The sequence below is a fragment of the Amblyraja radiata genome, chromosome 10 (genome assembly GCF_010909765.2).
Source record: "Amblyraja radiata isolate CabotCenter1 chromosome 10, sAmbRad1.1.pri, whole genome shotgun sequence".
NCBI classification, from domain to species: Eukaryota; Metazoa; Chordata; class Chondrichthyes; order Rajiformes; family Rajidae; genus Amblyraja; species Amblyraja radiata.
In genome coordinates, this window is record NC_045965.1 from 6,788,829 (window position 1) to 7,077,186 (window position 288,358).

General features: G+C 42.6%; 5 protein-coding genes across 11 annotated transcripts in view; 2 read left to right on the top strand and 3 right to left on the bottom strand.

The window, feature by feature from the left end:
• Positions 1-17,520: 17,520 nt before the first annotated feature.
• LOC116977478 (uncharacterized oxidoreductase ZK1290.5-like) lies at positions 17,521-133,294 on the bottom strand. Of its 2 annotated transcripts, XM_033027935.1 has the most exons (8): positions 133,109-133,294; positions 106,015-106,263; positions 94,731-94,832; positions 63,919-64,010; positions 43,762-43,944; positions 41,607-41,666; positions 28,483-28,579; positions 18,733-18,851 (listed from the first exon to the last, which is right to left on the bottom strand). In XM_033027935.1, exons 1-7 carry the CDS (start codon positions 133,182-133,184, stop codon positions 28,484-28,486), a joined length of 858 nt encoding a protein of 285 aa, XP_032883826.1. In that variant the 5' UTR covers positions 133,185-133,294; the 3' UTR covers positions 18,733-18,851; position 28,483. The 2 variants fall into 2 exon arrangements, with proteins under 2 accessions (XP_032883825.1, XP_032883826.1); XM_033027934.1 differs by lacking the exon at positions 28,483-28,579 and having other exon boundaries at positions 17,521-18,851.
• A 104-nt stretch (positions 133,295-133,398) lies between these two features.
• Positions 133,399-167,967, top strand: dph5 (diphthamide biosynthesis 5). The gene is made up of 7 exons (XM_033027933.1): positions 133,399-133,643; positions 136,634-136,758; positions 140,000-140,108; positions 157,977-158,097; positions 161,039-161,078; positions 163,477-163,580; positions 166,506-167,967. Exons 1-7 carry the CDS (start codon positions 133,509-133,511, stop codon positions 166,739-166,741), a joined length of 870 nt encoding a protein of 289 aa, XP_032883824.1. The 5' UTR covers positions 133,399-133,508; the 3' UTR covers positions 166,742-167,967.
• A 7,878-nt stretch (positions 167,968-175,845) lies between these two features.
• slc30a7 (solute carrier family 30 member 7) lies at positions 175,846-229,485 on the bottom strand. Its single transcript, XM_033027925.1, has 11 exons — positions 229,318-229,485; positions 228,801-228,902; positions 212,343-212,456; positions 209,958-210,045; positions 205,990-206,116; positions 203,265-203,417; positions 195,906-195,962; positions 195,595-195,730; positions 179,172-179,262; positions 178,933-179,082; positions 175,846-178,450 (listed from the first exon to the last, which is right to left on the bottom strand). Exons 1-11 carry the CDS (start codon positions 229,395-229,397, stop codon positions 178,403-178,405), a joined length of 1,146 nt encoding a protein of 381 aa, XP_032883816.1. The 5' UTR covers positions 229,398-229,485; the 3' UTR covers positions 175,846-178,402.
• Positions 229,486-229,970: 485 nt separating this feature from the next.
• Positions 229,971-248,185, top strand: extl2 (exostosin like glycosyltransferase 2). 3 transcript variants are annotated; one of them, XM_033027932.1, is made up of 4 exons: positions 229,971-230,185; positions 238,834-239,246; positions 241,185-241,255; positions 247,082-248,185. In XM_033027932.1, exons 2-4 carry the CDS (start codon positions 238,883-238,885, stop codon positions 247,571-247,573), a joined length of 927 nt encoding a protein of 308 aa, XP_032883823.1. In that variant the 5' UTR covers positions 229,971-230,185; positions 238,834-238,882; the 3' UTR covers positions 247,574-248,185. The 3 variants fall into 3 exon arrangements, with proteins under 3 accessions (XP_032883823.1, XP_032883822.1, XP_032883820.1); XM_033027931.1 differs by lacking the exon at positions 229,971-230,185 and adding an exon at positions 236,835-236,945; XM_033027929.1 differs by lacking the exon at positions 229,971-230,185 and adding an exon at positions 236,868-236,990.
• Positions 248,186-288,340: 40,155 nt separating this feature from the next.
• LOC116977469 (vascular cell adhesion protein 1-like) overlaps positions 288,341-288,358 on the bottom strand; it is a 45,372-nt gene continuing 45,354 nt past the window's right edge. For all 4 annotated transcript variants that reach the window (XM_033027915.1, XM_033027912.1, XM_033027914.1 and 1 more), the window contains one exon: positions 288,341-288,358. This exon is cut by the window's right edge and continues 1,242 nt beyond it. The gene's annotated coding sequence lies outside the window, so the exon portion shown is untranslated.

The following is a 288,358-nucleotide window of genomic DNA, read 5'->3' on the forward strand; positions in this document are numbered from 1 at the left end:
ATCACCTTCGTGAAGGCCGGAGTGCAGCTGCCAAGAACCACAGCAGCCAGGAATCAGTCAGGAATCCTGGCGACTGCACAGGACTGGCAGCTTTCCGTAGACCTGGTGAAACAGCTGAAGTTCCCACAGCACATTGCCACGACCACCCTGAGGCCAGATATCCTCCTGGTCTCAGAGGCGACCAAAAACATCGTCTTGTTGGAACTGACAGTGCCGTGGGAGGACCGTCTGGAGGAGGCCCACGAGAGGAAGATGGCCAAGTATGAGGAGCTGGTCATAGACTGCCGTAAGCAGGGCTGGAAGGCAAGGTATATGCCCATCGAGGTTGGCTGCAGAGGTTTTGCAGGGCAATCGCTCTACAAAGCCTTGAGTGCACTGGGCATAAACGGAGTGGCGAGGAGAAGGGCCATCAAGAACACCACAGAGGCAGCGGAGAAGGCCTCGAGATGGCTCTGGATCAGGAGAGGAGGTCTATGGGGAGGAGCAAATGCCACCTGAACACAAGTCGTGGTCTGATCAACCACGGCTGGGTCGCCTGGGTGAGGGTGTCTGATGTTGAAAGACCCGAAACACCCAATGACCCCAGGCTACATCACTGATGATGTGTTCAGGAGCATCTGTCGATGTATTTATCAATGATGTGCCAATGGTGCAGGGCTTTCTTCAAATCACATTGAACAAACCGAATTAGCTGGAAGTTGGCATTTTTGATTTGCAGGTATGGAGGATGTCACAAAGGATCACTCTCTTGACATTTGCAATGTACGATGGAATAAAGCGGATCTGCCGGAGTCGATCCCAATCCATAGAGTCTGGCAATGGGAACGAGTTTTGGATAAGTACGTTTCAAAATGAAATCTTCTCGAGTCTTTCAGTCCCAGAGCCTCCAACAATCAAACTCAACCACAAACTCACTACAATACAATGGCTCAGCTGTAGAGTAGCTGCCTCACAGTGCCAGAGACCCAGGTTTGATCCTGACCATGGGTGCTGTCTGTACAGAGTTTGTATGTTCTCCCAGTGACTGCATAGGTTTTCTCTGGGTGCACCAGTTTCCTCTCACACTCCAAATCATACACGGTTGTAGGTTCATTGGCTTCTGTAAATTGTAAATTGTCCCTAGTGTGTGGGATAGTGCTAGTGTACAGGGTTACCGCTTGTCGGCATGGACTGGAGTGTGATTAAACTGTGTAGGTGGGAATCATAGATACATTAATAAATACAATGATGACGGTGCAAAGATAGTAGTGCAAAAACAAAACTAAAGTGCAATAATGGAATAACCAAATGAAATAGAGTTAAGAGACCATGTGGCAGCACCTCTGGGAAGTGGATATGAAAGGGATGATTGGATCAGGAGTCTGACAGTGAGGAAGAAACCGCTGGTTGTCTAGACATTTGAGCTTTCATACTCCTTTTCCCCAAACATAGATGAGGGAAAAGTGAATAGCCTGGTGGCAGGCATCATTGACTCTACGCCCAACCTTCCTGATGTACCACACCACGGGATGGAAGGAAGTGACTATCCTCTGATGGATTTGGGCTGTGTTCACCACTCTATGTAAGTTGGGGTAGTTAAAGCAGGGCAGTTACCATACTAGGCTGAGATATATCCTGTTGGAATACTTTCTTGAATGCATCTGTAGGGGTTAAAGAGAACCCTCGAGGACATGCCAAATCTTCTCAGATGCCCAACAAATTAAATATGATTATAGACACAATATGCTGGAGTAACTCATCGGGACAGGCAGCATCTCTGGAGAGAAGGAATGGGTGACGTTTCAGGTTGAGACCCTTCAGACTGAATCAATGATCAATATGATGATTACCGCATCAGTGCGATCAACTCTGGACTTTGCACTACAAAGGCTGCACTACATACTTTGACTTACAATATCATAGATGGATGCAAAATGCTGGAGTAACTCAGCGGGACAGGCAGCATCTCTGTTGGGATCCCATTCCTTCTCTCCAGAGATGCTGCCTGTCCCACTGAGTTACTCCAGCATTTTGTGTCTCCCTTTGGTGTAAACCAGCATCTGCAGTTCCTTCCTACACATTACACTATCATGGTCTGGTTTAACAAGAATACGTGATATGGTATATTTATTTTTAATGTGACTGAAACAAGTGGCAAGACTTGGCTGTGGCAAGTACGAATTTCAGTGTTCCTGTCCTGGAGGGCACATGAAATCTGCAGTTCCTTCCTACACACAGAAAATTAAACATGCCTGGGATCTTGATGTTTCTACAGCAGCATCATTCTTGAGGGCAGTGCTATGTTAACCTCGCCAGCCTTCCTCCCCTCCCCCATCCCCCCTCCCCACACTTCCTCAGGTCAGCAACCAATTGACTCTTTTGTCTTGCTGGTGCTATTTTCCACAGGTAAAATATCGGGGTTTTTTTTACCAGTTTAAAATTCTATCTGAAATGTTGAGGGTAAATTGAAAGCATGACATGAAAGCCATGTCACTAAATATATTTCGCAAGGGAGTATTTAATCAATAAAACTGGTGAAATTTTAAAATCCACGGTGAAATGGTGTTTGAATCAAAAACCCAACACAATTATGAAATCCCAAAACAAAATGTAATACAAAGTGCTGGAGTTACTCAGAGGATCAGGTATCATCTCTGCAAGACATGGATAGTTGATGTTTTGTATCAGGATTCCTCTTATGTCTGATTGTATTTCGGGGAGGGGGATGTGGTGGGGGGGGGGGGGGGGGGGGGGGGTGGAGTCGGATGGACAATTCAATGCCTGGTAAGTGATACGTGGATATAGGTGAGGGGTGACAGGGGGTGGGGTGGTGGGGGGGTTATTGGCAGATGGGTGGACAAGGGCTAGAGATAAAAGGGAGTCAGAAGGATATATGATAAGAGGAGTGAAATGGTAAGCTAGAGGAAGAGATTGGGTGGAAAGGGCTGGGGAGCGGGAAGGGCAAAGGAGGGAGAGATAGTTGGAGAAATGGGTGCACACCTGGGTGGGACACAAGGAAGAGGTGGGGGGGGAGGGTGAGGTGTTACCTTAAGAATTCAATGTTCATATCGTGGTATGTGCAGCCAGAAGTGAGGATATACGAGCCATGGCCTGCAGAGGAAAGTCGCCGAGCCGGCCCCCGCTCATCCCCTGAGGACCGCAGCACCAGCGAGGCAGATGGAAGGAGCTGGTGATAGCAAGAGCAAGGGCTGATCAGAGAATGAACCAGGGTCTCACCATCCACGCCCACAGGGTTGGCAGTGGGAGGCGCCCCCAGGGCACAAAGGCTGAAGGTGGGCGGGTGGGGAGAGGGACGATGGTTCGCTGGATGATCTAGAGACGGAGGCCACGGCTGGAGGTCCTGCAGCAGCCTGGAGCTTGCCTGGATCTGGATCCGCTCCAGAAGACCCAGCATGTGGACCGGACTTTGAGAGTAGCGCCAAAACCTGGCGACTCTTGCATGCGGTTTCAGTGGACTATTTCTATGCACTTTGTACTAATCTGAGGTTGTGCATATGTATGGCAATACTTTACTGAACTGTTTGCAAAAAAATAATCTAAGTGTACTTCTGTACCTGTGATATTAAAGGTCCATCAAACCATTGAGTTGTAAGATACCCATGTGGAAGAAGAGGTGCTGCTGCTCCAGTATGAGTGTGGTCTCTGCCAATGAAGGAGGCCTAGGGCGGAATTGTCTGTGTGGAAATGGGAAGGGGAGTTATAATGGTTAGCAACTAGCATGCCTTGGTCCGAGCACAAGTGTCCTGCGAAACGATGGCCCAGTCAATGCTTTGCCTCGTCAATGTGAAGGGGGCCACATTGGGAGCACCAAGTGCTGTAGATGAGGTTACAGGAGGTGTATGTGAACCACTCTCACCAGGAAGGGCTGCTGGGGTCCCTGGATGGGTGTCCCCTATTCATGCCCTCCAAAGATGCTGCCTGACCCACCGAGTTACTCCAGCACTTTGCTGTTTTGTTGTTTTGTAAGCCTGCATCTGCAGTTCCATATGTCCTCAGTTGTTAAATCTGCAGGACTGCTTTAGAAATGATTTCTCACAAATGTTGCCGTAATATACACAAGAATCAGTCATAGCTCATTTCATTTTAAATAAACCATTATTAGCCTATTTATTTGCAGTATTCTCAACAAGGCTATTCATAAGCATTGGATTCATGTATTCAAGGACGAGGCCAACAATACTGTATCTGGTTGTGTAAAAAACTGTTTTACCTCAAAAGAGGTCTACATTCTCAATGTAGCTCTCCCAGCAATAAAAAAACATTGTGCACATTTGCTGTCTACCTTCCAAATTCCCTGTCAATACTTCAGTGATTCCGTTCATAAATTATCATAATTTTTAGGGTCTGAAGCCCAACATTCATTGTTGCTTGTCCCCCTCATCTGCCAGTTCAGTTCCACAAAGATCAAGACGGGTAACATTGAGGAGGGCTGGTAGTGAGTGAAATATGCAGTACATAGCGGTATCTTGCTGTGACTAGCATTCCCTGCTGCAACATCTTGATATTTGAAATTCCACGTTGTGTGTGGTATCTTGATTATCATCAAAACTATCTTGCGTTATATAATAGAACATAGAACAGCACAGCACCAGAAAAGGCTCTTTGCTCCACAATGTCTGTGCCGAACACATCTACCTGCATGTAACCCACATCCTTCAATTCCCTGAATATCCATATGCCTAGGCTAAAGACTTTCATGCTAACATATCTACTTCAACCACAACCCCCAGCAGCGTGTTCCAGGCACTCACCACCCTCAGTGTCCCACTCATCTTTACATTTTGCCCCTCTCAGTATCAGTATCAGTATTTACTTTGTTCAAGAAGGAACTGCAGATGCTGGAAAATCGAAGGTACACAAAAATGCTGGAGAAACTCAGCGGGTGCAGCAGCATCTATGGAACGAAGGAGATAGGTAGTTCTTCAGTCTCCTTCGCTCCATAGATGCTGCTGCACCCGCTGAGTTTCTCCAGCATTTTTGTGTATCTTCAGTATTTACTTTAATGTCATTTTAACTGAGTACTTACATACACAGATGAAACGAAAAAATTGTTTCTCAATCAGTTCCCATCAGTGCGGTTAATAAAAACAGAATAAATATATAAATACACTGTGTGTGCTCGCAGAAGTCTGTGTTGTATGACTGCTTGTCAGTACATTGTCCTGTTTGTATTTGGAGCCACGTCAAAGAAGATTTTCTGTTGCGACAGACAATAAAGTTTTCTGAATCTGAATCTGAATATAGCTTTAAAAATTAAAATTACCATATCTAAAATAGGCCTAAAAATTGAAATAAAAACAGACATTCAGACCTTAATGCTGTGCCCTCTTGTATTTACAGAGCAAAATAGGATGGATGTGATTACACTGGAGAGGATACAGAGGAGATTTAGTAGGATTTTGCCTGGGATGTGGTGTTTTAGCTGCAAGGGATGATTGTAGGCTAGATTTGTTTTCTTTGGGGAGAGAAAACTGAGGGGACAACTAAAAGATATGTACAAATAGATTAAAATATAACCTGAGATTGTATATTTCAGGGAAGGGCTAAGCGGTTGAGACGGGAAGAATTATTTCATTTCAAGGGTGGTTGTAATCTGGTACATAAGGCCTGAGTGGGATGGGAGAAACAGGTACTCCCATAACATTCAAGAAGTACCTGGATAAGCACTTGAACTGTCGAGGCATAGTCAGCAATGAACAAAGTGCTGGGAAATGGGAATAGTATTGATGGGTGCTGAAGCTAGACATAAACTCCACCATCAATAGTGTCACCTCCCTCAAACGGGTGACCATATTCCCAAATCAGAAGCCATGGATGAACAGCGAGGTCAGGCTACTGCTGAAAGCACGGGACACCGCTTTCAGGTCAGGCGATGCTCGAGCCTACAGTTCATCCAGAGCTAACCTGAAGAGGGGCATCAAGAAGGCCAAGCACTGCCATAAGCTCAGGATTGAGGAGCACTTCAACAACAACTCCGACCCCCGACGCATGTGGCAAGGCATCCAGGCCATCACGGACTATAGACCCACCAACACCACCCCCACATCCAGCGACGCCTCCTTCCTTGAGGAGCTTAACCACTTCTATGGCCGCTTCGACAGGGACAATCTAGAGACAGCCATCAAGGCTGTGCTCCCTGCCGATCACCAACCCCTCACACTCACCCCCTACGACGTGTACGTGGCACTGAGTAGGACTAACGCACGTAAAGCTGCTGGCCCTGACGGCATCCCCGGGCGCGTGCTCAGGGCCTGTGCTGCGCAGCTGACAGACGTCTGGACTGACATCTTCAACCTGTCACTTGCCCAAGCAGTTGTCCCCACGTGCCTTAAAACCACCTCCATCGTGCCAGTGCCAAAACACTCCACTGCGACAAGCCTCAACGACTTCCGCCCAGTTGCACTTACCCCCATCATCACCAAGTGCTTCGAGAGGCTGGTCCTGGCACACATCAAAGGCTGCCTACCCCCCACACTGGATCCCTATCAGTTTGCCTACCGCAAGAATAGGAGTACGGAGGATGCCATCTCAACGGCACTTCACTCCGCCCTCTCACACCTCGACAACAGAGACACTTACGTAAGAATGCTGTTCATCGATTACAGCTCAGCATTCAACACCATTATACCCTCTAAACTGATCACCAAACTCGGTATCCTGGGCATCGATCCCTCCCTCTGCAACTGGATACTGGACTTTCTAACCAACAGACCCCAGTCTGTTAGGTTAGACAAGCACACCTCTTCAACCCTCACCCTGAACACCGGCGTTCCACAGGGCTGTGTGCTGAGCCCCCTCCTCTACTCCCTCTTCACCTATGACTGCACACCTGTACATGGTACTAACACCATCATCAAGTATGCAGATGATACAACGGTGATTGGCCTCATCAGCAACAACGATGAGTCGGCCTATAGGGAGGAGGTCCAGCTCCTAGCAGCATGGTGCGCTGACAACAACCTGGCCCTTAACTCCAAGAAGACCAAGGAGCTCATTGTAGACTTCAGGGGCGTAGACAGCCTAGGGGCGGCACGCACACCCCCATCCACATTAACGGGACGGAGGTGGAACGTGTTTCCAGCTTCAGGTTCCTGGGAGTCAACATCTCCGATGACCTCTCTTGGACCCACAATATCTCAACTCTGATCAAGAAGGCTCACCAGCGTCTCTTCTTCCTGAGGAGACTGAAGAAGGTCCATCTGTCTCCTCAGATTCTGGTGAACTTCTACCGCTGCACCATCGAGAGCATCCTTACCAACTGCATCACAGTATGGTATGGCAACTGCTCTGTCTCCGACCGGAAAGCACTGCAGAGGGTGGTGAAAATTGCCCAACGCATCACCGGTTCCTCGCTCCCCTCCATTGAGTCTGTCCAAAGCAAGCGTTGTCTGTGGAGGGCGCTCAGCATCGCCAAGGACTGCTCTCACCCCAACCATGGACAGTTTACCCTCCTACCATCCGGGAGGCGCTACAGGTCTCTCCGTTGCCGAACCAGCAGGTCCAGGAACAGCTTCTTCCCGGCGGCTGTCACACTACTCAACAACGTACCTCGGTGACTGCCAATCACCCCCCCGGACACTCCTCCCACAGGAAAAACACTATGTCTGTATACATGTAAATAGTTTTATTTATTGAAATCATATTCTATGTCGCTCTCCAGGGAGATGCTAACTGCATTTCGTTGTCTCTGTACTGTACACTGACAATGACAATTAAAATTGAATCTGAAATGCTGGAGTAACTCAGCGGGACAGGGAGCATCTCTGGAGAGAAGGAATAGGTGATGTTTCGGGTCGAGACCCTTGCTTGATGGTCAGCATGAACATGATGGGCCAAAGGGCCTGTTTCCATGCTATGGAGCTTTATTACTTTCAGTATCTTGCATTTATAGCAACAATGCAAATTGCTATTCAGTTATGTTTACCTTGCCTCAAATTACAGTGATATCCTGTGTTGTCTGGATGGTCTTTGCTGAGGTGCACATTCTTTCTTTTCCTGCCAAATGCTTTGTTTCTGGGAGATTGTAGCCACTCCTATAATAGGCTGATTTGATCCTATAAATTGCTTTGTACAGCAAATTACTTCACCTCAGCTCTCAAAAACAACATTATTTCTGTTATATTCCCCATTCTCTGGCATTGAATACATTTTTTAAAACTCTTTTAATATTAAAGCTATTGCTGGAAACTCCTTTACACTGATTCAAGAACTTATTTTTCTCAGCGAAGATAGACGCAAAATGCTGCAGTAACTCAGCGGGACAGGCAGCATCTCTGGAGAGAAGGAATGGGTGACGGTTCGGGTTTTTTCAGATTTTTCTCAGCTTTTGTTTAACAACTACCTTTTACTATTGTGTGTTTACTTAGTACCTTTGATTTTAGTCAGTGAAGAGATTTTTGCAATTAAATGACTCATTTGATTCACATTTCTCTATAACCAGTATTTTTTAATGTAGGTGCACCCTGATTCTTTGACTATGCTGGTTGTGAACAGATGCATTCCTTGGAGACTTGCATTACTCTATTGCATAATAGTTAGTATTTTGCATTTAATCTTAAAGTTAAGTTCCTTCATTTAATGGTAAGTAATTCCAGCCCATGATCATTTTTTAAGGAAAAGAAATAGATACATCAGGGAGACCAAGCTTAGATTCAGTGTCCGTTTCACCGGACACTTCCCCTCGGCCCGCTAAGCCTTACCAGATCTCCTGGTTGCAAACCCCTTCCCATTTCCATGCTGACCTCCTCCATTGCCCGAATGAAGCCACCAGCAAACTTTTGCACATCCGTCGTAGATAGCATTTTATTGGGATGCATCACAGCATGGTTTGGGAACAGATTCATCCAAGACCGTGAGAAATTGTAGAGAATTGTGGATGCAGTCCAGGTCATCACACAAAACCAACCTCACTTCCATTGACTCCATTTAGACTACACGCTGCCACAACCAGGCCACCAGCATAATCAACGACGAGTCTCACTCCAGTCACTCCCTCTTTTTCCCTCTCCCATCAAGCAAGAGGTATGGAAATGTGAAAACGCACACCTCCAGATTCAGGGACAGTTTCTTCCCAGCTGTTATCAGGCAACTGAACCATCCTATCAACAACTAAAGATAGGTCCTGAGCTACTATTTACCTAATTGAAGACCCTCGGACTATCTTTAATTGGACTTTACTGGACTTTACCTTGCACTAAGCATTATTCCCTTTATCATGTATCTCTGTACACTGTGGATGTCTCGATTGTAATCATGTATAGTCTTTTCACTGACTGATTAGCACACAACAAAACCTTTTCACTGTATCTCGGTACACATGACAATAAACTAAACTAATCTAAACTAACTTAAAATAAATTAAACTTTGTCTTGTCCCTCCTCTCTTCCAGCTTTCTTCACCTACCACCTCCTAAAATAAGTCTGAAGAACGGTCCTGCCCGAAATGTCTCCTATCCATGTTGCCAGGATGCTGCCTGACCTGCTGAATTATTCCATCACTTTGTGTCTTTTTTTCTAAACCAGAATCCGCAGTTCCTTGTTTCTACATTGTGATTTTGTTTGGGATGAGGATACTGGGTTCTCAGCACAGATGCATTAATCCTCATTAGTTCCAAAGAGTTCCTGTGCATTTATACAGGAGAAATATTATCAAAGTTTAACACATATAGTTACAACCAGATATGTATATCAGTGAAATTTTGGATGCCATACATTTGACATGGAGAAAAAAATCTAGATTATTAGTACCAGCCCAGTCTCATGGGATGTTTTGTTCTTCCCTTTTCTTCTAAGCGAAAATCTTCACTTCAATGTAAAAACCCCAAGAGAGTTGCAATGAAACACAAAAGTAGCAGACAGCCCTCGTTAGAATAGTGGTGCTTCCTGAAAACAGCGGTACATGAAGCAAGTAAGACCGAGCTTGTGAATGAACTCCAGTGACTTGCATTATTATAGCATTTACAATAGAGCAATATTCTCACATTTTTCACACAGAAGTGAATAGAGCGTACAAATGCAATGATAGTAGAGAGACTCATGAAAATACAGAGATGCAGGGATATAGACCACATCCAGGCCGACAGGATTAGTTTAAGTAGGCATCATATTTGGTACAGCATTATGGGCCAAAGAGCTTTTCCTGTGCTGTAAGGTCTGAAGAAGGGTCTCGACCTGAAACGTCGCCCATTCCTTCTATCCAGAGATGCCCTGTCCTGTTTAGTTACTCCAGCATTTTGTATCCATCTTCTGTATGGTTCTATGCTCTACAACATGAGCACTCGTGGTCCTTATGGCCTTTGCATCGTGCTCTGCTGTTGATGATTATGGATGCAGATTATGGGTGACCTTGTCTGGAGCTTCATTTTTCCGCTTCAACCCCTTACTCAGAATTTAAGGACGTACTTTTAGAAAGGAGATGAGGAGAAATTTCTTTAGTCAGAGGATGGTGAATCTGTGGAATTCATTGCCACAGACGGCTGTGGAGGCCAAGTCAATGGGTAGTTTTAAAACAGAGAATGACAGGTTCTTGCTTCGTAGGGTGTCAAGAGTTATGGGGAAAAGGCAGGAGAATAGGGTTGAGAGGGAAAGATAGATCAGCCATGATTGAATGGTAGACTCGACGGGCCAAATGGCCTAATTCTGCTCCTTTGACCTATGTTCGTTGATTCCGGTAATATCCAGTCAGTCAGTCAATTTTATTTGTATAGCATATTTAAAAACAACTCACGTTGACCAAAGTGCTGTACATCAGTGCAGGTACTAATGTGCCACATACAATGGTACACAGGCCTAACAATACATACATAAACTGTTTACAGCGCCCCCTCAGAGGGAGTAGAAATAAGTTTTGAGCCTCGACTTAAAGGAGTCGATGGAGGGGGCAGTTATGATGAGGAGAGGATTGCTGTTCCACAGTCTAGGTGATCCAGAAATCTATCAGTCTGTGTCTTAAACAAAGTTATTGACCGAGTCTCCACAACAGAGAATTTCAAACATTCCCCACCCTCTGACTAAATAATGTTTTCCTTGTATCATTTCTAAATGGCCTCCTCCTCCTAGTGGCGGCGCGGCTCTGGCTGCAGCGGCTCTCCGGCAGTCCTGTTTGTTTTGTGTTTTTTGGGTTGTTTATTTTCGTTTTGGTTAGTCTAGTTTTGGTTTTTAGTTTGTGTTTTTGGGGGGGGGGGGTTGAAACGGAGCTTGCTGTCTCTCCCTGCGGGGGAATGCGACTTTTTTGTCGTATTCCCCTTCTCTGCCTCCGTCTGCGCTGAGGCCTAATGGCGGAGCTGGCGACCTCGAGGCTCAGGAGGCAGAGCCCGCCAGGACTCGCACTGAGCTCGCTCCCGTGAGGACGGCCCGGCTCGGGGCTGGAACAGGGCTTCCGTGAGGGACTGTGACGGCCGGCCCGAGGAAGGAACGGTGCTCCCGTCAGAGTGGCCGAGCTCGGGGAGGTACGGCGTTCCCAGCCCGAGGGAGGAGCGGTGCCCGGTCGGGGCGGCCCAGCCCGAGGGAGGAGCGGTGCCCGGTCGGGGCGGCCCAGCCCGAGGGAGGAGCGGCGCCCGGTCGGGGCGGCCCAGCCCGAAGAGAAGCGGCGCCCAGTCGGGGCGGCCTGGCGCGAGGGAGGAGCGGCGGCCTGGCGCGAGGGAGGAGCGGTGCCCGGTCGGGGCGGCCCAGCCCGAGGGAGGAGCGGTGCCCGGTCGGGGCGGCCTGGCGTGAGGGAGGAGCGGCGGCCTGGCGCGAGGCTGAGACGGTGGCAGTACTCACGTGAGGGCGATCCGGCCCGGGGCTGGAACGATGCTCCGGGGGCTGGGACGGCAGTTCTGGTGGCGGTGGCCTGAGACCGGGGGTTCGGCCGCGGGCCAGCGGCTGCGTCAGCAGGTCTGGTGAGCAGCAGCTACGACCACCCCGGGCCGCGGTGTTTGAGCCGCGAGGACAGGTTTTAACATCGCCCGGGGGGTATCGCCTCAGCGCAGAAGGAGAAGAGGAGGGAAGAGACTGCAGCCCTAAGACTTTTGCCTCCATCACAGTGAGGAGATGTTGGGTGGACTCACTGTGGTGGATGTTAATATGTGTTTATTGTTGTTTTTTATTGTATTGTATTGTATGTATGACTGCTTAAATTTTGTTCAGACTTCGGTCTGGATGACAATAAAAGGCTATTCTATTCTATTCTATTCTATTCTATGCCCCCTTAAACTAGACTCCTCACCCTGGGGACAAATTCTCATTGCATTCTGTAAGAATTTGGTACATTTTATTTCAAACCGCAATGAGATCCTCAAGATGGCATAGAAAGAGATTGGACATAGTCCATGTGAATAAGGATTTTATCTTCAACGTGCGTTGGGTGGATACTGATGAGGGCTGCTAAATGCATTAGATTAAGCATGCAACATTTTGTGTGCTAACTTCAATAAAGAAAGTATGTGAAACCAAGTATAGCAAAACTGTATATTTGTGCATGTACATAACGGCTCGTGCCAGACATGCTTTAACTCTTCTCATGTGTTTGCTTGCCTGGAGTACTTGAAACAGTTGTTATGTGTTGGCTTGCCTCGAGGACCTGATGCCCTAAGTTTTCAATAGAGGAAGTTCTGCAGGGACCAATAACAAGTTTCTCAGTTTCAATATCAATTTCAGAATCCAAAAGTAATTCATGCTTAAATTAGTACCTTGCTAAATGCCGCAATGTAGTCTGTAGGAATATCAACAAAATAATTGTGCATTTCTGTATTTATATGAGCACATTTTAAACTTCTACCGTTAACATGGTGCAGGGGGTCAGGGTAACAAAAATAGGATTTATGTGCCATATTCTTACATGTAGGTTCGGGGAAGTGGAAAGGGACAGGAATTTACTGGCATTGTTTTTTAGGGGGAGGATGTTTCTGGTTGTGTTGTTGGTCGCAAGTGGTGCCTGGCTGAGCAATTAGAACATAGAAAAGTACAGAAGATAGACATAAAAAGTTGAGGTAACTCAGCAGGTCTGGCAGCATCTCTGGAGAAAAGGAATAGGTGGTGTTTCAGTCGAGACCCTTCTTCTGATTTCAGACCCACTGATACAGTCCAACATTTTGTGTCTACCTTCGGTTTAAACCAGCATCTGCAGTTCCTTCCCTCACATAGAAAAGCACAGCACAGGTGCAGGCCCCTCAGCCCACAATGTCTGTGCTCTTTACGATGCAAAGTTAATCTAATCTCATGTGACTGCAGTTGATCCATATCCCTCCATTCACTTCATATCCAGGTGCCTATCTAAAAGCCTCTTAAACACCACTGTTGCATTTGCCTCCTTCATCACCCCTGGTAGCGCATTGCAGGCACTCTTAGGAAACAAATTTCCCTACACATCTCCCTTTAAACTTTGGCCCTTTCACCTTCAAGCTGTGTCCTCTGGTCTTTGACTTTTCCACCCTGGGAGATAGGTTCTGTCTGCCGACCTTATGGATTTACGGCTCATAGTCAGAGCAAGGATGGCTTCCTCTTGTATGGAGCTTACAGTGGGGTGGGACACAGACTAGGATGCTTGTTTGAGAGGATGGAGGCAGTTAGTTTTATTGCTGGGGTTGAAGAGATAGAAACATAGAAATTAGGTGCAGGAGTAGGCCATTCGGCCCTTCGAGCCTGCACCGCCATTCAATATGATCATGGCTGATCATCCAACTCAGTATCCCGTACCTGCCTTCTCTCCATACCCTCTGATCCCCTTAGCCACAAGGGCCACATCTAACTCCCTCTTAAATATAGCCAATGAACTGGCCTCGACTACCCTCTGTGGCAGAGAGTTCCAGAGATTCACCACTCTCTGTGTGAAAAACGTTCTTCTCATCTCGGTTTTTAAGGATTTCCCCCTTATCCTTAAGCTGTGACCCCTTGTCCTGGACTTCCCCAACATCGGGAGCAATCTTCCTGCATCTAGCCTGTCCAACCCCTTAAGAATTTTATAAGTTTCTATAAGATCCCCTCTCAATCTCCTAAATTCTAGAGAGTATAAACCCAGTCTATCCAGTCTTTCTTCCTAAGACAGTCCTGACATCCCAGGAATCAGTCTGGTGAACCTTCTCTGCACTCCCTCTATGACAATAATGTCCTTCCTCAGATTTGGAGACCAAAACTGTACGCAATACTCCAGGTGTGGTCTCACCAAGACCCTGTACAACTGCAGTAGAACCTCCCTGCTCCTATACTCAAATCCTTTTGCTATGAAAGCTAACATACCATTCGCTTTCTTCACTGCCTGCTGCACGTGCATGCCTACTTTCAATGACTGGTGTACCATGACACCCAGGTCTCGCTGCATCTCCCCTTTTCCTAGTCGGCCACCATTTAGATAATAGTCTGCTTTCCTGTTTTTGCCACCAAAATGGATAACCTCACATTTATCCACATTATACTGCATCTGCCAAACATTTGCCCACTCACCCAGCCTATCCAAGTCACCTTGCAGTCTCGTAGCATCCTCCTCACTGCTAACACTGCCCCCCAGCTTAGTGTCATCCGCAAACTTGGAGATATTGCCTTCAATTCCCTCATCCAGATCATTAATACATATTGTAAATAGCTGGGGTCCCAGCACTGAGCCTTGCGGTACCCCACTAGTCACTGCCTGCCATTGTGAAAAGGACCCGTTTACTCCTACTCTTTGCTTCCTGTTTGCCAGCCAGTTCTCTATCCACATCAATACTGAACCCCCAATGCCGTGTGCTTTAAGTTTGTATACTAATTTCTTATGTGGGACCTTGTCGAAAGCCTTCTGGAAGTCCAGATACACCACATCCACTGGTTCTCCCCTATCCACGCTACTAGTTACGTGGATAGGGGAGAACTTGGGTGTAGCGAGTTTGTTGAGTATTTGGTTAGTATTTTACTCACCTTGCAAGTCTCTAGGTTAGTATTGTAGGTTGAAGTCCATATTGTCTCTGAATTGCTCAGCATCAGACATTCTTAGGAACACGCGATCCTAGTTCCTCATGGGAAATATTATGTTTCTACGTGGCTCTGACATGGAAATTGTGTCTGGTTGCAAGGCGACAGGTTTTTCCAGACAGAAAATGACCCTGAAATGACCAATATCACCCTTCCTTTGTGTGGAAGGATTGATTTACGATTGCATAAAGTGTGGAAGTAAAGCAATCTGTGCAATTGAATTTCCTGGCTGATGACGGCACAATAAGTGAGTCTGGAAACAAGCTCAGCTGTAATGCTCTCTTTCACTGAAAAATGTGGCAACTTTGTACCCGGGCTGTGAAATGTAAATTTGTGGCATATGAGATGCTATTCATTTTTTTATGTGGATGCTGTAGGCTAGGCTGCCATTTACAGTCATTTTCTTAAGACTATTGTAAGTTACTGAACTGCTAAATTTTGTGTGGTGAAGACACCCTCATGCTACTAGTCTGACTAGTGTTCCTTTTGACATTTTGTCCCTTTTGACATTTGAATAGTCTGAAGAAGGGTCTCGACCTGAAACGTCATTCATTCCTTCTCTCCAGAGATGCTGCCTGTCCTGCTGAGTTACTCCAGCATTTTGTGTCTATCTCATGCTACATAATGGTTCAGATAAATGGTTAAGCTGCTACCTCTCAGCGCCAGAGACCAGCTCTACAGATGCAACCCGACCTCCTGAGTAATTCCAGTACAATCTGTTTCTAGTTATGGAACGTGATTTTCTTTACATATTCGCTTTATATTCTCTCAAGCTTGTGCAGTTTGCCTTTTGAGCTTAGAATGTCAGAGGCATGCTTTTCCTGCACGTCCTGCCAAGAATTAAAATTAAAATATAATGTAGCAATGGCAAAAAAACACAGCAAGTACAAAATTCTCAAAAATCATCCGGCTTTTTATTTTTGCTTGTTAAAAATGTGCATGAATTAGTTTGATACAAAGTGATGCCAGTCTTACAGTAGCATAGAAAACAGTTAATATTGGGTAGAGCATGGGTTGGAAGCATAGCAGCATATTTAAACCCGATAACACTGAATTCTGGCATCAAAGAACAATGTATATTGTTCAGTACTTGTCACTATGATTATTATACTTATTTCTGAAACACAAAAGAATGTGAGTGAATGTGGCTTTAACTGAGTCCAGAAGCCCGTCGGACACACCTTGCAGACGGGCTCATTTTCAATCCATGAGTTGTGGATTCTTCAGTTTCAAATTTTGAAAATTAATGTTATATACTCAGTACCTCTTTACTTTCCAATAAATGTATATTTATCACGGCCGCAAATGCATCCCATGCATTTATAGATAAAAGACCAAGGAATAAGTCCAACCAAAAACCATGAATCCTTTTGTTCTATTTCTATGTTGACGAACCTGATCAAAAATAAGTATTTTAATTTTATTGCTTTAGCACCTTAATTCACAATTGTTGTAAAACAGTGATTTGCAGGGTGTGATTAATTCTGGGAAGCAGCTCTTGACGGACCAGTGATGAGCAGACCAATTTCTGGGCCACATGCCAGTGACTTATCTGTCTAGCTGTTGACTGGCACCATTCGACTGCAGCTCATTCTCTGTGTGTTAGTGTTTGGACTGTCCTGGCATAGTGGCTTGGGTACCCAAGGTGAGAGCAGAATTATAGCATAAGGATCATATATAAATTGACCACAATCCATAATAATCAGGTAGAGCATGCTCATTCTGTCAATAAAGGGGCTGCCAACAAAGAAACCATCAACATTATGAAAATAACGTATATTCTGGAGGGATTTTGAGGCAGTTTGTCATTGCAGATGTCACTTAGAACTCACTTTGCTGTCATTTTTTCGGTGGGCGGCGCGACTTTCGTCAGCAGCAGCCTCTGCAGTCCGTCTGCGTTTTTATTATTTTATGTCTATGTTTTTATGTAGTTTTTGTTATTTTTTGTTAGGGTATGTGTGTGGGGGGGTGGGGGTGGTGTGGGGGGGAGGGGGTAACTTTTAAATCTCTCCCTGCACGGGAGACTCGACCTTTTCTTTGTCGGGTCTCCGTTGTCGTTGGGGCTGCAACGAGGAGCGGCCTCCAACAGGAAGACCGGGGGCTGTGGTGCCGACTACTCACCTCACCGTCGCGGAGCTGGCCGAGTCCAGAGCGGGTGGAGCGGTGGTGGACGCTGCTGCGGCCCGACCCCCGGAGATTCGGTGGCTGCAACTGCGGGTTTGGCGGACGGTAACACCGGGAGCCCACGGGTCCCTGCTGGGAGACCGCTTTTCGGGGCTTCCGCAGCGGCGACTTCTCCCGCCCGAGTTGCGGGGTTAAAGAGCTCCTGGAACGGGGCCTTACACCATCACCCCGCGCGGCTTGGAATGGCCGCGGGACTGCGAGCGCACGCCGGGGGCTTTGACTTTGACTCTGACATCGGGGGGGGGGGAGTGGAGAGATAAGTTTTTTTGGCTTTCCATCACAGCAATGTGATGGATGTTTATGTAAATTATGTTGTGTCTTGGGTCTATTTGTTTGTAATGTATGGCTGCAGAAACGACATTTCGTTTGGACCTCAAGGGGTCCAAATGACAATAAATTGAATTGTATTGTATAAAAGTTTGGAACTTCAAACAATACAAAATATTCATATTTAAAATTAACAATCTGTATTCCTGTTTATACGTCTTCTGCAAATGTAGTAGTGAAAGCCGCGAGTGACTTTTCAGTTCCAGCAAGAGAATTCAAACTAAACGCTCATCACCGTTTTATTCATTGTTAATTTGACATCGTGTTTGGTGGTTATCAAATCTCTCAGTAGATTTCCCTCAGAGAATAGATTGCGACTATCATAGAATGTAATAAACTTCATGTAAACAATTACATATAAACACTAATAATTCAAGTAATTAATCCAGGATTATAATATTTTATTACTGGCTCGCTGGTTTTTGATATGATGTGCTTGTTTGGATTAAATAATTTGGAATTACCGGTACTATCTATGTTTGTTTTTGAGAACCATATCTCAGAGGTTCTAATGAAATAAATAGCAAATAGGTTTAAAAATTCTGTACTGATGCAAGGTTAAGATTCAGGAATATTTCATTCAAAAAAGCAATAAATTAGTTAAATTAAATTAAAAATTTAACTCAGGTTAGAAGTTAAGGAGCTACTTTTCTTAGTTCATTTTCAATTTCTTAATAGCATATTTCCAGGTACAGGCGACCACCCCACCTTACAGGGTTAATGAAATTTCCCGCCAAAAATTTCACAAATCAGCACCTGAAAATTTGAGACAGAATAACATTTGCTCTCATGGAATGTGCTGGGGGGGGGGGGGGGGGGGGGAAGCAGGTAAATCAACATAAAATTCATTTTTTAAATCCAGGTTTCTTGATGCGTGGACAGCTTTGCGGTTCAGTCCCCCCCCCCCCAGTAACGCAGGGTCCGCCTGTACGGGGGAGAATTGTAGCAAGACTCTTCTAGTTCCATCTGTTTATGAGACCACATTTTGTGGAGAGTTACTGAAAGATGAGATGAAATGAAACGAGGACATAAAGCAAATCACCCAGTGCTATAAATGTGAATTAATGTACATTCAACAACAGAAATGACCTTCCATTTGAGGGAACAAACAGCTGATGAGATTTTCCTGGAGTAGCATCAATCCAAGTAGGTTCTCTAAGTAGCATAACAAAGTGTGACAAGTATACTGTAAATCTTCAGTAACCATGTGATGATTGTGGTCATAGTGGTTATAGTCAACGTTAGTGTCTTAACATCCATAGAGCATGTTCACCTGAGGGACCATTCTTGGCAGTGGATTGTTCAGTTTGAGATCAATGCTCCTTCCATAAAGGGAATGTCAGTGTAATAATGTTGCTGTTATTCTTAAGTGAATTTAGGGATACCATATCTTCCCCACTGAGTGAAAAATCAAACACCTGTAAAACAAATTACAGCCAAGAGTATCAGAACAATATGATGCCATGTTGCACAGTTTAAGATCTATGTTGCACAGTTGGTGTTGTTATTTATAATTTAGCTGAATCACTGTGTGTGTATCATCTAATCCCAAATGACCAGTTTAATCCTAATGCTCATAAAAATGATAGCTCAACACTCATGGGTTCTTTTGATTTTCATGGACCTAGGGAATTGAGGAACTTTGAAAGATGAAGAATTTCATCTCGCATTTTTGTCATCCAATGAAGACTGCTGCCAGTAACCCTCTGAGGATTCGATTTTCAATTTATTATTCTCTATTCATGTCAGCCTGTAAATACTATTTTATGAAGTTTGGTCAGAGTGATTAATCTGATATTGTTGGGTTATAACTTTCTATGTCAGTCAGTCTTACTTTGCCATCTTAATTTAGTGCAAGCTAAATCTGCACAAGATATGGGTGGCTCCATTAAATTATTGGCTGACGAACGAATTGAGACCAAATCTAAAAGGCATTATCAATGATCACAATTAACACAGTTCAAACAAAATATATGAAAATAATGAATTGTAATAGTGTCCAAAATAGAAGAAGTATGAAAACTATAGTGAATAGAGGACTTTTGGAATCGGATGTACCAACAGCAAACCCAAATTACAATCCAGAGGTATCCAGGACAATGATCTTGGACTTGATTTATACTTTAAGAATGCTTTTTTGGGTACAATTTTGGAAGGCGACAGCAGAAATCGTTAATCGTGATGCATATTTTTTTACCATGTATCACTTTGTGGAACAGCAGAATCACTTTTCCAAGCAACTTTGGGAATGTCAAGACTAGCGTTGTATGGGGACAAAATGTGTAGGAAGGGCAACTGCAGATGCTGGTTTAAATCGAAGATAGACACAACATGCTGGAGTAACTCAGCGGGACAGGCAGCATCTCTGAAGAGAAGGAACAGGTGACCCTTCGGGTCGAGACTCTTCCTCAGATTGTCAAAAGGGACAAAATGTCAAAAGGGACACTAGTCAGACTTGTAGCATGAGGTTGCTAGACAGAGTAGTAGCATGAGTTACTCCACATTTTGTGTTTATCTTGTATGGGAACATCTACCAATCTCTCAATTTTTTACTCAGGTAAACGTAAATATGTTAGCCTATTTATGTCATGCTTTATGGGTGGTGACGTCCCGACCCGAAACATCATCTGTCCACAGATGCTGCCTGACCTACAGTTTCTCCAGCACTTTGCAAATGTTAGATTTGAGAAAAAACTAGTCTCTTCTGTCCTTCTGGTTAATATATTTTTGTAGGTAATCATAAAATTAACAAATGGACTATCTGGGACCATTTTATTTCATAACCTCTTTACCAGTGGTTTGCCATGTATTTTTAATGTTGTCAGATGTTTAATATGTAGTTTTGAAACGTATATGTTTAACATGCGATCTGTCAATTCAATTAATTTTCCCATCGTATTCACAAGTTTAGTCTGTTAAGGATCTTAAAATAAAGAAAACAGCAATAAAGTTCAAATATTTCAGGCCAAAGGGAAAAAAAGGTGAGAATAATCAAAGATACCAAAATCCCACTTCTACTCTTATGAAGCTTTTCACATTAAAGCATATTCCATTTTCACATCCAACCGTATTTTGAGTGTTCTCACAGTTTTTCTCTCCACTTTATTGTTTCAGGGCAATTTAAATCAAAAATGGGACTTTGCCAAAATTACCCACACACTGATTAATTCTATAAACAAAATTCAATATTGTTTACACTTTTGACAATATTGATTACTTTTGAAAAAAACATTTCTTTTCCTTTCCCTACTTTACTAATCTCAAAATTAATGGCCTGACAACAAATATACGTACGTATAACTTTGAATATAATACATCCAGTGTGTCATTCCTGTCATAACTCATGTGATAAACTACAAGCTAGCTCAATGACTGCACAAGAAATATATAAATATAATTGAATACTACAAATAGTTGTAATGTAAAGGAACTACAAATGCTGGTTTATACCAAAGATAGTCACAATATGCTGGACTAATTCAGCAGATCAGGATGCATCTCTGGAGAAAATAGATAGGTGTCCTTATACCTCCTCCCTCGACTTCCTCTAGGGATCCTGACAGTCCTTCCAGGTGAGACAGAGGTTCACACAAACCTCCTCTAACCTCATCTATTGCATCCGGTGTTACCGATGTAGGCTCCTGTACATTGGCAAGACCAAGTGTAGACTCGGCGACCGTTTCGCTGACCACTTGCGCTTGGTCTGCCAAGGCCTACTGGATCTCTCAGTTTCTAATCACTTTAACTACCATTTCCATTCCCCATATTGACCTTTCTGTTCTCAGCCTCCTCCAGTGCAAGAGTGAGTCCACAGGCAAATTGGAGGAAGAGCACTTCATATTTTACTTGGTGGACAAAAATGCTGGAGAAACTCAGCGGGTGAGGCAGCATCTATGGAGCGAAGGAAATAGGCGACATTTCCGGTCGAGACCCTTCTTCAGACTGATGTGAGGGTGGGGGGGCGGGAAGAAGAAAGGAAGAGGCGAAGACAGTGGGCTGAGGGAGTGCTGGGAATTGTTTAGGAGAACTGCCGTGTATGGCGGCAGATAGCCAGTCGCTATCTATAGTCCGGGTTGGGTCTGAACTTACTTGGGTAGCTTACAACCCAGCAGTATGAGTGTTGAATTCTCTAATTTAGGTAACTTCTACATATACTCCACCCGCCTCTTGCTTTCCAACCTCTGCCCCCATCCTTCCTCCACTAAAAGTTCCACAGTTCTCAACCATGTATACATCTCTTGGGATCACATTGTTCCTAGCCAAAAACTGGTCTATCAAGGAACCACCCTGCCTGAGGTCACATGTACTGAGGTACAGTGAAAAGCTTCGTCCATATCCCTCAAAACCTTTCCTATCCATGTACCCATACAAATGTCTTTTAAATATTGTTATACTACTTGCCTCAACTAACTGCTCTAGTAGCTCATTCCAATACTCACCACACACTGTGTGAAAAAAGTTACCCCTCAAGTTCCTATTAAACCTTTCCCCTTTCACTTTAAACCTATGTCCTCTGGTTCTTGATTGTCCTACTCTGGGTAAACGAGTCTGTGAGTTCACCCTATCTAACCCTTTCATGATTTTATACATCTCTATAAGATCCTCCTCCACTTCAATGAATAAAGTCCTAACACGCCTAACTTCTCCCTAGACCTCGGGCCCTCAAATTCTGGCAACATCATCGTAAATTATTTCTGCACTCTCTCCAGCTTAACTACATCTTTTCTTTAGCAGGGTGACCAAAAGTGAACATAATACTCCAAATGTGGTCTCACCAATGTCTTGTACAACTGTAACATAACATCCCAACTTCTATACTCAATACCCTGATTGAAAGCCAATGTACTGAAAGCCTTCTAGACAACCCCATCTACCTGTGATGCCGCCATCAGGGAACAATGTACCTGCACTCCTAGATCCCTCTGCTCTACAACACTCCCGAGGGCCCTGTCATTCACTGTGAAGGTCCTGCCCAGGTTTCCCTGTGTTAGAATAATTTTTGTAATCCTTGCATCCCCTCTCTGTCTCTCCCTCACCCTAGTCATTGTCACTGTCGTCCTGCTGAGGTTCAGCCTATATAACTTGTTATCACCTAGCCCGTAGCCAACAATGGGCCATTGTGGGCTCTACATTTCCTTGATCGTCATCACTTTTTAACTTTTTTGCATATCTTTCATTCATTTGGTCCATATCTCTCTATATCTCTCGTTTCCCCTTAGCCTGACTCCCAGTCTGAAGAAGGGTCTCAACCCGAAACGTCACCTATTCCCTTTCTCCAGAGATGCCGCCTGATCCGCTGAGTTACTACAGCTTTTTGTGTCTATCTTCGGTTTAAAACAACATCTGCAGTTCCTTCCTCAACATAATCATTCTACTGTTTGTTTGGGAGGGTATCATATGCTGATCCAATTGTTTCCAACTGTAGTTTACAAACGTGTGAACTTTAAGGTTCATTTGTAACAGTTTAGGTGTGGCTTCTTTCACATATTGTCCTTGACATGATAAAGGCAGGATGTTAGCAGACTGAGTTACTGCATACTCTTAATGAAGCATTGGAATCGAGACAAGACATAACTGAAATAAACCCACGGTCCATGGGTGTGGTTCACATATTACATCAAACGTACGTTATTGTGTTTTAATCACATAATGGATCATTTTTTTCTGAGAACCTAAAGTCATATAAATGTTAACCTAATCTGACAGATTTACATTATACTTTAAAAAAAAGTAATTAAATAATGACTGGAGACATTTTCCATCTTTATTTTTGTAACCAATAATCAAGATTAGAAAACAAAATCAGCATGTGTGATACCTTCAAAGAGAGTCCAGGATGTTGCTCACACAGACCGTTAAACTGAAATATATTATTTTACTTTCAGTCGCAGTCAGCTGCAATCTCCTCCTACCACCTACTATTTGATTCAATGGTTAGCTAGCAGAAGCTAATTAACTATCTTAAAGATAAAAAGGAAAACTGACTGAAGAAATTTAATACTGTAATCCCTTATAGGAATTCCTAAAACATCTGACACAAAAAGATTATGTTTTTCATGAGATGTAATTTGATTAATTGATTAAAAGATACAGCATGGGTACGTCCTTCTGCCCGAGACCAAGCTGACACATCACACTAGTTTCACGTCTTTCGGGTGTGGGAGGAAACCGGCACACCTGGAGGAAACCCATGCAGTCACAGGAAGATTGACACAAAATGCTGGAGTAACTCAACGGGACAGGCATCTCTGGAGAGAAGGAATGAGTGACGTTTCAAGTTGAGAAAAACGTGCAAACTCCACACTCGCACAACCCAAGGTCAGGATCGAACCCAGGTCTCTTGTGTTGTGTGGCAGAGTCTCTATCAGGTGCTGATAAGGCTGTTTTTTTCATTTACCATCCCTAATTGTCATTAAAAAAAGTAGGGGTGAGACACCTTTCTGAACTGCTGCAGCCCTTGTGATGAAAAATATTCCACAATGCTTTTGGGTAAGAAGGTCAAGGATTGATACCCAGCAAAGATAACTCACTGCCAGTTCAGTTTGCTGCGGGGTTAGTAGTGTGGCCTTAGGCACTGGTGTTGCCTGGCATCTGTTCCTCTTTCTTACAGTGCACTGTGCAGTTGGCACACTCTGCGACTGGGTGAACCAATGGTCAAGACAGTGAATGCCTACGGTGGAGAAAGGTGAAAAATAAGTGCACTGCGTTCTTCCGGATGGTGTCACATTTCACAGTTGTTGGGCGGCGCGACTCTCGTCAGCAGCGGCCTCTGCAGTCCGTCTGCGTTTTTTATTATTTTATGTCTATGTTTTTATGTAGTTTTTGTTATTTTTGTTGGGGTATGTGTGTGGGGAGGTGGGGGTGGTGTGGGGGGGTTGGGGGTAACTTTTAAATCTCTCCCTGCACGGGAGACCCGATCTTTTCTTTGTCGGGTCTCCGTTGTCGTTGGGGCTGCAACGAGGAGCGGCCTCCAACAGGAAGACCGGGGGCTGTGGTGCCGACTACTCACCTCACCGTCGCGGAGCTGGCCGAGTCCAGAGCGGGTGGAGCTGTGGTGGACGCTGCTGCGGCCCGACCTCTGGAGATTCGGTGGCTGCAACTGCGGGTTTGGCGGACGGCACCGGGAGCCCGCGGGTCCCTGGAGGGAGTCCGCTTGTCGGGGCTCCCGCAACGGCGACTTCTCCCGCCCGAGTTGCGGGGTTGAAGAGCTCCTGGAGCGGGGCCTACATCACCGCCCCGCGCGGCTTGGAATGGCCGCGGGAGTTTGCGAGCGCACGCCGGGGGCTCTAACACCAAGACCCGGTGTGCGACCTTGCATCACCCGGCGTGGCTTTAATGGCCACGGGACAATTCGCCATCGCCCGCCGGGGGCTTTGACTTTGACTCTGACATCGGGGGGGAGAGTGCAGTGGAGAGATAAGTTTTTTTGGCCTTCCATCACAGCGATGTGATGGATGTTTATGTAAATTATGTTGTGTCTTGGGTCTATTTGTTTGTAATGTATGGCTGCAGAAACAGCATTTCGTTTGGACCTCAAGGGGTCCAAATGACAATAAATTGAATTGTATTGTATTGTATTGTATTGTTTGAGTTCCACGCATCCAGGAATGTAGAGTGCTCTTGTCACACACATAGATAACACCTTGCAGATTGTGAAAAGATGTTAGAGTGTCTGAAGGTACACAAGAATGCTGGAGAAACTCAGCGGGTGCAGCAGCATCTATGGAGCGAAGGAGATAGGTAACGTTTCGGGCCGAAACCCTTCTTCAGACTGATGTGTACCTTCGATTTTCCAGCATCTGCAGTTCCTTCTTGAACACTTAAGAGTATCTGAAGATGAGTTACTTGCTGAAAAATATCCAACATTTGGCCTACAGTTGTAGCCATAATACTTATGTGACTGTTCCAGTTGAGTTTCTGGTCAGTGGTGAGCCTGGAGTTGTTGATAGTGGGGGAGTGAGTGATGGTTATGCTACTTAATGTCAAGGATAGTTGGTGACGCAATCTCTTATTAGGGATGGCCATTGCCTGGAACTTGAGCGATGAGAATGTTACTTCTTACATTAGCCCAGTTCCGGTTGGAAATGTCATTGATGAAGCACAAAAGGTGGTTTGGCTGAGAAGACTACCTTGAGGAACTACTGGGGTTTGGAGATCTCCAAGAACTATCTTCCTTTGTGGAAAGAATGGGTATAACTCCACTAAAGCCAAATCTTCTAAAATGGATTGCAGCAAGAGTGAGTTTGGAAGCCTCTACTACTTCCGATATCCTCACTTTCATTTTATATTTCAGGTTTCATGCATTTTGTGTTTTTATGGCTGTTGACAGATCAATTTTCCTACTGGGATAAATAAAGTTCTATTGTATGGTATTAATAGAAATTACTCCTAACCTCCCTCCTTGGTGCACATTTCAAATTTACAACTCCCTTGTCACCATGTCTCCAACCAAAAAAAGTCCTACCCTTTTAAAATAATTTGCAGTTTTAAAAATCATTACTAAAAATTCACTCTGTCTTCTCTGCATTGGTGAGCAAAGCCTTTATATTACAAATCTCTCTTCATATCTACATCTTATTATCTTCAGCATCAATCAGCAATCGGAGATGGAAGGAGTTTCTTGCTACTTGTACTGTTGCTCTCTGCTTTCATCTGAGCCATAATGGTTGAATGCTGAATAAGGCATGAATGCAGAGAGATAGTATCATGCCATTCTGCATTAATTAAGGACCAAGAGTAAAATTGGGAAAATGTGCCAGAATTACTTTTTCAAATAAATTTGATAGTTGAGTTTTTTTAAAGGAGGTGTTTTTTTTTAAGATAGGCAACGGCTGCTTAGGAATAGTCAGCATGGTTTCTAGGTGGGAGATCGTGTGTCACATGAATTTGAGGTTATGACCAAAAGGGTTGATGAGGGCAGAGCTGTAGATGTTGTATATATGGATTTCAGCAAGGCAATTGACAAGGTTCAGCATGGCAGGCTGCTCTGGGAGGTTGGATCACATGGGATCCAATGAGAGCTAGCCGACTGGATCAAAAGTCAGCTTCATGGAAGGAAGCAGAGAGTGATGGTGAAGGATGAGGGGTGATCGTACAGAGGCGTGTAAGTTCACGAGAAGAATAGGTAGGGCAAATGCACAGAGTCTTTTACCCAATATAGGGGAATCAAGAACCAGAGGACATAGGTTTAAGGTGAGGGGGAAACATTTAATAGGAAACTGAGGGGCAATATTTTTACACAAAGGGTGGTAGGTATATGGAATGAGTTGCCAGAGGAGGTAGCTGAGGAAGGTACTATCACAACATAAAAAATAATATTTGAACACGTACATGGATAGGATCGGTTTAGAAGGATATGGGCCACATGCAGGCAGATGGGAGTAGGTTTGGCTGAAGGACCTGTTTCCACGCTGCACAAGTCATCTGCTACATCTTTGCTACTGGGTCTAATGAAGACAAGCTGTACAGGAGAATGCCACCTTACAATCTACATGGTTAAGCCCAGCATTGTTTTTATCTAAACAAATACACAACACACTGAAGTAACTCAGTGGATCTGGCAACATCTCTAAATATGAATTTCGACCGTTCTCATTTTAAACTATCTTTCAAATATCCCACATAAATGTTGGGGTCCAAAGCTTCAATCAGCAGCATATCATAAGTGGCCTCTAAAATCTGTCAATAAGCAAATCAAGCTGAGTTAGGCACAAAACGCTTGAGTAACTCAGCAGATTAGACAGCATTTCTGTGGAAAAGGAATAGGCGATGTTTCGGGTCGAGTCTCTTCTTCAGCAATAAGGGTCTCGACCCGAAACATTACCTATTCCTTTTCTCCAGGAATGCTGTCAGACCCGCTGAGTTACTCCAGCTTCTTGTGTCTATTTTCGGTATAAACCAGCATCTGCAGTTCCTTCCTACACAGAAATACACAGTGACAGGTACTGACTTACCTGTATTGATAAGATCTTGTATGTTTCTGAGGGTGATCATCCTGAATGTTTTTCTTTTTACTTTTACCACATGTGCACATTTTGGCTTTATATCATGCTTTCCATTATTTAGGTGACTTTCATTTACTTATTTTACATTTTGAAATTGTCTTCTGTTTTAATTTATCTTCTCTATATGTTTAGATAATCAGTGCTTCATTTAGCCAATCCAATTCTTTGTAAGCAAAGGTATTTTAACGTTAAAAATTTGGTTCAATGAAATGGTAAGCCCATGTAAATGGAAATAACTCTTATAATCTACTGTATACAGGACATGCAGAGTTAATAAAATATTAGCCAATATCTATTTAAATCTAAAACAGAAATGTGAAATGAAAAATTCCTTGTGTACATTGTGTACACGGAATTTTCATGAAATTGGGATGTGATGAATTTGTCGCCTTACTTCCTGATAAAGTCATGGAGTTACTTCCTGATAGTCATCACATCCCAATTTCATGAAAATTCCCTGTACAGTGTGAAAACAGGCCCTTGGGTCCAACTCGCCCACACCGGCCAACATGTCCCAACTACACTAATCCCACCTGCCTGCGTTTGGTCCATATACCTCCAAACCTGCCCTATCCATGTGCCTGTCTAACTGTTTCTTAAATGTTGGGGTAGTCCCTGCCTCAACTACCTCCTCTGGCAGCTTGTTCCATACGCCCACCCGCCTTTGTGTGAAAAGGTTACCCCTCAGATACATATTCAATTTCTTCCCCTTCACCTTAAACCTATGGTCGCCGATTCACCTATTCTGGGCAAGAGGACCTGATCTATTCCTCTCATGATTTTATACACCTCTACAAGATCACCCCTCATCCTCCTGCGCTCCAAGGAATAGAGTCCCAGCCTATTCAACCTCTCGCTGTAGCTCACACCCTCTAGGCTTGGCAACATCCTTGTCAATCTTCTCGGTACCTTTTCCGGCTAGATATATTCCCTAAAGTATTTTCATAATATATCCCAACATAAAACAAAAGTTCACATTTCCAGAAAGAACATCTGATATCTATTAAGAAACTGTCTATTAAGTATAAATAAAATGTTGCCATACATTATTCAATATTTGAAGGATCCCAGGCCACATGCCGACCATCATGCATTCCATTTAAACCTGCAACATCATCCTCCGCAAGGGAAAAGTGGAATACCTATCAGGTATAGTGAATAGTGTAGTGAATAGTAAGTTTCTTTTGAACCTGGAAGCTAGCAGCTCAGTGGCATAAAACAATGGAGAAACATCAGCTCACTTATTTAAAGTAATAATCTGAAATTCTGCTCAACAAGCAAATTCTACAGAGAATGATGTTGACATGCTAAGGTAATTTATCAAAAATGCATTAAAATAATGCGGGTTGCTGTGAAAAAACTTTAAAGTACAATTAGAAAACACAATTAGACAAAACAAGGTCCATCATACTCAAAGGCAGGATATGGATTTCTGCTTGCCATTCCCCACACACGGTTTTGGATCCTGCTATCAATTGAAAGTGGACTGAAATATTAACAGCTCACAGAGATTTACTGGCTCACTCTAGTCTGCTCTCCATGATCTACTGATCTACCGGTGATTGAGTCTACAACTGATGCAAAAAGCCTGTCATGTTCCTTCTCCGCAGTGAAGAAATATGACTGGCTCAGGCAAATATGAATAGGAAAATAAATGATTCCACCTGTGCAGTAACATCTCTGTTGTGATATCAAATCCTAATTCCAATGTTTCACTTTCCACAGTACAAATGTTTTGTATCAGTGATTCCAATTTGCTATTGCTAACACATCGCACGGTCAACTCTGTTTCCCCGTTGCATTGACCTTCTGTGCTCATTGTCACTGACATTCTGTGGCAGTAATTCTGTACATCACGGATACTGAATGCTCTGTTCCAGTGGTTACACCAGAGCAGGTGGAAGCCATCCGGCCCTTTGAATCCTGATCCATTTCAGTTAGCTCACGTGATCTAAAACGTACACGTTACCCACTCTCCAGAGGGCATTTACAGCCTTCTGGGGTGGAAATTTCAGATTCTCATTGCCATTTATTTGGAAAATCTGTCTTGATAGATGAGCTTTAATTTTTGAAGTTGTGCCTATTTGTTCTGGGGTTCACCAACAGAAGAAATAGCTAAGTTCTCCAGTGAATTCTATTGTCATTATTATCACAACAATAAATCCAGGGAATTACAGGTCGTAGAGTCTCACGTCAGTAGAAGGAAAGCTGTTGGAGAGGATTCTTCGGAATAGGATTTGCTTCCATTTGGAAGAGAACGGGTTAATTAGGGATAGTCAGCGTGGCTTTGTACACGGCAAATCGTGTCTTACTAACTTGAAGGAAGGTAATCGATGAAGATACGGCACTGGATGTTGTCTACATGGATTTTAGTAAGGCATTTGATAAAGTATTCCATGGTAGGCTGATCCAGAAGATGTATGGGATTAATAGCACATTACTCTTATGGATTTAGAACTTTCTTGGTGAGAGATCATAGAGGATTGTAGTGGAAGGACAATATTCAGGCTGGAGGTCTGTGGCTAATGGAGTTCCGCTGGGATCTGTGCAGGGACCCTGTTGTTTGTGACATACATAAATGACTTGGATGTAAAGTAGGTTCGTAGGTTTATTAACCTCAGCCAATCTTTACTGATATATCTACAGAAGCTTTTCACAGTCTGTTTTGTTTCCCACTTGACTACACTCGTATTATATTTTCCCTTTCCTTATCAATGCTTTGCTTCTCATTTGCTGAATTATGAAATGGTCCCAATTCTCAGGCTCATTGCTTTTCTTGGCAACATTATACCTTTTCGTTTGATCAAATACTATTTTTCTTGATAATAATGTCTGGAGCATTTGTCTTGTTCCTTTTTTCCCCTTAAAATTGCAATCAATATATTAATGTTTTCAATGTTAGCCTAGCTAGTTTACCTATAATGTATTTTTTTAATCCATCATAACCAGCTCTTGCCTGCAGCCTTTGTATTTTGCTTAATTCAGATTTCAAACTCAAATTTTGGTCTAAGTTTTTATATAAAACTAGATTAAGTGGGACCCGTTGGTCCCATGTTCACACGGGAGGGCTGGTCCCCCAATGCAATATTCCACCTCTCCACCAATTCCAATATTGGTGGCCGGTGGCGGGGGGGCTTTCTGGAGCGCTAGTATGGGTGTTATGGGCTGAAGGGACTGGTTTCCAGAGGGCTAGTATGGACATTGTGGGTCAAATGGATTCTTGGGGTGGCAGCGCAGTCACTCAAGCCTGATGTGCTGGCAGCTCACTCACGGCTGGTGGGATGGCAGTTGACTCACGGCTACTCCTTGAAGTTCCATTTCAAGCAGGGTGCAAGGCCACCGAATTCAAGTGCAGTTTCCAACCACTTGAAGCAGGGTGCAAGGCCACCGAATTCAAGTGCCGTTTTCGACCACTTCAAGCAGAGTGCAAGGCCACCAAATTCAAATGCAGTTTCATTCCATTTCAAGCAGGGTGCAAGGCCACCAAATTCAAGTGCAGTTTCATGCCACTTCAAGCAGGGTGCAAGGTCACCAAATTCAAGTGCAATTTCACGCCATTTCAAGCAAAGTGCAAGGCCACCAAATTTAAGTGCAGTTTCATGCCACTTCAAGCAGGGTGCAAGGCCACCAAATGCAAGTGCAGTTTCATGCCATTTACAGCAGGGTGCAAGGCCACCAAATTCAAGTGCAGTTTCATGCCATTTCAAGCAGGATGCAAGGCCACTAAATTCAAGTACAGTTTCATACCATTTCATGCAGGGTGCAAGGCCACCATTCAAATGCAGTTTCATACCAATTCAAGCAGGGTGAAACCACCATAAAACACCACATAAACACCACACACAGTTCAGTAGACATTCAATGTGTTCAGTTGATTCACAGCTCAGTCAGAGTCGTGACCTCTCCCTCTCCCATCTTGCAGAGACTGAGCCACACCCACACTTCCGGGTTTTATAATCCCATCCCCACTCCCACCGGAAGGGGCGTGATTGACAGGAGAGAGATTCTCAACATTTTTAAAACACTAATAACACTTTTATTTTTTATTGATGGGAAGAATTCTCTGCACCTGATGAGCGGAGAGGGATTGAGTAAGATGGCCAAAAATCACAGCCATGACTTCCGGGTTGAACATGGGTTGAACAGCTGTGTGTGAGCGTGGCTCCCGATTACTGCTCAAGTCTACACGTTTATCTTTGCTATATTTTTGAGATAACCCACTATTAAACACTATGAAGGGCTCAAGGCAGTATTAAGCATCTGAAACAGTAAGTAAAACGAGCCGTCGAACTAAAACCGGGGGAGAAGACAGTGAAATCTCAAGCAAGAGTGCTGCAGCTTTTGCACCGCTCCTGGAAGCTGGCCTTGAACTACCAGAGGATTTGGAGAGGCTTCGTTCAGCACTCCTTGCTGATATGACACAAGCAATTAACTCTGCCCTAAAAAGAGAACTTGAAGTGGCTTTGTCGCCGGAGTACACCAGTCTGGAGCAAGTTAAATCCTATCACGAATTGCATGATGAATGCATTCGCGAGGTTGAAGATGGCCTGAATGACCACAGTGACAGACTGGCGAGTGCCGAATCTGCTATAGCTGCATTACAGAGTGAAAACACACTCCTGAAAATGAAGTTAGATGACCTCGAGAACCGGTCGCGGAGATCCAACCTAAGGGTGGTCGGGATTCCTGAAAAGATGGAAGGCTCGGACCCTGTTAAATTTATAACTGAGTTTTTTGAAGAAGTGCTGGGGGCGGATTTCTTCCCAAGACCTCTTATGCTTTCGCGTGCCCGCCGAATTGGACCTATACCAACAGACGTCCCGAATATCAAGCCTTCTAAGCCAAGAGCGTTCCTGGTTCTCTTTCATTACTTCCACGATAAACATCGTATCATCACCAAACGGAGGCAGGAGCTGATCTTCCGAGGGCACCGGGTGTTTTTTTATGAGGACTTCAGCGTGGAGCTGGGGAGAAAACGTGCAACCTTTAGGGAAATAAAATCCCTGCTTTACAATAAAGGGGTTCGGTTTGGCCTCCAGTATCCTGCCCGGCTCCAGGTCACTCATAGATACATAGAAAATAGGTGCAGGAGTAGGCCATTCGGCCCTTCGAGCCTGCACCGCCATTCAATATGATCATGGCTGATCATCCAACTCAGTATCCTGTACCTGCCTTCTCTCCATACCCCCTGATCCCTTTAGCCACAAGGGCCACATCTAACTCCCTCTTAAATATAGCCAATGAACTGGCCTCAACTACCCTCTGTGGCAGAGAGTTCCAGAGATTCAGCACTCTCTGTGTGAAAAGGTTTCTTCTCATCTCGGTCCTAAAGGATTTCCCCCTTATCCTTAAGCTGTGACCTCTTGTCCTGGACTTCCCCAACATCGGGAACAATCTTCCTGCATCTAGCCTGTCCAACCCCATAAGAATTTTGTACGTTTCTATAAGATCCCCTCTCAATCTCCTAAATTCTAGCGAGTATAAGCCAAGTCTATCCAGTCTTTCTTCATATGAAAGTCCTGAAATCCCAGGAATCAGTCTGGTGAACCTTCTCTGCACTCCCTCTATGGCTATAATGTCCTTCCTCAGATTTGGAGACCAAAACTGTACGCAATACTCCAGGTGTGGTCTCACCAAGACCCTGTACAACTGCAGTAGAACCTCCCTGCTCCTATACTCAAATCCTTTTGCTATGAAAGCTAACATACCATTCGCTTTCTTCACTGCCTGCTGCACCTGCATGCCTACTTTCAATGACTGGTGTACCATGACACCCAGGTCTCGCTGCATCTCCCCTTTTCCTAATCGGCCACCATTTAGATAATAGTCTGCTTTCCTGTTTTTGCCACCAAAGTGGATAACCTCACATTTATCCACATTATACTGCATCTGCCAAACATTTGCCCACTCACCCAGCCTATCCAAGTCACCTTGCAGTCTCCTAGCATCCTCCTCACAGCTAACACTGCCCCCCAGCTTAGTGTCATCCGCAAACTTGGAGATGTTGCCTTCAATTCCCTCATCCAGATCATTAATATAAATTGTAAATAGCTGGGGTCCCAGCACTGAGCCTTGCGGTACCCCACGGTACCTCATGAAGGTAAAAAGCACTATTTCAATACACCAGAGACTGCCAAAAAGTTTTACTACTCGCGCTGTGGAGGTGACAGCCGTGAAGAACAATGACCTTTTAGGATATCCATGGCACGGCCTCCTGCGGCGGTGATCTTTGGAAGATTTGTTTATTCTTCAGTTTAATTTGTGGAATTCGACTGAGCTGAACTGCAATGCTACATATTTTGGGTAGTGAGTCGAGGACTTTTAGCCAGCAAAATGTAAATGTCTATGATTACTCTTTGGGATACAATTTTCACTTCCTTCTTTCTCGTAATGCTTTGCTTGTCCAGGGTTATCTTTAGCCTATATATCTTAAAAGTAGAATAAATGACTGTACAACTTTCAAAGAAGGGAGCCACCCTCAATTGGATCAAAAATTTTAGTTAGGGAACACTTCGGAAGTTTTTTGTTTTGTAATGCCTGCGATCATCCTCAGTCGGGGGAGAAGATCTAGGTTTTTGGGGGTTAAATTTTTTTTTTTTTTTATTATAAGGGGATGAGGGAAAGGTTTTGGGGTAATGGCAGCTCATTCTTTGATTGTTACAAATGCACTCGACTTTCTTTTTTTTTTGCTTTTTTCTCTTCTCTTTTTTTTTTCCTCCCCCCATTGTGGGCTCTCACATGCAGCCTTCGCGTGGTTCTGGATGGCAGACGCTGTATGTATTTTTTGAATCATATTTTGAAATATGGCTAATGGTGATATTGATGGAGGCAATCCTGTGAGGTTTATATCTTGGAATGTAAAGGGGCTTAATGGTCCGGTTAAAAGAGCTAAAGTTTTTTCTCACCTAAAACAACTAAAAACTGATATACTACTTTTACAAGAGACTCACTTAAGACTGCAAGATCATAAGTGCGTAAAACGTGGGTTAGTCAGATTTTTCACTCCAGATTTAATAGTAGGTCCAGGGGTGTGGCAATATTAATCAACAAAAGAATACAGTTTACACCATCTGACGTAGTCAGTGACCCTAATGGCCGGTTTATTATAGTTTCCGGGTGTCTTTTTCAAAAGCCTGTCATTTTAGTGAATGTTTATGCCCCTAATTGGGATGATGTTCACTTTGCAAATAAGGTTCTGTCATTAATACCCGTTCTGAACACGCACCAGCTAATTTTTTCGGGAGACCTGAACTGTGCTATTAATCCACTGCTTGATAGGTCTAGTTCTAAGGGGACACCTTCTGGTATGGCAAAGACCGTCTCATTGTTTATGCAACAAAATGGTTATGTGGACCCCTGGAGATTTCTGAACCCAACTGCTAGACAATTCTCTTTTTTTTCTCATGTTCACCATTCTTTTTCCAGAATAGACTATTTTTTTATAGACAGCCCCTTCATTCCTAGGGTTAAGAAAATTGAATATACTGCTATAGTAATATCAGATCACTCACCTGTGATACTGGACCTAGGCTTTCCTTTAAATATTAAAGAACGACCTCTTTGGAAACTCAACCCCCTTTTGCTTTCCAATGAAAAATTTTGCAGTTTTGTATCAGCTAACATAGACACATTCCTCGAAATTAATAAAACTGAGTCCGTATCCTGCTCTTTAATTTGGGAAACTTTAAAAGCCTACTTAAGAGGTCAAATCATATCTTATACTTCATACGCCAATAAAGAACGCAAGAAGGAAATGGAAACCCTGTTAAAATCCATCTTGACCCTGGATAGGCAATATTCTGAAGCACCCACCACCCAATTATACAAAAGCCGTGCTGATTTACAAACGAAATTCAATCTTTTATCTACTAATCAAACAGAACAAATAATTCTCCGGACTCGTGGTCTTTATTATGAATATGGTGATAAGGTGAGCCGGCTTATGGCTCACCAACTGAAGCGTCAATCCGCGTCACGGCTTATTCCTCAGATAAGAGGCATACACCAAGACATAACAAGCAATCCAAAAGAAATAAACAATACTTTCACAGCCTTTTATTCTTCTCTTTACACCTCAGAATTCCCCTTGGATACTATGAATATGGGAACTTTCTTAGACGATTTGGAAATACCCACTCTGGAATTAGAAGACGCAGAAAATCTAGACCAACCCCTTGGGCAGGAAGAGATTAATAATGCCATTATGGCGATGCAGAGTGGTAAAACCCCGGGCCCTGACGGCTACCCATTAGAATTTTATAAGAAATTTAAGGATAAGCTCACACCTGTTCTTTTAGAAATGTTTCAAGAATCTTTGGAAAAAGGTTCATTACCCCCCACTCTTTCACAGGCTTCTATTTCACTTCTTCTTAAAAAAGACAAGGATCCAACTCAATGTGGATCATACCGCCCCATCTCACTTTTGAATGTAGATGTAAAAAGTTTGGCGAAGGCGCTGGCTTGCCGTTTAGAAAATTTGCCAACTTCACAAAATAATCTCAGAAGATCAAACAGGTTTCATTAAAAATCGTCATTCCTTTTCTAATATCTGCCGATTGGCCAGTGTGGTCTATTCGCCCAGTGCTTCTCCGCGCCCAGAGGCTGTTATCTCTTTGGACGCGGAGAAGGCATTCGATCGAGTGGAGTGGCCATATTTGTTCAGAGTCTTGGAGAGATTTGGATTTGGCAAAATATTTGTAGCCTGGGTTAAGCTATTATATCATTCACCCTTAGCATGTGTACAGACAAATTATTTGCGATCTGATTATTTTCAATTAACACGTGGCACTCGTCAAGGCTGCCCATTGTCTCCGCTTCTTTTTGCGATTGCAATTGAGCCCCTCTCTATTACACTTAGGTCAACTACATTATTCCAGGGCATTAGGAGAGGAAACAGGGAACATCGTGTGTCTCTATATGCCGACGACCTTCTTCTTTATGTGAGTGACCTTACAGCCAGTGGCCCTGCAATTGTGTCCTTGTTTGGGACTTTTTCCAGCTATAAACTAAACATCCAAAAAAGCAAATGCTTTCCCATCAACCTAGCCCTACAGATCCAACAGGAAACCCTGCCCTTTCCCATATCTCAAGAAGGTTTTGTATATTTAGGAATACACATCACCCGCTTTTTCACATCCCTGTTTGCAGCTAACTACATGCCTCAAGTTAGCCAAATGAAGGCTGACTTTGAGAGATGGCGTAGTCTGCCACTCACTATGGCTGGGAGAGTGCAGTCAGTGAAGATGACTGTACTTCCCAGAATTCTTTACTTGTTCCAATGTTTGCCGGTTTTCCTACCCAAGTCATTTTTTAACTCAGTTAACCAATCTATAACCTCCTTTATATGGGGTAACAAGGTTCCAAGGGTCAATAAGTGCACTCTCCAAAGAGGTCGTGAAGTAGGTGGACTGGGCCTTCCTAGCTTTATTAATTATTACTGGGCATCCAATATCCAAAAGATATTATTCTGGCTCCACCGACCAGATACAGACTGGTGTCTGCTTGAATCACAATCATGTTACTCCTCGTCTCTCCCAGCTTTAGTATATTCCTCCCTGCCATTGAAACCCTCTAGATTTACATCCAACCCTGTCGTACTATCCACCATCAAAATTTTTAACCAATTTCGTTGCCATTATAAGCTTACATCAGCTTCAGTTCTGGGTCCCATTCATAGTAACCATTTATTCCCCCCCTCTACATTTGACTCAACCTTTCGACAGTGGGGTTTGAATGGTCTTATGTGCATTAAGGATTTATACACTAACAACATATTTGATAGTTTCGACTACCTACACAAAAAACATGGCCTCCCACATAATCATTTCTTTAAATATCTTCAGGTTCGCCACTTTGTCATGAAAAAATTTCCTTCTTTTCCTGATCTCCCTCCTGTCACAGTGTTGGATAAACTCACTCTTACCTTTGCAAATAAAGGACTGATCTCTGCAGTATATTCTCAATTGATGTATTTAGGAGATCAAAACCTGAACAAAGTTAAAGCTAGGTGGGAGGATGACCTTGGTATGGATCTGTCTGAGGAATGCTGGACAGAAGCGCTGAAAAAAGTCCACCCCTCGTCATCATGTGCTAGATTGGGGCTCATACAATTTAAAGTTTTACACAGGGTTCATTTAAGCAAAGCCAGGCTTGCTAACATATATCCAGGGACGGACGCTGGCTGTGACAGGTGCTCGTTCTCTCCAGCCAATCTAGCTCATGCATTCTGGTCTTGCCCCAAACTTGTTAACTACTGGGCAGTGGTTTTTAAAACCATCAGTGAAGTCCTTGGGATGACAGTGAGACCTTGCCCGCTTGTAGCTGTATTTGGTGTAACAGATAAAACCTTGGGTTTAAATACAACCCAGTCTGATATCATTACATTTACATCACTTTTGGCCCGTAGAAGAATCTTGCTGGTCTGGAAATCTACCACTCCTCCATCTGCCGCTGCTTGGCTGGAAGACGTCATGTTTTTTTTTAAGGTTAGAAAAGATTATATTCACATTGAGGGGGTCTGTGAAAAAGTTTTATTTGAAATGGGAACCCTTTTTATCATACTTTGAGGGTCTAAAGGAACTACCTATTGACTGAGGGCACTTGACAGTAAGTGGGGATCCGCCTTTATTCTGTTTTGTTACTTTATTATTGTTAAAAAGTGCATTTCATTTTGTGATATATTTGGATTGTGAAAAAATAAGCTGCCAAGGGGTGTTTAGGGAGGGTGGATTAGGGTTATTTTGTTTATATTATTATTATTATTACTATTATTTATAAAAAACAAAATGGAGGAAAATGTAATGCCATACATCAGATGCACTGTGAATTTTTTTTTCCCCTCCAATAAAAAACTATTAATTAAAAAATAAAAAATAAAATAAAAAATCACAGCCATAAGTGGTAGCGTTTCATCTAAAATCAATATACAGTACAAACAGGAAGTTGTCAAGTTTAGACTCCATAGATACTGCTGCACCCGCTGAGTTTCTCCAGCTTTTTTGTGTACCTTCGATTTTCCAGCATCTGCAGTTCCTTCTTAAACACTTAGACTTTTAATCGTTGCTTTATTTCAAACCAACCACCACCAACCATTTGCTGTGCTTTATTTCTATCCAAACACCACCAACCATTTGCTGTGCTTTATTTCTATCCAAACACCACCAACCATTTGCTGTGCTATAGTTCAAACCAACCACCACCAGTCATTTGCTGTGCTTTAGTTCAAACCAATCAGCACCAACCATTTGCTGTGCTTTTATCAAACCAACCCCATTTTCATTTTCAAACCACATTAAGGGCACTCAAGGTCAGTAAAACAACACTCACAGTTTAGTAGACATGTGTTCAGTGTTATTCACAGCTCAGACTGAGAGAGGTGGCCCTCTCGCTTCCTCCATCTTGCAGAGCCTGACTGAGGCACTCAACACTTCCGGGATTTATAGTCTCTCCGGAAGGGGTGTGGCCTTCAGGAGAGAGAATCTCAACATTTTTTAAACAGTAATAACTCTTTTATTTTTCATCGATGGGAAATATCCTCTTGTCCTGCGCAGCGGAGGGGGATTCTGAGTAATATGGCCAAAAATCACAGCCGTAAATGGCAGCATTTTTTCTAAAATCAATATGCAGAACAACAGGAAGTGGTCAAGATCAGACTTTTAGTAATCTATATTATGGAAACTGTCCATAATTCGAAACAAGATTATTTATTGGAAAACTGTCCAAGGAAAACTGTCTTTGTTACGCGACTCGCTGTCTTTAGTGGCCTTGCACCCTGCTTGAAGTGGTAAGAAACTGCACTTGAATTTGGTGGCCTTGCACCCTGCTTGAAATGGAATTTCAAGGAATAGCCATGAGTCAACTGCCAGCCCACCAGCCGTGAGTGAGTGTTGCCAGCACAACAGGCTTGAGTGACTGAGCCGCCAGCCCAAGAATCCATTCGGCCCACAATGTCCATACTAGCCTTCTGGAAACAAGTCCCTTCAGCCCACAAAACCCATACTAGCACTCCAGAAAGCCCACCCCCACTGGCCACCAATATTGGAATTGGTGGAGAGGTGGAATGTTGCTTTGGGGGACCAGCCCTCCCGTGTGATGCTGGGACCCAACGGGTCCCACTTAGTCTAGTATAGACTATATAATCTTGTAGTCACGATTCCCAAAAGAACTCTTAACTACCGGTTGACAAATAAATCCTTTCTCATTACAGAAGACTGGATCTAAAATAGCCTGTGCTCGACATGGTAATCTAAAGCAACTGTTAATTAATTAATTGAACACATTAGTACTGCTCATTTGGTTTACCCAGTCTATATGTCGTTTTAAATCCACTGTTAACATTGTTTTACCGTTGTTACATGCATCTCTAATTTCTTAATTTATACTACATTTTGTATTACCACTACTGTTTGGGAGCCTCTATACAACTTTGAGCAATAGCTTTTGACCCTTGCTATTTCTTAATTCCACTTCTAGATTTGTTTAATTAAGATTCATTCCTGCCACTGTCTTTGCCCCATGTTTTGTTATCATGGCTAACCTACTTTCTTTTCCATTTTGCCCATCTCTTCCTAAAGTTAATTATTACATTCCCAATCTTTGTCACTTTGCTATCACATTTCAAAATGGCAACTAGATCTTACCTATTTAGTTCTATTCACGCCTTTAATTTACTCATCTTATTAAAGATACTATTTTCCCAGCTAAGGAGTTTTTAAGTTTGTTTCTTTACCACTTTCCCGTGCTCTGAGCCCAACTGTTGGAACACTCTGATGTCTGTATACACTGCTCCTTCCTGGATCGTTCCCATCCCTCTCCAGCACTATCATTAAATCAGGCACCAGGTAGGTAAACATAGACATAGAAAAATAGACAATAGGTGCAGGAGTAGGCCATTCGGCCCTTCGAGCCAGCATCGCCATTCAATGTGATCATGGCTGATCATCCCCAATCAGTATTCCGTTTCCGCTTTCTCCCCATATCCTTTGATTCCATTAGCCCTAAAAGCTATATCTAACTCTCTCTTGAATACATAGGCTTTGGGACATACTCTTGATTGAAGTGAATAATATCCATCTCCCTATCAATAGTTCCCCAATTACTACTATTCTTCTTCAATCACCGTATCGTGGATGACTTGCATCAACTCCAATTCTGTGGGTTTTGAGTTGCCAATGGGACTCATAGCTGATGCTATCTGACCCGCTGAATTACTCCAACTTTTTGTGTCTTCTACCTTCCTCAGATACACGCCCATAACGGCTCACAATCCTCAGAAATGTCTTGCAATCCTTGGAAACTGTCAGAATCTGGTTGATTCCATGCAAACATTGTGTCAAAGACTTGATAAAATAACATGGTGGATATATAATGTACTGAAGACAAAATGGTGCAAAGATAATGAATAAAAGGTAGCACTGCGACATGCGCATTTACTTTTGTATCTGATTGTATGCTTGATTCAATTAATGTGCACAAGGACGTATATCTCTTCCTCTAGCTTCACATTTCATTCCTCTTCTCTCATTATCTTACACCTTTTTGTCTCCTTTTTTAAATCTCTAGCCTTTGTCCACGCATCTGCCAAGCAAAGCCATTTAACCTGCTTCCGCCTACCACTTGCCAGGCTCTGTCCTACCCCCACCACTTTTCCAGCTTTCTCCCACCTACTATAATCAGTCTGCAGAGGGGTCCCGACCCGAAACGTTGCCAATTCATGTCCTCTAGAGATGCTGCGTGACCTGCTGGAGTTAACCCAGCGCTTTGTGGATTGCTTACGATTCCAGCATCTGCAAATCCTTGTTTCTCTGAATGTTGCAGTCAGGGTTTTCATGCTTTCTGTCAGTAACTTCACTCATTTTGTTTCAATTCACTGTGCGAATGGTCACGATTCTTTGGTGATCATGCTTCCCCCCCCACCCCCCCCAATGATTCTGACTCGATGCTATGTTAATGCCATGTGCCAGTGATTAATGGTCTTACAGTCATTGAATAGCAATTGATCTTTCTACAGTCTATCTACAACTAAACATTGATTAGGAGATACTCTTTTAATGTTAGGGGCCTTAATCCCCAAGGATGTAGAAAAGATTAATCTTTAATTTGGGAAAGCTGCAGGAGCATCTATAAAATTAATGTGAAATAAGAAGAAGAAAACATGAAAAAAAAACGTACCTGGCAATTTTCCCAAATTCTTTCCTTCTTTGTAGATTTTGGAATGGTGACAATTCCATTCTTGATCAGAAAATAATAGAATTAATTGCCAAAGGAAAATAGTTAATCACTTAAAAATATTGACTTTAAACTCTATCCTCAGTGAACAGTTTTGAAAGGAATAGTGCTTTCATTTAAAGAACCCTTTTCCCAGCTACTAAAATAAGATAAGAGTTAATGATAATGGGTTCAGATGGAATTTTGTGGATTTTTAAAAAAAATGATTAATAGTTTTATTGAAATGTAAATTCTTAATATTCTTCTAAGGGATCAAAGATATGGACGTTGTTTCAGCCAGCAAGGTGTGCAAGGTTGAGGGAGTTTGAGGTGGGCAGAATGAGGCATGCTCCCCCTCCAATTATAGTCAGAGAAATATGTGAGGTTTAGGTCACGTGCAAGTGGTCACTCTGAATCTTGTCCCCCTGAAATTAAACAAATTTAAATTCACGTGTATGCTCCTGCTCAGGACTATTACGCTGCATGCAGAAGCGTTAGCAGGCTATACACAGTAGCTGTAAACAGCAGGTCTGTTTGAAAATACAAATCAAATGATGAAAATTCACCACCTGGAGGTGCCCATTCCAATACCATTTACAGTAAATAGTCAGATTTGATGCATAGCTTTAATCTTCAAATGTTAATTTGAAAATGAAAATTTGCATTTGATATAGAGTACAATTCACTGAGATATTTCTATGTGGCCAGACAATATGCATGCATAGGAAATACATATTTTACTGTAATGATTTTATGACCTTACTTTAAAACAATCTGAAAAGTTAAATTTCAAATTAGATCATTTGCGTTCCTCAATTAACTGCTGTGTTTTCCTTCATACCAAATAGAATATTTGATTTTGCACTGTTCGCAACATCATATTCCTAAAACATGAGGAAACTATGCTAAAGTATTCCCAATTTATGTGAATATCTGTAGTCAATTCTGAGAAAATTTGCACTGTAATATTTAATTTCCTGCACCGATCAAAGTTCACCAGAGTGAAGATAGGGCCATGCTCAGCTCCCTTACCATGAAATTCCACTAAAAGTGCAAGAATATGGCCACTCCTTAATACAAAAACAATGAAGAAGACGTGAGTATGACTATTTCTGTTATGAAGTAATCAAATCAGAACATCAGTGGGAATGAAAATTTCCTTCCGTCACCCATTCCTTCATTCCAGAGATGCTCCCTGTCCCACTAAGCTACTCCGCATTTTGTGTCTATCTTAGGTTTAAATCAGCATCTGCGGTTTCTTCCTACACTTAACTTCAAGTAATCTTCCTTATTAGTTCTGGAGCATTTTCCTTCAAAAGGATCCTTGGCTTTATATTAAGTTCAATTTTGTATCGTGAAAATGACGGATGTTAGTGTTGTAGTGTGAGTTTTAAAACTGGAACACTCCGTCTTAGTTATTATTGCAAAGATATTGTAGTGAAATACAAATGTAACTATCTCACCTGTAACAGTAATCTGTTGCTCAGCATCCTAATGCCTGTTTTTCTGATGCTCGAAGTGAAACTGGCAACTTAGTATTAATTATAGCCAGCTCTTTCCTTAGCTCTCACCCATCATTTTATGGCTGGCCTTCCAAAGTTAGTTTGTTTTGTAAAATATGAGGCTATCATTTTATGTAGATTTGAACTTAAATCCCAGAATTTAATAGGTACACAATCCTAATCCCAATACTTTGAAAGTAATCGACAGTCGGCAATCAGCTCGCATCTGTGATCTGCAGCCAGCTTGATATTGATGAAGGTACACAAAAAAGCTGGAGAAACTCAGCGGGTGCAGCAGCATCTATGGAGCGAAGGAAATAGGCAACGTTTCGGGCCGAAACCCTTCTTCACACATTGATATTGATGAATGTTGACTGTGTCTCGTCTTGTGACAGTTTCCCATACTTTTTTTGTGACCACTTATTTTAGCGGGCAAGAAACGAGTTAACCTTAAATAAAATGAAACATTTAAAAATTGGAATGTCTTACCATCAAAACTACTGATGAGTTCTGAGTCACAATTAGAGTGCAAATTTTTATCTATCAGCTTGAAAAAGGTTAATGGCCACAAATCATAGAAATGTTTATACCAAGTAACAGCACGAAGTTGGCCTTACTTGTATGCTCCAGCGTATACAGATTTGAGCAGGCGTGCATTTGTATTTCTCTGCCTTTTTGATGATATCGGGGTGTGACAAAGCCAAGCCTTTGGCCAGAGGGCAACATCCTTCAAAGACTATTCCTTGGCTCCTGCAGTAGTCCACTAGCTCCTGGGGCTTCTGGAAAGGATGATATTCAGCCTGTGCAACATATCAACAGAATGAAAATCATTATCACACAATACATTATCACACAGTAAGAATCCAGGTCTAAGGAATAAACACTTCTGTGAAATGTTGTACTCAATGTAAGTACTGTATGATTTAAAAAATCCAACTCAACCTTGCTATTTCAAACAATTGCTTTTATTTTAATTGGGTTGATTGCTTTATCACTTCAACAGACCCTAATGCCCCTGTCCCACTTAGGAAACCTGAACGGAAACCTCTGGCGACTTTGCGCCCCACCCAAGGTTTCCGTGCACTTCCCGGAGGTTTTTGTCAGTCTCCCTACCTGCTTCCACTACCTGCAACCTCCGGCAACCACCTGCAACCTCCGGGAACGGCACGGAAACCTTGGGTGGGGCGCAAAGTCTCCAGAGGTTTCCGTTCAGGTTTCCTAAGTAGGACAGGGGCATAACTTACACCTGCAATTAAAGTTGACAATTTACAGTCTAATATTCATATCTTCAGTTTTGGACCATTATACTATAATTAAATGAAAGGTTGAATAGTTTGGTCTTGAGTTCATCCTTTGCTATTTTCATGAAGAAGCATCTTGCTTTAGCTTGGCTGGGATGTGTTATTAATAATGCAAAATCATATGTGTACAAATCAGCTGTTATTAATTATGCAAAATCATACTAGTGTACAAATCAGCAGTTATTAATTATGCAAAATCATATTAGTGTACAAATCAGCTGTTTCTTAGATCGACAAATAAAAGACCAAACCAACCACAGCATAAACCATAAGATATCCTTTACGTTTACAAACCACAATGATTCAACAATCATAGGCTCAGAGTTGATTATTTTGTGTTCACAATCAATTGGGCCAAATATTTATTCTCTTACTTGCCATGCTGTTTTCGAGATGTTCTCTGCCTCCCTATTCCGTTTCCTTTTAGCTTTATTCTCTTGCTCTCCTTTGCTTTTATCTGTTTGTGTCGCTGTGGTCTCCGTTGCTTCATTGCTATAAGGTGGCTGATGTAGTTAGCAGGTAGCTGCTCAGGGTATAAGACTACAATTTCTGTCTGAAGAAGGGTTTCGGCCCGAAACGTTGCCTATTTCCTTTGCTCCATAGATGCTGCTACACCCGCTGAGCTCCTCCAGCATTTTTGTCTACCTTTGATTTTCCAGCATCGGCAGTTCCTTCTTAAAATTTTTTAATGGAGGCCTTGAGAAGAGTGCCTTTTTGTCAGGGTCACTGTTGCAGAGGTTGGATTGGCCTTCCTGAGGATGAAACCACAGAAAGCAACTGGCCCGGAAGGAGTCCCTGGGCGTGCCCTTAGGAACTGCGCCGAGCAACTAGTGGAATGTTTACGGACATCTTTAATCTCTCACTACTCCATTCTGACATACCCACCTCCTTCAAGAAGTCCATTATCATTCCGGTGCCAAAGAAAGTCAAGATCTCATGCCTTAACGACTACCATCCTGTAGCCATGACATCACCATCATGAAGCGCTTCGAGAGGCTGGTTATGGCACACATTAAATCCAGCTGTCCAAGTAATCTTGGTCCACTGCAGCTCGCCTACCGCCACACCAGGTCCATGGCTGATGCCATCTTCCTGGCCCTACACTCATCCCTGGAACACCAGGATAAGGATACGTATGTCAAACTCTTATCCATAGACTAGCTCTGCTTTCAATACCATTACCCAACGAATCTCATCTCCAAATTTGTGGATAGACACAAAATGCTGGAGTAACGCAGCAGGTCAAACAGTATCTCTGGAGAAAAGGAACAGGTAATGTTTTGGGTCGGAAAGGGTTTTGGCCCAAAACGTCACTTATTCCTTTTCTCCAGAGATGCTGCCTGAGCTGCTGAGTTACTCCAGCATTTTGTGTCTCTCTTTAGTATAAACCAGCATTGCAGCTCCTTCCTACACATCCAAACTCGTGGAGCTTGGGTCAGCACTTTCCTCTGCAACTGGACCCTCCATTTCTTGATCAAAAGATCACAATCAGTGAGGATAGGTAACAAATCATCCTCAACACTGATGCCGTACAAGGTTTTGTTCTCAGCCCCATACTGTATTCTTTATACATTCATAACTCTGCAGCCAAATACCTGCCCAACTCAATATACCGCTTCCATAGTGGGCCGGATATCAAATAATAATGACAGGTGTACAGGAAGGAGATTGAGACACTCGTAACGTGGTGCCAAAACAATCTCTTCCTCAATGTCAGCAAGACTTAAGGGCCTGTCCCACGAGCATGCGACTCCATGCGGCAAGCGCGACCTAATGTGGTCGCTTGAGCCGTATGGCCTCGCTGGGCCCGTCCCACTTCGATTGCCGGAGCCGTATGGAGTTGTGCGGAGCTGGTCCCGACATCGCGCGGGTTCCGAAAAACTGACCGTGTTCAAAATTTCCGCGTGGCAATGGCCTGCCGGCCTGCAGCCGCCTCAACACCATACGCGCCGCCTCGACGCCGTACGCACCGCCTCGACGGGCGTGCGCAGTATCTTGACGCCGTACGCACCGTCTCAACGCCGTACATCATGTGCAAACTTCCCGCGGACTTCGCTCGAACTTCACGTCACTCACTCGACCTCCGCGCGGCCCCCGCTTCCGGTTTGGTTTCGCTCGCTGCATGCAGGCGCATGCTGATGGGACCAGCCCTGTACGGGGATAACTCGACCTCCACGCGGCCCCCACTTCCGGTTTGGTCGCGCTTGCCGCATGCAGGTCGCATGCTCGAGGGACAGGCCCTTAAGGATATTGTGATTGACTTCAGGAAGCGAAGCAGTACACACACCTTGGTAAATATTGATTACGTGGAAGTAGAGATGGTTGAAGGCTTCTTTGGGATAAAGATCAGCAACAATTTGTACTGGACCAGCCACATCGGAGCAATGGCCAAGAAAGCACATCAACGCCTCTACTTGCTTAGTAGGCTTAGGAAGTTCAGCATGTCCCGAACAACCCGCAACAACTTCTACAGATGCACTGTAGAAAGCATTTTATCAGGATGCATCACTGCCTGATTTGGGAACAGCTCCATCCCGGACTGCAAGAAATTGCAGAGTTGTGGACGTAGCCCAGACCATCATGCAAAACAACCTCCCGTCCATGGACTCCATTTACACTTCACGCTGCCTTGGCAAGGCCATCAGCATAATCAAGGACCAGGCCCGCCCTCGTCACTCCCTCCACTCCCCTCTCTCATCAGGGAAGAGATACCGAAGTTTGAACATTTACACCTCCAGATTCAGGGACAGTTTCTTCCCAGTTGTTATCAGGCAACTGAACTGTTCTCTCAACAGCTAGACTGAGGTCCCGACCTACCATCTCACCTTTGAAATGTCTTTAATCAGGTTTTATTTTGCATCAAACATTACTCCATTATCCTCTATCAGTACAATGTGGACGCCTGGATTGTAATCATATATGTGCAGGAAAGAACTGCAGATTCAGAGGAGTCTGAAGAAGGGTCTTGACCCGAAACATCACACATTCTTTCTCTCCAGAGATGCTGCCTGTTCCGCTGAGTTACTACAGCATTTTGTAATCATATATAGTCCTTTCATTGACTGCACACAACAAAAAAAGCTTTTCACTGTACCTTGGTACACATGGCAATAATAAACTAAACTAATCTAATCTAAGGAACGGAAAACATGATTTGCAGGTCTTATCATCTTCCGTCCAAGCTTCCTGCCCGTCCCTGTCCACCGTCACGCTGCATCCTCCCTCTATTACACTGTCTACTCGGCATAGTCCTCGAGCCTACATTGACTTCTCATCCTTGAACACTGCCAAGACCATCAGGATTTACTTTTGAAGGCACAAAATCTTGTTTTCTTTCAGTTTCACTGTGCAATAGAAAGCGAATGCTGACAATTTCACCGCAATTTCAATTTTAAAATCCAGGGCAAAGCCTTAAGGAAGAATGAAGCTTTTGTTGTTATTATGTGTCTATCATTTTAACAAAGATAGAGACAATTGCTGGAGTATTTCAGCGGGTCAGGCAGCATCTCCGGAGAAAATGAATAGGTGCCGTTTCGGGTCGGGATCCCTCGTCAGACTGATTGTAGGGGGAGGACCTGGAAGCAAGAAAAGACCAGGACAAATCAGGGCCGGAAAGAGATGACCTCAAGCAGGGTGGTTCCCTGATATGCCATTTGTAGGCTAGGGATCATGTGATCCCAAGAGGGATACTTCGTTGCAAATTGTGGAATTGGATAACCGCCTTTTAATGGAGGAAGAAGGAGGGGGGGGTGGGGGGAGTTGTTCCTCCAGCTTGCGTGTGCCTCACTCTGGAAATGGCGGAGGCCCAGGAAAGAGAGGTGAGTCGGGTAAAGGGAAGGCGAGTTGAAATGGTTAGCAACCGGGAGAGGCTGTAGGACTAGTTGGCAACTGGCAGATGCAGTAGGCCTTGACCGACCGAATGTTCAGCAAAACAGTCGCTGGGTCTACGTTTGGTCTCCCCGATGTACAGGAGCCCACATTGGGAGCTCCGGATGCAGTAGATGAGGTTCGAGGAGGTGCACGTGAATCTCTCTTTCACCTGGAAGGACTGTCAGGAGGAGGCATAGGGACAGGTGTTGCATCTCCTGTGGTGGCAGGGGAATGTACCTGGGAGGGGGTGGTTTGGGTGGGAAGGGATGAGTGAATCAAGGAGTTGCAAAGGGAGCAGTCTCTGCGGAAGACGGAAAGGGGTAGAGATGGGAAGATGTGATTATTGGTTCCATCACGTTGGAGGTGTCGGAGGATGATGTGTTGCATTCGGAGGCTGGTGGGGTGTGAGGTGAGGACCAGGGGAACTGCCCTTATTGTGTCAAGGGGCAGTGAGAGCAGAACTGGGGTGGCAGAGTGGGGCAGCAGTAGAACTGTTGCTTACAGTACCAGAGACCCAGGTTCGATCCTGACCACGGTCGCTGTCTGTAGGGAGTTTGTGTGTTCCACACTGTGTGACTCCATGACTCTATAAAGGGGAGGGAGGTGTCAGAGAGAGTCAAGGTGAATTTGAGGGCAGGGTGGAATTTAGTGGTGAAGTTAATGAAGTCCATGAATTCTGCACGGGTACAGGAGTTGCCTTTGATACAGTTGTACGTAGCAGAGAATGTTTTGGGGGATAGGACCAGCGTATGCCTGGAATAAGGGCTGTTCAACATAACAAAAAGGCAGGCATAGCTGGGGCCCATGCAAATGCCCATTGCTACATCGTTAACCTGGAGGAAGTGAGAAGAGTTAAAAGAGAAGTTGTTGAGGGTGAGGACGAGTTCCTTTTTATTATAGATTGTTGAGGTCACATGTGCCCAGTCAGACAACACTTTTCACACACACAACAGTTTAATGTATGTGTGACTGGCACAGCTGAATCACACATGCTGGGACTTGTAACTTTTTTTTTACATCATAGAATTGGACTGCGTTGCCATTCTGCTCTCCTTTTGCAGAACATATTGTCTATCAATAATCAAGAGGCATTGAGCCATACAGCATGGAAACATGCATTTTGGCCCAACTCGTCCATACCGACCAAGATGCCCCATTTAAGCTACTCCCTTTTGCACCTCATTCCATTTATTCACCATCCTCAGTGTGAAAAAGTTGCATTCAGGTTCCTTTTAAATCTTTTCCGTCTCACCTTAAACGTAGCAATGTTGTTCTTGATTTCTCTACTATGGGAAAAAGAGTGTGCATTCACCCATCCATTCCCCTCATAATTTTCTACATCTCTGTATGACCACCCACTCGACTTCCTGTGTTCCTGGGAATAAAGATCTAGCATGCCCAATCTCCCCCTGTAGCTCACTCAGCCCCTTGAGTCCTGGCCACATCCTTGTAAATCCCTGCACCCTTTCCAGCTTAATTGCATCATTTTTCTCAGCTTAATGGCATCTATACAACATTCAGCTTTCACTTTGTGCTAACCAGATTTAAGAGCCAAATGCAGACAAAAAACAGAAACAAAAAGCATGGGAAAACAATTACTAGCAGGAAAAGGTTGCCAAGAGCAGACATCCAGGACAGTAACTTTCCCAGTATTATGTCTGAACTTCAGTGTAATATCATGAGCAAATAATAACTGGAAAAATGCTTGCCGTTGAAAAGCTTTTTCTCAACTCAGCATCTTGAGTTTATTTTTTACATTCTTCTACAATGGTACACTAGGAAAACAGAGCATTCCAGTGGGATGGGGGAGTGCATGCATTGTAATATAAAAACATCATGATTGTATTCCTGAAGGGCATACAATTCATCTGTATATTCCATCTGTTTATGTTGTACATAAATCTTCATCCATGGGAAATAAGTTGGAAGAGATGTATTTGGTAAATAAATTTGATTACTTCAATCCAGGGAATAAATTGCAGAAACTCAAACACAAATTCTCGGGTGAAATGAAGATGCATCTTTCTTCTAAAGAAATATCAAATATTGTGCCTGATATTATAAAATGCAAACAAATACTTTGATTAAAAAACCTTGCATTAAAATAAACTGCTTTTATTTCAGAAACAACAGGATCTACAAGATAAGACGAATAAGGGTGGTGGAACAGTGCTAGTTTTTTTGCCTTACAGCGCAAGAGACCCAGGTTCGATCTTGACTGCGGGTGCTTTCTGTACGGAGTTTTATGTTATTTCTGTGACCGCGTGGGTTTTCTCCGGCTGCTCTGGTTTCCTCCCACATTCCAAAGACGTGCAGGTCTGTAGATTAATTGGTTTCTGTAAATTATCCCTTGGGTGTAGTATGCAAAACTGGGATAACATAGAACCAGTGTACGAGTGATCGTCTGTAGGCTTGGTCTTGGTGGGCCGAAGGGCCTGTTTCCACGCAATACCTCTACACTAAACTAAACTAAAATTAAAATAGGAATAATGCAAAATATCCATTTTCACTTAAAAAGGAAAAGGGACTTGGGACTGAAGCCTACATGTATGCCCAACATGCGAGTTTTTCTCCACGTTTGACCAGTGCCATCACTGCCTGCTCCTAATTTTGCAAATGTTATAATCTTAAAGGATCTAATCACTTTTTGCCCTTAAGAGTTAAATGTTGTCCTTTTGTTGTTTGGATCAGCACCTTCAGCTCTGAAATGTCTAAACTATACCTCCCTTTCTTCTGTTAAGACCCTTGTTCAAATCTACTTCTTTGATCAAGAGTTTGGTCATAAACCCTCATCTCTGGATGGGGCAAGGCATGTATACATCCAAACTAATAATGGCACAGTGAAGCAACTTGGGACAGTTTTGCTATATTAAAGATGCTTTATCAATTGAAGCAGTAATTTTTGCAGTCCTCTCCTTGAGTACACCTTTGGGAGTGAGAATGACTTGTTACTGCTCCAGTTGTGTGGGGTCTGAGATGGCTAATGAAGTCAAAGGTGGACCTGCAGTTCCTTGTTCAACTTCGGAACGTTCACAGATGCTGACATCTATACTGCATCTTGGTGACCAAAATTGGGGTGACTTCAGTTCTTCAATGGAGGTTACAAGATTAAACCTCTTGCTTTTGCAGTCAGAGGTTGCTCAAGAACAGCACGGTGACCTGCCTCAGTGACTACGACTACCTTCCGGCAGACCCACGTCCATTGTAATGAAGTGCTTTGAGAAGTTGATTATGGTGCGAATCAACTTCTGCCTCAGAAATGAGCTGTTACAATTTCAAGTTGCCTATTGCCACAACAGGTCAACACCAGATGCCATCCTTCTGGCATCCACTATATTCTGGATCATTGGAATAATCGGAATAATAGGCTGCTATTCATTGACTACAACTCGGCATTCAACACCATCATCCCCTCCAAAATCATCACCAAGCTCCAAAGTCTAGGCCTCTGTACCTCCCATTGCAACTTGATCCATGACTCTCTCAACCAGTGCAAATCGGTAACAACACTCCTCACTGAACATCAATGCAGGTATATGTCAAGGCTGTGTGATTAGCCCCCTGCTCTGCTCTCTTTACACCCATGACCGGGCTGAGACACAGGTCCAATGTCATATACCATATGGGCGCCTTTCAAGAGTCTCAAGGACACCGTACAAAAATTTAGCAAGTAGAGGAAAAACATGTAAGCGGAATGAAATAAATAGTAGAGACATGACTAGTACACAAATTAAAGACAGAATTCAATTCAAAACACAATATGAGGCAATTCAAGCACAGATGAAAAGGGAGGGGGACGTGGGGCTAAGGATAGGCAGAGGTGAAGAGATGGGTTTTGAGGTGGGACTGGAAGATGGTGAGGGACACGGAATTGCGGATCAGTTGGGGGAGGGAGTTCCAGAGCCTGGGAGCTGCCCTGGAGAAGGCTCTGTCCCCAAAACTGCGGAGGTTGGACTTGTGGATGTAGAGGAGACCGGCTGATGTGGATCTGAGGGACCGTGAGGGTTGGTAGGGGGAGAGGAGGTCAGTGAGATATGGGGGGGCCAGATGGTGGAGGGCTTTGTAGGTGAGGACCAGGATTTTGTAGGTGATCCGGTGGGAGATGGGAAGCCAGTGAAGTTGTTTGAGGACTGGAGTGATGTGATGCCAGGATTTGGTGTGGGTGATGAGTCGGGCGGCTGCGTTCTGGACCAGTTGGAGTCGGTTGATGTAGGTGGAGCTGATGCCAAGGAGAAGTGAGTTGCAGTAGTCCAGTCGGGAGGAGATGAAGGCATGGATGAGTTTTTCAGCAGCGGGAGGTGTGAGAGAGGGTCTGATTTTGGCGATGTTGCGGAGGTGAAAGAAGGAGGTTTTAATGACATGGCGGATGTGAGGCTCAAGGGAGAGGGTGGAATCAAAGATCACGCCAAGGTTGCGGGCCTGGGGAGATGGGGAGACAGTGGTGCCGTCGATGGTGAGAGTGGGGTTAAGTAGTGATAAGTCAGCATACAGGAAAGAGATAGTATGCCTGGTTGAGTGGTACCACTACAACAACCTCTCACTCCACGTTTATAAAACCAAGGAACTAGTTGTTGACTTTAGAAAGGGGGCATCGAAAGACTATGACCAGCTTTCACTGGTACGTCAAAGGTGGAGAGAGTTAGCAACTTCAAAATTTTGAGTGTTAACATTTTGGATGTTAACACCCAGACCCAGCACATCGGTGTAATCATGAATGTGTCTAGCGCCTCTACCCCCTTCGAAATGTAAAGAGATTAGTCACCGGATACTCTAACAATATTCTACAGATGATTGATTACATCATGGCCTGGTATGGCAATTCCAACGCACAGGAATGCAAGAGGCTGCAGAATGGCAGGCCACAGCCATCTCCACCTTCGAATCATCTACATCAATAAGGCATATCTATCATCAAGGATGTCCACCAAGCAGGTCATGCCCTCTTCTCACTGCTACCATTGGACAGGGTGTACAGAAACCTGAAGTCATACATCACCAGGTTCAGGAACAGCTACCTGCGAACAACTATCAGATTCTTCAACTGGCCTGCATAACTTTAATCCTACTTCGGCAACACAATACTACGGATAGCTCTTGCATGGACTTGCTTTCTACTTGTGTTTTGCATTAATGTCTTGTTTTTGTACAGTCTTTTTCTTTTCACTGTCTTGAATTTCTGTATGATTTGTGTGTAATTGATGTGTAGCTTTTTGTGTGTTGTTTGAATCTATGTACCTGCGATGATGCTGCTGCAAGATTTTCTTTGTACCTGTATCTCACCTTCCTGGTACATCTGAGAATAAACTTGACTTGACTTGAACAGATGACCAATTATTCTGTAGACTGAATTCATTCCAGCAGAAAACCTTTTGGGGCAAGCTGCATCATCGCTGTAAGGTTTTAGAAATAACATTGCAGTTGTGATGCAGTTAGCCTGGCAGCAATCTGATGACGATCATAACCTGTTTGAATTTCTACAGGCTGCCAAGCCTAAATGAGTCCTCCACAGACCCTCTTCATTAAAAAGTCAAAAGCTTTTGAAACTTACAAGAGGAGTGGGCGTTTTGAGAGAGGCTACTTAGAGGTACAATTGCTGTGTTTGAGGGCAAGTGTTGGCTCGATAGACTCCTGAAGGCTGAGCAGAGAGCGATGCCCCGATGTAAGTTTTTTTGTAACTCTTCTTTGGTCTTAGTGCAGTGAGGATGGTAGTTAGAGTACTGTGGGAAGTACCATGCTCCTCCTGCAGGATGTGGGAAGACAGAAAAAATCCCGTCTCCCTGAGGACTACAGCTGTTGGAAGTGAATCCAGAAAAGCTCCTGAATGACTGTGTGGGGGAACTGGAATAGCAGCTGAACAACTTTTGAGTCTGAGCAACTGGTAGATAGGAGTTATATTTAGGTGGTCACACCTCAGGTACAGGCAGTAATGAGACGGGTGCCCACTAGGAAAGGTAGTAGGCAGAGCGTGCAGGAACCTTTGTGGCCAATCCCCTCTAAACCAAGTATACCCTTTTGAATACTGTTGGCGGGGATGATCAGTCGGGGAGAGCAGTAGTAGTCAGGTCTATGGCACTAAGACTGGCTCGGATGCTCAGCAGGAAAAGATGAAGTTAGTGGTAGGAGACTCAATAGTCAGGGGGAACAGACAAGAGATTCTGTGGTTGCAATCGGGACTCCAGGATAGTGTGTTGCCTCTCAGGTTCCAAGGTCCAAGACATCTTGGAGAAATTGTTGAGGGTTGTTGGGGACATGCCGAACTCCCTAAGCCTTCTAAGGAATCATTGGTGTGCTTTCTTGGAAATGCTTTGATGTGGCTGTCCAGGATAAATTGCTGGTGATATTTATTCCTAAGAACCTGATGCTTTTAACCATCCCTACTTCGGCACCATCAATGTCTACTGGGGTATGTATGTTGCTTCGCTTCCTGAAGTCCATCATAATCTCCTTTGTCTTGCTGACATTGAGGTAGAGGTTTGTTGTTTTGGCACCAGGTTACGAGGTTCTTAATCTCTTTCATGTACTCTGTCACGTCTTTATTTGATATCCGGCTCAGTATAGGGGTGCAGTCTGCAGATTTTTTAAATTGTGTTGGATTGGTATTTGGCCTCACAGTCATGAGTGTGTAAGGAGTAGAGAAGGAAGCTGAGACACATCCTTGTGGAGCACCAGTGTTGAGGATTATCGTGGAGGATGAATTGTCACCTATCCTCACTGATTGTGGTCTGTTGGTCAAGAGGTCGAGGATCCAGTTGCAGAGTTGAGTGCTGACCTCAAGTTCTACGAGTTTGAAGATGAGCTTGGATGGGATCATGGTATTGAAAGCTAAGCTGTAGTCTATGAAAAGGAGTCTGATGTAGGTGTAGTTCATACCCTAGTGCGATCCAGGGATGAGTGTAGGGTCAGGGTGATGGTTTCAGTTGTGGACCTGTTGTGAAGGTAGACGAACTGCTGTAGATCAAGGTTCCTTAGGAGATGGAATTTAATGTGTGCCATAACCAGCTTCTCAAAGCACTTCATGATGGCGGATGTCACTGGACGGAACTCATTAAGGCATGAGTTCTTGCTCTTCTTTGGTACCGGGATGATAGTGGTCTTCTTTAAGCAGATGGATACCTCAGAACGGAATAGGGAGAGATTAAAGATGTCTATGAACATTCCCGCTAGTTGGTCCGCAATTGCTAAAGACTTGGCCAGGAACACTGTCTGAGCCACTTGCCTTCTGTGGGTTCACCCTCAGGAAAGCTGATCTAACTTCTACAGCAACGATCCTGGAAAAAAACCCACTTGGGTCCGATGGGATGGATGTCATTGCCCAGTTGGCCCCCTGCTCAAAGCATGCATAGAATGCATTAGGTTCATCAGGGAGGGTCACACTATCACCAGCAATGCTGCCTGACTTCGCTTTGCAACCAGTTATAGTATTCAGGCCTTGCCACAGTCTGCGGGTGTCCGAATTATTATACTAGAACTCAAGTTTGCGCCGGTATTGTCTCTTGACATCCCTGATGGCCTTGCGAAGATCGTAGCAAGCTTTCCCTTACTGCTCGGGATCGTTTGACTTGTATGCAGCGGTCATAGCCTTCACCTGGAAATGTACCTCACGGTTCATCCACTCATGTCCTCATTGTCCATGAACAACAATAATTACTCCCACATGTCTGCATAAAAATAAATCAGGAAAAATGGCTCAAACTTGGATTACAAAGGAAATGAGGGATTACCGTAGATTTTAAGAGGAGACATTAAAAAATTGCCACAAGGAGCAGCAGGCCTGGAGAATGGAAGCAATTTAGAATTAAGGAAGGCAAAAAGATTGATAAAGAAGGGAAGAATTTAGTATCAACTACATTCTTGTAGAGAATATACAAACTTCGCATAAATTAATAACTGAGCTTTTAAATATATGCAAAGAGCAAAGGTTAGCAAAGAAAAATGTAGGTCCTCTACTGTCAGAAAGAAAAAAAGAATTGGGGAACTAAGAAATGCTAGGATAATTAAACACACATCTGCATTCTCTCATCACAAAGGAGGACACTCATTAACCTTCCTGTACGCCAGTTGTTGAAATCAAACATTTAAATTATCTTTCTACTGTTTGCTGTGCATTAAATTTAGAGACCAGGGGTTGGGTGAATGGAAGAAAATGGAGGAAATCAGTCTTAGAAAAGAAATAGTGCTGGGGAAATTAATGGAGTTAAAGGCTAACAAATCCTCAGGGCCTGATAATCTACTTCCCAGAGTACTAAAGGAAATTACTTTGGAACAAAATTAGTTTAACATGGTATCATGTTTGGCAGATATTGTGGGCCAAAAGCCATAATCCTGTACTGTACTGTACTATGTATGTTTGTTATATGTAATAAAACACACTGGAAACATTAAAGGGGTTGGACAAAGTTGGAAAGTTTTTACAGATGAGAAATTATGTTTATTTCTGAGGAATACATGGATGTGGTGTATTTGGACATTCTGAAGGCTTTATGATAATTTCAAACATAAGAGGTTAGTAGCCAAATAAATGCAGATGGGTTGGGAACATATACTGACATCCATTGAGAATTGGTTGACTGACTGGAAATGTAGGGTAGCAATAAACGGGACTTTTTTTCAGATGGAAGTTAGTGATTTGTGGATGTTGCAACATTCGGTGCTTGGGCCTCAGTTGATCTCAAATATATCAATGATATGGATGAGAGAACTAAATATACCATCTTAGTATACAGATGATAAAATGCTGGGAGTAGAGGGGGAAGGGGGGGGGGAGATTAGGGAGGTTTGTGAGTTGTGAAGAGACCCCAATAATAAGGCGAAACCAAATTAGATCCAGTTCAATGCGGCTATATGTGCGGTTATCCACTTTGGTTCTAAAAACATAAAGACAGATTATTATCTGAATGGTTATAGATTGGGAGGTGTGAAACCAGACATGTAGGCCAGTTGTTGAAATTAAGCATTTAAATGATCTTTGCACTATGTGCCGTACATTAATGCTTGGCCTTTATGCAAAAGTATTTGACTACAGGACCAAGGATGTCTTATTGACATTGTACAAGACCTTATTGAGGACCTTCAAGTATGCTGCTAACGCTGCTTATCTGGAGATATTCTTGCTTTAGAGGTGGAGCGACAAAGTTTATTAGACTGATTCGTGAAACAAAAGGGATGTTTCAAGAGAATTGGCTCAACTGGGCCTATATTCATTGGAATGTTGAAGAATGACAATTCATCCCATTGAAGCCCACAAAGCTCTAACAAGAATAGATAAGACTAGATGCTGAGAGATTGTTCATGATTCTTCAGGTTATGTGTAATTATATGTGTATAATTATAAAATATGTTACAATCACTTGCACCCAAGGTAAGTGATGAATGCAGCAGGGTGTCAACTGCTGAAGGTATTCTACTACTTTCCAGTGCATCCATTGTCAACCACCTTTAATGCCTTAACTTCACTACATTTTAACCACTGTTGCTGAGGGCATAATAGATAGATATAGATAGATATAATTTATTGCCACACAACCAGGGTTGGTGGAAATTTGGGTTGTCGATAGAGTCTCTATCTCAAATAGGTTTGCTGGGTTCTAATATTTTGCAAAGTAATTTTAAAAGAAAACTTTACAAAGAAGATATTTTTGATATTTTGTAAAGAAAGCAACAGATTTTGTTTGTAATTATAATCTGTCAGAGCAGACAGTATACACTCCCCAGTGCCAGTCTGTGGTGAGTGTGTTACTGAGAAGTACTCCACCCTTTTCCTTTTCCTCCGATTAAACTATTAGAGTGATTAACAATAAACCATTGTAATTTTTATTTATGTCAATCTTCTGTGGGACTGCCCAGGGTGTTCCAGAAAAACAAGTGGTCATCAGGTGGAGTTACTTATGTGAGACACTTGGGCCACATTTTACAGCCATATTTTCTGTTCTTTTTTACACTTTAATTATAAATTTACATTTTCATGTTTATGGCAGTAACTACCTATGTAGATTTGTCTATGGTTATTACACCTTCCAGCTCATAGTTATGTTAATCATTAACAATAATACTTCCGCAGTGCTGTTAAATATAGGAAAAATCAACATAAGGCATGCACGGGAGCACTATTGAACAAAGTATGATAGCAAAGTATGGAGATACTTCCATCTTTTACTAGAACATAGGAGGAAGTCATCAGACCCATCAAATCTATGCTAGCTCATTGAGAAAGCCCATTTTGTTCCCGCAACCTTCCCTACATTCCATCAATTACCCTCACATTCTCGCACTTACACCATGTACACCAGGGGGAATTTACTTTGGCCAGTTAATCTACCTATCCACACTTGGAATGTGGGAAGAAACCAGAGGACCTGGAGGAATGTCCACACGATCGGCTGAACATGCAAACTCCACACAGTCAGCACCAGACGTTAAGATTGAATCCCCACTGCGAAAGCTACGAGGCAGAAACATGCCAACTTTGCCACTCTGCTGGCCAGATAAGAGAACAGATGATCCCCAATGCTCGATCAAGGAGAGGGATTTTAAAAGACATCTTAAATGAGGCACTGAGGGTGACAAGAGAATGACAAACTCTAGGCCTTGGGTTTGGAAGACCTCACCATCAACAGTACAATGATTAAAATCAGGGATATGCAAAAAGCCACGATTGGATCAGCAAAGACGTCTTGGAGGGCTGGAGAATGATACAGAGGCAGAGTTTAAGAGTTATGAAGGGCTCTGAAAATAAGGATAACTGGAATACTATGGTTTTACTGGATGAGGAAAGATAAAACTCAGGAGTGGGTGAAGGGAACTTGTTACAAGTTACCCGGTAGCTGAAAAGTAATCATGTGTGCCTAACCTCTATTTTAGGACATGCAGTCAGATTGATCAATCTACATCCTGAATTCAGTTAGTAAAATAAACTCAAGCTTAACCAGCAGTTCATAAAGTGCCCTTGTGAGTCTGCTGAGGAACAGATAGGGTTTTTTACGCCAATACAAAGAGGAAAGAGTAGAAAGAGTTTTCTAATTCCAGAGAAAAACCAACCACTGACAGACTGCATTGCATTCCACACCTCCTGCAGGCCTCCAGCCCATTCAACGCCAATCTATCGCAATGTATTTAAAATAAATAGTATTCTGGTAAATAAAACACACAATCACAATTACTAAGGTGACAAGGGAAAAACGTGGATATATATAATCAGATGAAAATTGTATGAACTAGAAATCAAATTGTACATATACGAAAATATATGGACTCAAGCACAAGTTTTAATATAAGAGCAAATAGTATTGTAGCTGGAAAGGGACAGATATAGAAGTTCAAAATTGGACATCCACGGGGCACTATGTGCTGGCATCAAAAACAGAATTGTACTTCGTTCTTCGGGACTTGGCTGGACTTTATCATGAATATCAAGCCAAGGGCCATCCTTGATTCAAACAAAATTGCAATGAAACATGCCAGGCTTATCATTAGAGAGACCTTACAGTGACCAAAATTCTACACATCCCAAGGTACTACAATGTGTGCACTAAACGGTCAAACAAAGTGGCTTCACAAACAATGGGTTACATCAAAGCTCAGCAGTACTATAGTATCCAGCTGTGAATGGGGGTGAATAATTAAAGAGCAAATAGGAGGAGGTGACATTAAGAACATCCTTATCCTCATTGACAGCAGAGGCTCAAAGACAAGGCTGAAACATTTGCAATCATCTTCAGTGTCAGATCCATCTAGGTTTTCTCCTAAGATAGACGCAAAAAGCTGGAGTAACCTAGCGGGTCAGGCAGCGTCTCTGGAGAAAAGAAATAGGTGACGTTTCGGGTCGGACCCTTCTTCAGATTGAGAGTCATGGGAAAGGGAAACGAGAGACATAGTCGGTGATATAGAGAGATATAGAATAAATGAATGAAAGATATGACATGCCCACCATCATAGAGAGCAGCTCACCACCACTTTATTTATTAATGGAAACTTGAGTTGTTTCCTATAGAACTGAAAGGTTGTAGGGAATTTTAATTGAGTTGTACAAAGTATAAGGGGCCATATACACAAAATACAGCTCCTTTAGACCTACGCAACTACAATGGGTGAAATGGCCTCCTAAATGTTATAAATTTCTCACGATTCAATAAAATTGTTAACTTTCAAACTATCCTTTTGTTTGCTTTGTTAATAATTGGAATGACCCTTCAGCATTTTTCAATGGTGTGTCAACATTACCATGAACGGTTTTGTTTTCTAGAGAAATTGAATTGGGTTAGCAATAAACTCTGCTTCAAACATAGATTACTTCTAACCTAATGCTAAAAGAATTCCAAGCATCTGACAATGTGAAAATTACCCTAGCCAACGGCTGACCTCAAAATGACCAACTTGCCCTCTGACAACGTGAACTTTATGGCCTTTGGATAATATAGTTAAAATACATCTTGCATTACATGGAATAACATTACAGTTGATGTGAAACATCTTCTTGCCTGTAAGCAAAAACAATGAGGTGAACAATAATGTTACAATAATCGTAACTCAATCACTGGCATGTGGAAACACAATTACATAAAATACCATAACTTTATTAATTTAACTTGGTTTCTGGCAAACAGTATAATAGTATATTATACTGTTCATTATATAAACTTGCCAAACAATTCTGCGTACATCTGACTACATCTTTCAACGATCTGCCTTGGAAGCAAAATTTTATATACCAGAAAATAACATGTTCCCTCTTCTAAATAGAACAAAAATAAAAAAACACAGAAAACTAGAATCCAGTATATTTTGGTTATGTTCAGTTAATGTGTTTCATACTTAAGGATCTTTGAATGCAAGGAGCGAGCTTTCACCATATTCCTGACTCACAATGGCACGGAAATTGAAGTACATCATGTTATGTAAAACTGTAGTGCGAGGTAAAGTCCGAGCCCCTTTTGTCCCTAACCAAGTCATCAATAGACAATAGATAATAGGTGCAGGAGTAGGCCATTCGGACCTTCGAGTCAGCACCGCCATTCAATGTGATCATAGCTGATCATCCACAATCACTACCCACAGTTCCTGCCTTCTCCCCATATCCCCTGACTCTGCTATCTTTAAGAGCTCTATCTAACTCTCTCTTGAAAGCATCCAGAGAACCGGCCCCATCGCCTTGTGAGGCAGAGAATTCCACAGACTCACAACTCTCTGTGTGAAAAAGTTTTTCCTTATCTCCGTTCTTAATGGCTTAATATTCTTAAACTGGGGCCCCTGGTTCTGGAGTCCCCTAACATCGGGAACATGTTTCCTGCCTCTAGCGTGTCCAAACACTGAATAATCTTATATGTTTCAATAAGATCCCCTCTCATCCTTCTAAATTCCAGAGTATACAAGCCCAGCTACTCCATTCTATCCACATTTGACAGTCCCGCCATCCCGGGAATTAACCTGGTGAACCTACGTTGCACTCCCTCAATAGCAAGAATGTCCTTTCTCAAATTTGGAGAGCAAAACTGCACACAATACTCCAGGTGTGGTCTCATGTACATGCCAGCAAAGGTATCTGGAAGCCCAAAATAAATAGTCATACCTTCTGTAGTCTGAAAGAATTATGTGACAATTTATCTTTAAGTTCATAAGTCACAGGAGCAGAAGTATTCAGATTTTCCCCCATCGTGTCTACTCCGCCATCCAATCTTGGCTGATCTATCTTTCCCTCTCAACCTCATTCTACTGCCTTCTCCCCATAACTGTTGACACCTTTATTAATCAGCAATCTGTCAATCTCTGCCTTAAAAATACCCAATGACGTGACCTCCTCAACCGTCTGGCAATGAATTCCACAGATTCATCACCCTCGGACTAAAGAAATTCCTCATCTCCATTCTAAACGTATGTCCATTTATTCTTAGGCTGTGCCCTCTGTTTTGAGACTTTCCCACTAGTGGAAACATCCTCCCCATATCCGCTCTATCCAGGCCATTCACTATCCACTATTTGGTAGGTTTCAATGAGATTCTTCCCCTCATCCTTCTAAACTCCAGCAAGTACAGGCACAGTGCTTTCAAATGCTCAACATACATTAGCCTAATCTGGTCCAGGTGAGCTATCCACCTTCAGACCTTTCAGCTTCCCAAGCACCTTCTCCTTAGTAATGGCCAGTCCACTAACTTCGGGTCCCCTGACTCTTGAATTTCAGGTACGTTGCTGGTGTCTTCCGCTATGAAGACTGACGCAAAAAACGTATTCAATTCATCTGCCATTCTTTATTCCCCATTAATACTTCTCCAGCATCATTTTCCAGTGGTACAATGTCCACTCTTGCCTCTCTCTTACTCTTTATATATCTGAAGAACCTTTTCCTATCATCTTTTATATTATTGGCTAGCTTACCATCATATTTCATCTTTAATTCCCCATATTGCCTTTTTAGTTTCCTTCTGTTGGTTTTTAAAGACTTCCCAATCCTCAAGCTTCTTAGTGATGCCCACAACTACCAATTTCTAACTGCGCTATAAACTCATCCACTTTGTTCTGTATACTGCGTGCACTCAAATATAACACCTTTTGTTCAGTATTCAAGACCCCTCTTCTCACATTCGTCCCGAATTTGCCTGACCTTAGAATTATCCCTCCTTAAACTTTGTGTCCTACTACTTCTGAAGACTTCCTGCACTTTCCTTCCCTTTAAATGCATCCATACATTTCCGGACATAAATTTCCTGAAGGGTCTCGACCCAAAACGTCGTCCATTCCTTCTCTCCAGCCTGACCTGCTGAGTTACTCCAGCATTTTGTGTCTACCTTCCATACATTTCCACTTTGTTGACCTCACTCCCCCCACTTTAATTACATTGATAATAGCTTGTAACCACAGGCAAAATATAAGTAATATGTCACAGGACAAACCAATATGTTAACATGTGCAGGAAGGAGTTGCAAATGCTGGTTTACACCACTGATAGATACAAAATGCTGGAGTAACACAGACGGACAGGCAGCGTCTCTGGAAAGAAGGAATGGGTAACGTTTGAGATCGAGTCCCTTCGTCTGAAGATGCTGACTATCCCGCTGAGTTATCCCAGCATTTTGTGTCAATAAGTTAACATGTCATAACATGTTATGAATGTACCCCTGTCCAACAGGGTCTGCTGAAAGCCAGAGTTTGCCAAAATATAGCTGGCCACTAAGCTAAATTACTGTACATTTCTTATATGGTGTCCAACTGGTGTTTTCTAATAGCTATAGGAATTTATTGGCTTGTTGATTTACTATGTAGATTAAGTGCAGAAATGTTTACAGAAAATCTTTAATAAGCTTTTGTTTTTTTAAATGTTTCAAAAGGGTGAAGAATTTAGATTCTTAGTACATGAAAACCGAGTGCATGTTTATGCAAAAATTCCCTCAAGAGACAAAATTGGGTGTAATAGGAGTCTGAAGAAGGGTCTCGACCCGAAACGTCACGCATTCCTTGTCTCCAGAGATGCTGCCTGCCCGCTGAGTTACTCCAGCATTTTGTGTCTACCTTGGGTGTAATAGGACATATGTTTGTGATTTGCAAAGGGACCAAATGTCCTTTCTATGCTGAAGTGTGCTCTTGCATTAGTACATCTAGCATGCAGTAGACTCTCACCTGATTGACATGTGGGATGATGTCACAGTCTTCCTTCAGCTGCTTTAAATGAGAAATGAGGAAATTGCTCACTCCTATGGATCGACAGATTCCTATGAAAGGCAATGTGAGAGACAATAATGCCAGAGAATTAGTTACGTATCAGGGGATATCCTGAATTTAGAGTACTTTTCAGGGTGACAAAGGTGCAGATGCAGAACAGTGCCTGGATGAAAGGAATTTTTAGAGAAGACCGGGAACTCCATTAGTGAACACTTGAACTAGATAAGTTATCTTATATGCCTGTTCCATCAAGCCACATAAGGAAACAGTTTTCTAACACAAACATACTGCAACTCCCTAGTGAATAAGAGCCTCAAGTTGAGGGCTGGGAAAATCTAATGAGGCATAAGTGAAAAAACAATCAGAAATGCGTCAGCATCAAAAGAAGGAAACCATGTGTCGCGCTGCTTGCCAAATTTATAGAGAACGGCAACAACTGAGAGGGTCACAGGCAAGGACACGGAGTTCTTAACAAGCACCATTCCATTGTCGACATGATGGTACTAATTGTGGAGAATATGCAACAAAATCTGAATAATACTTGTACTGACTGCAAGGTGCTAAAGTGCAAAGTTAAACTGGAAATGAAAAACCATTGACTTATAATAATCTACAGTATTATTTGTAGTACTGATCAATAATAATAGGAACAAAATTAAGACATTTTACAACATGCAAAAAACTATTTTCCTGATGTTAATTGCTAAAACATGGATTTCTGAAATATGAAATTTGAGGATGCAAATGGATCAACAATATTAGCAAATAACAGCTATCAAATAGATTCAGGGTCAGTTCCTGTGGATTTGAGGATAGCTAATGTTATCCCACTTTTCATGAAAGGAGCGAGAGAGAAAACGGAGAATTACAGACCAGTTAGCCTGACTTCGGTGGTGGGAAAGATGCTGGGATCAATTATTAAAGAGGTAATAATGGGGCATTTGGATAGCAGTAAAAGGATTAGTCCAAGTGAGCATGGATTTATGAAAGGAAAATCATGCTTGACTAATCTGGAATTTTTTGAGGATGTGAAAAGTAAAATGGATGAAGGGGAGCCAGTGGGTGTAGTGTATCTAGACTTTCAGAAAGCTTTTGATAAGGTCCCGCACGGAAGACTGGTGACTAAAATTAGAGCACATGGTATTGGGGGTATGGTGTTGACGTGGATAGAAAATTGGTTGGCAGTCAGGAAGCAAAGAGTAGGAGTGAACGGGTCCTTTTCAGAATGGCAGGCAGTGGCGAGTGGAATGCCGCAAGGCTCGGTGTTGGGGCCGCAACCGTTTACCATATATATTAATGATTTGGAAGAGGGAATTAGGAGCAACACTAGCAAGTTTGCGGATGACACAAAGCTGAGTGGCAGTGTGAACTGTGAAGAGGATGTTAGGAGGTTGCAGGGTGACCTGGACAGGTTGAGTGAGTGGGCAGATGCGTGGCAGATGCAGTATAATATAGATAAATGTGAGGTTATCCACTTTGGTGGCAAAAACAAGGGGGAAGATTATTATCTCAATGGGATTAGGTTAGGTAAGGGGGAGGTACAGCGAGACCTGGGTGTCCTTGTACACCGGTCACTGAAAGTTGGCGTGCAGGTACAACAGGCAGTGAAGAAAGCTAATGGAATGTTGGCCTTCATAATAAGAGGATTTCAGTATAGGAGTAGAGAGGCTCTTCTGCAGTTGTATAGGGCTCTGGTAAGACCACATCTGGAGTATTGCGTACAGTTTTGGTCTCCTAATTTGAGGAAGTACATCCTTGTGATTGAGGCAGTGCAGCGTAGGTTCACAAGATTGATCCCTGGGATGGCGTGACTGTCATATGAGGAAAGATTGAAAAGACTAGGCTTGTATTCACTGGTGTTTTGAAGGATGAGGGGGATCTTATAGAAACATATACAATTATAAAAGGACAAGCTAGATGCAGGAAAAATGTTCCCATTGTTGGGCGAGTCCAGAACCAGGGGCCACAGTCTTAGAATAAAGGGGAGGCCATTTAAGACTGAGGTGAAAAAAAACTTTTTCACCCAGAGAGTTGTGAATTTGTGGAATTCCCTGCCACAGAGGGCAGTGGAGGCCAAATCACTGGATGGATTGATGAAATTGAAAAATCATTATTTGTGAATTAGAATAGTAAGATTAAACGAGAACTTACCAGTTTGAAGTTTGATCTGTATTTTATGAGGAGTTATAATGAGGGATTACGTGACGAAGCCCGCCAGGACGCATGCATGTCATTCTTCAAAGCAGCGGTGTGAAATCACAGATAACTGTAATGACTAAACATAGTAAGATTAGAGAAGAGATACCAGTTAAGTATATGATCAAGGATGGGAGCGGAGGGCACGTAATCCCTCATCGTAACTCCTCATAAAATTCAGATCAAACTTCAAACTGGTAAGTTCTCGTTTAATCTTACTATTTTACTTCGGAATCACGTGAGTGACTACGTGAAGATTTTAAAGCTCTGTGATTTCATGCCGTGGAAACGAGTCCATGCATCACGTCTGCCTTGATGACTGTAGGAGGAATTGTGTTAACATAATTTGGACATGAATTCGACATTGAAATCATAAAATTTGTTAACACAAAATTATAACCCCTTTTTATGGGTTTAAATTAATTTAGAGAACTTAAAATTGTTTCTGCAAATGTTCCAGGTTTCATTACTGGTTTGTTGTAAAATAATTGGAATGTTTTTTCCCCAGACCATCCTGCTGCCTTGAGGATTTGGTCCATTGGTACATCCAACTGTATCGTTGCCGATGTAGCTGCAGCCCTGGTGGAATGAGATTTAAAAATATTAGTATCCACCCCAGCCTGTGTTAGCACCTGTTTCAGCCACCTTGAGATGGTCTGGACCATCACTCTTTTGTGTGGTTGCTTGTGGCTGACCAGAAGTGCCTTCTCATTGCCTCTTAGGATTTTCGTTGTCTCCATGTATAACGACAGATGTCTTACTATACAGAGACGGTCATCTGTTGGGTATGACCTAAATTGTATATTGAGGCCTGCTGATCCCTGTCTGTTCTGCTTTACTAACTCATAGATATGAAACGTAATAAGTGATATGACACGCATGCATCCTGGCGGGCTTCTTCACGTAGTCACTCACGTGACTCCGAAGTAAAATGGCAATTCAGGGTGAACTAGTTTAGCCAATTAACTAAGGCTTGAAATTTCCAAGCATTCTTGCCATATTTTGAACAAACATATTGAACATTTATTGTCCCATCCTCCTGTAATGTTGCAGTGAAAGGACTGTGATGTAAAAGGTATATTGTGCAAACCATACATAGTACAAATACAAGTACAGTAAACCCTCGTTATAACGGACCATGGAGGGGGGGGGGGGGGATGAATGGTGTCCATTATTGTCGAATGTCCGCTATAACAGAGTTATATCGTTATAGCAGATAATATCAGTATTATCATTATATGGAGCCAAAACAAAGTATTGTAAATGAAGGTAATACATAAAGGGACACAAAGTGCTGGAGTAACTCAGCAGGTCAGGCAACATCTCGGGAGAACAAGGCTAGGACATGATGTCGGGACATTTCTTCAGACTGGTTCAGTCTGCTGAGTTACTCCAGCACTGAGTTTCATCTGCACCAACATCTGCACCAGCGAGCCCTTCTTCACCCACCGCACGGTCCGGTTGACGCGGCTGTTGTTGCGGCTCACGTTGTAGCCCCTGGCTGAAAGTTCATTCTTTGGGTCGCCGCCAATAACAGGACGCACTCAGTCTCCGTCGTGCTCCCTCCCCTCTCACTAGCTGCCGCTACTTCCTGTCGCCCGTTGTTTTGTCCGTCCACCTCCTCCTTCCAAGATGGAGTATGTCGGCGCCTCCAGGGAGCAGGAAGCAGCGGTGGAGCAGGGAGCATGGAGTGGCCAAAGCAAAGGGAGAAGGAGGCAGAGGTGGCGGTGGAGGGGTGCTATCGGACAGGCCGAGTGGACTGAGCGACGGGAGAAAGAGGAGGAGGAGGTTGTGATGAAAAAGCGGAGAGGACAAAGCGACGGCCGACTGGAAGAACAGGGTATGAGAAGAAGGAATCCAATAGTGACCGAGCGTGTCCTGGTGGTGGTGGTGGCAGCAGCCTGAAGAATGCATTGGCCCCAGGGGTACAACGTGAGCTGCAACAACAGCCATGTCAATTGGACCGTGCAGTGGTGAAGAAGGGATCACTGGTGCACTTTGCGAGCTGGGGGTGGTGTGGGAAACCGTGGCTATAAGTCGCCGGGGAGGAAGTGCGAGCCAGGGGTGGCAGTCGGCAGCCCTCGACAGGTAAATCCACTATAACCAAAATCCTTTGTAACGGGTTCTGTCAAAACAAGTGCTTACTGTACAGCCAAAATGATGGACAAATTGACCATCATGACCTTAAAAACCTAAGCTAACCCAACAGTAACTTCCAGGGACTTCATGTATGATCTGATTGCTAAGGCACAAGTGATTGCATCCAAAATTATTTTTCAATTTTTTGTTTGAAAAGGACATGCTAGGAACAATTTACTCCTTTCAAGACTTTCTAGAAAAAGAACGCCCTCCTCAGAGTCATATGATCTAGAAACAGGCCCTTCTTCTCCATGGTGACCATTAATTACCCACCGACACTAATTCTATGTACCAGAATTTGATCTGTAGCTTCCTCTACCGTGACAATTCAACTGCCCATCTAGATAATTCTTAAATAGTGTGAATGTACCTGCTTCCACTACCCACTCAAGCAACGCGTTCTTGATGCCAACCATAACGTAGGTAAAAAAATACTCCTTTACAGCCCCTCTGAATGTCCTCCCCCTTTACAGCTCTTCCCCCTATTTTTGTCCTCTGTTATTAGCAATGTTACAAAATTTTGAGATTTTAAAAATCAAGTCTGCAATTTATCCCATCAGATAAAGCATAAAAATAAGTTTAATTTGACACCTAATTCACTTTCATATCTCAAGTATTTAAAATGTTATGGCCATTTTCATACTGGGAAATGAGCATCTTGTTCCCTATTGATTTTCTATGGACATAACAAAAAAGCTGTGATCGTGAACAGTCAAAAGCCCATAACATTCTTAAAAATTAAGAGAACTGAATGAAATTTTCAGTTATCATAGATTGAAGCATTCTGAAACAAATATAAAATTATCTTACTTGGATGACCTGAAATTAAAGCATATAATTAGTTAGTTACCTAATTGTAGCTAATTTCAGACTTCAATTACTAGATCTAAACATCTATCCATTTCTTAATAAATGATTAACATTTTTAAATAGCCTAAATGTCCAAATAATATTCACAAATAGTTCACAATAAAACATGATTTTAAAATCTCATTTACATTAATTTATAGACCAAATGGAAGGAATTGAGTGTTCAATTGCTGTAAATTAAAGTCCATTTAAATCAGCTTTCCAGTGGGTTCCTGTGAACGCGCTGGTTTAGAACGTTCACATTGCGGTAGATTTGTGCCCTCAAATGCCCAGAAAAATACTGCGGGATATAATGGGCCCAAAATGAGCTACTCGCAATATTAAACTTTGTATAAAGGGATCTTTAGAAGCCCTTTTTAATGTAAAAATATACAGCCTACCTTCTGCTATTTGCTTTATGAGACCCTGCGGTTGCTGGTGTTCGCCGGTTTAGAGGTTGATTTTTAAACTACTATAACTATTATACGAGGCCTTTAAAACTAATAATAGCTTTTGCGACGGGGTCTTCCAGCGATTTTTCGTTAATAATTAACTAGGCTGAACTTCTTCGATTTGAACAGCCTAGCAAAAATCGCGTTTTAAACCCGCCCCCCTCTAAACGGCGCCAAAATCACGCACACCCGCAGCGACAGATTTTCAGCGACGCTTCAGGTAGGCTTTGCAACATACCTACTGTTATGGGGAAAAGGTATCCTACTACATACCCAATCTCTACCCCTTATAAGTTTGCACACTTCAAGTTCCCCTCAGCAACATCCACTTAAAGGAAAACAAAACACAGCCTCTTCTTCCTATGCACCTAACTGAAACATTGTAACCTGGCTAATATTCTGGTGAAACTCATCTGCACCCTCTCCAGTGCCATCTCTTTCTTCCTAAAGTGTGGTGACACAGAGTACTTCAGTTAGCCTAACCGATGTTTGATAAAGCTGTTACACAACCTCTGCTCTTATATTCAATGCCCCTGATAATGAAGGCTGGTATCTTATATGCATTCTTCACCACTTTATATACCACTATCTTTGGTGCTAAAACCATTTAGACCAATCTCTCACATGAGACCGTGTCAAATGCATCATTAAAATCCATGTAGTCCACAATAACTGCACTGCTCTCATCAACATATTTTACTTTCTATTCAAAAAATTCAATCAAATTAATCAGACAGGCGTTCACTCCAGCAATGTCAAGATGATTTTCTTTGAATAAACCCTTCCTCCTCAACTATTTATCCCCCAAATAAGACACAAAATGCTGGAGTAAGTCAGCGGGTCATGCGGCACCATTTTCTCCCCCTCCCCTTCTACCTACATTCCTTCCTCTGGCTTCACAATTCACAACTCTTCAATCCATTTGTTCCACGCCTTTTGACTTGTCTTCTAGCCTTTGTCTATCAAAAGCTCTCCTCATCTACATCAACCTATTGCCTGTCAGGCTTTGTCCTGCCCCATCACTCCTCTAGCTTCCCATACCCCTACAATACGCCAGAAAAAAGGGTCCCAACCCAAAACGGCACCTATCCATATTCTCCAGAGATGCTGCCTGACCCACTGAGTTCCTCTAGCTATTTGCGTCTTTTTTTGTAAATTAGTAGTTCCACGTATCCAAGTTTTATCGCATTCTCTCATTACTCCTGAAAAACGATTAACTATCCTGAAAGACTCAAGTCCACTGCGATTTTTGGCTCTAATGCCCCCTTTTTTTCCCATTGGATAAATAGTCATTATTTTGTCCTCTCTGCACTTGTCATGCCAATCAGATCACCAGAGAAACATGCTGCATGTTCTGCCAACATTGCCTTTTCAATACGAGTAAACAAAGTTAAGCCAAATTCCAGTCAAAATGAGCTTAAAAGCTCAACATGAATGGCTGGTTGCAGATTGCCATTTTCCTTTATCAAATAAAAGTATAAGGGACAGATAGACTGAGAGCAGCTGGTAGAGGGGGAAACAACATTTGAAGTGGGAGGCGTTTAAGAGCAAGATGGTAAGAGTCAGGGTCAGTGTGCCTCTACAAGGGTAAGGCGCAAAGATGGTACATTATGGGAATCCCAGTTACCCAAGGACAGTGAAAGTTTGATCAGATCAAGTTTGGTCAGGTCATAGAAGTGTAGGAAATGAATGTCAAACGAGTCATTTTGAAGGTTATAGCAGGGCTGCCATCATTGGGTGAAATTGAGAGTGAGAAATTGCGAGGGAGCGTAGTGGGGGGGGGGGGGGGGGGGGGGGGGGCTGTGGGAGGGGGATGTTCGGATTTTTCGGGTTACCGGACGGATTCGGCCCGTGTGTCGTGGGTTGCTGAACCCTGTTCTAGATGTTTGGCCTCATTGTGATCCCCCCCATGTTTTACACCCAATTCACCACATCCAACCAAGAAAGAAGAGAAGAGAAGAGATGCGACGTCACTCACAGCCGCCAACTGACGTTCTTCCACAGACCGCACATCGCTCTGATGTGGCGCAAAAGACACAAACTGTGCAGGGACTGAAGACAGCGTGAGAATTCTGTCATCAGGGTGAGAATTGGCTGAAATGCGTGACTCTCATGCTCAAAGTGTGAGAGTTGGCAGCCCCGTCTAAGGCCAGGGTGTGACAACAGACACACAGGGAAACACATACACAAAGGATAGATACACACACACACACACACAGGGAGGGACACACACACACACACACACACAGGGAGGGACACACACACACACACACACACACAGGGAGGGACACACACACACATGGGGAGACACACACACACACACACACACACACACACACAGGGAGACACACACACGCACACAGGGAGACACACACACAAGGAGACACACACACACAGGGAGACACACAGACACGCACACACACATAGGGAGACACACGCACACAAAGAGACACACACAGGGAGACAGACACACAAGCACACACCTTTCCTTCCCCTTCCCTCCCTCCATCCTCCCCTTCCTCCCTCCTGCCTGCATCCCCCTCTTTCTCCCTCTCCCACCCTCTTTCCTCACCCTCCCTCTTTCTTTCCTTTCTCCTTTCCTTCCTTCATCCCTCTTCTGCATTCCCTCCCCTTGTCTCTCTTTGCCTCCATCCCTCCCTTTTTTTCTTTCTCTCTCTCTCTCTTTCCCCCCTCCCTCTCTCTCCCCAGCTGCCCAATGGGGAGACTGGCGGGTACGGTATAGCGTGGATTGGCGGCGCTGACGCTGCCGTGTGAGTTGAAGGGCAGGAGAGAGGGAGGGAGCGAGGGAGCGAGGCTGCAGATGCGGCCGGCAGCGCAGCGCTCATAATCGGCGCACAGAGGCCCTGACACCCGGCGGCTGCACATCCAACCAAGAGAGAAGAGACGCGACGTCACTCACAGCCGTCAACCGACGCGCTTCCCCAGATCGTGCAGGTCGCTGTCATGTGGCGCAAAGAGACAAACTGTGCAGCAAAGATCGTATAGCTCCGCTATAGGATCCTTGCTGTGCAGGGACTGAAGACAGCGTGAGAATTCTGTCTTCAGCGTGAGGGCGTGAGAATTTGCTGAAATGAGTGAGTCTCACGCTCAAAGCGTGAGAGTTGGCAGCCCTGGTTATAGAGGATGTGAGATTGAACTTAATTTTTAAAATCGGGAGAGCAAAAAGGGACTTTGAAGTGATCTTGATAAGTCGGATTAAAAAGAATCCTAATACATTCATTAAGTATATGAGAAGCAAGAGTCAAGTCAAGTCGAGAGTTTGTTGTCATGTGTCCCAGATAGGACAATTAAATTCTTGCTTTGCTTAAGCACAGCAGAATATAGTAGGCACAAATACAGAACATATCAGTGTGTCCATATACCATTATATACATATATACACACATCAATAAATAAGCAGATCAAGTGCAAATAAACAGATAATGGTCTATTAATGTTTAGAGATTTATTTCAGTTGAGTTTAATAGCCTGATGGCTGTGGGAAAGTAGCTATTCCTGAACCTGGACGTTGCAGTCTTCAGGCTCCTGTACCTTCTACCTGAAGGTAGTGGGGAGATGAGTGTGTGGCCAGGATGGTGTGGGTCCTTGATGATGATGCCAGCCTTTTTGAGACAGCGACTACGATAGATCCCCTTGATGGTAGGGAGGTCAGAGCCGATGATGGACTGGGCAGTGTTTACTGCTTTTTGTAGTCTTTTCCACTCATGTTGCCAAACCAAGCCACGATGCAACTGGTCAGCATGCTCTCTACTGTGCACCTGTAGAAGTTAGAGAGAGTCCTCCTTGACATACTGACTCTCCGTAATCTTCTCAGGAAGTAGAGTCGCTAGATTTCTTAATAATTGCTTCAGTGTTCTCAGACCAGGAGAGATCTTCAGAAATATGCACGCCCAGGAATAGCTAAGGAAGGAATAGGTTCCTCAGGGATTTGAGGGGTGTACGTGGAACCTGTGCACATAGCGAGATCCTAAATGAATACTTCTCATTGGTATTCATCAAGAAGAACAACATGGACACTGCATAAGTTTAGGGCGGGGTATGCTAATAGTCTGGAGCATGTTTGTCACAGGAAGAGGAAATGTTAAAAATATTGACACACATTAGGATGGATAAATCACCATTACCTGACAAGATCTATCCTTTGTAATGCAAGGAATTACACTGCTGGGGTTCTGATGGAATTTATTTGCATCTTTGTTAGCCATGGGTAAAATATCAAAACACTGGTGGATGTCTAATGTTGTGAACTTCTTCAAAAGAGCAGCAGGGATAAACCTGGAAACTATATGTTGGTGAGCAATATATCAGTGGTAAGGAAGTTGTAAAGCAGGAACTGATAAGGAGGCATGATTTATTGCAAAGTGGCCATATCTCACAATTATGACAAAATTTTAGAGGAGGAATAACAAAATGGATGAAAAAAGAGCAGTAGGCATAACTTTTACAAGTTATTCACATGTAATCTTTAAAATTTTGACTTTTCACAAGTACTCAGTGTGAAAAATCCAAATCCAATTGTGGCCCTGCCCACAACAATGTTGCAATCACAGTACACTGAGTCCTGGCAGCAAGTGGAATTGGATTTTCTTTTCCTGACAGCAAGTGCACTTGCTTTTTTTTAAAGTGTAAAATGAAGGAGGGTGAGTAAGGGGAAATGAGCCGCCCTTGCACAGTTGGGGGCTATGGGTGAGTGGTGGAATATTGCGTTGGGGGAACGGGCTGCGTTGGGGGAATGGGTGAGCGGTGGAATATTGCGTTGTGGAACGGGTTGTGTTGGGGGACTAGGCCTCCCGTGTGACAGGGACCCAACGGGTCCCACTTGGTCTAGTAACATATATAAATGATGGATGAAAATGCCGGTGATATGATTTGAAATTTGCAGATGTCATGAGGGAGTCGTGGATAGCAAAGAAGGCGTAGATAGCGAAGAAGTTGTGGGACATGAATCAGGTGGAAAGTTGGCTAGCTTAGTGCCAGACTGAAACTATTCCAGACAAGTCTGGGTAACGCACTCTAGGAAGACAAATTCTGGGAGGACATATAGGGTAAATGGTGGGTTCTTGGGACGGTTGCTGTACTGAGAGACCTTGGAGTGCAAGTGCATCGTTTCTTGCAAGTAGTGACCCAGGTGCTTAGGTTGTGAAAAGGGCATTCAACATGTTTGCCTGTACAGGCTGAGCCATTGAGTATAAGTATTAGGCCATCATATTGCAGTTGTATAAAACAATGGTTGTACCGCACTTGTGTGTTGTGTACAGTTCTGGTCACCATAATCCAAGAAGGGTATGGTAGTAACTGAGAGAGTGCTAAAGAGATTAACAAGGACATTGGCGGCCAGGGTGGAGAAAGGTCTTGTCCTGAAACGTCATCTATTCCTTTTCTCCAGATATGCTGCCTGACCCACTGAGTTACTCCAGCTTTTTGTGTCTGTGTAACAAGGACTTTGTCTGAAATGAGGAGCTGGGGTTATAAGGAAAGATTGAATAGACTGGGTTACTGGATCTTACTGGATTGCAGCAATCTGTGGGGTGAACCTATAGAGATTTATAACATTATGAGTGATATAGATAAGATAAATAGTCAAAATCTTTTTCCCAGGGCTGGGGAGTCTAGAACGAGAGCACAGGTTGAAGATGGATCCCTGAGGCATGTGTTTTTCACACATGGAGTAGTGAATATTTGGAATGAGTTGTTAGAGACAGGTGGAGACAGAAAAAATTACAATGTTAAAAGGTGTTTCGACAGGTACTTGGATAGTAAAGATGGCGTGGGATTTGTGTCGAATGCAGGCAAAGGGATTTGCATAGACAGGCATCACAGCCAGTGTGGATGAGATGGGCCTAAACGACCTGTTTCTGTGCTGTGCTTTTCTATGGTTCTATAAAACCTATTATTAATTAAGCAAGAAAAGCCTAAGTCATTCCACAGACATTAGTAATTGAGTTGTAAACTCTATATATTAGGCTGTACTGTTTCCTTATCAGGGCTGCCAACATTGGGTGAGAGTTGGGAGTGAGAAATTGCGAGAGACCAAGCCCGAGGGAGCATAGCGACCGGGGGGGGGGGGGGGAGCAGGGTGTCCCCCTCCCATTGGTACGGAATATTTGCATTTTTCAGCTTGAAATTGTGTAATATGGTGCATACTGTAGCGAGTCTTTTAACTTACACTTGAATGCAATATATAAGCTTTAAATTGGATTGGAGCGTTTTTGAAAGGGGGAGGCTGTGCGATCACTGATCACTTGCCTTGGGGGTACCCGGTGAGGTAGTGGAGCAACCGAGTGAGGAGAGGGTGTGGAAGAAGGGTGTCCCCCCTCCCAGGGTGGGAACTTTTTGAAATTTGATGTATTAAAATCATGTTTTAGTGCACTGTAGAAGTATGATTTCAATGTTTTTTGTATGAAGTATTTTAAAGAGGTAACTTTTTAAGGGGTAACTTTATCCACACAAAGGGTGATGGGTGTATGGAACAAGCTGCCAGAGGAGGTAGTTGAGGCAGGGACCATCCCAACATTTAAGAAAAAGTTAGACTGATACATGGATAGGACAGGTTTGGAGGTATGGACCAAAAGCAGGTGGCATAGCTGGGACATGTTGGCGGGTGTGGGCAAGTTGCACCGAAGGGCCTGTTTTCACACTGTATCACTCTATGACTACATTATACCTCCACCATGCATGAATGCTTCAAAATTAAGTGATCGAGTTTTATTGCCATATACTCAAGCATAGAAACATAGAAAATAGGTGCAGGAATAGGCCATCGGCCCTTCGAGCCATTCAACTGCCATTCAATATGATCATGGCTATTCATCTAAAATCAGTACCTCTTTCCTGTTTTTTCCCATATCCCTTGATGTCGTGAGCCCCAAGAACTGAATGTAACTCTCTCTTGAAAACATCCAGTGAATTGGCCTGCACTGCCTTCTGTGGCAGAGAATTCCACAGATTCACAACTCTCTGCGTGAAGAAAGTTTGTTCTCATCTCAGTCCTAACTGGCCCCCCCTTTATTCTTAAACTGTGACCCATGGTTCTGAACTCCCCCAACATCGGGAACATTTTCCTGCAGTTACAGTAAGTGAAAATCTAGCAGGCAAGCAGGATACTTTCACCAACCACCCCCATTTGAAGTCCATTATCTTACACCGTATCTACCCAGTGCTTGGTACTTACTTCCAGCAGCCACTGGTTGTCCTCCAGGATGCACGGAGCCGCAGCCTGATCCATGCCGGTCACCTGGGCGAATTCGACTCTCACGGCAGCGATGCAACGCTTCGACGCCTCCGACGGCCCGGGACTCTTGCACTGAGGCTGCTCCATGGCCGGAGCTGCAGTGAGCGACTCGCCAGCCCAGCAAACACTCTCCAGCCCCGCTCCCCGTCCGCATCTGTCCCCGCCGCTGCTTCTGCTTCCAACACCCGCGGCCCATGCAGTTGATATGAGTTTTGAAATTTTCGTTGATCACAGAATTTCTCACAACAGAGCGAGAGAAATTTGTGATCAGCGTGAGAATTTGGTGAAATGCGTGATTCTCACGCTCAATGCATGGGAGTTGGCAGCCGTGCCTCTCTATCCCCCCCCCTCTCTCTCCCCTTCTCCCTCTCCCCACCTCTCACTTCACTCTCATCCCTCTCTCTCCCCCCTCTCTTCCGCTCTCTCCTCTCAACCCCCCTCTCTCTCCGCTCCCCCTCTCTCTCCTCTCTCCCGTCTCACCCCTCTCACTCTCTCCCCTTCCCTCTCTCTTCCCATCTCACTCTCCCCTCTCTCCCCCCCTCTCTCTCTCCTCTCTCCCCCTCTCTCTCCCCCCTCTCTCCCTCCCACCTCACTCCCCCCCTCTCTCGTCACCTCTCTCGTCACCTCTCTCCTCTCTCCCCTCTCTTTCCCCTAACTCTCTCTCCCCTCTTTCCCCAAACTCTCTCTCCCCCCCTCTCTCCCCCCTCTCTCTCTCTCTTCCCCTCTCTCTCCCCCTCTCTCTCTCCCTCTCTCTCTTCCCCCTCTCTCCCTCCCCCTCTCTCGTCCCCTCTCTCCTCCCCTCTCCCCCTCTCTCTCTCTTCTCTTTCCGCTAACTCTCTCGCACCTCTCTTTCCCCTAACTCTCTCTCCCCTCTTTCCCCTAACTCTCTCTCCCCCCCTCTCTCTCTCCCTCTCTTTCTTCTCCCTCGCCCCCTCTTCTCTCTGTCTCCCTCTCATCCCCCTCTCTGTCTCTCTCTTTCTCCCTCCCTCTCTATCTCTCCCTCTCTCTCCCTCTCTACACACTCTCCCCTCTCTCTCTGTTTCTCCTCTCACCTCTCTCTCTCCCCCCCTCTCTCTCTCTCATCTCTCTCCCCATTTCTCCATCCCACCTCACTCTCCCCCTGGCTCTCTCCCCTCTCTCTTTCTCCTCTGTCTATCTCCTCTTTCTTCTCTTGGGCCCCCCCTCTCTCTTTCCCCCTCCTCCCTCTCTCTTATAACCACCCCGCTCTCTTCCCCCTCTCATCTCCCATTCTCTCATACCCCCCTCCTTCCCGTCCTTTTCACTCCGCTCATCTTCCCTCGTTTGTTCCCTCTCACCCTCTCTTCCCCCCCTCTCCCAACCTCCCTCTCTCCCCCTCTCTCCCTCTCTCCCCTACCTCTCTCTTAACCTCCCCCTCTCTCTTCTCTCTCTCCATTCACGCCCCCTCTGTCTCTCCCCTCTCTCTCCTCTCACCCCCCTCTCTCTCCCCCCACTGTCTCCCTGTCTCCTTCCCCTCTCTCTCGCTCTCTCCACCTCCCTTTGAGTGTGTCCCTTCGGCACAGAGACTCTCGCGGCAGCGGCGCTTCCGACAGCTCCGCGGCCCGGGACACTCGCACTGTTCGGAGTGCTCCATGGCCGAAGCTGCAGCGTCAGCCCCGTAAACACTCGACAGCGCCGCAAACACTCGCTAGACCCGGCTCCCCGCATCTGTTCCCGCTGCTGGTTCTGCTCCCATCCCTCCCTCAGTCCCAGCTCTCCAACACCCGCGGACCATGCAGTTTATCCGAGTTTTGAAATTTTCGTTGATCACAACTTTTCTCACCACTGAGCGCGAGAAATTTCTGCTCAGCATGAGGGCGTGAGAGTTTGCTTGAGGGCGTGAGTCTCACGCTCAAAGAGTGAGAGTTGGCAGCCCTGCCTTATGCAATATAGTATTCATGTTTCTGCCACATGACAAGTGGATGAAAAATAAATCCCATGGAATTCAGGCTCAGAGAAGCTATATGCTGTGCATGTAGTGTTTCACAGCAAAAGAAATAAAGAGTTAGATATCCCTGGGATTTTCTTTTTTTGTTACCCAAAAGATCAACACTTGAAATATGGAGTAATTTTCTTTATTTGGACACAACATGCCTGTTTCAACCATAAGCTCAACCTTATCTTAATTCAATTGCTGTATGTCTGGGAGATTCCTTGCTTTGTTTAAACTACTTTCCCATCCTCAATGTTTTGTTTAAACAGTTTGTGTTAGTTCACTCAACTCAGAAAAGGCTTAGTCACTTGTATGGTTTTGCTCCAAATACTTCACTTTGTTCTCAGACATTTTCCTTTCCAGGAATTGTGTACATTGGCAACCTTCTGTTTATTTTATGAAGAGACTGGGATTCCCTCAAAACTTTGTTACTTTGAGTCTATGTTCATAAATTCAGTCTCCTAATATTGCTACTGATGATTTATGGGCCTGTCCCACTTACGCGACTTTTTCGGGCGACTGCCGACACCTGTCATAGGTTGTTGCATGGTCGCTGAAAGACCAGAAAGACGCTACGACTCTTTGGGCGACTGAGGAGACTACTCACGATCATACAGGCGACCCTGGCGACATGTCGCGGGGTGAAGCCTGTATGGTCGTGAGTAGTCGCCCAAAGAGTCGTACCTTGTTCTGATCGCCGCTGTATTTTCAGCATGTTGAAAATTTTCAACGACCTGCAACAACCTATGACGGCAGTCGCCGAAAAAGTCGTGGAACAGGCCCATTAGGAAAAGCTACTGCTTTCCAAAATGAATGCAGACCATTCATTGGGACCAAACTTAATTGATCAGAACCGAATGTAAGAACACCTCATATTCTCCTTCAGTCGCCTACAACCCAACAGCATGAACGCCGAATTCTCCAATTTCAGGTAATTTTATGGGAGGTGGGTGTATGGAACAAGCTGCCAGAGGAGGTAGTTGAGGCTAGGACTATCCCAATATTTAAGAAGCAGTTGGACAGGTGCACGGATAGGACAGGTTTGGAGGGATATGGACCAAGCACGGGCAGGCGGGACTAGTGTAGCTAGGACACGTTGGTCGGTGTGGGCAAGTTGGGCCGAAGGGCCTGTTTCCACACTGTATCATTCTATAAATCTCATCCACCCTGTTGGTTTGTCTCCCCACCCCCATCTGTGCACACACCTTTCCCCAATGCTCCCATCACCCAGTTTTTATCCCCTCCTCCTTATGCTCATCTCCCATCCCTCCATTTACCAGTTGTGCCATTTTCCATTCCACACCCTCCCCCCCCCCCCACCATGTCCCCTTCCATGTACCATCCCTTTACATTTCACTACTCCTACTCCTTCCTTGTCTGTCACCCTTTCGTCTCCACTTTACCTCTAACCTTTGTTATTATCCCCACACATTTGCCAATCACCTCTGCTGTATCTACTTATCACTTGTCAGTCTTTGTCCCACCCCTTCCTTTTACCTCTCTTTACCAGCTTTCTCCCCTCTATCAATCTGCAGAAAATCCCATACCCAACATGTCATCTGTCCATTTCCTTCCTCAGATGTTCCCTGACCTGCTGAATTCCTCCAGCACTTAAGTGTTCTGGTTTTAAAAAAAAGACATACTGATCCACTTTAAAGGATATCAAGTCGTTTTTGGAGGGCTGTCCTTGTTAAATGGCAGTCAGTTTGTCACAGAAATATTCCATAATCAACAAAATATTACAAGTTAATTTGTTCTCAGTTTACCAGGGAGTACAAATACCTTGGAGTGTACATGTATAGTAAACTGGGCTGGTCAAGGAACACTGAGTGGGTACATGAAGGAACAGAGACGCCTGTATTTTTTGAGAAGGCTCCGCTCCTTCAACGCCAGCAGTAAGATTCTGCCGATGTTCTACCAATCTGTGGTAGCCAGTGCCATCTTCGTCGCTGTCGTGTGCTGGGGTAGCAGGGCAAGGCCGCAGGCGCCAATAAGAATTAACAAGCTCATCAGGAAGGCTGGCTCCATCCTGGGGGCGGAGTTGGATCCATGGGAGGTGGTCTTGGAGGGGAGGATGCTCCTCAAACTGTGGAGCATCTTGGATAATGCAGCTCACCCCCTCCATGACACACTGGTCAACCTGAGGAGCACCTTCAACAAGACAGGTTCCACCAAAATGCAGTACAGAACGCCACAGGAGATCCTTCTTCCCTGTGGCTCTCAAACTATACAACACTTCCCCATTTTGTTGTGGGGTAGACCTACTCCCCTCCCTCTGCAATCTTTGCACATCCCCAATCATTTCCACTCGTCACTTTAATTTCATGTTTCATGTATCTTGTTGTGTTTTATGACTGTTAGCAGATCAATTTCCCGCCTGGGATAAATAAAGTTCAATTGGTTCGTATCATATGGTTCTTAGTGCTTTTCACTGAGCTATAAATATTCACCAAGACGCAATTCCAAATATGCCTGAAATCCCTTGAATATTGTTTCCCTTGATGTTAATGGAGGGTAGGGGTGGGGGGAGTCATAGAGCTATGTCGCATGAAAACAGGCACAAAGATTCAACTCGTCCCTGCAGTCAAGTTGCCAAACCAAACCAATCCCACTTCCTTGCATCTGGTCCACATCCCTTCAAACCTTTCCTAACAAGGTACAATTGTCAGAATGCTGCTTGGATTAGAAGGTATTAGTTCTGAGGAAAGGTTTGACAAATTTGGATTGCCTGGGGGATCTTTAATCAAACTTGGTGGGCCAGAGGGTGAGGGGAGACTAGATAAGAGTATATAAAATTATGAGAGGTACAGATAGGGTGGAAAATCCAGATGCTTTTTTTTCCCAGGATTGAAATGTCAAAGACTTGATGGCAAAGCTTTATCAGAAGGGGAAAGTTTACAGGAGATATGTGTAGCAAGTCTTTTTGTGGAACGTGTTGTCAGGGATGGTGGTGAAAGCAGATGAGATAGTGGTGTTTCAGAGGCTTTTAGATAGGCACACGGATCTGCAGGGAATGAAGGGATAAAGATCACGTGTAGACAGAGAAGATTAATATGGCGTCCTGTTCAGCACAGACATTGTGAGCCATAGAGTCTGTTCCTATGCTGTACTGTTGTATGTTTTATGTTCATTTTTAAAATATTGTAATTTTATCCGCCCTCCCACATCCTCTGATAGTTCCATATGCACATAATCCTGTGTAAAAAAGTTGTTGCTCAAGTTCATTTATTTATTTCCCCTCTGATTTTAAACCAATGCCTAATGCCCCTGTCCCACTTAGGAAACCTGAACGGAAACCTCTGGAGACTTTGCGCCCACCCAAGGTTTCCGTGCGGTTCCTGGAGGTTTGTATCAGTCTCCCTACCTGCAACCTCCGGCAACCACCTGCAACCTCCGGGAACAGCACGGAAACCTTGGGTGGGGCGCAGTGTCTCCAGAGCTTTCCGTTCAGGTTTCCTAAATGGAACAGGGGCATTACAGCTTTTGTCTCCACTGTCCTGAGGAAAAGTAATTATTTACCTTCTCTATGTCTCCCGCTATGATATAAACCTCTCTAAAGTCACTCCTCAGTTTCTATGCTTTAAGGAAAAAAAAGTCCTAGTTTAATCAGCCTCTCCTTCCAACTCAAACCCTCCAGACCAAACAACATTTCGTGAACTTTTTTAGCACCCTTTCCAGTTTAATAACATCGCATAGCAGGGAGACCACAATACTCGATAGGTAGCTTTACTATTGTCTTCTGGTAGGCAACAAGTAATTGCTGGAAGAACTTAGCAGGTCAGGCAGCATCTGTGGAGGGAAATTGAGAACTATGTTGTGGGTTTGGGCTCATCTTGGTGGTTGTAACGGAGACGTGCATGTGAATTTTGTTTCCAGTTTTCTCCAAATATTTCTCTTCATCAAATATTTAATGCTTGCTGAAAGAACTGACATTTATTGGTCTGCGCCAGACCAGTTAAAATGTCACGAAGAAGTGAATCAAGTGTTTGGAAGAAGGGAAATATAATTATATGCGAACAAGCTGTAACTTAAACTAAAACTCCGTAAACTTCTCAGGTTATTTAGTTCTAATCTTTTGCACCAAGTGCTGCATTTGTGAATTGGAAATTTAGTCTGGCAGTCAACAGCTGTGCTGCTCCAAAGAGCTTTGCCAACAACCTTCAATTATGTTGTAATATGTAGAATAAGCTAATTTTACTGGAAATCTAAATTTGGAAATCAAGAGTGATATTTTTTAATTTTTTAATTAGACAGCATGATGGTATTTAGGCTGCTGGAACAAACAGCTTTAGGTAATGCATTTTGATACCGTACCAACCTCTAGCAATTGGAAAATGTAATAACTGATGTTATTAAAAAGCATTTGTATCAGTAATAATTTAAGTGAAACTTAAGTTAGGAGCTTACTTGGAGACAGACTACACTGACACAAGATACTTACTGCAGTGTTTTAGAAAGATCCGTCTCATAACAAACCAGATTTTATAGGAGAAATTATATTTATCCTGCATTTTTTTTTGAGGCCAATATCATTGCAGGAAGCTTTCACTTTGTAGACACACTCATAAATCATAAAAGTTTAAAAAAATAGTCTAGAACATTTCTGGTGATCAATTAAATGTAACAAGTTACAATGCTCCCAAAGTAATACTACCCAAATGAGAATTACAAAGCATGTTCCTAAATGGATGCAACTTAGAATCCCCCAATTAAACAACACAATAGTGCACTGGAGAAAGAGTATATAAGTTCAACAGTAACTGCTCTCCAATTGGCCTTCCATGACATAAGGACATAAGGCCTTCCATGACATACAGTAAAACTCCAATAATCTTGCATCCTTGGGACTTTGGTGGTGATAGGCCGGCAGATTTTCAGGACTATTGGATATTAGTCCCATTAATATACCAACACTCGTTTAAAGAGTTTATACAGGAGGTAACCATATTTTCTAGTGAACTAGCTGGGTTTTAAAGGAAGTGCAGGAATGGTTTCCCGGTGAGATTAAATGGAGAGTGGGAACTGGGTTCTGGTGCATTTAAAGTGAATGCGAGAATGGGGCCCCAGTAAGTTTAAAGCGTATGGAAGCAGAGTCCCAAATGAGTTTAAAGAAAGTGCAGGAAAGAGCACCATGTGTATCAGATGCCGAACCATTGGAATTCCTGAAGAATCAAATAGTGGATTACCAGAGATTTAATATTGCTGCAATATTGAGATCTAACTTTAGATTTCCCCCACACGCACTCTTTTCCTTTCATCCTTTTCTTGGCCAACTTGGCATCCCTAATCTTCACTCATACCTGATGTGTGTTTCCTCCTCTGTCATTCCGTAATTCTCCAAAATACCGAACATTTTCCAATTTTGAGACGTCCTTTAGAAAAAAAATCTCTCTTTGACTGCAGATAGATGCAAAATGCTGGAGTAACTCAGCGGGACGGGCAGCATCTCTGGATAGAAGGAATGGGTGACGTTTCGGGTCGAGACATTTCTTCAGACGAGTCCCTTCTTCAGCCTCAACCCGAAACGTCATGTATTCCTTTTATCCAGAGATATTGCCTGTCCCGCTAAGTTACTTGTATTTTGTGTCTATTTTCATGTGTAAACCAGCATCTGCAGTTCCTTCCTGCCTTCTGTGACTGCGCTTCTGCTCACCATTGTTCTAGTACAGCTGCTGACAACTAACCTTTAGCTGAAGGGTAATTTGAAGCATCTTGTTTTTTCCTCTCAAAGTAAAAATGAAGTTTGCTTTCGGTGAATACATATTGTCGCTGCTTCCTAAGCTGCATAACAGTAGCCTTGGTTTTGAGGAATGGGCTCGGTATTGCATAATGTTCTGCAATTCAATGTCAGTAATCATGTCAGTAATTAAATGAAATAAAGACTTGCCATTATTTTGATGCATACAGAATACTTCCTATAAGATCACTTTTGAAAAATCAAACCCACTCCGTAACATAAAAAGACACAAAGTGCTGGATAAACTCAGCGGGTCAGGTAGCATCTCTGGAGAACATGCATAGGTGACATTTCGGGTAGGGATACTACTACAGATTGATTATGGTGGGGCCGGAGGGGGGGGGGGGGGGGGGGGTTAAAGCTGGAAGACAGAAGCGGCAGGACAAATCCTGGGAAGTGATGGGTGGATACGGGTGAGGGGTTTTTTTTGAGGCCACGATGAAAAGGCAAAGGGTCTGTGATAAAAATAGAAGAGCTGCAAATTGTGAAGTCAGGAGAGGAATGTAGGTGGAAGGGGGGGGGGGGGGGGGGGGAAGGGAAGAAATGGATCGGAGTCTAGGTGGGATACAAGTAAGAAAGGAGGGGAGGACAATGAAGGGGGGAGGAAAGAAGTGCGGACTGCAGATGCTGGAAAATAAAAGGTAGACAAAAATGCTGGAGAAACTCAGCAAGTGGAGGCAGATTGGGCTTAGGTTAGTTATCTAAAATTGGCGAATTCAATGTTCATTTTGTTCGGTTGTAAGCTAACAAGCAGAATGGGAGGTGCTGTTCTTCCACTTTGCGTGTGGCCTCATTCGGGCAATGGAGAAGACCCAGGAAAGAAAGGTCAGTATAGAAATGGGAAGAGCCTCTTGTGTCCCCAATAAGAATTAACTGAGCTTTTCCAAATTTAGCATTCAGCGTGCCATGTGCCACGGTGGCGCAGCGGTAGAGTTGCTACCTTACAGCACTTGTAGGGCCAGAGACCCGGGTTCGTTCCCAACTATGGGTGCTGTCTGTACGGAGTATGTAGGTTCTCCCCGTGACCGCGTGGGTTTTCACCGAGATCTTCGGTTTCCTCCCACACTCAAAGGACGTACAGGTTTGTAGGTTAATTGGCTTGGTACAAGTGTAAATAGTCCCTAGAGTGTGTAGGGTAGTGTTAATGTGTGGGATCGCCGGTCGGTGCGGACTCGGTGGGCCGAAGGGCCTGTTTCCACACTGTATCTCTGAAACTGAAACTAGCTTGGTGCTGTAGGGATCAATGTTGGCTCATCAGCAATTGACCATTTATATAAGTGTCTTGGTTGAAAAGGCAGATTGTAATGTATTTGCGTTTGCTGATGCTGAGTGGGACAGTGAACTGTGAGGAGGGCAGAGATAGTATGCAAAAAGACATGCATTAAACCTGTGGGCAACAAGTCAGTAAATGGAATAGTGTGTGAGAACGTGAAATGTTGTACCTTGGAAGGAAAATAGAATAGTTGGAGATTGTTCAAATGGTGAGAACCTGGTCATATTTCTATAGGTAAAGGCAAGCATGTAGATACCTTTAGCAATTAAGAGGGAAAACAGAAGAATGGAATGCAAAAGTAAGGAATTTCACTAATATTGTACTCAATTAGATGAGATCACTCTTTTAGTATTGTACAATCGCAGTTTCCTTTACTGGTCTTGAAATATGTAGCCTTAGATGATTAATTCCTGACATGAAGAGTTTTACAATGAGAAATCCTGGCCTGTGCTCACATAAGAAAAAAGGGGGATCTCAATGAGATACAGAAAATTATGTTTCCCCTTACAGTGGCTTGCAAAAGTATTCATACCCCTTGAACTTTTCCACATTTTGTCACTTTACAACCACAAACGTAAATGTATTTTATTGGGATTTTATGTGATAGACCAACACAAAGTGGTGCATAATTGTGAAGTGGAAGGAAAATGATACAGGGTACATGGTATTCAAATTTTTTTACAAATAAAAAACTGAAAAGTGTGGCGTGCAAAGGTATTCAGCCCCTCTGAGTCAATACTTTGTAGAACCACCTTTCGCTGCAATTACAGCTGCAAGTCTTTTGGGGTATGTCTCTACCAGCTTTGCACATCTAGAGACTGAAATTTTTGCCCATTCTTCTTTGCCAAATAGCTCAAGCTCAGTCAGATTGGATGGAGAGCGTCTGTGAACAGCAATTTTCAAGTCTTGCCAGAGATTCTCAATTGGATTTAGGTCTGGACTTTGACTGGGCCATTCTAACACATGAATATGCTTTGATCTAAACCATTCCATTGTAGCTCTGGCTGTATGTTTAGGGTCGTTGTCCTGCTGGAAGATGAACCTCCGCCCCAGTCTCAAGTCTTTTGCAGACTCTAACAGGTTTTCTTCCAAGATTGCCCTGTATTTGGCTCCATCCATCTTCCCATCAACTCTGACCAGCTTCCCTGTCCCTGCTGAAGAAAAGCATCCCCACAGCATGATGCTGCCACCACCATGTTTCACAATGGGGATGGTGTGTTCGGGGTGATGTGCAGTGTTAGTTTTCCGCCACACATAGCGTTTTGCATTCAGGGCAAAAACTTCAATTTTGGTCTCATCTGACCAGAGCACCTTCCTCCACATGTTTGCTGTGTCCCCCACATGGCTTGTGGCAAATTGCAAACGGGACGTCTTATGACTTTTTTTCAACAATGGCTTTCTTCGTGCCACTCTTCCATAAAGGCCCGATTTGTGGAGTGCACGACTAATAGTTGTCCTGTGGACAGATTCTCCCACCTGAGCTGTGGATCTCTGCAGCTCCTCCAGAGTTACCATGGGCCTCTTGGCTGCTTCTCTGATCAATGCTCTCCTTGCCCGGCCTGTCAGTTTAGGTGGACGGCCATGTCTTGGTAGGTTTGCAGTTGTGCAATACTCTTTCCATTTTCGGATGATGGATTGAACAGTGCTCCGTGGGATGTTCAAAGCTTGGGATATTTTTTTATAACCTAACCCTGCTTTAAACTTCTCCACAACTTTATCCCTGACCTGTCTGGTGTGTTCCTTGGGCTTCATGATGCTGTTTGTTCACTAATGTTCTCTAACAAACCTCTGAGGCCTTCACAGAACAGCTGTATTTATACTGAGATTAGATTACACACAAGTGGACTCTATTTACTAATTAGGTGACTTCTGAAGGCAATTGGTTGCACTGGATTTTATTTAGGGGTATCAGAGTAAAGGGGGCTGAATACTTTTGCACACCACACTTTTCAGTTTTTTATTTGTAAAAAAATTTGAAACCCATGTATAATTTTCCTTCCACTTCACAATTATGCGCCACTTTGTGTTGGTCTATCACATAAAATCCCAATAAAATACATTTACGTTTGTGGTTGTAACGTGACAAAATGTGGAAAGGTTCAAGGGGTATGAATATTTTTGCAAGCCACTGTATATTATGTTCTGATCTTATGCCTTCATCTTCAATTGCTTTATATCAAAGTAATTATAGCACAAAATGTATGAAATCCAAACCACAGGGGTGCAAATCATGCAAACTGTGGGAAAATAAAAATTGCTCCAACCTATTAAATTTATCGACAGACAGTGGAATACAGTGTGCTTTTAGATAATGATGTAACATAATTTCCTCTATTCATCTCTTTGCAGAGAACAAAGTGCAGAAACTCTCTTGAATCATACATTTCCAAAAACATTTTTCCAATTTGCCTGCCTTACATTTACCTTGGAAAGTAATTTATATATTGAAAATATATAATCCAAGTGAGAATTTAAATGTTTAAATTTAAAGAATGTTTGATTTTAAATGGCAGTCCTTACAATTCACACAGGAATGCACATCTCACTGCCTTGCAATGTTAATAATATAACCCAATTTTTGGGAATTTGTGATTCATTATTCACATTCATGTGGATACTGGATAGATTATCCATCAGATCCTGATTAGTTCATTGTTCAATACATCAGGTTGTATTAAAATTCCTTGTTCACAAGAAGCTCACGGAATAAACAGTTTACATATATACAATATACAATATATGGCAATGATAAATACGATAAATATAATGGTAAGTGCAAAACAGCAGAATGGTGCAAGATTGTAGTGCAAACCAAGTAATGTAAAAGAATATTAATGTACAATAACGGAATAACCCAATGAGGTAGAGTTAAAAATAAGTGTACGTGGCAGCACCTCTGGGGAGGGGGTGTGAAAGAGGTGATGGTTCATGAGTCTGATAATAATGGGGGAGAAGCTGTTCTTAAGTCTGGATGTCCAGGTTATCAAGCTTCAGTATCTTCTCTGACAAGGCAGAAAGGGGAAAAGCCAATGTCTAGGATGGCTGGCAGCCCTTACGATACAATACGATAGAACTTTATTTATCCCAGGAGGGAAATTGATCAGCCTACAGTCATAAAACGCATCATCATACTTAAAACATGAAATTAAAATGATGAGTGGAAAGTCCAGGATTTGAGATGTGCAAAGATTGGGGAGGGGGTGGGGGGCAGGAGGAAGGGGAGAGTCTACCCCAAGACAGAAGGGCGAGGAGTTGTACAGTTTAATAACCACAGTGAAAAAGGATGTCCTGTGGCGTTCTGTGCTGATATTTCCAGCCTTCCTCGTGCAATACACCATGAAGATAGACTGGAAGGAAGGAAGTGGCGAGCCGATCAGTGGCCAAATTGGGCTAATCGGCATAAAATACAAACTCTTGGATAAGCTCTCAGTTTTGCAAGGTTGCACTTTGGTGCATTTAAGCAAATATTTGCAGATTACACATTTAATCTCAAATCAGTACAACTGTAGCTAACTGTTTGTTCACTTGGAATAAATAGCAATTTATTAATATATTAATTTAGCGGGGATGGGCTGCTACAAATGGTTTTTGCCATGGAAGAACAGAGGAAAACTATGAAGGAAAGAAAAAATAGACAAAATTCCTGCTCTTGATCACCATCTATCCCGGTAGGATCTCTACAGTCAGAATTGTTGGAATTATATTTGGGGACAAAGAAATGGCTGAATAATTAAATATATTCTTTGATTTTGTCTTCATAAAGGAAGACAGATATAACCTACAGGCTCCTTTGAGATCGAAGGTTGTAGAGAGAGGGAGAAAGTAAATAATTCAATATCAGTAAAGATTTAGTCCCAGGGACATTAATGGGGCCAACAATGTTTGCTGTCGGAGGTTGTCGTAGTTTGTCGCGAGGTGTCGTAGGTGAATGCTAGTAAAACTAGTCCGTGACAGTCGCCTAAAGAGTCGCCTCAGTGGGACAGGTCCATAAGTGCGTGGGAATAGCGTAGATCAGGGGAGCCGCGACCAACCGCGTCATTTGTTGTCCAGCCTACTCTCCAAGTCACTGATAGACATAAAAAGCCGGATTAACAGCCAATTTCCTATCTGTGTCTGTGGATCGACTCCAAGCACCAGAGGCCCATTAATCTGTGGCGCTGCTCGATACGTGATTGGCTTTGTGGAGATCAGAGCCAGATGTCACTGTGTCCCGGCACTCGGCCCTACACAGCCCTGCTAACCGGCCAAGGTTCAGTTTAGAGATACAGAGCGGAAACAGGCCCTTCGTCCCACCGAGTCCCCGCACATTAACACTACCCTACACACACTAAGGACAATTTACACTTATACCAAGCCAATTAACCAGACCTTCGGTCTGAAGAAGGGTCTCGACCCGAAACGTCACGCATTCCTTCCCTCCAGAGATGCAGCCTGACCCGCTGAGTTACTCCAGCACTATGTGTCTATCGGTTTAAACCAGCATCTGCAGTTCCTTCCTACACGTGTACCTGTCCAAATGCCGTTTAAATGTCATTGTGGTAATTTCAAGTGTAGAATGAAGACAAGAGTGTTTAGTTGTCGCGTGCAGCGACATCAGAACAATGACATTCTCAGTTGCTGCACCTTAACAGGCCAGGTTAAAGGAACAACACACAGTACATGTAAATAGATTGATTTAGTTTACTATTGCCACCTGTAGCGAGGTACAGGGAAAAGCTTTTGTTGCATACTATCCGGTAAATGCAAGAAAGCCGCTCACAATGTACAGATAAAGGAGAACGAGTGCAACATATATAATCAATAATACAATATTTGGTAATCATCCGGGCATATCAGCGGAGGCCCAAGTATTAGCTTTACAATTAATGCCCCACAGCCCAGGAGACCCGGGTTCGATCCTGGTCTCAGGTGCTGTCTGTGTGGAGTTTGCACATTCTCCCTGTAACCGCGTGGGTTTCATCTGGGTGCTCCGGTTTCCTCCCACATCCCAAAGACGTGCGGTTTTGTAGGTTAATTGGTCCTCTGTAAATTTCCCCCTAGTGTGTAGGGAGTGGATGAGAAAGTGGGATAACATAGAACCAGTGTGAACGGGTGATCAATGGTCGGCACGGACTCGAGGGGCCGAAGGGCCTGTTTCCACGCTGTATCTTTGAACTAATTATAATATTGAACAAATCAAGGCTTACCTATCTGATTTGAACATGAACAATATTATCTCAAGGTTACAGAGTATTTAAATGGCATTTACTGCATAATCCCTGAGGTTAGTCTTTGTAATGTGAAAGGCAAAGTTCATCTCTACAAATTTCATTTTCTGAAGTTAATTTGTAGTTTATATTTACCATCTTGCCTTTGCTTATTTGTTCCCACGATACATGAATCCAAGACTTACATTTAAAGATGAACAAAATATCAATTTAAAGACAGATATCAAGTAATTTCCCCGATTGAGTATGAATATCGAGTTTGTTAACATCCCCTCTCTCTCCGTCCCTCCCGCACCTGACTACTTACTACCTGGTACTAGCTGCAAAGTCGGCTTGTTGGGTCTCATTGTGTGAGAAGGAAGTGCAGATGCTGGTTTAAACCGAAGAGAGACACAAAATGCTGGAGCAACTCAGCGGGACAGGCAGCATCTCTAGAGAGAAGGAATGGGTGACATTTTGGGTCGAGACCCTTCCAAAGGTTTCGGGTCGAGACTCTTAGAAGGGTCATGACCAGAAACGTCACCCATTCCTTCTCTCCAGAGACGCTGCCTGATCCATGCCGGTCACCAGGCACAGAGAACAACGGCAGCGGCGCAACGCTTCTCTGACGGCCCAGGACTCTTGCACTGCTCCATGGCCAGAGCTGCAGCGAGCGACTCGCCAGCCCGGCAAACACTTGCCAGCCCGGCAAACACTCGCCAGCCCCGGCTCCCCGTCCGCATCTGTCCCCGCCGCTGCTTCTGCTTCCATCCCTCCCTCAGCCCTGGCTCTCCAACACCCATGGCCCATGCCGTTGATATGAGTTTTGAAATTCTCGCTGATCACAGAATTTCTCACGACAGCATGAGAAATTTGTGATCAGCGTGAGAATGTGAGAATTTGGCCAAAAGCATGATTTTCACACTCAAAGCGTATGTTGGCAGCCTTGGGAAAGTAAAAAAAACAGGAAATTACCATTTAATAATTGTAACCTCATTAATGGGGAAGTTGCTAGAACTGTTATAAAATAAGTAATCACAGAATACTTGGAAATCAACTCTTACACGTCAACAAGATTTGGACTGATAGCTAAGATGACACAACTGAAGTATGAGAAGAGATTAGGCCAGGTATGTCTGTATTCCCTGGAGTACAGAGGGGACCTCATTGAACCCCATAACATTTTAACAGGACAGGATAGGCTAGATACAGGGAGAATTTTCCTGGTGGATGGAAAGTCCAAAATGAGAGTCACGGAAGAGTTATTTAGAATCGAGATAAGGAAAAATGTCTTCAGTCACAGAGTGATGAATGTATAGAATTTTCAACTTTAAAGGCGATAAAACTCAAGTCAATAAACATATTCAGGAATGTGGTACATATGTTTATATAAAGGAAATTAAGGGATATGGAAAAAAGGCAAGAACAGGATACTGAAGTGGATAATCAGCAATGCTTATGTTGAACGGTTCAGCCAAGCTATTCAACATAATAGTGGCTAGTCGTTCATAAAGGGCCAAATCTTTCACTCCTGCTAATATTTTCTATATTACTGTGAACTTCCCCTTATTTCAATATTTATTGCAAAACCATTGAAAAATGCTACACAAGATATTTATCAAACAAAATAATATTGCTGAGCCCTGTGATGACATATTAAGGGAAATGAACAAAGTCGAATGGGGAGGTTTTGAAATGCATTTTATGAGAGGAAATATAATTAGAACAGCTTAGGAAAGAAAATCAGGGGAGCGTTTAATTTCAGAGATGAACAAGAGGTCATAATTGCAAAATAACTAAAATCAGAATAGCACAGATAGTGCTTAATGAAAAATTAGTTGTACAATATTACTTTATGGGAATAGGTCCTTCAGCCTCTCAAGTCCATGATCATTGTAAAGCACCCACTTATTATAATCCTTCACTAATCCCATTATATTCTTTCCACATTTGCATTAACTCCTCCAGATTATACCAGTCACCTGCACACTAGTGACAATTTAATTGACTAGTTAATTTATCAACCCATACATCTTTAGCATGTGGGTAGAAACTATGGAAAAGGGGAAAATGTGCAAACGCCCCTTATTCATCACCGGAGATGGGAATTCGACCAACGTCAATGTAGCTCTGAGGCAGCAGCTCTATTAGCAGTGCCACTGGACCATCTCAAATGTTTAAAAAAAACTAAAATGGATAGAGAGGCCACAGAGGGATTTGAAAGAAAAGGATGAAGACTTTAAAATGAGGTACTGCTTAAACAGAAACCAGCATGTGTCATGTAGCACAGGGTGATGTTACTTTGAACATGGTCAGCAGAGCTTTGTGTGACAAGTTGGCAAGGAGCAGAGGGAGTTGAGTCGGGTAGCAATGAGAAGGAAGAGTCAGGTCTGGTGGAAACAACAATGGCTTTAAGTGCAAGGTAGAAGAAAGTGCTGATACGGCAATGGAAACAAGCCATCTGGCATAGACATGTCCAAAACTCACACATGCCTGCCTCCATTGTTCGTTAAATATTCACCCGTTTAAAACGTGAATATCGATGAATTAAGTTAAGGTACTACTGGTAAGGTACTATTAAGTGCATGTGAAATTATAATGGTGAATGACCTCACAAAATGGAAAGACAGAAAGGCTGAAGGAAAATTACAATCATAATATTAATTTAGGAAAGTAAATTAACATCCAAAACATTTAAATAACTGATTACATTACATTTCCTCAAAATGGAACCATCATTACCCAGCCAAATTCACCTTTTACCGATTTTAATTTGTTCCAGTTTTCATCGCAGGTTATAGAAGATAGAACAGTCCAGCAGAAGAACAGGGGCTTCAGCTTGCAATGTCTGTGCTGAACATGATGCCAACTCCATCCCTTATCTACCTGCACATAACCCATATCCCTCCATTTCCTGCATATGCATATGCTTATCCAAACGTCATTTAATGCCTCTCCTATCTGTCCTTCATTTGAGACATACTGGTCCTGATCTCTACCTTCCAAACACTTCTCATTTGTAACCTATTACGCTGGTTTCCACCCCTGCCTCTCTAGTTTAAACCCTCCCGAGTAGCTCTAGTGAAACCTCCCTGCAAGGATACTGCTACCTGGCCAGTTCAGATGCAATCCGTCCCACTTGCAGAGGTCTTGTGGAGATCATTTCTGCTCCAGAAAAGATCCCAATACGATGGCTTAGTTCATATCCTCTGAATAGATTTACAAATGTCACAATGGCCTATACCAGCATAGTTATGTTTTCTGGAATTGCAAAAGTGTAGCCTTGTTTTTTTTTTCAGTTTGATGTCTCGAAAATCACTTTATTTCAGTGGAATGCAAGTGCGATCATTTCTTCATAAATTTTCTGCTCCGCAGAAATGTGACCTGGAACGCTGCTGCAATTCACCCGCATACCAGTAATATAATTCCTGCTCCTTTAGAGTGTTAATTGGGAAATTAAGTCATGCTGTTCTGAGGAGCACATGTCGTGAATCACTCCTATAATAATCTATAACATCATAGTTATAGTCATACACATCATAGTGATGGGTCCTCTGCAGCAGCTTGTGAAACGGTGCTTTCTGGATCATCCACAACTTGGAATCTGACCAAGGAGAAGATACCTCCATTGTTTTTTAAAGAGTAAATTTAAACATACCGATCAATGTAAATGTAAATGGCAGCATAAAAAAAAGGACATTTTTCAATATAATCCTTGTAATAGCTGCCACTCACCTTCATCGTATAATTCTTCTATTGCTTGCCATGTTTCAGCTCGAAGTTCACGATTAGTTTTTCCTGGGACATTTGCATCAGGCCAATGCATGAGGTAAAGATCTGAAATAGGAATATATACATCTATTATTATATTCACTGAATGTCATTAATTGAAGCCAATATTTAGAGACATATATCAAATATGTGTGGAAGAGAGACATAAATGCTGGAGAAACTCAGCGGGTGAGGAAGTATCTATGGAGCGAAGGAAATAGGCAATGTTTCGGGCCAAAATCCTTCTTTAACAGCAGAATCGTTACATGTTTGGATATTTTGTACATTTGGATACATAGAAACATAGAAAATAGGTGCAGGAGTAGGGTATACGGCCCTTCGCGCCAGCACCGCCATTCAATATCATCATGGCTGATCATCCAATATCAGTACCCGTTCCGGCTTTTCCCCCATCTCCCTTGATTCCCTTAGCTCTAAGAGCTGAATCTAACTCTCTCTTGAAAACATCCAGTGAATTGGCCTCCACTGCCTTCTGTGGCAGAGAATTCCACAGATTCACAACTCTCTGGGTGAAAATATTTTTCCTCATCTCAGTCCTAAATGGCCGACCCCTCATTCTTAAACGGTGACCCCTGGTTCTGGACTCCCCCAACATTGGGAACATTTTTCCTGCATCTACCCTGTCCAATCCTCTAAGAACTTTATATGTTTCTACAAGATACCCTCTCATCCTTCTAAATCCTGGCAAAAACAAGCGCAGTCGACCCATTCTTTCATCTACTTAGGCACGATAACAAACAAATTGTCTCAGTGGGTTCAGATAATAATCTGATATCAATGTCAGTACTAAGGTGTCATAGAACGAAAATAAGATTTTTCATTTTGTTTGTTCAGCGGCATGAAGTAAAATCCCTCCGGAAGAGGAAGCTGAGGAGATGCTGAACGACTTAAGGGGTATGAAGGTGGATAAAATCTCCTGAGCCAAATCAAAAATATCCAAAGATACTGTGGGAGGCTGGAGAAGAAACAGCAAGCACCCTGGATGAGATATATGAATCTTCATTCGGTGAGGTGCCGAAAGAATGGAGAATGGCTAATGTTGTGCCTCTATTTAAGAAATGCTGAAAGGAAAAGCCTGGAAAGTAAAGACTTGTGAGCCTAAGTATGCACGTTACAGATCGGCTTCAGAGATAGAAGATATATGCATGTGGATAGACAGACTGATTAAGGATAGTCAGCATGATTTTGTATGTGGGAGATCTGATTGAGTTTTTTGAAGAAATAACCAAAAAGGTTAACGAGGGCAAAGCTGTAGATATTGTCTATATGGAGTTAAGCAAGGTTCCGCTGGGTAGACTGCTCCGGAAGGTTAGATCGCAGGCATTTTAGGAAGAGCTACCCAACTAGTTAGAAAATTGGCTTCATGGAACGAAGCAGCGGATGATGGGGGAATGTTGATTTGCAGACTGGAGGCCTGTGACTGGTGGGGTACTGGGCCCATTGCTGTTTCTGGTTTATATGAACTGAATGTCATTAATTGAAGCCAATATTTAGAGACATATATCAAATGAACAATTTAGATGAGAATGTATAAGGCATGATTAGTAATTTTACAGATGGCACTAAAGTTGGTGGTATTGTAACCAACAAAAATGGTTATCAAAAAATTACTGCAGGATCCTGTTCAACTGGGTAAGTGGATGCAGGAATGGTTGATGGAGTTTAATGCATATATGTGCAAGGTGGTGTATTTTGGGAAGTCAATCCATGACAGAACCTTCACAGTGAATGCCAGAGCACTGGAGAAAGTCGTAGAGCAGAGGGATCTAGAAGCACAGGTCCTAGTTCCCTGAAAACGGCATCACAGGTAGATAGGGTGGTCAAGAAGACTTTCGGTACTTTGGCCATCAGTCAGAGTATTGAGTATAGAGTTGGAATGTTACGTGGCAGCTGCACAAGATGGTGGTGAGGTCGCAGATGGAGTATTGTGTTCAGGTTTGGCCACCCTGCTACAGGGAAGATGTTGTTACACTAGAAAGAGTGCAGAGAAGATTTACAAGGATGTTGCCTGTAGTTGAGGGCCTGAGACCATATAACCATATAACAATTACAGCACGGAAACAGGCGAACTCGGCCCTTCTAGTCCGTGCCGAACACTTATTCTCCCCTAGTCCCATCTACCTGCACTCAGACCATAACCCTCCATTCCTTTCCCATATAGGTCCATATACCTATCCAATTTATTTTTAAATGATAAAATCGAACCTGCCTCCACCACTTCCACTGGAAGCTCATTCCACACAGCTACCACTCTCTGAGTAAAGAAGTTCCCCCTCATGTTACCCCTAAACTCTGTCCCTTAATTCTCAAGTCATGTCCTCTTGTTTGAATCTTCCCTACTCTCAATGGGAAAAGCTTATCCACGTCAACTCTGTCTATCCCTCTCATCATTTTAAAGACCTCTATCAAGTCCCCCCTTAACCTTCTGCGCTCCAAAGAATAAAGACCTAACTTGTTCAACCTTTCTCTGTAACTTAATTGCTGAAACCCAGGCAACATTCTAGTAAATCTCCTCTGTACTCTCTCTATTTTGTTGGCATCCTTCCTATAATTAGGCGACCAAAATTGTACACCATACTCCAGAATTGGCCTCACCAATGCCATGTACAATTTTAACATTACATCCCAACTTCTATACTCAATGCTCTGATTTATAAAGGCCAGCACACCAAAAGCTTTCTTTACCACCCTATCTACATGGGATTGCACAGTTATTCCTAGATCCCTTTGTTCAACTGCATTCCTCAACTCACTACCATTTACCATGTACGTCCTATTTTGATTTGTCCTGCCAAGATGTAGTACCTCACACTTAGCAGCATTAACCAGGCTGGGACTTTATTCCTTGGAGCACTCGAAGATGAGGGGTATCTTTAGAGATGTAAAAGATCATGTGGAGAATAGATAGGGTAGATGCACAGTCTTTTCCCCAGAGTAGGGGAATCAAGAACCAGAGGACATAGGTTTAAGATGAGACGGGAACCATAGGAGCAACATTTTCACACAGTGGGTAACTGGAACGAGCTGCCAGAGGAGGTAGTTGAGGCAGGTACTACAACAATATTTAAAAGACCTTAGGAAAGGTACCTTGATAGGAAAGGTTTAGAAGGAAATGTGTCAAACGTGGGCAGGTGGGACTAGTGTAGTTGGGGCATCTTGGTCAGCACAGGCAAGTTAGGCCGAAGGGCCTGTTTCCGTGTTGCGATTCTATGACCCTATGTCAAACCATGATTCAAATTTTTGCGGGGGAAAGAAAGGTTTCAGTTATCTTTTAATTAATTCATCAATAGATTTTTCATTCAATTTTGTTAATGATTAACAAATGATCTCAACATGACACTAGTTGCAAGCAGCACAATGGTTTCCAATTGCTATGAATAGGTGTATGATGCTGTGCAATTTGTATCAGCATTTGATTCAACAAATACATCTTCCAAATTTAATTATTTTTGTGAAATTCCACTTTAATAAATCTGTTGAAATTGCAAATCATAGTCATAGAGTCATTTGCAGAGAAACAGGCCCTTCAGTGCAACTTGGCCCTGCTGACCAAGATGCCACTTCTAAGCGAGTCCCATTTGCCTACATTTGGCTCATATCCCTCTTAACCAGGGGTGGCCAACCGTTTACATTCCATGCGCCAATTTTTTCACGCACTAGTTCGGATGCGCCATACAACACTTGTACCCCCATTCAATTCTTGTAAAAATATGTTAATATGTACATATGTTAATATCTACCTTGAAGAAGGGTCTCGACCCGAAATGTTGCCTATTTCCTTCGCTCCATAGATGCTGCCTCACTCGCTGAGTTTCTCCAGCATTTTTGTCTACCTTTAATATGTACATAGCATTTTTACGTGATATAATGATTTACTATAAAAACAAGATATTACTTACTTTAGTGAGACTTTTGAGTCTTAAACCTTTCCTATCTAGGAAAGTAGGGGATATGTATGAATTGGGTAAACTGTTATCATTTCAACAATTAAAATTAAAATTTAAATTGAAGGATAATCAATATTTTAAATATATACAGGTATGTGACTTTATGAAGAAATATATACATAGATTTCAAACTATATTTTTAGACCCTTTAGAAGAAGCAATGAATATTAAGGCTGATTCACAAAAATTAATTTCATACTTTTATAATAATATATTAGATAGAGAATCACCCTCAACAGAAGCACTAAGAGAAGATTGGGAACATGAGCTAATGATAAAGATCTCGAAGGATAGATGGGAAAAGTATTTGATGAATACACATAACTGTTCTATTAATACAAGACATAATTTAATTCAATTCAAATTATTACATAGACTATATTATTCAAAAACGAGGTTGAATAAATTTTATCCAAACGTCTCTCCCAGATGCGATAAATGTTTGTTTCAAAACGCTAATTTAACACATTCATTTGTAGGATGTACAAAGTTGAATAAATTTTGGAGTGATATATTTGATATATTTACAAAGCTCTTCAAGTCAAGAATAGAACTCAAAATGGAATGGATTATATTTGGAATAATAGGAGAAGATACCAATTTAAATAAAGACCAAAATGTTTTTTTTAATTATGGGTTAATAATTGGAAAGAAATTGATACTTAAATTTTGGAAAAATACAACCATACCAACTGTTAAAATGTGGATTAGGAATATGATGGACATAGCACGCCTTGAAGAAATGAGACTCCGACTAATAGATAAATATGACCAATTCTTAAGGAGTTGGTCTCCTTTCATCGACTTTTTGGAATCATGTGATGCAGCGGTACCATAAGGATTGCTGATTTCAGTTCATGACGTGGATAGATCTACATCTCCGAATATAGATTTGAAAAATTCTCTTTTAAGGGGCCTTTTCTTCTATTTCTACTTTCCACCTTTTCTTTTTTATTTTATTTTTTTATTTTTATTTTTTATATCCACACTTCACATTTTTCTACTCTCTACCATCTATTTTTCCACTCTTTCCCCTTTCTATTGTTTTCTTTTTCTTGTCTTGCCTACTCATAACATAAAACTAGAGGTTGTACATAGAATGGATTACGGTATGACATAGTTGGCACCTAAAATTAGGTGCCACTGTATTGTTTTGTATTGTATTAACTTCTAATAAAATAAACAAAAAAAAACAAAACAAAAAAAAAAAACCTTTCCTATCCATGTACCTTTCCTATCCATGTACTTTTCCTAAGGTATTTTAATGTTGTTATGGTACCTGCCTCAGATACTTCCTCTGGCAGCTTGTTCTGTTCTCCACCACCCTGTGGGGTGGAGATACGTTCCCATTAATTCTTTTTCCTCTTGCCTTAAACATATGCCCTTAAGGATAAATCATAATTTACTTCTCTGATTATTCAGAAATCCCAATGATTCAGCATTTGGATTATTGTACCCCTGTTTCCTGCACTTCGTTATAAAACATCGGGAGCCCATTTTCATGCTCCATTTAAAGTCACCAGGTTCTGCTTATAACATTCCTCATAAACTCAGCAGAGCCCCAAACCTTGGCACCTTATAAATCAATGGGGGGGTCCTGTTACCAAATCTTTATTAAATATCTTGGGTATCTATTTCCAACACTCCCTTTAATGTCACCAGTTTAGTTAAGATTGGTTTAGTTTAGTTTAGATACACAGTGTAGAAACAGGCCCTTCGGGGCCAGTCTCACCCCGGGTCAAGTCTCACTCCGGTCACCCTCTTCTCATCACTCCCATCAGGCAAGGGGTATAGAAGTGTAAAGACACACACCTCCAGATTCAGGGAGAGCGTCTTCCCAGTTGTTATCAGGCAACTAAACCATTCTATCAACAACTAGAGGGTGAGCTACTATCTACCTCATTGGAGACCCTCGGAATATCTTTAATCGGACTTTACTGGATTTTATCTAGCACTAAACGTTATTCCCTTTTTCATGTATCTGTACACAGTGGATAGCTCGGTTGTAGTCATGTATTGACTTTCTGCTGTTTGGTTAGCGTGCAACAAAAGGTTTTCACTGCTCCTCAGTACACGTGACAATAACGTAAACTAAGCTAAACTAAGGTTTGTAGGTTAAATTGCCCCTAGTGTGTAAGGAGTAGATGAGAAGTGAAATAACATAGAACTAGTGTGAACGGGTGATCGATGCTCGGTATGGACTTGGTGGGCTGTAGGGCCTGTTACCATGGTGTATCTTTCAATCAATCAATCAAATGAAAGTTGCCCACATCGGTGAAAAAGCATGGACACAGGCCCTATGGCCCAACTAGTCCACACTGATCAAGATGCCCACCGAATGAATGCTGGTGCCACTTGGCAGCGTTTGACCCATATTCCTCTAAATCTTTTCACATACCTGTCCAAATGCCTTTCAAATGTTTTTATGGCATCGTTCTCAACTACTTCCTCATCAGCTCGTTCCTCATACATATCACCCTCAGATCCCTGTTAAATCATTCCCCTCTCATCTTAAACTTATGTCCTCTGGTTCTTGATTCTGCAACGCTGGGAAAATACTGTGCACATTCATCCTATCCATGCCCCTCATGGTTTCATACACCTGGATCAGATTTTCTCTCAGTCTCCTAAATTTCAACGAATAAGGTCCCAACCTACACAATGTCTCCCTGCAAATCAGCCTGGCAACATCCTGGTAAAACGTTTCTGCACTCTTTCTAGCTTAATCTTTTCTGCGTTCTTTCCAGGGTTGTGGACCATGGCGAATGTTGGTTGCTGCGAAGAAATACCACTGAAGAAGGGGTTAAATGAAGTGATAGGAAGTGGAGAAAAAAGTCCTGATTCTTAGTTGGAGATAAATATGACCAAGTTTGGGTTGATTCTTTGGGTGTGGTGTCATGACCGGCTGTTGGTTGAAGAGGAATTATCAGGGTGCAATAAGTTTGGGAGTGCGACAAATTTGATGTATGGTGGTAGGGAAGGGAGACAGAATTAGCTGGTTTTATAGTGAGATAAGAAAATTGTTTATGGGAATGGTTCTATCTTAAATGACATGTATAAAGTCAGGAAAAATGGGGAGAAGACAGGAACTGAGTGTGGATGATCAGGGGTACTGATTGTGGATGATCAGCCATGATCACATTAAATAGCAGTGCTGGCTAGAAGGGTCGAATGGCGTACTCCTCCACCTGTTGTCTATTGTGTATTGTATTTACAGTGGGTCCCCAGACCTAAACTGAACAGGGGTTTGATCTACTGCGAGGAATGCCCTACTTTTACCCAAGTATACTCTGCAGAAATGGCAACCAGACATATCCCAATATGTATTTGCATTAACAAATCAAATACAAGCAGGATTTGGCATCAATGTTATGATGTTAGGAGTTCAATAAAATTCTGAAGTGTGTCTCAGATAAAGGTTGTACAATTGAATAGAATTTGTAGCTTATAACTCCTACAAATCACTATAAATTCTGGGGCCAGAATGACAATTTAACAGTAATAGATGTTACTAAAGTATTACTGGACCTGTTTCTATCTAGTGCTAGTCATCCATTCGCCTAATCCCTGTTCCAAGCTCGAGCTCTGACTTGATTCCGGTAAAAAGGCAGATCCTTCCAAAATCATGACTAACAACTGCTGCTGGAGATTGTACCTTATCATGGATGAATTATTTAGGAAGGAACTGCAGATGCCGGTTTACACCACAGATAGACACGGAATGCTGGAGTAACTCAGCAGGACAGATGGCATCTCTGGAAAGACCAGTCTGAAGAAGGGTCTTGACCCGAAACGTCACCCATTCCTTCTCTCCCGAGATGTTGCCTGCCCCGCTGGGTTTCTCCAGTATTTGTGTCTATCATGGCTGAATTGTTGGTGGATAAAATATGTTACTATTCTCAGAGATAGGATGCAAAGGTTTTGATTTGGGTTAGTAAGGACTGTGGTACTAACTTTACTCACATTAGCAAATTCTAACATCCTATACTTTGCTAACACTACTTGTACAAAATGATGGGTTAATTAAACTTTGAACGATAAAGGCCCAGTTTGCAAAACTGGCACTGAAAGCATGCACACATTCAGTTGGTGAATGAATGTCCTCATCATAAACAAGAACAGCACCTGCAAGGAAAAACCCTTGCATACAGCTTGTACAGAGGGCAACCCACTTTATCTCATCCTTACACATGTTTGGTCACTTCCCTCCTACCTCCTACATACATGCAAACTGATGCCAAAAAATATGACGTGTTTTCAAGCTAAAATAAAAGACCACTTTATAGAAAATAAGAGAATTTATCGAGCTTATTGTGCAATACTTTTTTCAGTGCCTCCTTATCAGTACAATTCATCAGTACTAATTGCCAGCGGTCCCCCCGATGAGAGTCTAACAAATCCAAAAGAATACTATGTCCTACATATAGTAACTCCAGTTTGCAAAGACGGAAATAGGCAGGCACATATTCAACAATGCTAATGGTCTGCTTTGAAAGTTACATCAACATTGTTTGTTCAGCTGTTCTTTGCCAAATTGTACAAATAACAGGTTGTAAGTTACAACCTTCTTCCTGGCATCAAATCCTTCCTTTTAAAAAGCAGTAAAGGAAAATAGGGTGAGTGTAAAGTTTAAAAATGAGCCACTTGCAATAGTCCCATTAGTGTGTTTTAAGAACTAGCAGCAAATTTGAAAAATATGTGTAATTTCTGACTGTGAGGAAATGCCAACGAAGGACAACTAATACAAAGTTACTTCCTTCCTCTATGATACAAGTCAAGAAAGAGCTCACCAAGCTAAATAGGTACTGAAAAATGGAAATGAAAATAGTGGAAGTACAAAATAGATCAATCTACATTTGAAATAACAAGACAGAACAACATCAGAAGATACTCATGAAAAGTGTCACTCAGTGTTTCTCTTTGATTTGTGGACTATTACGCAAAGCGATTTGTTTCAGATTTTTAGGAATTTTTGTTTTAAATAAAGGCAGCTGAAGAACATGTTGGCAAGTATAATTGAAGAAATAAGAACAAGAAAATTCAATATGCATCAATTGAATAAAATAACAGGAACTGGCATTTATTGCAAAGGTATTCAAACATTGATGATATTCAAGCCATGAAAGAACTTGCACAGCTCGAATACCATCATGGGCAATGAGCCTGTCAGGGCGATATCTGGCTATTATCTCTTCCCGATAAGCCTAATGCCTTTTCAACCCATTTTGAACAGGCAAATAAAATGACACCCTGACATTTTCCCTCATCTCCTGCTGGCTCTGTCCCACTCATCTCGGTGGCAGAAGAAAATTGGCCGGCCAGGATGGAGTCCCTGAATGGTTTTTGAAATCATGCACCAATCAGTTTTCACCAACATCTTCAACTTTTTACTTCAACGGTCTTCTGTTCCCATCAAGGAAGCCTCCATCATTCAAGTCCGCATGAAAAATAATGTGACATGTCACGACGACTGGCATCCATTAGTTCTAACATTGCCAATAATGAAGTTTGGTAATGGCCCACATCAGCACCAGTCTTCAGGCCAATCAAGACCCCCATGTACATGCAATATAGGTCTAGGCAGGACACCATCTCTCTTCAGAATCAGAATCAGAATAGTACTTTATTTGCCAAGTATGTTTTGCAACATACGAGGAATTTCATTTGCCAAGTCAGTCATACAAATAAAAAGCAACAGAACACCCAAAACACATTTTAACATTAACATCCACCACAGTGACTCCTACACATTCCTCACTGTGATGGAAGGCGAAATAAAGTTCAAGTCCCTTCCCTTTGTTCTCTCGCGGTCGGGGGCCTCGAGCCCTCCGTTGACGGGACGATCTTGATTCCCGTAGCCGGCGGCGTTCGGTCCCTCCGCGTCGAGGCCATCAGCTCCTGCATCGGGGGGATGTCAGCTCCCCCGCGCTGGACGATCGAACCTTGCGTTGGGGCTGGTCAAACCTTCTGCGTCGTTGGAGCTCCTGACTCGGCCTCTCCCAAGACTGCGAGCTCTTGATGGTAAGTCCGGAGGCCACGGTTGGAGCGATCCCAGGCTAGGGATCAGCTCCGATGTTGCCCACGCCCTGCGGCGGGGCTCATGGCAGTCCAAGGACGCCTCCAGCTCCATCGATGGAAGGCCGCAGAGCGCCCGGAGAATGCGATCCGAAAATGAATCACATCTCCGGCAAGGTAAGAACTTGAAAAAAGTTTCGCCCGATCCCCTCCCCCTCCCTCCACATAAGACAAACTGGAGAACATTAAAACAAACTTTTAACAAACATAAAAAATTAAAAAAAGATGAAAAAACGAACAGACTGCCAGCGGAGCTGCCATCGTACGGCGCCCTTGGTGGTATCAACATCCAACATCCAGTACAACATCCAGCCCTGGATCACAGAAAGATCAATGTCAGACTGCTATTCATTGACTATAGCTAAGCCTTGAACACCATAATACTAAATATGTTCATCTTTAAACTTATGGACTTTGGTCTTGCGCCTGGATCGGCATCTGGCTTCTGATCTCCTGAACCATTCAAAAAACCTTATCTATCTAAATATATATAATCTCTCTCTCTCTCTCTTATATATATATTTATTTAAGTATATAGATATAGCGTGTAGGAAAGAACTGCAGATGTTGGTTTAAATCGAAGGTAGACACAAATTGCTGGAATAACTCAGCAGGACAGGCGGCATCTCTGGAGAGAAGGAATGGGTGACGTTTCGGGTCGAGACCCGTTTGAAAAAAGGTCTCGACCCGAAATGTCACCCATTCCTTCTCTCCAGAGATGCCGCCTGTCCCGCTGAGTTACTCCAGCATTTTGTGTCTACCTTCTATATATATATATAGCTATGGTTTTTGGGAGTTAGAAGTTTAACCAGGTCGTTTTTTTGAAGAGGTAACTAAAAAGGTTGATGATAGCAAAGCCGTAGAGGTTGTCTCTCTAGTCCTCAGAGTACTCTCCAGTGATCAAGAAAGTTCATCAACATATTTACTTTATTGGGCACTGAGAAGATTAAGCATGTCCACGAGGATTCTCTCAAGCTATTTTGTAGATACGCTGCAGAAAGTAATCCGATGGGATGCATCTCACCCAGGATAATTAGTCAGGACCATCAAAATGACTATCAATGAAAAATCTAGAGCAATTGTAGATCTCAAAATATAAATACAAGTTTATGTCAATTCATACTTCACAAAAAAAACAAGCAACAATGACTTAAACCTTTCCATTTAAGTTTGTTTCTTAAACTTATCATGCTCGTTCTTCTTACCAATATAATCCACACCGAGGTTTCTGCAGGATTCCAGACATGCTTCTTTTGTTGTTCCATAGCCATAATCCCCAGGCCAAAGTTTTGTAGTAATCCAGAGACTCTCACGATTTACACCACTCTCTCTGATGGCTTTATTCAGATACGATTCACAGCCATATCTTTTTGCAGTATCAATGTGACGAATGCCACATTCTTTTAGGGCATACAGGACTGAAGAGTGGGAATAGCCACCATCATGTGATGTGCCTGAAAGAAAATTAAGAGAAAAGTAATAAATAGCTAAATTGGCTTGTAACAGCTAAGGTTTACAGGAGCTAGAAGTTTAGCCAGGTAGTTTAAGGATATTTAAATGGCATTGCTTATGCATTATTGATCTGATTTCCTCATGCCTATTTCTCGTTAAAAAATAGCTTCAGAAATATGTCTATCGTCATCTAAACTAAACTTGTATGATTGTACATGACGTAGAGCAGGATTGTTACTGAACTCTTTGCCAAAAAAAATGCACTGTAAATGTGACAACAAAGTGCCATTGAACCCATGACCCTACAAGAAATGATTTTCCTGTCTCGACTTTTATTTTGGTGATCTGTAGACTTGGACCATACACTGCATTATAGATTCTGTAGCATTATGCTATGTAACATGTGTTCATTTTCTAGCAACACGCGGACATGTCTCTTTAAAATTTACTCTTGGGCAAACAGGTCAAAGTTAAATTATTGCTTGGTCAAGAAATTCTATAAATTGGAATGTGCTTGTCAAACTAGTAGTACACAATGTTGTAAACTAGTTTATCATCTGGTATATGAAGAAGACCATCTGAATTGACAGACATCCTATTTTGTTAAACTCGGAAAATTAATGCAACATTCACATAAGAATAAAATAAACTGGAGGGGAGCAGACCATTTGGCTTTTAAAGCCTGTTCCATCATTCATCAAGATCGTGACTGATCTTGTACCACAATGCCATTTTCTAGAACTATTCCCATATCCCTTCATGTCCAGAACCAATCTCTGTTTTGCATGAACAGAAAGATTGAATTTCCACAGCTGGCCAGGGAAGAAAATTCCAAATGTTAACCAGGTGCTTGGTGAAAAAACTTCTCATCTCAGTTCTTAATGTCTTATCACTTATTTCCAACCTGTGTCCCCAGTCCCAGGCTCTTTAATCCTCCCTGTATCTAGCCTGTCAAGCCCTCTGAGAGCTTTGTAAGTTTTCACACGCGATCTCCTCTCATTCTTCTAAACTCTAAACCATCACAGTCTATCTGAGCCAAACGCTGAGATAGTGTGGGTCAGTCAGTAAGCAAGCGGCTGCGGGAGGCAGTGCACTGCCCCGACAGTGGAGTGGGCTGCTGGAGGCCCTGCAGCAGCAAGGGACTCAGCTGGACCAGAGGCCAAGCTCGTGGATCGGATGCGGCCTACAGCAGTGGAGGACACCACGGCTGTACTTGGCCAGGTCGACCCTGCAATGCCGCCAGAGCAATGGGCTTCATGATCAGGTCAGGATCCCTGCACCTATAACAACTGGAAATTGCTTGAAAATGTCACCAAACTGGGGACTATGCATATTTTCTCAGTGTATTACTGCTGTACACTTGTACTGTAACTGAGATGCTTATCTAATATGTATCTCAGTGCTAATGCAAAGTGATACTTGTACTGAACTGTATACTAAAATGAATTTCACTGTACCTTTGTACATGTGTCAAATAAAGTACCATACCAATGAGTCTGAAGAAGGGTTTCGACCCGGAACGTCACCCATTCCTTCTCTCCATAGATGCTGCCTGTCCCGCTGAGTTACTCTGGCATTTTGTGTCTACCATACCAATAAAACAAAATCCCATACCATGATTGTCCTAAACTAACCCTAATCTGCCCAACTGATTTAATTCAAAATTCTCATTATTATCCACAATCTCTATTCAATTGTGTCCATGGTCTCATTCTTGGTGTGCCCTACAGCTGATCCTGAAATACATGCTGCTCCAACTTTTGACATTGAAAATATGTTTATTTACCTTTATTTACTTTATTCAAGCCGTATTACCAGAAATATTTTTCTGCCTTAATATCACTCATTGTAACTCCCTTCGTAAAATTCACTTTTAAGACCATCATCAAAACACAACCTTCAGAGCACACTCTTGCTATCTCTCCCAATCTATTTCTGGCTCACCATCTATCTTCACCCACTTGTGAATCGACTTTTAACTTTTGCATAGTGACCCCAATGTTAAAGAGTATTAAGCCAGGTTTCATCCTAGAATCGCTACGAGACCAACACAAACAAAGTTCCAATCCTCATTAATTCCCTGTCCAATATACAATGATTTAGGTGAGCATGATTGAGAAGTATATAAGTCTGGTTACACAATTGGAATGGAAGAGCAGAATGCCTTTGCAGACAACACAGTAGTTTACTTGTTGGGACAATTAATGAATGCGCACTTAATGCAGTCAATTTATAAAAGGCATTGTGGAACACACACAGCCAAAAGCCACTGCGTATTTGCTGCCAACTCACGAATCAATCCTTTTCAGCTGATTCTTTCCCACCGTTGTCTAAAACATTTCCCATTACCAAACAAATTGTTTTCAGATGCTATGTTCCACACAGCTTCCTTAGAAACCATTTATTTTATATTAGGAATTGTGGCTTTCTTCAATAGAAAACTCCAGCTGTGAAAATGCTACATTTCTGGCATATATTATACCCCATTAATAGGGTTCAACAAACCCTTTCTCGCTGAAAAATATCTTGTGACTGCATCCTAGCTGTTATGGGATGCAAATGTGGTACAAAGTCCGGGCCCTTCACTGTGGAAATGGGGGTCAAATAGGGATGCATCATTGCACCCACCCAGTTTGTCGTCTTCATTGCTGCCATACTTCACCTCATTGGTGAAGAGCTGCCACAGGGGATCTAAATCCTCTACAGAACTGACAGTGGGCTCTTCAACCTTCATAGGTTGAGGCCAAGAGCAAAGTCAGTAACTCCGCCATCATGGAGCTTCAGTACGCGGACGACTGTGCCATTGCAGCACACTCTGTAGAAGACCTCCAGGGCATCCTGAATGCCTTTGCCAAGGCATACAGAGCCATGGGCCTAGCCTGAAATATCAAGAAGACCCAGGTCCTACATCAACCTCCACCCAACCAGCCCTCTACCCAGCCCACTATAAAAGTGGACAACACCACTCTTGAAAACGTTGACCACTTCCCCTACCTTGGCAGCATTCTTTCCTCAAAAGCTGACATCGACTCTGAGGTCAACCATCGCCTGAGTTGGGCCAGTGGAGCCAACGCCAGACTCAGGAAAAGAGTCTTTGAAGACTGAGACCTAACTGCTCAAACAAAACTGCTGGTCTACAGAGCCGTTGTCCTCCCCACCTTGATGTGTGGAGCCGAGTCATGGACAACCTACAGCAGGCACCTGGGAGATCTGAAATAATACCATCAAAGATCCTTACGAAGGATTCTGAGGATCAGCTGAGAGGACAAACGTACCAACATCAGCGTTTTGGAGGAAGCCAACATGACCAGCATCACCACCACAATAATGCAGCACCAACTTCGATGGGCTGGCCATGTCATCCGCATGTCCAACACACGTCTCCCTAAACAGATCCTGTACTCTCAACTGAAGGAAGGTCGGCAAGCCCCCGGCGGGCCAAAGAAACGCTTCAAGGACAACATCAAGAACAGTCTGAAGAAATTCCACATCACATCGAGCAACTGGGAGCAAATTGCACTGGACAGGCGCTCCTGGAGGAAATCCGTACAGGAAGGAGCTGCATGTCATGAAACGGAACTACGCCGTGTCACAGTGACCGTAACGAGAGAAGGGGGCTCGACGACTACCAACCACCGCCAGTCTCCACTGCTCACGTTGCACCAAGGTGTGTGGATCGCGGATCGGCCTCTATAGACATCTGCAAACCAACAAGTAGACGACCCTATGGAGAGGAGAGGAGAGGACAGTCATACTCGTTTTGAGTGACTGCCGATGACATTTATGTGAATTTATTACATGAGTATTTATGTGAATTTCTGTCAACAACTTTTAATAACAAATATTGAGCAATATCTACTGCTAAGATCAGAGGCTTATACCATATCTACTGCTACCATCAGGTGCTTATCAAAGCTACAGAACTCAAGGATTAGGTTACAGTAAAGGGAGCTGCCCTACAGATATTTGAGCACTGGTTAACATACTGAACTTTACTATTTAAAGATCAGAAGCTAATTTTTGATAAAACATTAAAAATAACTTCCATCACGGGGGAAACTTGAAGAAAATCTCCTGCTGAAAAACGTCCCGAAATATAATAAGTGCAGTGATATTTGCAAGTCACACAGAAAATGTTGGTCCCACAAACTGCTCTTTATTTCAGACGTTGCTTTGTCTGCTCAAACTATCACACAGGAGTATTGAACAAAAGCCTATCCAGCTCACTGATAGACACCAGAGGTCAGTGTGACTGTGACCAATTCAAAATGGAACGAAAAGAATGCAAAGCTTTTCAAAGCGATTCACAACATTCACCAAGAACATAAAGGCTTTCACATTGGCTCAGAGCCTAGTTTTGTCGTTACTTTCTTCCACAAAATGTGGCCTCCAAAAACAGCATGACAGACAGAAACTAACAGACACGATTGAGTGTTCGGTAAAACAATACAGAGCACAATAAAAGCTCTCCCAGAAAACTGGCTACTGTAAAAATTCTGCCTCGGATGAATCAGTATGTCCTGAAAGTAGAAAAAATAACAAGCATACAAAGGAAATTTATAAATGTTCTGTTTCATCCTAGACAATAAAGGATGGCTTTCGCAATTCAATTCCTCAACACCATCTCGCTTGTAAATGCTGGCTGAACGAAGCTGATGAGAAAACAAACATTTAAAATACCAGTTTCCAAAGGCAAGTGAGAAAATTGCTCCTTTTCATTTTCACTACTTGCATGAAAATAAACATTATTATGATCAATTCTGCTTTTTTTTTCCATTTTCACAGCCTGAGATCTGTTAGCATGGCAGAGTTTGCTTCCGTACCATTTGAAGATAGTTGCTGAAGCGCAATTCAATGTTTTGCTTTTACCCACATATATTTTCTTTAAACACCATTAGGATATTCTACAACTCATTTATTATGGAACTGCAGGAGACTGCAAGCTGCTGGAGGAATTCAGTGGGTCAGGCAGCAGTTATTACCCAAGTAGGCACAGGAACTGCAGATGCTGGAACCTTGAACAAAAAACACAAAGTGCTGGAGTAACTCAGTGGGTAACTCAGTAACTCAGTGATAGACACAAAATCTTTTAGGACCGAGATGAGAAAAACATTTTTCACACAGAGAGTGGTGAATCTCTGGAATTCTCTGCCACAGAAGGTAGTTGAGGCCAGTTCATTAGCTATATTTAAGAGGGAGTTAGATGTGGCCCTTGTGGCTAAAGGGATCAGGGGGTATGGAGAGAAGGCAGGTACGGGATACTGAGTTGGATGATCAGCCATGATCGTATTGAATGGCAGAGCAGGCTTGAAGGGCTGAATGGCCTACTCCTGCACCTAATTTCTATGTTTCCATGTTTCTGTACTGGAGTTACTCAGTGAGACAGGCAGCATCTCTGGAGAGAAGGAATAGGTGACTTTTCAGTTTGATACCCTTCCTCAGACTTATTGTACCGGCTAAGTTACTAAAGCACATTGCATTTATTACACAAGCCTGTTTTTCTTTACGTCAGGTTAGAGCAACTGGTCAAATCAGTTGACGATGAACTAAAATTTCACCCCTCGGGTCTGGTTGATGTTTTTCCACCTCCTGTAACACTGACTGGAATCCGCCAATCGCACAGACCAGGGATTGTACATTGGATCTATTACACTATTGGTCATATCAAACAGCTGAAAAATAGTGATCTCAGCTTCTTTATACAACTATAAATGGTTCAAGATACCAAGAGATGATAAAAAGCTTGATGTCTCACATCCAAGTCATAGTACTGTTGGTACAAAAGTCCTATATAATATTTACATAGGAAATTTAGACTTCAAATATTTAAAAAAACAATGTTTTTTATTGAGAAATATGGCTGTGGGACATCAATTTTCGAAATGCTGGAGTAACTCAGCAGGACAGGCAACATCTCTGGACAGAAGGAATTAGTGACTTTTCGGGTCAAGACCCTTCTTCAGACTGAGAGTCAGGGAGAGGGACACAGAGATATGGGATGGTAAGGTGTGAAAACGAGAGATCAAAGGGGACAAAATTCATGGAAAATGTAGAATAGATCATTGTTAGCTAGGGGAAGGTGGCATAGAGGCATTTATTTAACGATAAAATGTAATCAAGAGGACAGTCAGACTGGTCAGAGAAACAGGATGGGAGGAGGGAGAGAGACATAATATAAGCATGGAGAATCTGCCATTGACATCAAACGTTAAGTGTAAAAGTTTGAATACAACAGGAAAAATCAATATAGAGATGAGGAAAATCAGCACTGATGATCCAACCAACAAACAAGCAGTCACAAACCTGCAGGAAGAGCACTGGCATCAGTTGCGCCTGTGCAACAGTGAACGAAAAAGCGTGGATACAAGCTGATGTGCGGCTTGATGGTACAGCAGTCACCGCTTTTACCTCACAGCTCCAGGGACTCGGGTTCAATCCTGACTTTAGGTGCTGTCTGTCATGCCCCCAAGACTCCGTGAGTTCCTGCTGGGTGCTCTGGTTCCCTCCTCTATCCTGAAGACATGCAGGTTTGTTAATTAGCTACTGCATATTATCCCTTAATGTAGATAAATGGCAAAGGAATCAGAGGGAAATTGATATTATAAGAGTGAATAAATTGCAGTGGTAGAGGGAAATAGAGAAAAGGAGTTCTGCTGAGAACCAGCATGGACCCGATGGGTCGAATAGCCTGTACTGTGTGTAATAATTACGTAAGAGTTTTTTATTGACTGAACTATGACTAAACATAGTAAGATTAGAGAAGAGATACCAGTTGAGTATATGATCAAGGGTGGGAGCGGAGGGCACGTATTCCCTCAACGTTACTCCTCATAAAATAAAGATCAAACTTCAAACTGGTAAGTTCTCGTTTAATCTTACTATTTTACTTCGGAGTCACGTGAGTGACCGTGAAGATTTTAAAGCTCTGTGATTTCATGCCGTGGAACGAGTCCATGCCTCACTTCTGCCTTGATTGTGGGGAGAATAGTGTTAACATCATTAGATATCAATACGATATTGAAACAACGAAAGTTTTTTATTAAATCCAAATCATAGCCCCTATTTATGGGTAAAATCATATTACAGAACTTAAAAGTGTTTCTGCAAATGTTCCAGGTTCTATGACCGGTTTATGATAAAATCGTTGGAACGTTCTTTCCGTTGACCATCCTGCAGTCTTGAGGATTTGGTCCATAGGAACATCCAACTGTATTGCTGCTGATGTGGCTGCAGCCCTGGTGGAGTGAGATTTAAAAATGTTAGTATCTACTCCTGCCTTTATTAGGACCTGTTTTAGCCATCGTGAGATGGTCTGGGCTGTTACTTTTTTATGTGGCTGTTTGTGGCTAATTAACAGTGCCATTTCTTTCCCTCTGATGATTCTTGTCTGTTCCATGTATAATAGTAAGTGAGTTACTATACAGAGGCGATCATCCGTCGGGTAGGCCCTGAATTCTATTTTTTGCCCTGCTGTTCCCTGTCTGTTCTGTTTAATTAAGTCATGGATATGAAAAGTCAAATTCCCAGATGAAATAGTCAAGTTGTCCAGCCTTAGTTTTTGTAGCGACTGGACCCTTTGTGCCGTGACCAAAGCCATCAGCATGACCATTTTCATAGTTAGTTTCTGTAGGGACAGAGCTGTAGGTGGAGACTAGTTTCTCAACATGGTCAATACAATGCTCACGTCCCAAATTTGGGTGTACCTGGTTCTTGGGGGATTCGTATTGAAAATGCCCCTCATGAGTTTGGTTACCAGGGGGTGTGTCCCTACAGAATGCCGCTCTGTTCCTTGCCACAGGTAGTTTGACAGAGCACTTCTGACGCAGTTGATGGCACTGTAGCTGAGCCCCCCATCGTAGTGAAGGCTGACCAGAAATTCCAGAACAGACGGAATGTTGTTTGATCTGTGGTTGAGGTTATTGTCGTGACAGTACTTCCCCCATTTCTTGATGTGCACCAAGTACTGTTTTTTGGTGAACTGTCTGTGGGCCGATGCAATCATGTCCATTGTTCGGTCCGTCAGTCCCAGGTGTTGTAGAGGCGCTTTTAGACTCTACAAATTAATAAGTTGGTATGATTATGACAGGGGTGACTTTCCTGTGTTACTGGATGGACCAGTAAATTTGGTCTATGTTGAATGGTGATGCACGGTTCTAATGCCATGTCTAGTATCACCGGGAACCATGGTTGAGTAGGCCAATCGGGTACTATAAGAATACCAGACGCAGAGTCTTGTTGTATTTTCCTTAATACCCGACTGATGAGGCAGAAAGGAGGGAATGCATAAATAAACAATTTCCCCCAATGCAGCAAAAATGCATCTGTAGCTGCTGCCCCAGGGTCTGGTTCCAATGAAACATAACTTGGTAACTGGTGATTTAGCCTGGATGCGAAAAGATCGATATCTGGTGTTCCATACCGTGCTGTAATTTCAGCAAATACATTTTTATCCAACATCCATTCAGTATTTTCATTGAATTTGCGTGATCTGGTGTCTGCCACTAAATTTAGTTAACCTGGCAAGTAGGTAGCTGATATCCAAATATTCCTCTGGATACACCATTGCCAAATTGTGTTGGCCAGATTGTCACATGATGTCGATTTATTTCCACCCATATGGTTAATATATGCTACCACGGTGGTGTTGTCAATTTGTAGTCTAACATGCTGGTGATTTATCCCAGAACAATATGACTTAAGGCCATGGAATGCACTTAACATTTCCAGGTAGCTTATACCCCGTGCTTTTAATAATGATGCCTCCTGTGCATTCCATCTCCCTCCACAGCTCGAGATGGAATTGGTGGCTCCCCAACCAAGTGCACTGGCATCAGTTTGTAGTACCATAGACGGGTTGCTGATAATTATTGGGTTGGAACAATACTTGATGTTGCGTTCCCACCATTTTAATTCTATTATGGCCTCTGTAGGTAGCTTCATTGGTCTGTCAAAATGGCCACCATTAATTTTGAGTGCTCTTATTTTTGCTCTCTGTAAATTTCGATAGTGTAAAGGTCCGAATTGTGTGGCTGGAAATGCGGCCACTATTTTCCCAATAATTCTGGCTACCAGTCTAATGGATAGTTTGGTGATGTCAATGATTTCGCTGCAAGCTCTTTTAAGGCTGTAACCTTTTCTTTCGGCAAAGTCACTGACATGAGAACTGAGTTAATGGTGAACCCCAGGTAATCCATTTTTGTTTTGAAGGCGTTAATTTAGACTTAACTGGATGGATGATGAATCCCAGTTCTTCAAACAATTGTTTCGTGGCTGTTACTGCTAGTTTAGCCAATTCCAAAGTTTTGCCAACAATAAATATGTCATCCAGATATGCCATTACCATGTTTTTGTTTTCGCAGTAACGCCAGGGCTGGTTTCAAATTTTTTTGTGAATAACCTGGGGGCTGAAGTTAGACCATTTGGTAGTGCCCTGTATTGCCAGTGCTGTCCCATCCAGTTGAATTTTAAATAACATCTGTGGTCACCTCTTATGGGTACTGTATAGTAAGCATCTTTTAAATCGATGCTTGCCATATAGTAGCCTTCGGAAACTAATTGCTTAGCAGTAACAAAGGTTTCCATTTTGAAATGAATATATTGTACAAAGGTATTTAAAGTTGTCAAATCGATGATGATGCGGCAACCACCATCTTTCTTGTTTTTTATAAAGATATTGGACACGAATTCCTGTGATTCGTGTTGGGTGTGTTCAATTACTCCTTTTTTATATAGTCGTAGTAGTTCAGCATGTGCTTTAGATTTTCCTATGCCTGAGAGCACGAACATTTGGTTCGGTACATGCTGTACTGGTGGGTTATGTTTTAATATAAATTCTATGGTATAACCCTGGATACTGCTTAGAATGTAAGTGTCTGAAGTTATCTTATTCCATGCATCCAAATAATATCGTAACCTCCCACCAACTTTCGTGCTCCCTTTAATTTTTAAGGAACCAGACCCACCTACCTCCATGGTTACCAGTGGTAGGTGTGTTATTTCTTCGGCATCCTCTGTGGACGTTGAGGCGCCGTTGTCTGGGTCTGTTGTTGGGTTGAAGGCTTGCGCATTTTCCAGGGCGGTCGGTCTGGGCCATGGCCTAAAAAAGACCGCTGTTGGGTGCTCCTGGTTTTTGCGCTTGCTCCGATTTGTGTTGACCGTCTGGGGGTTCCGTAGGGTTGATATCTTTGGCCGTTAGTAGGTTTTGGTTGCTGCTTTTATGAGCCCCAGTGTTTTCGCCTCTTCATCAAGCTCCTTGACTTGTTTAGGTAAATCCCCTCCAAACAATAGAATTGGCGGTTTGGAGGTTCCTGGTTTACAGAGGCCGGCAAATTTGGGGTCTAATGCTGGTTGGATTGCACTTTTTCTAATGTTGTTCAACTCATACTGTGAGTTGCACAGTAAAGCCAGTGCATCCTGGTCGTCTTGGGTCATGTTTTGCTCCTTCAAAGTGCGGGCAAAAGCTGTTATTCTGCCGTTAAGACTTTTAGGACTTTTTAAATTATAAAATCACTGGTTCGAATTGCTGTCCCCACATGTTTCCAGATGCACTGGTTTACACTGGGAACATTTAATGACTTGCAGTTCCCTGGAAGTAAATGCCGTGCCATGGTGTCTGATAGAGCCAGTGCCTGTAGTTGATTAAACGACATATAATCAATGCTAGCCGCTATCTTCGGCTCCAGGTCTTGCCCAGTTTGGTCTGGTTGGAAAAACTGGGTCACCATGTCCAGCATGTTTTCTGTCACCCCAGGCTTACTGGGGGTATGTTGTTCCCTGCCCTGTTCAGGGTCAGCCCAGAATTGATCCTCCGTGTTCTCTTCTGATGAGGAAGAGACACTATGCAGCCCCACAAGGGGTACTGCTGTGGGGCTTATTGATTGCCCACTGTGGCTAGCCTACATCTCCCGGAGTCTGCCACTTTGGAGTATTTCCTCCAGCAGCCGCTCCAACTGGCTCTTATGCTCTCGGGCATAGGCCACTCGCAGCTGCTCCAATTCCTGCAGCCGCTCCAACCGGCTCCAATGCTCACGGGCACTGGCCGCTCGCGGCTGCTCGTCATCCTGCAACCGCTCCAACCGGCCCCGGTGCTCACGGGCACTGGCCGCTCGCGGCTGTTCCTCGTCCTGCAGCCGATCCAACCGGCTCCAATGCTCACGGGCACTGGCCGCTCGTGACTGCTCGTCGTCCTGCAACCGCTCCAACCGGCCCCGGTGCTCACGGGCACTGGCCGCTCGCGGTTGCTCAAAGTCAGACTCATCTGAGTCTGGCATTCGATCCGTCTTTTGCTTCGCTTTCCCACCCGGCCGAGGAGTGGATTTGGCCGGTGCGGGAGCGAAGTCGGGCACAGCTGTTCCCATTTCGGGAGATTGGCGTGCCGTCGGCTGCTGCTGTTGCTGCTGGCTGCCCGCAACTCCGTGGTTCTCCCCCTCCAGCTTCTTCGCAGCCTTCCTTCTAGTCGCTCTCCATTTTTCCACCTGCAAGGTAAGTTGGAAAAACGCAGAGTCTCCTTACCTGCTGTTGTCGGCTTTTTGATTCTGCCGCTTAAGGGGAACGTCCTTCCCCCTGCTGTGACTCGTTGCAATGCGTGTAGCGATATGACACGCATGCGTCCTAGCGGGGTTCTTCACGTAGTCACTCACGTGACTCCGAAGTAAAATAAATGTCAACTTGAACTTTACTTGTATTCAGTCCACCAATACACGAACTGTGTTAAAATCAGATTTAGAGCTATTCAAGTATCAAGATGTGTTTAGGCTTTAATGAAACTGAATATTATCAAGTACAAATGTGTTTGGCACCAAATTGGAAATAGCTTTAGATTGGTAGGAATTCCATTTGGCACTAGATCATGCACGGACATCCTAAGACAGATCACCAACACCTTGGTTGGTTATTAAATGGATTTTAAGCTTGAAGATCATCTAAAATGAAGAGAGAGAAAAAGAGAACGAGCTAAGAGTTTAGAAAGGGTTTTACAGATGGTCAGGAAATTGCCACAGCTGCCAATCGTTGAGACACGTGTAAAAGACTGACGGTGAGGCCTTTGTTCGATCTGATAACAAGGATGAGAATTTTGAAATCACGGCAATCCTGGACCAGGAAGTACGTCAGCAAATAATCTCATAAGCATGGGTAAAAGCTTCAGCAACTGATGATGTGAGGATGTACGTTGCACATATCTTAATGATGCACAAAGTTTCTGTGTACGGCATTGTACTTTGTTGCCTGCATGACAATAGTGACACAACTTAAGAATTGTTTAATGACTATAAAATACATTGGTATAGTGACATATTTCATACTTTCCAAAATGGAACAGCTAACGAGCCTGTCCCACTTAGGTGATTTTTCAGGCGACTGCTTGCGACTGTCAAGTTGCCGGCAGTCGCCTGATAAACCGGCAATTGGAAGGGCGACTGTCAGAGTGGAACACACACACATCCACACAACACATCACAGGCGGGGGACAGGGCAAAGTGACACAGACACACACCGCGATGAACAGGAAGGTTGGCGCTGTAATTAAGACGACTAAAACGCAGTGTTCGGTAAGTCCTTTAAAAGAGGAGGGGACAAGGGGGGAGAAGGAGGGAGAAGGAGTGGAGACAACTTTTAAGAAGCCAGACAACTTTTAATGAGCCAGAGACACACGGCTGTGAAGCTCGGCAGACATTAACATGTCTTGGTTCTGAAAACTTGGTTCTGAAAACTACTGCTTACATTTTTTTTCCCCAATGAGCCAATGAAATTCACCGGTCAGCACCGGCTACAACCTACAAGAACCTACGAGAACCTTCGACCTCCTGGCAACCCACTAGGACCTCCTGGCGACCCACCTACAGCACAAGAATTCTCGCTACTCTCCATGGCGGCTTCAGTCTAGTCGCCGCTAATTATGTAACATGTTGAAAATTTTCCGGCGACCATAATGAGGCCGCGACTAGTTCCGAGAATGCGGGAACTCCTCACGACCATGAAGGCGACTACCCGGCAACCACCCGCGAACATGTGGCGACTGCACAGTCTCCTGCAGTCCCCTAAAAAGTCGCCTAAGTGGGACAGGCCCATAAGTTATCCAGAGCAATATCCACTGCAGTAATGAAATAAATGACCAAAATGTTTTACACTTTTCTCAGGGGGAGAATCCTCTTCCTATTCTTCAAGTAACAAAATATGACCATGGTACTGAAGAGCAGACGGAATCCCATTTCAACATCACGTCTGAAAGACGGAATCTCTAACCGTTTAGCCCCTCCCCTCTCCCCTCCCCCTCTCTTTCATCGAGCACAAGAACAGGCCCTTCGGCCCATACAACATATCAGTCAAATGTGATCTGCCTTTCTCAAGTCCAAATTGACTCTGGCCAAAACTATTTGTACATACCAAGTGCACTGATATTGTTTATTGATAATTGTTTCCCTACTACTGATGTTGGGGTAACAGTGTGTGCGTCCCAGTTTTCTCTCCCCCTCCTTTTGTAGGCGGTGAGTTGAATTTGTTATCTTCCATTTAGTGGGAAGTGTTCTAGAAGAATATAGAACCGTTCTGGAACAGCCCTTTATGTCCACACCGAACATGCTGCCAAGTTTAACTAATCTCCTCTGCCTGTACCTGATCCACATCCCTCCATTCCCTACATATCCATCAGCCTTTCTAAAAGCCTCTTTAATGCCACTATCGTATCTGTCTCCACCACCACCCCAGGCAGCACGTTCCAGGCACCCACCACTCTCTGTGTAGCAAGACTTGCCACACACACGTCCTTTAAACATTGCCCCACACACCAAGCCAAGTCCATAGTCATTGACATTTCCACCTTGGGTAAAAGGTTCTGAGTGATTTATGAAGTTTTGGAAGATATCCAATTCATCCATTTTCTCCAAAGCTGACCGTGTTAAAAGCCCAGGACATGGGTCACCAGTCCTGCTTTTATTGCCATTCAATTCCATTAACTTGGTGGTGCTTTTAACTAATGACCTTCATTCACTCTAACCCAGTAGTCTTACACTTTTAGGAGGACTTCTGCATCCTCTTGCATGAAGACAGGTAAAGACCGTTAGTTAATGCCTCTGCCATTTCTCTACTATTTTCCTGACTCAGTCTACAAGGCATCAACATTAGGTATTGGCAATATTATTCTTTCTATATTTTTTTATTTTTTTTTACCTATGTCATTTGTACCAATATGTACCACGACCTCAGGCTCCTCTCCCTCTGATTTCAGGATATCTTGGATGCGTTGAGACACGTCCGAGACCTTGGCACCAGGGAGGCAGACCACCATCCTGGTCTCCCGACTGCGTCCACAGAAACGCCTATCCGACCCCCTAACAATAGAGTCCCCAATTACTATTGCTCTCTTCTTTTTTTCGCTACCTTTCGGAGCAACAGGGCCGGTCTCTGTGCTGGAGGCCCGTCCGCTGTTGCTACCCCCGGGTAGGCTGTCATCCTCATCCGTACTCAAACAGGAGTACTTATTTGCAAGGTGTACCGACATTGGAGTACTCCCTCGTTCCTGCCTCTGCCCCTTCCCCTTCCTTAGCGTGATCCACATGTCTCTCTCCCGTGGTTTTGGAGTGACCACCTCCCTATAACTCCCCTCTATGACCTCGTCACTCTCCCTGACCAGACAGAGGTCATCGAGCTGCTGCTCCAGGAACCTAATACGGTCCCTTAGGAGCCCCATCTCTCTGCACCTGGTGCAGATGTGGACGTCTGGAGGGCCATCCGCCACCATGACCTCCCACATCTGACATCCAGAACAGTACACTGCTCTGACTGTCATTCTCTCGCCTTACCCTGGATCCGATACCAGTATAATCCAATAGAAACTGCTGGGAGAAATCAGCAGGTATCTGACACAAACAGCTGCTCCCTCTTGCCCTTTAAACTGCACCTTTATTATATAATCAAAAAGCACTGTACCTTTAGCTCACTGTACCCTTAGCTCACTGTACCTTTACTAATGCACTGTACCTTTAGCCCACTGTACCTTTAACTCACTGTACCCTTGGCTCACTGTACCTTTAACCAGAAAGCAGAAATGCTAACCTGAGGTTGCACCCAATCAGCTGCTTCCTCTAGTCTGCTTCCACCATTCCTATGTCAGTTTTTGTTTCTCCACAAAGAGAAACATTTTGTTTCTCTTTTTGTTTCTTTTGTTTCTTTGTATTTATATAACAAGATGCTGGAATTTGACAGAGCGATGGTTACAGGTTCAATAGTAATATCCAAAGGAATTTCAATGAATACACGAAGAAAAAAGCCATTGTCAAATGAACATGTCAGGAGAATATTGTCAGAACTTTGCAGTTTATTCTGTGCAACTGACAGTAGAGAAACATAATTTGCTCTACAAATCAAACACATATACTGTACGTGGAAAATAGCTGACTTACAGTGCTACTAGTTACTGGGTAATAGCCAATTTTGGGGAAACATATGGGAAAGCATATGACTGAAATAAATAACGATACACACTTGGGCACATGGTAGGGTTTACTTATTTCCGCAAATAAATAAACGTCAGTTTACTTACTGGAATAAACGGTGTCACTTTTTGTCTGAACAGCAAGTTATACCAGTACTGTACCACAGATTTAAAAATGCTTCCTCCACGTTTTCAATTAAACGTTGTCTGTATCTTAACTTTTCTCCTCCAGAAGTAGTCCTTTCTTTTGTATACTATTTATTCACCATTTACACCTCACACTGCCTTCCTACTGCACCTCATGCTGCTTCGGCAAGTCCACCAGCATAATCAAGGACCCGGTCACTCCCTCTTCTCCCCTCTGCTTTCAGGCAAGAGATACAGAAGTTTGAAAATGCATACCTCCAGATTCAGGGACAGTTTTTTCCCTGAATGGGAGTGCTTGTACATCAATCACTGAAAGTCATAGCCCTGTCCCACGTTGCGGGTTCATTCCAAGAGCTCTCCCAAGTTTAAAAAAAATCAAACTCGTGGTAAGCACAGAGAATGAACGTAGCGGGTACGTCGGAGCTCGGGGATGTATCTTAGCGGCTCGTAACGATAACGGCAGGTATTCGGGTAGACTCGCTAACGGCAGGTAAGCATGGGAAGACCTGTGAAGATTTTTTAACACGTTGAAAAATGTCCACGAGAGCCCCGAGTACCGACGTGTGGCCATTACCATAAATCTCCGAGTTCGAAACAGGGCAAACTCGGGAGAGCTCTTGAAATGAACTTGCACCGTGGGACAGGGCTATAAGCATGCAGGTACAGCAGGCAGTGAAGAAAGCTAATGGCATGTTGGCCTTCATTGCAAGAGGATTTGAGTTTAGGAGCAAGGAGGTCCTACTGCAGTTGTACAGGGCCCTGGTGAGACCGCACCTGGAGTGTGCAATTTTGGTCTCCTAATTTGAGAAAGGACATTGTTCCTATTGAGGGAGTGTAGCATAGGTTCACCAGGTTAATTCCCAGGATGGCAGGACTGACATACGATGAAAGAATGGGTCAACTGGACTTGTATTCACTGGAATTTAGAAGGATGAAAGGGAATTTTTATAGAAACATATAAAATTCTTAAAGGATTAAAAGATGCAGGTAAAATGTTCCCAATGTTGGGGGAGTCCAGAACCAGGGGTCAAAGTTTAAGAATAAGGGGTAGGCCATTTAGGACTGAGATGAGGAAAAATGTCTTCACCCAGAGAGTTGAGAATCTGTGGAATTCTCTGCCACAGTAGGCAGTGGAGGCCAATTCACTGGACGTTTTCAAGAGAGTTAGATTTAGCTCTTAGGGCTAAAGGAATCAAGGGATATGGGGAAAAGCAGGAACGGGGTACTAATTTTAGATGATCAGCCATGATCATAATGAATGGCGGTGCTGGCTCTAAGGGCCGAATGGTCTACTCCTGCACCTATTTTTTTTCTCTATGTTTCTATTCACCCAATCTTAGGCAATTAGTAAATATTTCAGCAATAACAAGGTATTTTCTTAGAGTTCAAGGGGGCAACCACAGGAAAAAGAGCTGGAGTGACTGAATAATCTGTCTTTTGAATTTACCATTTATGCTTGACTGGCTCCTCTTCCCGTAAAACCCTATAATGCCATATAGTTTACAATAATTTCTTCACCACCAGATTCCGGCTGAACATCAGCTTGTGTGATTTTTATACATAGCAATTATTTTTCCATCCATTATTAACTTTGCAGTCAAGAGGCGAAGTATCATGGAGGTTTGCGGGATAAAGCCACCAAGAAGTGGGATTTATTTTTGGTAGTTTGAACTAATATGCAGCTCTTACTCGGACTGATCTACATGATATTTCTCAAAAGTAGATTCAGTACCTCCAGTGTTTGCATGTCCTTCGACCAATGTCATTACCATGCCGAAGATAGACACAAAATGCTGTTATAACTCAGCGGGACAGGCAGCATCTCTGAAGATAAGGAATGGGTGACATTTCGGGCCGAGACCATTCTTCAGACCAATGAACCTTCTTCAGGCCCTTCCTCAGTCTGAAGAAGGGTCTTGACCTAAAACGTCACCCATTCCTTCTCTCCAGAGATGCTGCCTGTCCCGCAGCATTATGTGTCTATTCTGGGTGTAAACCAGCATCTGCAGTTCCTGCCCACTCATTACCATGCCCTCCCCCCATCAGTATCCATTACTTCCTCTTTCAGCACATTCCCTAATGTTACCACAAGTGTGTTTCACATGTATTTTTCCTGTGAGACTTACTTTAAGCTTAAGCACATTATCCTAAGGTGGATAACGCCCGGTTACGGTCCCAGCCCATCCCCACGTCCCTCGGTGTGAAGCTCGACAGAACGTTGTCATTCAAACAACACCTGGAAGGTGCCAAGGCAAAGGCAAGCGCCCGTGCCGCACTGATACGCCACCTAGCCGGCACCACGTGGGGAGCCACGACATAGACACTGCACATGTCCACAGTGTCACGGATGCTGCCCTCAACAGCGCCCTGCAGACTTTCTCCAGATGCCTACGAGCCACCCCAGTAAACCAACTGCCTGTCCTCGCTGGCATCGCCCCAGCCCACATCAGACGAGAAGCAGCCACGCTGGCCCTCTCTCGAAAGGCACAGACCAGTGAATCCCACCTCCTCCATCAGACCGTCACAGAGACACCACGACGAGTGCGCCTCAAGTCACGGCACCCCTTTGCCACACAAGCCCAAGAGCTGCTCTGCACAACACCGGCTGACGCTTCTAAGGCCGCCTAGATCAAGACGAGATGGAGAGACCAGTGGAAGTCAGCGGAACCATCTAGACTACACCATTACATCAATGACCCCATGGACGTCCCTGGCCAGGAGCTGCCCCGAAAGCAGTGGACAACCATCAACCGCTTGAGGATAGGCGTCGGACGCTATGGAGTAGCGATGAAGTGGCGAGGCTTCTTGGACAACGCCTCCTGCGAGTGTGGGGACCCAACACAGACAGTAGAGCACATAGTCACCAGTTGCCCCAAACACCGGCCACCGAATGATAAACGAGGTCTGATGACCTGGACGATGACACGTTGGCCTGGCTCGCCTCAACGGAGCTGCAGGTCTAAAAGACATACGACAGAAGAAGAAGAAGCACATTATCCTAAATCACATCTATTGCATTTCACCCCCCACGTGCAAAAGATTCACAAGAATACATAAAAAATAGGAGGCAGTCACTTGGGCCCTCAAGCCTGCCCCACTATTCAATATGATCATGTGTCAGTTTATATACTGGAATAAACTGAAATCTTTTCTGTTCCAAGCGCTTCTTCTGTGCCATTTCCACATGGTGTTCAATTCCTTGATCTTTCAAAATGTTATCGGTCTGTTCTTTAAATATCTTCAAGTGTCTCCACAATCCTCTGAAGTAGATAATGCCAGAGGTTCACCCCCTGCTGCGTGATAAAATTCCTACATACCTCAGTTTTAAATGAGTGTTCCCTAATCTTGTAAGTACATCCGCTTAAAGGACACAAACAGCTGGAGTATCTCAGCCGTCGGGCAGCAACTCTACAAGAACATGCATTTGTTTGGGACACTTCTGCTAATGGAAATATCGTCATCTCCCCTTCGGTTTTTGTTTATTCTTCTAAACTCCAAAGAATATAGATCCAACTTCTACAGCATGTTATGATGCATCATCCAAGCTTAGTGAATCTCTTCCGGATTCACTCCATCACTAGTACATCCTTTCTTAAGAAGGGACCACGACAGCACTCATGCTGTTGCCTCATCAACACCCAAGAGAATTGTTGCACTGCTTCGTAATTTCTAAACCGTTACAATATGACCAATATTTCTACACCTGTGTATTAACTTTTTGTAATTCATACACAAGTACACCTAGTTCCCTCTGCACATCATCGATTTCCGACTTCTCTCCAGTGAGTCTGTCTTTAGATTCCTCCTATTGAAATGTACGACCTCATACATAATGATACAGCTCCAATGCAATCATTATCTCCGCCGATAATACCACCATTGTCAAATGAATAAAAGGTACAGAAGTGAAATTGACAATCTGATCGAATGGTGCCATAACAACAAATACTCTATCGAACTTCTACAGATGTATAGTGGAGAGCATACTGACCAGGCACGTGCCGTCAGGGAAGGCAAGGTAGGCACTGCCTACCCTGACTAAAATAATAAAATGGTAATTATTAAATATAAATAGTAAAGGTATGGGAGAATAATGCCCATCTATGAGATTGATCTCTTAGGTAGGCATAATTCTCCGTGCCTTTCATCCGCAGTACATGTAACACGCGAAGGTCTGTGCAGCCCACGTGCCGTCAGCGATGCTTCAAGCCGTCAATTTCCAGGGGACAGAATGCAGCTGAAATTCTGCTTTTGCAGTACTGCGCTTTCACAGCATCATACTGCGCATGTGAGTTTCTTGGTGGGTTTTTCAAACATGGATTGCCATTATCTTAAGAGTGTCTAGAGAAACAAAGAGAGAAGAATGGAGTTTGTGTACAAATGATGTGGTAAGTAAATTTCTTGGTGCTATATGTTTTTAAATACTGTATTTCCCGGCAATGAAGACACTATTTTTTACTCAAAAATAAGGCACGAAAATTTACATGTGTCTTGGAAGCCGAAGTTGGAAGGTTGTTAGCCAAGAAAGATAGACTTGGCTATCCCTCAGTTCAGCAACATCAAGAGCGATGTTGTTGCACTGAGGGATAGCCAAGTCTATCCCTCATTGCTGGCAGTTGATGGGAAAGGACAGCACCGCTGGGGGGGGGGGGGGGGGAAGAGTTCCTTTCACAGCGTCTGGGAGTCTGGCCTGGGATAAAGTTGCGGGGAGGGCAGGTGCGTTGAGAAGGAGGAGGTCGGGGATCATGCCAGCAACTCACTTGCCTCGACGCTCCGAGTGCGGAGCCACCACATTGTGGCCGGGGGGAGATGTAGCTCGGGTGGCTGCGAGCCACCTCAGCTCCTTCTGTCAGCCCCCGCTTACCTCTGGCAGTGCTCTCCATCTGAAAACCTCTCTCCTGCCGCTCGCCAGCCTCACTCATGTCAGCCGCTTCCCGCAAATCCTTAAATTCCGACAGCGCGATCAAGGGACCAATTGAGGTTACTCGGCTGTCGCAATTTAAGGATTTGCAGGAAGCGGCTGACATGAGTGAAGCCGGCGAGCGACAGGTGAGAGATGTTCAGACGGAGAGCACTGCCAGAGTTGAGCGGGCGGGCAGAAGGCGCTGAGGTGGCGTCCAGTTCCGATGTGTGGTCCAGAGGCCACTCACAGCCACCCAAGCTGCTTCCCTCCCCAGCCACAATGCGGTGGCTCCGCGCCTGGAGCGCCGCGGCAGTGGTGAGTGAGTGAGTTACTGGCATGATCCCCGACCCCCTCCTTCTCAATGCTCCTGCCCTCCCCGCAACTTTACCCCTGGCCAGACTCCCCACAAACTGTGAAAGGAACTCTCCCCCCAATTGGTCCCTTGAACAAGTATTGTCATTCAATAAGATCACAACTGATTCAACTTGTCCGGTGTGCTCCCATTTTTCCCTCCACCTCTCCACCTGCCGTCACGCTCCACCCCGCTCCCATTTAGTAATTCAGAATGAAAGAGATTTGGAAGCCTTGGGCAAATTGCTTTTTTTATTTTTATTTTTTGGAGCGTGAGAAATTCTATGTCCCACCAGCCTTCTTTGAAAATTTAGCAACTCAAAATGGGGGTGCGTTTTCATTGCCGGGAAATCCGCTACTTTATTAAGAGATTTGGCTTTTGAAGACTTTATAAAAGTCGACTGACAGCTTACAGAGAGAACAATCTACGCATGCGCAGGTTAAGATTTTTAAAAAGCCGACTGACTGTCTACCCTGAATAATTACCCACGGCACGTGCCTGGTACTGACTCATTACATCAATGCTTAGATCACACAAACTTCCAGGATGTAGGAAGTGGTAAACATTGCGTGCTCCATCAGCATTACTGACCTCCTCGAAAGGATCTTCAGTAGGCACTGCCTCATATTTATAGTATCATCAGTCCCACACAACCCTGGCCTCACTACCACTATCGGGAAGAAGGTAAGAGAGCCGGAAAGCCGTGACCTCCAGATTCAAGAACAGCTACTTCCCATCAACCATCAGACACTTGAATACGGCATAACACCAACCATAACCCTATCTCAGCAATTATGATCTACTATAAATGTTGTTTTGATTGCAACTATGTACTTTGGTTTTACACTACTATAGTCTGGTTACCTGGTAAAATGTATAATAACTATCTTGAATATTGAATACTTATTTGTGTGTTATTGCATTATTTGGCCTGTAAAGCTGCAACAAGTAAGAATTTCATTGTTTTGTTGCCAGTACCTTTGACAATTAAGCAAAGACTCTGAACTCTATTGACCCTTCCACCTTTCATTCCATCAACAAAGTTGGACACTGCATACTCTGCTTCCTTCACCAAATTATTGATGTAAATGATAAATAAAGGTCAAGATCTGATCAATCCGGCACTATGCTAGTTGCATCTTTCCAATCTAAAAAAGATTGTTTAACCTTCTCTGTGATAAGTAATTTTCAATTCATGCTAACACACTTCCCTCAATAACACGAGTTCTTATCTTGTACGTCAGCCTTTTATGTGGCACCTTCTCATGCCTTTAGGATATCCAAGTACATTACAGCAACGAGTGCCTCTCTATCAATTTCACATATTACATCCTTTAAGAACACAAAAGGACTTGCTGGACATGATTTTATTTTCATAAAACCACATTGACTGGAACATGCTGTGTTCACCCAGCCAGCAACATCAAACACAATATGTAGTAGCACTGTTGTCTGCCTCTGAAATTCCATTCTTTTCCAAGCTGTCCACAGCCTCACATTGGGTCCCAGTTGATAACAGGTTGATTTTTAAATATCTGATGTACAAATTCCTCCATGTTCTCACCCCTCCATTTTCAGTAATCTCCCAGTGCTTTGTACCCCATCAAAATATTCACATTGCTACCCTTACACCCACCACAATCGAAGCAGATACGATGGTGGGCATTTAAGAGGCTTTTAAACAGACACGTGAATGGAGGGATATGGATCACATGCAGGCAGGAAGGATTGGTTTAAGTAGGCATCATGTTCGGCATGTACCTAGTTTTGCAAGTAAATGCTTGACGTCCTAATCAGCATACATAAATCGGTGCGGATTGGTTACGACATCACCATCCCACTGACCACCAACATAGGTGCACCTCGAGGGTGCGTGCTTAGTCCCCAGCAGTACTCTCTTACACCCAGGACTTTGTGGCTAATCACACCTCTAATGTCATCTATAAACTAATTGACGACACCACTGTTGTTGGTTGAATCACATGCGTTGATGACTCAGTGTACAGGGGAGACATATGAGCATCCGGTTGAGTGGTGCAGCCACAACCTCTTGCTCAACTTCAGCAAAACCAAGGAGATAATCATGGACTTCACAAGGGGAAACCGGGAGACCACGCACCAGGTTTCATTGGCGGTGGAGAGTCAGTAGTTTCAAATTCCTCAATGTTAACATCTCGGATGTTCTGTCCTGTGCCCAGCACCTGAATGTCATCATGCAAAACCTGCTCCAGTTCCTCTACTTTTTTAGAAGTTTAAAGAGATTTGACAAGCCACCAAATACTCTAAAAAACCTCTACAGATGCCCTGTAGAAAGAATCCTGACTGGATGCATCGTGGCCTTGTACCACAATTCCAATGCACATGAACACAAGAGACTGCAGAGAGGGTGAGCTCAGCTCGGCTCACCAAAGGTACAGCCCTCCCTACTATATGAGGTGCTATATAGCATCTCAAGAAGCAGCATCTATCAAGGATACCCACCTATCTCAGAAAAGGAAGAGCAGCTAACAAAATTACAGACCACTTACACCCTGGTCATTCCCTCTTTTCTCCTCTCCTATCAGACAGAAGTTACAAGAGCCTGAAAGCACCTACCACCAGATTTAGAAACTGCTTTTTCCCTGCTGTTATCAGACTACTGAACGGACCTCTGAGTGTAGTCCCTATCTCCCAACCTACCTCAATGTGGCCCTTGTGCTATATTTTTAGTTTAGTTTTAGTTTTGTTTAGTTTAGAGATACAGTGTGGAAACATAGAAACATAGAAAATAGGTGCAGGAGTAGGCCATTCAGCCCTTCGAGCCTGCACCGCCATTCAATATGATCATGGCTGATCATTCAACTCAGTATCCTGTACCTGCCTTCTCTCCATACCCCCTGATCCCTTTAGCCACAAGGGCCACATCTAACTCCCTCTTAAATATAGCCAATGAACTGGCCTCAACTACCTTCTGCGGCAGAGAATTCCAGAGATTCACCACTCTCTGTGTGAAAAAAGTTTTCCTCATCTCGGTCCTAAAAGATTTCCCCCTTATCCTTAAACTGTGACCCCTTGTTCTGGACTTCCCCAACATCGGGAACAACCTTCCTGCATCTAGCCTGTCCAACCCCTTAAGAATTTTGTAAGTTTCTATAAGATCCCCCCTCAATCTTCTAAATTCTAGCGAGTACAAACCGAGTCTATCCAGTCTTTCTTCATATGAAAGTCCTGACATCCCAGGAATCATTCTGGTGAACCTTCTCTGTACTCCCTCTATGGCAAGAATGTCTTTCCTCAGATTAGGAGACCAAAACTGTACGCCCTGCTCCTATACTCAAATCCTTTTGCTATGAATGCTAACATACCATTCGCCTTCTTCACTACCTGCTGCACCTGCATGCCTACTTTTAATGACTGGTGTACCATGACACCCAGGTCTCGTTGCACCTGGGCCCTTCGGCCCACCGGATCCCCGCTCATTAACACTATCCTACACCCGCTAGGGACAGTTTTTTTTTACATTTACCAAGCCAATTAACCTACAAAACTGTAAATCTTTGGAGTGTGGGAGTGTGGGAGGATCTCGGAGAAACGGGAAAAACATACAAACTCCGTACAGACAGCACCCGCAGTCGGGATCGAACCCGGGTCTCCGGCACTGCATTCGCTGTAAAGCAGCAACTCTACCGCTGCGCCACCGTGACCGGTGCATTTTCTTTGTAGCTATAACTCTGTAAAGATATAGCGTTATGTTCTGCACTCTGATTATTGTTCCCTTGAACTTCTGCTGAACTTTGTAGCTTGATTATACTGACATATGATATGATTTGTGTACGAAGGAACTGCAGTTGCTGGTTTAAACCGAAGGTAGACACAAAATGCTGGAGTACCTCAGCGGGACAGGCAGCATCACTGGAGAGAAGGAATGGGTTTCTTCTCTCCAGAGATGCTGCCTCTCCCACTGAGTTACTCCAGCGTTTAGTGTCTATCTATGATATGATTTGACTAGACAGCACACAAAACAAAGTTTTTATCTGTGTCACTGTATATTTGACAATAATAAACTAATACCATCCAGGTAAGGGTCTCTTCCCGCTGCTGCCATTGGACAGGAGGTTCAGAAGCCTGAAATGTCATCCCACCACGTTCAAGAACACCCATTTTGCTACAACTATCAGGTTCTTGAACCATTCTGTACAACTCTAATCCTACCTCAGCAATGTAACACTATGGACCATTTCTTGCACTACACGGCTCTTGTTCTAATTGTGTATTTTTGCACTAATGTCCTTTTTAACAGTATTTTTATTTTCAGTCTTGTATAATTTATCTTTTTGTATGTTTGAGTTTTATGCCTGCAATGCTGCAGCAAGCAAACATTTTCATTATATTTGTACCTCATAGTATGTGTAGGTGACAATAAACTTGACTTGGTTGACGAGCATTGCTGATTTTTAAATGCTTCACCACTAACAATAGTCCACTCTACTGCTATGGCCTTAACTTCTGAATTCCATTCCTAAAATACTCTGCCTCACTTTTTACTTTTTAAAAAAAACAAAGGAATATTGAGAAGTTTGAATACATTTTTGGTCATCTGCCCTAATACCTCGCCTCATGACAAAGTATCAAATTTTCTTTGATTATGTCTGTCTTATCACCTTCATTATGCTCTTTTTAAACCACATTCTTGTCGTCTCTTTTCATCAGGATTTCAGTTATTTCAGACAAACTGTAGCTTCTATTTGTTTTCTTAAAATCTTCACTGTATTACGTGACGAGTGGTTAGGTTAGGGTGGGGTTGCACATCAAACTTCAAAAAGCATGACCCAGTTTTCAGAACCCTGTGGGGAAATTACTGTATTGAGTAAATTTTAAGATCAGGTGCCATGCCTACACGTCCATCAGAGTTTATCTTGCAGTCAGGGATACATCAATTAGGTCACATATTTAATACAGCAGTAATGATTTTCCAGACTGCAATGGGTTGGAATCTGCATTCAGGTCACATGGTGCAGGATTGCTAAAAAGTTAATTTGCAAATCAAATCAGTAAGAAAGACTAGAATACAAAAACAGGGATGTAATGCTGAGGATTTATCAGGTGCTGGTCAGACTGTATTGGAGTATAGTGAGCAATTTTGGGCCTCATATCTGAGCACTGTTGTGCAATGTTGTGCTGGCGCTGGGGGTCCAAAGGAGATTAACGAGAATTATTATCCCAGAAATAAGTGGATTAGCATGTGATGAGACAGTACTGAGCCTGTACTCGTTGGGAGTTTAGAACGAATGAGGGGGATCTCATTGCAACTTACCAAATCTTGAAAAGCCTGCATAGCATGCATGTAGAGAGGATGTTTCCACATGTGGGAGTCTAGGACCAGAGGTCATAACCTCAGAATAAAAGGACGTGTTATAGCCCTGTCCCACGGTGCGAGTTCATTCCAAGAGCTCTCCCGAGTTTAAAAAAAATCAAACTCATGGTAAGCATGGAGAATGAACGTAGCGGGTACGTCAGAGCTCGGGGACGTCTCTTAGCGGCTCGTAACGCTAACGGCAGGTACTCGAGAAGCCTAGCTAACGGCAGGTAAGCACGGGAAGACTCGTGAAGATTTTTCGACATGTTGAAAAATGTCCACGAGAGCCCCGAGTACCGACGAGTGGCCATTGCCATAAATCTCCGAGTTCAAATCAGGGCAAACTCAGGAGAGCTCTTGGAATGAACTCGTACCGTGGGACAGGGCTTTTAGGAAGATGAGGAGGAATTTCTTTAGTCAGAGGGTGGTAAATCTGTGGAATTCATTGCCACAGAAGGCTGTGGATATTTTTAAGGCAAAGATAGATAGATTCTGATTAGTGCGGGTGTCAGGGATTATGGGGGAGAATGGGAGAGACAGATCAGCCATGATTGAATGGCGGAGTAGACTTGATGGGCCGAATGGCCTAATTCTGCTCGTATCACTTATGAACGTATAGTGAGGCAATAACTGAACCAGTGCGTTACTCCAAGCCAAGGCAAGTACACGAAGTAACTCACCAAGACCCAGTATTGGGATGTTGAACCCATTCGCCAACTCCACGGTCGGAATCCCAAGCCCCTGTGATGCATCCATCCCCAGATGTCTACTTGTTTTAAAGTCAATTATGTCCAAAGATCCGCTCCATGATCTTTGATGATGTCTGTCTGCGGCCTTCTTCTTGCTCACGGCGTCGCAAAACGGCGCAAAGCAAAGATGGCGCAGAGCGCAAAGTGCGGTGTCGGTGGCGGCGGCGGCGGCGGTGCCGTAATCCGCTGCTGCTGCTGCTGCCGTTGCCGGGGAGACGGGGCCCGCCGGCCGGCCGTCCACACGAGGACATATTGCCGGTGAAAGCGGGCCTGAGCGGCGGGGAGAGGAGAGGGGAGGAGAGCGGCGGGCAAAGCGGGCGGCTGCGGCAGCATGTTGTTTTTGATCGGCTTGGGGTTAGGGGACGCCCGGGACATCACGGTGAAAGGACTGGAGATCGTAAAGCGGTGCAGCCGGGTCTACCTGGAGGCGTACACGTCCCTGCTCAGTGTCGGCAAAGACGCCTTGGTACGTGGAGACGCAGAGATACCACAGCCTTCTTACAGGCAGAGTACACCTTTCAAAAAGACAGGTCCCCGTGAGCAAAGTTTATACTCTTGTATTGTGAAGGCCATAATACATAAATACAGCCCAGCTCTATGAATATTGATTTGTCTAACTTCAAGTAACCCTTGCTTGCCCTCTCTCTCCATCCCTCCCCCTTCCCAGTTCTCCAACCAGTCTGAATGTTCCCCTGATTAAATGTTATCTCTGTATGCTTCGTTGTCACTTAGCTAACAGTGATCTATTCTACATTTTCCTTGACCTGCATCCCCTTTGATGTCTCGTTTTCACACCTTACACTTCCTCATCTCTGTGTCTCCCTCTCCCCTGACTCTCAGTCTGAAGAAGGATCTCGACTCGAAACGTCACCCATTCCTTCTATCCAGAGATGCTGCTTGGCCCGGCTGAGTTACTCCAACATTATGTGTATATCTTTGGTGTAACCCAGCATCTGCAGTTCCTTCCTATTCATAATCTCCCCAATAAGCGAGTTCGGTATTCCGAAAAATGCAAGGAATCATGAGATTTGTCAAAGGTCATTCGCCATAAAGAAAAAACGAACGAAGCACTAGCTGAAGAAACTGTATAAATTCCTATCTTTATTCATAATTTATGTGTAAAAAATATATTTATTCTGAGGAATGTGGGTGACGTGTGGTCACATTATAGGAAAATTAATGTATTCCAGACTGGAACAGAACAATGAAAGTTTTTTGAGTCGAATAACACTATTCTGCTAATTTCAAGAATGGAATTATTCAGCCTCATCTATGAATACGAATGAGCAATGAAATTCTCAATTCCAGAGACTCCCATAAATGATCAACTTTTCATCTCCCCCAAACGAACAGGTAGCGGGAGAACAGGGTGTAGTAGCGAGAGAGAGGGGGCAGATGCGAGTGGGAGACGGGGGGAGCGTGCACACAGTCCCGCACCTCATTCTCAGCCAGGATCGAACTCGGGTCCCCGGCGCCGCAAGCGCTGCCGAACTGCCACTGGACCGTCCCGTCCCCCCCCCGGGTGTCCCATCCCCGCCCGAGGGGGCGGCCGGAGACGTCTGGGACGACCCTGGACCGACGACACCAACGGCCCCAGGCCACATCCAGCTCAGAAAAGCAGTGCCAACCCCAGTTCAAACCCACCTGCCAGGCCAACTGACAGCCCCGGACCGACGACACCAGCGACCCCATGCCCACAGCCAGCGCGGAGAAGAAGCGCCAATTCCAGCCCAACCCCGCTCCAACTCCCGAGGAACCCGCCAGCGGCCGTCGGTCAACACCCCTGGCGCCTGCAAAAGCTGAGCACCAGCCATCAACAGGGATACACACAAAGCGCTGCGGCAACTCAGCTGCCTTCTTCCTGCGCTGGCTGCAAGCCTGGCCCGATGCCTCCGGCCGCCCACAGACGGGGATACCCAGGAGGGGACGGCCCAGCAGCAACTCAACAGTGCGCGTAGCGCCGGTGACCGGGGCCCAACCCCGACCAATAAATGCAACTAATTCATAGTTTGAAAGCAGTATTTCCTTAGCTAGAAGAATCAAAGCTAGAAATAAACAAGAAATGAAGGTGTACATGTGCACCGCTCCACTGCTTTCCAGCCATGTTTATGCATAGTGACCTTTGACCTGGGCATGCGCAGTCGGAATACCGAACTCGCTTATTCCCTCCAGACATACAATTATAAAGAGAATGTATTTTGATTATATCATTGCATTTCATGCTGTAATATCCCTGTGATTATTTAGGTTGGTGGTGCATCATACACTATGGTACCGTGCTGTTCTCATAGAAAGGGTACTCATTCAAAGTGGAAAGGCTATAACAGTCACCCCAATGTGCTGAAGAACCTCAGTCATTCTTCCTGTTCCTGATTATAATTCTGTGAATATCATTGTTAAGTTGACATCTTTGGGTTTCTTCAACACCTTCAATGTTTGAATATCATGCCATTACAGTTCTGCATGTTGTTAAAAAAAAAAATTTCTTTAAAAATTGCTCTGTGCGGTTTGATCTTCAAAATTGAATTATCATCTTACCAATACTGTGGCTGATCTTCTTAATGGATTGCAAGCATTTATCCTTCAGTAGCAAAGCTGCTAGAAATGCTGGAAACTTAATTCATTCTGAGAGAAAGCACATAAATAACCACGTTTCATAGTACAAATAAAACAATGCAGAAATAATATTGCAGGTAGTTATTAAACTGACAAAACTGCACCATAAAACCATAAAGGATCTTGGTTGGTACACAAAAATGCTGGAGAAACTCAGCGGGCGCAGCAGCATCTATGGAGCGAAGGAAATAGGCAACGTTACGGGCCGAAACCCTTCTTCAGACTGAAGAAGGGTTTCGGCCCGAAACTTTGCCTATTTCCTTCGCTCCATAGATGCTGCTGCACCCGCTGAGTTTCTCCAGCATTTTTGTGTACCTTCGATTTTCCAGCATCTGCAGTTCCTTCTTAAACGAGGATCTTGGTTTGTCTTCCCTGTTGTATACCAAGTAACTGGATGTGATGTTTTGATAAATTGTTTTTATGATCCCAGTGTTATGAGTTTAAAGAGAGTAAAATTCAAGTAGCATTTCCAAACCCATTTGTCCTTCGGTTATGAATATATTCATTTTTTTTAAACTTCCTAATGTTGTTACTTTAAAAGTGCAGAAAAGATTGATTCAATTGTCAATAATCATCACTCTCCATTGCCAGAGCAGATTTTGGCTTCTTGCCTCATCATCTCATTCTAACATGTGAGCTATATTTTACAGGTAACATTGAAAAATAATGATTTAGGACAGGTTGTGGCAAAATAATAGCCGTTATCAACTGGATGCAAATGAGTTATCAACAGTAAAAATCGATCAATATGAGCAACCTAAAAGCTAGACTAATATGCCTAAACACGGTCTGAATGGGTAAATCATAGCTAAATATATTTATGCTCCATTTCATTTATAGGAGGAGTTTTATGGTCGTGAACTAATTATTGCAGAAAGAGAGATGGTTGAACAAGAAGCTGATGAAATTTTAAGGGATGCTGCTGATAATGATGTTGCCTTTCTTGTAGTAGGAGATCCATTTGGGTAAGTAAGTTGTTAACTGTATGTCAGGAATTCACCTAAACATAGGAAAACTTGGGATATATTTCATCATTTTTATTTTAAAATTATACTAATTTATCAGTAATTTCTCATTCCAGTGAAGTCCTGATCCATGCATTTGGGTGCAGTTCTGAATATTCATTCAATTAATTCTAGTTATACAACAACTAATAATAGAAAATACAAGGGAATAGGACAATTAAAGTAGTGTTCATTCCTTTTTCAGGAATTAATTGGTCTGTTGGTCAAACGCAATGCCTTACCGGGTCGCCGTGCAGTAAGCTCCGGAGCGCTGTGGCCGCCGACTCCCAACATCGCGGAGCTGGGGCTGCGGGCGTCCGGCCGCGGGCGGCTCCGGTTGGAGCTCCGACCCCGGCAACTCTACCCCTGGCTGCGCGGCGCTCCAAATCCAGCCCCGCCCGCGGCCGGACGCCCGCAGCCCCAGCTCCGCGATGTTGGGAGTCGGCGGCCACAGCACTGGGATACCAGTGGGGAGCGGGCAATGCCTTACCGGGTCGCCGTGCAGTAAGCTCCGGAGCGCTGTGGCCGCCGACTCCCAACATCGTGGAGCTGGGGCTGCGGGCGGGCGGCGCTGGATTTGGAGCGCCGCGCAGCCAGGGGTAGAGTTGCTGGGTCGGAGCTACAACCGGCGCCGCCCGCGGCCGGTCGCCCGCAGCCCCAGCTCCAGCAATGTTGGGAGTCGGCGGCCACAGCGCTCCAGAGCTTACTGCACGGCGACCCGGTAAGGCATTGCCCACTCCCCGCCTCTCGAGCCTGGTAGGGGACTAAGAATTAAAGTTTTCCCCTTCACCCCCCTCCTTCACATAAAAGCCCTCCAAACTAACTGACTAACATTTAAGCAATGATTTACAGATGTTTAAGTGTCTCCCCGGTCTCCGGTGAGGAGGCAGCCGCTGCAGCAGTACAGACCTGGGTTGACCGTGTGTCGTTTCGGGTCAAGTTTGGCGCCAAACGCGAGCTTTGGTGTGCAGACGACATCCTGGAAAAAATGTCCGGTTTTCGGAGCTTTTCGGTTTCCGGAATTTCGGATAAAAGGTTGTGCACCTGTACTTGTTGCCTGGCGTGTCAAACTGAACCATTGATATTTCCAAATTGTTCCATGGTAGATTATCAGTTTTACTGATTTAGCAGTTAGTTATTTTTTAAATGGGTATTGTGTTAGATTTGTTTCCTGACATTCTTATAGTCATAACTGTAAATAGATTACTCCGATTTATTTTCTAAATCTGTCCTTCATAAAATTAACCTTTACTCTTTGGTCACTCAGCCTTGCACACCACAAAGCATTGTTTTAAGGGATTTACCACTCCCAAACCTGGAATACATTCTTTATATTTCTATTCAGTATCTTTGTGGGAAATTGTATTCTCAGAACAGGAACAGTAGACTATCAATTCAACTTATGTCTGCCGCTACAAGTCTGGTATTTACCTAGTCTTCTCGTGCATCAGTTTAACACTTTTCGATAAAACATTAAAACCCTAATGCAATTATAAAAGCATTATGGTTGTAGGAAAGGACGTCAAGCTTTAAGCAGTAGATTAACGAGGGTGAATGAATGAAACTTCCTTTGTTACCTGAAGGGTCTTGACCCGAAATATCACCCATCCTTTCTCTCCAGAGATGCTGCCTGTTACTCCAGCAGTTTATGTCTAAACCAGTCGGTTTAAACCAGCATCTGCAGATCCTTCCTACACAAAGCAGTATGGTTTGTGTATGTGATCGGAAGAAAGCAATGTGAGTTGTACATCTGATGAGGAAAATTGTAAAAATTTTGGTCAATGAAACTTGACTGTGTGTTTGGACTGTGTGTTATGGTCCTGTCCCACTTAGGCAATTTTTCAGGCAACTGCCGGCAAGTTGGTAACTGGAACTGTCAGAGTGGAACACACACACACACGAAACGACAACATGTGGCCTAAGTGGGACAGGCCCATTAGACTATTTTTGAATTACATAAATTTCAAAGTTTGAGATTGCTACTGGGACTGAGGTCATGGTTGTCAGGAATTTAGTGATGTTTTTGGTGATCATTGTATGAAATGGCTACCACTGTTTCTTGACAATATGATTTTTGTATTGAAACATTCGCCGTTTTTTCCTTACTTATTGTTTTCTGCCAAATTAGTTCATTTTGGTGATGCTTGCATGATGACTCTTGGAGGAGTTTCATTTAGCTCCTAAGTTTAAATTAAATAAACAAGAAATAATGAAAAGAGAACATAGAACATATAACATAGAAAATAGGTGTAGGAGGAGGCCATTCGGCCCTTCGAGCCAGCACCGCCATTCATTGTGATCATTGCTGATCGTCCCCTATCAAGAACCCGTGCCTGCCTTCTCCCCATGTCCCTTCACTCCACTAGCCCCTAGAACTCTATCTAACTTGAAGAGAAGAGTTCATGAATTTTGTCCACCCCTATAATCGGTTCCAGGAAGTTATGCATGATACTCCTTAATTTTCAAAGGCAATTATAGCAAAGCATTGAATATTTGCACTCTTCCTACCCAATTTTGAACACCAATACTGGATAATTAAATGTATTGAAACATTCGCCGTTGGGGTGTTGTATTGTACACGTGGTGGAATATCTTAGATATTTTAGACATTATAGATAGTCTGTTTATATATGATTTCTAAGAAGATCAAATAAAGGATGGAAGATTATGATAGAAACATAGAAACATAGAAATTAGGTGCAGGAGTAGGCCATTCGGCCCTTCGAGCCTGCACCGCCATTCAATATGATCATGGCTGATCATCCAACTCAGTATCCCGTACCTGCCTTCTCTCCATACCCTCTGATCCCCTTAGCCACAAGGGCCACATCTAACTCCCTCTTAAATATAGCCAATGAACTGGCCTCGACTACCCTTTGTGGCAGGGAGTTCCAGAGATTCACCACTCTCTGTGTGAAAAAAGTTCTTCTCATCTCGGTTTTAAAGGATTTCCCCCTTATCCTTAAGCTGTGACCCCTTGTCCTGGACTTCCCCAACATCGGGAGCAATCTTCCTGCATCTAGCCTGTCCAACCCCTTAAGAATTTTGTATGATGAAGTTTAGAGTGGAAATAGTTCACTTTTAGATAGAAAGCTTTGTTAGATTTTTGCTAAAATTTGATTAGATCAGGAATGATATGTGGGATTTGTGGTCCTGTGTCAATTTGTGCATTTATTCCACTACGTTCTCTGTTCTCTTGCAGGGCAACAACACACAGTGATCTAGTTTTGCGAGCAGTAAAAGCAGGAATTCAGTATCGTGTTGTACACAATGCTTCAATATTAAATGCAGTCGGATGTTGCGGTCTACAGGTAAACCCTTCTTGCATGTGCTTTGTCGATTTGAAAAACTGCACCCATCTGTTTCTGTGGTTCATGTTCTGAATAAATCCACACAGATCAAACTTTTCATAATACTTATCTGCAAAAACAAAAATAATTCTGAAAAGTTAATTTTCATTTACATAAGCAACAATTTTTCCTCATACTCTCCCCACTTCATCACAGAGTAAATAAAATTGGCATTTATTATCAATTTGTACTTGGACGATATATGTAACATAACATTTCTTGTTGTATGCAAGGTGTAAAATTATCTGTGTATAACAAATAAATGTTTAGATTATTATCAGAGGTGAAAACAATTAAAACTTGATTTCATTTGGAAGATAATATGCTGTGAATATCTTCTCTAACATTGATTTATTTTTTCTTTGTGATACCTGCCCAAGATGTTTCCACGCTGTAAGATTCTTTGACTCTATGACTTTACTCATAAGTTATTATGTTTTCAAGTGCAGCATAATTTCAGGTACTTGTGATAAGTAAATAATTTTCCTCACCGTACTCACTTAAATGCAATTCTCCCTGTGTTCGCTGCAGCAGCATCATTACAGCCCACCCCTGCAAACACTCCCCTCCAACGCTAAATCTTCTACATATTAGCTTTGGTTGCTTTAATAATAAGTAAGTGTTGGCTCTTTTAAAAAAATAAAGACAGCAGGTGAATTTGTGTACCACCTTTTAAGACTTCTAGATATCACAATATACTTTTGAAGGGTGGTCACCATTGAAGTGTGTAAACGTAACATTAATTCACAAGTGGCAAGATCCCACAGAGATTAATCTAGGAATTAGAATCTTAAAAATGGAAGCTTGGTTGGCTGGTTGTCTTCCCACACGGGAAGATGTTTTTTGGGGCTGAGTTGTGTAGATTGTGTTGTGCATCAAAACAAACTCTCCACGGGCTGGACTGGCACTTTATAAGTAGATGTACCAAGGTTTGGTATTTTATGTAGAGCCTGGTTACCTAAACCATGTTAACTGGAAACCTAACTATGTAGGTGATTCGAGTTGGGTCAGCTGTCAAAACAATTAGAAGTCCTCAATCTTATGGTTTTGCACCAGAGATAAACGCAAAATGCTGGAGTAACCCAGCAGGTCAGGCAGCATCTCTGGAGAAAATGCATAGGTGAAGTTTCAGGTTGGAACTCTTCTTCAGACTGATTGCAGGGGGGGGGGGGGGTATGGGGGGGGGGGGGGGGGGGGGGGGGGGGGGGAGGTGGGGAGGGGGGGGGGGGGGGGGGGGGGGGGGGGGGGAGTGGATGGGGGTGGGGGTGGGGAGGGAGCAGGAAAAAAACACTGGATGCGAGAAGAGGCAAGACAAATGATATGTGGCACCTATCCATTTTCTCCAGAGATGCTGCCTGACCCAATGGGTTACTCCAGCATTTTGAGTCTCTGTTTGGTACAAACCAACATATACAGTTTCTTGTTATTAGGTTTTATACCTGTGCAGATTTCTGAGTACTGAATCGCAAAGGGATGACGAGTTTTGCATTATAAGTACATGAAATCAAATATTAGCTCAAATATTTACCTCCTTTGTCAGTTCTTTATTGCAGTATATTTTTGTAGTTCATTATGACGAGTAATCCTTTAAAATTAATTTTTGGTAATACGACAGCAATCACGCAAAGAAAGAAACGTCTGTTCCGCTTTCATAGTCAATATCATGAGTTGTGTTGTCTGTGTGAGGTTCCTGTCCTTCAATTCTGTTTATCTTTACTACATTTATAAAATACAGCTGCTACACATCCATACATTATAAACAGCTGTGGCCCCTTTGTGGTCACCGGTATTATTAGTCATTTAGTTTGACGTGATTTGTGCACTGTTTCATGTGTTGGCAGATAGTACAGCATCATACACCATTCTGTTTCACCTCATGGTTGAATATATTTAGATTTTTTAAACAATATATTAATGTACATTTGTCCGTCACTCATAGATTTAAGATGCAGTCTTTGCTTAAAAGAGTTTGGTTTTCTATCACAATTTACTGTGTGGGTATAAATCTCAGCATGATGGTTACCCATTGTGAAAAGTACTTTTGATATATAACACCTGCCGATATAATAATGGGTTCTAGTGCTATGTATAAGTTGCTAAGTTCAATATGTAAGTAAATAATTTAACTGGAAAGAAGGATTTTCAGAGGAAAATTAACTAAAACACTAATAGTTATCTGCTAAGACTCCGGGTATTAGATGATTGTGAATATATTAGTTTTATGTACAGTTTTGTAGAAAATTTGAAGAATAAAATATTAATTTTCTTCTCAACATTGATCCTGATAATTATAGTTTATATTCGCAAAATTAAATAATACTTTTTTAAAAAGTAGGACACTTTTTACAACCTTTTAATTTGATATGCACCATTTAATATGCTTTACAATCACAATTATTAGAGCATTATGAATAACCATCTTTGTGGCAATACAGTTTACAACAAATAAATAGTTTAATCTCTTGCACTCTTTTAAGTTCTCAATGTACTTTAATCCTTTCAAAGTGTAAAGACCAAATAACTCTCCTAATTCTATAACAAGGGGTAGAAAATATTTAAATATCTGAAGTACACAGCTTTAGAAATTGGTTGATACTGCACCTCTTGGACACCAATTGGCACCAGTTTGGATGAAAGTGCTTTACGTCTTGGATAAAAGGTTAATCTGATGAAATTGGACATGATTGGCCTATACTTGAAAATAGACGCAAAAAGCTGGTGTAGGAAAATTTAGAGTTGTGAAGAAGTGGCAGGAAAGTGAAGTTAGATTAATCATGATCTCATGGATGACAGAGTAATTTAAGTAGTCGTGTTACCTACTGCTCTTCCCAATTCTAATGTTGAAACATACATTATGGTGTGCACACAAATATTCTATGTCAGAAATGCAGCTCCTTCTGTCGTAGTAGAAGAGATTGGCCTTCGATTCAAACCATCGAATAGTTTGTGCAGTCCATTTTGCATCCACTTGTGCTTGGAAATCTTGACATTTTTTGTCCAGTTTCTTTGAAATTCAGGTTGAATTCAGATTAGTTTATTGTCATATAGGCCCAGGTCTAATGAAATTCCTTGTTTGCATAAATCTCATAGTAATGATATACAATAAGACATCCAAAACAGGAGAATGGTGCAAGGATTGTAATGCAATGTGGTGTAAAAAATAATATGATTACCCGGCATCTCCTCTGGGAATAGGGTGTGAAAGAGGTGCACGGTTCAAGAATCAGTGGGGAAGACGTTTCTCTTACATCGACACATCCAAACATTCAAGCTACCGTATCTTCTTCCAGAGGATAGAAGAGAGAAAAGAGAATAGCTAGTGCTTGGCATCCTTGACGATGCTACTAGTCTTCCTGAAGCAAAACACACCATGATGATGGATGGGATGGAAGGATGTGTCAGGCCTGTGGTGGACTAGACTGTGTTCACCACTCTATGCACATTAGTTTTGCCATATCAGACTGAGAGCATCAAGTTAGAATACTTTCTATCATAAATCTGTAGATGTTCTAGAAAATCCTCGAGGGCATTCCGAATCTTCCCAGAAGCCAAAGAGAGTTAATGTGCTGATATGCTTTTTTGATCAGTGCAACAATATAAAGTGTCTAGGTTAGCTTGCTAGTATTATTGATGCCAAGGAACCTGAAGCTATCAACCATTTCTGTAGCAAATCCATTGATGAGGGTGGGTTGTGTTCACCACCCCGCTCATTGGGTCAAGAACTAACTCTTTTGTCTTGCTAACATTAAGGGTTCTCCAACTTTTTCCTCATCTCCATCTCATCATAGTTGTTGATCCAGCCAACAAGAATGGTATCATGGGCAAACTTTAAGAACATGTTGTGTTGTACTTGGCCACACAGTCATGGGTAGACAAAAATGAGTAAAGCAGAGGACAGGGCACAAAACCCCAAAGAGCAACGATGTTGAGGGTTGGAGTGGTGAAATGTTCTGACCGATTTAACTGACTGAGCTTCGTCAATCATGAAACACAGAAGCCAGTTACAAATGGAGGCCCCAAGGCCAAGATCCAGGAGTTGTATTTCAATATGTGTTTCAAATATATTGTTTAAGAAGGAACTGCAGATGCTGGAAAATCAAAGGTACACAAAAATGCTGGAGAAACTCAACGGGTGCAGCAGCATCTATGAAGCGAAGGAAATAGGCAATGTTTCGGGGGGGGGGGTGGGGGTGGGAGGAGGAACGTTTGCATTTTTCAACTTGAAATTGTGCAATATGGTGCATACTGTAGCGAGTCTTTTAACTTACACTTCACTGCAATATATATGCTTTAAATTGGATTGGAGCGTTTTTGAAAGGGATCACTGATCACTGGCCTTGGGGGTAGTGGAGCAACCGAGTGGGGAGAGGGTGTGGAAGAAGAGTGTGTCCCCTCCCAGAGTAGGAACTTTTTGAAATTTGATGTATTATAATCATGTTTTAGTGCACTGTAGAAGTATGATTTCATTGTTATTTGTATGAAGTATTTTTAAGAAGTAACTTTTTAAGGGACCATCTCAACATTTAAGAAAAAGTTAGATTGATACATGGATAGGACAGGTATGAACCAAAAGCAGGTAGCGTAGCTGGGACATGTTGGCGGGTGTGGGCAAGTTGCACCGAAGGGCCTGTTTTCACACTGTATCACTCTATGACTACATTATACCTCCACCATGCATGAATGCTTCAAAATTAAGTGATCGAGTTTTATTGCCATATACTCAAGCATAGAAACATAGAAAATAGGTGCAGGAATAGGCCATCGGTCCTTCGAGCCAGCACTGCCATTCAATATGATCATGGCTATTCATCTAAAATCAGTACATCTTTCCTGTTTTTTCCCCATATCCCTTGATGTCGTTAGCCCCAACTAAATGTAACTCTCTTGAAAACATCCAGTGAATTGGCCTGCACTGCCTTCTGTGGCAGAGAATTCCACAGATTCACAACTCTCTGCGTGAAGAAAGTTTGTTCTCATCTCGGTCCTAACTGGCCCCCTCTTTATTCTTAAACTGTGACCCATGGTTCTAAACGCCCCCAACATCTGGAACATTTTTCCTGCAGTTACAGTAAGTGAAAATCTAGCAGGCAAGCAGGATGCTTTCACCAACCACCCGCATTTGAAGTCCACTATCTTCCACCGTTTCTACCCAGTGCTTGGTACTTACTTCCAGCAGCCACTGGTTGTCCTCCAGGATGCACCGAGCCGCAGCCTGATCCATGCCGGTCACCTAGGCGAATTCGGCACGGAGACGCTCTCTCTCTCCCCCCTCTCTTCCGCTCTCTCTCTCCTCTACCCCCTCTCTCTCCCCCTCTCTCCCTCTCTTCCCCTCTCTCCCTGCCACCTCACTCTCCCCACCTCTCTCTCTCCCCCTCTCTCTCCTCTCTCTATCCTCTCTCTCTCCCCTCTCTCCCTCTCTCTCTCTCCTCTTTCCCCTAACTCACTCTCCCCCTCTTTTCTCTCCCCCTCTTTTCTCTCCCCCTCTTTTCTCTCCCCCTCTTTTCTCTCCCCCTCTTTTCTCTCCCCCTCTTCTCTCTCTCCCCTTCTCTCCCCTCTCTCTCTTTCTCCCCCTCTCTCTCCCTCTCTATCTCCCCCTCTCTCTCCCTCTCCACACTCCCCCCCCTCTCTCCATCTCCACACCCCCCCTCTCTCTTCCCTCTCACCCCTCTCTCTCTCCCCCTCTCTCCCCTACCTCTCTCCCCTACCTCTCTCTCCCCTCTCCCCCCCTCCCTCTTCTCTCTCTCTCCATTCACTCCCCCTCTGTCTCTCCCCTCTCTCTCTTCTCACCCCCTCTCTCTCCCCCCACTGTCTCCCTGACTCCTTCCCCTCGCTCTCTCTCTCCACCTCCATTTGAGAGTCTGTCCCTTCGGCACAGAGACTCTCGCGGCAACGGCAGCGGCGCAATGCCTCTGACGCCCCCGACGGACCGGGACTTGCACTGTCCGGAGTGCTCCATAGCCAGAGCTGCAGCGAGCGACACACCAGCCCCGCAAACACATCGCCAGTCCCGGCTCCCCGCATCTGTTCCCGCCGCTGGTTCTGCTCTCATCCCTCCATCAGCCCCGACTCTCCAACACCCGCGGACCATGCAGTTTATCCGAGTTTTGAAATTTTCGTAGATCACAGAATTTCTCACCACAGAGCGTGAGAAATTTCTGATCAGCGTGAGGGCGTGAGAGTTTGCTTGAGGGCGTGAGTCTCACGCTCAAAGCGTGAGAGTTGGCAGCCCTGGATGTGGCCCTTGTGGCTAAAGGGATCAGGGGCTATGGAGAGAAGGCAGGTATGGGATATTGATTTGGATGATCAGCCATGATCATATTGAATGGCGGTGCAGGCTCGAAGGGCCAAATGGCCTACTCCTGCACCTATTTTCTATGTTTCTATGTTTCAGACAGGATGGGTCTCGACATGAAACGTTCCCAAATCCTTTTCTGCCTGACCCACTGCCTGACCCGCTGAGTTACTCCATCATTTTGTGGCTATTTTCAGTGTAAACCAGCATCTGTAGTTTCTTCTTATACATGATTAGGCTAATTGGGTAAAATAAATTATCCTTCATGCAACTGTATAATAGAAGGATCAAAAGACATTTTGTGACAGAATAGGCTGCATGGCTGCAGGGAAAATAAAAGGAGGAGCGGGACTGATGGGTTTTCTTTGCAGGGACCATCATAGACCTGATGACTGAATGGCCTCCTGAGTTGTAATATGCAGTTAGCTAAAGTAAAATATGGAAAATAAAGAAATACTGGTAGTGTACCACAACTCCAAGTATCGCATTATGTTATGTACTTCAGTTTCTAAATAATGTGACTGGCATAAAAACCCATCAAAGCCCATTGGAAAGGAAATGCATTTTCTTTCAGTGATGAATCTATCATTAAAAGAAACCATCATAACAGGAAACACCTTTGTTGGTTTTTCATCAGTCTGGTTTCTTTGTAATTAGGGCCTTCGTCACAGCCTATGTAAATTGGGATGTGGAAGAGGATTCTTGGTCATATCTGTCTGAATTGTAATTTTATTCTCAGGGAAAATAATGATTTCTTGCTATGGTAGTTTTTGTGCATTTAAATTGCTATGGTAGTTTTTGTGCATTTAAATTGCTATGGTAGTTTTTGTGCATTAAATTACAACTGTGATACTTTCATTTCCATAATTTGCAATATGGAGTCCTTAATGTTGAAAGTAAGCTTTCACAGTGCAGTTTTTTCCGCATTATGAACTTCTACTAAAAGCAGTGTGAAAGTAGCCCAGTTATTTCATTGATATTGGTTGAGAATTAAAGACGCGCACTGTGACACTCTGGTCCTTGATTTTTGCAAAGCATCGTTAAGTGTTGAGTGTTGACTATAGAGGTTTATGTGTTAAGACCTGGTAATCTGTTTATTTTTAATGTTTCCTTTCAGTCAAAATTACAGGTCAATTATATATTAAAAGATATAGGGCTGCTTCCTGCACCTGAAGATTCAAAGTAAATCAGTCTACCAGGGGGAGAAGAAGTGAATATTACATTATCGTAGAGCAAATTTAATATTGGCATTAAAAAAAGTTATTTTGCCTTAACAAATAATAAATGTTTGCAATATGTTATCAGGCACAGTATTAGAAGCAAACTGAATCACATCTGGAAACTCATTAAATATAATTTCTATTAAAATTCGTGGAAATTATTGTTAGTAGTCATTAGTATTTAAAGTATGAGAAAGAACTGCAGGTGCTGGAACAATCGAAGGTAGACAAAAATGATGGAGAAACTCAGCAGGTCAGGCAGCGAAGGAATAGGCGGTAGTTTACACCCCAATGGTATGAACATTGACTTCTCCAATTTCAAGAAGTCCTTGCATTCTCCCGCCTTCCCCTCCACTTCCCAGCTCTTCCACAGCCCACTGTCCCCTCCCTCTCCTTTCTTCTTCCCACCCCACATCAGTCTGAAGAAGGATCTCTACCCGAAACGTCACCTATCCCTTCGCTCCATAGATGCTGCCTCACCTGCTGAGTTTCTCCAGCATTTTTGTCTGCCTTTTAGTATTTAAAGTATAGTTCATTTAAAAATTCTTTCAAACTTAAAAATTAGTTTCAGCAAATTCTAGCAGTAAGATGAGCTTAATAGAACACAATGGTATTTCCCAATATCCTGAATATTCTGTCCTACATGCTGTCCTTTTATTCGAAATCCCAACAACCACAGTGCCCTCCATAATGTTTGGGACAAAGACCCATCATTTATTTATTTGCCTCTATACTCCACAATTTGAGATTTGTTATAGAAAAAATCACATGTGGTTAAAGTGCACATTGTCAGATTTTATTAAAGGCCATTTTTATACATTTTGGTTTCACCATGTAGAAATCACAGCTTTTATACAAAGTCCACCCATTTCAGGGCACCATAATGTTTGGGACACATGGCTTCACAGGCGTTTGTAATTGCTCAGATGTGTTTAATTGCCTCCATAATGCAGGTATAAGAGAGCTCTCAGCACCTAGACTTTCCTCCAGTCTTTCCATCACCTTTGGAAACTGTTATTGCTGTTTATCAACATGAGGACCAAAGTTGTGCCAATGAAAGTCAAAGAAGCCACTATGGGACTGAGAAACAAGAATAAAACTGTTAGAGACATCAGCCAAACCATAGGCTTACCAAAATCAACTGTTTGGAGCATCATTAAGAAGAAAGAGAGCACTGGTGAGCTTACTAATCGCAAAGGAACTGGCAGGCCAAGGAAGACCTCCACAGCTGATGACAGAAGAATTCTCTGTAATAAAGAAAAATCCCCAAACACCTGTCTGACAGATCAGAAACACTCTTCAGGAGTCAGGTGTGGATTCATGGACATCACCAGTTGCTGGGTGTCTTCTCTGGTGATGCTCTGCCAGGCCTGTATTGCAGCCATCTTCAGCTTATGTTTGTATTGGGGGTTTGTCCCCTTCAGTTTTCTCTTCAGCATATTCTTCTGGTGTCAATGACCACTGTCCGCAGAAGACTTCATGAACAGAAATACAGAGGCTACATTGCAAGATACAAACCACTGGTTAGCTGCAATAAAAGGATGGCCAGGTTTCAGTTTGCCAAGAAGTACCTAAAAGAGCAACCACAGTTCTGGAAAAAGGTCTTGTGGACAGATGTGACGAAGATTAACTTATATCAGAGTGATGGCAAGAGCAAAGTATGGAGAAGAGAAAGAACTGCCAAAGCATCCCACCTTATCTGTGAAACACGGTGGTGGGGGTGTTGTGGCCTGGGCATATATGGCTGCTGACGGTACTGGCTCACTTATCTTCATTGATGATACAACTGCTGATGGTAGTAGCATAATGAATTCTGAAGTGTATAGACACATCCTATCTGCTCAAATTCAAACAAATGCCTCAAAACGCATTGGCCGGCGGTTCATTCTACAGCAAGACAATGATCCCAAACACACTGCGAAAGCAACAAAGGAGTTTTTCAAAGCTAAAAAATGGTCAATTCTAGAGTGACCAAGTCAATCACCTGATCTGATCTGAACCCAATTGAGCATGCCTTTTATATGCTGAAGAGAAAACTTAAGGGGACTAGCCCCCAAAACAAGCATAAGCTAAAGATGGCTTCAATACAGGCCTGGCAGAGCATCACCAGAGAAGACACCCAGCAACTGGTGATGTCCATGAATCGCAGACTTCAAGAAGTCATTGCATGCAAAGGATATGCAACAAAATACTAAACATGACTACTTTCATTTACATGACATTGCCGTGTCCCAAACATTATGGTGCCCTGAAATGGGGGGACTATGTATAAACACTGCTGTAATTTCTACATGGTGAAACCAAAATGTATAAAAATGGCTTTTATTAAAATCTGACAATGTGCACTTTAACCACATGTGATTTTTTTCTATTACAAATATCAAATTGTGGAGTACAGAGACAAATAAATAAATGATGGGTCTTTGTCCCAAACATTATGTAGAGCAGTGGTTCTCAAATGGGGGTACGCGTACCCCTGGGGGTACGTGAGATTTTAAAATATAGGCCTACATATATGTAGGCCTATATTTTTGCGCTGGTTAGGGGGTACTTGGCTGAAAAAATATTTCACAGAGGGTACATCACTGAAAAAAGGTTGAGAACCACTGATGTAGAGCATTGTATGTAGAAGAGTATGTTTTTCAGCATATTCCTTTCCTCGTGTATTTCTACTGCTTTTAAAACCCAAAATTAAACTGTCTCAATTGTAGCTTAGTAACTTATCATGAGCCCTTTGCTAATTATTTTCTAGCTTATTAACATACTGCAATGTTGGATGTGTCTTTTTATATAGGTTCTTCATATATTAAAGCATTGAGATGAATACTTAGATCAATACATAATGTATTCCTACAATCAAGCAGGTTTTGAGGGAAATGGAGACTCTTACCATTTATGCGGAGATCCATAGCTTCACTTCCAGTTTTCACTTCCATAATGGTATTTCATTTGGTAGATAAATAGAGCAGTGGCAACTCAGCTGATGCTGCATCTTTCAATTATGAAGTTTTGATTTATTGAACCGTGTTGAAGATTAGTGCTGTCTTTTGAGGCACCTTGAATTAGCACAGTTGGACAGCGGGAGGGAGAAGGAGTGGAAGAGTGGGGAGGGAGGGCGAGAGGGGTAGGGGGGAGTGGTGGAAGAGGGGGAGAGGGGGAAGGGGGTGGGGGGAGAGAGGGGTGGGGGATGGGGGGGAGAGGAGGAGAGGGGTGAGGAGAGGGAGATGGAGAGGAGGGTGTTATGGTGGGAAAATTCATGAACATTGTTAAGAATGGTTCTCTTTATTCAGAAGTACAGTTTTTTAATATTTAGATTTGAAATAGTTTCCTGCACAAATCATCTGTATCTAGTTTTGAATACTTATTACTCAATACTTGAATACTGAATACTCTAGAGAAAAAGTACTTGCGTAAGAATGGGTTTACTGGAGTGACGAGAGCAATTCCAGAAATTGGATTAAAAATAAATAAGCAGCAGTTCTTTGTATCTATTTTATCCTAGTTATTTTACGCCATCTTGCCTGAAGATTTGCACTGCTTTTTGGTTACAATTGTCATATATGGCAGGAACCCTCCTATACATTCCTATTCATTATGTAGTCTTCTCTAACAACATCGCCATGTGATATTCTATCAAGTGCAGTGCTACTAAATCACTTTCAGGGCACTACTAATAAGGCACAACATTCTATTCAGGAGCAAATCCGGGTTCTTTGCTGTTTGTATGTATCAGTTGATCAAAACTTGAGATAGCAGAGCCATCGGGGACCTGCATTTCAGTCTTTATTATACAAATGTTAGACTGATAAACAACATTTTATTAGGAATTTTGATTTTTTTATGGATCTAAATTAACCTTACGTATTGTTTTATGTTAAGATCAGAAAATACACTTCAACATTGAACTCCTGGATGCAGGTGAAACCTCCATAGTTGGTCGTTTTTAATTAACAACTCTCATAACCCATACTACAATTTGTGCTATTTTTTTTTAATTGAATTCATTTTTTTATTTATAGAATGGAATTCCTGATCAAAGTATTTAGAAGCTTCCTGTGTAGTGGTTCCATTTGTGCTGCACACTTAACTGTACAATACTGGATTTCCCATGGCTCCAAACATAGACAATTGGAGGATACAATGTGATTCATCATACAAACATCCAAGATCTCTGCTCCTTCGCCCTGTCCACTGCCATACCCAATTTTCTTCCTCTTTAGCAGGGTTGCCTTGGGCTATTTGGTTCTGAATTTCTTTCCTTAATCTGTCCAACTCTCCTTTATGACGCTGCTTAATATGTAATTATTTAACTGGGTGTTTTGTCATTCCTTCAAAAAGTTACTTCCGTGGCTTGAAAATCACTCAATGATGCCTTTTGAGATATTTTGTTACAATAAATTCTTTATATAATATTGTCTATAATTACCAGGTTGGCCACATTAAAAATTATTTTCCTGCCAAGATGGATAATATTAAAATTTATAATTTTGTTTCACTAAAAGGTTCAATAAATAAACTCCAGGAGGCCCCCAGCGCAACAGTCTGATCCAATTGTGTGCAGCACTGACCCCTGAGGCATTTAGGAATTTAGCAAACAACATAAAAACTAATAGTAAGAGTTTTTATAGCTATATAAAAAGAAAAAGGGTGGCTAAGGTGAACGTTGGTCCATTGGAGGGTGAGACTGGAGAGTTGTTGGTGGGGAACATGGAAATGGCAAAGGCATTAAACGAGTATTTTGTATCAGTCTTCACCATAGAAGACACAAAAAATATTCCAACGTTGGATAAACAGGGGGCGGTAGGAATGGAGGAGCTAAATACTATTAAGATCACCAAGGAGGTGGTATTAGGGAAATTAATGAGACTGAAGGAGGATAAATCCCCTGGGCCTGATGGATTACATCCAAGGGTCTTGAGGGAGATAGCGGTGGGGATTGTGGATGCATTGGTGATAATTTTCCAAAACTCCCTGGAGGCAGGAACGGTCCCAGTGGATTGGAAAATGGCCAATGTAACACCTATATTTAAAAAAGGAAGTAAACAGAAAGCGGGTAACTATAGACCGGTTAGTCTAACATCGGTGGTGGGTAAAATGTTAGAGACAATTATTAAAGAAACACTAACGGGGCACTTGGATAAACATGACTTCATCGGACAGAACCAGCATGGTTTTGTGAAGGGGAAGTCCTGTTTAACGAATTTGCTCGAATTCTTTGAGGAAGTAACAACCCGGGTGGATAAAGGGGAACCGGTGGATGTGGTATACTTGGACTTCCAAAAGGCTTTTGACAAGGTGCCACATAAGAGACTATTGCTAAAAATAAAAAATTATGGAATTGGGGGTAATATATTAGCATGGGTAGAGGATTGGCTAACAAATAGGAAGCAGAGAGTGGGGATAAATGGTTCATACTCGGGATGGCAACCGGTAACTAGCGGGGTTCCGCAAGGGTCGGTGCTGGGACCCCAGTTGTTCACAATTTATATAAATGATTTGGAGGAGGGAACCAAGTGTAATATATCAAAATTTGCGGACGATACAAAAATGGGAGGAAAAGTAGGGGATGAGGAGGATAGGAAGAGTCTGCAAAAGGATATAGATAAGCTAGGTGAGTGGGCAACAACTTGGCAGATGAAGTTTAATACTAATAAATGTGAAGTCATTCACTTTGGGAAAAAAAATGATAGGGCAAGTTATTTTCTAAATGAGGAGGAGCTGCGTTGTAATGCAACGCAAAGGGATCTAGGGGTATTAGTACATGAATCACTAAAAGTTAGTATGCAGGTGCAGCAAGCAATCAGGAAGGCCAATGGAGTTTTGGCCTTTATTGCTAGGGGGATTGAGTATAAAAACACGGAGGTCTTGCTGCAGCTGTACACAGTATTGGTGAGACCACATTTGGAATACTGTGTACAGTTCTGGGGTCCATACTTAAGAAAGGATGTACTAGCCCTGGAGGCAGTGCAGCGAAGGTTTACAAGATTAATTCCTGCAATGAGGGGATTGACATATGAGGAAAGGTTAAGTAGGCTGGAACTCTACTCTTTGGAGTTTAGAAGAATGAGAGGCGATCTCATTGAAACATATAAGATCGTGAGGGGCCTTGATCGGGTGGATGCACCGAGGATGTTCCCAATGATCGGGGAAACTAGAACTAGGGGACATAGTTGCAGAATAAGGGGGGGCTCTTTTAAAACTGAGATGAGGAAGAACTTCTTCACCCAGAGGGTGGTTAATTTATGGAATTCACTGCCCCAGGGAGCAGTGGAAGCAGAAACTTTAAATATATTTAAGACTAAAATAGATGGTTTTTTAGCTGCCAAGGGGATAAGGGGCTACGGGGAGAGGGCAGGGATATGGACCTAGGTATGGTTAGTATAGTAAGACCTGAGTGATCTCCTGGACAAGTGTCGATCGCCTAGATTGGGGTCGGAGAGGAATTTCCCGGATTTTTTTCCCGAATTGGACCTGGGTTTTTATCCGTTTTTTTGCCTCCCCCAGGAGATCACGAGGTTTTTGGGGTGGAGAGGGGTGATAGCGGTATAAAGGGGAGGGTAGTGTCTTGTGTTCTGTGTCTTGTGTCTACTGTTTGTGGGTAAGTGTGTCTGTTTAGTGTTCAGCCATGAGCGAATGGCGGTGCGGGCTCGACGGACCTGGTGGTCTACTCTCGCACCTACTTTCTATGTTTCTATGTTTCTATACTACTAGTCACCAGCCTTCAATCCGAAAAACTATCTTCCACGATCACCCTCTGCATCCTTCCATGAACTAATTCTTCATCCAGTTGACTAGCTCTACCTGGATCCCATGCAATTTAACCTTCCAGAGCAGCCTACCGTGCAGAACCTTATTTAATGCCTTGCTGAAGTCCATTTAGACAATGTCCGCAGCTTTGCCCTCATTATCCTTTTTGGTTGTTTAGTTTATAGATGCAGAATGGAAATAGGACCTTCGGCTAACCAAGTCCCTGTTGGCAAATGATCATCCGTACATTAGTTTTCCCAGTTTCATACCCTACACACTAGGGGCAATTTACTGAAGCCAATGAACCGACACGTCTTAGGAATGTGGGGGGAAACAGGAGCACCCAGAGAAAACCCACGTGATCAGAGGGAGAACATACCAACTCCGTACAGACAGCACCCGTAGTCAGGATCGAACCCGGGTCTCTGGTGCTGTAAGGGAACTCTACCGCTGCACCACTGTGCTGCCCCTTTCTTAAAAAAACTCAGTCAGATTTGTGAAACACTATTTTCCACTTACAAAACCACGCTGCCAATCCCTGATCAGGCCCTGTCTATCCAAATGCATATATATATTAGCTCTCAGCATACTCTCTAGTAACTTGCCCAGCACAGACATTAGACTCGCTGGCCTATAGTTCCCAGGCTCTTCCTTGCAACCCTTCTTGAATAGAGGATCAACATTAGCCACCCGTGTCGAATGCTGATTCATAGATTTCTTCTCTGTCTTCCCACAGTGTCCTCGGGCCCGGGAGATTGATCTATCTTCAATACGTTTCAGCACCTCAAGCTACCGTCATTATCTGTCCCAATTTCCCCAGTCTTCATGTCTTTCACCACGATAAAAACAGAGGAGATTTACTCATTGAGTACTTGCCATCTCCTGCAGCTCCACGCAGAGATGACGGCTTTGGTTCTAAGGGGCCCTGTTCTCTCTGTAGTCATACCCTTTCCCTTCATGTACTAATGAAATCTCTTTTGATTTCCCTTCAGATTATCTGCCAGAGCTATCTCCTGCCTCCTTTTTGCCCTCCTGATTTCCTTCTTAAGTATGCTCACTTCCCGAAACTCCTCCAGGGATATACTTGATCCCTGCTTTGAAAAACATTTTGAAAGATATGGGTACGCTAAAGGAATTGTTGAGGGTATGACAGGTGGAATGTCATATCCCGTGGAAAATGTGAGGTTATCCACCTTGGGGAGGGGGGGGGGGGGGGGGGGGGGGGGGGGAACAATATTTTTCTAACGGTGAGAGAATGCAAGATGTTGATGTTCAGAAAGATCTAGATGGCCTTGTACAGATATCACTGAAAGTAAACATGCAGGCACAGGAAATTGAAAAGGGAAATGATATGTTGGCATTCATTGATAGAGGATTTGAGTAGCAAAGTAGATGAGACTGCATCTGGAATATCATGCATAGCTCTGCTGTATACCTTGCCACAGGGAGTGCAGCAAGGGTTCACCTGAGGCTAATTCCTGAGGAGTGATTAAGAAGATTTTGACTGGGAAGATGATTGAAACAAGAGAAGTTCTTACCTGATGCAAGGTTGACACTTACCCTGGCTGCAATTGTCAAGAACCGGGGACAAAATCTTAAAATAAGAGGTTGGCTGTTCAGGACAAAGATTAGAAAAAACTTCTTGATACAAAGGGCGATGAATCATTGCAATTCTCCGCTTAAAATGTGGGGTTGGTGTCTGTTATTGCTGCTTGTCCGCTATAACCGAGTAAGAAATTACTGAGTAACAGAGTATCATTGTATAAGTAGGTTAGGTTATGTTAGAGATACAGCGCGGAAACAGACCCTTCGGCCCACCGGGTCCGCACCAACCAGCGATCCCCACACATTAACACTATCCTGCACTCACTAGGGACAATTTTTACATTTACCAAGTCAATTAACCTACAAACCTGTACGTCTTTGGAGAGTGGGAGGAAACCAAAGATCTCTGAGAAAACCCACGCAGGTCACGGGGAGAACGTACAAACTCCATACAGACAGCACCAGTAGTCGGGATCAAACCCGGGTCTCCGGCACTGCATTCGCTGTAAGGCAGCAACTCTACTGCTGCGCCACCGTGACCGCCCAAAGTAGAAACAAAGAACCATTGATCCAATCTAATTCCCTCATGATCGTATACACCTCTGTAAGATCACCCCTCATCCTGCACACCAAGGATTAAAATCGCAGCCTGTTCAACCTCTCCCTATAGCTCAAGCCCTCGGGTCCTGACAACATCCTCATGTCTTCTCTGTACCCTTTCCAACTTAACAACATCTTTCGTATAACAGGGTGACCAAAACTGAACACAAAACTCCAAATGTGGCCTCACCTATGCCTTGTACACTTGCAACATAACCTCAATACTCTGATGAAGGCCAATGTGCTGAAAGCTTTCTTCACCACTCTATCTATTGGTAACGCTACTTTCAAGGAACTATGTGTATACTTACACACCTAGATCCCACTGCTATACAACACTACCCAGAGCCCTACCATTTGCTTTGTAGGTCCTACCCTGGCTTGTGTTTCCAAAATGCAATACTTTGCACTTAACTGTATTAAACTCCATTAATCATTCCTCAGCCAACCTGCCCAACTGATAAAGAATCATCCTTGGGATCATACTGGTAAACCTCCTCTAGACCCTATGATGCCAGCACATCCTTCCTCAGATATGGAGCACAAAACTACTCACAGTATTCCAAATATGGTGTGACCAGCAGCTTAGAAAACCTCAACATTACATCTATGCTTTTATATTCTTGTCCTCTCAAAGTGAATGCTAACATTGCATTTGCCTTCCTTGCTACCAACTCAACCTGCAAATTAACCTTTTGTGAACCCTGTACCAGCACTTCCAAGTCCCTTTGCACCTGAATCCTCTCCTCATTTAGAAATGCAGCGTGGAAACAGGCCCTTCAGCCACTGAGACACACACACAAAGATTACCTGCACACTAGTTCCATGTTATCCCAGTTTCGCATCCTACAAACGGGGCAATTTGTAGACACCAATTAACCTACAAACCTGAGGGAACCGGAGCGCCCGGAGAAAACCCAAGTGGTCACAGGGAGAATGTACAAACTCTGTACAAATAGCACCTGTTGTTCCCGATGTTGGGGAAGTCCAGAACCAGGGGCCACAGTTTAAGAATAAGGAGTAAGCCATTTAGAACGTAGAGAGGAGGAAACACTTTTTCTCACAGAGAGTTATGAGTCTGTGGAATTCTCTGCCTCAGAGGGCGGTGGAGGCCGGTTCTCTGGATACTTTCAAGAGAGAGCTAGATAGGGCTCTTACAGACAGCGGAGTCAGGGGATATGGGGAGAAGGCAGGAACGGGGTACTGATTGGGGATGATCAGCTATGATCACATTGAATGGCGGTGCTGGCTCGAAGGGCCAAATGACCTACTGCACCTATTGTCTATTGTCTAGTCAGGATCGAACCCAGGCCTCTGGCACTGTGATACAGCAGTACTACCACTGCTTCACTATGCCACCCTCTGCACCACTGTACCACCCCTTTGGTCAAGTATTGATTGATTTTTCTTTTGTTTTTTTCCTAGTTGTACAATTTTGGAGAAATAGTTTCCATTGTGTTCTGGACAGAGACATGGAAACCTGAAAGCTTCTATGACAAAATCAAAAGGAACCGACAGAGTGGAGTTCACACTTTATGCTTACTTGGTGAGTGACACTTCTTCCTTTTATCTTCTGCTGGCATTTGCATGGGTAAACCAGACTAAATGATTACCTTTTCAAAAGGTTGGTGCTGATATCAATTTATCAAAATGTTTTATTTCACAACCAAATATAACTTCAGATTTGAAAGTGTTTGCATGAAGAAGTCATTTTCCAAAGTAAATTCTTCACAAATCCTTTACAAATGTGGATGTTTGATTTCCAAAATTAGGTTGAGGCAGTACGTTTTGTACATCTTAACCACCCCATTCCATTGTTCTGTCTTCTTCCCAGCACTTTATAAATCAGGTTTCATTGGAAAACATTGACATTGTCTTATTGCTTATAAGAACTTAATGATAGATTTTTTTTGTAAACTTCAGATTCTGTTATCCTATAACCATATTGTTGGATGTTCAACTTGATTTGACATACTCATCCATATTCAGCAATCCCAGACACTTAGTTTCTGAAGGTGTTATTTTTAGTTATCACTAGACCAAGTGCAGACCCGTTGGGTCTGTTCCCCCAACGTGCGGTTGTGGGGGGGGAGGCGGCATGCAGCATCACACACTAACTACCCCCCTTCCCGCACTCACGCTAATGGAGGGGGGGGGAGGAGAGAGGGGGGGGGAGAGGGGGAGAGAGGGGGGTGAGATGAGGGGCGGGGGAGAGGTGGGGAGCAGGGAGGGGGTAGGGGAGGGACGGTGGGGGAGGGGATGGAGAGGGGGGGAGGAGGAGAGGGGGGGATTGGAGGAGAGGAGAGGGGGGAGTAGAGGAGAGAGGGGAGTAGAGGAGAGGGGGGGGGTAGGGGGGAGGAGAGGGGGGGGAGAGGAGAGGGGGGAGGAGAAGGGGGGAAGAGAAGGAGAGGGGGGTGGAGGAGAGGAGGGGAGGAGAGGGGAGAGCAGAGGAGAGGGGGAGAGGAGAGGGGGGAGAGGAGAGGGGGGGAGGAGAGGGGGGGAGGAGAGGAGAGGGGGGAGTAGAGGGGGGGGGGGAGAGGAGAGGGGGGGGAGAGGAGAGGGAGTTATTCAGTGTTATTCTAGCTCTAGCACCGCGGCTCTAGTGGCGGCGCGGCTCTGGCTGCAGCGGCTCTCCGGCAGTCCTGTTTGTTTTGTGTTTTTTGGGTTGTTTATTTTCGTTTTGGTTAGTCTAGTTTTGGTTTTTAGTTTGTGTTTTGGGGGGGGGGGGGTTGAAACGGGGGTTGCTGTCTCTCCCTGCGGGGGAATGCGACTTTTTTTGTCGTATTCCCCTTCTCTGCCTCCGTCTGCGCTGAGGCCTAATGGCGGAGCTGGCGACCTCGAGGCTCAGGAGGCAGAGCCCGCCAGGACTCGCACTGAGCTCGCTCCCGTGAGGACGGCCCGGCTCGGGGCTGGAACAGGGCTTTCGTGAGGGGCTGTGACGGCCGGCCCGAGGAAGGAACGGTGCTCCCGTCGGAGTAGCCGAGCTCGGGGAGGTACGGCGTTCCCAGCCCGTGGGAGGAGCGGCGCCCGGTCGGGGCGGCCCAGCCTGAGGGAGGAGCGGCGCCCGGTCGGGGCGGCCCAGCCTGAGGGAGGAGCGGCGCCCGGTCGGGGCGGCCCAGCCTGAGGGAGGAGCGGCGCCCAGCCTGAGGGAGGAGCGGCGCCCGGTCGGGGCGGCCCAGCCTGAGGGAGGAGCGGCGCCCGGTCGGGGCGGCCTGGCGCGAGGGAGGAGCGGTGCCCGGTCGGGGCGGCCTGGCGCGAGGGAGGAGCGGCGGCCTGGCGCGAGGCTGAGACGGTGACAGTACTCACGTGAGGGCGATCCGGCTCGGGGCTGGAACGATGCTCCGGGGGCTGGGACGGCAGTTCTGGTGGCGGTGGCCTGAGACCGGGGGTTCGGCCGCGGGCCAGCGGCTGCGTCAGCAGGTCTGGTGAGCGGCAGCTTCGACTACCCCGGGCCGCGGTGTTTGAGCCGCGAGGACAGGTTTTAACATCGCCCGGGGGGTATCGCCTCAGCGCAGAAGGAGAAGAGGAGGGACGAGACTGCAGCCCTAAGACTTTTGCCTCCATCACAGTGAGGAGATGTTGGGTGGACTCACTGTGGTGGATGTTAATATGTGTTTATTGTTGTTTTTTATTGTATTGTATTATATGTATGACTGCTTAAATTTCGTTCAGACTTCGGTCTGGATGACAATAAAAGGCTATTCTATTCTAAAAGAACAGACAGAAGATGAATGGAAACTGCACCATCTGCAAGTTCCAATCAGCCCAATTTAAAATGTTTCACTAGTCTTACTTTGTTCCTGCATTTCATAATCTTAGCGTTCATTTGTTTATGTTTCATTACTTGTAACCATCATTTCATGGCTTTTATATTCTTTTGTTTAGGTTTACTACCAAAGGAGACACCAGACATGAAATGCTGGTGAGATGTTGCATGAGAGAGCTAAGATTATGAAATGCAGGGACAAAGTGAGACTGGGTAGTGAAGTTAATAACGTCCATGAGTTCTGCATGGGTGCAGGAGGCAGCCCCAATGCTGTCATCAGTGTAGCAGAGATAGACCTTGGGGTTAGGGCCAGTCTACGCCTGGAACATGGATTGTTAGACGTACCCTACAAAGAGGCAGACATCCTCTTTGTATATTGCCTATGTATGTTAATGCTCAAACATGCACACAATAAAACACTCTTGTTTTAGCAATATTTGCTGCCATTAACAATATACTCATTCTATTTTGATATCTGATATTACCTGCACTAAGTGACTTAATTTAAAGTAGACAAATATATTTTCCTCATAAAGTAATGTTTACCCATTTCAGTTCAGCAATGAGAAGGAAAATTCAAATATGTTCATTGGACGCCTGATAAGTTATTGAAACAGCAACATTTTATGGAGCATTCTAATATTTTCCCATTCATGGGGAGCAGACTGAAACAGAAATATAGATTTGGCTGTTTTTTGTAAATCATCTTTTTTTTTTGCAGACATCAAAGTAAAGGAACAAACGCTGGAAAATCTAATGAGGCAAGTTTCTCCTTTGTTTAGGGAGCAAATAATTTTGATGTAGCAAGACTGGAAACACTACATTACCAAACCTGCTAGCAGCATAGATTATGCACTAAAAGAACGGAGAGATTTAATGCTCCACTAACTGAAGAGAACAGGAAGGTCCAACTGAATTATGTGTCAGGAGCCATTCTACATTTTTGAGTAGGAAGGAACTGCAGATGGTGGTTTGCACCAAGGATAGTCACAAAATGCTGGAGTAACTCAGCGGGACAGGCAGCATGTCTGAATAGAAGGGATGGGTGACGTTTCTGGTCGAGATCTTCCTTCAGACATTTTTCAATTGGTTTCCTGGCTGCAAACTGACATGTGACTCTCAGCTCAAATCAGGAGGAGGTGGTTGGATATTGAACTGAGGGATTAGGAATCCATTGACAAAGTCAATTGGCAGATAGTTTGTGGTGATGTTGCTTTCCAAGTAACCCTTGCTTATTCTAGCCCCTGATGCAGTGCTGCAAGGACAATCACCTGTTCTGTTCAGCCAATCTCATGTTTTGGTTGTCAATGTTACCAAGGAACAGTTGTCCAATCTGGCCTACAATAAATTAAAAATGGAGGTAAAATGTAAAGCATAAAATCTCATTGAAAGAGTTTTGCAGCTTAATGCCCTCCCTCCACCACACTAATCTCACTTGTTTAAACTGCAAGTGATGTCTGTAGTTGGGCTTCCCATTTTACTTTCTCCTTGCCTAGCGTCATTATCATTAAACAACCTCTATTGTATTTGCAATATAATACACACACTATAAAATTGACCATTTGAAATTGAACTCAAGAAAGTGTTTGTCCAAACTTGATAACCTCACAAATGCAAGGGAAAACAGTCAGGATATGGTGAGATCATAAGATAGATAAACAGCTCCAAACTGTACACTTTCAAATTCTCATAATCAAACTCCAGACAAATTGGAACACATCCAATCAGAAACATTTGAAATTCTTACTGTAATTGTAGCTATTTTGGATAACGATCTTGTTACTGTGTAATGGTTTGAATCTAGTTCTTCAAAACAATAAATGCTGCCTCAACTTTGTATGTGAATACATTACAGACAGAAGCAGCCATCTAAAAATGTTTAATAATGAAGCTCTTATATCATGTTTTTAGAAATACTTCACTGCTACTGGTAATGTAAAATTAAGACTCGCTGATAAGTATTTAGTTCCTTCATATAACAATATTTTATTTTTCCCCACTTTCCTATAAATATTTCTTCCACTTTCCTCTCATTACGAGTTCTGATTTATGGTTCCATGCATACTAATAATCCTCTGAACCTTGCCTAAGGGACTTTTTAGGAGCAATGGTATTGAGGTAACCACATTCCATCTCAATTATATCCTTTCATTAGTTTCCTCCATCTTTTCAGCCAGTCTCACTCCAGCTGAGATTGATTAATTCAACACAGGCGAGGAATTGAATCCAGAATCGTTTAGCCTCTAGCTCTGTGCCATACCAGGCTTTTCCCCGGCTAGCTAACTGGGAGATTGAAATATGATTTGTTTTTAGTATAAATTGGTTGGAAGGCATGGATAATTAAAATGATTGCGTCAGAAGTTCTGCGTTGTTTGAAATTTATCTCAATTACCTGTGTCTCACACCCAACGGATTGTGCGGCAGTCTTTCTTAAGTTTTAATAATAATAATAATAATGGATGGGATTTATATAGCGCCTTTCTAATACTCAAGGCGCTTTGTTGCAACTATTTTGTTCAGTTATTTCACAAATCCTAATCTTGCAATATTTAACACTTTTTATGCCACAATGGATATTTAAGTTTTGGGGGAAATTTGTTTTTTTTTAAATAAATATTAAAAAGTTAAAATCCACGAAGTACCATACACCTAAGAGGTTACTTATTTGCATTGACTCCCACTTAAACTATGTCTTAGTTTTGAAATTCCCAGCCATGTTGTCAAACATCTCCATGGCCCTCAATTTCCTTATTTTTAGTCACATATTCCAATGAGGTATCTGCAATCATTCAATTCTGTAATTCATTCCCAAATTTAATCATTCCATATTTGATAAAAAGTTCCTTCACCCTTCACCTGGTATCTGGAATGCCAGGCCTAAACCTCTCCATAACCCTTTTATCAATCTTTTGTTCACTTGTCCTAATTTCAAATTCTGTTTGATATCTCTCCTGTTAACTACCTTGCCGCATTACTTTGCATTAAATGTAAATCCAATTTAAAAATAAACCAAGGTACTCTTTGATTTCATTGTGAACAAGGGCAAATGATATTGTTCAATTCTTTTTTGTCCAATAACTTTTTATTGTTAATATGAGAGGAATGAACGAGAAAGAATCTTTATTATGAGAAACACAGATGAACATATTTTTTTTATAGGGGAAAGAAGATCTTTGAGCCTCCCAGGTTCATGTCTGTGAATGAGGCTGCTAAACAACTGCTGGAGATAATCGAAAATCGCAGAGGTAAAGGAGAGGAGCTAGGTGAGCTAACTGTTTCTGTGTATCTAACCAATTGTTCCAGTAATGCCCCATAAGGATTTTTAAATGGATCTACAGTGCATTAATATGTTAATTGTTTTGATGACATGAGTATTAGTGGCAGCTGTAATTTGTATTATGATCTCATTCTTTTATTGAATTATGTCCAATTAGCAAGTGATGCAAATCATTGTATTTATCATTTATATTAATTTGGTCTAGTGCCTCGTTGTACAAAGACTAAGTTAAGTAATGTACAAGTTATATCAGTAATTTGCCTTTATCTGCAGATAAGACTTTTTCATTTAAAAATCCTTACATTCCTTAAGAAAATGTTAACTCATCAAAACTCATTTGATGCCTTCTCTAAATGGAACCTGAGGCTATACACAAAATGCAAAAGTCCTTTGATAATGCAAATGTTTTATCTTTATTTGGAATTTTCAAGAAATATGCTCAACCTTCCAGTTTCATCACCCTTCCTTGACCTGCTTTTCCTCCGTTCAAACAGTCCGTTTCCAGTGTTGTCCATACAAATACATAGTGCCACACTGGCTTTATAATTCAACCCTTTTATATGTATTTTGTATTTGCACAGTGATTATTACCATGAGAAGGCATCCAGGGTTTTTGTAAACCTAAGTTTGGTAATAGTCTGATGTAATGACACCCGTTCCTTCTATCAAGAGATGCTGCCTGTTCCGCTGAGTTACTCCAGTATTTTATGTCTATCTTTGGTTTAAACCAGCATCTGCAATTCCTTCATACCACATAATGACTATTGTAGCAGTTTCACGTGTTGGTGGAGTGATAAATTGAGCCTCTTTCAACAGAAGTGACAAATGGTGCATTTTTTAATCCAAAATGTATCATTTAGCTGAAATTTACTGATTAACTTCCAGGCATTAAAGGAAAATATCCCTTTTAATCTTACTGAGCAGAAATTAAAGTTCAAAAGCATTTGTACAAACCTCTACCTCCTGAATTCCATATTGTTTTAACATTGTGCCACAGATGACTTTGTTCAGGCTGTAGAATTAATCCACAAAATAGTTCACTTTAAATGAAATACTCACATTTTAAAGTATTTCTCCCTGTTCTTCACACTTAATAGATATATTTCCCTCATCAGCCAATTTTGATAATAATGTAGAGAAGGACCTTGACCATTTTCCAGCTTGTTCGCTGTGAAGGTCATGGGTTCAAACTTCACTCACTCCAGCACAATGGCCCAGGATTTCCTGCCTGTTGTGAACAGCTCCATGAGAGAAACCTAAACTGACCTTTTATGGATCCCCTCCACAGAAACCAATGCGGCTAAGTGATCCTGCACAATGGGGATTTAAACACGTCTATGTCATTAAATGAAGGGAACTTCTGAGGCATTCAGAAAATTTCAAAACTTTCAATATAAGGATTTCTAATAAGTTAAAAAAAAAAAATAAAGCTAGCACTTTTGGACAGCAAAATATTTAACCATGAATTCAGAGAAGAAAGAAAAACTGCTTGAGGAACTCAGTGGCCAGACAGCATCTGTAGAGGGAAATGGACGGACAGCAGTTGGAACCTTTCTTCGGATCCTTGCAACGGAATAAAGATCCCGGCCGAAATGTTGTCTCTCTATTTACTTCTATGGGTGCTACCCGACTTGTTGAGTTCCTCCCGTAGTTTGTTTTTTTGCTCTCAATTCCTGCAGTCTTCGTGAGCAGTGCAATGTTGAAGCACTGTTAAGAACTCATCCATGAAGAATGGCCAACAAAGTTAGGTTTTCCACGTTCAAACAGGAATCCTGAACTTGTTGGCACAGACGCAGGAATATTCCGGCAGTCATGCAGAATTCAGTCCATAATCCAGGCTGTCATTTGATTGCATTAATGAGGGAATGTGATTTCATTAGAGATATAATCTTTTATGAGGTGTTTAACCAAATTCTGATGCAGGTTCTCGATCTGAAACATCAACTTACATTTTTTGCCTCCACAGATGTTGCTCATTCCGCTGATTTCTTCCAGTGTTGTTTTATGTCACTGCTTTATCTCTGCCTTAAATATATCCACAGCCTTCTGTGGTAAAGAATTCCACAGATTCACCACCAAATTCCTCCTCATCTCCTTCCCAAAGGAACGTCCTTTGATTCTGAGGCTATGACCTCCAGTCCGAGATTCTCCAACTAGTGGAAACATCCACTCTATCCAAGCCTTTCACTGTTCACCCTATTTCACAGGTACATTGATAGGACAGGTTTAGAGGTATGGGACTTGGATAGAAAATAAGTGGAGGGATACAGTCCTAATGGGGGCATCTGAAATGACCGTTGCCATGCAACACACTCTGTGTGATGAGGTGGGCCGTAAGGACCCATTTCTGAACTGTACATTTGCATTATATTTGATTCGGATCATGGATAATTGGTAAGAAGAATTTGTTTTACTGGATTTTAGATCTGTATTGTCAGCCCTTTATGATTACAGTTACAGTCTTGTTTTTTTTTTAATTAAGATAGAGAGAAAGAAAGAACAGGTACTGTGAATGGAGAAGGGTTTATGTAATTGTTCTTGTGGTTATAGAGCAGGGCCAGCAAGTCTGCAGAGTCTTTTCTTGCATTCTTCCTTAGAGGAAAGGGACACCAGGTGTGTTAACTCTTTTGGCTAGATGTACATGTTTTGCAGCTGGAAGGATGTTACATTCCTGACTGCATCATAAGACTTGACTTTCATGTATTCATGGGGAATGTGCCTTGTTCGACCTAACAAAGACATCCAGGAAGTGAATCAGCTTTTAGAGGACATGGGGCAGGAAATGACACAATTGCAAAATTCATGTCTGGTACATTAGATTAAAACAAGTGAGAATATTTCAGTGGTGAAAATGCTGGGGGTGTTTAATGTATCCAGATGGCTCATGCTGTTCTGTCTTTCTCTGATTTAGCACTGACTGAAGATACTCTGTGTGTTGGACTGGCCAGAGTGGGTTCCAAAGACCAAAAGATTGCTGCTGCAACTCTACAACAGATGGTGAAGGAGGATCTGGGTGCTCCTTTGCATACCCTGATCATTACAGGCCACATGCATCCGATGGAAATCGAGATGCTGAAACTTTTTGCTGCAGATAAATCTTGTTTTAATAAACTTATTTCACTTGATGGATCAACATACTACTCATAACAAAACAAAATAAAATGGCAATTAAGTTATAAAATATTAAGTTATGTGCACCTATAAATAGGAACCTGAGGGGTAACTTTGTCATTCAAAGGGTGGTAGGTGTATGAAACAAGCTGCCGGAGGAGGTAGTTGGTGCAGTTACTATCACAATGTTTAAGAAACATTTCGACAGGTACATGGATAAGACAGGTTTAGAGGGATAAGGGCCAAACGCAGGCAGGTAGGACTAGTGTAGATAGGACATGTCGGCCAGTGTGGGCAGGTTGGGCCGCAGGGCTTGTTTCCACACTGTAAGACTCTATGTAGTTGTAATACTCCTTTCCGGATTGGCATTAAAATCATGTGTGATTGATTCACCTGGATAGCACGTCATATAAAGCTTTTCACTGTATCGTCTTAACAAAACCTCACTCTGACCAGAGGAGAATACAGAACTTGATAGATATTGTGGGTGAGGACCTTAGACAGGAAGCAGTGGTCAGATGTGTGAAGTACAATGCGGTACATGAAGGGTTTGACTACCTACTGCCAGAAACACCTTGAGCAGCATCAACTTTCCCTCTCACCAGTTACATTTTGTCCTGATGAAGCAATGACCAATTCAAACTCTTCCTTGTCTTAAATGATATCCTTCAAACTCCTCTTTGCTCCATCCTTGCACCAAAATGTCAGTGGAAAGAGATCCAAGATATCGTCAACCGCACAGCTACACCATTCCTACTTCCACAAATCAATGGTGACAAATGTCCATTCTCTCACCATATGTTGCCTGACCCCGTTGAGTTCCTCCAACATGGTGTTTTGCCTACAATATCAATGATAATTTCTCCATGTAATCAACCCTTAACATATTTGATTGCTCCATGAATTCCTCATCCATTCAACTGCTGCTTCCCTGTCAATGCTCACTATTCACTCCTGAATTATTATTTCATTCACAAGTTCTTTTCTTTATCCCCTTTAAATCTACCATCTTTGAACTCTGTGCCCCAGCTCATGTATTACAAGCTCATTATGCACTCCTGATGTTCCTGATTCCCCACCGCTCAGTTCTTTGCTTTAGTTTGACTCTTTTCAAAACCTCTCAACCCTTTTCTTATAATCTAAGAAAGATTTGATTAAAAGAAGCAGTAGATAAATAGGTAACAATGATGTGGAAAGAATGTGAGATCACTTAGTACAAAAGTGTAAAGATGTTTTTTTAATTAAACATAGTAATAAATGGACATTGTATTTTTGCTTCTTTGACTATTCAAAATTGCACATAACGTGAATGCCTTGACCTCTCAGATATGTGACTTTAATGACTCAAGGCTCATTAAAGCTGAGAAACACTTTGATAAACAGAGACACACCCACTGAGTCATATCACCATCAACACTGACACTAAATAGTACTCTGCTATCAGCAGGTATATAAATAGCAGCTAATGTTCTGCAACATATGAATCAGAAAATGCTGATGAAAATGGAATTTTCTACTTCCCTGGGAAATACAGCCTGCAGCACCATCCTTAAAGGAAGTTTATAAAACTGTTCTCTGCTTAATTTGAATTTCACTGCAGCTTTTTTAAATAGTAAGGCAATTATTTCTTGATTTTATTAATTAAATGACAATTTGTAGATGACACGGATGAAATATTAAGTAAAGTATTTTCCTCCTCCTTCTTGGGATATTTTAACCACTTTAAAGGCAACAAAGGTTTTTCACTGTACCTCGATACACGTGACAATAAACAAAACTAAACCGAATTACATAAATGCAATATCTAAAATGTGCATTTCATTGCTCACTCCATCCATATCCATCCTCATTTACATCCAGTTCATAGAATGATTGTAAAAGATATTGCAGCACATTCATGACAGGCAGAATACATCAAACTGCATTGAATGACACCATTGATCTGATATGCTTTAACTGGTTAATAATATTCCAGTTCTGGTTGCTGAGGGAGTGAAGACTTTCAGAAAACAGTAATTTAATCAAATTGTCAACCTAGACGTCCATTGCTGAGCAGGTCTTAATTGGAAGTTAAAGAACTCGGGCCCTAGTCTGCATCACAATCTCCCAGAGGTGTGGCTGATGGAACCAATAGGTGGTCATTAGATAGCCTTTTGCTCTGTCCATGTTTTCTTTCTACATTATCTCGACGATAAGGGAAGAGAGTTAACACACGTGGCAACAGTGACCATTAAGCAGCACAAAACATCAAAAGCCTAATGTTTCTATGTCTTGTAGACCATTTATTTCAGAGAAGAATTTGCACAGCTGCAGCTTTGAAGGACATATCACCCAGAAAGCTTACTTCCTGAAGAAGAGTCTTGACCTGAAACATCACCCATTCCTTTTCTCCAGAGATGCAGCCTAACCCGCTGAGTTATCCAGCATTTTGTGTCTATTTTCAAGTAATTCAGTATTTTGGACCATAGTTTGGTCCACATCTTTTCTATATGATAATTCCTGGTGCAAGCTTTCTGGAGATGAACCTATTTATAACTTACCACCCATACAAGATTTTGAGATCAATGGATTTTCTTTACTCAAGTGAGGCATCACCTCTTAAAGAGTAAACGTGAACTGGGCATGAGGTGAATCAACTGACAGAGAGACAGATTGTACAGTGCAAAAGTAATAACTGCATTTCACTATGTAAAATCCCATCTCTCCTAAAACTCACTTAATTAAAACTAGGGCCATAATTTGCAAATCAAATAACATGACTTTGCACGAGTATACATTTCGTGTACAATGGGCCTAAAACAAGATTCCCAGAATCAATTCTTATTGGACAACTTCTTAGTGGGTAAACAGTTGAGTGAGAATTGATAAGTATTGTGACAACAGAGATCAGAATTTCATTTAGAATAAGTATCTCATCTTGAGAGATTTCTGAGATTGTTTATCTCTCACCTTGCCTAGCCTGGGAATATGTATAGAACTGCAGGATTCGCCCTTGTTGATATGAATGATAAAATAAGCAGAAGTCTGAAGAAGGATCTTGACCCAAAACGTTGCCTATTCCTCTTTCCTTGATGCTGCCTCACCCACTAAGTTCCTCCAGCATTTTAACCTATCTATAAAATAAGCAGACTGGGGCATTGGCTTAAGTTTATTTTCTCTGCAAAAAATGAATGGGGGAGTGGGATGTTATTTGGAAAACTTCATATGATGCTCTCATATTTAAGAGAACTTCTCAGATGTAGTAGTTAAAAATAGTCCTTGGCAGTGCACATTTCTTTAACGCCATTCCAAAACTATTCAGACCAACTGACTTGAAAACAGAAAATGGAAATACTGTACTTAACAACTCAGACAGCGTCTGTGCAGTCAGAAGCAGAATTAATATTTAAGGTCTGACTCTGTTCGGGCTGCAAGAGCCGGAGCCTCTACTTGCCCATTATTTTAGTTCCCCACCTCACTTATTCTGACATTTCATTCTTTCCTTGCTACACTGCAGGGGGGTGGGGGGCCTTGATGATGCTAGCTGCCTTTTTGTGGCAGCTCCTCCTTTATATGTGTAATTGTCACCTTCCCCTAGCTCACAATAATCAATTCTACATTTTCCTTGATCATTCCCTCTGATCTCTCATGTTATTTTGTGCTCTTCAGGGCAAACAAATTGCATATTAGGTGACCTTTTTGCACAATAATTCCATTCAGTCTGCAAGGATATCCACAAGTTCCTAATTACCTGTCATTTTACTTCACCTTTTCAGTCTCGTCTATCCTTGCTTTCGAACACTGTTCCAACAAAGCCCAAAACTTGATGAGTTTATGATTAACTTCTTAGGAGCATTCAAAAATTCATATAACCAGCTTTTACTTTTGTATATGCCCAAATTTGATGAAAGGTCAGACTGTTCCTCTCTGCAGATGCTGTCTGACCTGCCATTTCCAGTATTCCGTTTTTAACATCTATATAAGCTTTTCAAATTGATTGATATTGGATTTAATTTATTCCCAAGCAGAGAGATAATAATTTCTTTTTTTGTTCCTACTCCATCAATAGAAACACAAACGTGATATTATTAATCACAGGCTCATAAACTGGAACCCCCCCCCCCACATCCCTAACTTGCTCAATTGTTGAAAACAACAGGATTTATAAAATTAATATATGGTGAATCGGGTGTCATAATAAAAACACTAAAAAATGATTTGCTTAAGCAGCTTAGGTGGACCTAGATTTGTAATTCTCAACAACTAATATGACTTGAAGTAAAAATTAATTAACCTCCAATTTAAGCTAGCAAGGAATCAATATCAACGTAATATTTGTTTGTCCCACCTACAGTCCACACTCTATCCTTTTAGTGACATATTAAAATGTTGGGATTCACGCTGACTTGGCTATTTGGATTCAGACTGGCTTCTTAAAGACAGGGCTATGGAGGAAGGAAGATATTCTGGCTGGAGATCTGTGACAAGTGGAGTTACATGAATATATATATATTTAATTAATTTTTATATTAATCAACATATATATTTTTTATGTTATATTGATATTAATTATTGATATCAATGTGTGTATATATGTAAATATAAAATGTGGTCATCAATATAGATGGGTTGGAGAGTAAGTTTGTTGCCAACACCAACATTGGAGAACTTGTAAACTATGAGGAAGATACAGTGGGATACTAGCAGCTGCAGAATGAGGGGTAGAAATGGCAGGAGTTTAATCCGAACAAGTGTGAAGTGTTGCACTTTGGGAGGTTGAATGCAAAGGGAAAGTATACAGTTCATGACAAGGCTCTTAACACCAATGATGTGCAGAGGTATCATGGAGTCCAAGTTCATAGCGCATTGAAGGTGGCAAAACCGGTAGACAGCATGGTAAAGAAGGCATGTAGTTTGCTTGCCTTCATTGCGAGGGACACTGGGCACAAGAGTTAAGTCATGATGCCGCTCTAGGTCATTTGGAGTATTACGTACAGTTCTGGTCACCCCATTACAGGAAAGATGTGGAGTCTTTGGAGAGGGTGCAGAGGAGGTTTACCAGAATGCAGCTTTGATTAGAGGGTTTTAGCTATAGGGAGATATTGAATAGACTTGGATTGTTTTCTCTGGAACATCAGAGGTCGAGGAGAGACTTGATGGAAGTGTATAAAATTATGAGAGGCATAGATAGGGTAGACAGTCAGAACCTTTTTCCAGGGTAGAAATGCCAATGGTTTAATGGAGATGTGCAGGAAATGTTTTTTTTTCACACTGAAAGTAGCGAGGGAACTGGAATGCACTGCCAGGGATGGTGGTGGAAGCAGATGCAATTGTGGCGTTTAAAAGGCTTTTAGATAGGCCCATGGGAGTGCAGGGAATAGATGGACATGGATCAAGTACAGGTAGATTAGATCAATTTATTGTGGTTCCTGTGCTGTATTCCTGCTATTATACTTCCAAATCCAGAAAGCTTAGCTGTCAATGATTTAAACAAGTGCATATAGCATTATCAGTGGAGAATAACTGATTTAAATCATGCTGCTTTCACAGACAATACAATGTTCTGCTGAAGATTAATAGAAGGCTAGAATACATTTTTCTCTTCCAGATTACAATTTTCCAAACACCATTAGTCAGTCAATTTGACTGCTCAATTTTCAAGTATCTCAAGAGTTCTGCCTATCGCCATTTTAAGCCTACTTGTTGTTCAAACCTTCATCCAAATTGCATCAGCTTGACAGTCTTCATCCTAGACAGATTCTCGTTACTTCTCGACATGTGGCAAGAATCATGGCTTGGCTGTCAAGTCAACCGGCAACCTGAGGTGAACATAAAATACCAGCTGCCTTTGCGATCAGCAGTAAAACCGGCAGAATGAATGTCATGAATGGAAGGTGTTTTAGGGAACTGGTGAAATTCACATCATCACAGCAGTGCATTTGATTTGGGCCTTACGAAATGGCACCAAGCAGAATTCTATTTCTGATAAGATCTATTCACCTGCAAAGCATTTTTCTTTGTTATAGGTGAATCAAGGGTATGCAGAGAAAAATGTACTTTAGTGGAGTAAATAAATGATTGTGCATGATAAATGCAAGTCAATGTGAATTCATGTAGTGTTTAATGCTGTAACAGGGAGATACATATATTGGAGGTGCTGGGTAAAGTAAGTAGCTTGGTTGACCATTTGTAAGTAAAACACATAGTTTAGGTTTCATATTCAGGACTAGTGCATCAAATAAATGTTGTCAATCAGGCCAAAGAAGACTATGTTGTAAAGACAATGCAGCAATTGTTGGTCTTTCTTTATTGACCTATATTGAGACCCTAAATATAGCGACTGGTGCAATCAAATTTTGGAATTGTTAATTAGAAACATTGGTACATCATTATATACATCAATGATTTGGATGAAGGGATTCAAAGTAAGATTAGCAAATTTGCAGATGACACAAAGCTGGGTGGCAGTGTGAACTGTGAGCAGGATGCTATGAGAATGCAGGGCGACTTGGACAGGTTGGGGGAGTGGGCAGATGCATGGCAGATGAAGTTTAATACGGATAAATGTGAGGTTATCCACTTTGCCTTCCTGTTTTTGCTACCAAAGTGGATCTCACATTTATCCGCATTAAACTTCAGATTACTATCTAAATGGCGTCAAGTTGGGAAAAGGGGAAGTACAACGGGGTCTGGGGCTCCTTGTACATCAGTCTATGAAAGTAAGCATGCAGGTACAGCAGGCAGTGAAGAAAGCGAATGGCATGTTGGCCTTTATAACAAGAGGAATCGAATATAGGAGCAAAGAGGACATTCTGCAGTTGTACAGAGCCCTAGTGAGATCACACCTGGAGTATTGTGTGCAGTTTTGGTCCCCTAATTTGAGGAAGGACATTCTTGCTATTGAGGGAGTGCAGCATAGGTTTACAGGGTCATTAATTTTTAGATACAAAAAGCTGGAGTAACTCAGCGGGGCAGGCAGCTTCTCTGGAAAGAAGGAATGGGTGACGTTTCGGGTCGAGACCCTTCTTCAGACTAGTTACTAGTTCACCCAACAGATAGCCAACAATGGCCTGTTTTCTTTATCGTGACTGTTTTGCATATCTTTCATTCATAGTTCTTTATCTCTCTACATCATCATCTACATCACTCGTTTCTCTTACACCTAACTAGTCTGAAGAAGGGTCTCACCCGAAACGTCACCCATTTCTTCTCTCCAGTGATGCGGCCTGTCCCGCTGAGTTACTCCAGCTTTTTGTGTCTGTCCCTGGATTATATTATTCAGATATGTGTAATCAAGATTCAAATATATTTAATTGTCATATGGACTGACAAAGGAATAACGACATTCTGACTTGCAGCAGCATAAGCAGCCTGCAAATGTAATACACACATAAAATAAATATACAAAAGACAACCAATAATCTGACAATATGTACAAAAAAAATCCTAAATCATTCATGAAACCAGTCCACAGATGTTCATAGTTGAAGCTAATGTGGTGTAGTATTCAAGAACCTGATAGTTGTTAAGAAGAAACTATTGTCAAACCTGGTGGTCATTGTTTTCAGACTCCTATATCCTCTACCTGACGGTAGGAGCAAAATTAGAGTATTGCCAGGGACGTAGGTCTTCGATGATACAGGCCACCTTTTTGAGGCAGTACCTGCTACTGACCCATTCAGTGATGGAGGCCAGTACCTGCGATGGGTCAGCCAGTGCCTGCCACACTCTGTAATCTCCTTCGTTCCTGGGCGTTCAAGTAGACAAACTAGGCCACGATGCAACCGGTCAGTATGGTCTCTAGCATATACCTGTAGAAGTTCAAGACCGCGTGCAGTCTTCCAAGGAAATAGAGTGCATGGGTCCAGGACAAGTCTTCAGAAATATGCACACCCTGGAATTTAAAGTGGTTGATTCCATCCACCACTGTTGATAAAGACAGGTTGCTGGATACTCGACTTTTCCTTTTTAAAGTCAACAATCAACTCCTCGTTCTTACTTACACTTAGAGGACACATTTAACAACCCTCTGATAGTAACTTGGCAAATTTCTAAATGGGCGCCACAGTGACACAGCAGTAGAGCTGCTTTCTCATGGTGCCAGCGACCTGGGTTTGATCCTGACCTCAGGTGCTGTCTGTGTGAAGTTTGCACGTTCTCCCTGTGACCGTGTGGGTTTCCTCTGGATGCTCCGGTTACTTGGCCTCTGTAAATTGCCACTAGTGTGCAGTGGGACAACCAGTGCAAACAGGTCATCAATAATTGGCGTGACTCGCTGGGCCAAAGGGCCCGTTTCCATACTGTATCTCTAAACTATACTTTAATCTGAAGTTATGTTAACATTTACAAATAATTGTTCCCTCTAACATGTCAATATCAATATTAATTTTCAAGGTTTAACCTAGAAACATAAACATTCGTATGAGGTGATTTTTGCCCTTCATGGTGCTGCTGAATAAGCACTGTCCTGCCTAATCTTAATCTCCAGTTTTTGGTCTGCATTCTTCTTGGTTCAGGGGTTATAAATGCACATTCAACATTACTTAACTTATCAGGGGCACCACCCTTTTAGGCAAAGTTACAAATCTCTGTGTGAAATTTCTTGGTGAAATAATTCTCACTTCCACCCCCCACACCCCCAAATCATCCTACAATCGACTTTGTGTCTTGTACGTCACCTACCCATGTTCATTCTGAAGAAGTATCCATATTATCCAGAGATGCTGCCTGACCCGCTGTAAATCAGCATCTGCAGTTCCTTGCATCTCCTTAAATCCATGGCCTTTGTTCGGTGATCTTGTCGAGATATATTTACTTTCTCCTCGCACTAGGCTTATTATTTTATACACTGCAGTGCAATTTCCTTTCAGTCACCTCTCTACCCAAATAAATAAATGCAGCCCATCCAACATTTCATCCTAGCAATAATTGATTCTTGTAGGTGTTTTCTGTGCACTTCCAAATACAATATGACAACCAGAACTGTATGCAGTACTGGAGCTGTGGTCTTTTATACAATTCAATCATAACCTCCATGTTCTTATAGAAAGATGAATTCTATGTCTTAACTATCATCTCCTATATCATTATTTTCAGGGGTTTGTTATTTTTCCTGCAAGGAAAATTAAAAATTAACATTTAATAACTCAAACAAACTACCATAGCTGTCAAAATATTTATTTGTATATTTCTGCAATTTAGACAAATTGTATGATGAGAATTTAGTGTAGAGATCTTACTTTATCATAGTAGTACATACTTCATATTCCTTTGGTGATGTTTACAATTGTTTTTAAATATTAAAATACTGTAGTCAATCTTCTCAAGAGATTTAAGTAAAATATTTATATCAACCAGAATAACTACCAAACAGCTCAAAATGCATGTGGGATCTCAGAAGTTTCAGTTTAGTGGCTTTGAATAGGAAAGACCTGCACTTTCTGACAACCATATTTAACAAAGTAACGTGACCCCTCTTTGTCTCTTCTCTCATGCTCAATTAATGCCTGGATAGAGGCAAAGGCTTGGTACAGAACAAAGAACCCTTTGATTTAATGGTGAAAATATTCCGAGAAGCAGCAACAATGTATTAAACAGCCATTAGAGTGATTACTCCATTTAGAATGAAGAGTAATAATTCTCACAAACATATAAATACTTATGCATGGACAAAAATGTGTTTACTGTAGTTTATCAGATAAACACATCGCATGTGAGTCATTCACATATTTTGTCCACAAATGCTGCAAATTTAATATGTTGTCGCCTCATGTAAACTGAGCGATACGGACCTGAAATGACCCCAACTTCAGAAAACCACTTAATTGTTTTAAAAAAACCTCAGGGGACAGAGTAGAGAAAGGGAATGCTGAGGCAGAATCTTCATTTTATGCTTCACAGACAGGGTCTGATTACAGCTTGTGCATGTGTAAACACATCATATTAAAGTTCCAAGTTATGAACATTCACTTTGAACAATGCAGTTAGATATCCACAGCAAGAGGTTGTGTTATATTTCTTACTCATTTCCTTATGCAGCTGATTTAACCAACAAAACAACTTAATTGATGGACGGACTTCAATCATTTATAAAAGTAGATTTTGTTCACTGTTGAAACAGATAAAACAAAATGTGACACTTATTTCTAAAACCACACCATAGTATGTTGCATATCCCCAAACCTATCATAGGCACTGATAGAATTTGATTTCTTCCTAGCTAATGACACATAAGCAAACTGACTGACCAATTTGTCCGAATTTGCCACATGGCATTAATTATTTGTTAAAAATTATGTTGCAACTTAATAAACTCAGCATTAAGTTCAATCAGAATATTTTCCTTCCAGTCCCATTAATGCAACAATTTAATGAGAAAAATTCAAAGTATCCGATCACTATTTTAATGTGAAAAAAAGTTAAATTGATGTCTAACACTGAATCAGCACAAGCTTCAATGAAAAAAAGTGCTAAACTATTCAATTCATATCTGGCCTGTTATTTTCCATACAGTAAGCAATTGATAAATAACAGAAAGAATGTCTTGGAAATATAGACAGGCGAGATGCTAGTGCCTAACCAAGTCTGACATATATCAATGGTATCAAGCGTTTCTTTCTCTCTCCAGAGATATTGCCTTTCATGCTGAATATTTCCAAAAGTTTCTCTGAATATTTAAAATTTAAAATAAAATTTAATATTGTTCATTTTAAGCATTTAAAATAAGGGCTTTAATTCCATTTCATCCATCAGAACAGATATAAACAACCAGTGTCAAAAGGAGAGAAACGATAATGTATAACTTTTTTTTTAAAGAAAGAAATCTCTGTTAACAATTTACAAATAGTCTGTTTGGTAACTTTGACTATTTTTCTTCTGAATGGGTTCTCTGCTGGACTGTTCAATTTCACCCACACCCAATTGTAGGGTGAACTCATGAAGTCACCTCTGTGCAAAATTATCTTGGTGCTGAAGGTAGTCGAAAATGCTGGAGAAACTCAGCGGGCGAGGCAGCATCTATGGAGCGAAGGAAATAGGCAACGTTTCAGGCTGAGACCTTTCTTCAGACTGAAGGAATGTCTTTATATTCTGCAGAATATCATGAACAGCATGTCACAGGACCAGTTATGAATAAACTATTTAAAGTGTATACCAGCGTAATGCTAAAAAAAAAAGGATTTGATCCCCAACCTCTTGCCCCTCCTTTAAAAAAATCTATTAAAATTCTTAAGAACCATGCTGATTACCATGATGTATGCGACAGGCCAATGATTGTAAAACTTGCTCCACAACCCACTTCCTGTCTTCCAAATATTAGTTCTTGGCCACCATAAAAAGGCACTTCAGAAACTGAATACAGTTTGTATCATTCCACCCGTGTGAACGTACAAGTCAAAAATAAATGGAGGATGCAGGCTGATCGCCAGGATGACAATATTTAAATGAACAGGAATAGACTTGAACTGTGGGAACACAGGTAAAATTAGACACTTCAGGTCTAGACACAGATGGTGATTCCAGATCTAGCCGGGGCTGACCAAATCAATTATTTCATTGTTCCGTGACTCAAGACCTTTTTACTGATGCAAGGAAAGAGTGCTGTGGCCACATACAAGTTCACTGCATGCTGGTGGTGTTTCCAATCCAGTGACCATCCAGCAGTTACATCTATCCCTGGTCCCAGCATCAGGAGTTTAGACCTACGTGATTCAGGCATCTTTAAACTGTTGCAAAATCAATCTGTACGTAAAGCTGCCTCACGCCTGCCTGCAAACAAAAAGGGACAAGAAGAAAGTTTACTTATCCATTAAATAAGGGATGTATTGTTCCCTAGCACCAATAATTCAGCATCGTACACAATTCACAATTGTCCTTTAACTAATATAAAATTGATGATTACTAGAAAACATCAGAAATTGGAATGATCACGCTAACTATATTTTAATACTGTCTGAAGTAATAGTGATGTTGGTTTATATAACTTGACATTAATAATGTATACAATAAGCACATTCTTTAGTATTTTCTCAGTATCCAATAGTGGAATGTTGCACTTCAACAAAAGAGACTTCAAGCAAAACTCTTCCATATTTAACATTTATAACAGAATATTGTTTACAATGTCAGCAAGAATCGTGAGCGATTTTAATGAGCAATCACCTTGCATTATCATGAAAACAATTTTTTGAACCTTGTATTTAAGGATTAAAAAAATAATCCTGAGAGAAATAAACCGTTTCTCGACATACCTGAGTGAAAATATTGTGTGTTTGGCTCAAAAGCCATCGTGCATCTGCATCAGGAGCTACCAGCAGCTTTATTGTGCCAATGTAAACTTCACTACACAAGGTCCAGAAGTGGGGATCAATTACATTGTAAACTCCTTGCAAGTGTTGAACCTAAAAAAATGGGATTGAGAAATCTAGTTCAAATACTAAATGTACTCAGTTTTTAATGATCTCATACATGGCGCAGTCATTGTACTCACCCGCTGGTAGCACTGCGGCAGTAAGTGATCCAACGAAGGAGGTGTGCGCTGCATTAAAATCCCAATGGATTGCTTTAAAAGTGGAATAACGCTGTCAAGGAAGGAGATCAGAATTAGAAGAACGCTCCTCTTGTACACCCACTATTAACCTTTATTCAGAACATCTTTACCGGAAATACTATTTTTAATTTCCATGATTGACTTTTTAAACTACTAGTTAGAAAATATTGCTGCAAAATCTAAAGGCATTCATCTTGTTAATACTTGTGCATGTTAGTATTATAATATCTTGCACCAAGTGAACAGATAGGGTAGATACAGAGTCTTTTACCCAGAGTATGGGAATCGGGAACCAGAGGACATAGGTTTAAGGTGAGAAGGGGAAAGATTTAATTTTTCCGTCGTCTACGCATCCAAGCATTTTTCCATGGGAAGTAGTCCTCACCCCCTAGTGGTGACCCCTTCTCCCGTCTCCAACAGACCCCCTCCTCTTGGACTCCCCCTCATGGCCATCTACCTACTTTAGACCTTTTCACTTTAAACTGCTGGCAGGACATCAACCGCCTCAACTTTTCCACTCCATTTTCTCACTCTAACCTCTCCCCCCTGAACGTAGAGTCTTCCGCTCACTCTGCAACAACCCCGACTGGGTGATCAAACCTGCCGACAAGGGAGGTGCCGTGGTAATCTGGCGCGCTGACCTCTACCGTCTTAAAGCCCTCCGTTTCTTCCTCGACCGCAGAAGCAACCAATCCCTGCCTACCAATACTCTCCTCCGCCTAGTGGAGCTGGTCATTACCCTCAACAACTTTCCCTTTAACTCCTCCCATTTTCTCCAAATACAAGGCACAGCTATGGGCATGGGCATGCACATGGGCCCCAGCTATGCCTGCCTCTTTGTAGGGTACGTTGAACAATCCTTGTTCGATGCGTACTGTGGCCCTATCACCGAACTCTACCTCCGCTACATTGACGACTGCATTGGTGCCACCTCCTGCACCCATGCAGAACTCACTGACTTCATCCATTTCACCACTAACTTCCATCCGGCATTCGAATTCACCTGGACCATTTCCGACATCTCTCTACCGTTTCTAGATCTCACCATCGCAGGTAACAGACTACTGACTAACATCTACTACAAACCCACTGACTCCCATGGCTATCTGGACTTCACTTCTTCACACCCTGCTTCCTGTAAAGAGTCTATCCAGTACTCCCATTTCTTCCGTCCATGCCGCATCTGCACCCAGGATGAGGTGTTCCAAACCAGGACATCGGAGATGTCTTCATTCTTTAGGGAACAGGTGTTCCCCTCTTCGACTATAGATGAGGCTCTCACCAGTGTCTCCTCTATATCCCGTAGCTCCGCTCTCACTCCCCATCCCCCCCACTCGTAACAAGGACAGAGTCTCCCTTGTCCTCACCTTCCACCCTACCAGCCGTCACAACAGATAATCCACCAACATTTTCGCCACCTCCAACGGGATCCCACCACTGGCCACATCTTCCCACATCAATCGCAGGAAATGCTACACTTGTCGCTTTACCTCCCCCTTCAACTCCGTCAAAGGACCTAAGCAGTCTTTCCAGGTGAGGCAGTGGTACACCGGCACCTCCTCCAACCTCATCTACTGCATCCGCTGTTCCAAGTGTCAGCTGCTTTACATCGGTGAGACCAAGCGTAGGCTTGGCGATCGCTTCGCCCAACACCTCCGCTCAGTTCACAATGACCGACCTGATCAACACCTCTGCTCAGCACTTCAACTCCCCCTGCCATTCCGATTTCGACCTTTCTGGCCTGGGCCTCCTCCATGGCCAGAGTGTATTGGAGGAGCAGCACCTCATATTTCGCTTGGGTAGTTAACACCCCAACAGTATGAACATTGACTTCTCCTTCAGGTAGTCCCTGCTTTCTCCCTCTTTCCCCTCCCCTTCCCAGGTCTTCCACAGCCTACTGTCTCCGCCTCTTCCTTTCTTCTGCCGCCTCACCCGCTGAGTTTCTCCAGCATTTTTGTCTACCTTTAATTTTTACATGATGGGATACATATAATGTGCTCGAGATATGGTAGATACAATAAAATATGATTATTTTAATCAAAGGAGCATAAGTAGAGACAGAAAGGGACTAAAACATCAACTTTACTTTTCAATGATAGTTGATGTTTCAATGATGTTAGATTTAAAGACTGAAGATTTTTATTTTAAACTCAAGGTCTTTTGGTTCCCTCGTATTTATGAACTAGACACAAGGTGGTTACTGAGTAGGTGGATAATACATAACAAGCTCTTATAAAGCAGAAAACAAACATGCCACCTGTTACTTTGCACAAAGCAATCATCGTGCACTGTAATGGAGACAACAAGGAACCGCAAATGCTGGAATCGTGACTAAAACACAAAGTGGTGGAGAAACTCAGCAGGTCCCGCATCATCTATGGAGGGAATGAACATGCAGCGTTTTGGGATGGGACCCTTCAAACTGACAGAGTGGGGGAAGAAAGCTGGAACAGAGGTGGGGGTAGGGACAAAGCCTGACGTGAAGTGACAAATCCCTAAAGAGGGATAGAGGTGTAAGGGGACAGGAGGAAGGGAAAGGGGGGGGGGATATAAAGGTTCCTGTTCTTGTCTTTCACCTATATACCTCCCTCTTACATTTAACACTTCTTCTCTCCTTATCTGACACCTGCGTCTCTTTTACACTTCTAACTATTGTCACTTACCCCACCCATCTGCCAAGGAAACCCCCTCATCTCTATCCACCCTATTAGTTGCCCGGCTTTCTCCCACCCCCACCTCGTTTTACCAGTTTTCTTCCCCCCTACTCAGTCTGAAGAGTCCCGACCAGAAACGTCGCCTGTTCGTTGCCTCCACAGATGCTGCCTAACCCGCTGAATTCCTTCAGCACTTTGTTTCACACACACTGTAAACCATGCAGCCCAGGAGCTCAATAGTTTAAAAGCAATTAAAAACTCTGTAAATGTGTCCTTTTACCATTAATACACATAAATTATACACACATCTTTAATGCATTGTCAAAATTAATAGATTTTGTATAATAGAATGCTCAATTACTTCCATTTACAATATAATCCCATTTTGTAAAAACAGGAAATTTATATAACCCTAGTAGATCAGATCATCAGATCTAAAGCTGTGCAAAGCCAACCACAACAAAATGAAGATCAGAGGTGAGGTGCTTACTGTTTGAGATATTTACAATGTTTGTAAGTACTTGAGCAGAATGAAGAATGAATCTTCTCTTGTAGCCTTTATTAATCTAGGCCCAAGTTAAAATCTACAGAGTAATTTAATTAAAATATGGATTAAATTGATGAAAATTAAAACATTGGATACTGGAAATCTAAAATAAAAGGTTCCGTCATTTTCGGTCAGATTTTAATATTAATAATTTGGTATTTTAGGCATGAACTAAAGCAGTTGCTTAAATCACAAACACCCAAGCTAGAATCTCACAACATGCTACATAAGTCATCTGAGGAAGGGTCTCGACCCAAAACGTCACCTATTCCTTTTCTCCAGAGATGCTGCCTGACCCGCTGAATTACTCCAGCCTTTTGTGTCCATCTTTGGTTTAAATCGGCATCTGTAGTTCTTTCCTACACATACTATTGAATAAACAGTGGTCTCACTTGCATCTCCAAAACTGCTCACAACCAGTCTAATTAAATATTTTCTGATAAAGGATATAGTATACTAGATCATTGTAAAACTGCCTTTTAAATCTACTTTGAATGTGCGCAATCATTCTATATCACAAAAGATAGTGAATGTCTGCCGGGGTTGTGCTGCATTTTAAAACATTGGTCTATAGATTAAACTACACTGCACTTGTATATGTTAGCTTGCCTATGAAAATGCCACCACGGCACCAGCTAAATGTGTGCAGCCACCGTAGTGGGAAGATTGCACCGACCAACATTCAAAATTACAAATGTAAATCACAATCCTGTGTTTTATTGACTATTCACTGTTAATTCTGTATAGCTCCACCAGTCACTGTCAGACACAATTTAGTTCCCACTATTCAGATACAGGGAGTATCTGAAAAGATGGGATACTCCAAACTGGATAATCTTAAGCAAAAAAGCAAACAGATGGAGGATCTCAGCGGGTCAGGCAGCATCTGTAGAAGGAAATGGACAGATATTGTATCGGGTCTGGACCCGTCTTGACAAAGAGTGGTAATGCACTATTGCCTTTCCATCATTTTGCTGATATTCAATACTGGGGACGTTGGGAGTGTACTTATCTGGCAATGAGTTTGAATGATTTTGCAAGGGCATTGGTGGTGTGTCTCCAGTACTACTGTCTATGAACAAATCATGCCTACAAAGCATACAGCTGGTCGACGATTACAGCAAGCGCATGGTATAGGCTCTTAATCTTCAAAAACCTCTCCCGTTGATTGCCAAAAGGCAGTGTTGATGAATTGGCGAATTTTGTCATTGAAATCTGCCTTCACCAAGCATTGGCCCCCCGAGATACTGAAACGATCCACATTTCCCAGACTGCTGTTGACACTTGTTGTTGGGGATTTGGTGTTATTTAGAGGACTTTCATTTTACAGACATTTAATGCGAGGCCTATTCTCTCGCAAGGGTTAGTGAACTTAATGATAACTTGAAGCTCAGTCTCAGTGTGCATCCGCATACTGCAGCTGCATGTCCGAAGCCTTGGTTCTGCAAAGGATCAACAGTTTTCCAGTGGGAGGTCTGGAGGTGAGGCACAATATTACAGAAAAGAAGACTAAGAGGGGGGCTGAAACCTCGCTTGATTGGTATTACATCTGTGGTGGATTTATTAAAATTATAGCTTTCATGTCATTTTGTAGCAGACAAATAATGAAAACAAATTTAGGAGGGTTGCCAAATTTGATAAGGTTTATCTACAATCCCTTTTGATGGACTGATTGACAAGACGTTTGTAAGGGTGAAAAAGCCTACACATTGTGGTCGTTGCTGCTTCATGCAATTTTGTTAGAGTTGTATGATTACATTCATTATATATTGATATGCGGAAGAGATTGCTATGAGAGCACTGCAATTCTGCACAGCTTCATTCAGTCTTTTAGAGGTCCCATGCAATAACATTCATTGCACCAGACAGCAGAGTTGCCTCTGTAGTTACTACAATAAGATTAGGCTCCTTTCCTGAAGATGGCCATGATCATTACAACTCTGAGCTACCCAGGTGCAATCTCTACTTCTTAGAAGAAATAAAGCAATGCATAAATGATTTATATAAAATAAAACACTTTATTAGCATACCATTACAAAAAGTAAACACTGTTTTGCATTAGTTTCTCAGATGCACCAGGACTGATAAAATCTCTACACAGAGAGGATAGTGACGTGTAAGAAGGAACTGCAGATTAAACCAAAGATTGACACAAAATGCTGGAGTAATTCAGCGGGACAGGCAGCATCTCTGGAGAGATGGAATGGGTGGCTTTTGGGTCGAGACCCTTCTTCAGACTAGTCAGGGGAAAGGGAAATTAGAGATATAGACAGTGATGTAGAACAAACGAATGAAAGATATGCAAAAAAGTCTTAGATTCATAGGTGTTTTCCAAAATACAAGACACTCAGTACAACAAGGTCTGGGAATAAATGCTGTCCTTGCTGGCAATGCCCAATTACTGAAAAATGAATTAAAAAATAACGCTGAACTTTTAAAGAAAAAGTGCAATTGCCGCAATGTTATACACACCTAGTGCAATTCATTTTAAAGGGATCGCTGTATGTCAACTATCAAAAAAGATAAATAATTGAATATATGTCTTCTGAACTGCAAATACCCTAGAAAAATGAGAAGGAACAGATTTCATGTGTCGGACTACTGGGCGTTGTCTAAACCAATAACCCACAAAGGAAGTGCCGTGAAATTCGGCTTCAAATCTAGTATCACAATTGAAATATAAGATTTTTCACCAAAAAACACCAATTAAAAGAATTTTTAAAAATAATGTCCGAACAATATAATTATGAAACTCACAACTAACCTTACTACAGTTTGTAAGTCAAATTATTACAGAAAAGTCTGATATTGCCGTACGTCATCCAATTGTGTATTTACGCATGTCTAGAAAAATGTCTCCATAGCCCATTTAATGAAGTAAAATGTTCTTTGATTCTTTCACAGCTTATCAAATAAGCCATACAATATGAGGATAATATAATATAAAAAATAATAAGGTTGGTCTAAGAGCTAGATTTTTTTGTAAAAGAGTCAAAAGTTTAACTAAGAGATTAAAAAGGTTTAGAGGTGGTATTCTGGAGCCTTATCCATTTACAATGCACTTTGGCTTTATCATCACAAAATCTTTAACAATCAGCATTCTGATGGTCACCATGGACTAGTCAAATATATAATGGGCCTGTGCGAGTAGATCAGAAGTTAAGTATTCTATGGCGAGTGGCTCATCAGACCACCTTTTCACCATCTGCAAGGCACATGGTACTTAACATGGGACAAGCGACTAACACTTCTTGAAAACCAGACTGCATCCATGTCAAACATCTGACACAATGGCACCACTTCTTCCAATGGTGTCTTGTGCCATGTGCAGTAATCATGGCATCTTCATGAAAGGAGACTAATCTTGTTGTGCCTATGGTTTATACCATCCATAAAATACAATACAGCACCTTGCCAGGACTTATCATTGCACCTTGGCAGAGTCAAAGATAGCCAGTGCTTAAGAATGGCATCACTGTAAGTTTTGCACCACGTTACACAATATGCACCATTTCTTCATTGCTGCTGAATCAAAAACCCTGAATGCCTTATAACATCACCAACAATACAATCCTACAACTCCTCATAACACCACCACGATGGTGCCTTTTCCACAAGGATGATTGGTGGTTCAAGAAAACAGCTCACCATTACCTTTTCAAGAGCAATTAGAATATAAATACATGCCATGGCATCTACATCAACATCTTGTATATGAATAACATGAAAACCTCTGAAAACATAACCTCAAAGGGCCTGTGAAAACTGGAAACAGGCAGGCAGCTAGCTAGCTTGCTGAAGATTAATTTGAAATTAAATAAATGCTACCTTCTGCTTCAGAATCATGATTACGTGACCTGTAAAGATGTAGGAATGTTAAAGTACAATCATCATTTGCACTTTTTGGGTGAACTAATACAGTGCCCTCCATAATGTTTGGGACAAAGACCCATCATTTATTTATTTGCCTCTGATCTCCACAATTTGAGATTTGTAATAGAAAAAAATCACATGGTTAAAGTGCACATTGTCATATTTTATTAAAGGGTATTTTTATACATTTTGGTTTCACCATGTAGAAATTACAGCTGTGTTTATACATAGTCCCCCCATTTCAGGGCACCATAATGTTTGGGACACATGGCTTCACAGGTGCTTGTAATTGCTCAGGTGTGTTTAATTGCCTCCTTAATGCAGGTATAAGAGAGCTCTCAGCACCCAGTCTTTCCTCCAGTCTTTCCATCACCTTTGGAATTTTTTTATTGCTGTTTATCAACATGAGGACAAAAGTTGTGCCAATGAAAGTCAAAATCGGCATTATGAGACTGAGAAACATGATTAAAACTGTTCTGCCAAACTTTAGGCTTACCAAAATCAACTGTTTGGTACATCATTAAGAAGAAAGAGAGTACTAATCACAAAGGGACTGGCAAGCCAAGGAAGACCTCCACAGCTGATGACCGAAGAATTCTCTCTATAATAAAGAAAAATCCCCAAACACCTGTCTGACAGATCAGAAACACTCTTCGGAGTCAGGTGTGGATTTGTCAATGACCACTGTCCGCAGAAGACTTAATGAACAGAAATAAAGAGCCTACACTGCAAGATGCAAACCACTGGTTAGCCGCAAAACTAGGATGGCAGGTTACAGTTTGTCAAGAAGTACTTAAAAGAGCGACCAAAGTTCTGGAAAAAGGTCTTGTGGACAGATGAAACGGAGTTTAACATATCAGAGTGATGGCAAGAGCAAAGTATGGAGGAGAGAAGGAACTGCCCAAGATCCAAAGCATACCACCTCATATGTGAAACACGGTGGTGGGGGTGTTATGGCCTGGGCATGTATGGCTGCTGACGGTACTGGCTCACTTATCTTCATTGATGATACAACTGCTGCTGGTAGTAGCTTAATGAATTCTGAAGTGTATAGACGCATCCTATCTGCTCAAGTTCAAACAAATGCCTCAAAACTCATTGGCCAGCAGTTCATTCTGCAGCAAGACAATGATCCCAAACATACTGCTAAAGCAACAAAGGAGTTTTTCAAAGCTAAAAAATGGTCAATTCTTGAGTGGCCAAGTCAATCACCTGATCTGAACCCAATTGAGCATGCCTTTTATATGCTGAATAGAAAACCGAAGGGGACTAGCCCCCAAAACAAGCATAAGCTAAAGATGGGTGCAATACAGGCCTGGCAGAGCATCACCAGAGAAGACACCCAGCAACTGGTGATGTCCATGAATCGCAGACTTCAGGCAATCATTGCATGCAAAGGAAATGCAACAAAATACTAAACATGACAGTCTGAAGAAGGGTTTCGGCCCGAAATGTCGCCTATTTCCTTCGCTCCATAGATGCTGCTGCACCTGCTGAGTTTCTCCAGCAATTTTGTGTACCACTAAACATGACTACTTTCATTTACATGACATTGCTGAGTTCCAACTCTAGTGCCCTGAAATGTGTGTGTGTGTGTGTGTGTGTGGGGGGGGGGGGGGGGGGGGGTGGGGGGGGGGGAGAGGCTATGTTTAAATATTGCTGTAATTTCCACATGGTGAAATCAAAATGTGTAAAAATGGCCTTTATTCAAATCTGACGATGTACACTTTAACCACATGTGATTTTTTTTCTATTACAAATCTCAAATTGTGGAGTACAGAGGCAAAGAAATAAATGATGGGTCTTTGTCCCAAACATTATGGAGGGCACTATAGAGATAAGAAATAGTATTTAAAAAAATACCATTCTCATATTTCATTGCAATTAATTACCTGAAAAAGTAATCTTCTTACAATTTCAAAGAGTATAGACTATCATAGAAGTATTTTATGGTAGTTTGACCTGCCAAGTTACCTCAGAGGTATATTAATTGCACTAGATTCCAACATTTGCAGTCTCTTGTGTCTCTGTTCTACTTCTTCGTCCACAGTATTCATACATCTGATCCAGATAAATTCTGATCAATGGTGAACAAGGGAAGATACTTCAACTCATGTTAGGGATGTTCATGGCTTGTCAGTTTTGAGGCACAACCATCACTTTTGAGCCCCTGCCCAAATGTTGTCTAGGCCCTGTGGCTAACACACATCCCCGCTTTTGAACACAAGTCATCGATGTGCAGAGAGTTGAGTCCAGACAGGACTCTGGCAAACGTTTACAACTCCTGGGGCTGAGACAATTGACCCCTGTCAACTACAACTATCTTTGTGTGAGGTTCGATGGCAATCATTGGACCATGATTCTCCTTGATGTCCATTTCACTGTTATTGGGCACCTTTATGTCATACTCGGTGCAATGCTGCTCGATGTCAAGGCTGGCAATCTGATCTCACTTCTGGAAATCAGCTCTTGGGTCAATGAGACCTGGTGTGGAGAAGTATCGTCCCGACATAATCTGAAGTTGACATGTAGGTGCTGTATGACTGTACAGTCACTGACATCTTCAATTTTAGCAGAGATAAATGAGAGTAGACTGACTGACTGTCTGGTAATTTTTTATTATTAAAGTTTAATGTTTTATGTGTCATTGCTAACTGTCACTGTATGTCATGTTGTCCCTTGCGGGCAGAGCACAAGGCAAATTCCTTGTATGTGAATACTTGGCCAATAAACTTATTCATTCATTCATAACAAAAAAAGAGACAAAGTGCTGGAGTAACTCAGTGGGTCAGGCAGTATCTGTGGAGGAGATGGATAAGCAATGTTTTGGGTCGGGACCTTTCCTCAAACAGGAAGGGTCTGAGTTATCCCAGCATTTTGTGGCTTTTTTTGTAAACCAGCATCTGCAGTTCCAGGCATCTATACTGTAAATAAACACCTTGGATTTGACCTGTTCTCTTGATAGGACATATCTGGATAATTTTCCACATGTGACAACTGTACCAGGGCACCTTAGCGAGAGACACAGCTAGTTCAGTATTACAGCAAGGATGTTTTATGGTCATATATCCTTTGCTATATCCAGTGCTCTCAACTGTTTCCTGACAAATTAATTAAATTCTGTAACACAGGATAAAAAGGAGATGGATTATCCACCCTGTATTTCTCACTGAGGATGCTGTGAATGATTCAACATTGTTTGTGACACTCACAAGTTGGGCTTTACGATCCACTGAGGATGGGGATGTGCGTGGAGCCAAAGTTCACTCAATGTAGATTCCTGAGTAAAAATACAAACTGCTGGAGAAAATCAGGTAGTCAGGCAGCATCTGTGGAGGCATCTGTGGTTGAAGTTTTGAGTCGTCGTGACCCTGCATCAGGACTGAAAGTATAGTGGGAAGATAGTCAGTACAAAGAGGCGAGAGGGAGGGGTAAGACAGGAGAATAATGGACAGAGAGTGTCAATTGGAGAAGAGAGTGGGCAAGGGAGAGACTGGGGCTGGAATGTGATACCTGGCACCAGGTGGTACTTTATAAGGCATGAATTATTTGCCTATGGAGGAATGGGTGGGAAGAATAAGCCAAGGGTGGGAAAAGAAAAATCACATAAGAGTTTGATGCATAGATGGAACCAGGTGGAGATGGGTAACAAATGGGGAGGTGGAGGGGAATAAAGGAGGAAAAGATGAACAAAGGATGAAAGAACACAGGTGGACTGGCGGCAGTGGGAAACACAGGGGTCGAGAGTTACAATTCATTGTTCATACCATTGGGTTATAGACCAACTGTGTTCGTACCATTGGGTTCAGAAGAATACCTTATATTCATCAGGTAGCAATGGTGTGCTCATTGGGTTTTCCAGTTCCTGTTAATCTACACGTCCCTTTCCCACTCCTATTGGTCCACCTAGGTTCCCTCTCCCTTTGTTCACTTTTTCCTTGGCCAATCCCCCCTGCCACCCAAACAATTCCTCCAAACTGGATCCAGCTGCCCAGCATCCACACAAATATCCACCTGGATTTCTTCTCCTTGGCCTACCCTTCCCACCCCCTTTCCTCCTCCCGCCATCTTCTGGCTCCACCTGCCTATTATCTCTCCCTTATATGGTTCTACGTACCACCTTTCATCTTCTATGTTTACCTTTCGATTCTCTATCCCATACTCACTTCCATCTGGTCATTTTGTCCTCATCTATTTTCTTTAGCAACCTGCCAGAACACCACTCATTCCCCTTCTAACTCTATATGCCCCTTCATCTGCCACATCACCTGGTCCTACCTAATTACTGGCTTGTTTCACCCTTCTCTATCTTTAAAAAAAACACTGACCCTCTCAATCCTCGACAGATGCTGTTTGACTGCTGAATTCTTCCAGCAGTCTGGGTTTTGCTCATTGGGTTTTAGGTCATGTGCTTTATGTGGAATGTTGGCATCTAATCCTTACATCATCTCAGTTACAACCTTAATTTAGTTTAAGTCTATTGACAAAGCCAAGGCCGTGTTTACCACCAACACCACCCATGGCTCTCGTTCACATGACAGCAAATAGCAAGTCACCAGCTGGACACATGAGCAACGGGTCTCTTCTCAGGCACCAGGTGTCCATTTGTAAACAATGTGATACAACATTGGTCTGACTTCTCCAGACTCACATGCAGACAATTTTAAATGCTACAGCGGAACTACAAGTTTCACTACAAATCAGGAACAAAGCATGATGTGAAACTGCTTAAAATTTAGAACAATTACAGATTTATAACAAAACATAGAAAATAGGTGCAGGAGTAGGCCATTTGGCCTTTTGAGCCAGTACTGTCATTCAATATGGTCATGGCTGATCATCCAGAATCAGTACCCTGTTCCTGCTTTCTCCCCATATCCCTCGATTCCGTTAGCCCTAAGAGCTATCTAACTCTCTCTTGAATACATCCAATGAATTGGCCTCCACTGCCTTCTGTGGCAAAGAATTCCAGAGATTCACAACTCTCTGGCGGAAAATGATTTTTCTCATATCAGTCCTAAATGACCTACCCCTTATTCTTAAACTGTGACCACTGGTTCTGGACTCTCCCAACATGGGGAACCTTTTTTCCTGTATCTAGCCTGTCCACTCCCTTAAGAATTGTATATGTTTCTATAAGATTCCCTCATCCTTCTAAGTCCAGTGAATATAAGCCCAGTCAATCCATTCTTTCATCATATGCCATCCCGGGAATTAACCTGGTGAACCTAGGCTGCACTCCCTCAATAGCAAGAATGTCCTTCCTCAAATTAGGAGACGAAAACTGCACACGATACTCCAGGTGTGGTCTCACCAGGGTCATGTACAACTGTAGTAGGACCACCGGGCTCCTATACTCAAATCCTCTCACTATGAAGGCCAACTTTCTTCACTGCCTGCTGTACTTGTGGACGTGGACATGGAAATGGAGGTGTCCAAGAGTATCTCCAAGCATTTTCATCCTCAATTAATATCGCCTTTTCCCCCATGGGCATTTCACAAAACCAAAACTATATTACCATTATAAATTCTGAATATTGTACACACAAGGTACTTATTGCAATATTTAACATAGGCAAGCTCAATATATTAGAAGTGATCATGTATCACCACAAAGCATAAGTTCTTCACAACTTCAAACAAAAATAAAAATAATTTTTGTTTCAAATAATAGACATTGAAACAAAAGAGATTTTCAAAAGTGTGGTAAATTAGGTGGGGGGTAAAAAAGGCCTTGTTGGTCCATGTCCATACTCTCATCCACCTTCTTTGCTACTTCTTCAAAAAACGATCACATTTGTGAGACACAATCTCCCATGCACAAAACTATGCTGACCATCCCTAATCAACCCGTCCTTCTAAATACATCGCTCTGAATCCTCTCCAGTAACTTTCCTACCATGGATTGATCAACAATGCTTGTGAAATAATATTATAATTAAAAAATGTGAAGTTCAGATGAAAGTGATTTGTCAAACTATATCTTTTTATTCATATTATCATATTTGTATCTTTGATTAATTGAAACCAGATGTGAACAGTTCCAAGTACATAAATAAAATGTTGAAAATGTGCAATGTGGCAAAAGATATTTGTGAGTGCTACATAATATTCCTACGAGTAATAAAAATGTACAAGGCAAAATCCAATGTTTCACATACTCAAAACATTCCAACCGAGTTGAAAGTTCACTTGGTGGTTAGCTGACTATTTTGTCGAACCTCAAGGGGGGGGGGGGGGGGGGTCACATTTCAATTATTTATACAATTTCAGAATCGGCAAATAGGACGTTACCTGCTACCAACCTTGCTAGAGTGCAGCTTCTTTGTATACCAAAGGTAAAGCAGTCCAAAGAAAAATGGTTACTACAACTAACGCAGCATTTCTAATTTACAGGAAAACCCTACACATTATTAAGTAATACACTGATCACAAAGGATTAGGAACTGCTGGAAGGATGTACAGCGTTACATGTGTAACAGCTGAAAGTCATTTATCTCCTCGCTGCGGCCTTCTGAGTTCAAGGATTTGGCTTGGGGCCAAAATTGCAGCTGGGGGCAGGGAATGAAAACTGATTATTTGCCCAGTTCACTTCTGAGCAGCATAGATCCTATGGAAGAATATTCTTGATTTTAAATCAGCAATTTTGTAAAATAGGTTTTGTCATGTACAAAAAAAATGTGGTGCATAAATGTTAACTGAATAATTTAGGCAATAAAGTGATAATCATTTTGCACAACAGATCCACTAGAGGAGGAAGCAACAATCGGAGCCTTTTCTTTCCTTGACATTAGCCTCAGATTTAGTCCTGAAGATAAACCATTCTTTGCAGATGTTGACAAGATGGGAGCGGAGTAGATATTACTGTAAAATTCTGATAATCCACAACTTCACTTTTCAGAAACCTCAAAGATTTAGCATCTGGCTCTCCAGATTTGATTTATTGTGCACCTTTTATACTCAGACCCCCATTTCCTGCACCCCCTCTAAACTCACTGGGCTCCCCTTTATCCATTCTCGTAAATTGACTATGTTCATAGGAAAGGTCTTTATATTATTGCACAACATCTAAAAAAAAAATGAATTCAAACGGTGTTGGAGTTAATTAGCAGCAGTCTCAAATCGGCCAGAAACTCTGATTGTGCAACACTAATGTCCTTAGGTTCATAACTCACAGGAGCAGAATTGGGCCATTCGGCCCGTCATGTCTACTCCACCATTCATCATGGCTGATCTATCTTTTCCTCTCAACCACATTCTCCTGCTTTCTCCCCGTAATCTTTGACACCCTTACTAATCAAGAAATGTGCTGGATTATTGGGGTTTTATTACATTTAACAAGTCACATATTCACAAGAAATGCAGCATGAAAACAGGCCCTTTGAACCACCATGCTGACTATCAAGCGTCTATTTATGCGAATCCCACAATAATGCCAGTTTAGAGCAATTTAGTGGCTAATTAATCTACTGACCAACACATCCTTTGTGATATGGGAGGAAATCAGAGCATCTGAAGGTAACCTATACCGTCATTGGGAAAATGTGCAAACTGTAGCTGCCAAAGTTAATTACTGCACTGTGAGGCAGCAACTCTACTAGCTGTGTCTCTGTGCAACCCTGGTTTCGTATTATTATTGTAAAACACAAGCACTTTAAATTGTTTTCTTCAATTTAGAATAGACTGCAAATTTTGAGACCTGCAATGATAGAGGAAAAACACTAATTTCCGCCTACATCTCCAATATCTGAGCAATACATAGTATACATTAGTAAAATTACATATAGTCAGTACGTAGAAAATATGGAACAGTACTGATACTAGAAACAGGCCAGCAAATGAATGCAGTGCTAGCAGATTGGAAATTAGTTTTACTAATTAGCAAAAGATATACACAAATTTGAAGTTAGCAAATCTTGAAGCATCATCTATTGAACAAAGCTGCTTCAAGTCTCGTACTTTTACTTTGTCATACTTCAACTTTGAGCAACCCCTAGTGGCAGTACTAATTTTTGCTGCACATAATACTTAATTTGACTTCTTAATTCATTTTTAATGTAGTAATGGGATGGAGATGGGAAAATGTGCTAGTGGTTGGATCCCGTTGGTTCACACGGGCTGTGACCTTGCTCCCCTTCCTAGTCGTCACAACAGAGACAGAGTCCCCCTCGTCCTTACCTTCCACCCCATCAGCCGTCGAATACAACGCATAATCCTAGAACATTTCCGCCACCTCCAACGGGATCCCACCACTAGCCACATTTTCCCATTTCCACCCCTTTCCGCCTTCCGCAGAGACCATTCCTTCCACAACTCCCTGGTTAACTCATCCCTTCCCACCCAAACTACCCCCCCCCACAACCCCCCCGGTACCTATCCCAGCAACCACACAAGATGAAACACCTGTCGCTATAGCTCCTCCCTCGTCTCTGACCAGGGACCACGACAGTTCTTTCAGGTTAGGCAGAGGTTCACTTGTACCTCCTCCGACCCCATCTACTGCATCCGTTGTTCAAGATGCGGACTCTTGTACATCACGAGGTCAAACGCAGACTAGGCGATTGTTTCACGGAACACCTTCGCTCAACCCATGTGAACCAACCTGATCTCTGGTTGCTGTGGGACACTTTAATCCTCCTTCCCATTCCCACACAGACCTTTCTGTCCTGGGTCTCCTCCACTGTCAGAGTGAGGCTAAACGCAAATTGGAGGAACAGCATCTCATATTTTGCTTGGGCAGCTAACAGCCCAGTGGTATGAATATTGATTTCTCTCACTTCACGTGGCCCCGGCATTCCCTCTCTATCCCTCCCCCACCAAAGTCGCACCAGCTTCTCATTTTCACCCTACAAACAGCTTACAATGGCCTGTTTCATTTATCATTGTTTGTTTTTTGCATATCTTTCATTCATTGTTCTTTATCTCTCCACATCACCGTCTATATCTCTCGTTTCCCTGATCCCTAACCAGTCTGACGAAGGGTCTCGACCCGAAACGTCACCCATTGCTTCTCTCCAGAGATGCTGCCTGTCCCGCTGAGTTACTCCAGCTTTTTGTGTCTAACTTGATATGCCATAACCATCTGGTGAGGACAGGGATCAAGAAAGGAATAGCAAGAGAGGTTTTATCTATGTGCATTCATATGGCTTCCTTAACCCTCTCATCAAATTGATTTCAAACACATTATATGTTAATGTTTCATAATAGAAGCTCATCAACGCTGTATTTAATTGTGACCAGTAGCTTAACATCAAACAAACGAACAATACAGGAACCGCAAGTTGCTTACCTTATTCCTATAAGGAAAGAAATCAACATGGAGCAGATGGGATCTGCTATCATAAGGCCATAGTTCTGCATCAGAAGTGTAGATATTATGACTCCTACACTGCCAAGCGTGTCAGCTACAATATGCAGAAAGACTCCTGGGAAGAGGGGAGAAATTCTATTATGCTTTAATGAAATACAATTTCTGATTATTTTGTTTTAAATCATTGAACATCTACGTTTAGAGGAAGACCAATTGGTTTAGAAAAACATTTTCGATCATCTATTAGGTTTTTGAATAAAAGCTTGATGGATGTGAGACAATTTTAATACCTTCTAAAATCTGCCTATTCGGTCCTTTTGCTTGAAGTATATCACTCTGATGGTCTTCTGTACAGAGAAATGTAGAACGTATAATTACAAAATCTATAACATTCATTGAAAGAAAACTCCCACCAAACTGCTGTAGTTACATAATTCAGCGTTCCAGATGTCATCAATATTTACTAAACACCATGTGCCTAGGAAACCCTAAGCAATGCTATCAGGAATGCCAGTAATTATGTACAGCTTGGGACCAAATCATGTAATTGATGCAAAGTGTCACTTAGCAACTTAGCAGGTCAGGCAGCATCTCTGGAGAACATGTACACGGTTCTTGCGAACTAGTCTCATAAACAGCGTACAGGAATGGAACTCTGGACAACCTGAATTCACATTTCATCTACTCACTAGGTGGTGAAATGAAAATCTGAACTACTTTGTCCTTTTCATCTCATGGACAAGGATATAATTCCATCAAGCTACTAGTTTTAAAAGACATTTGGGCAGGTAAACGGATAGGAAAGTTTTAGAAGGATATGGGGCAAACGCAGGCAGGTGGGAATTGTGTAGATGGGACATCTTGGTCAACGTGGGTAGGTTGGGCGGAATGGCCTGTTTCCGTGCTGTATGACTCCATGACTAAGCTCCTGATTCTCTCAAGCATATGTAAAATTCAGTTTGCTTGATGATCCTCAATGATGTTTTGCAAATAATGCTCCATGGCTCCTAGTGGAGTTCAGTGCCAGAGCTCAAGATGCTGCAACTCCTCAGCACTCTCACAATGGAGCAGTAAATATTAATTTACCTAACTGAATTAATAGTTTTAATGGAATTTCTGTTTTACAAAAATTGCTCGCAAATATAAATTTTATAGCTGAATTTTAATGGTTACTAGACTAAGTGGGACCCGTTGGGTCCCAGCATCACACAGGAGGGCTGGTCATCCAACGCAATATTCCACCTCTCCACCAATTCTAATATTGGTGGCCAGTTGGTGGGGGGGGGGGGCTTTCTGGAGTGCTAGTATGGGTGTTGTGGGCTGAAGGGACTGGTTTCCAGAGGGCTAGTATGCAAATTGTGCGCCAAATGGATTCTTGGGCTGGCGTCTCAGTCAATCAAGCCTGTTGTGCTGGCAACTCACTCACGGCTGGTGGGCTGGTAGTTGACTCACGACTAATCCTTGAAATTCTATTTCAAGCAGGGTATAAGGCCACCAAATTCAAGTGCAGTTTCATACCATTTGAAGTAGGGTGCAAAGCCACTAAAGATAGCGAGTCGTGACCTCTCCCTCCTCCATCTTGCAGAGACTGAGCCACACCCACATTTCTGGGTTTTATAACCCCTCCCCCCCCCACCGGAAAAGGTGTGGCTTTCATGGAATGATTGACAGGAGAGAGATTCTCAACATTTAAAAAAAAAACTAATAACACTTTTATTTTTCAATGATGGGAAGAATTCTCTGCACCTGCTCAGCGGAGGGGGACTGAGTAAGATGGCCAAAATCACAGCCGTAAGTGGTAGCGTTTTATCTAAAATCAATATACGGTGCAAACAGGAAGTAAGTGCATTTACAGTAGTGCCTTTTAACTTCAAGCCAAAGCACCCAAGCCACCATTTGCAGTAAGTAGTGCATTTCAACTTCATGCCACCATTTGCAGTAAGTGGTGCCTTTCAACTTCAAGCCAATGCATCCAACCCACCATTTGCGGTAAGAGGTGCCTTTCAACTTCAAGTCAAAGCTCCCAAGCCACCATTTGCAGTAAGTAGTGCCTTTCAACTTCAAGCCACAATTTGCAGTAAGTAGTGCCTTTCAACTTCAAGCCAAAGCACCCAAGCCACCATTTGCAGTAAGTAGTGCCTTTCAACTTCATGCCAAAGCACCCAAGCTACAATTTGCAGTAAGTAATGCCTTTCAACTTCATGCCACCATTTGCAGTAAGTAGTGCCTTTCAACTTCAAGCCACAATTTGCAGTAAGTAGTGCCTTTCAACTTCAAGCCAATGCACCCACACCCCCATTTGCAGTAAGTAATGCATTTTAACTTCAAGCCATTGCACCCAAGTCACCATCTGCAGTAAGTAGTGCCTTTCAACTTCAAGCCACACCCAAGCCATCATTTGCAGTAAGTAGTGCCTTTCAACTTCGTCAAAGCTCCCAAGCCACCATTTGCAGTAAGTAGTGCCTTTCAATTTCAAGCCAAAGCAACCAAGCCACCATTTGCAGTAAGTAGTGCCTTTCAACTTCATGCCACCATTTGCTGTAAGTGGAGTCTTTCAACTTCAAGCCACACCCAAGCTACCATTTGCAGTAAGTAGTGCCTTTCAACTTCAAGCCAAAGCAACCAAGCCACCATTCGCAGTAATAGTGCCTTTCAACTTCAAGCCAAAGCTCCCAAGCCTCCATTTGCAGTAAGTAGTGCCTTTCAACTTCATGCCACCATTTGCAGTAAGTGGTGTCTTTCAACTTCAAGCCACACCCAAGCCATCATTTGCAGTAAGTGGTGTCTTTCAACTTCAAGCCGCACCCACGCCACACCCAAGCCACCATTTGCAGTAAGTAGTGCCTTTCAACTTCAAAGCTCCCAAGCCACCATTTGCAGTAAGTAGTGCCTTTCAATTTCAAAGCTCCCAAGCCACCATTTGCAGTAAGTGGTGTCTTTCAACTTCAAGCCACACCCAAGCCATCATTTGCAGTAAGTGGTGTCTTTCAACTTCAAGCCACACCCAAGCCATCATTTGCAGTAAGTGGTGTCTTTCAACTTCAAGCCACACCCAAGCCACCATTTGCTGTAAGTAGTGCCTTTCAACTTCAAGCCAAAGCAACCAAGCCACCATTTGCAGTAATAGTGCCTTTCAACTTCAAGCCAAAGCACCCAAGCCACCATTTGCTGTAAGTAGTGCCTTTCAACTTCAAGCCAAAGCAACCAAGCCACCATTTGCAGTAATAGTGCCTTTCAACTTCATGCCACCATTTGCAGTAAGTAGTGCTTTCAATTTCAAGACACACCCAAGCCAACCAGGGGGGAGGAGGGGGGAGAGGAGGGGCTTTCTGGAGCGCGAGTATGAACTATTTTAGAACCAATAGACATTTTTTGCAATCTTTAGAACCAATAGTCTTTTTTTTTTTGCAAGCTTTAGAACCAATAGTCATTTTTTTTTTGCAAGCTTTAGAACCAATAGACATTTTTTACAAGCTTTAGAACCAATAAACATTTTTTACAAGCTTTAGAACCAATAGTCATTTTTTTTTGCAAGCTTTAGAACCAAGACATTTTTTTTGCAAGCTTTAGAACCAATAGACATATTTTTGCAAGCTTTAGAACCAATAGACATTTTTTTGAAAGCTTAGAACCAATAGACATATTTTTGCCAGCTTTAGAACCAATAGACATATTTTTGCCAGCTTTAGAACCAATAGACATATTTTTGCAAGCTTTAGAACCAATAGACATATTTTTGCAAGCTTTAGAACCAATAGACATATTTTTGCAAGCTTAGAACCAAGAGACATTTTTTTGCAAGCTTAGAACCAATAGAGACTTTTTTGCAAGCTTTAGAACCAATAGACACACTTTTTGCAAGCTTTAGAACCAAGACATTTTTTTGCAAGCTTTAGAACCAATGGACATTTTTTTGCAAGCTTTAGAACCAATGGACATTTTTTTTGCAAGCTTTAGAACCAATAGACATTTTTTTCCAAGCTTTAGAACCAATAGACATATTTTTGCAAGCTTAGAACCAATAGACATTTTTTTGCAAGCTTAGAACCAATAGAGACTTTTTTGCAAGCTTTAGAACCAATAGACACACTTTTTGCAAGCTTTAGAACCAAGACATTTTTTTGCAAGCTTTAGAACCAATGGACATTTTTTTGCAAGCTTTAGAACCAATGGACATTTTTTTGCAAGCTTTAGAACCAATAGACATTTTTTTCCAAGCTTTAGAACCAATAGACATTTTTTTGCAAGCTTTAGAACCAATAGACTTTTTTGCAAACTTTAGAACCAATAGACATTTTTTGCAAGCTTTAGAACCAATAGACACTTTTTGCAAGCTTTAGAACCAATAGAGACACTTTTTGCGAGCTTTAGAACCAATAGACATTTTTTGAAAGCTTGAGACATTTTTTTGCAAGCTTTAGAACCAATAGACACATTCTGCAAGCATTTTAGAACCACTAAGGGCACTTACATTTGAGTAGACATGTGTTCAGTGTTATTTACAGCTCAGAGAAACGTGACCCTCTGCCTTCCTCCATCTTGAAGAGACTGTGTGGCACACCACTTCCTGGTTTTATAGTCCCTCCCCTCTGCCGCCAGCGGGGGCAGCAGAGAGAATGGGGAATTTTGTAAAAACATTAATATCTCTTTCATTTCTAATCGACGGGAAAAATCCTCGGCACACATGCGGCGGAGGGGGGCTCTGAGCAAGGTGGCCAAAAATGACGGCCATAGGTGACGGCGTTCTCTCGGAAATCGCAGCACAGATGGCCAAAACCGGTCAAGAACAGACTTTTAGTAATATAGATAGATTAGATAGTTTTGAAAGGTTCTAAATGTCTGGAACATTCAGAAATATTCAATGCTCCCAGATATGCACCCTATCCTAGTCATCTTTCCCCGTAGTATTGTGGTGCTTCACATCACTTGAAGTCTGGATGTGGCACTCATAAATCAGTCAGGAGCGGTGGGGGGGGGGGGGGGGTGAAGAAGGTAACATTTATCAGTGATGCCTTCTTGCTTCCTGAACTGAATGGCTAGCTCGACAATTTCAAAGAGCAGTTATGAATTAGCCATCAAATAAACTGCTGGAGAACTTAGGGAATCAAGTAGCATCTGCTGAGACAAAAGGGATATGTCAACTTTTCAGGTCAAGACGTTGCATCAGGACTAAAGGGGGGGGGGGGGGTGGATGGAAGTTGGGTAGTGGGAAAGTAGCAAGATAGACAGTATATAGTAAAAACGGCCATCTTTCTTCTTTGATTTGTTTTGGTTTAGATTATGATTTTATTCTGCTCCAGCAGTGAGACACAAGACAGGAGAAGGAGATGGGGTCACATTCAAAAATATATTACAAACAGCACCTTAATTTGCTGAACTGAAGCTTTTAATTCTTAACACTTGCTTCCCAAACCTATGGAATATAAATAATATCCAGGTGGTAATTATGAATTTATAATGCCTTAACCAGAGTGCAGGGAGAGCTCAGATACCATATTCTTCCCATCATAGGAAAGAAACAGAGGTTTCAACAAAGGGTAGAATACAGATTCATTAAGATGCTGGCGTGTGTGGAGGAAAACGTACTAAGAAAAATGTTGCTCTATTACTATACAAAAATATGTTATAAGATAATTAAGTGCCATTGAGCTCTAGGGATGCATGTTTGATCCCGACCTTGGGTGCTACGTGGAATTGATATGTTCTTCCTGTGACTGTGGGTTTCCCCCAGGTATTCGGGGTTCCTCCTACATTCCCAAGATATAATGAAATGTTAACGTGCTATTGTAAATTATCGCAAGTGTAGATGGATGTCAGAAGAGTCATGGAATAGTTCATGGGTAGATAAAAAAAAGAAATTCAGGGAAATAACTGGTGGAATGGGGCTGACGGTGTGCTCTGAAAACTGGCACGATGTTGATGTTGATGGTTCTTTGTCCTAAGAACAATATGAAAATATAATAGAATTGCTTACTGTGGAAGGATGGGAGTGGGCACAGAGAAAGCATTAAGACCTGTACAAAGCATAAAAAACAAATTTAAAGAATGGAGCAGATAATTCTTCAGGGTGAATGGACGTCACTTCCAGGCTTCTTAGCCATGATAGCAATGATGTCCACATTCAATATTATATTGGATACGCAGAAAAACAAACAAGAGCTGAAGAAGCAGAGGAACAGGATGATTCAATTATTTCTTCACGAAGAGTTGTATTAGATCTGTTCTTTGATAGGATTTCTGTATTACCTGTGAATATTTTACTCAGAAAGTAGGCAAAAACATTGGGTTTTCTATATTTAAGCCAAGGTAACTTTAGATTCATGGAGTCAACCCTTAAATTGAGAAACTTATCTCTCCTCTTACCAGTCGCCAATAATCCCTTGTTTAAACCGTCTACTTTAGGCAAGGCGTTTACACAATGGGATAGCTTAGGAATTAAAAAGCTGGGAGATCTTTATGAGATGGGGACCCTCCTCTCGTTTCAAGAATTACAGTCGAAATATCATTTGAAAGATAGTCAATACTTCAGATATCTTCAAATACGAGACTATGTGAAAATACACACCCTAGATTGTCACTCTATGGCTCCAGATATACTAGATGAATGCATGAATAGAAAGTCAGATTCAAATAAGTTAATATCGTACCTTTATAATACCCTTTTAAATTTACATATTCCTTCGTCTGAAATAATTAGGCGAGCTTGCACTGCTAAGACGAATTGGGTCTAACAATTTCAAAGAATAGTTGGGAGGAAAACCTTCTATATATACACTACTGTTCTCTTAATGCTAGGCACTCGCTAATATAATTGAAAATACTGCAAATACTTTATTACTCAAAGTCTAAATTGAATAAGATCTTCCCAAATGTCTCTCCTATTTGTGATAAATGTCTCCTCCAAGAAGCAACCATAACCCATTCCTTTGCTTCCTGTACAAAATTACAAAACTTCTGGAGGGGAATTTTTGATATCTTTTCTAAAATACTTAAAATAAAATTGGACCCCGACATAAAATTGATCACACTAGGTATGTCAGAGGCCTGTTCTGAGCTAACATTATTTCAAAGATGTTTCTTTAACTATGGCCTGATAACAGTGAAAAAACTAATACTTAAATTTTGGAAATGGACAACAGTTCCCTACAGTGAAGATGTGGATCACAAACATGTCCGAGATACTACATTTGGAAAAAATTAGGCTTCTTGGCGGAAAAACCAGATCAATTTCTCAAGACATGGACACTCTTCACCGAATTCTTACGAGAATAGCATGACGCAACACAAATTTAAATTTAAATCCAATGGCAGGCTGGGTGAGGTGGGTGGGGGGGGACGAGGGGCAGGTATATCTCCACCTTTCTTTTTCTTTTTCTTATCTCTATATTTTTTGGCCACACTACTTTGGTAGTTTAGGGGTCTTTCCTTTGTTCTTTTTCAAGCTATCTTTTCACTTCTCACTTTTTCCCTCTCTTGTTCTCTTTTTCTTTTCTTTTTTTCATTTTCAGGTTATAAGGTTATAAATGAAGCTGTACAATAATTGTATAATCTTAGATGCCGAATGTTTTATCTTTGTACAATTGCTTCTAATAAAAATAAATAAATAAATAAATAAAGATTCATGGAGTCTTGGGATAAGTGTAACTCACCTTGGCAATGTTCGTCAGCATGGGAATGACCGTGTCCATGGGAATGGTCTGATTGATGTACATCATTGCGCACGTGCCCGTGTCCACCATGACTATGTCCATGATTCAGCCCAGGAATTCCCCCATTGAAGAGCGAATGACTATGGCCATGACCTAATACAACAAAAGTGATGGTCATAAACAAAATAACGTGCATCTTTGAATTAGATAAACAAGCTTGCATACAAATGTACAAAGTCATAATTAACTGGCTAAGAACATTAAAATGTGAAGAGCATGCCATACAGCCGTTAGAACCTGAAGTGTTAATTAATAAACCATGCCTGTCTAAAACCACCCAGTCTCAAATAGTCCAAAAATCTATCGTAACATTGAATATTTTTGATAATTGAGTATCTGAAAGGGAATTACCAAGACTCATTATTAATCAATGTGAAGAAGTGTCTCACCCTCTGCTTACTCACCAACCCCTCATAAGCGACTTTGGTATTCCGAAAAACGCAAGGAATCATGGGATTTGTCATAGGCAGCCGTGACGTGGCGGAGAAGCAGGGCTAAATCTAGCTCAACTCTGCCTGTTAACTTACCAGCCTACCTGGACATGGGAACGACGGCCCAGGCCCACAGCCAGCGTGGAGAAGCAGCGCTAAATCCAGCTCAACTCTGCCTGTTAACTTACCAGCCTACCTGGACATGGGAACGACGGCCCAGGCCCACAGCCAGCGCGGAGAAGCAGCGCTAAACCCAGCTCAGCTCTGCCCGTCTCGCCGGGTTAACCTACAGCCCTGCGTGGACTGACGGGAGACCAGCCCGGAGCCGTGGAGTTAGCGCTGCTTCTCCGCACTGGCTGTGGGCCTGGGCCATTGTTCCCTTAAGTCCAGCTAGAGCTAGTAGGTTAACAGGCAGAGTTGAGCTGGATTTAGCGCTGCTTCTCCATGCTGGCTATAAGCCTGGGCCGTCGATCCCGTAAATCCAGGCAGGGCTGGTAGGTTAACAGGCAGAGTTGAGCTGGATTTAGCGCTGCTTCTCCGCGTTGGCTGTGGGCGATGCTCCCGTCTGACTCCCGACGTCTCTGGCCGCCCCCGGACGGGGTGGGTGGGGGGCACTCGGGAGGGGACGGGGATGGTCCAGTGGCAGTTCGGCAACGATTGCGGCGCCGGAGTCCTGAGATCGATCCTGGCTGTGGATGAGGCGCAGGTCTGAGTCCTTGCCGTGACACGGTTGCCGAGAGTGTTATTCGCTTGTGACTTATGACCTCGGCATGCGCAGTTGGAATACTTATTGCAAAAGCGTGGACCCTAGTCAAGGAACAGCAGCCTCACAGAATGAGATAATCTCTCCTTCTTCTGTGCTCCGGGGAACATTGACCCATCCCATTCAAATAGTTCCTCAAAGAACCGTCCCCTCCACCAAAAGTCAATCCAGTGAACTGGCATTGCAGTTTCTACCGATAAATTTAACCTTTAAGTACAGATACTAAAACTACTCAGTGCTCCAGGTATGGTTTCACCAAACCCTTTATAACAATAACAAGATCTTCTCCCTTTTGTACTGCATCCCCTTACCATGAAAGCCAACATATCTTGTGCCGAATTTTTTGATAAATCTGCACATTAAACTTTGTGTGTGGGGTACATGGATTTAGATGTCTAATTAAAAGTAATAGCTTCCTACCATATAATACCCTTTTCTGTTCCAATAGAAAAAACACACAATGTTCCCTGCAATTTATCCTTCAGGTAACATTTTAATATTAAACTGGAAATAAATAATTTTTAGAAGGAATTGCTTTATTCTGATCTAAGTTACTTTGGGACACTTGCTAGCTGTAACTTTGAATGACTTATTTCAGAATTTAAACACTCAAATCCGTGAAGCATCAAATTACTGTTTAGTTATGGGTATTAAATAAAGTGAAGCTCAAGGGTCGAAGAGGAATTCAACTTGGAGTCATACAGCATGGAAACAGACTCTTTGGCCCAATCCATCCAAGCCGACTACCTGAGCTAGTGGGGTCAAGGAAAGAGCGTTCATGTCGCGGCCCTGTTTCAACCAATCTTTCCACCACCACGCACAAGACGCACAAGATGCGCAAGACAGACACCATTGTGCAGATGCCGAGAAGTGTGTTCAGCTCTGGCTGAACAACTTCTAATCTTGTGTGTGGACTCGATAAGAAGAAGAAGACCTGAGCTAGTCAGTCCTATTTTTCTACATTTAGCCCATACACCATTCCTTTCCATGTACCTGTCTAAAAGCCTCCTTCACCATTTTCTCTTGCAGCTCAGTCCCCATACGAGCCACATGTTAAATATTATATAGAAACTGAAATGAGAGGTGATGTCAACATTAGTGGTCTCAATTCATTTGCAAATGAAGCAAAGAATGTTGGTGACCATGCAAGCATTGTCAGTAATTTGCTAATTCTGTTCATTTTATGAAATATATATAAAATCAAATATCAATGTCAATGAGGTCATACATAACTGGTTAGAAGCACCAATTTTTTTTCCTTTGTATTACCTATTGTAATACATTGTATAGTATGATTTGACTGGATAGCACACAAAACAATTTACTGTATCTTAGTAGCCATGACAATAACAGTAACAGTAAAAGCAGTTTAGGGTGGAAAGTAGTTTCACTTTATAAAGATTTCCAATGATATTAGTCTTATTTTCTCTAACAGCTTGAATAGTTATAATATTTAGAGTTGTTCTCTTACCACCATCATGTGAGTGTCCATGGCCACCGTGTTTAAATACAAAAATGCCAACCAAATTCACCAGAAACCCAAGCACAGAAACAGACAGCAACCGGTCATGATGCACATCAGGGGGTTCTAAAGCTCTCTGAAAAATAATTGGAAATGAAAAAATAACTAAAGCTTGAAGCACCTTACAGGCAGAAGAATGATAAATGGGAAATGTCACATCTCAAAGTTCCTAGCTCCTTATTTCCAACACACTGCTGCATGGGACTTAACTCAGTGTCATTAAACAGTAGCCAAATGTATAGAGAGTTTTTATTCATTCATTCGTTGTTCTCCCCAAAAATGAACAATCATTTGACATACAAAGGATTAGTTGTCTTTTCCAGCAGTTATTAAGCATTTTCATTTCCTGCAATTTAAAAATAAACCAATTTTCTTAGTAAAATAATTCCTTAGCCATAATTATCACCTCTTTATATTACATGGACGGAAACTTACTGATGGAATCATTTTATTTTACACTATGTTATTACCAATTCCACAAATGGAAACCCCCAGATTAAATGTAAACAGAATACCAGCATTCAAAAACACAAGATTTCAAGCTACTTTCCTTCAGTTAGTATTGCACATGCCTTCATGCCCATTTTGAAAGTGATATTTATTAGAAACAAAGTTGATATTTACAACATGACTAAAAAGGTACAAATACAGGATAAACTAATGAATGACTCACCGTGCATCATGCACTGAAGAATAGGAACAAACGATCAAGATCTACATTGTTAAATATAACAACTAACATTCCAACATTCATGGCAAAACAACATGCTGAAATAGCAAAAAGGGAATAAGTAGAAAATGAACTAAATCTCTGGCTGCCAGCAAGTTGAGCGAAAACATGTCACCACTGGTATGAATGGTCACGGGGAGCAACTATAAGTGTAAACTGCAAATACAAGGCTGGCTTCCAAGGATACAACTATCCTCAAAGGTTGATAATTCTGGTCATAGTGAATTTTAAAAATTGGATTAAAAAAAATAAAGCAGTAATGTTTTCTTCAGGTGTTTTTGAAGCGACGAAGGAAGTCTTCAACATTACAAAAAAAAAACAAATAAAAGGATGTGGACAAGATGCAAACTAAAAATAAAACACTGATTCACAAGTTAAAAATTAGTTTGCAGGTGTAAGCATGGTAGCAGCCTGTTCCAGCATTCTTTAATCATACCTTTGCATCCTAACTCCATCTATCCATCTTGATTCAACCATCGTTGCCTAACAAGAAAATCTTACTTTGAAATGTTCAGTTGATTTAGCATGAAGAGATTTTGGTAGAAGAGCTCCAGATTTTCACAATTCTTTGTAATAAACAAATATACAGTCCCTTGAACAGCTGAACTGCTGAATCTCCTCTGTTTATCAACTCCATTAATCATTATAAACACTGCTATTAGAGCATGATTTAATACTAAACCTTCAAGGAAATACAAGGCTGGTTCTCAATTTAACCGTTAAACCTAAGAAGCATTCTCTCGCCAACAAATACCAAACCCAGCCTAATGTGCATTCTTCAAACTCAATGCAAAACTTCAAATAGTGCCCAATCCTTTATATCCCGATTACTTTGAGATAAAAAGTCAACAATTCATTAGCCTTTCTAATTATTTATTATTCATGCTCACCTTCCTTTAATGATTTTAGTACCCCCATCTTTAAATCCCATTGCTCATTAATAGTTCCTCATCACCAGCCTCTCGCAAGTCAATGGTAGGTGTCCTCATATTTTCCTGTAGTGGACTCTCAGCGGAACTCAGTATGCAGAACAGTTCTCAGTTTGCAAAACGTTTCTATGCAGTATTGTGCATGATGGAAAGTTGTGCATCCAGGTATATTTTTATGAATGGAGGAGGCATGACTTAGCAGTGGTAGAGAAAAGCATTGATCCAAGTGCCTCTCCCCTTGTTACCACACCCTGAACTTTATATTCCTCCAATCATAAATATTTGTGAAAAGACAAGAAAAGTCAAATTTAATTTAAAAAGGTCCTACTACTCTTTTTTGACCCTACTGCAACATCTCCAATTAAACTGTCCTCCCCCATTAAAATTATATTACTTGGAGAATGGCAATTTTCACTACAGCTGCTACAAGATTCCCAGGATCGATTTCATGTACACTAGCTCTTACCCATTAGAGGTTAGCAGAAGGAAGATAAAAGCTTGTCTACAAAGGATATTACACACATTTAATAATTTGTCACATGTGAATACCCGATTTAAAAAAAAAGGATGTATTTCTTTAATTATTTTAAATATATAGTTAGAAACAAAGTTATACTAGACATCTTTATTTAAGGAGAAAACAGTGCCACAATGTGATAAATTCTCTCATAATTCCATATTTTCTGTAAGTGCCAATAAATAGTTCCAGCGATGACCCAGTTAGGGTCACTAACCCAAGCATAATGTACCCATACTGCAGCTGTAACTCGCCTGAGAAGTTTAATTGCCCGTAACGTTTTTTAATCACTAAGGAATAAGCCTGAAAACTGTAACGTCCAGGTTCAGGAACAGATTCTTCCATACAGCCATCAGGCTATCAAACACAACAATGAATAAGCTCTGGGTTCTGAACTGCAAAAGACTATATTATTATTGCACTATATCTATTATTCATTGAACTTTTTCTTTTTTTTTTCTTCCCCCGTTATGTTCTATGTTTACATATTCACATATTCTGTTGTGCTGCAGCAGGTAAGAATTTCATTGTCCCATCCGGGGCATATGACAATAAAACGTTCTTGACAAGTTCCTGCTGTGTTTGTGGCAGTGAAAAGATAACATCCAAAAATGGAAAAACTCAAATGTAACCATTGATGAGTGTTTAGCTGGCTACAAATCAACTAAGGTGATAGGAGTAGAATTACCTCAATTATCTCCAGAATTTATGAGCGAGAAGATGAAGCTGAAGTTTGTTGCCGATTACTATTCATGTCAATATACTGGTCGTATGATTGGGTTTGACTATGACAACCCAATCAATCAAGTAGCTCACCCACAGAGACAAAAATTACACAGTAATTATCACTGATAATATAAAATAGCCAGGATATGATAAGAAGCAAAGCGAAAAAGGGAGATCACTTTGGGAAATAATGGCAAACGGTTCAAGGCAAAAAAAATTGGCCAATGGCAACTATTGAATTAGGCTGTTATACAGGCCTTTGATATTCTATTGATATGCGCAATCCATGATATTGAGCACAGTATAATTGACCCATTCTCTGTGAACCTGCCATCAAAGGAGGGTCTTGAAAATAACATTGTGCTGAGGGGTTGGAGGTGCAGAGAATATTGGCTGGTAGGAGGGGAAGGTGCAAGCACAAACAATGATGAATTGTAAGGCATCTACTTATTAGAGGATGGTGGATAACTCAGACTCTCTACAAAGTGGCAGAGATAAGGTGCAGCCCTTCAAATGATGCAGAGGCTGGTTTCAACTCTCCTGTGAAGACCTGCCTCAGTATTCCAGCAGTTCTTATGCTTAACAGAATGTTATGCCATTGCACATACCCAGCAGTCTACATAATCTAGTGAGCAACGTTGATAACTTCAGCTTGCAGTTTTCTGCACTGACCTGAAAATCAAACTTGTCCAAAAATGTGGGTATACCCTAAAAAATCAAATGAACATTTATAGCAACCTTTGCCCCCCCCCCCCCCCCAAAAAAAGGAACCCTGCCTTTAAGAGGTAATACTGAAATTTCACTTTTATTTCTTGTATCTAGGAAAACTAAAACAAATAAAATAATAGTTGCAAATAAAAAATGTAGTCTGCAACTTAAACCAATCAGATTTTCAGAAACTTTCTCCAATTACAGAGCAACTTTAACTATCAATGATTTCATCCAAGGCCCACAAGGAACCAACCAGGAGCAAAATACTGCAGCTAACATAGAACCACATTTTTCATGAACCAACCTCTATTCCTTCTGAAAAAATGAAGAAGGCTGTGAAGATCAGAAACAATCCATTCACAAATCCAGCGAGAACCTCTGCTCGGACATATCTGCCAAAGGAAACAAAACATACAGAGAAATAACTCCTTGCATCTCTCGACCAGGAGCATGAGCTATCACATTTTGTCCTGCAAAAATGGGTATGCATGATTGCTCCAAATAACAGCACAGTTGCGACAAACTAGTGCTTGCCTGGGAATTCCTCACTGGTAACTCCCACTTTTTATATTTAACTTTCATTGTCATGTTCAATGTAGTTGTGTTTTTGTAGTTGACTTTGAGTTACGTTTTAATTTCTTTATAAGTAATTTCTTCCTCAAGTTTTAACCATTTCATATCCTAAATCTGAATACATCTCAATAACAGTGAATATAAATAATGACACCGCAATATAACCCAAGCAAAGTTAAGATGCAATAAAATGCAAAGAATTTATGGGTCTCCCCCAATGTCTCATAAACTATCAGATTTCAGCTGAATGGATTCTCACAAAGGAGCTATTATCAATATATTTAAGGCAGCTTCAATTCTGGACAAGCATCTAAGAACTCTAGAATATTCCAGCGGCAGTCATTTGTCCCATTGAGCTGCCTGAAACATTGTTAGGCATAGGCGAGTTCACTTCAACTTAAGTTTCCTGCAATATCCCTAGATTCACTTCATGTACAAAAATCATTAACATTGGTGTTGAATGTACTCAACAATTCAGTGTCCAAAGCCCTAAAAAAGAGAGAATTCCAATATTTTAAGTGAAATAATGTTTCCATTGTTCAGTATTAAATGACCTTCCCTTTTGCTGAGAAACGAAGGAAAATTTGTTCAGGAGAAACATCCACCAAGCATCTACTATTAGGTCTGTTAAGAATTGTACGTGTTTGAATGAGATTAGCCACCATCCCTCAAAACTTAAAAGAGTATAGGTTTAATCTATTGGTTCTCTACCCAATGCCTTCTCTCCAGAGATGCTGTCTGACCCACAAAATTATTCCAGTATGTTCGGTTCTCTACCCGGGATGATTTATTTATTCCCAGAAGTCAGTCTTGCGCACAAATGTCTTGGGCAAGATATAATAGACAACAGCCATACGATTCTACTTGAATGTGGAAGCTCCTTGATATTCAAGGCAAATTTTAATCAAGATAAGCCGACACCATGGTCTCCTACTTGCTTGTTATATCCACGCACTAACTTTCTGAAATTCATGTATAAAGCCACCATGACCTTTTTAGATTTCTATATTGTTTCTCCTGCTATCTGAGTAGCATCACATTTTTCCACATCATATTCCATCTGTGTTATACTTGCCCACTAACTTGATGCATCAAAATCCCTTTCTGTCCTTCTTATACTGTCCACACATTTACCGACCCAGCTACTTATCATGAACTTAAGCTGCTTCGCACCAAATCCCTACATCTTGTACATGAATATGGATTGTAAGCATGCATAAAGCCACCATGGCCTTTCTAGATTTCTGCATTGTTTCTCCTGCTATCTGGGTAACATCACCTCAAAAGTTGATATTTGAGGTGAACACTAATTTTAGTGTTGCCAACTAATTGCCAACTTGAGAAGAACCCGTTTGCTCTGTTTTGTGTCCATTAATCAAGGGGCGGCACAGTGGTAGAATTGCTGCCTTACAGCGGCAGAGACCCGGGTTCGACACGGACTACGGGTGCTGTCTGTATAGAATTTATAAGTTCTCCCTGTGACCTTGTGTGTTTTCTCCAGTTTCCTCCCACACTCCAAAGATGTAGAGGTTTGTAGGTTAATTGGCTTTGGTAAAAAAAAATTGTTAATTGCCTGTATTGTATAAGACAGTGCTAATGTACAGGGTGATCGCTGATCGGCGCAGACTCAGTGTGTCGAAAGGCCTGTTCCTGTGCTATCTCTCTAATGCCTAAACCAGTTCCCCATCTCATGAGCACAATAACATTAGAGTTCGACTTTAAGTCCTTTTGAAAATTAAGATCAGTTACATACATCATTTAAACGCTTTGGAGTGGAGGAAACTTTCAAGATTAAAACTGCCAGACCACTGTTGGCTTAGCGACAAAAGAGCTCCATCGGTTTAATATGAAATAGAGGGTGGGAAAGTTGGGATATAGAGACCAATATGATATCAATTCATCCTAGTTATACTAATCAGAAATAAACACAAAGTATATCCATAGGCTTTCCGACGATGAGAGAATCAACTCAAACTCTTGTTTAGATTGGTTATGCTGCGAATGCAATAAATACCTAACAGCCATCTCAAATGGATATAAAAAAACAATATTACTGCTGAATAATAGTTATATACTTCTACATAATGTAAACGCCACTAAGTACTCCATTTCTTACCCGTAGGAAAAGTTGTCATTTGGTCTCCACCTGGAAATCACGGATGCCGCCAGTCCAGCCAGAAGAGCCGTGCAGTCAAAGAACATATGAAAAGAGTCGGAAATGAGACCTAAACTAAAGCACAACACACAAGTTACATTTGCAACAGAGCTGCCAAAATTGTTACATAAAATTAAATATTTTCTGTTTCGTGCAATGTGTAGGAAGAGACAGTAGATAGACACAAAAAGCTGGAGCAACTCAGCATGTCAGACAGCTTCTCTGTAGAAAAGGAATAGGTGACGTTTTGGGACTGAAGGAGGGTCTTGACCCGAAACGTCACCTATTCCTTTTCTCCAGAGGTTTTTTCTCACGTTCCTCCAGCTTTTTGTGTCTATCCGGAGTCCGAATGGCAGGAGTGAAGGTGCTGAATTACTTATTGTTTTTCCAAAACAATTATGTTACTGGTAGGTTACTATCACATACAGCACTGGAGACAGAATTAGACCCTTTGGGTCCATGCTGGCTCCCAAGAGAAAATCCCATCAGTTTCATACCACCTCTCTTGATTTCCCTATAATTCTGCAATTTATTCTCTCTCACATACCGATCAACGTCCTATAACTAATTTGCCATTTACTTACACAAAGGGATCATTTTCAGCAGTGAATTAAATGTATCAGCTGTGGAAAATTGGAGCACACAGCAGAAACCTGCAGTCATAAAGAGAACTGTCAAACTACTCTGCAAATACCATCAAAGTCAGGAATGAATCCAGGAGCCTGGAGTCGTGAGGCAGCAGCTCCAACCACCACGCAACAAGCAACTTTGAAATACAGCAAAGAGATTCACTGAGCTTACAGATAATGAAGAAACCTAGGCTGAAAACATGTTGCCACTGCAAAGCTGGTAAAGACTGGTTGGTGAATAAAGTTTTTTATATTTTGGTGAAATAGAACAATGGCTTAAAGGTCCAGAAAACTATACTATACCATATTAAATTTGTATCTCAGATCTCCCTGGACAGAGAGAGAGGATCTGGGGGAATTCCTAAGTCTCACCCCAGTGGAAAGCACAGATTTGGGAAGGGGTGATTCTTAGAGAGCCAGATGCCAGTGATTTATGAGGTCGAGAGAAATGTCCCACAAATTAGTTCTGTTCAATAGAAATTGTATGTATAATTTATGTTTTTAATTGTTAGCCTGTCTATGTGCCTGTGATGTTGCTGCAAGCCAGATTTTCGCTGCACCTGTACCTCACCATATTTATGTATATGATAATATACTCAACTCGAGAATTTAAAGCATATGTGATGGACCTAGTGCCACACTATCTCACAACAGCTAATAGAGGAAATTGGAAAGTGAGGATGTAACTCTAGTTGTCACAATTCATTTGGGAACAAAAAATTCGGAGAAGGTTATGATGAAGGAGTACAAGTAGTTCCGCCATTGTGCAATAGTTGCGTTGCTAAAAAACTTTATAGAAGGTCCAGTTCTGTCAATTGTGTCAATAGGGTAAAGCTAGGGAGTTTCAGATCATAATCATAGAGTTTTTACCCCTGCAAGATTTACAAACATAAAGATCTTTTCAATAGCTGTAAGTGTATTTTTGGTATAGCAAGCTAAAAATAGTAAAGGTTATATATTACATTGTTTAATAGAGTATCATTGCACAAGTAATAGAAGCGGGTTGCTTGTCCATTTCAATAGCCACCCATGGTGAAACTGACCGATTGTGTTCTTGAGAGACAATGCGTGGAGATTACATGGGAAAAAAAAATTCCCTTGGACCAGCCGTGAGTGACTGAGCTGCCAGCCAACCAGGCTTGAGTGACTGAGCTGCCAGCCCAAGAATCCATTCGGCCCACAATGTCCATATTAGCCTTCTGGGAACCAGTCCCTTCGGCCCACAACACCCATACTAGCGCTCCAGAAAGCCCCCCCCCCACCCCCCAATATTGGAATTAGTGGAGAGGTGGGGGGGGGGGGCTTTCAGCAACAGGGAGAGGTTGGATAGACTTGGATTGTTTTCTCTGGAACATTGGAGGTTGAAGGGAGACTTAATAAAAGTATATAAATACTATACTTAATACCGGGACAAACTTGAGTCCCAGTATAATCATTCGGATACACGCAGACTGTAGCAAGGCCTGTATACTATAACTGGCTGCCATCTCCCTGACTGCACTCATCCCTGGAACACCTGGAGAAGGACACCTGTCAGACTCTTATTCATAGACTACAGCTCTGTTTTCAATACCATTATGCCATTCAAGTTCATTTCCAAACTCGGGGAACTTGGAGTCCGCACTCCCCTCTGCAAGTGGTTCCTCGACATCCCAACCAACAGACCACGATCAGTAAGGATAGGTGACAAATCATCCTCTACAATAATCCTCAACACTGGTGCTCCACAAGGATGCGTTCTCAGCCCCTTTCTGTACTCCTTAGACTCACGACTGTGCACCCAAATACCAATCCAACTCAATTTACAAATTTGCAGGTGACACCAGCGCAGTTGTCTGTATATCAAATAATGACGAGATGCAGTACAGGAAGGAGATTGAGAACCATGTAACCTGGTGCCAAGACAACAAACCTCTCCCTCAATGTCAGCAAGACTAAGTAGATTGTAATTTACTTCAGGAAGTGAAGCTGTTCATTGAATACACACAGTATACATTGATGGCATGAAAGTAGAGATGGTTGAAAGCCTAAAGTTCTTAGAAATAGATATTACCAGCAATCTGTTCTGGACCAGCCACATCGAAGCAATGGCCACGAAAGCACACTAAAGTCTCTACTTCCTTAGAAGGCTTAGGAGGTTCGGCATGTCCCCAACAACCCTCACCAACCTCTGCAGATGTGCCGTAGAAATCATTTTATGGAGATGCATCACAGCACGGTTTGGGAGCAGCTCCATCGAAGACTGCATAAAATCTCAAAGAGTTGTGGGCGTAGTCCAGACCAGCACGCAAACCTACCTTCCCACCACTGACTCCACGCTGCCTCGGCAAGGCCATCAGCATAATCAAGGACTGGTCTCACCCCACTTCTCCCCTCTCCCTTCAGGCAAGAGATATAGAAGTTTGAAAACCCATTCCTCCAGATTCAAGAACAGTTTCTTCCCAACTTTTATCAAGCAGCTGAACTGTCATCCCACCAGCTAGAGAGCAGTCCTGACCTTCCAACTACCTCATTGGAGACCTTTGAACTATCTTTAATCAGACTTTATCTTGCACTAAATGTTATGTTCTATATCTCTACACTGTAGACGGTCGGATTATAATCATGTATAGTCTTTTCACTGACTGGATAGCACGTAACAAAAAGCTTTTCACTGTACCTCCGTACGTGACAATAATAAACTAAACTAAATTTATGAGAGGCATAGATAGGGTAGACAGACAGAACGATTTTCCCCAGGGTAAAAATATCCAACACTAGAGGGCAAAGGTGAGAGAGGGCAGGTTTAATGGAGATGTGCTGGGGAAGCCTGGACAGTGGTGGGAGCCTGGAACACATTGCTAGGGGTGGTGGAGACAGATCCGATAGTGGCATTTAAGAAGCTTTTAGATAGGTGCAATTCAACTTGGCATCATGTTCAGCACAAACATTGTGGGCCGAAGGGCCATTTCCTGTGCTGTACTGTTCTATATTCTATGTTCTATTTAATTCTCAACTTGGAACTGTATTCTAGTTATATAAGCACAATGGAAACTACATTGCTGTTGCTTTCACAGGGCTCGAAATTAACGGTTGTCCGGGTGTCAATGGCGGCCCAAAGTCCCACTGGGCAACCTAAAAGCCGTGCCATTTTGCCCGGCTTGGCAAACACCCGGGACACCTAGCGTTTAACTCTGAGTGGGCCCCCCTCTCTATACTGAACTTTTATCTCCTGTTCTATATTATGTGTGCATATTCTGTTGTACTGCAGCAAGCAAGAATTTCGTTTTCCTATCAGGGACACATGACAATAAAACTCTCTTGAGTCTTGACTTGGACTTAAGCAAAAAAGGGTTCTTGGGAAAAAAGAGCTACCTTAAATTTAGTTGTGTCTGGTTGGGTAACTATGGTAGGGTGAAGACTATTCCATGCTTTAATTGTGCGGGGGAACTCCATGGAGCAGGCAGCATCTCTGGATAGAAGAAATCGGGTGATGTTTCGGGTAGAGACCCTTCTTTAGATTTCCTCTGGTTTTAGTGTTTTTAGTTTAATTTAAAGATACAGCGTGGAAACAGGCCATTCGGCCCACCAAGTCCACGCCGTACAACCGATCACTCGTACACTAGTTCTATCCCACACATTAGCAACGCAAGTCAAGAGTGTTTTATTCTCTCACGTCCCAGTTAGAACAATGAAATCTTTACTTGCAGCAGCACAACAGAATATGTAAACATAGTACTCTGTAAACAATGTTATAAACGAGAAAACAAAAGTGTATATTTATATATGAACATATAACTATATAAATATATATATGAATATATAACTGTGTGTGTGTGTGTGCGTGCGTGCGTGTGTGTGTGTGTTATATACCCACCCACACACACAATTTCCTTCCTAGTATTAATAAAGTTCTATCGTATAGTATCGTGTGTGTAGGAATGAACGACAGATGCTGGTTTAAACTGAAGATAGACACAAAAAACTGGAGTTACTCAACAGGTCAGACAGAATCTCTGGACAAAAGGAAAATATTACGTTTTGAGTTGGGTCTGAAAAAGGTACCTGCACATCTTTGGAATGTGGAAGAAAACAAGAGCACCCGGAGAAAACCCATGCGATCAAAGGGAAATGGAGCAAACTCCATACAGACAGCACCCATATTCAGGATCAATTCCGGGTCTCTGGCACTTTTAGGGGTCTGTCCCACTTGGGCTTCATTTGCTCGTCACGCAGGTGGCGCGCTAGGATTTTGAGAATCCCAAAATCCTGGGGCTACCGCGCGTCACTGCCTACGCCACCAGGCACCATGCGCGCGTTACCACGTGCGCATTGTGACGTGTTAATGATGTCGCGTAAATGACGCGCAAATGACGCCCAAGTGGGACAGGCCCTTTATGGGGCTTTCTCACGGGGCGACTTGACGCAAGAGGTAACCAGAGTTGAACATCGTGGGAACCTCGTACGATAACCGTACGGCATTCGTGGACCACCGTGGACCACCGTGGCGCTAACGGCAGGTACTCGTGTAACTTGTTGACTCGGGAGAAAATTCAAGCAAGCTTGAATTTCTCCAAGAGTGACTTGTACACTTGTGGTTGAACATTGAAACATTATATGCACGTAGTGGCCAGTGCGATATCCGTAATAACCCTTGCGTTTACCGTGGGAACTCCTGCGAACGGTGAACCCGGAAGCTGGACAGAGGGTACAGAAGGTGAGTAAAAAAGGTGGTCTCAATATCGCCAATGGAACATGTGTCCATCGAGGACGTCCCACCTCATTGTCATTGTTGGATAATCTTTTTCACTGGAACACTTGCAGAGATGGCTCCCAGAAAAGCTCAAAGAAAGGGGGTAAAGCATGTCAGAAAGGTTTTTGCCATGCAGGAGAATGAGGAGGAGACGCAGCAAGAGAGACAGGTGGAGAGGCAACAAGAGACTTCCTCTTAATTCTCTTTTTAATTAATCTCACCCTTCTGCCTTCACGCAAGCGTCCTCGATTCACATAGAGGGCTGCTGCATACAGCGCGTCAATGAAAAACACCACCATCCTGTACTCGAAACTACTTAGTACAGGCATGTCTCCAAATGAGCCAATTCAACCAAGGGAGGATATTTATAGTGTGTGAAAAAAAAGTGACATCATTTATGCCACGTGATGATTTAACAACACTTCACAGTTCACAATGTTCATTCAAGATTTAACGGGAAAGCTCGGGAGACGGACAAGTCACTCGCACAAATAACAGAAATGCCGAGTACCCGTGGGAACTCTTTATCTACCCCCCGTTATATCGTGTGATATCGTGCTAGACCACGACCACTTCACTCTGGTTACATCTTGCGTCAAGTCGCCCCGTGAGAAAGCCCCATTAGGCAGCAACTTTATGGCCAAGGTACTGCCCCATAGTCTTGAACTGAATTATAACATACAGTAGCTGTAAAGGGGGACATAGCGTCATTTAGAGATTTAAGACTGAAAATGGATAGTTTCTTTTTTTTTAGTAACCAAAGTTATCAACGTATAATTTTATGTGTGTTGGACTTGCTGCCTCACACGCCAGAGATCTGTGTTCGATCTGTCCTCGGGTACTGTCTGTGTTGAATTTGCACAATCTTCCTGCAAGTGTGTCGGTTACCTCCCACATCCCAAAGACACATTGGCTTTGTAGGTTAACTTGTCTCTGTAAAATTGCCCCTAACGTGTAGGGAGTGGGTGAGGAAAGTGGGATAACAGAACTTGAATGGGTAGACAAAAATACTGGAGAAACTCAGCGGGTGAGGCAGCATCTATGGAGCGAAGGAAATAGGCGACATTTCGGGTCAAGACCCTTCTTCAGACTGATGTGAGGGTGGGGGGGGGGGGGCGGGAAGAAGAAAGGAAGAGGCGGAGACAGTGGGCTGAGGGAGAGCTGGGAAGGGGAGGAGAAAGCAGGGACTACCTGAAATTGGAGAAGTCAATGTTCATACCACTGAGGTGTAAACTGCCCAAGCGAAATATGAGGTGCTGCTCCTCCATTTTATGGTGGGCCTCACTCTGGCCATGGAGGAGGCCCAGGGCAGAAAGGTCGGATTCGGAATGAGAGGGGGAGTTGAAATGCTGAGCCGGAAGATCAGGTTGGTTATTGCGAACTGTGTGGAGGTGTTGTGCAAAGCGATCGCCAAGCCTTCGCTTGGTCTCACCGAGGTTGATCATACGCTGAATAATCCAACCACATTTTTGTTTGGAAGTGGAAATAAATAATAGAAATTGCATTCATTGCAACGTGTAAAAAGAGTTGAGATACTGTATATACTGTATTATAATTTTGCTGCATGTCATTGTGGTATATATCATGTCTTAATTGGTGAATATGTTTTGTTTGTGACTTTATTTGAAGCAGAGATAATATGTGAATGCTGCATTGAGCATAATTCCGACTGGTAACCTCACACTTCGTCCGAGCACATTATCGCACGCGTCATGCAAGCCGTCTTAAATGACCACCTAAACTGTCATTTAGCAACCTAAAAAGCTGCCTTAGTTGCCCGGCTGGAAACAGAGAAAAAAAACCTTTGTTGAGTATGGTCTAGACTCCGTCAGTGTCTCATTAAATTACTGGATTTGAATGGAGTCAAGGGGGGGGGAGGTAATTTGATCTAGTAGATATTTGATCCATAAGCAAAGCAGGCCGATTCCAGGCCTGTTCAACAATCTATAACCAAGTTATGCAAATCTCAATTAAAACAGCAATTGGGACAATCAAGTGGTTTAACAACCATGCAAATGGGTGGAAAAATCAATTGCCAATTCTGAGCTCTTATGGTTAATCATACGCGATTAACCACATTGATGGGACATCAGAAATTCTAGTATCAGTCTCAAAATCTGCAACTTAGCCTTCAAATATATAGTTTTACATATTTGTTTTTAATTCTGAAGCTAATAATGTTGTGGGGGGGGGGGAAGAGGCACAAAGAGTGTTTAGGGTTGCACAATATTAATGATAATGGGTTGATAAAAACTGAATTCAAGGAGTACTGAAAGTCAAAGCCAAAAATCAGTAGATTCAAGTTGAAGTGCCTTGTGCATAGCATGGGGCAGGCATTCTTGCTTCATTGATTTACTGTTGTCACGTATAGAGATGTAATGAAAAACATTTTGTACTATTCAGAAAATCAAACCTCATGTACAAAAAGGAAAATAACAATGTGCAAAATATAGCGTTACAGTTACAGAGAAGTGCAGATAAAGAAGTGTGAATGCTGCAATGAGGTAGGCTGCAAGATCGGGGATACATCCTTTGCATACGAGATGTCTATTGCAGTTTAATGAGGGTACAAAGCAGATTCATTAAAATTCTATTTCTATGAGAAAATGAGCAAAATGTGGAAAACTGATTTCTCCTGTAAATGGAACTGAGATTAATAATAATTATAATAATAATAATGGATGGGATTTATATAGCGCCTTTCTAATACTCAAGGCGCTTTAAATTAGGGACAATATAATTAAGACTCCCTGCTTGCATGAAATATTTGTCAAAAAGATTAAATAATATGTGACTGCTGCATTGAGCATAATTCCGACTGGTAACTACGCACTTCGTCCGAGCACATTATCGCACGCGTCTTGCAAGCCGTCTTAAATGACCACCTAAACTGTCATTTGGCAACCTAAAAAGCTGCCTAGGTTGCCCGGCTGGAAACAGAGAAAAAAAGTTAAGTGAGAGCCCTGTTTCACCTCTGTTGAGTATGGTCTGGACTCCGTCAGTGTCCCATCAAATTACTGGATTAAATATTTGATCTAGTAGATATTTCATCCATAAGCAAATATATATTTCATCCATAAGCAAATATATATTTCATCCATAAGCAAATCAGGCTGATTCCAGGCCTGTTCAACAATCTAAACCAAGTTATGCAAATCTCAATTAAAACAGCAAATGGGACAATCAAGTGGTTTAACAACCAGGATTAAAATGCCGTTTTCTACTGCCTGTCGGGCTGCTAGCTGCTGAAGAATAATCGATCCGACTTCCGTTCCAAAATTTTTTTTTGTTTAATCGTGAGACAATTTAATAATTAGATTAAAATAAAAAGCGATTCTAACGCCCTCAATGCCTACAACGTGACGTGTCGCAAGAACGGGACAAAACAAAAGGTGAGTCGTATATTTTACATATAATCGTGCTTCTTGGGATGGCTTTAATCAAATTTTACGAAGCGAAAATGTGATTTGGGCTCAATACGAACCGGCAGTGTTTTTCCTGCGGATATGGGGTTCAAATTCACCGCAAATGCAACGTTCCAATCAATTGCGTTCCAGAAAAACCCACTTGCAAGATGATTTAAATGCTCTTTTTTTTGGCCAATCATGTCATAAAAGCATCTAAATCGTCTATATTTTTTGTAATTGTCTACCAATTGTCAATATTTTTACACTAAATATCTGTTTTAGTCCCATGTATTGTGCAAAAAAATAATAATTTTGATTATATGGAGTGGATGTTTCTAGATTAATTCATGGGAATTAAACATTAAATTCCTTCCATCTGGCATATAAATTCATGACAGTGAGATTTAAAAATCATGTTATATTGTGAATTCTTGTGTGAATGGGATTAGTTTGTTATATGGGTACTTAGGCTATTTAAAAAAAATATCCTTTTCTTAAGGACATTCTTAATGGGAAAGTAGTGGGCAGAAAAGGATGTCATGCATGGTTTGAAGAGCAAAAACTTGTAGTTTACAATGCCAAAATTGAAAAGTTGAGGAAAAACAAGGTGTACAGAGTTGCTTATTGGTTACAATCTTAGGAGTACGATGATGCTACTGATTATGATATGCCAATGTACCAGCTAGCAACTGATCTTCTCCATAAAGACTTGGTCTATTGCTAGAAATTGTAATTTATTTACCTGTCTGTTACGGACTTACAGCATATAATACAATTATATTAAAGTTCTGATCTTGAGAATATCACATTTTTGAATTTTCAAGACAGTCTGGGTGTTTATTACAATTTATTACAACAGTCAATTTTGTAATTAACTACAATTAGGTAACTAACTAGTTATATGGTTTAATTTCAGGTCATCCAAGTAAGATGTTTTATATTTGTTTCAGAATGCTTCAATCTATAATAACTGAAAATTTCATTCAGTTCTCTTAATTTTTAAGAAAGTTATGGGCTTTTGACTGTCCTCGATCACAGCTTTTGTGTTAAGTCAATGGAAAAGCAATACGGAACAAGATGCTAATTTCCGAGTATGCAAATGGCCATAACTTTTTTAATACTGAAGATATGAAAGTGAATTAGGTGTCAAATTAAACTTCTTTTTATGCTTTATCTGATGGGATAAATTGCAGACTTGATTTTTAAAATCTCAAAATTGTGTAATATTGCTACCTTATCTTAAATTTCCTGGATTTGCAACTGTGACTACAGTTCAAATGTATTTCATTAATTAATACCAGGCATTTTAGGATGTTCAAAGACCATGAAAAAGCTTTCTTTGTAAAGAAAGATCTTTGTTAATATCAGGCATCAGTTACTCACACTTTCAGCTCAGAACAGTGTAGACTTTAACTCAACTCATTGCAAAACTGAACAAGCATGTCATACTCAAATATTAAACAAGCACCATAATCACTCCCAGTTATATAAATAGCTAACGGCATTACAGTATTTGAAAGAACAATGACATTCACCACAGGTGCCCTCTTACATTTTTCTTCAACTAACAACAAGGATCATTGCCTCATTCTGTCTCAACTGTTCAACGGTTCAATTGTTCAGAATAAAAGGACAGAATAATCTGATAAATCCCCAGGGCATCCCAGGCTCTAGAAATGTGGACATATTGGAGATCATTTTCCAATGTTCTATAGATTCTGGATCAGTTCCTGTGTATTGGATGGTAATTAATATTATTCTACTTTTCGAGAAAGGAGGAAGACAGGAATTATAGACCAGTCAGCCTGACATCCATGGTGGTGAGGATGCTGGAGTCAATTATCAAAGATGTAATAGTGGCACATTTGGACAGCAGTAACAGGATCGGTCCAAGTCAGCATGGATTTACGAAGGGGAAATCATGCCTGACAAATCTTCTGGAATTTTTTGAGGATGTAACAAGTAAAATGGACAAGGGAGAGCCAGTGGATGTAGTGTACCTGGAGATGAAATAACTTCATTTCAGAAAGCATTTGATAAGGTCCCACACAGATTAGTGGGATCCTACTTTAGACTATTTGCAGTGGTGGAGGGGGGGGGGGGGAGAAAGCAAGCCGAGAAAGAAATGGGGGTGGGGCAAGGCCTGGCAAGTGATAAGTGGATACCGGTGAGGTTTATTGGCAGATTAATTTATGATAAAAGGTCGAGAGATAAGAGGAGCCCAAACTCTTTGATCTATGTTTCTTCCTCTGGCTTCACAATTTACTCCTGTTCCTCCTATCTTGTAGCCTTTTGTCTTGTTTTCATCACTATCCTTTGTCTTCCCATCTGCAAGTAAAAACCCACCCACACATGTATCCACCTGCCACTTGCCAGGCGTTGTCCATCCCCTACCTCCTTTCTCACCTTTTCTTCCCCCTCTACTGCAGTTAGTCTGAAGAAGCACCCTGACCCAAAATGTCATCTATCCATGCTTCCAAAGATACAACCTGACCTGCTAAGTTACTCCAGTTCAGTTTATGATATAACCATATAACAATTACAGCACGGAAACAGGCCATCTCGGCCCTACAAGTCCGTGCCGAACAACTTTTTTCCCTTAGTCCCACCTGCCTGCACTCATACCACAACCCTCCATTCCCTTCTCATCCATATGCCTATCCAATTTATTTTTAAATGATACGAACGAACCTGCCGCCACCACTTCCACTGGAAGCTCATTCCACACCGCTACCACTCTCTGAGTAAAGAAGTTCCCCCTCATGTTACCCCTAAACTTCTGTCCCTTAATTCTGAAGTCATGTCCTCTTGTTTGAATCTTCCCTATTCTCAAAGGGAAAAGCTTGATCACATCAACTCTGTCTATCCCTCTCATCATTTTAAAGACCTCTATCAAGTCCCCCCTTAACCTTCTGCGCTCCAGAGAATAAAGACCTAACTTATTCAACCTATCTCTGTAACTTAGTTGTTGAAACCCAGGCAACATTCTAGTAAATCTCCTCTGTACTCTCTCTATTTTGTTGACATCCTTCCTATAATTGGGCGACCAAAATTGTACACCATACTCCAGATTTGGTCTCACCAATGCCTTGTACAATTTTAACATTACATCCCAGCTTCTATACTCAATGCTCTGATTTATAAAGGCTAGCATACCAAAAGCTTTCTTTACCACCCTATCTATATGAGATTCCACCTTCAAGGAACTATGCACGGTTATTCCCAGATCCCTCTGTTCAACTGTATTCTTCAATTCCCTACCATTTATCATGTACGTCCTATTTTGATTTGTCCTGCCAAGGTGTAACACCTCACATTTATCAGCATTAAACTCCATCTGCCATCTTTCAGCCCATTTTTCCAAATGGCCTAAATCACTCTGTAGACTTTGGAAATCCTCTTCATTATCCACAACACCCCCTATCTTGGTATCATCTGCATACTTACTAATCCAATTTACCACCCCTTCATCCAGATCATTGATGTACATGACAAACAACAAAGGACCCAACACAGATCCCTGAGGCACCCCACTAGTCACCTGCCTCCAACCCGACAAACAGCCATCCACCATTACCCTCTGGCTTCCCCCATTCAGCCACTGCTGAATCCATCTTGCTATTCCTGCATTTATACCCAACAGTTTAACCTTCTTAACCAACCTTCCATGAGGAACCTTGTCAAAGGTCTTACTAAAGTCCATATAGACAACATCCACTGCTTTACCCTCGTCAATTTCCCTAGTAACCTCTTCAAAAAATTCAAGAAGATTAGTCAAACATGACCTTCCAGGCACAAATCCATGTTGACTGTTCCTAATCAGACCCTGTTTATCCAGATGCTTATATATATTATCTCTAAGTATCTTTTCCATTAATTTGCCTACCACTGAAGTCAAACTAACAGGTCTATAATTGCTAGGTTTACTCTTAGAACCCTTTTTAAACAATGGAACAACATGCGCAGTACGCCAATCCTCGGGGACTATTCCCGTTTCTAATGACATTTGAAATATTTCTGTCATAGCCCCGGCTATTTCTACACTAACTTCCCTCAATGTCCTAGGGAATATCCTGTCAGGACCTGGAGACTTATCCACTTTTATATTTTTCAAAAGTGTCAGTACTTCTTTTACTTTGAAACTCATAGTATCCATAACTACTCTACTCGTTTCCCTTACCTCACATAATTCAATATCCTTCTCCTTGGTGAATACCGAAGAAAAGAAATTGTTCAATATCTCCCCCATCTCTTTTGGCTTTGCAGATAGCTGCCCACTCTGTTTCTCCAATGGACCAATTTTATCCCTCGTTATCCTTTTGCTATTAATATAGCTGTAGAAACCCTTTGGATTTACTTTCACCTTACTTGCCAAAGCAACCTCATATCTTCTTTTAGCTTTTCTAATTTCTTTCTTAAGATTCTTTTTACATTCCTTATACTCCACAAGCACCTCATTTACTTCATGCTGCCTATAATTATTGTAGATCTCCCTCTTTTTCCGAACAAGATGTCCAATTTCCCTTGAAAACCAGGGCTCTTTCCAATTTTTACTTTCAACCGAACAGGAACATAAAGATTCTGTACTCTTAAAATTTCCCCTTTAAATGTCCACCATTTCTCTTCTACATCTTTCCCATAAAACAAAATGTCCCAGTCCACTCCTTTTAAATCATCTCGCATCTCATCAAAGTTAGCCTTTCTCCAATCAAAAATCTCAACCCTAGGTCCAGTTTTGACCTTCTCCATAATTATATTGAAACTAATGGTATTGTGATCACTGGACCCGAAGTGCTCCCCAACGCATACCTCCGCCACCTGTCCTGTCTCATTTCCTAACAGGAGGTCCAGCACTGCCCATCCTCTAGTAGGTACCTCTATGTATTGCTGCAAAATACTATCCTGCACACATTTTACAAACTCCAAACCATCCAGCCCATTTACAGAATGTGTTTCCCAGTCTATGTGTGGAAAGTTGAAATCTCCCACAATCACTACCTTGTGCTTACTACTAATATCTGCTATCTCCTTACATATTTGCTCTTCCAATTCTCGTTCCCCATTTGGCGGTCTATAATACACCCCTATAAATATTGCTACACCTTTCCCACTTCTCAGTTCCACCCAAATAGCCTCCCTAGATGAGCCCTCCAATCTATCCTGCCAAAGCACTGCTGTAATATCTTCCCTGACTAGCAATGCAACACCTCCACCTCTTGCCCCTCCAATTCTATCACACCTGAAGCAACGAAATCCTGGAATATTTAGTTTCCAATCACAGCCCTCCTGCAACCATGTTTCACTGATCGCCATAACATCATACTTCCAGGTGTCTATCCAGACTCTAAGCTCATCCACCTTTCTTACAATGCTCCTAGCATTAAAATATGCACATTTAAGAAACCCCCCCGTCTCTTCTTCTCTGTTTATTTCCTTTTTTTTCTTTCTCCTCTTGTGTCCGAGTGCTTCCCTTTTCTGCTTCCTGCCTCCCATTCTGTCTACTAGCTTTCTCTATTTGAGTCCCTCGCCCCAACCATTCTAGTTTAAAGTCTCCCCAGTGACCTTTGCAAATTTCCCCGCCAGGATATTGGTCCCCCTCAGGTTCAAGTGCAACCCATCCTTTCTGTACAGGTCCCACCTTTCACAAAAGAAGTCCCAATGATCCAGAAACTTGAATCCCTGCCCTCTGCACCAGTCTTTCAGCCACGCATTTATCCTCCACCTCGCTCCATTCCTACTCTCACTGTCGCACTATCACATTAAACTGAAGCAAATTGGCACAATGCAGGGAAAATTAAAATGAATCAACCACTTGCTATTTCTGGCAAGCGATGTTAAAATGTGAAACAAGAACTGCATATGCTGGTTTACACAATAGGACACAAAGTGCTCGAGTAACTCATTGGGTCTGAAGAACATGGACAGGTGACGTTTCGGGTAGGGACACTACTTCGGACTGATTGTAGGGGGAAGGGGAAGAAATCTGGAAGAGAGGAGAGGCAGGACAAAGTGTTTCTGGTCTGGACCCTTCAGATTCTGAAGTTACTCCAGCATTTGGTGTGTTCTTGCAAATCTGCAGTCCCTTATGCCTGCATCATACTCTGAAGAAGGGACCCGACCCAAAACATCACCGACCCATGTTCTCCAGAGATGCTGCTTGATCCGCTGAGTTGCTCCAGCACTATATTTTTTATTTCCTATTAGTTGTTTAATTGTTCATCATCATTCCTGACTGGTCTACATTAGTTTGATTCAATTTATGGGTTAAAACAAACATGTTTCTATCACTTACATGGAGATAACAGATCTCATGAAAGAGTTTGAACTACATTGATGTATTGGCCGACATACAGTTTAGATTATCATTTACCACTTGTAGCTCTTTGCCTCTACATTTTAGCTGTCTTAATTATGTACAAAGTGACTTTCAAAATTAAAATGTTCCACAAGCCTTTGGCAAAACCAACAACAGAAGTCACAGAAAATGTACAAACAATTTGACCGCAAATAAACTGACATGAGTGTATTACATTTCCCCATAACACCATACCGACAGATCATTTGGGTGTTAAGGTGCAAACATCATGAATCATAAAGGAAAACATTATTTTAGAAAGAGACCTCAACGTAAAAAAGGCTTTGAGAACAAATGCCTTCATACCCATTACTTTGTTACTCATATATATATATATCAAACCTCCATTTGAACATCTGAGGGGCAACCTTTTCCACACAGAGAGTGGCCAGATGAAGTAACAGAGGTATGTACAATAACAACATTTAAAAGACATTTGGACAGTTACATGGTTGGGAAACGTTTAGTGGAATATGGGCCTGGAGAAAGCAAAGGGACAAGCTTGGATAGGGCATCTTGGTTGGCATCGACGTGTTGGGCAGAATGGCCTGTCCATACTGTCACCTATTCCTTTTCTCCACAGATGCTGCCTGACCACTGAGTTGGTTCAGCTTTTTGTGTCCATCATCAGTTTAAACCAGCGTCCGCAGTTCTTTCCTACACACACTATTACTTGCCTGTCTGCAACTCCGCTGGAAGTATAAGATTTTGGTGTGTGTGCTTTATCATTATTCCTTACAATGCTATGTACGACAGTGATCGCAATTTCTACTGAAGTGTGGATGGCCGTTGGCTCGCTAGAAGCTTTGACAGATCTTGTTTTTGGTCCTGCTGGGGTCCACAGCCCCCTCCTCACCTGGCAAACCAGGTGGGGGAGACGGTTTAGTCGTCGACTATCCGACCACGGGGCAGGTAACACAGGATTACATGGTACTCTGATCCACTTCACTTTGAGTATCTTACTATTTACGTGCATTCCTTCGTATGCCCTTCCACTTCTCATACCAGCCCATCAATACTTTCCTAATCAACAACTTTCTTCCTATGAACATACACAGCCAATCTTTGAATCACCTAAAAACAGCTTTACCACACCCCTTACATTTGTCACATTTATTGTTTAAGGTGGTAAAAAGAGAAAGACCTGGCACAGTCCAGGGCAACTCCACCACAACATAACGCGACGGTTCAGTTCCTGGCTGCAAGTTATGGACATGGCGCTTCCGTTACTTCCTCTTCAGAAGAGCAACGTGGCATTGCAGCAGGGCCCGTCCTTCTCGCTCTCACTCGACTCACCTGTTGCTCCAGATCCCATACAGTAACTCCACGAATGCGAAGGAGAGGTTGAGCAAGAGGAAGAGGAAGAGGTTCCGCGATGTGTAGTCCGACAAGATGGACCTGCGAGGAGGAAGACGTGCGAGTTGGTTAGAGGGAGGGTTGCAGTCAGTCCAAGCCTTGCACCCACTCTCACACCCTCTGTGCGGCCACTGGGCCCTCTGTTCGGCCCGGCACTGGGCCCTTGACCCAGCCACTGGGCCCTTGACCCGGCTCCTGGGACCCTTGACCCAGCCACTGGGCCCTCGGTCCGGCCACTGGGCCATTGACCCGGCTCCTGGGACCCTCGGTCCGGCCACTGGGCCCTCGGTCCGGCCACTGGGCCCTTGACCCGGCCATTGGGCCCTCGGTCCGGCTACTGGGCCCCAGACCCGACCCGGCTACTGGACCCGCCGCACAAGCCCCAAAGACCCCGGTCTCCTCAATGCAGCTGCGTCCAGCTCTCCCTCTCCCCCCTCCCTATCCTCCTAGCACCTACCTGAACCATCCTGAGACCTTACGCAGCAGGTTAAGCCGCGGCGGCTTGTACTCGTCGTCTTTAATGGAAAGGGGCAACATGCTGCCCGCAGCCGCCACCGCTCGGCAACTGCACCCACCCCGGGCTCGCTGCAACTTCCGGCCGCCCGGTCGAGTAGACTAGAGCGGCCACAAGCGGCGCCGCCCCAGCGCAGGCGCTGTGCTGTGCTGTGCTGGACTGGCTGTGCTCTGCCTCTGCTATACTGTACTGTGTTCTACTGTACTGTTGCCTCGGGCTCTGCTCTGCTGTGTTGTGTTGTGCTCCTCTGTACTGTTGTCTTGTGCTCTGCTGTGTTGTGTTGTGCTCTACAGTACTGTGTTGTCTTGTGTTGTGTTCTACTGTACTGTTGTCTTGTGTTCTACTGTACTGTTGCCTCGGGCTCTGCTCTGCTGTGTTGTGTTGTGCTCCTCTGTACTGTTGTCTTGTGCTCTGCTGTGTTGTGTTGTGCTCTACAGTACTGTGTTGTCTTGTGTTGTGTTCTACTGTACTGTTGTCTTGTGTTCTACTGTACTGTTGCCTCGGGCTCTGCTCTGCTGTGTTCTGCTCCTCTGTACTGTTGTCTTGTGCTCTGCTGTGTTGTGCACTGCTCTGCTGTGTTGTGCTCTACAGTACTGTGTTGTCTTGTGTTGTGTTCTACTGTACTGTTGTCTTGTGCTCTGCTCTGTTATGCTGGGTTGTGCTCTGCTGTGCTGTGTAAGCCGTGCAGCGAGCAGGCAATGTTATTCTGGCTGCATTTCATCCTCGCAAGCCAGTTGCAAGAGAGACAGCTGTCGTCTTGTCACAAGTTGAGTTACTGAGTCTCCTACCAAGACAAATCCTCACGGTCTAGGTAACAATGATCTATTCTACATTTTCTTTGATTTGCATCCCCTTTGATGTTGTGTTTTCACACCCTACACTTCCTTATCTCTGTGTCTCGTTCTCCCCTGACTGTCTGAAGAAGGGTCTTGACCGGAAACGTCACCCATTCCTTCTCTCCAGAGATGCTGCCTGTCCCACTGAGTTACTCCAGCATTTTGTGTCTATTCTCAATGTCGAGGATGATTTGTATTCTTTCCAAGTCTGGATTGTGAGGTAATTGAGGAGTCAAATGTGAGTCTCCCAGGCTATGTCACAGTTGCAGTAGCCACGTAGGCGGGCATTCTGGGAGCTTGAACCCTCTTTGACAATTTTGGCTGGGTTTCCTTGTGTTCCTGACAAAGAAACTCGAGGTCTTAGATGACTACCCAAATGTACCTTTTTCATTTTCAGCTGTCATGCTCCAGGAATCTCCATGTTCTTTATCAATAGATATTCTTTTTTCAAGGAGGCTCAGATAACATCCTTAAACTGTTTCCTCTACTTACCTGATAATTTACCTGACTTTTTTTTTAAGGAAATCATGTTTGACAAATCAATTGAATAAGTAAAGGTGAGAAGGGAAATTATTATGATTTTACGCATTCATTAATATGCCACCCAAGTTGTTATTGCAAAAATATGTCTCTTGGTAAAGTGGATAATATAGACTGCGTGGATTCAAGATTATGTATTAAATGGAACACTGACAGGAAGAATAAATAAATCAATTTTGATTAGCATGTTTGGACTGAACGTGCACTGTAACAATCACTGCTTTCTGGCTCAACTGCTAACAATTGAAATCAGTAGTTAGGATTAGAAGACAAAGTGTAATCTTTCCATATTTAAGGTGATACAAAACTTGGTGGGAATGTAAGCTACGAATTAAGTATTGTTTTAAAAGGGTCAAAGTGCTGGAGTAACTCAGCAGGTCAGGCAGCATCTTTGGCAAACATGGATAGGTGATGTTTCAGGTCGGGATCCTTCTACAGTCTGAAACAGGGTGCAACATCCTATAATAGACACTAAATGCTGGAGTAACCCAGTGGGACAGGCAGCATCTCTGGAGAGAAGGAATGGGTGATGTTTCGGGTCGAAACCCTTCTGCAGATTGTAGGGTGACCAAATTTAAGCACAATGCTCCAAACACGGCCTCATAACGTCTTGTACAACTAACTGTATGTCCCAACTTCTTAATTCAATTCCCTAAACAATGTGACTAAACTACAAAAGGCCGCCTTTACCACCAGATCTAATTGCGATGTCACTTTCAGAGAACAATGTACCTGTACTCCTAGATCACTCTGCTCTAAAACACTCCCTAGGACCATACCATTCACTGTGAATGTCCTGTCCTGCTTTGACTTCCCAAAATGCGACATCTCACACTCACAGTGTCCTCCTTAATGTTTGGGACAAAGATCCATCATTTATTTATTTGCCTCTGTACTCCACAATTTGAGATTTGTAATAGAAAAAAATCACATGTGGTTAAAAGTGCACATTGTCAGATTTTAATAAAGGCCATTTTTATACATTTTGGTTTCACCATGAATAAATTACAGCAGTGTTTATACATAAACCCCCCCATTTCAGGGCACTATAATGTTTGGGACACAGCAATGTCATGTAAATGAAAGTAGTCATGTTTAGTATTTTGTCGCATATCCTTTGCATGCAATGACTGCTTGAAGTCTGTGATTCATGGACATCACCAGTGGCTGGGTGTCTTTGCTGGTGATGCTCTGCCAGGCCTGTATTGCAGCCATCTTTAGCTTATGTTTGTTTTGGGGGCTGATCTCCTTCAGTTTTCTCTTCAGCATATAAATGGCATGCTCAATTGGGTTCAGATCGGGTGATTGACTTGGAACTCAAGAATTTACCATTTTTTAGCTTTGAAAAACTCCTTTGTTGCTTTAGCAGTATGTTTGGGATCATTGTCTTGTTGTAGAATGAACTGCCGGCCAATGAGCTTTGCGGTATTTGTTTGAACTTGTGCAGATCGGATGTGTCTATACACTTCAGAATTTATTATGCTACTACCGTCAGTAGTTGTATCATCAATGAAGATAAGTGAGCCAGTACCTTCAGCAGCCATACATGCCCAGGCCATAACACCCCCACCACTGTGTTTCATAGAGGAGGCGGTATGCTTTGGATCTTGGGCAGTTCTTTCTTTCCTCCATACTTTGCTCTTGCCATCACTCTGATATAAGCTCATCTTCGTCACATCTGTCCACAAGACCTTTTTCCAGAACTGTGGTTGCTCTTTTAAGTACTTCTTGGCAAACTGTAACCTGGCCATCCTTTTTTTGCGGCTAACCAGTGGTTTGCATCTTGCAGTGTAACCTCTGTATTTCTAATCATGAAGTCTTCTGCGGAGAGTGGTCATTGGCACCTGAAGAATATGCCGAAGAGAAAACTGAAGGGGACTAGCCCCCAATACAAACATAAGCTAAAGATGGCTGCAATACAGGCCTGGCAGAGTATCATCAGAGAAGACACCCAGCAACTGGTGATGTCCATGAATCCACACCTTACTCCTGAAGAGTGTTTCTGATCTATCAGACAGGTGTTTGGGGATTTTTCTTTATTATAGAGATAATTCTTCTGTCATCAGCTGTGGAGGTCTTCCTTGGCCTGCCAGACCCTTTGGGATTAGTAAGCTCACCAGTGCTCTCTTTCTTCTTAATGATGTTCCAAACAGTTTATTTTGGTAAGCCTAAGGTTTGGCTGATGTCTCTAACAATTGTATTCTTGGTTCTCAGTCTCATTAGGGCTTCTTTGACTTTCATTGGCACAAGTTTGGTCCTCATGCTGATAAACAGCAGTAAAAGTTTCCAAAGATAATGGAAAGACTAGGTGCTGAGAGCTCTCTTATACTTGCATTAAGGAGGCAATTAAACACACCTGAGTAATTACAAACACCTATGATGCCATGTGTCCCAAACATTATGGTGCCAGAAATGGGGAGGATTATGTATAAACACAGCTGTAATTTCAACATGATGAAATCAAGATGTATAAAAATTGCCTTTATTAAAATCTGACAATGTGCACTTTAACCACATGTGATTTTTTTTCTATTACAAATCTTAAATTGTGGAGTACAGGCAAATAAATAAATGATGGGTCTTTGTCCCAAACATTATGGAATGGATGAATGAATAGTTTATTTTGGTCATACATTAAAAAGAACAAAACTTTACAATCTGTGTGAACACTGTATCCATTTCACACAACGTTCAAATAATCAATGACCGAAAAAGGAATAGGCTGAAACCACAAAGCTTATTTTTGCCTATCCTATACAATCCATAAAATAACCCAGAATATCAGCATTACAAAGGAAAGAAAAAAAAAAAAATTTACTCTAAATTGTAATGCTTACATATTTTACATTTTAATCATTTTACATTATAATCCTTAATTATTTTACATTTTAAGGCTTTTTTGAAACTCAACAGAGAGCTACAAAATTTCAACTGATCACTAAGCCCGTTCCATAATTTGACTCCCAATACTGAGACACATCTATATTTTACATTGTTTCTCACTTTACATGTTTAAAAAATACACAACCCTCTTAAATTATAATGTCCTTCTCTTAATTTAAATGTTTTTGGAGGGCACTGTATGTGCATTAAACTCTATTCCTCTGTAATTATTAATAATCATCTTTACTGTCTGCAATATTTCCTATTTTAGCAGACTTACTAATCGTACCTTGCACATTCACAAGCATATTGTTAATATCAAGTCAAGAGTCTTGTATTTAATGGAACTGACAATGGAACAATAAAATTATCACTTGTAGCAGCGTAACAGACATAAACACAATATACATAAATAAAACATAATAAACAAAAAATGAATAAATTAATAACAGCAATACTAATGCAAAGAAACAACGTCCTTAGTGCAATCAAAGACAACCAGAGTAGTTCATGAGTGAGGTAGAGTGTTCAAGAACCTGATGGTTACCTATTGCTCCTGCTTTTGAGACTCCTATATCTTTTTCTGTTGCTAAGAGTAGAATGAGAGCATGCCCAGGGTAATATGGATCTTTGATCGTACACATAGAACATATGTATATTTGTATGTTTTTACATACTTGGCTAATAAATTAATTACAATTAGATTAGTGCAGCTCGGGAACAGGCTCTTTGTCCCATAATGTTTGTGCTAAACTTGAGGCCAAGTTAAACTGATCTCGTCTACCTGCACATCATCCATATCCCTCTCGTCCCTGCACTTCCATTTGCCTATCTAAAAGCCTCTTATATGCCACTATTGTATACATGCCTCCACCACCACCCCAGCCAATGCATTCCAGCTCCCCCGCCCCCCTTACTATCTGTGTAAAAGACTTGCACCACAGATCTCCATTGAACTTTTCCCTTCTCACCTTATATATTTGGCCTCTAGTGTTGGACATTTCCACCCTAGAAAAATGGTTCTGACCATCTACCATATCTATGCCTCTCGTGATTTTAGATGCTTCAATGTATCTATCTAAAAGCCTCTTAAATGGCACTATTATATCTGCCTCCACCACCACCCTTGGCAAAGCATTCCAGGACCCTGCCACTCTGTGTTAAAAAATAACTTGTCCCACACATCTCCACTAAACTTTCCCCCTCTCACCGTATAGGTGTGCCCTCCAGCGTTAGACATTTCCACCCTGGGGCAAAGGGGATTTGATTGCTGACCCAATCAATCTATGCCTCTCATTATTTTATATACTCTTATCAAGTCTCCCCTCAACCTCTGACATGCAGAGAAAACAATCCAAGTTTATCCAAACTCTCCTTGTAACTGAAACCTTCTAACCCAGACAGTGTTTTGGTAAACCTCCCATGCACTCTCTCCAAATCCTCCACATCCTTCCTGCCATGGGTCGATCAGAACTGCACGCAATGCACAAAATGTTTTCTGGAATTAAGAATAATGGATTCAGCTGATTGAAATGTGCAGAATTCATATATAGTTCTGACAATGGGCCTCAGACCTAAAACATTAGCTTTGTTTCTATTTTTATGCCACCTGACCCGGTTAGAGTTTTGAGTGCTTTTTGCTTTTATTTCAGATTTCCAGCATCTGCAGGTTTTTTGTGTAAGAAAGAACTGCAGATGCTGGTTTAAACTGCAGATAGACATAAAAAGCTGGAGTAACTCAGTGGGACAGGCAGCATCTCTGGAGAGAAGGCTGTCCCGCTGAGTTACTCCAGCTTTTTGTGTCTATCTGCAATTTTTTATTAGTATAGATTGTATAGATTTTACAGGTTCTGGTTTTTTTTTAGTGAAGAGATAGAAATGGGTGACATTGAAGAAAAAAAGGGGCCAAATAAATTTCTTCATGGTTTTCTATGTTGCGGAATATAGGAACAAACTGTTGCTTTAACTGGAATTAAAAAGTTAACAAAGAAACCAAGCAAGGCCACTTCCAGAGATGTGCAGCAAGGAACTGCAGATACTGGTTTATACCGAAGATAGACATAAAATGTTGGAGTAACTCAGCGGGACAGACAGCATCTTTGGATAGGAGGAATGGGTGACGTTTCGGGTCGAGACCCTTCTTCAGACACTTCTCCCGCTTCCAGAGGGCCGTACAGCAAAGGAGTATATGTTGGGTTTGGCGATGTTGTGAAGCTGATGTGTGCAAAACAAGTGTAATCATAAATTATTTTAATAATTTTATTTTGTTCAATTTGTTTGGAACAATATTCTTGAAACAAATGTCTCTCTAACTCCAACCCTTGCAAAATCTACAGAAAGTAACAATGATGAAACAATCTATTTCTTCAGGATTAAGGTCAAAGCCGCAGATGTTGCCTATATGGAGTACAGCAAACCGTTGATGAGGTTCCTCATGGTAGGCTGCCCCTGCCCGATAAGGTGTCAGGATTCAGGAATAGCTACTTCCCCACAGCCATCAGGCTATTAAACCTGGCTCGGACAAAACTCTGATTATTAATAACCACTTTCTGTTATTTGCACTTTACCAGTTTATTTATTCATGTGTGTATATATTTATATCATGGTATATGGACACATTTATCTGCTTAAGCAAAGCAAGAATTTCATTGTCCTATACAGGGACACATGACAATAAACTCACTTGAACTTGAGGTAAGAACAAATGAAATCCAGGGAGAGCTAGCTCACTGGATACCGAATTGGCTTCATGGAAAGGAAGTAGAGCATCGAGGTGAAAGGGTTTTTTTGGACTAGAAGCCTGTTTGTGACCAGAGGTGTGCCTCAGAGATCTTGTTTACTTGAGCAAATTCAGTGTTTAAAAACCCCCAACATTCTTCAGGTGAGGTGTATTTCGATCTTTCTTTCGTAAAGTATTAAGCAGCTGAGTTGCATCAAAAGCTGCCGATGAAAAGCGAGAGCAGAGCATAATTTACCCAAGTTAGAACCTTAAATGGCATTGTTACAAGCGGCCACCTCATACTGTGAGGCTTGTCCTCTTTAACTAGATGTAAAGCAATGTGACAAATTTACATGTTTTTGTTTTGCTCTTTATTTCCTTTGCTGGTGAGAAACCTGGGAATTGGGATTGAAAGTGAATGAAAGAGGGTGTGGGGAGCAAAGATACTGGAGGAGCTCCTCTAGTATCTTTGGTGGGGAGAGGGGGCGAGAGGGAGGGACGTGTGGCCGCGCATGAGCTCTGCAGGCTCAGGCAAAGATCTTTGGGCTCAGGTGTGAGCTGCGGTTGTGGATGTGGGGCCGCTGTGTCATGAGGTGGGTTCTAGCGACCAAAGATGGTTCAGTGTCAGTGTGGAGGAGGTGGGTTTGCAAGCGGCGAGACCTTCCCTTCAACCTCACTCCTCGCCCCGCCTGGCGCGGTTGCTATTGCTATTGCTCTTGCACTTGCTCTGCTTCAACAGCCGCTCCTCCGGGTCTGCAGCTCCGGAAAGCGGTCCCGAAGCTGAGGCCTAAAATAATATAATGGCTGGAAAAGAAGCACCATGGAAATGTGGGCCGCTCGTTGCTGCTGTGTAGAGGCGGTTTGGGGATCTGTGACTGCAGCCACACATTCTTCATTCACTGGGGGTTTCCATCTGCAGTGTCTGGAGACTGTGCACAATGCTCATCTATTTGATTCATTCATTGCCACGAATCTCCTGTTAGATTAGATCCGCTTGTGTAGGCTGTTGCGTTTTCGCCGCTTGCACAAACAGGACGGGTTCTTATAAATATATTCTTGCAGCCAAATGCATGCAGAACCAGCCCTGTATTTCCAATCACTTTCTATGGGAACGTGGTTTCTTAAAAACAACTGCGGGTATAGTACTTGTAGTTCTGGGGCTTTTTGAAAGCGAGGTCACAGCACATTACATTCTTGGGATGCCTGAACTTGGTTTGAAAGCTATATATAATTCACCCTAGTGCCTCTTGCGTGGAGTAAGTGAGTAAACGTTGTTGGAAATCTGAAATAAAAGCACAAAATGCTGAGAGCATTCAGCAGTTCTGGGACTTTTATGGAAATAAATGGTTAACATTTAACTTTTCCAGAGGTTGGATGAGTAAAAATGCTGATTTATAAAATATATGGTTACTATAAAACGAAGCCATTTTGACATTTCAATGGCAACTGACAGGTAGCTGTACTTTAAGAATGACTGCAATTGACTGAAAGTACATGTCAGCCATCCTGCTACTTGCCAGTGATATTTGTTTTAATAAACAGCTGTTAATAGAAAATGATAAACACCAAACTGCTTGCTTCCAAGAGTCAAGAGTGTTTTATTGTCATATGTCCCAGACAGGACAATGAAATTCTACTTGCTGCAGCACAACAGACTATGTAAACATTGTATATAACGGAGGGGGGGGGGGGGGGGGGGGACTACGATCGATCCCTTCGACGGTGGGGAGGTCAAAGCCGGTGATGGACTGGGCAGTGGTCACACCTTTTTGTAGTCTTATTCGCTCCTGGACGTTCAAGTTGCCGAACCAGGCCACGATGCAACCAGCCAGAATACTCTACCGTGCACCTGTAGAAGTTTAGGAGAAACTTCCATGTTAAAAGGCACAATGCCTTCCCAGAAATAATATGGAATGTATCATAAAAATGAGTTGACCAGTGCAAATAAAGAGGGTGAGAAAATAATGGTCTTGATCTGCCTATCATATCCCCACTCTTCTACTACTACTGCGCCACCCCTTAGTAGAAAATATTACTACTCTTACTGAGACTACAAGTGCCTAAAGGAGATTAGATAGAATTATTGGCCTGATAAGACAATAAAGATTTCTTACTTGCTGGTTGTAATAAAAGGTGTGATAATATAATTGTTTAAATATCTAAGAATGATATGGCTACTCTGATGCCCAAAAGTAGGATATCCTGGTTGTACATGCAGTCATAAAGGAATGTAAATTTGTACTTATTTGTTCTTAACACACTTTATTGAAGGTGCCTAAATCTGGATCAGATGTTACAAAAATGTTATTTGGCTAAAAAACATTTTAAAATGTATTAATTTTATTAATTAGTCCTGTTAGTAGAACTCTAGGAGATTTGTCTCAACTGCAGTGGATGGGTCATTTGGGATCTGGAAGAGAGCTTAAATGAATGAGCATGATTTTCAATATTTTTCTCAAAAACTATGTTTGTCATTCACAGATTTACAAGACGATTGTTTGCTAGTGGGACTCTTCCCTCGTATTTAGTGATGGCCGTTCTAATTGTCCTCATTGTGGGAGCTGTCTTGACCACGCTACTGCCTAAAGTTGTGGAAAGTGGAGCGACAGTGGTCCGTAGAGAGCAGGATGACCAGAAAATTGATATTCAGAATTCCTTCACCATTATCATGCAGTCCTACAATAGGACAGACCTACTTCTTAAACTACTGAATCATTATCAGGCCATTCCAAGTCTGCACAAAATCATAGTAGTCTGGAATAGTGTTGGAATAAAACCTCCAAAAGATCTATGGGATTCACTGGGGCCACATCCCATTCCAGTTATTTTTAAGGAGCAGACGGTGAATAGAATGCGGAACCGACTGGAGCCATTTCCCGAATTGGAAACGAAAGGTAACATATAATGAATTGTTAATCTTGGTCGTATCTGGCTTATTCTTTTCAATTTTCTATAGTGACTTTCTCCAAAACTGTTTGAGACCAAATTTGTCACAGCAAGTGCCCTTGTAACCAAATCTACCCTCAGTGGAGAAATTATAGCAATGCAAAATATCCAGCCCCTTGTATCCAGCTGATAATTTACACTGTTTAGTCCTTTCTTTTTTCTTTTTAAAAGGTCCGTTTTGTATATGCATTCACAGTTTATACTTGCTTTTAGTGGTCTAGATTGTGGAATCGTTTTGTTTCCACCTTGGTATAGGTGGAGGGGCAAGTTGTCATGCAGATAATGTGACAGATAGATATTGTGCAGAGTCACAGTATCTGATTTGGTAGTGATGGGGCAAACAATTGGCAGAGTTTAATATGGAAAATGTGAGAGTATGCACTTTGGTAAGATTCATGAAAAGGCAGATTTTTTTTTACAAAGAACTAACGGGGATCTTGATGATTTGTGCATAAATAACAAAAGGTTAGCAAGTGAATACAAATAGTTAAGAGGGCAAATGGAATATTTTCTTGCGAAAAGTTGGAGCTTAGAAATAGTGGAATTTTGTTACAATTGTGTAGGGTGCTGTTGAAGCCCACAGTTTTAGTCTCTTTACATAAGAAAGGACATAGCAGCATTGGAAGTAGTCCAAAAATTATTCATCAGGCTAATTCCTGGTATGAGAGGATTGTCATATAAGCAAAGGTTGAAACAAGATAGGTCTGTGTTCTTAGGATTTTGAAGAATGAGGGATCATCTTATTGAAACATAAGATCTTAAAGGGAATGCGACAGGTTAGATGTCAAGATGTTTTCACCAGTGTGCGAGTCTCAAAAGAGGTTCAGGGTAAGAAACCGGTCATTTAAAACCAAGAACATATAACAGTACAGCACAAGAACAGGCCCTTCGGCCCACAATGCCTGTGCCTAACATGTCAAGCCAAACTCTTACCTGCCTGCACATAATCCATATCCCTCTATTCCCTTCATAGGCCTACACAAAAGTCTCTTCAATGGCACGTTAATTTCTTCTTGCAGAAGACAATGAATCTCTGCTCTAGGAATTGTGGAGGCTAGTTTAGTAGAGTTATTTATAGTGAAGATAGATACATTTTTGAAAGCTCGGAAGTTTGAGGGGTCGAACACAGAGGAGGATTTGTGGTCGGGGTTAGACCAGCCAGAATCAAATAGCAGGGCAGCCTTGAGGGGTTAGGTGACCTTGCTCACATTTTTATGTTCTTTTCAGAAATATTTTCAAGGCCACCTAATTAACACCTTTTCTAGATTATATAATGATACAGCATGGAAACAGGCCCTTTGGCCCAACTTTCCCATGCCGACCAAGATGCCCCATCTGCACTAGTATCACCTGCCTGAATTATGATGTATCCCTCTGGACATTTCGTATCCATAGACCTGTCCAAATGCCCTTTAAATGTTATTATTTTATGAATATAACTATGATTATAATTATTCATGTGGATTCCTTCTCTCCAGAGATGCTGCCTGTCCCGCTGAGTTACTCCAGCATTTTGTGTCTACCTATGATTATAGTTAGTTTATTCAAATTGTTCTCTATGGTAGGAAGACTAAATCGGAGTTGATAGCAAAGCAGACAGGCAGCAGTTCTCTGCAAAGATTTTTCACTCAAAAACATTGGAGTTGGTCACTATATAATGCCATTAAACTGACCAGTTATACACTCTAATGGGCAATAATTAACAATCCTGGAGAAATAATTGATGTGGGAGTAGACATGGTGAGCGGGCAGGGTTGAAAACAAACAAAATAACAAACTGGTCAGGCAAATGGTCCAAAGTTTTTCTGTTTAACCTTAAACATGTTAAGAATTCTCTGATTTTGCTAAAGTACTATTTCTTAATGTGACATTTTTCTTCTTGACAGCCGTCTTGATGGTTGATGATGATATTTTAATTAGTGCCTACGACCTTGATTTTGCCTATTCTGTGTGGCAGGTATGTTTCTAAATATTTTTCTGATTGGGAGGATAACTTGCTGAAGAAGCAGAGAACATTGTTGCATAAAATAAAAATCCTACTTGGGGGAATTGCAATAGTTTATCCAGCCATAGTCGAAATAATGTTAGGAATGGTAGGTTGAGACTAATTAAAGACTACTTTGTGAAAACATACAACATAGAACAGTACAGCACAGGAAAGGTCCCATCTGCCCCCAATGTTTGCGTTGAACATGAAGATCACAATGAATGGCGGTGCTGGCTCGAAGGGCCGAATGGCCTCCTCCTGCACCTATTTTCTATGTTCCTATGAAGCCCGGTTAACCTGATCTCACCTGTCCTTTTCCCTCTATTCCTACCCTTCCATGCATCTATATAAAATCTTCTTACAACGGCATTATTATATCTGCCTCCACCACAACCCCTAGCAAAGCATTCCAGGCCCCTACCACTGTGTGTAAAAAAAATTTGCCCCGCACATCTCCGTTAAACTTGCCCCCTCTCACCATATAGCTGTGCTTTCCAGTGTTGGACATTTCCACCCTGGGGAAAAAAGGGATCTGACTGCTGACCCTATCTAAGCCTCTCTTCATTTTATATACTTCTATCAAGTCTCCCCTTAACCTCTGACGTTCCAGAGAAAACAATCCAAGTTTATCCAACCTCCCCTTGTAGCTGAAACCCTCTAACCCAGATAGCATTCTGATAAACCTTAGGCTTCGGCACGTCCACAACAACTCTCACCAACTTCTGCAGATGCGCCATAGAAAGTATTACATTGGGATCCATCACAGCATTTATACTCCATTTACACCTCATGCTTCCTCGGTAAGGCCACCTGCATAATCAAGACAGAGTCTCATCCAGCCTCTCCTCTCTCCCACTGCACCATCCTACCAACAATTTGAGAGCAGTCCTGAGCTCTCTACCTCATTGGAGATCTTTAATCGGACTTTACCTTGCACTAAATGTTATTCACTTTATCATGTATCTGTACACAGTGTGGATGGCTTGATTGTAATCATGTATTGTCTTTCCACTGACTGGTTAGCATGCAATAAAAGGTTTTCACTGTACCTCGGTACAGGTGACAATACGCTAAACTAACCTCCTCTGCACCCTCTCCAAAGCTGCCACATCCTTCCTGTAATTGGGAGACCAGACTCCGGCCAAATGTGGCCAATCCAAAGCCTTATAGAGCTGCACCATGACTTCCTGACTCTTGTACTCAATGCCCTGAGCTAGAAGGCAAGCGTACCATACACCTTCTTTTCCACCCATCTACATGTGCTGTCACCTTCAGTGAGCTATGAACGTAGATACCAAGATCCCTCTGTACATCAATGCTGTTAAGAGTCTTGCCATTAACTGTATACTCCCACTTTACATTCAACCTCCCAAAGGGCAACACCTCACACTTGCTCGAATTAAACTCCATTAGCCATCCGCCCATTTCTGCAGCTGATCTATATTCTATTGTATCTTACGAGAGCCTTCCTCGCTGTCTGCAACTTCTCCAAAAACGTACTCACAAACCCATCTATGTCCAAGTTTTTATACACATCACAAACAGTAGAGGTCCCAGCATAAATCCCTGAGGAACGCCACTGTTCGAGACCTCCAGCCATAATATCTTCCTTCTACCACAACCCTCTATCTTCTATGAATAAGCCAGTTCTATATTCATACAACCAAGTCACCATAAATCCCATGCATCTTAACCTTCTGGAGCAGCCTAGCATGAGGAACCTTATCAAAAGCCAAAACTAAAATCCATGTGTACAACATCCATCCCCCCTACCTTCATCAACCTCCTTTGTCGCCTCCTCAATAAACCTCAATCAAGTTAGTAAGATACAACCTGCCATGTACAAAGCTGTGCTGGCTATCCCTACTTCGCCCATTCTGTTCTAAATGGGAGTGAATCCTATCTCCAATAGTTTCCCGACCACTGACGTGAGGTTCACCTGCCTATAGTTCCTTCGATTCTCTCTACTTCCCTTCTTAAGCAAAGGAATGACATTGGCCATTCTCTAGTCTGCCAGGACCTTACCGTGGATAAAGAAGAAACAAAGATCCTCAAGGCCCCTGTAATCTCCTCTCTTGCCTTCCTCGATAACATGGGATAGATCCCATCACACCCTGGGGACCTTTCTTCAAGAGCCTCAGCACCACCACCATCTCAATCTCAAACTGCCCTAGCATATTTGTGTTCGCCACATTAATTTTACTGTCCTCCAAATCCTTCTCCCCAGTGAATATAGATGCAAAGTACTCATTCAGCACCTCGCCTACATTCTCAGACTCCAAGCATAGATACCCTCCTTTATCCTTTAGCTGTCCTACCTTCTCCCTGGATCCCATCTTGATTTTAACAAGCATATAAAAAGTATTAGGATTTTCCTTAATCCGACTTGCCAATGACATTTCATGGCTCTTAAGGCACCTAATCCCCCATGAGTTCTTTCCTACTTGCTTAATATTCCTCATCAGGTCGGTCTAATGCCACCTTCTTGAACCTGACATAAACTTCCCTTTTCTCCCTGGCCAGGTTTTTATAACCTCCTTGGTCATCCTTATCCCTCCTCCTTACTGGAACATGCTGATCCTGCACTTTGTTCATCTGACCATTATATGACTCCCACGTGCCACGTGTGGAGTTTCCCAATAACAGCTGCTCCCAATCTCCCTAGCTCCTTCCTAATGACATTATAATCTGCTTTGCCCCAATTAACTTCCTTCTCTATCTCCAAAATGTTCTTCCACCGTAACACCAGTCACCTTGCCAGGCTCGTTTCCCCAATACAACATCCAATATAGTCCCTCCTCAAGTTGGACTATCCACAGAATGTTTAAGGAAACCTCCTTGGATACATTCAACAAATTCTTCCCTGTCTAATCTATTGCACTGAATATTAACCCCCAATATTCATCCATTCAATATTGGGTAAGTTAAAGTCAACCACTGTTTTATTTCAATCACGCATAAATAAATTGAACCGCATCTGTTCCCAGTTTGTGCTTCTGCTAAAGAAGATAAATCCCAATTGAGTTACAAAAATAACAATCATTCAGGAAACCTACTTAATATCAAATTGGGATGAGCTAGCAAAAACCTTTGATAATCTTTCTGACTAAAATAAATAATATTGGTATGGTAATAGAGGATAAATATATATTCTTGTTGTAACTGTTAAACCCCACATTCATGTGGCGATTATTTCAAATAGCAGAATACTGAATAGCGCATCTAAAAAAAATAATGACCTATAGACCTTTATTTTGCCACAAACATTTGTTTTACAAGGGTTTTTAAAATATTCTTAAAGCAATTTGTGTTGAGTGTAAGCATTTATAGGGAAAAATCCTCTTTCATTACTCTTTGACATCCAACAATGATCTTTTAAATCTCCTAAAGGTAAAATTTCTCCCATACTTGTGGTCCCTTGAAAATATCCCCAACAATGATTTGGGCTAATGAATCTGAAGCTCTCCACTTTTTATCTTCACTCTTTTTGAATAAAGATATTATGCAAATAGTTTTCCAGACCTTTTCCAGAAATAAAGTATTTTTGTAAGATTATAACTGTGGTCATCATCTGTCAGAGTTTTGAGTACAGATGTTGAAAGGTTATGTTATAGTTGTACAAGACATTGGTGAGACAACATTCAGTCAGTTTTGGTCACCCTGGTATAGAAAATATGCTGTTAAGCTGGAAAGGGTGCAGAGCCGATTTACAAGGATGTTGTCAGAACTCGAGGGCCTGAGCCTCCAGGAGAGGTTGAGCTGGCTACCTTGGAGCGCAAGATGATGAAGGATTTTCTTACAGAAGTATATAAGATTATGAGAGGAATAGGTAGGGCAAATGCACAGAGTCTTTATCAGGATGGGGGAATCAAGAACCGGAGGACACTGGTTTCAGGTGAGGGGGAAAGATTTAATAGGACCCTGAGGGGCAACCTTTTTACACAAAGGATGGTAGGTATATGGAACTAGCTACCTGAGGAGGTAGTTTAGGCAGCTACAAACGTTTAGAAAACATTTGGACAGGTGCATGGATAGGATAGTTTCAGAAGGATATAGGTCGAACACAGGCAGGTGAGACTAGTGTAGATGGGACATGTTGGGCGGCGTGGGGAAATTGGGCCAAAGGGCCTGTTTCCACGCTGTAAGACTCTATGACACTGTGGCCACATCTTTAGGGATCCTAATTTTTAGTCTATAGATACAGCGTGGAAACAGGCCCTTCGGCCACCAAATTCACACCGACTAGCGATCCCTGCACATTAACACTAACCTACACCCACACGGGACAATTTACACTTTATACCAAGCCTAAAAACCTGTACGTCTTTGGAGTGCAACCAATGGATCCCGAGTCTTAGTTTGCCTACTGCTCATTGTCAAGATATGACATTGAAGGATTCCCTTTGATTCTTTAGTATTGTCTAACTGAAATACTGCTGCAAATATTTTTATCTCTTCTGCTTTCTCCTTGTCCCCCATAACTATTCCATGGCCTCATTCTCTACATGGCAGGATGCAGAAAAGCACAACAGTTGGAAGGTTCTTTAAAGAAAGATCAGATTGTGCTGAATTGTTCATCTTAAGGGAGCTGGTGGTTAAAAGAAACCTCATCAAGATATAAAACCTGATTGCTTCAAAATGAAACCTGATTAATTGTGGTAGCATGCTTACGTTTAGTTTTGTATGGTTCACTTTTTAAAGCTTGGTACTGAAATGATTTTCTTTAATGTAGCAATGTTACAAAATTTTGAGATTTTAAAAATCAAGTCTGTAATTTATCCCATCAGATAAAGCATAAAAATAAGTTTAATTTGACACCTAATTCACTTTCATATCTCAAGTATTTAAAAAGTTATGGCCATTTTCATACTGGGAAATGAGCATCTTGTTCTCTATTGATTTTCTATGGACATAACAAAAAAGCTGTGATCGTGAACAGTCAAAAGCCCATAACTTTCTTAAAAATTAAGAGAACTGAATGAAATTTTCAGTTATCATAGATTGAAGCATTCTGAAACAAATATAAAATAATCTTACTTGGATGACCTGAAATTAAAGCATATAATTAGTTAGTTACCTAATTGTAGCTAATTTCAGACTTCAATTACTGGATCTAAACATCTATCCATTTCTTAATAAATGATTAACATTTTTAAATAGCCTAAATGTCCAAATAATATTCACAAATAATTCACAATAAAACATGATTTTTAAATCTCATTTACATTAATTTATAGGCCAAATGGAAGGAATTTAGTGTTTAATTGCTGTAAATAAATGCCCATTTAAATCAGCTTTCCAGTGGGTCCCTGTGGAACGCGCTGGTTTAGAACGTTCACATTGCGGTAGATTTGTGCCCCAAATGCCGAGAAAAATACTGCGCGATATAATGGGGCCAAATTGAGCTACTCGCAATATTAAACTTTGTATAAAGGGATCTTTAGAAGCCCTTTTTAATGTAAAAATATACAACCTAACTTCTGCTATTTGCTTTATGAGACTCTGCGGTTGCTGGCGGTCGCGGGTTTAGAGATTGATTTTTAAACTACTATAACTATTATTCAAGGCCTTTAAACCTAATAATAGCTTTTGCGACGGGGTCTTCCAGCGATTTTTCGTTAATAATTAACTAGGCTGAACATTTTCGATTGGAACAGCTTAGAGAAAATCGCGTTTTAAACCCGCCCCCTCTAAACGCCGCCAAAATCGCGCACACCCTCAGCAGCAGATCTTCAACGACGCTTCAGGTAGGCTTTGCAACATACCTATTTAATGTGCCTTAATTTTGTTTTTCAGCAATTTCCAGATCAAATAGTGGGGTTTGTCCCTCGAAAGCATGTGACAACATCTTCAGGAATTTATAGCTATGGCAGTTTTGAGCTCCAAAATGCAGCAGGTAGAAGTGGTGACCACTACTCCATGGTGCTCATTGGAGCTGCATTTTTCCACACTGTTTACCTTGAGAAATTTAAAATCCAGGTCCCAGCTGTCCACACTTTAATAGATAAAACACAAAACTGTGATGATATTGCCATGAACTTCATAGTTGCAAAGTACACTGGGAAGTCATCAGGAGTGTTTGTGAAGCCAGTGGACATGAGGAATCTGGAAAAAGATTCCAACAGTGGTTTCAATGGGATGTGGCACCGTGCAGAGCACCTACTTCAGAGGTCATGGTGTTTGAATCAGCTGGCTGCTATCTATGGCAGCATGCCTTTGAAATATTCCAATATCATGATCTCACAGTTTGGGTTTCCCAACTATGCAAATCACAAAACAAAAAGCTGAAGGATGGCTTTTGAACAACTGCTAGTGCTTCAGTTGTCATTACGGACATTATTCAGCTAGCTGGAGACTGGGCACAGATTGGAGTCTGTTTTTTGGAAGCAGTGTTGCGTTTTCTCTGCCTGTCCAGCAGAGGGAGATCTACTAGGAGTGAATCTTTTGCTTCTATGATTAATATGCAGGTGATATTGTTGGAGCCTGTGTTGGGTTCCTCTTTAGACTTTACAACTGCTCTGAGCCTTCCTGTAACTATCCTACAAATGCTTTAATTGTAAGGACCTATTGTTATTTTATCAATTATCTTTACAGTTTTTGTCTGTGAGACAATCATTGTCTTATAGGATTGGAACAACTATTGCAGTTAGCCTGTGGAGTAGTCAATTTTGTACTGTTAAAGTAACATCAATGTCTTTACCAATGATTGATGACTGTTCTACACTGATAAAATACTTTGGTTATTCCTATAATCACTGCTTCTGTGGATCTGATTTATTTCACTCCTGCCGTAATTATTTAAAAAATATTATTGTTGACTTTAATGTGCTTGTATATTCTCAAGATACTATTATGTGTATACATCCAGTGAATAAATAGATCTTGCGTATTACAGGAATATATCTTTTTCTTTCTAGTTTTCATTTTTTCACATTCATTCTATGCAACGGTCCATCACCCTATCGCTTTATATCTGTAACCCGAGAGGCAGGGATTTTGGGAATTGCGGACAATGAGATGCACAGGGTAGAGAAGGCAGTTTGAGGGGCAGGGGCGGGCAAATAAAGGTCACTGAGAGGTGGGGGTAGTCAGAAGAAAATACTGATGCAGGTCGGGGGAAGTGGGAATTAAAGAGCAGCAGTGGCTGAGGGCTAATTAAGGGGAAAGGGTAGTGTTAAGTGCCTGTCCCACTTAAGCGATTTTTTGGGCGACTGCCGCAAAATTTTCAACATGCGGTTGTCGTAGGTTGTTGTAGGTTGTCGTAGGTGCTGTCGTAGGTGAATTCCATTAAAACTAGTCCCTAGAAGTCGCCTAGGTGGGACAGGCCCATTACTGAAAGACAGAGGATCAGAAAAAAATAATTATGTGTGCACATGCATGCACGTATTATCAAGTGCATCTGTGTGTACAACCATTTACAACTGCTGTAAAATGTTGACTTTACAACTGCTCTAAGCCTTCCTGTAACTGTCTGACAAATGCTTTAATTGTAAGGACCTATTGTTATTTTATCAATTATCTTTATAGCTTTTGTCTGTGAGACAATCATTGTCTTATAGGTTTTGAATAACTATTACAGTTCGCCTGTGGAGTAGTCAATCTATATACTGTGGCCCCGATACCAAATATTTTGCATTTAACATTTGTGTTTCCCATATGTTTTATTTTCATAGTCCAAGGTTTTTCCATCTTGTTTGTCAGGAACAGAATTGAGAAACTCTGTCACTGTGCAGCATTAAATGGGTCTCGAGAACATAGTGAGCCATTGATTTTGGGTCCCAGCTTATGAAAGTCAATGAATTTCTCTTGATTGTTGCAGTAGCTTGACTGTAACTATCGCTCTATTACTTCAGTCGTGTCTGCAGTCCATTGACAATTTCTTTTATTTTAATCCATGGATCAAATTACTTAATCTTGGATGAAGGCTATTGTGTGTCTGTTATTTCTTGGATTACAATGGAAAACTCCATTCCTCAGCCTTAAATGACTAGAAATAATCTATTTTGATGATGGTAATTTACATTCCTGATGTCACATTCAATTGTGAGATGAGATGAGGTACAAATTTATGGTTCCAATTAATGAGTTAATTTCACCTCCTGTACATTGACGATTATTCTTACTTTAGCTTAAGTACTTCCAAAACCTAGATACATTCACGCTTTGCCATTGCAATATATTTCTGACTAAAACCTAATTTGGTATTCCAAAAACATTGTCCTCTAAACACCTGAGGCCCTCTTTTGGCAGAATTTTGTTGGCTTTGTTCAGCAGTGTAGCAAGTTCATTTTAGATTTTTTTTTTGCTGCTCTTTTTAGCTCTAACTTCATTTGGTCCAAAAAAATCCTCCCTGATATCTGTGCTCTTCCAGTCCTGGCCTTGTGATTATTCCTCAATATAATCACTCCATTATCGGTGTTGAAACCCTCAACTCCAACCTCTACGCTGTGGAATTCTGACCTGAACTCTTTCACCGCTCCAATTTTTGTTCAATAGTCCCTAATTGACAGAATACAAGTGTATAAGATCATGAGAGGAATAGGTAGGGTAAATGCACTAAATATTTTACCCAGAGTTGGAGAATTGAGAACCAGAGGACTTGGGTTTAAGTACCCTTGCAGTGTACAGTTCGTCGATTGGGGGAAGAGTGGATCCAACAACCTTCTTGGCTGATCGAACGATGTGCTGCAGCCTCTGGATGTTGTGCTTGGTGGCTGAACCAAACCAGACCATGATGGAGAAGGTGAGGACAGACTCTATGATTGCAGTATAAAACTGGACCATCATTGCCTGTGGCAGATTGTGCTTCCTCAGCTGCCGCAGGAAGTACATCCTGAAGGGCCTGTTTCCATGCTGTGTGACTATGGATATTGCTCATCTGCAATAATTCTGATTGGCTGCAAAACATCTTTCGATGATTTTCTATCGTAAAGGTACAGAAACTTTATGAGTTTGTAATATAAAAGATTTTTGGAAATGCATGCCAAAGATTTTGTTTTCCTTTGCATTTCCATCCATTTCTAATTGTAGGTAGCAAGTGAGACATCTTACATACAACATAGAACAGTACAGCACAGGAACAATGCAGCATAGCCTCAGCCTACAATGTTTGTGCCAATCATGATGCCTAGCTGAACTGATCTTATCTGCCTGCAAATATTCTATATCCCTCTATTCCCTACATTTCCATGTGCTTATTTAAAAGCCTCTTCAACTTCACTGTTGTACCTGCTCCACCCCACCCATGGCTATGCATTTCAGGCCCCCACCAATCTGTAAAAAAACACTTGTCCCGCACATCTCCATTCGAGTTTCCCCTTCTTATCTTAAAGCCCTGTCCCACGGTACGAGTTAATTCCAAGAGTTCTCCCGAGTTTGCCCTGATTCGAACGCGGAGATTTACGGTAATGGCCACTCGTCGGTACTCTGGGCTCTCGTGGACATTTTTCATCATGTTGAAAAATCTTCACGAGTCTTCCCGTGCTTACCTGCCGTTAGCGAGTCTTCCCAAGTACCTGCCGTTAGCGCTAAGAGACTTCCCCGAGCTCCGACGTACCCGCTACGTTCATTCTCCGTGCTTACCAAGAGTTTGATTTTTTTAAAACTCAGGAGAGCTCTTGGAATGAACTCATACCGTGAGACAGGGCTTTTATAGCTATACCATCTAACGATGGACATTTCCACCTTGGAAAAAAGGTTCTGACTGTCTACCCTATCTATGCCTCTCATCATTTTATATACAGCTATCCAGTCTCCTCACAACCTCAGATGTTCCAGAGAAAACAATCTGTCCAACCTCCCCCTGTAGCTGTAACCCTCTAATCCAGGCAGCATTCTGATAAAGCTCTTCTGCACCCTCTCCAAAGCTTCCACATCGTTTCAGTCTTGAGGCGACCAGGACTTGTGCAAGCAATGTTAAGGAATAGTAGATACAAAAACTCTTTGCAAGCTTAATAAAAATAAGGTTTGTGGTTAGTGATGAATCGAGAACATGGTGATGACTTCAAAGAAAGTTCCCCACAATTATCGAGTATTTTTTTAACAACAATGTTACCAGGGTGTGCAGGCTTTTGAGTTATAGGGGAGCTTGGAAACGTTGGGACTTTTTCTGGTGCATAAGATTGTTACACAGTGGGTGGTGGATGCCTGGAATGTGTTGGCAGACAGGATAGTGGCATTTAAGAGGCTTTAGATAGGCACATGAATATGCAGGGGATAGCCTGGTATGTATCATGTGCAGACAGATGAGATTAGTTTATCTTTGCGTCATGTTCGGCCCAGACATTGTGTTTTTAAAAATCTGTTGCACAAACGTGCAGTGATCTGAGAAATCCACTAGAGGGTAGCATTGTGCCCCAGGATATATCTTCACTAGTCTGGAACCCAAAACATCAATAAGCCAGTTCGGTGTTTCAACAGCCCATGTCACAGGTCACTCTAGATAAACATTCTTGGCAGCTGAGCTGCTGCATGTGTACAGGCCTGCGTTTCATCCGTAGTCAGGATCAAACCCGGGTTTCCGGCACTGCAAGCGCTGTTGAATTGCTACTGGAGTTAGATAATGAAGAACAAGTGTGAACGGGTGATCTCACTACCATCCCCGTCCCCTCTCGTGTGTCCCATCCCTGTCCGGGGGCCGTCGGAGATGTCCAGGGTGACAAGATACCGGCCCGGTGCAGTGGCGCCCCCAGGCTTACAATCAGCATGGAAAAGAAGTGCTAACTCCAGCTCAACTCTGCTCCATCTCCTGAGGAACCCGTTCCCTGACGGGCCGTGGACCGTCAGCTGCACCTCTCGCCTTATCCAGTGGTGGTCGGTTAAGAGAGAGAGAGAGAGGGAGAGAATGTCCTCCAATGCTGCCGGGAGAGGTTCTGCGGAATTCCAGAGTGTGGGTTTGTGAAGTGAGATTGAAATAAGATCTAATTAATGTTCATAAAAGAGTGACACCTGTCCGCTATTAAGTTGACAGAATTCTAGATTAATTCATTGGTAGAATACTTAACAATTTATACACAGTTTATATAGCCAGCGCTTCTTTCTCTTTTTCTTTATCACGAATGACCTTTGACAAATCCCATGATTCCTTGCGTTTTTCGGAATACCGAACTCGCTTATTGTCCATTTTTCTCTGCAGATGCTGCCAGACCTCAGGCATTATTATTATTATTATTATTATTATTATTATTATTATTATTATTATTATAAATATATTATTGTTGACTTTAATGTGCTTGTATATTCTCAAGATACTATTATGTGTATACATTCAGTGAATTAATACGTCCAAAGTTATTTTGTTATTTTGCTCAAGATTCCAGCATCAGAGTCTTTTGTGCCTTCTCACAACACAATCCCCAATAGAGAGGCTGCACGTTCCATGGATCAATAGGAACAAGATAGAACATAGAATAGTACAGCACAGTTATAGTCCCTACGGCCCACAATGTCTGCGCCGAACATGATGCCAAAATCATATCTACCTGTACATAATCCATATCGCTCCATATGCCCATCCATAAGTATCTTAAATTTCACTATTGTATCTGCCTCAACCACCCCCAGCAGCACGGTCTGGGTACTAACCACCCTATGTGTAAAAAAACTTCCCCCACACATTTCCTTTAAATTGTGCTCCTCTCACCTTAAAGCTATGCTCTCTAGTATTTGATCTTTCCATCCAGGGAAAAATGTTCTGGCTGTCTACCCAATCTATACCTCTCATAATTTTACATTTTTCTATCAGGTCTCCCTGCAACCTCCGGCGTTCCAGAGAAAACAATCCAGGTCTTCCAACATTTCCCTGCAGCTAATTCCCAGTAATCAACATTCCGGTAACCCTCCTCAGAACCCTTTCCAAAGCTTCCATATCTTTCCTGTAATAGGACGACCAGAATTGCACGCAATACTTCAAATGCGGCCTAACCAAAGTCCAACTAAAGCTGCATCGTGACTCCCTGACTCTTATGCTCAAAGTGGAAGGTCCATAGAACGGTCTGAAACTTGACATTTTGGATCTTCTAACATGTACGAGCTGGCCACCTCTTTAAAGTAAAAGGACAGAGAAACTGGATTAAACCATGAAAAAATCCATTTAACAAATAGGCGGAAGCGGAAATTCTGATAAATCAAGGTGGAACGCCAAAAGAGAAAGGTTCAGACAGCCAGACAACAAAATCACTTCCGAGTTCACCGATTCTTATAGATTTAAAGTAGCACAATGTCAAAAATCAAATTGACATTCTGAAGTCCAAAACATCCCATTCCTCAGCTTTCAGTCATGGTATACATCATCTCCACTCCCACAAGCCCAAAATACACCGGTACCCGACCACACAGTAAAAATACTCCTAGAATGCACATCAAAATGCCAAGCTTAAGTGCTTCTTCGTAACCTGACCTTCTATCATAACCCAAGTCTAGAGTGACACTAAAGTGGGAGGAATTGGTGATAACGAAGATTGCAGCAGAATCTTGATTGGTCGTGCAGGGAGGCCGTAGAAAGGTTGATGGAGTCCAATACAGATAAGTGCGAGGTGTTGCATTTTGGGATGGCAGGGCTCTGGGGAGTGTTGTAGTGCAGAGGGATCCAGGGGTGCAGGTACATAGTTCCTTGAAAGTCGCATCACATGCAGATATGGTGGTCAATAAAGCTTTTGGCACAGGGTGGCACAGTGGCGCAGTGGTAGAGTTGCTGCCTTACTGCGCCAGAGACTTGGGTTAGATCCTGACTACGGGTGCTGTCTATACGGAGTTTGTACATTCCCCCTGTGACCAAGTAGGTTTTCTCCGGGTACTCCTGGAGACGTCCAAAGCATGCAGGTTTGTAGGTTAATTGGCTTCTGTAAATTGTCCCTAGTGCATGGTAAATTCCCTGTAGCTAATACCTAGTAAATGCTGCATGGTAAATTCATTTCACTGCACTTCATGGTGCATTTGACAAATACATTTGAACCTTGAACCTAGTGCATGGGATAGGACTGGTGTACATGTGATTGCTGGTCACCGTGGACTCGGTGGAACAAAGAGCCACTTTAGTCTATATTGCTTTTATGCATACACAAATAAAACACAAATATAACAATGAAACATACAACAATGCAGTGAAACATACAACAGTGCAGCGGGGGTTCAGTTTACAATTAATGATGCAGTATACAGAACTATTTTCTTATTAAAACATTTTCCAATAACTTACATTATTGTCAATAAATTTATACAGTGTTGATGTCTTTATTTCTATACCTAATCCATTTTTCCCATTTTCCGTTAAACTCGTCTTCTTTCACTCTTAGAGAATATGTCATTTTCTCCATGAAGTCTGGGTGTGTCTGCTGCAAGCCAGTTTCTTGTAATGGCCTTTCTGCCAACTGTGAGTAGGATTTTCACCAAGTAATGATCTTCCTTCAGCACCACTGTAGTTATATTACCCAGGTATAAATTGGAACACTTCGTGGAGACTATATATCCTAATACCTCCATTAATACTGAATTCACTCTGTCCCAAAATGGTTCTATTTTTGGACAACCCCAGAAGATATGTGCATGATTTGCGTCTGTTTGGCCACATTGCCTCCAGCATGTTTGCTGCCTTAGAATTTGCTTGCTTTTTATGTTAGGCGTAATAAAGAAACAAATCAAATCAAAGTTTCCAATTAAATTCTCTCCATTTTTGTGAATTAGTGGATGTCTGTAGTGTTACAAACATATGATGCCATTCTTCTTCTGAGATTGTGATGTTCAATTCCTTTTCCCACTTAAATGTTACATAAAATGTAGTTTGAGCTTGACATTTCATTAAACTATGGTAAAGTTTAGAAATAATCCTTAATGTTTTTTGATGTAGCTTTGGGAGCAACAACAACAGCAGCAGCAGGAGGAGATTAGCAAGAGATACGACTGATTGGCTCTAGCCCAAGTGGGAGGAGAGAAGTGAGTCAGTGCTGGGAAAACAGCTGAAAACTGAGGAATTTGGTTTGTAAATTGGTAAATCAGGCAATTTATCAGTCAATTTAAGTAAGACTGCTCTTAGGGAGCGGCAGTGAGTGAGCGGCCTTGTGAGTCTTTGGCTCGAGAGTCTTCGGCGAGGAGGAGACTACGCAAAACACTGCAGAGGGAGAGACGAAAGAAGGAGATGTCAGGCAAGCTGATTCAGTGTGATGCTTGCAGTATGTGGGAGGTCAAGGACACCGCTGGTGCCTCTGGCTGCTACAAATGCGAAAAGTGCATCCAGGTAGAGCTCCTGAAGGCCGTGTTGGGGAACTGGAGAAGCAAGTGGATGACCTCCGGTTCGTCCGAGAAACGGAGTCGTTCCTCGACAAGTCCTACAGTACGATTGTTACACCTAAGGTACTGGAAGAGAGAAGGTGGGAGACAGTGAGAACGGGAGGGAAGCATGGAATGCCAATGTCCCCGGGGGTTGTACCTCTTGTGAACAGGTTCACCCACTTAGAAGCTGTCGGGACAGAAGAGGTGTTTACACTGGGCGGCGGACTGGCTTGTGATGCGAATAGGGCTGTTGAGCCAAAACCAAAAAGGCCTAAGGCAGGCAACGCCATTGTAGTAGGAGACTCCATTGTGAGAGGTACGGACAGGGGTTTCTGCGGCAACAGACGGGATGCGAGGATGGTGTGCTGCCTTCCTGGTGCCAGGATCCAGGATGTCACGGACAGAGTGCAGAAAATCCTCAAGGGCGAAGGTGAACATCCGGAAGTGGTAGTGCATGTCGGCACAAACGATGTCGGAAAGAAGGGGATGAATATTCTGCAGCGTGACTTTAGAGAGCTCGGAAAAATGCTGAAAAGCAGGACCTCCAGGGTTGTTATCTCCGGTTTGCTTCCAGTTCCTCGTGCTGGCGAGAGCAGGAACAGGGAGATACGGGACCTGAACGTGTGGCTGAGGAACTGGTGCACGGGGCAGGGATTTAGATTCTTAGATCACTGGGATCTGTTTTGGGGTAAGGGGGAACTGTACAAAAGGGACGGATTGCATCTTAACAGGTGTGGGACCAGCATTCTGGCAGGCAGGTTTGCCACTGCTACACGGGTGGTTTTAAACTGAATAAGGGGGGTGGGGTGTCGAATGGGCTAGTGGGGGATGGAGTTAAAGGGAAAGGGTTTCTTAAAGGTGTGAGCGTAGAGACAGAGGGGTGTAAAATGAGGGTAGAAGCAATAGGTAGCAAGGTGAAAAGTAAAAGTGGCAGGCCGGAAAATCCAGGGCAAAAATCAAAAAGGGCCACTTTTCAACAAAATTGTATAAGGGGTAAGAGTGTTGTAAAAACAAGCCTGAAGGCTTTGTGTCTCAATGCAAGGAGCATTCGTAATAAGGTGGATGAGTTGAATGTGCAGATAGCTATTAATGACTATGATATAGTTGGGATCACGGAGACATGGCTCCAGGGTGACCAAGGCTGGGAGCTGAACATCCAGGGATATTCAATATTCAGGAGGGATAGAGAGAAAGGAAAAGGAGGTGGGGTAGCGTTGCTGATTAGAGAGGAGATTAACGCAATGGAAAGGAAGGACATTAGTTTGCAGGATGTGGAATCGGTATGGGTAGAGCTGCGAAACACTAAGGGGCAGAAAACGCTGGTGGGTGTTGTGTACAGGCCACCTAACAGTAGTAGTGAAGTTGGAGATGGTATCAAACAGGAAATTAGAAATGCGTGCGACAAAGGCAAAACCGTTATAATGGGTGACTTCAATCTACATATAGATTGGGTGAATCAAATTGGCAGGGGTGCTGAGGAAGAGGATTTTTTGGAATGTATGCGGGATAGTTATCTAAATCAACATGTAGAGGAACCAACGAGAGAGCAGGCTATTTTAGACTGGGTATTGAGTAATGAGGAAGGGTTAGTTAGCAGTCTTGTTGTACGTTCCCCCTTGGGCAAGAGTGACCATAATATGGTTGAGTTCTTCATTAGGATGGAGAGTGACATTGTTAATTCAGAAACAATGGTTCTGAACTTAAAGAAAGGTAACTTTGAGGGTATGAGACGTGAATTGGCCAAGATTGACTGGCAATTAATTCTAAAAGGGTTGACGGTGGATATGCAATGGAAGACATTTAAAGACTGCATGGATGAACTACAAAAATTGTTCATCCCAGTTTGGCAAAAGAATAAATCAGGGAAGGTAGTGCATCCGTGGATAACAAGGGAAATCAGGGATAGTATCAAAGCGAAGGATGATGCGTACAAATTAGCCAGAAAAAGCAGCATACCGGAGGACTGGGAGAAATTCAGAGACCAGCAGAGGAGGACAAAGGGCTTAATTAGGAAAGGAAAAATAGATTATGAAAGAAAACTGGCAGGGAACATAAAAACTGACTGCAAAAGTTTTTATAGATATGTGAAAAGAAAGAGATTAGTTAAAACAAATGTAGGTCCCTTGCAGTCAGAAACGGGTGAGTTGATCATGGGGAACAAGGATATGGCGGACCAATTGAATAACTACTTTGGTTCCGTCTTCACTAAGGAAGACATAAATAATCTGCCGGAAATAGCAGGGGACCGCGGGTCAAAGGAGTTGGAGGAATTGAGTGAAATCCAGGTTAGCCGGGAAGTGGTGTTGGGTAAATTAAATGGATTAAAGGCCGATAAATCCCCAGGGCCAGATAGGCTGCATCCCAGAGTACTTAAGGAAGTAGCTCCAGAAATAGTGGATGCATTAGTAATAATCTTTCAAAACTCTTTAGATTCTGGAGTAGTTCCTGAGGATTGGCGGGTAGCAAACGTAACCCCACTTTTTAAGAAGGGAGGGAGAGAGAAAACGGGGAATTACAGACCAGTTAGTCTAACATCGGTAGTGGGGAAACTGCTAGAGTCAGTTATTAAAGATGGGATAGCAGCACATTTGGAAAGTGGTGAAATCATTGGACAAAGTCAGCATGGATTTACAAAAGGTAAATCATGTCTGACGAATCTTATAGAATTTTTCGAGGATGTAACTAGTAGCGTGGATAGGGGAGAACCAGTGGATGTGGTGTATCTGGACTTCCAGAAGGCTTTCGACAAGGTCCCACATAAGAGATTAGTTTACAAACTTAAAGCACACGGCATTGGGGGTTCAGTATTGATGTGGATAGAGAACTGGCTGGCAAACAGGAAGCAAAGAGTAGGAGTAAACGGGTCCTTTTCACAATGGCAGGCAGTGACTAGTGGGGTACCGCAAGGCTCAGTGCTGGGACCCCAGCTATTTACAATATATATTAATGATCTGGATGAGGGAATTGAAGGCAATATCTCCAAGTTTGCGGATGACACTAAGCTGGGGGGCAGTGTTAGCTGTGAGGAGGATGCTAGGAGACTGCAAGGTGACTTGGATAGGCTGGGTGAGTGGGCAAATGTTTGGCAGATGCAGTATAATGTGGATAAATGTGAGGTTATCCATTTTGGTGGCAAAAACAGGAAAACAGACTATTATCTAAATGGTGGCCGACTAGGAAAAGGGGAGATGCAGCGAGACCTGGGTGTCATGGTACACCAGTCATTGAAAGTGGGCATGCAGGTGCAGCAGGCAGTGAAGAAAGCGAATGGTATGTTAGCTTTCATAGCAAAAGGATTTGAGTATAGGAGCAGGGAGGTTCTACTGCAGTTGTACAGGGTCTTGGTGAGACCACACCTGGAGTATTGCGTACAGTTTTGGTCTCCAAATCTGAGGAAGGACATTATTGCCATAGAGGGAGTGCAGAGAAGGTTCACCAGACTGATTCCTGGGATGTCAGGACTGTCTTATGAAGAAAGACTGGATAGACTTGGTTTATACTCTCTAGAATTTAGGAGATTGAGAGGGGATCTTATAGAAACTTACAAAACTTCTTAAGGGGTTGGACAGGCTAGATGCAGGAAGATTGCTCCCGATATGATACACATTAACTATCGCTTCTACCACAGGATTATTTTCTTTTTTTTTTAATTATTTATTTATTACAAGTAAGTCCAATAATGTGGCATCTTTTTTCAGGTGCCAAATATATATTGGCATGTTACATTTTATGTAGAGCTTCCTTTTTTTTAAATGAAAGAGAGAAAGAGAGACTAGATAATAGAGAATGGAAAAACATGTGATGTATAGCGTGTGAAAAAGAAAAAGGAAGAAAGAGAGAAAGTGAGGAAAAGAAGTGAAAACAAAAAGAGAGTGAAAGAGAAAGAGTAGAAAATAGGAGATAGGAGATAAGTATTTATATTCTTGACCATCTCTCACCCAGTCCTGAAACAGTTGTTTTTTACGATTTTGTTGCAGCATATGCTTCCATGAAGTCAATAAATGGAGACCAACTCGTTAAGAATTGGTCTGGTTTATCTGTTAGGAGGAATCGCATTTCTTCAAGATGTGTTGTGTCCAACATATTTATAATCCACATTTTAAGAGTTGGTATGAGTGTATTTTCCCAAAGTTTAAGTGGATTCTTTTCTTCTAGTGCCTCCCTTTTTACTTTTTTTAACTGACATAATCTCTCAGTTGGAGATATCTAAACAAGTCTTGGTTCCGAAGTGCAAATCTATCCTTCAAATCTCTAAAACTTCTTAGGTCTCCATTTTCAGTAACAGTACAAATTGCAGTCATTCCTTTCTTCATCCACTCTTTAAATGTTGAGTCATACATCCCTGGTTTTAATTCATTATCCAAAGCTATCCATCTTAAAACTTTTTGTTGTTTATTCAGTTTAAGTTGTCTTCTTAAAGGGCCTATTTTCATGCTGCGTCTCTAAACCAAACTAAACACATTGGCCTTCATCAACTAGAGTATTGTGTATAGAAGTTGGGAGGTTATATTATTGTTTTACAAGACATTGGTGAGGCCACATTTAGAATATTGTGTTCAGTTTTGGTTACACTGTTATAGGAAAGATTTTGTTAATCTGGAAAGGGTGCAGAGAAGATTTACAAGGATGTTGCCAAATCTCAAGGGCCTGAGCTATGGGGAGAGGTTGAGCAGGCTTTACTCCTTGGCATGCAGGAGGATGAGGGGTGATCTAATTGAGGTGTATAAGACCATGAGAGGAATAAATTGGGTAAATGCACAATATTTTACCCAGAGTAGGGAAATCAAGAACCATAAGTTTAATGTGAGGGAAGGGAAAGATTTAATAGGTACCTGAGGGGCTCTTTTTTACTGAAATGGTGATAGGTATATGGAACGAGCTGCCAGAAGAGGTAGTTGCGGCAGGTACTATCACAACCTTTAAAAAACATTTGGACAGGTACATAGATAGGATTGATTTAGAAGGATACTAGACTAAGTGGGACCAGAGGGCTAGTATGGACATTGTGGGTCGAGTGGCTTCTTGGGCTGGCAGCTCAGTCACTCAGGCCTGGTGGGCTGGCAGCTCAGTCACTCAGGCCTGGTGGGCTGGCAGCTCAGTCACTCAGGCCTGGTGGGCTGGCAGCTCAGAAACTGCCAGAAATTCTGCCCAAAACAGGTGAGAGACTCTGTGAGAGAGGGTGGATAAATCAATTTTAGACATTTTTCATCTTTTTCTGCAGATCACAGCAATGAAGGAGGAAAGTCTATCCTGGCCTGGATCTCACAGGGAGCCAATGAAGGGAGGGAGAAAAGTACTGGGGTGAGGTTTAATACATGCAGGGGGAATACTTACTGATGGCCCGAAGGGACTCATCCTGGGCTAGTACAGGCCCGATGGGTCGAAGGTGCTCTTAAAAAAAAATGTGGGAAATCTCAGTGAAAGGCACTTTTTCTGGACTTTTCCAGGCCCGACACGGGCCTTTTGGGCCAAAATACTCATCCTGCACTAATACGGGCATTTTGGGCAAAAAGGACACTTTTCTCAGCTAATAGGGACCTTGTGGGCCGAAATTATTGGTTTCAGGCAGGCCAAAAAAATGATTTAATTTCATTTCCATTTCATTTCAAGCACAGGGCAAGCCAAACAGCTCATTGCATTTTCATTTCATTTCCATTTCCATTGAGGTTTCAAGCACAGGGCAGGTCGAATAGCTCATTGCATTTTCATTTCATTTCCATTTCCATTGAGGTTTCAAGCACAGGGCAGGTCGAATAGCTCATTGCATTTTCATTTCATTTCCATTGCCATTGCAGTTTCAAGCACAGGGCAGGCCAAGCCAAACACCTCATTGCATTTTCATTTCATTTCCATTGCCATTGAAGTTTCAAGCACAGGGCAGGCCAAGCCAAACAGCTCATTGCATTTTCATTTCATTTCCATTGTCATTGCAGTTTCAAGCACAGGGCAGGCCTAACAACTCATTTCATTTTCATTAAGGGCTAACAAATCATTTATTGCAAGTGCATTGCAGACTCACAGTACAGTTGATTCACAGCCTAGAATGAGAGTGTGACCTCTCCCTCGCGATCTTGCAGAGTGACTGAGTCATGTTCAGGCATCCTGGGTTTTATAGTCCTGCCTCCCCCCCCCCCCCCCCCCCCCCCGCAAGGGGCGTTACCTTCATCGTGGTGATTGACAGGTGAGAGGATCTCAAGGTTTTTTAAACACTCATGACCAGCAGAGGAGGACTGTGAGTAAAATGGCCCAAAATCATAGCGATATATGGTCGTTTTTTTCTAAAATCAATATAGAGCGCAGACAGGAAGTGGTCAAGATGAGACTTTTAATTATATAGATGGGCCAACCGCAGGCTGGTGGGATTAGTGCAGATACGGCATGTTGGTTTCGTAGGCAAGTTGGGCTCAAGGGCCTCTCTGAATTACACTATGACTCTATGACTCTATATGGTCATGTAGAATTGCACAGTCATAAAGCGTGAAAACAGGACATTCTGCCCACACGTCCATGCCGACCAGAGGATCCCTATCTGAATTAATCACTTTTGCCCTATTTGTAAAGGTAATTCAAGGGCTCATCTAAACACATTAAATGCTGTCAGCGACTCTGTTTCCACCACTCTCTGGGTGACAAAGGTCACCTCAGTTCACTTCCCCCTTACCCAAAATCTATGTCCTCTTGTTTTATCTACCTAAGGTAGAGTCAATGGTCTCGCCAATGTCTTGTACAACTGTAACATAACCTCCCAACTTCTATACTCAATACTCTGAAATGATGAAAGCAAATGTGCCAAAAGCCCCTTGACCACCCTATCTACATGTGTAGCCACTTTCAAGGAACTATGTACATGTATCTGATCTAATTGAGGAAATGTCTCCTGCAGTGCCCTCTAACAATACCCTTCATGGCTTTGTATATCTCAATCATCTCTCCTTAATCTCCTCCATTCCAGTCTCTCTTCATAACTGAAATGCTCTATCCCAGGCAAATCCTGGAGAATTTCCTCCACACACTCTCCAGCACCATTGCATCCTTCCTATAGCATGTTGCCTGGAATTGCACGGAGTACTCCAGCTCAGATCTGACCAACATTGGAGCTTAACCTCCCTGTGCTTGTAGTCAAAGCCCTGACTCATGAAGGCCAGCATCCCATAGGCCTTCTTAACCACATTATCACTTGCTCAGCCACTTTCAAGGAACTTTGGCCAAACAGACATATCCTTCAATTCCCCAGTGTACGCTAGGAGATTATCAATCATGGTATATGTCCTAGCATCATTAATGCATCCCCTCTCATTTAAGATAGACACAAAAGGCTGGAGTAACTCAGCGGGACAGGCAGCATCTCCAGAGAGAAGGAATGGGTGATGCTTCGGGTCAAGACTCTTCTTCAGATCTCGACCCGAATCGTCACCCATTCCTTCTCTCCAGAGATGCTGCCTGTACCGCCGTGTTACTCCAGCATTTAGTGTCTAGTATGTTCGGTGTAAACCAGCATCTGCAGTTCCTTCCTACACATCACCTCTCATTTAGTTGCATTAATGCCCATCTATTTGCCGTTTCTCATACCATTGACATCGCCCTGCATCCTAGGATTACCATCTACACTGTCAACAACTCAAATCTTTTCATCACCTGTGAATTTACCAACCATGTCTCCTACAGATCTTGCATCAGCTTGAAGGATTCCAGGTCCCACTATCTGATGACAGTGGATGATGTAGCAAAATTAGCTGCTTCATAGATAACAAATTTGAGTGAGTGATTGAGAACGAGCTGAATTAAAGGGACTAGGAAATCTTAAGGTGCTCACACAAATGAACAGCAGTTTTTATGTCTCTCTCGTGCTTTATACTCCGTGGGATCACTAACATGACGCAGAGAAAAAATCTATTACCTTACAGTGGAAAGCACCTGCGCGGAAATCCTGAGATACACGTGGTTTTCCCAACAGCCGGAAACAGAGAGCTGGAGTAATATATACTCACAGTTAATTTATATAATGTATGAAATATTCATGAAGTAAGAAGCCCACTATAAGGGCTTTAAGAGAGAAGCATTTTCAAATAGGCCACCCCTGACTCTTCTTCTGGATGTGTCTCGATATCACTGCAGAGGTTGGCAGCAGTCATTGCAAGCCTAAGCATTCCTACAACTATCTTCTGTAAGGACTCCATTCTCCGCGTTCCTCAGTCTCTGCCATATTAGCTACCAGGCTTTCCAAATAGATATCTCTGATATCTTAATTTTCTTCCCTAATTGAGCAAAACGGTCCCATCTGGAGTTGGAGTGGCTGTGGGGTATCGAAAGGAATCATAGAAAGTGCATCCTCACCCTAAAGTGCTGAGGACATGGTTGAAGGCTCAAACATCCAGCACAAGCTCGAAAGGACTTTGGTTAGGCCGCATTTGGAGTATTGCATGCCATTACAGCAAAGATGTGGTGGCTCTGGAGAGGGTGCTGAGGATCTTTACCAGAATGCTGCTTGGATTAGAGTGTTTCAGCTACAGGCAAAGGTTGGATAATCTTGGATTATTTTCTCTGGAATGTCAAAGGTTGAGGGGAGACTTGATAGAAGTATATAAAATTATGAGAGGCATAGATAGGGCAAACGGTCAAAACCTTTCTCCTGTGGTGGAAATATCCAGCTCTGGAGGGCATAAGGCGAGAGGGGGAAAGTTTAATGGAGATGTGCAGGGCAATTATTTTACACAGAAAGTGGTGGAGGCCTGGAACGCATTGCCAGGGATGGTGGTGGAGGTTGATACGATAGTGACATTGAAGAGGCTTTTGAATTGGCACATGGAAGTGAAGGGAATAGATGGATCGAATACAGGCAGATGAGATCAGTTTAGCTAGGCATCAAGTTCGGCACAAACATGGTGGGCTGAAGGGCCCATTCCTGTGCTGTATTGTTCTATGTTCTAAGACCCAGAGTGGATGAAACCTAAGGGAGGATTTGACCAAAATCCTCATCCCGGCGAGCTGGCCTGAGCGGCGGGGTGCCCGTAGCGGCGACTGCGGAGGGCTCTGGAGGCCCCAACCACGGGTGAACATCGAGGAAGAGACTGGCTTTGGTGCCTTCCCTCACAGTGGGAAACATTTGATTCTGCTGTGTGGGGATGTTTTATGTTTAAATCTATCGTGTTGTGTTCTTTATTTTAGTGTATGGCTGTATGGTGATCACATTTCACTGTGCCAACTGGCACATGTGACAAATAAATGTATCTTGTATTTTGTATCTTGATGGGGGTGCTTACAATCACATAGGATTAGGGTTATGAATGATAGTCACCCAAACGGGTATGGGACCAATTAGAAATAACAACTCAATATTCCTAAACGACTAATATTTTTATTCCAGTGGGCAGGAATTTAACACAATCATCCCCTCCAAACTGGTTACCAAACTCGCAGAACTGGGTCTCTGCGCATCCCTCTGCAACTGGATCCTCGACTTCCTCGTCCACAGACCACAGTCTGTTCGTATTGGTGGAAATGTGTCAGCCTCAATAACAATCAGCACGGGAGCACCTCAAGGCTGCGTGCTCAGCCCCCTGCTGTACTCACTCTATACCCATGACTGCGTAGCGAACCACAGTGCGAACTCCATCATCAAGTTCGCTGATGACACCACTATTGTGGGGCGTATCACTGATGGGGATGAGTCAGAGTACAGAAGAGAGATCGAGCAACTGTCCACATGGTGCCAGCGCAATAACCTGGCCCTGAACACCAGCAAAACCAAGGAACTGATTGTGGACTTTGGAAGGAGTAGGAGGGGGACCCACAGCCCCATTTATATCAACGGGTCGATGGTTGAAAGGGTCAAGAACTTCAAATTCCTGGGGGTGCACATCTCTGAAGATCTTTCCTGGTCCGAGAACACGAACGCAATTATCAAAAAAGCTCATCAGCGCCTCTACTTCCTGAGAAGATTACGGAGTCGGATTGTCAAGGAAGACTCTCTCTAACTTCTACAGGTGCACAGTCGAGAGCATACTGACCGGTTGCATCGTGGCTTGGTTCGGAAATTTGAGCGCCCTGGAGAGGAAAAGATTACAAAAAGTAGTAAACACTGCCCAGTCCATCATCGGCTCTGACCTTCCTTCCATCGAGGGGATTTATCGCAGTCGCTGCCTCAAAAAGGCTGGCAGTATCATCAAAGACCCACACCATCCTGGCCACACACTGATCTCCCTGCTACCTTCAGGTAGAAGGTACAGGAGCCTGAGACTGCAACAACCAGGTTCAGGAATAGCTACTTCCCCTCAGCCATCAGGTTATTAAACCTGGCTCGGACAAAACTCTGATTATTAGCAACCACTTTCTGTTATTTGCACTACCAGTTTATTTATTCATGTGTGTATATATTTATATCATGGTATATGGACACATTTATCTGTTTTGTAGTAAATGCCTACTATTTTCTGTGTGCTTAAGCAAAGCAAGAATTTCATTGTCCTATACAGGGACACATGACAATAAACTCACTTGAACTTGAACTTGAGGATGGAATATTTTTGCTAAATGCTGTCTGTTCAGATGCAAAGTATAAACACAAAATACCCCTTCCTTTCTTGTGCAGAAACAATGAGTTCAGTTCTCTTCTCCACTGGGAACACAAAATCATAAGCTGGTTACAGTAGCATTGATAAAACTTTGTATTTCTTTGTTTCTTAGTGCCTCTGTTGTTGGCTTGCAGTTCATTTGGCATTAATCTTCTCAGAGAAGAGACTGCAAATGCTGGAATCTTAAAACTCAAATTGCTGGAGAAATTCAGCAGGTCAGACAACATCCATTACTGTCCAACACACAGATGCTGCCAGACCCACTGAAATACTCCAGTTACTTTAAAAAAAACTTCTCATTGATTGGTTCTGTTGTAAGATTGTTAAGGGCTTGGACACGCTAGAGGCAGGAAACATGTTCCCAATGTTGGGGGAGTCCAGAACCAGGGGCCACACAGTTTAAGAATAAGGAGTAAGCCATTTAGAATGGGGACGAGGAAACCCTTTTTCTCACAGAGAGTGGTGAGTCTGTGGAATTCTCTGCCTCAGAGGGCAGTGGAGGCAGGTTCTCTGGATGCTTTCAAGAGAGAGCTAGATGGGGCTCTTAAAAATAGCGGAGTCAGGGGATATGGGGAGAAGGCAGGAACGGGGTACTGATTGGGGATGATCAGCCATGATCACATTGAATGGCGGTGCTGGATCGAAGGGCCGAATGGCCTACTGCACCTATTGTCTATTGACTATTGTAAACCCACTAGTTAGGACTGCAGTCTTATTTCACCAACGGATTACAAATGCAGAATGAAAGGATGGTATATTGAATAAACCTTTAGTAACGATAGCTCGTAAAAAACATAGCTTAAAAAATGTCAATGTGATACAGCCACTTTATAGAAGTTAAGTAAAAATAAAGAGGCAAAGAACTGCAGATACTGGAATCTTGAGCAAAACATAAAGTGCTAGAGTAGCTCAGCAGGTCAGGCAGAATATGTGGAGGGAATGGAAAGGTGCCAACAGGATTAACAAACTCACCATGAAGGCTAGCTCCATCGTGGGGGCGGAGTTGGATTCATGGGAGGTGGTCTTGGAGAGGCGGATGCTCCTCAAACTGCGGAGCATCTTGGACAATACAGCTCACCCCCTCCATGACACACTGGTCAACCTGAACACCGGCGTTCCACAGGGCAGTGTGCTGAGCCCCCTCCTCTACTCCCTCTTCACCTATGACTGCACACCTGTACATGGTACTAACACCATCATCAAGTATGCAGATGATACAACGGTGATTGGCCTCATCAGCAACAACGATGAGTCGGCCTACAGGGAGGAGGTCCAGCACTTAGCAGCATGGTGCGCTGACAACAACCTGGCCCTTAACTCCAAGAAGACCAAGGAGCTCATTGTAGACTTCAGGAAGTCCAGGGGCGGCACGCACACCCCCATCCACATTAACGGGACGGAGGTGGAACGTGTTTCTAGCTTCAGGTTCCTGGGAGTCAACATCTCCGATGACCTCTCTTGGACCCACAATACCTCAACTCTGATCAAGAAGGCTCACCAGCGTCTCTTCTTCCTGAGGAGACTGAAGAAGGTCCATCTGTCTCCTCAGATCCTGGTGAACTTCTACCGCTGCACCATCGAGAGCATCCTTACCAACTGCATCACAGTATGGTATGGCAACTGCTCTGTCTCCGACCGGAAGGCATTGCAGAGGGTGGTGAAAATTGCCCAACGCATCACCGGTTCCTCGCTCCCCTCCATTGAGTCTGTCCAAAGCAAGCGTTGTCTGCGGAGGGCGCTCAGCATCGCCAAGGACTGCTCTCACCCCAACCATGGACTGTTTACCCTCCTACCATCCGGGAGGCGCTACAGGTCTCTCCGTTGCCGAACCAGCAGGTCCAGGAACAGCTTCTTCCCGGCGGCTGTCACTCTACTCAACAACGTACCTCGGTGACTGCCAATCGGCCCCCCCCCCCCCGGGCACTTATTATTATTTATTCAAATCATTTGCTATGTCGCTCTTCCAGGGAGATGCTAAATGCATTTCGTTGTCTCTGTACTGTACACTGACAATGACAATTAAAATTGAATCTGAATCTGAATCTGAATCTGAATCTGAATCTGAGGAGCACCTTCAGCAACAGACTGGTTCCACCAAGATGCATCACAGAATGCCACAGGAGATCCTTTTCGCCTGTGGCTATTAAACTGTACAATCCTCCCCTTTCTGTGGGGTAGACTGACTCCTCTCACCCCCCCCCTGATCTTTGCACATCCCCAATCCTTTTCACTTGGTTTCATGTATCTTGTGTTTTATGAATGTTGGCAGATCAATTTCCCTCCTGGGATAAATAGTTCTATCATATCTCATTGCATTGAGGAAGTATAATTTCAATACTTTTGAATGTGCTGGGTTATTTCAGTAGTTCCATGAAGAAGCAGGAAATGACAGTCATTTGGAGTTCTGCATTTTAAATTTACACCGAGCCCAGCAAATGTAACGACTGAACAATGAACCTTACACTTAGTTATAACTTAACACACTGGAAGTCAAGTTTGCAATATCTTCAACAGAATGTATCCTGGGAAATGAAATGTTCAACCTTGCACCATGTCTCTTCAAAGGCTTTCAGATTGTATCTGTTTATTTCCAAATATAGACACCAAATGCTGGAGTAACTCAGTGGGACATTTCCAATCATTTCATGGCAGGGGGGCGCTGATCCACCAACCATCCGTGCAACTGCCCTAGCCCTGTGCTTCTCCACAGCTGAATACGCGTGCTCAAGCTGGAGCCGCTCCCACCACACTAAACTGGTTGACACAGCCCTCAACGACACCTGCCGCATTATCACGGGATGCATAAAGACAACGCCAGTCCCGTGCCTCTACGCCCTAGCTGGTATTGCCCCCCCCCCCCCCCCCCCATATCAGACGATCCATCGTCGCCCAAGACGAGCGGAGAGCACAGGAGATCGATACCAGGCACCCCCTGCACGGACACACAGCACCTCCACCCCGACTGAAATCCAGAGCCAGTTTCTTGCAGACAGTCCCACCTCTCCAGACAACCAAAGAAACAGCAAGGACCAACATCTGGAAAGATGAATGGAACCAGCTCAACATACGAGCTTACGACTGGATGGAGAGAGGAATCACTCCGACTGAATGCCTCGCCAGAGGGCACGACCTCCCATGGCCAACCTGGAAGACCCTCAACAGATTACGAGTGGAGCAGGGGAGGTGCAAAGCACTTATGAAAGCATGGAACTACCAGGCAGAAGACACATGCAGCTGTGGAGCAGTACAGACAATGTCCCACCTACTGGAGTGTGACGACGCCCCCCAGCGCAGCCCCCAGGACCTGGCTGAACCGACCCGACCAGCTGTGACCTGCGCCAGATACTGGCAGAACGACATCTGAGATTGCAACGGACTCGAAGAAGAATCATTTCATCAGTTCACTTATTTTATTACAAACTCTGCTTCCTTTCATACAGAGCCTTTACTTTTGTATATATATTTTGCATATATAAAATATCCTATCCCCTGATTCTGCTCCCTTCCCAATTAGAGAAATGTTCATTGTCTATGTGAGTAAGTCACTTACCAAGTTCGTTGCTGAAAATAAGGAACTGTTTTCCAACAAGTCATTCAGAAACATCTCTCTGATTCTCGAGGTGCATTTCCATTAAATTTCCCCTAAAACTCGGTCAATGACCATCATTTTGGTACATCCCATGACACATCCCGAATGCTACAAACGTCATATCTTTTACGGATTGATTATTCATGGTATGCCACAAGAAATGTTTTCAAAGAACAATATGTCGCAATATAAAATATCATCCTTAACCATTACAGACTTGAATGGAGGTCCAAGTCCTGTGAATGGGAAGGAGTAGGAAGGAACTGTAGAAGGAACATCTTTGAGGAGGGCAGCCCTGGCCCTGGCCCTGACCCTGACCCTCCCCCTCCCCCGGGTGAAGCGCGTGGACGGATGGTTCGGTGGGCGGGCTGAGCACCAGGCGCTACAGCCGCTGCACATTTGCATCAGTGGAACCACAAACAGGAATGCTAGGAGCATTAAAGCAAGTCTTTATGTCGCTGGCCAACAGCATTAAACAGTCTTAAGAAGTCTAGATGACAGAAACAAAAATGCACCTGCGGGCCGGATGATTTCAGGTTACAGGCCGGATGTGGCCCATGGGCCCTAGGTTGCCGACCCCTGCCATAAAGAATGAGGACATCTCAGATGCCCTGGTATGGAACACCTCATCTTAGGTGCAGATGCGGCGTAGATGGAGGAATTGGGAGTAGGGGATAGAGTCTTTGCAGGAGGCAGGGTGGGTAGAAGTGTAATCTAGATAGCTGTTCTAGATAGTCAGTAGGTTTATAATAGATGTCAGTCGATAATCTATCTGCTGTGATGGAGAAGATGATATCAAGAAACGAAAGGGAGATGTCGGATATGATCCAAGTGAATTTGAGTGCAGAATGGAAATTAGAAGTGGTTAATGAAGTCCGTGAGTTCTGCATGGGTGCAGGAGGTAGCCCCAATGCAGTCATTAATGTAGCGGAGATAGAGTTTGGGATGTGCTTGCAAACCACCACCAGCAGCTAACAGATATGAGATTCTTGTATTGTGTTTGGACAATGATGCGCTCTGCGGGAAATGTGCGTGAACTATCCATTGGCACAGGAGTCATTCAAATGAGGAGCGAATAGGGAAATGTTGTTGTCACAGAAGACAGCATGAAGTCATACAGCATGGAAAGAACCTCTTTGGCCCATCTGATCCATGCTGAAGGAAATTAGTTGCCATAGTTAGGGAAAGACAAAACATTCCAAGGGTTGTGAAGCCTAATCAAAGCCAAGCGTAAGGACATCTCTCTGGGCTGCAGTAGAATGTGTAGTAGGAGTGGAAGATCCAACTGATCCTACACAAAACTCCATCTGTCATGTCCTAATTTGGCATTGTCAACCAACCCAGAAACATGTAATTTAGTCCCCTCAACAAATCAGAAATATGGAATTGAAAATTTGGGGTCTAGAATCGATCAGGTTGATAATCCTCCATTTCCTTTCTTTTTAGCAGCAATTAGTCAATGAGGAACAATATAGCAGCTATAAATACAGAAAACAGGTTATGGGCAGATTCATGTAGTTGGGAAAATCCAACTGCATGCTCATTTATCTATTTGGAGTAATTCCAGGCAGTTGCTTCATGGTCTGCTTCCATTAAGTCTGAATTTTGTTGACATCTTTTTCAAATTTCCTTTGTCAAGTTTTTTTGTTGTTGATTGAATTGAATTGAATTGAGTTGAATGCCTTTTTTTTGTTGATCAGATTTTAAAGCATTACAAACCAATGTTCTTTCAAATATGGCACCCATCCAATGTTCTAGGAATTGCTGTAAAAACAATAAACATTTCAGCGTATCGCTATTCCCAATGTATCTTTAATCTATTTCATTTTTGTACAATGGCCAAACATTTTTTTCCATGCTATCCCTTGAGTTGCATTTGTTTGAACAATTAGTGTTTTGGGTTGGGCAAAATCCCAAAGTCATATTGATAATGAGAGTAACCTTACTGTGAACTATAATGATCCTTAATCATGCCTTGTACTCTTCAGGGGAATGTGAAAGTCCTCAAGACTTTACTTACTGTTCCAACGCTCTGTGCGAGGTGCTTCATGTGAAACACTTACCTGCATTAACCAATGTAATTAGTCCTTTGAAAAACTCAGTCAAGTTCGTTAAACGGAAGTCATGCTGGCTTTCTTTGCTTAATCCTGCCTCCACTTACTTTCGAAGATAGACACAAAATGCTGGAGTAACTCAGCGGGACAGGCAGCATCTCTGGAGAGAAGGGATGGGTAATGTTTCGGGTCAAGACCCTTCTTCAGACTGAAAGTCACGGGAAAGGGAAACGAGAGATATAGGAATCATGGAAGCTTATCTATGCAAAGCAAACTGCCATAGAAAAGCAAAAGGCATTACCACAATCGTGAGATGATATGCATAGACATTAATTTGGTTCCACCTGTACCTCTGTACCGTGGCCATAGTTACAAAGCCCTGGACATTGGAACAATCACCTGCAACCTGCAACAGTTTGTATGTGCTTAGGTGGCACAGTGGCTCAGATGGTAGAGTTGCTACCTCACAGCGCCAGAGACACAGTTTCGTTCCTGACCTAGGGTGCTGTCTGTTTAGTTGAGTTTATTGTCACGTGTGCCGGGGTACAATGAAAAGCTTTTGTTGTGTGCTAACCAGTCAGCAGAAAGACAATACATGATTACAATTGAGCCATATACAGTGTATAGATACATGAAAAGGGAATAACGTTTAGTGCAAGGTAAAGCCAGCAAAGTCCGATCAAGGATAGTCCGAGGGTCACCAATGAGGTAGATGGTAGTTCAGCACTGCTGTGAGGTGTTTGTCTGTGCGCTGTTTGTATTGTCTCTCTGTCACTGTTTGGGTTTCCTCCTGGTGCTCCAGTTTCCTCACAAATCCCAAAAACGTTTGCAGGTTATTTGGCCTCTGTAAAATTGTTCCCAATGTGTAGGGAGTGGCAGAGAAAGTAGGTAAACAGAACTAGTTTAAATGGATGATTGATCACTGGTGTGGACTCGGTGCGCCGAATGGACTAATATATTGCAGATGCCGCAAATCTGAAATAAAGCAGAAAATGAGGTAATACTCAACAAATCAGCAACACAGCTGATGGAAAAGACAGAATTAGATTGGGACAGGCAGCAACCATTCAGGCCCCTTTCCTCTCATGGGTGAACTTATCTTGACCTCAGCTCTACTTTGCTGCCCCATAATCATTGTTCCTATTTCCCATAGGAATCCCCATTTCCAGTGCTCTATTATCCTTAATTCTCCTACAGAACAAGGATCTTTCGGTCTGGGGCTTGAATGTCTTCCATGATGCTGCCTCCGAAGCCCTCTGAGGTATTCTAAAGATTCAAGGCCCTCTGAGAGAAGGAAATCCCCTATAAACCCTACTTTAAATGGGCAACATCTTATTCTGTCCCTCCAGTTCTATATTCTCCCATGAGAGTAAACGAGCACCAAGCAGCTACTTTATATCAATGATTTGGATGTGGATATGCATGAACATTAATAAGTTTGCAGATGATACTAAACAGGGTGGTATTATAGATACCAAATTTAGTTATCGCAAGGTACATCAGGATTCTTATTAGTGAGGCAAGTGGGCTAAGGAATGGTTAATTAAATTTAGTGCAGGTAAGTGTTTCATTATGGGGAAGTCAAACCAGGGCAGGGCCTTCACTGTGAATGGTGGTCCCTGGGAAGTATTGTAGAGCAAAGGAATCTATGAGTGCTGGGATATAGTTCCCTGCAAGTGTCGTCACAGGTAGATCGGGTGGTCAAGAAGGCTTTCGGTACAATGGCCTTCATCAGTCATGGTATTGAGTACAGAAGTTGGGATAGATCTGAAGAAGGCATAGACTATTTTCTAAATGGGGAGAGAATCCAGAAATCGAAGGTGCAAAGGGATGGAGCAGGATTCCCAAAAGGTTAATCTGCAAGTTGAATTGGTAGTAAAGAAAGCTAGCATTTATTTCAAGATAAAACAGGCTTGTATACACAAACAGGGATGTAATGCTGAGGCTCTATAAGGCACTGGTACGGTCGCATTTGGAATATTGTGAGCAATTTTGGGCACCATATGTGAGGAAGGATATGCTGGCTCTAGAGTAGGACCAGAACAGGTTCACAAGAATGATCCCAGGAATGAGGAGGTTAACCTATGATGAGCATTTGACGGCACTGGGCCTATACTCACTGGAATTTAGATGAGGGGGGATCTCATTGAAACATACAGAATAGTGAAAGACGGTATTGAGTTCAGAAGTTAGGATAGATCAGAGATGCTGCCTATCCCGCTGAGTTACTCCAACATTTTGTGTCTATCTACGGTGTAAGCCAGCATCTGCAGTTCTTTCCTACACATGGAAGTTGGGATGTTATGTTACAGTGGTACAAGATGTTGGTGTGGCTGCATTTGGAGTATCATGTTCAGTTTGGTCACCCTGTTATAGGGAGGACATTGTTAAGCTGGAAAGAGTGAGAGAAGATTCACAAGGACAATAGACAATAGGTTCAGGAGGAGGCCATTTGGCCCATTGAGCCAGAACTGCCATTCAATGTGATCATGGCTGATCATCCACAATTTTAGACATTGCTAGGACTTGAGGGCCTGAGCTATAGGTTGGGCAGGCTAAGCCCATCCGTAAACTCCTTGGAGCGCAGGAGGCTGAGGGGTGATCTTATAGAGGTGCATAAAATCATGAGGGGAATAGCTTAGGGTGAACTCGTTTTTTTACCCAGGGTATGGGTACCAAGAAGCAGAAGACATAGGATTATGGTGAGAAGGAAAGGATCCTGATGGGCAAGTTTTGTAGCTTAATTAGTTTCTGTAAAGTGTCCCTAGTGTGTAGGATAGAACTAGTGTATAGGTGATTGATGGTTGGTGTAGTGGGCCGAAGGGCCTGTTTCCACGCTGCATCTCTAAACTTAACTAAAACTAAACTATATTTATATTACATCCCCTTCAAAATAAAATTTTACTTTCCTTTACTTTATTTTACTTTATCTTATTCTGCTGCATTTTGTGTTCATTACATAATTAGTCTCTGTCCCTGGTTCAAAATATGCATTGATAGAGAGAGAAATACAGTTCTTAGCTCAAGTTGATTCATTTTCTTCAGAATTCAGGAAAGTTAGCAATTTATTGTGACAGTAAAGATTTTGCTGTTTTGCCTTTCTCATTTATAAACTCAGCCATAAACTTGTCCAAAATGGAAAGTGGGCTTCCTGTTTAACATACTGCTCAGGATGTGAACGTGCAAAAAATCATTATTTTAATTGGCTTTTGGACAAATTTGCAATTATTTTAATGAACATTAGTCTGATTTGGTGTCAAGCTAACCAAACATTCGGCAAGAGGCACTGAAGCAGGCCTCTGAATGTAAAATCTTCCAACAAAGTAATCTAGGCAAACCATTTAAGATACCCTCAGGGGTGATGCCAATGCCATCACGACCGTTTGAATGCATACAGATTCATTTTATTGAAATGCCAAGGGCCCAGTGTTATAAATATTGCTTAGTGATTTTAGATTTATTTAGCAGGTGGATTGAAGCTCTACCAACCACTAAGAATATTGCCACTATTGATAAGGAAATATGTGCACATTTAAATATCCAACAGCAATTTCACTGTGTACACCACCCACAGGCATCTGGGATGGTGGAAAGAGCCAGTGGGGCATTGCAAAACAAAATTACCCCGGGGGAATCCTTTTTCTGACAAGCAACTATGTTATAAAAAAATTGGGGATGAAGGAAAATTCGGTGGAGAAATGAGGATAGGGTAGGGAGACTGAAAAGTCACGGGGAGTCGGTCTTACAAGGGGGCCGATAAAGCTCAGTTGTCTCCCCTCCAATCCCGGCAACCTCTGCAACCTCTTGCACAGTCAGCTGTTGATGGGGTCCCAGCGAGGCCTGCATGACTACGCCAATGGAAAAGTTACTTTTATAACAATCAAACAGGTTCGCTTCTTAATAAACAGACAACTCACAAACGTTTGGTAGACCAGTTCAAAACTTTACTTATTATCGGCTGATGGAAGGGAGGGAGAACTCTAGTCAAGTGAGCAATACAGACACTTCACTGTCCTCATCCACTTCTCTGAACAACAGAATTACATGGTATTATATAGTGTTTTTTTGTCACCTTAGCACATTCCACAAACATTAATCATGGTCAGAGGTACAGAGAATAAAGATTACTACAGGATGCACCCGAGTGGTCTCGTCACATCAAAGGCATCTTGTCATATGGTACAAGGACTTTACATATCAAAGGCATCGGACATTTGGTGCAAGGCATCTTACATATCAAAGAGATCAGCTATTTGTTATTGCCCCTTAATGAGATCAATCTAGCTTCTTCTCTGCTTCCTCTCTCGTAACTTGGGAGACAAATGTTATAGTATTCATTATCTCAAAACACAGCAACCCGAGGCGAACCTAAACTTGACTTTCTGTATTATTCTACTGGGGAAAAGCCTAATTTGAGACTAAATATAAGCTGTAAGCTAGCCCAGGAACCAATTTAATACCTTCTTATATTTTTAACTTAATTCAGCCGTATCACTTGCTCCTCAATTGCCTCTAGAATTCCTACAAAATGTTATTCAAAGCACAACCTTTTTTACATATTCCGGTAGAGATTTACCCCCTGGGGTCAAAAATCAGCTTAGCTGAAAATGGTGTGCTTTATTTCTTGAGTAATTAATAAAAATGTTCACAAATCCGATCCAATTTTCAATTCAAAACGCCCATTTGTTTTTGGGTTTTTTCGCTGATGACTTGACAATGGATCTTCCTGCCATCTGCTCGCGCTACGACTGGCGTTACCTCCCACCCCTCCCTCCTCCCCCCGTTGTTCAAACATCGCCCTGTTGACTGAAGATGTTCGCACGCTCGCGACTCGGCTCGGGCCCTGTACCCGGGAGCTTTGGTCGACGCCCGCTACCACCCTCCCGCGAGCTGCCGCCCTCCCCCCCATGAGCTGCCGCCCTCCCCCCCCCCCGCAAGCTGCACCCCGACGCGAGCTGACGCCCCCCCGCGAGCTGCCGTCCCCCCGCGAGGTCTTGACCCCCCCCAACCCGCGAGCTGCCGCCCCCCCCATCCTGGTGCCAACCTACATCATCCTGGTGACAACCTATGACAGCACCTATATCAGGAGAGGTCAAGCTACGCTCATTGGCATCAAGCCCACTGTCGCCGACTGTCGCCGAAAATATTTGAACATTTCAAAATCCAGCAGTGACCAGAAAAACTCTACAACTTTTTGGGTGATTGAGGAGACTACTCACGACCATACAGGCGACACCCCCGGCGAACATGTGGCGACAGCCTAGTCGCCTGTAGTCACCTAAAAAATCATCTCGGGCCTGTCCCACTTAGGCGATTTTTTAGGCGACTACAGGCAACTGCCGAAATTTTTCAACATGTTGAAAATTTTTCGGCGACAGTGGCTACAATTGGGGCTGTCATAGATTGTCGTAGGTTAACGTAGGTTGTCGCTGGTGCTGACTTTGGTGAATTCCATTGTCCTAGTCACTGGCAATCACCTAAAAAATCACCTAAGTGTGACAGGCCCAGTGTGACAGGCCCAGTGTGACAGGCCCAGTGTGACAGGCCCAGTGTATCAGGCCCAGTGTGACAGGCCCAGTGTGACAGGCCCAGTGTGACAGGCCCAGTGTGACAGGCCCAGTGTGACAGGCCCAGTGTGACAGGCCCAGTGTATCAGGCCCAGTGTGACAGGCCCAGTGTGACAGGCCCAGTGTGACAGGCCCAGTGTGACAGGCCCAGTGTATCAGGCCCAGTGTGACAGGCCCAGTGTATCAGGCCCAGTGTGACAGGCCCAGTGTGACAGGCCCAGTGTGACAGGCCCAGTGTGACAGGCCCAGTGTGACAGGCCCAGTGTGACAGGCCCAGTGTGACAGGCTCAGTGTGACAGGCCCAGTGGGCAGGCCCTTTACTGAAATACAGATGATTGTTCACTGTGAAAGGTTTAGCAGTAACTCTGCATTCTGCTGCTTCATAGAGCAAAATTATTTCTGAAAGAACAGGATGTCTCCTTTGCTGTTACAGCTGATATGTTCCACTTAGCATTCAACTCCCTGTTGCCATAATTGTTATTTTGTCATTTGGTTTCAAAGAATCAGCACTCTAAATCACTTTTTGCAAATGGTTTTTCGGAAAAGAAAAATATAAGGACACCGACTGGTTTGAGGCATACTTAGATGAAATGTCACCCATCATTGAAGCTGAATGGTCTGCACACCTTGCACATGATGTACAACCAAACCCCCAGCATGTGAAGAGGCCTAGAGCTTGCAAAAGCAGCCACACAGGTACTGGAGTGACTTGGCAAAGAAATCCAAGCTGCATGCAACTATGGGAACTTTTGTGCCGTGTAAGATGGCATAAACAGAGCAATAGGTCCTACAATGCCCAAAATTGCTTCTCTGAAATCTGCAGACCTCACCATCATCACTGACAAAAGAAGCGGGTGGATCACTGTGTCGAACATCATTCTCAGCCACATTCATGCTAGGCTGACATCTCCACCGCAGCTCTTGATGCTCTCCCTCAGGTGCCAGCGATGAGCGAGTTTAGATTGAGAAATAGAGAGTGGAAACAGGCCCCTCGGCCCACTGTCTAATGAAGAGCCTGAACTCTGAATATGCAGACACATACTGCAGCTCACCTACAAATATTGGGGTGACATTGGTTCTTGAGTGGAAGTTGTGAAGGTTGATAGTTTTTCATCAGCTCTGTGGATTAGTAACACTCCAGCGGAATGCTTATTGTTTGCACCTCTGATTCCATGCCCTCCCATCTGCTTTGGAGACTTGGACTAGCCACAGCCGCCATCTCAAAGCACTGGTGAGGGACCACTAAAAGTGGCTCCACAAAATCTTCCAATGAACAGTTTTGGGCCTCATATCTGAGGAAGGATGTGCTGACTTTGGAGAGGGTCCGGAGGAGAACAATCCCATGGATATTCGGGTTAACAGAGGTGGAGCGTTTGAAGACTCTGGGCCTATACATGCTGACGTTTAGATGGATAAGGGGGGATCTCATGGAAACCCACTGGATCGTGAAAGGCCTAGATTGAGTGGATGTGGAGAGGATGTTTCCAGTAATGGGAGAATCTAGAAGCAGTTGGGGAACAGTCTCAGAATAAAAGGATGGACCTTCTAAATGGACTTGAGGAGGAATTTCTTTAGCCAAAGGGTGGTGAATCTGTGGAATTAATTTCCACAGATGGTTGTGGAGGCCAAGTCATTGGGTATTTTTTAAGGCAGAGATTGATAGGTTCTTGATTAGGGAAGGCATAAAAGGTTATGGAGAGAAGGCAAGAGAAAGGGGTTGAGAGGAAAAAAAACTGATCAGCCATGATTAAATGGCAGAGGAGACTCAATGGGCTGAATGGCCTAATTCTGTCTGTATGTCCTATGGTTTTATGGTTTTAATCTATCGGAAGGTAAAGCCAATTATTGTCTACTCTCAGTATTTTTGGTATTGTGGTCCAAGGTACACCTAGTCTGCTCCATCTGATAGACCACATTGTACAGAAGCCTGACAATACACTCTCAAAACAGAATCTCAATTCTAAGCTCCGTCATAGTAAGAGACGCTGAGTTACACAAAGGTTCAGGGATGGTTTTCAAACTTGCTTGAAAGGATGTCACATTTCCACTGATTCCTGGTCCATTAGTACTCATGGTGGAAGGGATTCCAGATAATCATATAATCCTTGAGTCCATGTGTTGGGAGCTTCTATGAGCCCAACATAAATGATGGATAGAGCACATCACCTCTGACGCTACACACTCGCTGGTCCCATTAATCCAGAAATGCTGCCTGACCTGCTGAGTTACTCCAACATTCGGTGATTTCTTTGGTATAAATCAGTATCTGCAGTTCCTTCCTACATACTCACTGTGGTGGATGTTAATTTGTGTTTATTGTGTGTTTTGTTGTTTATTATTATATGTATGGCTGCAGGCAACGACATTTACTTACTTACTTTACTTACTTACTTTATTAAGTGGATGAGAAAGTGTGATAACATAGAACTAATGTGAACGGCTGATCATTGGACGGCATGGACTCGAAGGGCCGAAGGGCTTGTTTCCTCTTAAGTGAGTGATATTCTGTGAGTGGATTAGCTGTCTGATCTGTTCCAACCGGTTCTGGCTGTTGAATAAAACAAAAAACAGCCTTTTGTATAATTAGAGGAACTGAAATGAATCTTCTGGGATTAGTAGAAATCTTGTAAATTACCCATAGATTGCAGAATTCCCCTTTGTATCTGCTTCAGATTTTACAGTAAATGGCACTCTGGTGCTTTAGAACTCTGGTCTTTAAGGCAGTAACAGTTAGTTTCTATGCTAACTTTTCATTCTTCTGAACATAAAATATATACCAACACTACTCTGCAACACTGATCTGAATGTGGGCTGAATTTATCATGCTGTAGGAAACAACCTAGACTTTAATAGAGTTGGGCCAAGTCCAGGAACACTTTCACCAGGTCTCTCCTGCTTATTTGCTTGTGTTGAACAAAGGCCAATTACATTTTACAATGCTGGACTTATCAGCAGTAATCAGTTTGATAGTACAAGAGCTGCTGCATTAATCTGTGCACTGTCCATGAAGGTCCAAAACTTTTGCATTTTTCAGCTTAAAATTGGGCAATCTGGCGCAAACTGTGACAAGTCTTTTATCTTAAACTTGAATGCAATATTTATGCTTTAAATTGGATTAGCTATAAATAAGATTAGGCTAAATTACATTCCTAATTACATTCCACAGTAGAGCCAGGCTCTGATCAATAGGTGCAGCACATGAATGATCTTAGTGTATTCATAGAAACATAGAAACATAGAAAATAGGTGCAGGAGTTGGCCATTCGGCCCTTCGAGCCTGCACCGCCATTCAATATGATCATGGCTGATTATCCAACTCAGTATCCCATCCCTGCCTTCTCTCCATACCCCCTGATCCCTTTAGCCACAAGGGCCAGATCTGGCTCCCTCTTAAATATAGCCAATGAACTGGCCTCAACTACCTTCTGTGGCAGAGAATTCCACAGATTCACCACTCTCTGTGTAAAAAATGATTTTCTCATCTCGGTCCTAAAAGATTTCCCTCTTATCCTTAAACTGTGACCCCTAGTTCTGGACTTCCCCAACATCGGGAATAATCTTCCTGCATCTAGCCTGTCCAACCCCTTAAGAATTTTGTAAGTTTCTATAAGATCCCCCCTCAATCTTCTAAATTCTAGCGTGTACAAGCCAAGTCTATCCAGTCTTTCTTCATATGAAAGTCCTGCCATCCCAGGAATCAGTCTGGTGAACCTTCTCTGTACTCCCTCTATGGCAAGAATGTCTTTCCTCAGATTAGGAGACCAAAACTGTACGCAATACTCCAGGTGTGGTCTCACCAAGACCCTGTAGAACTGCAGTAGAACCTCCCTGCTCTTATACTCAAATCCTTTTGCTATGAATGCTAACATACCATTTGCTTTCTTCACTGCCTGCTGCACCTGCATGCCTACTTTCAATGACTGGTGTACCATGACACCCAGGTCTTGTTGCATCTCCCCTTTTCCTAATCGGCCACCATTCAGATAATAGTCTACTTTCCTGTTTTTGCCACCAAAGTGGATAACCTCACATTTATCCACATTATACTGCATCTGCCATGCATTTGCCCACTCACCCAGCCTATCCAAGTCACCTTGCAGCCTCCTAGCATCCTCCTCACAGCTAACACTGCCCCCCGGCTTCGTGTCATCCGCAAACCTGGAGATGTTGCATTCAATTCCCTCATCCAGATCATTAATATATATTGTAAATAGCTGGGGTCCCAGCACTGAGCCTTGCGGTCAAGAGCGGAACTCGCTATCAAAACATGGAGGGGACGGGGGACACAATTATTTGGGGGCCACGCGTGCATGCGCACACTCACACACACACGCGCGAGGCTTCGGAGGCTCAATCCAGTGCTAAAAGCGGAGATTTTAAAATCGGGATCACAAAAACTTGGGGGGGATGTCCCCCACCTCTCAAAACATGGGGGGGACGTGTCCCCCCTGCCCCCCCCCCCGGGTTTTCCGCCCCTGCTTGCGGTACCCCACTAGTCACTGCCTGCCATTCTGAAAAGGACCCGTTTACTCCTACTCTTTGCTTCCTGTCTGCCAGCCAGTTCTCTATCCACATCAATACTGAACCCCCAATACCGTGTGCTTTAAGTTTGCATACTAATCTCTTATGTGGGACCTTGCCGAAAGCCTTCTGAAAGTCCAGATATAACACATCCACTGGTTCTCCCTTATCCACTCTACTAGTTACATCCTCAAAAAATTCTATAAGATTCGTCAGACATGATTTACCTTTCATAAATCCATGCTGACTTTGTCCAATGAATTCACCACTTTCCAAATGTGCTGCTATCCCATCTTTAATAACTGACTGCAGAATTTTCCCCACCACCGATGTTAGACTAACTGGTCTATAATTCACCGTTTTCTCTCTCCCTCTCTTTTTAAAAAGTGGGATTACATTAGATTATTTATGTCTTCCTTAGTGAAGACAGAACCAAAGTAGTTATTCAATTGGTCTGCCATGTCCTTGTTCCCCATGATCAATTCGCTTGTGGGACCTACATTTGTTTTAACTAATCTTTTCCTCTTCACATATCTATAAAAACTTTTGCAGTCAGTTTTTATGTTCCCTGCCAGTTTTCATTCATAATCTATTTTCCCTTTCCTAATTAAGCCTTTTGTCCTCCTCTGCTGGACTCTGAATTTCTCCCAGTCCTCTGGTAGGCTGCTTTTTCTGGCTAATTTGTATGCATCATCTTTTGTTTTGATGCTATCCCTGATTTCCCTTGTTATCCATGGATGCACTACCTTCCCTGATTTATTCTTTTGCCAAACTGGGATGAACAATTGTTGTAGTTTATCCATGCAGTTTTTAAATGCCGTCCACCGTCAACTGCTAGAGTCAGTTATTAAAGATGGGATAGCAGCACATTTGGAAAGTGGTGAAATCATTGGACAAAGTCAGCATGGATTTACAAAAGGTAAATCATGTCTGACGAATCTTATAGAATTTTTTGAGGATGTAACTAGTAGCGTGGATAGGGGAGAACCAGTGGATGTGGTGTATCTGGACTTCCAGAAGGCTTTCGACAAGGTCCCACATAAGAGATTAGTATACAAACTTAAAGCACACGGCAGTGGGGGTTCAGTATTGATGTGGATAGAGAACTGGCTGGCAAACAGGAAGCAAAGAGTAGGAGTAAACGGGTCCTTTTCACAATGGCAGGCAGTGACTAGTGGGGTACCGCAAGGCTCAGTGCTGGGACCCCAGCTATTTACAATATATATTAATGATCTGGATGAGGGAATTGAAGGCAATATCTCCAAGTTTGCGGATGACACTAAGCTGGGGGGGGCAGTGTTAGCTGTGAGGAGGATGCTAAGAGACTGCAAGGTGACTTGGATAGGCTGGGTGAGTGGGCAAATGTTTGGCAGATGCAGTATAATGTGGATAAATGTGAGGTTATCCATTTTGGTGGCAAAAACAGGAAAGCAGGCTATTATCTAAATGGTGGCCGACTAGGAAAAGGGGAGATGCAGCGAGACCTGGGTGTCATGGTACACCAGTCATTGAAAGTAGGCATGCAGGTGAAGCAGGCAGTGAAGAAAGCGAATGGTATGTTAGCTTTCATAGCAAAAGGATTTGAGTATAGGAGCATGGAGGTTCTACTGCAGTTGTACAGGGTCTTGGTGAGACCACACCTGGAGTATTGCGTACAGTTTTGGTCTGCAAATCTGAGGAAGGACATTATTGCCATAGAGGGAGTGCCGAGAAGGTTCACCAGACTGATTCCTGGGATGTCAGGACTGTCTTATGAAGAAAGACTGAATAGACTTGGTTTATACTCTCTAGAATTTAGGAGATTGAGAGGGGATCTTATAGAAACTTATAAAATTCTTAAGGGGTTGGACAGGCTAGATGCAGGAAGATTGCTCCCGATGTTGGGGAAGTCCAGGACAAGGGGTCACAGCTTAAGGATAAGGGGGAAATCCTTTAAAACCGAGATGAGAAGAACTTTTTTCACACAGAGAGTGGTGAATCTCTGGAACTCTCTGCCACAGAGGGTAGTCGAGGCCAGTCCATTGGCTATATTTAAGAGGGAGTTAGATGTGGCCCTTGTGGCTAAGGGGATCAGAGGGTATGGAGAGAAGGCAGGTACGGGATACTGAGTTGGATGATCAGCCATGATCATATTGAATGGCGGTGCAGGCTCGAAGGGCTGAATGGCCTACTCCTGCACCTAATTTCTATGTTTCTATGTTTCTATGTCAACCCTTTAAGAACCAATTGCCAGTCTATCTTGGCCAATTCACGTCTCATACCCTCAAAGTCACCTTTCTTTAAGTTCAGGTCCCTTGTTTCTGAATTAACAATGTCACTCTCCATCCTAATGAAGAACTCTTGCCAAGGGGCCACGCACAACAAGACTGTTAACTAACCCTTCCTCATTACTCAATGCCCAGTCTAGAATAGCCTGCTCTCTCGTTGGTTCCTCTACATATTGGTTTAGAAACCTATTACGCATACATTCCAAGAAATCCTCTTCCTCAGCACCACTGCCAATTTGATTCACCCAATCTATATGTAGATTGAAGTCACCCATTATAACTATTTTTCCTTTGTTGCATGCATTTCTAATTTCCTGTTTGATGCTATCCCCAACTCCACTACTACTGTTAGGTGGCCTGTACACAACTCCCACTAGCGTTTCTGCCCCTTAGAGTTTCGCAGCTCTACCCATATCGATTCCACATCCTCCAAGCTAATGTCCTTCCTTTCTAATGCGTTATTCTCCTCTCTAACCAGCAATGCTACCCCACCTCCTTTTCCTTTCTGTCTATCCCTCCTCACATATTCATGTATGGAAATCAGATTATAATCAAGCACTTGGCCCATGTTGACCAACCTGGGTCTCACTGCACACCTGGTACTACTCCTGACCCTGACTGCAGTTGCATGCCTTCTCTCATTCCTGACCCTGAGTCCAGCCTTTCACCTGGCCCCCTATTCTACCCTGATCATAGCTGTTTACCTGCTTAGGTTCCCAGTGCCGAACACTCCCATTGTCCCAGCTTTGACTGCATATCTAGTACTATTCCAGACCTTGACTCTGGATGCACACTTGGCCTTGCTCCTATCCCCTCCACACTGACAATATATCTGGCCCACACATAAAGCTCAATTTCTGACCCCCTGGACTTAACCTATTACGTTTAAGTCCACAGGTGCTTATCTAATGCAGTAATCTTTTATGAAGCACTTCACGGACCAATTTTTTATAACAAAATTTGCTCCATCCATTGGCTTCCTTGTTATCTAACATGCCAGTTACTTTGTCAAAGAAGTCATCAATTGGTTGAACACAATTTCTCATCCATAAAATTATACTCACTCAGCTGTATACGTATTCTGTTACCACTTCCTTCATTTTCCTAACAAACTGTCCTGAAATCATTTTCACCCCCAATATTTTAAGTATTTTGCTGTCTTCCTCTCAGCTGGGACTTTTCCGAAATGCAAAGTCCAATAACTATATATTTAAGCAATAATATTCTATTTAATGTGATCTTAAGAGCACATAATATTTTCTGTGGTATTCATAGCACAACAATGATAAAAAGATCTTTGTTTTGATTGCACCTACCAACATGCGTACATTATTATATTACAGTTAATATGTACTGAGGGCAAATTTTTGTTCCAATGCTCCCAATTCCCAATTACGTTTACATTGAAGTGATTGAAATCCAACTGAAGTTTAAATGACATCAGAAAAATCAAACCTCCGGAATGGATGATATTCATTACGTGGTTGGTTGGAGTCAGTATCAGCACAATTACTATATTAAACTTTGAATCATCAGATGTCCTGGTTCAAGCTGAAATTAAAGAGAAATAATAACCACCTCACATATTCCCCTACAAGTATCTCTGTCATTCCTTTAAAATATGGCCCTTCTTTGAAAAAGCTCTTAATCATCGCATCTGAATCAGTTTCCATCTGATTCCTTGAGGATGTTCATTTACATGTTCAATTAATAAAACAATAAGATTGGGGACATTTCTATTCAACCTGTCAAATGAATTTGGTGGAGGGGGGGGGGGGGGGTTAGAAATAGGCAGTGAGGTAAACAAACATAATAGTTGAGTGGCAAACGACAATAGTGCTACCTTCCCAATATTTAACTGAAGGAAATAATGGGTTGTCGGGGCTGTATGTTTTGACAGACAGCCTGACTCATTGCATGTCATTTTAATATTACACTTATTCCATCCCCCTGGATATTCTGGATTAATAAATTAAGGTTTTGTCAACTAATTACAAATCAGGCTAATTACAAATCAATAACATTAACCAACTCCGAAACATGAAGCGCTGAGCATTGGGATCCAGACATCACGGACAACTGGCCTCAGTTCCCCGCTCACATCTGGCAGAGCTCTCTGTTTGAACCAGGGGCTACAGACCGTTTTTGAAAGTGGGGAGGCTGAGCGATCACTGATCACTGGCCTTGGGGGTACCCGGCGAGGGAGTGGGGCAACCGAGTGGGGGGGAGGGTGTGGGAGGGGGATCACCCTCCTCCCACAGTATGGACTTTTTGAAATTTGATGTATTAATATCATGTTTCAGTGCATTGTAGAAGTATGATTTCAATGTTTTTTTGTTTGAAGTATTTTTAAGAGGTAACTTTTTAAGGGGTAACTTTTTCCCCACACAAAGGGTGGTGGGTGTATGGAACAAGCTGCCAGAGGTGGTAGTTGAGGCAGGGACCATCCCAACATTTAAGAAACAGTTAGACTGATACATGGATAGGACAGTTTTGGAGGGATATGGACCAAAAGCAGGTAGTGTACCTAGGACATGTTGGCGGGTGTGGGCAAGTTGGGCCGAAGGGCCTGTTTTCACACTGTATCACTCTATGACTACATTATACCTCCACCATGCATGAATGCTTCAAAATCAAGTGGTCGAGTTTTATTGCCATATACTCAGGCATAGAAACATAGAAAATAGGTGCAGAAATAGGCCATTCGACCCTTCGAGCCAGCACTGCTATTCCATATGATCATGGCTGTTCATCTAAAATCAGTACCTCTTCCTGTTTTTTCCCCATATCCCTTGATGTCGTTAGCCCCAAGTGCTAAATGTAAATCTCTCTTGAAAACATCCAGTGAATTGGCCTCCACTGCCTTCTGTGGCAGAGAATTCCACAGATTCACAACTCTCTGGGTGAAGAAAGTTTGTCCTCATCTCAGTCCTAACTGGCCTACCCCTTATTCCGAAACTGTGGCCCTTAGTTCTGAACTCCCCCTAACATTGGGAACATTTTTCCTGCAGTTACAGTAAGTGAAAATCTAGCATGTAAGCAGGATGCTTTCTCCAACCACCCCCATTTGAAGGCCACTATCTTCCACCGCTTCTACCCAGTGCTTGGTACCTACTTCCAGCAGCCACTGGTTGTCCTCCAGGATGCACCGAGCCGCAGCCTGGTCCACGCGGTTACCAGGGCGAATTTGACAGAGACTCTCCTGGCACCTGCGCAATGCTTCCGACAGCCCGGGACTCTTGCACTGAGGCTGCTCCATAGCTGGAGCTGCAGCGAGCGACTCGCCAACCCGGCAAACACTCACCAGCCCCGGCTCCCCACCAGCATCTACCCCCGCCGCTGCTTCTGCTTCCATCCCGCCCTCCACCCCGGCTCTCCAACACCCGTGGACCATGCAGTTGATATTAGTTTTGAAATTCTTGTTGATCACAGAATTCCTCGCGACAGAGCGTGAGAAAATTGTTACAGCATGAGAGCGTGAGAATTTGGTGAAATGCATGATTCTCACGCTCAATGCGTGAGAGTTGGCAGCCCTGGTATATTCAAAGACGACCTCCATGCCTGTCTAGGGCAGTAAATTCCAAAGATTCGCAACACTCTGAGAGCTAAAATCCCTCCTTATCTCACACATACTTGTCTGACCCCCTATTCCTGGCTGGTGATCCTGGGAATAATCTTCAGTGTGGAAATAAAGACTATCCAACTAGTCTAAATAAACACAAAGACCTCAAAACGACTATACTCCTCAAATGTTTCCACTCTGTTGTACTTCATAATCTTTATAATTGCATTATCAAATCATTATTTTATTTTCTGTTTCCTTCTCCCATACTCTTTTTTTAAAATCATTGGTGATATCCTATATCCATGGCCTTTGACCTATATGTGTCAGTAACTCATTTTAAATGATAAGAATTTTAAAGACAGTCATTTTGGTCCAATTGATATTCTATATCACAATTTCTTTGGGATACCAGGTTCCCAAGAGGTTGTGCAGCTCGTATAGTTTATTTTTGCTGCAGCTCAAAAGTGTTTGTTAAATCAAAGTTGCTCTCCATATATTAAATTTCATAAACGTAGAAGATTTAGAAAGCTAAACTCTAAACAAATAAACTTGTCACATTTACAGTAAGTGCTTTGACTGAACCTATAGACTAACATTGCTGTGATTATATTTAAATCTCAGACCATCAGGATTCACAGACTATCACGAGAAAGAGCTCAGATAATTATACAGTT

What these genes read in the sequence shown, in the direction of transcription:
- LOC116977478 (XM_033027934.1), bottom strand. Translation starts at nt 133,184, where the DNA reads ATGGATGCATCACAGGGGCTTGGGATTCCGACCGTGGAGTTGGCGAAT. An exon ending in CCTCGGTGTGGATTATATTG is followed by an intron (nt 94,833 to 106,014) that starts GTAAGAAGAACG and finishes TTCCTATTTCAG; the next exon opens with ATCTTTACCTCATGCATTGG. An exon ending in GTATACGCTGGAGCATACAA is followed by an intron (nt 41,667 to 43,761) that starts GTAAGGCCAACT and finishes TTTCTGATCAAG; the next exon opens with AATGGAATTGTCACCATTCC.
- dph5 (XM_033027933.1), top strand. Translation starts at nt 133,509, where the DNA reads ATGTTGTTTTTGATCGGCTTGGGGTTAGGGGACGCCCGGGACATCACG. An exon ending in TCACACTTTATGCTTACTTG is followed by an intron (nt 158,098 to 161,038) that starts GTGAGTGACACT and finishes TTTTTTTTGCAG; the next exon opens with ACATCAAAGTAAAGGAACAA. An exon ending in ACGCTGGAAAATCTAATGAG is followed by an intron (nt 161,079 to 163,476) that starts GCAAGTTTCTCC and finishes TTTTTTTTATAG; the next exon opens with GGGAAAGAAGATCTTTGAGC.
- slc30a7 (XM_033027925.1), bottom strand. Translation starts at nt 229,397, where the DNA reads ATGTTGCCCCTTTCCATTAAAGACGACGAGTACAAGCCGCCGCGGCTT. An exon ending in AAGGTCTCAGGATGGTTCAG is followed by an intron (nt 228,903 to 229,317) that starts GTAGGTGCTAGG and finishes TCCTCCTCGCAG; the next exon opens with GTCCATCTTGTCGGACTACA. An exon ending in CACACAATATTTTCACTCAG is followed by an intron (nt 178,451 to 178,932) that starts GTATGTCGAGAA and finishes TTTTGTTTGCAG; the next exon opens with GCAGGCGTGAGGCAGCTTTA.
- extl2 (XM_033027929.1), top strand. Translation starts at nt 236,923, where the DNA reads ATGTGGGGCCGCTGTGTCATGAGGTGGGTTCTAGCGACCAAAGATGGT. An exon ending in TCAGTGTCAGTGTGGAGGAG is followed by an intron (nt 236,991 to 238,833) that starts GTGGGTTTGCAA and finishes TGTCATTCACAG; the next exon opens with ATTTACAAGACGATTGTTTG. An exon ending in TTGCCTATTCTGTGTGGCAG is followed by an intron (nt 241,256 to 247,081) that starts GTATGTTTCTAA and finishes TTTGTTTTTCAG; the next exon opens with CAATTTCCAGATCAAATAGT.